The following is a 215433-nucleotide window of genomic DNA, read 5'->3' on the forward strand; positions in this document are numbered from 1 at the left end:
GCTCTCCACCAGATACTCAGACCATGGCTGCTCCAGTTTCAGCTTTAGTGTCATTTCCTCACTCTCCACAGACCACTTGCCCCTTGTCGTTCCTTAAATCTCTGTCACTTCTGCACTTTGACTCTGTCTCTACAATTCCATGCAGAAGAGAATTACAAAGGTTCACATTTCCCCCAAAGAAGAAATTCTGGCTTATACCCATATCACCCCCACTCAGAATGGGTGATTCCTTGCTCTAAAACTAAGGCCCCTAGCTCAATACCACTTCCCCTTGGGTAAGCACCTTCTCACCATGCTACCAGTTGATTATCTCAGAACTTGCTATTTCAATAAAATCAAGGCTTAATCTTCAATTAACATAAAGTCACACAGCATGGAAGTGAACCCTTTCATCGAATTGCCCATGCCAACCAAGATTCCCACCTAAGCCATTTTCTTGCATTTGGCCCATATTCCTCTAAATCATTCCTCTCCATGTACCCATCCAAGTAACTTCTGAAGGTCATTAATAAACCTGCCTCAACTACTCCTTCAATACACGGATCATCCTCTGGGTTAAAAGGTTGTCCCTTGGGTTCCTATTAAATATCTATCTTCTCACCTTAAATCTATGCCCTCTAGATCTTGATTCTCCAACCCTGGGGGAAAGAAAAAACTGCACATTCACCCTATCTATGCCTCATGATTCTGTACACCTCTATAATATCACCCCTCATTCTCTGACTCTTCAAGAAAAAAATTCCCAACCTGCCCAACCTCTGTCCATAACTCACCCCTCAAGTGCCAGCAATAATCTCATGAATCTTCTCTACACTCTTTCCAGCTTAATAACTTCTTTTCTACAGCAGGGTGATCAAAACTGAAGATAATAATTACTTGCTGCATTTGCCAATGCTTTCTCGGCACAGAATCACTGTACAGCATGGGAGCAGGCCCTTCGGCCCACTGTGTGTATGCTAACCATCATGCCTTTCCATTCTAATCCCACTTGCTTGCATTAATTCTATATCTTTTCATTTCCTACTCATTCAAGTACCTGTCCAGATGCCTCTTAAATGTTGTTACTCTTCCTGTTTCCACCACCTACTCATTCCAGACTCAAATAGTAGAGCTGTTTCCTCCAACACAAGGGATGTGAGCTTACACATTCTTCCCATGACGTGATTTCCTTTGGGTGCTCCTGTCTTCTCCAACATCCCAAAAGTGATCGGGTTGGTAGTTTAATCTGCTGCTGTAAATCACCCGCAGAATTAAGAATCTGCTGGGAGTTATTTGGGGACGAAGGGAATTGAGGGGTTGGTTTAATGGGTGGTTGTTGGTGCAGCGGACCCAATGGGCCAGAGCCCATTTACGTCTCTGACAGATGTGAAACAGATTGACATATCGTTTACTACAGGTAGCGGGCAATGAGGGAGCGGTCAGTGAAGGAGCTTCACCGCCAGTGCGGTGCCGGGACTAAGGTCCGTGGTATCTTCGCTATTCCTTAGACTTGGTGTGGGTTGGAGCGGCGTTTCGTCGTTGCCTCAGCTGAGAGAGGACTGACAGGAAACAGACTTCCTGTGGGCTTGGAAGAGAGAGCAGGAGGAGGGAGCGGTATACGGTCGCAGAGACACAGCACGGAGCGAGAGAGAGAGGAGTGTCCCATACGGGGAGAAGAGAAAGGGGGAAAATCAGCTCCGGGAGAGTGTTTCCCGCATCGGGGAAAAGAGAAGAGGAGAGTCCCGCGCCGGGAGAGGAGGGGGAGAGAGAGAGAGTACCGCCTCGGGAGAGGGGTAGGTGGGTAGGAGAGGGAGAGCACCGCACCAGGAGGGAGATGCAGGGGGTCCCAGCACTTTGAAGAACCGGAAGGGGTAGAGGGGCGATTGATGAAGACCGACTGGGCGGGAGGGAGTCCGAGGACCGGTTGGACACTTGGCACAGCCGCCCAAGCAACGTCCGGAGCCAAAGTATCGGACCCCTGAGGAGCAGCAGTCCGTGAGTTTGTGGATTAGGTGAGGTTGGGAACACGAAGTTTCTGGGGAGGTCTCCAATTATCGGAGGATGATAGTCGGTGTGAGCAGGATGGGTCTCCCAGATGGAGTGCTGCTGTCTCTGTTGCTGTTGTCGCCCCTGGTACTGCCCATGAAAGTGTGCCAGCATTTCCGAAGTGCTAGCCGAACCAACAACCTGGTGGTTTTGGAATCCCGGGTGTATTTGGGGGCAGTGAATGCCGTGTACCAGCTGGATCCAGGACTGCAGCTGGAGGCCCACCTGAGGACGGGACCCGAGCTGGACAGTGCCCTGTGCCATGCCCCGCAGCTCTTCAACGTCAGTTGTGTCCATCCGCGCAGCCTCACCGACTGCTACAACAAGTTGCTGCTGGCAGACCCCAGTCAAAGCCTGCTGGTGGTATGTGGCTCCTTGCACCAGGGGTTCTGCCAGCTACGGGACCTGGCCAACGTCAGCCAGCAGGCAGTGCTCTTCCCTCCCCACTCCAGCACCAACCTCATCTTCCCCAGTATGCTGTATGTGGCAGCCAACCACCCTCTGGCCTCCACCGTGGGCCTGGTGCTGCCGGGTTTGGACGAGAAATCAGGCAGCCGCCTCCTGGTGGCTGCCACCTACACAGGCCTGGGCACGCGTTACTTTCCCACTAACAGCAGCCGCGAAGACCTGCGCTTCGAGAACACGCCCGAGATTGCCATCCGCGCCCTGGACCGGCGACAACTCTCTCGCCTCTTCACCTACGACATCAGCGCGTCTGAGGACAACGTCTTCAAGATCAAAGCCGAGGCCAAGGCTAGGAACCGGCTGAACTTTGTCCACGCCTTCAATTACCGAAACTATACCTACCTGGCATTCAACAACGACGCTGACTCCAGTGCCAAGGGCGGCCGTGCCCGCAGCCTGCTGGCACGCATCTGCACCGGGACTCGGGGCTCAGGGCTCACCGAAAGCCGCAAACTGACTGGGACCCGGGGCTCGGGGCTCACTGAGAGCCGCAAGCTGACAGAGTCCTACATCCAAATTGGGCTACACTGCAGCTCGGGCCCCACCCTCTACGGACGTTTGCTATCAGTGTGGCCAGGCCCAGGGCCCGACCTCTACGGTCTGTTCGACAGACCCGAGGACGGCAGGCAGCTCTCTGCCCTCTGCATCTTCAATTTCGCCCACATCGAGCAGAGCATGAGGAACGCCCGCCGCAAGTGCTTCGAGGAGAAGAACAGCCAGGATGTGACCGTGCTGGACAGCGTGATCCAAGGAAGTGGACCGGCCTGCATCCAGCGTAATATCACAGTGAGTGCAGTTGGGGCTCCGGAGGTTGCATGTTAGTGGGAGACTGATGAGCAGCCCAGCATGTAGACCCTCAGGGCGTGAATGATACTGCGCACTTTCATGCAAATGGGGGCAAGGCCCTGGCCTGCTGAGGAATCAGTATTTTTTGTTTAGTCATGGATTTCTAGTTCTCACCCTGCTCTGATAACTCTAAATGTTTCTCATTGACCAAAATCTGTCACAGATTAATGTGTTAACAAATGACCGATAGAAGAGTGGAGATTCTGAAAGGTGTATCTGAGAAGCTATCCACAATGCAGTGTGGCCCCAGTATTGTGATAAAATGGAATGGAGTGGAAACAGGCCTGGCAACTGGAAGACCGTGCCCACACTCCACAATGGCAAGGCCCAGTATCTCAGTGCTAAACTTGTAGTTGTCTTTGGCCAGAGTGCCGGGTGGGTAATCCATCTCTGTGCCCTCTTGAAATTCTCACGCCATCCCAGGAACTAATCTCAAGCCAACTCCACATGATGTCATAGAATGGCTGAGAGCATTGGGTTCAGAAAAGGCTACAGGATTAGTGAGCTCTCAGCTGGAGACTTGCACTTCAGAACAAGCAGTGTCTCTCCAGCCAACCTGTTCCAATACAGTTAGAGCACCAGTAATGTGAAAGTAATCAGTAATCAGTGATGTGAAAAACCACTGAGGGCCTTTTTACAAAAGGAGGACAAATCAAATCCAGTTTACTACCACCCAATCTGCCTGCTGTCAGTCATCAGGAAAATGATGAGGGGTGTCATTTACTTCCCCTGTTAGTCCACAGAACTACAATATTGTAATCAGTACTGAAATTTAGTTCAGGTAAGGGCAGCATAAGCCTCTCAACATTCTAGGGTACTGATATTTCAAACAAGATGGAGAGGAATGTAGACAAGGTAGGGTAATTGCAATATTGATCAGGGAGAATTGCATTCAGAGAGGATACCTTGGAAGGCTCATCTACTGAGGCAATATGAGTGGCCAGGACTAACATAGAACATGGAATACGACAGCACAGTACAGGCCCATCAGCCCACAATGTTGTGTCGACCCTTAAACCCTGCCTCCTATATAAGCCCCCACCTTAAATTCCTCCATATACCTGTCCAGTAGTCTCTTAAATTTCACTAGCGTATCTGCCTCCACCACTGACTCAGGCAGTGCATTCCACGCACCAACTACTCTCTGAGTAAAAAAAAACCTTCCTCTAATATCCCCCTTGAACTTCCCACCCCTTATCTTAAAGCCATGTCCTCTTCTACTGAGCAGTGGTGCCCTGGGGAAGAGGTGCTGACTGTCCACTCCATCTATTCTTCTTAATACTTGTATACCTCTATCATGTCTCCTCTCATCCTCCTTCTCTCCAAAGAGTAAAGCCCTAGCTCTCTCAATCTCTGATCATAATGCATACTCTCTAAACCATAAATCTCCTCTGTACCCTTTCCAATGCTTCCACATCCTTCCTATAGTGAGGCGACAGAACTGGATACGTACTCCAAGTGTGGCCTAACCAGAGTTTTATACAGCTGCATCATTACCTCACGACTCTTAAACTCTATCCCTCGACTTATGAAAGCTAACACCCCGTAAGCTTTCTTAACTACCCTATCTATCTGTGAGGCAACTTTCAGGGATCTGTGGACATGTATATCTGCCACTTCTCAGCCCACTTCTGCATCCTATCAATATCTCTCTGCAATCTTTGAGAATCCTCTACACTATCTACAACACCACCAACCCCCACATCCAGGTCGTTAATAAAAATCACGAAAAGTAGAGGTCCCAGAACCGATCCTTGTGGGACACCACTAGTCACAACCCTCCAATCCAAATGTACTCCCTCCACCACCACCCTCTGCCTTCTGCAGGCAAGCCAATTCTGAATCCACCTGGCCAAACTTCCCTGGATCCTAAAGATCCTAGCCAGAGGCTCAGCAATCTCTTCCCTCGCCTCGTGGAGCAGCCTGGGGAATATTCCGTCAGGCCCCGGGGACTTATCCATCCTAATGTATTTTAACAACTCCAACACTTCCTCTCCCTTAATATCAACATGCTCCAGAACATCATCCTCACTCATATTGTCCTCACTGTCATCAGGTTCCCTCTCATTGGTAAATACCGAAGAGGACCTCACTCACTTCCACAGCCTTCAGGCACATCTTCCCACCTTTACTCTAATCGGTCCTACCTTCACTCCTATCATCCTTTTGTTCTTCACATAATTGAAGAATGTCTTGGGGTTTTCCTTTACCCTACTCGCCAAGGCCTTTTCATGCCCCCTTCTTGCTCTTCTCAGCCCCTTCTTAAGCTCCATTCTTGCTACCTTATATTCCTCAATAGACCCATCTGATCCTCGCTTCCTAAACCTTGTGTATGCTGCCTTCTTCCGCCTGACTAGATTTTCCACCTCACTTGTCACCCATGGTTCCTTCACCCTACCATTCTTTATCTTCCTCACTGGGACGAATTCATCCCTAACATCCTGCTAGAGATCCCCAAACATCGACCACATGTCCATAGTCCATAGTACATTTCCCTGCAAAAACATCATCCCAATTCACACCCGCAAGTTCTAGCCCTATAGCCTCATAATTTGCCCTTCCCCAATTAAAAATTTTCCTGTCCTCAGGACGATTCAGTCGTGTTAATTCAGTTGTGTTGACTAAGAAAGGTGCAATCTTTCTAATGGAGTTGTACCGTAGGTCTCCCTAAAGCTGGCTGGAGAAGAATACTACCCAGAGGGGAGGATTACCTAAAATTAAAGTAATATACATCTTCTTTGAAATTATCCCTCTCAGCTCAAATACATGCTCTCCAGTATTCGATATTTTGACCCTGGGGAAAAGATACTGTCTGTCTACTCTACCTATACCATCTCATGATTTTAAAAGTTTCCATCAGAACTGGGTTCAGGCACGTAAAGATCTGCAGCATCAAAGCAGGCCAGGCAGCATCTATGGAAGGAGGTAGATTGTCAGTGTTTTGGACTGAAAAATAGAAAGGGGAGATAGTCAGTGTAAAGAAGTAGAGGGATGAAGCGAAGCAAGAACTGACTGGAGCTGGAGCCCCTTCACAACACTACAGGAACTGCACAACTAATTTGTCATTGCATTCTCATTGGCCAAACCATTGTTCCACTTCAGTCTGATTGCCTTGAAGAGCCCTGCTCTTCACCTCACCCACCCTAGCTTTGTCTAATTCTCTTTCTGCCTACCTTCTCTCAACTTTGTAAATTTTTTTTTCAAAAATAGACTTTTTCATAATAAAAAAATATACAAACGAACAAATGGTACAAAACTTTTAGATTCATGGTCCTTAAATTCAGTGTTAACTTATTGTTATGTCAAAATTGTAGCACCATTTTCACTCATATGGCCGTCTGGGGTGATAGCATTTTAGAGTTTGAGGAGCTTCCTTACCAGACTCAGCCTCTCTGTGTTCAGTAGTGGAAGGAGCGTAAACTGTGGTACTTCCCCACAGAGACTTTGTGTTGGCTGCACCCTCAGTGCATCCCTCAACCAGCCTGGACTGTGCTGGTCTGCAGCATTACCTTACAGAGATATTGCAAGTTTTGGTAAATACCTCTATTGGCAAAGACAATGTGTTAGGACTGACTGGGTTAATGTGTATGTACGAGACAGGAGCATTCTGTTTTGTTCTGCTGGGTACTGTGGACATGATCTGTTGGTGCTGAAAGTGTGGTGACACTAGGTCAAGAGTGTTTTGGCTGTTAACACAAACGATACATTTCAGAATCAGAATCAGGTTTATTATTATCGTCATGTGACGTGAAATTTGTTAACTTGGCAGCAGCAGTTCAATGCAATACATAATATAGAAGAAAAAAAGTAAAAGTAAATAAATCAATTACAGTATATGTGTATTGACTAGATTAAAATTCGTGCAAAAACAGAAATAATATATATTTAAAAAGTGAGGTAGTGTTCACGGGTTCAATGTCCATTTAGGAATTGGATGGCAGAGGGGAAGAAGCTGTTCCTGAATCGTTGAGTGTGTGCCTTCAGATTTCTGTACTTCCTACCTGATGGTAACAATGAGAAAAGGGCATGCCCTGGGTGCTGGGGATCCTTTCTGAGACACCGCTCCTTGAAGGTGTCCTGGGTACTTTGTAGGCTAGTACCCAAGATGGAGCCGACTAAACTTACAACCCTCTGCAGCTTCTTTTGGTTCTGTGCAGTAGCCCCCCCACCCCCGTACCAGACAGTGATGCAGCCTGTCAGAATGCTCTCCATGGTCCATCTATAGAGGTTTTCGAGTGTTTTTGTTGACATAGCAAATCTCTTCAAACTCCTAATGAAGTATAGTTGCTGTCTTGCCCTCTTTATAGTTCCATCGATATGTTGGGGCCAGGTTAGGTCCTCAGAGATCTTGACACCCAGGACCTTGAAACTGCTCACTCTTTCCACTTCTGATCCCTCTGAGGAATGGTATGTGTTCCTTTGTCTTGCCCGTCCTGAAGTCCACAGTCAGCTCTTTCGTCTTACTGGCATTGAGTTCAAGGTTGTTGCTGTGACATCACTCCACTAGTCGGTACATCTCACTCCTGTACACCCTCTCGTCTCCATCTGAGATTCTACTAACAATGGTTGTATCATCAGCAAATTTATAGATGGTATTTGAGCTATGCCTAGCCACACAGTCATGGGTATAGAGATATTTACTGTATGTTTCAATGTACATGGGACAAATAAATCTGAAATGAGCGGTTTTTGTAAGTTATAGTGAAAACATTTATAGTGCTGTCACCACTTTTTTAAAGCCCTGGGCAAATTCCTTTTAGTCCTTATTGTTTTGGGATTTGTGAGATCATGTCTTTCATCAGCATTGGTTCTTAGCATGTCGGGACCATTGTCCTGTTCTTGCACGGTTAGCTTTGATGAACATAATTCAATGTGTCCAAGTGTCTCTTTACTTTCCTTTACAATATCAGCATCATCTATCTTTAAGGACCCAGAATGTTTCTGACCACCCACAGCTAATACAGTTGTAAAAACAGCTGGTGTTGGTTTTGATGTTCTTTGCGATTTTTTAATTAAATTCACTTTTTCTGCCCCTTTCTACTTGTTCTATCACCTCCAATTCTTTTTATCTTTTGCAGGATCTGCAAGTTGTTGCCTTCCTTTAGTTTCACTATTTTAATCAAAGACTGTTTTTATTTCATAAAGACCCTGTGGTTAGGGAGTATACACCTATTTAATTTTGTAGTAAATGATTGTTGTATTCATTCCATTGTTCTACTGTTATTTTAGACTGACAAGTTTTCCTAGTTTATTGTAGGTTGAATCAATACGAGGAAGTTAAGCTTGCTTAGCTCTGGAATTTTTAGAGGCTGTTTTGAATTTCTTGCTTTTAAGCACAACTCTAAAGTTAGTCATATTGTGATAAATATTTGCACGCTGTTAGTCTGTTGGCTAAATCTTGCTTATTGCTTCTGACAAAAATCTAATATAGCTTGACCCTTGCCTCTCCCAGGTCATTGTTAGAATTGCTTCCTCTCACTTTATATAAAGCAGCGGTCCCCAACCGCCTGGCCGCAAAGCATGTGCTACCGGGCCACGAGGAAATGATATGAGTCAGCTGCACCTTTCCTCATTCCCTGTCACGCACTGTTGAACTTGAACATAGGGTTGCCAACTGTCCTGTATTTGCCGGGACATCCGGTATATTGGGCTAAGTTGGTTTGTCCCATACGGGACTGCCCTTGTCCCATATTTCCCCCACTAAGGTAGAGTTCCTGTGAAACCTTTTGTGCTGAAATGGCGTGAAGCGAAGAAGCAATTACCATTAATTTATATGGGAAAAATTTTTGAGCATTCCCAGACCCAAAAAATAACTTACCAAATCATTCCAAATAATATATAAAACCTAAAATAACACTAACATATAGTAAAAGCAGGAATGATATGATAAATACACAGCCTATATAAAGTAGAAATAATGTATGTACAGTGTAGTCGGGAAGATTAAGACAAAACCGATTTGTGGAAAAAAAAATCAGCATGTACGCACATGCGCACGTCACATATGCGCACACAGGTGCCTGCGCAAGGCTTCATAGAAACCATAAAAACTACAGCACAGAAACAGGCGTTTTGGCCCTTCTTGGCTGTGCCGAACCATTTTCTGCCTAGTCCCACTGACCTGCATACCATATCAGTTGGACCATATCCCTCCATACACCTCTCATGGCCATGGTAGTCTTACTCGGGGTACACACTGTCCCGAATTCGACTGCTACTTTTGTCCCTTATTTGGGAGTGAGGAAGTTGGCAACCCTAACTGTAAAAGACATGTTGAGGTGAGTTTAAGCCTACTTGAACATCCCCCCCCCCCCGCCGCCGATCGGCCAGTCCGCAAGAATATTGTCAATATTAAACCGGTCTGTGGTGCAAAAAAGGTTGGGGACCCCTGATATAAAAGGACTACCAAGAAAGATAAACTGTGGAATGGGTTTCGGATTGATAAAGGGCCCACTTGGAATAGTTTGGGAATGAGAGTAGGCCAGCAGATTCAGATTCATACTATACAATGAGTGTTTGATCAGATTATGATTGGTATCCAGAGGGGATAGTTCTCAGATGGTATAGAGTAATACAGCATGGAAACAGGCCTTTTGGTTCAGCTGGCCCATGCTGACCACAGCATCTTTTCTGCTAGTTCAAGTTGCCCATGCTCAGCCCATAACCTTCCACACCCTTTTCCTCCATGTACTTATCCAAATGCTTCTTAAATGTTGCAATTGTACCCATTCCAACTATTTCCTTCTCTCTTATCTTGTGTAAGGGGTTTCTTCTTTTATGTTACTGCGTAGGCTAATCAAAGTGGCTTCTTTGATATGTTAACTGCCGAGAAAGTTCTCTCTCTAGCAGCTTGTTTGGGTTATAAAGAGAGTTGTATTCATTTGCTACCCAATTGGGATAGATGTTACTCTTTCTTGTGTGTCTGTAAGCTATTGTGATGCATGGGCTTTGGGGCAGAAGGCGCGATGGGGACAGAGAGAGTGGACGCGATGCTGTAAGCTGGCCGACGGGTCTGACCCCAAGCGGGAGTCAGAGGCCCAGGGTCTTCAGCGAGGAGAGGAGATGGAGACAGACTCGTGTGGAGCGTCTGGTTGACCACTGTGGTTGGTCCCAGGCGGCGGGTCGAGGGGGTCGGAGGGGATCGAATGGTGGAAAGAGGACTCCGTTACTTGAGCTCCAACGGTTGTCCACGAAGTGGTTGATAAGTTTGGCACCCTTTAATTTCCTTTTATATTTTATCTCTATTAATTACATAGTTCCAGTAATATCATTGTAATCACTTAATCGCATATGGTGTATTGTCTGTTATTTGGCGGGGTGGGGTACATCACACAGTATCCACACAAACTTGATTACCTAGTTTTGCGGGGCCGAAGGCTGCTTCCCCTAGATGAAAGTGAGTTGAGCGAGCCTGAGGCTTACCAGGGAGCTACACTTGTATCTGTACTCTCTAGTCTTGGACTTCCCAATCATGGAGAAAAGCCTATGGCTATGCATTTTTCAGCTCTCCTGTTTTTATAAACTTCTGTGAGGTTACCTCTCATTCTCCTGCACTCTAAAGCAATAAAGATCCAGTGTGGCCAACCTCTTCCTATAATCAGGCCCTCTAGTTCAGGCAGCATCCTCATAAATCTCTTCTGCACCCTCTCTGCTTGACAATGTCTTTCCTGTTACAGGGCTACTAAAACTGTGCATAGAATTCCATATGTGCCTCACTGATGTCTTATAATATTAATTTTGCAACATAATGTCTTTATTCCTAAATAGTGCCCTGACTGATGAAGGCTAGCATGCCAAATGCCTTCTTCACCTTCCTGTCTCCTTCTGTGACTATTTTCAGCAAACTGCGTATTCCCAGGTCCCTCTGTTCCTCAAAACTGGCCAGTGCCCTACCATCACTGTATAGGTCCTACCCTGATATTATTGTCCAAAATAAGTCACTTCACACACATAGAAACATAAAAAATCTACAGCACAATATAAGCCCTTCGGCCCTCATTGCTGTACCGAACATTTTTTACTTAGAAATTATCTAGGGTTATCCATAGCCCTCTATTTTCCTAAGCTCCACGAGTCCAGAAGTCTCTTAAAAGACCCTGTCGTATCTGCTACCACCATCGTCAGCAGCCCATTACATCTAAATTGAAATCTAATTGCCACTCCTCAGCCCATTCCCCCTAACTAATTAACTCCTTGTAATTCATTGTTTAACCCACTATCAACAAGTACCCTAATTTAATACCATAGGCAAACTTGTGAGGTGAGAGTGGGATAGATGATGGGAGATTGGAAAGGAAATGATGCAAAAGTAATGGGGAGAGATCTGAACAAATGGATTAGTTTGAAATAGTTGAACAGCAGGGTGAGTAGAAAATGGGATACATTTGGGACAATATTATGAGAGAGTATGAAAGTGAGATAGACTACTGGGGAAAGATTGGAATTATAGGTTGAAGTGAAATTGATGTAAAACTAGGAGAGATCGGGCATCAGAATTGGAGTTGGGTTGATACATGTCTACGGAAGGATGGTGGGGTTTATTTTTGTTTGCAATCAGCTATAGGTGACAGCAGGCTAGTGGGAATAGATTGGAACTGGTACATGGAACTGTGGAAAATAAAGTCAAATTAGATTTGGATAAATACAGAGCTATGGGAAGAAAACAGGATACATTAGGTTTTTTGTAAGGCAATGGGACAGAGTGAGACCAGTTATAAGCTGGAAGAAAGCAGAACGGTGGATAAGCAAAGGAGTTGAAGTTATTGGGGATTTTAACATTCCCAGTATTAACTGGGTTGCCTTAGTGCAAGAGGCTTAGTTGGGAGGGAATTTATAAAACGTGATAATGCTGAAAACCATAGTATCATGTCTGGACTTGCACATTCCCTGGGTCCTGGCAAGTTGTAGAACAGAGAGACGTAGACATACATTGCTGTGGCTGCAGGGCTTTGTGTTATCAGAATAGACTAGATATATTGAGCTTTTTACTTTGGAGAATGGGAGGGTAAAGAGTGACCAAATAATGGTATGGAAAAAAAACGTGAGAGGCGAGGGGTATAGATCAGGTGAATTGTCTCAATCATTTTTCCAGGGTAGGGAAGTCTAAAACGAGAGGATATGGGTTTAAGGGAAATGATTTAAAGGGGACATGAGGTGTAAATTGGTTTATTATTGTCCATGTACAATGGGGTACAGAGGAAAAACTTGTCTTGCATACTGTACATACAGATGAATTCACTACATTGCATTGTGAGGTACACTGTAAAACAGTAACAGTGCAGAAGAAAGTGCTGTTCAGGTAGACAATGAGGTGCAAGGTTGTAACAAGGTATGTGTTTTGTAAGGTCAAGGGGTGTTAAATTGCACTATGGAATTTAGTTGTAGATTTATAACAGTGGGTTGGAAACTGTCCTTGTGCCTGGTGGAGTAGCAGGTAGTGTTGAGGAAACAGGAAGTCTGCAGAAGGACCTGGACAAATTAGGAGGATGGGCAAAGAAGAAGCATATGGAATACAGTGAAGATAAGTGTATGGTCATGCACTTTGGTAGAGTACTAGAATATAAAAGTAAGGATGTAATGCTGAGGCATTGGTCAGACCACATTTGGAGTATTCTGAGCAGTTTTGGGCACCATGTCTAAGAAAAGGTGTGCTGACATTGGAGAAGGCCTAGAGGAAGTTCATAAGACAGTAAGTATAGGAGCAGAAGTAGGCTATTCAGCCCATCAAGTCTGCTCCGCCATTCAATCATGGGCTGATCCAATTCTTCCAGTCATCCCCACTCCCCTGCTTTCACCTCATATCCTTTGATGCCCTGGCTAATCAAGAACCTTTCTATCTCTGCCTTAAATACACCCAGTGACTTAGCCTCCACAGCCAGTCGTGGCAACAAATTCCACAGATTCACCACCCTCTGACTAAAGTAATTTTTCTGCATCTCAGTTCTAAATGGGCGTCCTTCAATTCTGAAGTCGTGCCCTCTTGTCCTAGAAACCCCTACCATGGGATATAACTTTGCTATATCTAACCTGTTCAGGCCTTTTAACATTCGGAATGTTTCTATGAGATCCCTCCCTCATTTTCCTGAACTCCAGGGAATACAGCCCAAGAGCTGCCAGACGTTTCTCATACGGTAACCCTTTCATTCCTGGAATCATCCTTGTGAATCTTCTCTGAATGTCAGTATATTCCTTCTAAAATAAGGAGCCCAAAACTACACACAATACTCCAGTTGTGGTCTCATAAGTGCTTTATAGAGCCTCAACATCACATCCCTCCTCTTATATTCTATACCTCTAGAAATGAATGCTAACATTGCGTTTGCCTTCTTCACAACTGACTCAACCTGGAGGTTAACCTTTAAGATATCTCCCAAGTCCCTTTGCATCTCTGCGTTTTGAATTCTCTCCCCGTCTAAATGATAGTCTGTCCGTTTATTTCTTCCACCAAAGTGCATGACCATACACTTTCCAACATTGTATTTCATTTGCCACTTCTTTGCCCATTCCCCTAAACTATCTAAGTCTCTCTGCAGGCTACACACATAAAAGTTGCTGGTGAACGCAGCAGGCCAGGCAGCATCTCTAGGAAGAGGTGCAGTCGACGTTTCAGGCTGAGACCCTTCGTCAGGACTAACTGAAGGAAGAACAGATGTACTGCTCTCACTCCATCCTCCCGCCACCCCACTAGGAATAGGGTTCCCCTGGTCCTCACCTACCACCCCACCAGCCTCCGGGTCCAACATATTATTCTCCGTAACTTCCGCCACCTCCCACGGGATCCCGCCACTAAGCACATCTTTCCCTCCCCCCTCTCTCTGCATTCCGCAGGGATCGCTCCCTACGCGACTCCCTTGTCCATTCGTTCCCCCTTCCCCATCCCTCCCCACTGATCTCCCTCCTGGCACTTATCCGTGTAAGCGGAACAAGTGCTACACATGCCCTTACACTTCCTCCCTTACCACCATTCAGGGCCCCAAACAGTCCTTCCAGGTGAGGCAACACTTCACCTGTGAGTTGGCTGGGGTGATATACTGCGTCCGGTGCTCCCGATGTGGCCTTCTATATATTGGCGAGACCTGACGCAGACTGGGAGATCGCTTTGCTGAACACCTATGCTCTGTCCGCCAGAGAAAGCAGGATCTCCCAGTGGCCACACATTTTAATTCCACATCCCATTCCCATTCTGACATGTCTATCCACGGCCTCCTCTACTGTAAAGATGAAGCCACACTCAGGTTGGAGGAACAATACCTTATATTCCGTCTGGGTAGCCTCCAACCTGATGGCATGAACATTGACTTCTCTAACTTCCGCTAATGCCCCACCTCCCCCTCGTACCCCACCTGTTACTTATTTTTATACACACATTCTTTCTCTCACTCTCCTTTTTCTCCCTCTGAATATACCCCTTGCCCATCCTCTGGGCTTCCCCCCCCCCACCCATCTTTCTTCCCGGACCTCCTGTCCCATGATCTTTTTGTATCCCTTTTGCCTATCACCTGTCCAGCTCTTGGCTCCATCCCTCCCCCTCCTCCTATCATTTTGGATCTCCCCCTCCCCCTCCAACTTTCAAATCCCTTACTCACTCTTCCTTCAGTTAGTCCTGACGAAGGGTCTTGGCCTGAAACGTCGACTGCACCTCTTCCTAGAGATGTTGCCTGGCCTGCTGCGTTCCCCAGCAACTTTTATGTGTGTTGCTTGAATTTCCAGCATCTGCAGAATTCCTGTTGTTTTCTCTCTGCAGGCTCTCTGTTTCCTCAACACTACCCGCTTCTCCAACTAACTTTGTATCATGGGCAAATCTAGCCACAAATCCATTAATACCATAGACCAAATCATTGACATATGTCATGAAAAGCAGTGGTCCCAACACCAACCCCTGTGGAATTCCACTGGTAACTGGCAGCCAGCCAGAATAGGATCCCTTTATTCCCACTCTCTGTTTTCTGCCGACCAGCCAATGCTCCACCCATTCTAGTAACTTCCCTGTAATTCCATGGGCTTTTATCTTGCTTAGCAGCCTCATGTGCAACACCTTGTCAAAGGTCTTCTGAAAATCCAAGTATACCACATCTACTACATCTCCTTTGTCTACCCTGCTTGTACGAATGTAATTTCCTCAAAGAATTGCAGTAGCTTTGTCAAGCAGGATTTTCTTTTCAGGAAACCAGGCTGCATTTGGCCTATCTTGTCATGTGCCTCCAGGTACTCTGTAACCTCATCCCTAAGAATCAATTCCAACAACTTCCCGTGAGAGTGATCCCAGGAATGAAATGGTTAATGTGTGAGGAGCATTTGATGGCTAGTGGCCTGTTCTTGCTGGAGTTTAGAAGAATACCTACTGAATATTGAAAGCCCTAGATGTGGATGCTTCCAATAGTGGGAGAGTCTAGGACCAGAGGGCGTAGCCTCAGAATACAAGGACATCCTCTTTGAACAGAGATGAGGAGGAATTTCTTTAGCCAGGGGTTGGTGAATCTATGTAATTAATTGCCACAGTTAACTGTGGAGGCCAAGTCAGTGGAGATTGATAGGTTCTTGATTACTAAGGGCATCAAAGGTTACAGGGAGGAGGCAGGAGAATGGGATTGTAAGGGATATTAAATCAGCCATGATCAAATGGTTGAGCATTCTTGATGGACTGAATGGCCTTATTCTGCTTCCATGTCTATTGGTCTGTGGTCTAACATAATGAGGAGAGAGTGATTTGATTGGGATTGATAGAGTTCTAGGGGTAGGGGATGGGGAGAAGAGGTTCAGAACAGAGCAACTAAAGCCATGGAAAGTGAAGTAAAATTAGGCTGGTATCGAAATGGGTTCTGGGTAGTGGAATAGGAGCAGTGACTATGACCTATCTAAATGCTATATCCCCCTCCCTCCCTTTATGCCTTTGTCCCCTTGATGCCTTTGTGAATAGAAATCTATTCATTTCTTAAATATATTCAGCAACAGGTCCTCTACAGCCTTCTGAGGAAGAGGTCACCACATCTGAGTGAAGACATTTCTCCTCATTTCAGTTCTATATGGATTCCTTTATCTTGAAACCATGACCCTTAACTCAGACCCCTTACCCTTTCCTGAACATCTTTGCTACAGTCAGCATATCTGGTCCTGTTAGAATTTAGTATGCTTTATTATTATTCACTGCTCATTCTTCCAACTCTAGTGAATACCAGACCAATGGACTTAATCTGTCCACATATGACACTACTGTCATCCCAGAAATGTGTCCAGTGAAACTTCAATGCACTAACTAACGCAAGTGGATTCTTTTCTTCATAAGGAGGCCAAACTGACAGTCTATCCTGTAAGCGTGGTTTTACCAGTGCCTTATATATTTGTGGCAAGATGTTGTGTACCTGAAGTCAAAACAACTTGCCATAATAGTCAGCATACTAATGCTTCTTAAATTCCTATTTGCACTTTTCTCCATCTATCACCATTCAAATAATGAGCAACAGATAAAATGTTGGAGAAACTCAGTGGGACAGTCAACATCTATGAAAAAAGGACTGGTGAAGACAAGTTGAGACACAAGGTGCTGGAACCTGGAGCAACACACGAAGGAACTGGGGAGCCCGAGACTTGTAGTCACAGCCATGTGCCCTTCACTACATATTGTGTTCTGTGAGTTCTTTTGGCTCTTTTGTGTGTTGCTCCAGATTCCAGTAATCTGTCTCTATTTTGCTGTTCCACTGCAAAGTCCCTTCGAGGAATGCCTATCTTGAAGAAGTTTTTCTCTTCTCTTCGACAGGAGTTCCATGAGATCCTCTCTCACTGCTCTCCCTTTGTGATCTTTGCTGCCCTCCATCTCCTCGATCATATACTCACCTAGACTCACTACCACAGTCATGGGTTTTCCCTGTGCACTTGTCTCCACCATAATCTTATGCTCCATCTCCAGTTGGATCCCAGTGCCATGAACATCTTCCCGTCCCCTCCTCTCCCTTTTTTGCAGAAATCACTCCCTTGTCCACTTGTTCCTCCCCACTGACACCCTCTAGGCATTTATCCCTGCAACCGTGGTAAGTGTTACACTTGCCCCTACATGTCCTCCCTCACCACCGTTCAGGGCCCTAAGTAGCCCTTCCATTTGCATGTGAATCCATTGGCATTTTTTATTCAAGCTGGTGCTCATTGGTGAGACCCGACACAGAATGGAGGATTGCTTTGTTGAAGACTTTTGCTCCATCCAGTATACTAGCAATGATCTCCCGGTGGCCAGCCCATTCCCACACCAACATATCTGTTCACTGCTGCCTTCACTACTGAGTCAAAGCTAGGTGCTGATTAAAGGACAACACCTTATGCTATGTCTTTGTAGTCTCCAACCTGATTGCACGAACATTGATCCCTCTAACTTGATAACCACCCCTCTCTATACTATTCCTTTCTTTTCATGACCCCATCACCCATCTCTTTCCTCTCCCCTCTATCTGTCTATCTCCCACTGGTTCCCCTTCCCACCCCTTTCCCTTTATTCCGTGCCCACTGTCATCTCCTATGAAATTCCATCTTGTTCAGCCCTTTGTTATTTCAAGCTATCTCCTCCCAGTTTCTGACATCATAGCCACTCTCGTTCCTTCCTCACCTGTCCATCTCCCTCCTCCCCTGGATTCACTTATCACCTGCCACCTGCTGCTCCACTTATTCTCCCCCCCCCCACCTTTCTCTACGAGCTTCTCTCTTTTTTCCAGTCCAGATGAAAGGTCTTGGCCTGAAACAGCAATTGTTCATTTCTCTCCACAAATGCTGCCATTGAGTTCCTCCAGTGCATTGGAGGTGAAGACAGATGTAGACTCCATACAGTCTAAAACTGATTAATTTATGATGGATTGTAAGAAAACACATTAGAACAAAAAACAAAGCAGAATAAGCCATTTTCCCTCAAGTCTGTCCCACCATTCAATATGATTATGGCTGCTCTGGCCCAGAACTCATCTCCTCTTCTGTGCCGTTTCCCTACAAGCCTCAATTCCTTGATCGTTCAAGCACTTATCTTCTCCCCAATGTGACTGTATCCTTATTAAATCAGAAAACCAGAACTGCATTACTCCATGTGCAGCCTCAATTGTACCTGTTGGAATTCTAACAATGTTTCCCAATTTCTAAACTTTAATCCTTTTGCATTAAAGGGCAATGTGTAATTTGTGTCCCTGATAGACTACCATTGTACCTGCCTGCTAACTTTTTCCTATTTATAACTAGGTTACATGGTTGACACAACATTCTGAGCTGAAGGGCCTGTAATGTGCTGTAGATTTCTATGTTCTATGCTTTTGCAACGTGTAAATTTTCCCCACTTAAGATAATGTGATAGCCCATATTCAGTCTATGCTAACACAGGTTCAATTGGCTGAAAAGATCAAATGTAATGTGGGGAAAACTGGGTTTAGGGTACTGAACTTGGATGAACGGTCATATAACATAGTGGAATTGGTTTGACATTGCTACCCCTGCTGACGTCTACAGTATATTACTTTATCTATTCTCAACCAGAACATCAAAAATTCTAGTAGTTTTATCCAACATGATTTCTCATTCATAGCTGCCTAATCCTGTTAGTTTCTCAGTCCTGCTATTTCCTTAAAGATGAATGCTTGCATTTTCAGTTACACTGCCGTCAAGTTAACTTGTCGATAGTTCCTACTTTTTCATCGAAACACTCAGTGCAGAAGCAGGCCTTTCGGCTCACCTTATCCAAGCTGTCTGTGATGCCTATCTACACTAATCCCATTTCCCTGCTCCAGGCTTTTATCCATCTGCCTTTAAAATTATAATCATGTCATTCCATATCATCACCATCCTCTGTATGAAGATCTTACCCCTCAGATCCCTTTAAGTTTCTTTCCTATTGTCTGTGCTCTCTTAGTTCTCGACCATCCCAAAATGGTTCTGACTATAGGTCAGCCCTCAGCCTTGTATATTCTAGTGGGACTAAATCCAGCCTATCCGATCTCTTACAACTATAGTTCTTAATTCTAATCAACATTCTGGAGAATCTCTTCTGCATTCCCTCTGTTGTTACCACATCCTTCCTGTAGTTTTGTGACCAGAATTGTGCACAATAATACTGCCTGATCAATGTTGAATGCAAGTGCAGCATGACTTCCCATTCTAATGGCCAGACTATGAGAGCAAGTTACCCTATCCACCTTTCTTGCCACTTTGAGGGAATACAGCAATTCCCTTTGGGTCCCGCTCACTGATTTTTCTTTCTCTTCTTGATTGCACTCAGTCATTTTCATAGTGTTGGAGAATCAAGAACAAAAGGGTTTAGGTTTAACTTAAGAGGGAAGAGGCTTAAAAGGAACAAGAGGAGCAACAGTTTTACGGAGTGTGGTATGTCTATGGAATGAGCTTCCAGAGGAAGTGGCTAAGCCTTTTAAAGTCAGTAAGACAGGTACATCAATAGGAAAGGTTGAGAGGGATTTGGACCAAATGCAGACAAATGAGACTAACATGGATAAGCATCTTGGTCATTGTGAAGCAGTTGGAACGAAAGGTCATTTTCTATGCTGTCTGATTCAATGACCAACTGAATTCCTCCCCCATCTGGTTGCATCTGCCTTTCATCTCCCCCGAGTAATTTCCATTATCACTTTCCTTACCTATCAGATTCCAGCACTTGAAGCCTTTGTGACCCTAGTTATCTCCCTCCAGCCTCTTGACTCCATCTTCCCACTCTCCTTCCCTCATGTTTCCATCTTCCCTCTCCCCTACCCATGTCTGCCTTTTCCCCTTCCCCCTGTCTCTACCTGCCGTCTCCCCTGCCCCCATGTCTCTACCTGCCCTCTCCCTGGCCCCCATGTCTCTACCTGCCCTCTCCCTTTCCCCCATGTCTCTACCTGCCCTCTCCACTTCCCCTGTCTCTACCTGCCCTCTCCCCTTCCCCCTGTCTCTACCTGCCCTCTCTCCTTCCCCCACCTCTACCTGCCCTCTCTCCTTCCCCTGTCTCTATCTGCCCTCTCTCCTTCCCGTCTCTACCTGCCCCCTCTCCTTCCCGTCTCTACCTGCCCCCTCTCCTTCCCGTCTCTACCTGCCCCCTCCCCTTCCCCCGTCTCTACCTGCCCTCTCCCTTCCCCCGTCTCTACCTGCCCTCTCCCCTTCCCCCATCTATACCTGCCCTCTCCCCTTCCCCCATCTATACCTGCCCTCTCCCCTTCCCCTGCCTCTACCTGCCCTCTCCCCTTCCCCGTCTCTACCAGCCCTCTCCCCTTCCCCCGTCTCCACCTGCCCTCTCCCCTTCCCTGTCTCTACCTGCCCTCTCCCCTTCCCCGTCTCTACCTGCCCTCTCCCCTTCCCCCGTCTCCACCTGCCCTCTCCCCTGCCCCCATGAATCTACCTGCCCTCTCCCCTGCCCCCATCTCTACCTGCTCTCTTCCCTCCCCCGTCTCTACTTGCCCTCTCTCCTGCCCCATAAATCTACCTGCCCTCTCCCCTTCCCCCGTCTCTACCTGCCCTCTCCCCTTCCCCCGTCTCTACCTGCCCTCTCCCCTGCCCCCATGAATCTACCTGCCCTCTCCCCTGCCCCCATCTCTACCTGCCCTCTTCCCTCCCCCGTCTCTACTTGCCCTCTCTCCTGCCCCATGAATCTACCTGCCCTCTCCCCTTCCCCCATGTCTCTACCTCCCCTCTCCCCTTCCCCCATGTTTTGTGCAGACAGCTTCCTCTCTCTTTCTAACAATGTTCAGTGCAGACGGCTTCTGCATTGTACAGTACAGGTTTCCCCCGCCATCCGAAGGTAGAGCGTTCCTATGAAACGGTTCGTAAGCCGAAATGTCATAAAGCGAAGAAGCAATTACCATTTATTTATATGGGAAAATTTTGTGAACGTTCGCAGACCAAAAAATAACCTGTCAAATCATGCCAAATAACACCTCACATAAAACCTAAAATAACAGTAACATATAGTAAAAGCAGGAATGATATGATAAATACACAACCTATATAAAGTAGAAATACTTTTCCACAATCATTGCTGCACTGTTCCCTGTACCGAAAATCTCACGCAAGCGCCGTCGGCAGAAAATCTCACACAAGCGCTGTTGGCAAAAACACGGCGCAAGCGCTCTCCAGTAACCTATAAAGCTGCCAAATCTACCAAATAACATGTAAAAGTACACAGCCGATATAAAGTAGAAATAATGTATGTACAGTGTAGTATCACTTACTGGAATTGGTTCAGCGCTGAGCACACTGATAATGGTGTGTTAGGCTGAGTCGTCGCAGGTTGGGTGGTGCAGTGGCCCCCACCCTCCAGGCCGCCGAGTGATACATTGCCGCGAGGCATGCAGGGGTACAGCGGTAGCCGGGAGGCACATAGCACATCTTTAAGAAAAAAGCCGAAACAAACATGCTAATTAATTAGGTGCCGCCCGGTACGTAATTGTCGTCCCAGATCAGTGCCGATTTCCGATTGTGTCGTCTCTGATCTGGGCGGACAATTACGTGTTGGCGGCACCTAATTAATTAGCATGTTTATTTCGGCTTTTTTCTTAAAGATGTGCTGTGTGCCTCCCGACTACCGTTGCATTCCCTGCGAATTGGTATCTGTCCGTTCCTTGGGGGTTGGGGTGGTGGGACACTGGGGTGTCATCTTGTCATCGTCTGTTTCCATTAGGGCAGGCAGGTCATCTTCTATCTCTCCCTGCCTCAATGTCGAAGGTCGAGGTTCGTCGTCTGCTGTGGCTGATGTGGAAGGCTTGCTTGACTGCTGAGCCTCGCCCATTTTTCTATCATACAGTTCTTTGTAAGGACTCAAACCATCCTGCAAATATCCCCTAAACCGACGTACCCTTTCAAAATTAAAGTCGTACTTTAACATTACTCATTCGGTTTCGATTGTTATCCTTTTTTCTTCCAATTGCATCAGCTCTTCATCTATCAGATCTTGGTCATGGGATGCCAAAACCTCTTCAACATCATGTTCGTCAGCTTCCACAAGCCAAACTCACTTTGTCCTTACTTCGTTCACCACGATCAAGACGCTTAATTATGTCTAGTTTTACACTAAGTGTAACACTCTTACGAGCTCTTTTAGGCTTTTCCGATACCATAGAACTCATCTTGCAAACGACTGCTCACAGGCATGTGTTTAAGCAATGCCGGCGAGAATGCCATTCTGAATCTGGGGGAGAGTGGCTGCCTTTTATCGCGCGCTTTTTTTTGTAACGGTGAAAACACCTTCTGAAAGCGAAAACAGGGTACTAATGTAGGTCTTTAGTAACAGTGAGGTTTCGTAAAGCGAACGTTCGAAAAGCGGGGACACCTGTATCACACAGAGAAGAAGCTGTCTGCACTGAACAGTGTTATACAGAGACAGCTTCCTATCACTGTGCAACACTGTTCAGTGCAGACAGCTGCTGTATTATACAGTATCACACAGAGAAGAAGCTGTCTGCACTGGGCTGTGTAAGGCGGTGAGAGGGTTTCTGCACAAAACAGCATTACAGAGAGACAGCAAGCTGTCAGCAAGCAGACAAGTGAATGCAGACAGCTTCCTCTCTCGGAGAAACGCTGTTCAATCGTGTGAGCATTTCCTCTGTGTGACACTGTTGAGCACAGACAGCTTCCTCTCTCTGTGTAACACAGTTCTGTGCAGACAGTTTCCTCTGTGTAACACTGTACAGTGCAGTTTCCTCTCTCTCTGTAACACTGTTCAGTGAAGACAGCTTCGTCTGTCCAAGATTCTCTGTTCAGTGCAGACAGATTCCCCTCTCTATGTAACACTGTTTAGTGCAGACAACTTCCTCTGTCTGTCTGTGACATCAGTGCAGACTGATTCCTCTCTGTATAATGCTCTTAAATGTGGACAGCTTGCAGAATGTTGGTCTGGCTATCCTTTCATAGGTGTTGATTCTTTCTTTAACCGTTGTCTACATTGCAAGCTTGCTTGAGAAGCCTTCAGCTTCTGAATAATGTTCCCAGTGCTCAGCATTCACTTTGTGCCTCTTCGCATACTAGCTAAGCACTTATGAGAGAATGGGTAGTTAGGCGTCTCATCATATAAGACTGCATCCAGGGTTGGAGATGTGTGGGTGTGTCTGTGTACATTAGAATGAATGTGCTGAGTCTAAGCACTGTGACCCATTGCTATGATGCATGTGGCTGCTCCATGCTTGGTGAGTTAGGAATGAGGGTGAGACACTACTTTCAGACGAGGTTCTAGTATTTACTAGAACCCTTGGATGTTATGGACACCTATTTTCACAGTAATAAACTTTAGAGAGTGGCCCAGATACCATCTTGAGTTCAGTTACCCAGGGCACACTCACATGAATTGGCAACTGTTTGAAAGTGGAAAGATCATGGTAACAAATAACGTCATCAGGTCATGCAGTTGTAAATGAAGGTGGCCACCTTAGATAAGTGTGGGCTCTGGGTCGGATGTGGGTCTTTGTTTCAACAGCCTGATGTGAGTGTGTGGCACCTAGGGGGTTGTGTGCACCTCATTCTAGTGGTGGGTGTGTCTAAGGATGTGGATGTGGAGATAGGGGTATGCCAGAAGGTGTGGGCGTGTCTAGGGATGTGTCTGTATCTTGGGAAATGGGTGTGGTGGTGTGTGTGGGCATATGGGTGGGAATATGATTGGATGTGTGTTTGGAGATGTGGGTGTGTGAGTGTGTCTGGGGATGTGTGTGGGTGGGTGAGGATGTGTGTGTCTGGAGATGTGGGTGTGTAAGTGTGTCTGGTGATGTGTGTGTGGGTGAGGATGCATGTGTGTAAGTGTCTGGGGATGTGTGTATGGGTGAGGATGTATATTTGTCTGGGGATGTGGGTGTGTAAGTGTGTCTGGGGATGTGTGTATGGGTGAGGATGTATGTTTGTCTGGGGATGTGTGTGTGTGAGTGTGTCTGGGGATGTGGGTGTGTACGGTGTGTCTGGGGATGTGGGGGTGGGTGAGGATGTGTGTTTGTCTGGGGATGTGTGTGTAGGTGAGGATGTATGTGTGTCAGTGTGTCTGGGGACGTCAGGTCGGTGAGGATGTAAGTGTGTCTGGGGATGTGGGTGTGTAAGTGTGTCTGGGGATGTGTGTGTGAGTGTGTCTGGGGATGTGTGTGGGTGGGTGAGGATGTGTGTGTCTGGAGATGTGGGTGTGTAAGTGTGTCTGGGGATGTGTGTGTGGGTGAGGATGCATGTGTGTAAGTGTGTCTGGGGATGTGTGTGTATGGGTGAGGATGTATATTTGTCTGGGGATGTGGGTGTGTAAGTGTGTCTGGGGATGTGTGTATGGGTGAGGATGTATGTTTGTCTGGGGATGTGTGTGTGGGTGAGGATGTATGTGTGTTATTGTGTCTAGGGATGTCGGGTCGGTGAGGATGTATATGTGTCTGGGGATGTGGGGGTGGGTGAGGATGTATGTGTCTGGGGATATGGGTGTGTAAGTGTGTCTGGGGATGTGTGTGTGAGTGTGTCTGGGGATGTGTGGGTGGGTGAAGATGTGTGTGTCTGGAGATGTGGGTGTAAGTGTGTCTGGGGATGTGTGTGTGGGTGAGGATGCATGTGTGTAAGTGTGTCTGGGGATGTGTGTGTGTGGGGGAGGATGCATGTGTGTAAGTGTGTCTGGGGTTGTGTGTGTGTGGGTGAGGATGTATGTTTGCCTGGGGATGTGGATGTGTAAGTGTGTCTGGGGATGTGTGTGTGGGTGAGGATGTATGTGTGTCTGGGGATGTGGGTGTGTCTGGGGATGTGGGTGTGTAAGTGTGTCTGGGGATGTGTGTGGGTATGTAGGTGTGTAAGTGTGTCTGGGGATGTGTGTGTGTGGGTGAGGATGTAAGTGTGTCTGGGGATGTGGGTGTGTAAGTGTGTCTGGGGATGTGTGTGTGTGGGTGAGTATGTATGTGTGTCTGGGGATGAGGGTGTGTACGTGTGTCTGGGGATGTGTGTGGGTGGGGTGAGGTATGTGTGTCTGGGGATGTGGCCCCTGGGGATGGGGTGTGTGGGTGTGCTGTGTATCTGGAGTGGGTGTGTGTGTGTGTGTGTGTGTGTGGTTGAGGTTGTATGTGTGTCTGGGGATATGGGTGTGTGTGTGGGTGAGGATGTGTGTGTGTGTAGGTGAGGATGTATGTGTGTCTGGAGATGTGTGTATGTGTGGGTGAGAATGTGTGTCTGGGGATGTGGGTGTGTACAGTGTGTGGGGATGTGTGTGGGTGAGGATGTATGTGTGGGGATGTGGGTGTGTATGGTGTGTCTGGGGATGTGGGGGTGGGTGAGGATGTATGTGTGTCTGGGGATGTGGGTGTGTAAGTGTGTCTGGGGATGTGTGTGTGTGGGTGAGTATGTATGTGTGTCTGGGGATGAGGGTGTGTACGTGTGTCTGGGGATGTTTGTGGGTGGGGTGAGGTTGTATGTGTGTCTGGGGATGTGGCCCCTGGGGATGGGGTGTGTGGGTGTGCTGTGTATCTGGAGTGTGTGTGTGTGTGTGGTTGAGGTTGTATGTGTGTCTGGGGATATGGGTGTGTGTGTGGGTGAGGATGTGTGTGTGTGTGTAGGTGAGGATGTATGTGTGTCTGGAGATGTGTGTATGTGTGGGTGAGGACATGTGTGTCTGGGGATGTGGGTGAGAATGTGTGTCTGGTGATGTGGGGGTGGGTGAGGATGTATGTGTGTCTGGGGATGTGGGTGTGTACAGTGTGTCTGGGGATGTGTGTGGGTGAGGATGTCTGTGTGGGGATGTGGGTGTGTATGGTGTGTCTGGGGATGTGGGGGTGGGTGAGGATGTATGTGTGTCTGGTGATGTGGGGGTGGGTGAGGATGTATGTGTGGGGATGTGGGTGTGTATGGTGTGTCTGGGGATGTGGGGGTGGGTGAGGATGTATGTGTCTCTGGGAATGTGTGGGTGAGGATGTATGTGTCTGGGGATGTGGGGGTGGGTGAGGATGTATGTGTGTCTGGGGATGTGTGTGTGTGGGTGAGGATGTATGTGTCTGGGGATGTGTGTGGGTGGGTGAGGATGTATGTGTGTTTGGGGATGGGGTGTGTGGGTGTGCTGTGTATCTGGGGTGGGTGTGTGTGTGGGGATGCTATGGCTGAGGGACAGAATTGGTGAACTAACTGTTTTCCTCTGTTTACAGCTTCACGCGAAACAGCTGGATTGTGGGGCTGCCCATCTACAGCACCCTCTGGCCATCAGGGACCCACTGAAAGCTGTCCCCAGACTGGAGAAGGAGGGTTTGACTGCAGTGGCTGTGTCAAATCTGAATAACTACACAGTGGTGTTCCTAGGCACAGCCAATGGCCGTCTACTGAAGGTTGGTCACTGTCACTTGTGCCCTGTCTTCTTGGCCTCTCTGCTGTCCTCAGTAGATAACACCGACTTCTGTCATTTACTGAGATTGCAACTATGCTGGTTGCCCTCTTTCCCACTTTTATGGTAGATAATCAGTGTGTCAGCAGCACTGACCACCCTCCCCCTCCCCCCCATACTTCCTCAATGCCCACAGATGCTGAGCATATGATTGAGGTTGCAGTGGTTGCTAAACCCAGAGACAGCCCTGGAGCCAGATTATTTGGCACTATGTGGATAGCTGTGTGTGTAATGGCAGGACTAGCCCTCCAGGTCCAGTGCTGGGTGTAGGTCCTGGTTTCAGTGTACTGATTGTAAGCGTTAAAGCTTATACCGCGGTGGGACAACTACAGTTGTCGGAAGGTCTGCCTGATGGTTCAGATGTGAAACTGAGGCTTGCCTACCCTCATTTGGGGCAGTTTATCCTCTCATTGTCTTATGAAGATAGGTTGAGTGAGCTAGGGCTTTTCTCTTTTGTGCAAAGAAGGGTGATAGCTGATTTGATAGATGACATACAAGATGATAAGAGGCATAGAAGGAGTGATTAGCCAGAGACTTTTTCCAGAGAAGAAATGGGGGAATATCAGACCAACACACACAAAATGCTGTTAGTCTCTTGTACTATCTCTTCTTTGAGTTATTCCTGACAAAGGGTCTCAGCCCGAAACATCGACTGTACCTCTTCCTATAGATGCTGCTTGGCCTGCTGAGTTCTACCAGCATTTTGTGTATGTTGTTTGAACTTCCAGCATCTGCAGATTTTTTCATGTTTGGGGAATATCAGAGGTAAGTTTTTTTTAATACAAGGTGTGATGGTAGAGACAGATACATTAGCGATATTTAAGAAACCCTTAAATATGCACAAGGATAAATGAAAAATGGAGCACAATAGGAGGGAAGAGATCTTAGAATAGGTTTAAAAAGTTGGTGCAACACACATCAAAGTTGCTGGTGAACGCAGCAGGCCAGGCAGCATCTCTAGGAAGAGGTACAGTCGACGTTTCGGGCTGAGACCCTTCGTCAGGACTAACTGAAAGAAGAGCTAGTAAGAGATTTGAGAGGGGGAGGGGGAGATCCAAAATGATAGGAGAAGACAGGAGGGGGAGGGATAGAGCCAAGAGCTGGACAGGTGATTGGCAAAAGGGATATGAGAGGATCATGGGACAGGAGGCCCAGAGAGAAAGACAAGGGGGAGGGGGGAAAAACCCAGAGGATGGGCAAGGGGTATAGTGAGAGAGATAGAGGGAGAAAAAGGAGAGAGAGAGCCTCAGATCCCACCATCAGCTCCTGGGCCCTCAGAGGCTCCATCTTCCTCTCACCCCAACCCTCCCCTTTGTACTGACACCCCCAGCCTCTCCCCTCCCCCATCTGATCCCAGCTCTCATCCATGCTGGGTCTTTACCATCCCCTCTGACCTTCAACTGTCTGAGGCAGAACGCTCTGTCCTCAGTAAGGGTCTCACCTTTGTCCCCCTTCGCCTACACCTCAGCGAGTTCTGCATTCACCATGACGCGGAACTCTTCTTCCGCCTTCTCTGTGCCTACTTCTTCGGCAAGGACCCTTTCACCCCCACCAATGACCCCTTCTCCCATCTTCAATCCTCGTTCTCTTCATGGACACCCCACTCTGGTCTTCTGCCTGCTTTTCTCGCTCTCTCCTTTTTCTCCCTCTGTCCCTCTCATTATACCCCTTGCTCATCCTCTGGGTTTTTCCCCCCTCCCCCTTTTCTTTCTCCCTGGGCCTCCTGTCCCATGATCTTCTCATATCCCTTTTGCCAACCACCTGTCCAGCTCTTGGCTCCATCCCTCCCTCTCCTGTCTTCTCCTATAATTTTGGATCTCCCCCTCCCCCTCCCACTTTCAAATCTCTTATTCTTTCAGTTCGTCCTGATGAAGGGTCTCGGCCCGAAACGTCGACTGTACCGCTTCCTAGAGATGCTGCCTGGCCTGCTGCGTTCACCAGCAACTTTGATATGTGTTGCTTGAATTTCCAGCATCTGCAGAATTCCTCGTGTTTACGTTTTTAAAAAGTTGGTACAGCATTGTAGGCTGAAGGGCCAGCTCCATGCTGTAGTGTTCTATTTCGCATGTTCTATGTAAAGTATCCTATGGACTTATTTGGAGAGGAATATGTGAGTTGAAAGCTGTGTCTTGGTCAATAGTCATCCTTTAATTAAGCTTTAAAAGCAGATTCTCTGATTATTATCCCATAACACTTTGGAGTACACACGTGTCTGCAGAGTTCCCCATAGCAGTAACAACACTTTAGGAATACCTCGGTCACAGTGATGCACCTGGGGACCTTCAACTAAACGCACGTTACTGAAGTTTTCATCATAACACTTGCACCATGAGGCATTGCCTGTCTCACCTTGGCACTACTGGACTCACACTGAAACTGGTGGGAACTCAGTAGCACAGTGAGACTTGGGCACATCCAGGAAGGATTAGCCTTGGTTTACACCAGTGCAAGTAGAGCCAGGGACACACCAGCATCGCTGGGAGATATGGCCAATATCCAGAGCTCAAAATGGCTATGAAAGCAGGCGAGTGCCCCAAAGCAACTTTTCAATCTGCATGGATATGGTAGACACCATGCTTTGTGTTTCCTGTTGCACTGGGATGGCAGGGGCTGGGCAGAAGCAGATAAGTGCTCGTGCCCACCTGATGTTTGGACTCCACTCTTCCAGATGAACCTGCAGAACTCGAAGATAGAGGTTCTTCCAGTGGCCCCAGGGGAAGCAGTCCATCACATCATGCACTTTGACCCTGAGGACGAGAACTATTTGTATGTGACGACTACTTACCAGGTGAGTGAATATTTAAAGTCTACCTCTACCTGTGTGGTAAAACCAACCAAAATGCTCTAATTATTGTAAGTTGTTGCTAAAAGAGGAAGGAGGGTTCACGTGCATTGCATTCATAACTGCAGGTGTTGTTTTCTGGCCATATCAGAATCACTGGCTGATACAAAGGTCAGTATTTGCTAGCTGGCAATAGCTGGCTGGGTTAGTGTCACTGATGTCAGTAACAATGCATTTGGAAACTAAGGTGATGAATAACCAACAGCCATTTACCAGCCTGGGAACAATCAATGAGTGGTTGGTCTTTCCCAGTTTCTGGTCCTGGGAACAAGTTGTTCTCACCTAACGGGCTTAATTTATCTGTGCACTTTAACTACTATGTAAATATTGAATGGCCAGTCACAAAAAAACTCAACAGTTAATAGTTTCAAAGTTAATTGAACCCACCAATCATACTGCAACCAGCAGCGGTGAGTAATTTGCATTGGTATTTACCAAGCAGAAGAAATTGGAAGATAGTGAAAACCGATTACGCGTTCCTAATATGCTGGGACATTTTGAGATTGAGGAGGAGGTAGTGCTAGGTCTTCTGAAAACATCCATGTAGGGAAGTCCCCAAGTCTTGATGATATATATTCCAGAATATTGAAAGGAGCAAGTGAGGAGGTTGCTGGGGCTTTGACAAAGATCTTTCATACATCAATGCATTGAATGCAGAAGTTGAGATGTTATGTCGAAGTTGTATAAGATGTTGGTGAGGCCTAATTTAGAGCATTGTGTGCAATTCTAGTCACCTACCTACAAGAAAGAAATCAGTAAGATTGAAAGAGTATGAGAAAATTTACAAAGATGTTGCCAGGACTTGAAAACTTCAGTTATAGGGAAAGGTTGAATAGGTTAGGACTTTATTTCTTGGAGCATAGAAGGATGAGGGGAGATTTGATAGAGGTGTACAAAAATGATGAGGGATATAGATAAGGTAAATGCAAGCAGGCATTTTTCTACTGAGAATGGGTGAGAACTAGAGGTTATAGGTTAAGGGTGAAAGGTAAAATATTTAAGAGGTACCTGAGGGGGAGCTTCCTCACTCAGAGGGTGATGAGAGTGTGGAACGAACTACCAGTGGAAGTAATGGATGTGGATTTGATTTCAACATATAAGAGAAATTTGGATATGTACGTGGATGGGAAAGATGTGGAGGGCTATAATCTAGGTGCTGGTTGATGGGACTAGGCAAAATAACAGTTCGGCATGATCTAAATGGGCTGAAGGACCTGTTTCTGAATTGCAGTGCTTGTAACTCTCTGACTCCTCACTGGCACCAGTCAAGGTCCCAGAGGACAGCAGAGTAGCAAATATTGTACCTTTGTTCAAGAAAGGATATAGGAATAATCCAAGTAATTATAGGTCAGTGAGCCTCGTGTAGGGAAGCTGTTGGTGATAATTCTGATGGATAGAATTTCAACTCATTTGGGGAGGCATGGCCTGCAAAGGGGTAGTCAGTATGGCTTTGTGTAGGATGTGTAATGCGTTACAATCACAATGGAGTTTTTTGAGGAGGTGACAAAGGAGCTTGATGAGGGCAAGGCAATGGACTTTAGTAAAGCAGCTGGTAAGGTCCCTTATGGTAGGTTGATTCAGAAGATAAAAATGTATGGGATCCAGGGTGAATTACAAATGTGAATTTGGAACTGACTTGCCTATAGAAGACAGAGAGTAGAGGTGGAAGGCTGTTACTCTGGCTGGAGTTTCATGACCAGTTGTGTTTCACAAGAATCATGCTGGAACATCTGCTGTTTCTGGTATATATCAATGATTTGGATGAAAATGGGTAGATTAGCAAGTTCATAGATGACATGAAGATTGGTGGGTTTGTGTACAGAGTAAAAAAAACTATCAAAGAATAAATTGGGATATAGATTAGTTACATATTTGTGCAGAGAGTGGCAGATGGAGTTTAATCCAGGCAAGTGAGGCATTACACTTTGGGAAGTCAAATTAAAGTAAGTATACATTTAATGGTAGACCCCTTAATAGCTCTGAGGTATAGAGTGATGTTGAGGTCCAGATCCACAGTTCACTGAAAATAGCTAAGCAAGTGAATAAGATGGTAAAGAAAATTTATGGCATATTTGCCTTCATTGGTCATTGATAGGAGTGTCAAGTATAAGATAAGAATGTCATTCTGCGGCCGTATAAAACTTTAGTCAGACCACATTTGGAGTATTGTGTGCACTTCTGGTCACCCCATTATTGGAAGTATTAGGATACCTTGGAGATGATACAGAAGAGATTTAGACCATTTAGACCATAATCGTAAGACATAGGAGCAGAATTAGACCATTTGGTCCATCAAGTCTGCTCTGCTCTGCGGACTTGGTTTACAAGATGCTGTCTGGATTATGAGATATGAACTGTAAGGAAACATTCATTGATTTTTTTCATTGAATTTGGTTTGTCTCTCCAGAGCATCAGAAGCTGAGGGGAGACTAGACAAAGATTTTTAAAATTATGAGAGGTAAAGATAGGGTAGAGAGTGAGAATCTTTTCCCCAGGGTAGAAATGTCAAACCCCAGAGGACATGCTTTTAAGGTTCTGGGGTGGGGGAGTTTAAAGGTGATGCAAGAGGCAAGATTTATTTTATGGAGAGACAGGTAGGTGCTGAAAATAAGTTACCAGGGACTGGTGGAGATTAAGAGGCTTTTAGGTAGACATGAGAACAGGAAGGGAATGGAGGGATATGGATGATACACAGAAAGAGGACATTTAGCATAAATTGTCCATGAGATTGCTGCAATGTTGTGGGTCAAATGGTCTGTCCAGTGTTGTACTGTTCTATGTTCTAAATGCTGCATAGATGGCTCTCTGCAATTCACTCTCATCTCTCTGCTGTTTTGTTTATGAAGCATCCAGACCCTTCGCTGAATCTGCAAAATCCTTTGTAGATACAGCAAAGGTCTGGATGATTTATACAAAAACTGCAAACAATGCTATTCATTGTTAGTATCTAACTGAAAGACATAGACTTTCATAACTCTTCATTCCCTCCCACTTGTATTGAGCATCATCCCCTCCCTGTCTATCTCCCAATGCCTCATCAATTTTCTCAATCACTTATGCTGGAAATTGTTCTTGCTCGGCATGGCTCATGTTGACACAGGAACACACTGTTCGGCACCAAGTGGACCTTCATAGACTCCAGCTATCACCTCGCGCTAGAACAATTGTTGAAGGCTTTACTTCTCTTGTGAGTTCTCCTGTTCAGTGAATCACTGGTAATCTGGTTCCCTGGGGAATATCCCATTAGTTATTGCCTTGTTCACTGGGTGATTGGTGATTACATTCCCTTGGGATATCCCTTATTTCCATTTATATCCATTATTTCCATTTATAACCACTGAATCCTCAGCTTTCCTTTCTTGCTTTTACCAGGTCAGTCGGGTGAAAGTAGCCTCTTGTGACCAGTTCCAGTCCTGCCAGGAGTGTTTGGGAGCACATGATGCCCATTGTGGATGGTGCACCTTGGAGAGCCGGTATAGTAAATTTAGGGAAATAGCCATTCTATCCTTTAAACATATTCTAAACCTCAATGGAAATGCAACTGGATCTATAAGAAATCAAATCTACAGAGACTGTATATCTGAAATAAAAAAGGGAAATACCAGAGGCATTCAGTAAATCAGTCAGTATCTGTGAGGAGACAGAAACAGAAACACCATTTAAAGGCAATGACCGTTGATCTGAACTAAGCAATCAATTGCAAGGAAAAGAGCAGAGATGGGGGGAGCAAAGAAATATCTGTGACAGGAAGATGTAGCAAAATGATGATAGTAAGAAGTGAAAGTTCGTTAATCACAGCTGATGTCTTGAAGTGTAAACAGAGAGATGAATGAAGACAGAAGAAGAAAAGTCTTTGCTGGAACAATGAGGTAAAGAACACTAAACTAACTGAGAATGCAGGAAATGCCCAGTTTGCAGTCTCACTGTCTGTTTACATACGAGGGTCTTAAAGGTTTTGCCACCCTCTTCTGCCCCAATACTCAGAGAAGCACTGACAGAAAATTTTAGATATTTCTGTACTGTTTATTAAGGATGTGAAGTCAGACAGAAACTGATTAAGGAAGAATGAGGAGGAAGGAAATATTGCTGTACGTATTTGTAAAAGTACCCGAAAGGAATTGTTGCAAATTATGTGATGCTGAGTATGTGTATCCATGGGGCACATGAATACAATCAAATGTGCTTCACATCATTATCTCCATTTATAGCCAGCTCCTTAGCTTAGCCTAGTGTTGTAGTTAAGCATCAGTCCTCATTAAAGGAATGTCAATCATCACTAAAGCATACAAGCCAAAATGTCACCAGAGAAGAGCAAGTTGTCAATTTCACGAAGTGCTATGAATATTGTGTGAATGCCTTATCAAAGAGTTATGTGCCTAGTTTATTAATGATCTGTGTGTGTTTGTTTAATGTGCTGTGGATAACGTAGGAGCTTGGGGGAAGTTCTGATCAGTGTAGAGTGTACGAATGTCCAGTCTACCTCCTGCAAACTGTGTTATGTACTGTGTGAAAGACCTGTTGATGTGTTGGTGCTAGAGAGATTGCAGAGGAGAATCACCAGGATGTTTCCTGGATTGGTTCAGTTCAGTTTTGGGGAGAGATTGAATAGGCTGTGCTTGTTTCTCCTGGAGTGGAGAAGACCAAGGAGTTACCTAATAGAAATAAAAGGCATAGATAGTTTGAATTCTTTTCCTATGGCAGAGAGGTAAAAAAAAACAAGAGCATAGGTTTAAGGTGAGAAAGAATTTTCAAAGTAATCTGAAAGGATAAATTTTTTCACAGAATTGCTGATATCTGGATGTGCTGCCAGAGGAAATGGTAGTGTGAATACTCTCCAAAACATCTTCACTTGTTTCCCTTATCTCTTGATCAATCAGGATTTTCTCCTCACAGAGGAGAAATATTCGTCAAATATCCCAGCCAAAATGTGTGGCTCGAGATAAGTAGACTTGCTGATCTCTAAGGGGATTTGCTCTCTCCCTAGCCACCCTTTTAATCTTAATATCGCCATCAAACCTCTTTGGATTTTCCTTAACTCACCTGCTAGATCCAACACATATCTCACTTTGTCCTCCTGATTTCTCTCTTGTATATTCTTAGGTATATCAAGGAATTCTGTCATCCCTGGCCTACTACACACTCTCATTTTCTCTACCAGAGCCTCAATATCTCTCATCAGCTACGGTTCCCTAAATTTGTCAGGTTTAACCTTCACCCTAATAGGAACATGCTTCCCTTGGACCCTCGATATCTCACTTTTGAAAGCCTCCCACTAGCCATTCATTCCTTTCTTTTTAAGTAGACTCACCCAATCAACCACTGCTAGATCCTGTCTTATTGCCACCAAAAATCAGCCCTGCCTTTGTTTGGGACCATAACCTGTGGACCAGGCACTTTCTCCATCACTATCTTGAAACTGATAGAGTTATGCTTATAGAGCATAGCCGTCAGGGCTGTGTCCTAAGCCCCCCCATCTTACTCTCTGTATACCCATGACTGTGTCGCCACCCACAACTCCAGTCTGCTAATTAAATTTGCTGATGGTACTACATTGATTGGCCTGATCTCAAATAATACTGAGGTAGCCTGCAGAGAAGAAGTCATCACCCTGACTCAGTGGTGTCAAGAAAACAACCTCTCTCTCAGTGTCGCAAAAACAAGGAGCTGGTTGTGGACTACAGGAGCAATTATATCAATGGATCCGGGGTTGAGAGGATGAACAGCTTTAAGTTCCTCAGCATGCACATCACCGAGGATCTCATGTGGTCTGTACATACTGGCTGTGTGGTGAAAGAGGCAACTGAGAACATCCTGACTGGCTACATCACTGCCTGATATGGGAACTGTACTTCCCTCAATTGCAGGACTCTGCAGAGTGATCTGTAGATGTGAACTTCCCACTATTCAGGACATTTACAAAGACCGGTGTGTAAAAAGGGCCTGAAGGATCATTGGGAACCTGAGTCACCCCAACCACAAACTGTTCCAGCTGCTACCATCTGGGAACTGGTACCGCATCATAAAACCCAGGACCAACAGGCCCTGGGACGGCTTCTTCCACCAGGCCATAAGACAGTTTCATTCATGTGATACAATTGTATTTCTATGTTATATTAACTGTCCTGTTGTATATACTATTTATTATAAATTACTATAAATTCCACATTTAGATGGAGACGTAACGTAAAGATTTCTACTCCTCATGTATATGAAGGCTGTAAGTAATAAAATCAATTCAGTCCCTGGCTGCCTTGCCTCATTCCGTAAGGGAAGGTCCAGTACTGTACCCTCCTGAGTACGGCCCTCTATATAGACTCGGGAATCTGTCCTGACACATTTCACAAGTTCCACCCTGTCAATGTCCTTAATACTTTGGGTGGTCCATTCAAAATCAGGGAAACTGAATTCTTCCACTATTGCAACCTTATTCTTACAGCTATGAGCTATTTCTCTGCACACCCACTCCTCAAGTTCCTGTCATCTGTTGGAAGATTTATAATGCAATGCCACAAGAACGATCCTCCCGTTCTTGTTTCTCAGTTCTACCCCTATGATCTCACTGAGCGATACCCCAAGAATTTCTTAAAATCACTGAGATTTGCCTCTTTTAAACTCTCCCTCTATTGCCACAAGTCCCAGAGCTGGCTTGATAAATGGGTTAAAGGATGAGCATTGCACCTCCTGTGCTTGCTCGGGGAAGTCGTGGCTGAAAGAAGGCCATAGGTGGGAGGTTAACATCAAAGGATATGTTTTGTATCGAGAAGACAGGCAGGAAGGCATAGACGATGTTGTAGCTCTGTTGGTAAGAGATGGAATTACATCTTTAGAAAGAGATGACATAGGGTCAGAGAATGTTGAAACTTTGTGGGTGGAGTTAAGAAACTGCAAAATGGAAAAGAACTGGAAAATGATGCTGGTGAGGTAGTAATTGGGGGACAAAGAAATAGCAGATGAACATAAGTGCTTTGCTTCAGTCTTTACTATGGAAGACACTAGCTCTGTGCCAGAGGTCCGTGAGTGTCAAGTAGAAGGAGTGAGTGCCATTGCTATTACAAAGGAAAAAGTGCTAGGCAAACTGAAAGGACTTTAGGTAGATAAGTCACCTGAACCAGATGGACCCAGAGTCTTGAGAGAGGCAGCTGAAGAGATGACTGATTCATTGGTCATGATTTTTCAAGAATCACTTGATTCTGGCATAGTGTCAGAAGACTGGGAAATTGCAAATGTCACTCCACTCTTTAAGAAGGGAGGAAAGCAAAAGAAAGGAAATTATAGTGCAGTTAGCCTGACCTCAGAGGTTGGGAATGTGTTGGAGTTTATTAATAAGGATGAGGTTTCAGTGTACTTGAAAACTAATGATAAAATAAGTCAAAGTCAGCATGGTTTCTGTGAAGGGAAATCTTGCCTGACAAATCTGTTAGAGGTCTTCGAGGAAGTAACCAGCAGGGTGGACAAAGGAGGCAACCATAGCAGTGGATATCATTTACTTGGATTTTCAGAAGGCTTTTGATAAGGTGCCACATATGAGCCTACTGAACAACAAAGTCCTATGGAAATATACTAGCATGGATAGAAGAATGGCTGACAGGCAGGAGGCAGTGAGTGGGAATAAAGGGGGCTGTTTCTAGTTGACTGCCAGTGACTAGTGGTATTCCTCAGGGGTCAGTATTAGGACTGTAACTTTTCACATTGTTTGTCAATGATTTAAGTAATGGAATTGATAGCTTCGTGGCAAAGCTTGCAGATGATACAAAGATAGGTGGAGGGGTAGGTAGTGCTGAGGAATCAATGTGATTGCAACAGGACTTAGACAAGTTGGAAGAATGAGCAAAAAAGTGGCAGATGGAATACAGTGTTGGGAAATGTATGATAATACATTTTGGTAAAAGGACCAATAGTGTGGACTATTACCTAAATGGGGAGAAAATTTGAACATCAGAGGTGCAAAAGGATTTGGGAGTCCCCGTGCAAGACTTCCAGAAAGTTAATTTACAGGTTGAGTCTGTGGTAAAGAAGGCAAATGCAAACGTTGGCATTTATTTCAAGGGGAATAGAATATAAAAGCAAGGAAATATAAAACCTCCACATTAAGACAACTGTCAAGCTGCACTCCAATGTGTTGTCAACCGTTTTGGGCCCCTTATTTCAGACAGGATGTGTTGTCACTGGAGAGAGTCCGGAGGAGGTTCACGAGTTTGATTCTGGGAATGAAGGGGTTAACAGATGAAGAGCATTTGGCAGCTTTGAGATTGTACTCACTGGAATTTAGAAGAATGCGGGAGAATTAGTGAATGTGGTCAGTGGTAAAGAGGTAATGCTGATCTGCAACACTGTGTTTGAAACCTACCAAACGTTGAAAGAACTAGACAAGGTGGATGTGGAGAGGATGTTTCCTTTGGTGGGGGTGTGCAAAACCAGAGGACACAGCCTCAAAATTGAGGGACGACCTTTTAGAACAGAGGTAAGGAGAAATTTTTTTAGCCAGACAGTAGTGAATCTGTGGAATGCTCTGCCACAGACTGCTGTGGAGGCAAAGTCTGTGGGTATATTTAAAGTGGAAATTGATAGTTTCCTGATTGGTCAGGGCCTTGAAGGATATGGCAAGAAGGCAGATGTATGAGGTTGAGTGGGATTTGAGATTAGCCATGATGAAATGACGGAGCAGACTCGGTGGGCTGACTGGCCTAATACTGCTGCTATGTCTTATGGTCTAAAGGGGGTGGTTGGTGGAGATGGAAAAGCAGACCAGGGAGTTAAAATGGCCATGATATGAAATGGAAGGGGTGGGTAAAATGTGATCTTTGCTAGAATCTTGTTGGAGCTGAAAGGAAATTTTGAAAGATGATCCACGGAATGTAGAGTCTGGAAGATAAGGAGCAGGGGCCCTCTGTTCTTGCTCTGTCCAGGGAGAAAAGGGATAGAAGAGGAAGTTCAGGAAACAGATGAACTATTTTCAAGAGCTTAGGTCACTCTGGTGGGGGAGTGGGGGAATTACGCAGTTCATAAAGAAGGAACACATTTCAAAAGTTGTGTATGTCTTAACCTGTGCTGTGTATAGTTTTTGAGTTGTTTGTGTTGTATATTGTATTTTAGTGGTTTGTGTTTGTCTCAATCTGGCATGTATATAGCATTTGAGCTGCCTGTTTATGTCTTAATCTCGCTGGTGTTTAGTTTTTGACCTGTGTATGCTTCAGTCTGCTGCATATAGTGTTTAAGTATCTTGTGTACAACTCAATGTGCTATGTATAGTCTTCAAGTAGTTTGCACATGTCTCAGTCTGTGCTGTGTCTAGTCTTCGAGCTGCCTGTGTATGATCCACATGATGACTTTTTCCTTCCCAGTTGCTCTCTACAACAGGGCTGTGCCAATTCCAATAAGCCTTCTTTCTGGGTTAGCCTCAACTCTGGAATATCTGAGTGCCCAAACATGACAATTACCCCATCGAAAATCGACGTCAGCAGTGTTCCCCAAAAGGTACTGTACCATCCACAGAGCTAGTTGTTCTGACTCCTAATGTCAGTGGCTGAATGTCCTCTCATTACATTTAAAGGATAGATTTATGTGAGACCTTGGTGGGCGCCAACAAATGTAAAGTAGTGAATGTGATTAGTGGTAAATAGGTAATGTTGATACTGCAATACTGCATTTGTAACTGAACCCGCACTATTGTGTTCGCCCTGCACCTCAAAGGAAGCACTCCTGCTCCAGCAACATTGTGTCTTCTAATCCAAGCATGGTGTTAGAGTACGTATAGCACTCCCCTTCCATTTTAGCCGATCATAACCATCTTAACTGCCTAGTCTGCTCTTCCATCTCCACCAACCACCCCCTGTCTAGTGCAGATTCCCAAACAAGTGCAGGGTACAAATTGATGGAACTAGGCAGAGTAATGGTTCAACATGGACTAACTGGGCCAAAGGGCCTGTTTCTGTGCTGTAGTATTCTATGTCTCTTTGACTCTCTGTCTCTGTATCCTTCTCAGGCAGAGCATCCTGCAAGAAATTTTTGATTTCTTTTGTTCCACAATTGATGAGTGTGTCTTCAACTTTTTGCCAAAGCTTTGAAATTTTCTTCTTTCCTTTTCCCTTTTGTGATATAGTCCATGAAATGTTCAGCTTTTATCCAAGTTCAAGTTTGAAGTACATATATGTCACCATGTACAACACTGAGATTCATTTACTTGTGGGCATACTCAATCAATCCATAATAACCATAAAAGAATTAATGAGAGTAATGAACCAAACCCTCATATCTCAGCCTCTGCTCCAAATGAAGTTTTGTGCGTTAAGTTCTCATTAGGTTCCTGATGTAAAAAATATGAAATCAATTCTAGTTGTTTCTGAGTGGTCCACTTTGTTGAAAGCTGTCTTTATTTTGTTACAGGACATTGAAATCACCATCAATGGACATGTGCCACAGCTGATGGGCAGGGACGTTTACTGTGTTTATATTAATGTGGAGAAGACCCCAGTCACCATAATTAAAAATGTGTCACACTCATCACAGATAGTGTACTGTCCTTTCCTGCAGAAGAACAAATACCCAGCATTCCTGTTGGACCAAGGTATGCAGAGAGACCAGCTGATTCTGTGGGAGCCTGCCCCTTCTTGTTGATGAATGGACAACACAGAGCTGATGTTGACCAACAGAAATGCAGGAGAGATATACTCTTTATTATTACACAGACACCAGTTTGAAGCTGAGTTGTATTTTTAAAATTTATTCTGCTGCTTTTTCAGTGTTTCTTGGCTTGCCAGCAGCCTTGTTCAGGCTCTCATTGCCATTTCATTCAGCACCACAGCCAGTTCAATCCAGCCCTTCAATCGCTCAGTTTATGCACTGTTCTTTTTCATTTTATATCTGCCCACCACCCTATCAGTGCCTGCCCCAGCAATCCTGAGCCCAGCCCAAAGGTCAGAGAGATGTTAGCCCCTTAATCAAAAACTTCTGCAGCCAAGTTTGTTCGAGAAGCTTTGCCTTTAATAAATCTATGTCTGATTTCTTAAATACATCCATGCTTGTCCAAGTGACTGCAAGTTCTATGCCTGATAATTGCCTGAGAACTTTCTCCACTGCCAATATTAAGCTGTCAACAGTCCTGTCGTTACTCCATATATAAATACATTTGTTTGCAATCAGTGGGCATCACTGCTGAAGTTACAGGTGTCTGGAGGATCACAATCAGGACCTACATAGTTTCTCAGCAACTGAAGGTAGAGCTTATCAGGGCCAGGTAATTAGTGCCCGGTTATTGACATTAACATTGTACATCAGCCTTGTTTACTTTGAATTCGGATAGAGGCCTTAATAACATAGCTATTAATACTGAGATCACACTGTGTCCAGGTTAAAACTGTCTTTTAAAGATTAATATGGAGCACTGCCCTATCTAAATCTACTTATTTAATACTTAGATCATGCCATTGTAACAGTTGCAGTCAAGGTGGGGAATCGATCAATTGTGGCTGGGAATTTGACCTTCTATGAATGTGACAGAACGGGAAAGGTTCATGCAAACACAGCGTAAGTAACCCATTGTTTTCATTCCTGCTTCTCCTCGTGTTCTGAATCTCAGGAAAAAGTAGAATCTTCCGATCATTGATCTGGGAAGGGTGACAGTCTCCATCATTTAGCCCAGGGAAAGGGGGAATTCCAAAACATTGACCCCACTGAAGCAGGCCCTTTGACCCACCATGTTTGCTCCAACCATGACACCAAATTAAACTCACTTCTATCTGCCAGCACAAGATCTATTTCCCTCCACTCCCTGCATGTTTATGTGCCTGTCTAGATGTCTTCCAAAGATTGTTATTGTAACTGCATCAGCCACTGCCCTTGGGAGCAAGTTCTGTTCTCTGCGTAAATAAAAGAAGAACACCTGCCTGGTAAATCTCCTTAAGCTTACCCTACTCACCTTAAACATCTGCCCTTTAGCATTTCACATTTCCACTTGGGGAAAAAGATTCTATCACCCAATCTTTGTCCCTCATAATTTTCTGTAATTCTCTCAGGTCTCCCTTCAGACTCTGGTGTCCAGAGAAAACAATCCAATTTTTTCCAATACATCGGATACTCTCCAGTTCCACCAACATCCCAGTGAACCTCTTGTGCACCCTCTCCAGAGCTTCCACATCCTTTCTATAATGTGGAGATCAGAGTTGCAAATAATACTCCAAATATGACCTTGCAAGTCTTACAGAGCTGCAATACTGTATCAAAGAAATCAAGCTGATCAAAAAAAGCAAGCTGAATCAGCATCAGTTTTACTATCACTGACATATGTCATTAAATTTGTTGCTTTGTTCAGCGATATAGTGCAAGACATTGTTACATACCCCGTAACTGGGTTGCCAAACCAGCAGAAATGGACCACTTAGTTGGAGTCTGGATTACTGGAACTAAGAAAGTTTTATTAAAGAAATAAGTAACACAGTACTCTAATCGTAAGAATATAAATGCAACAGGTTAGCAATGATAAAACACACATGTACACAGAACTAGGGTAATAAGAATCAAACAAGCTCTATCGCAGTCTAGGGGTAAGATGATCAGTCTCAAGTGATGCAGAGTTCAGTTCAGCTTAGTACAGTTCGCAGTAATCGCTGTTGTGCCGTTGGAGAGAGAGAGAGTGAATGCAAATTTCGATTCAAACAGACCTTTGATGTTCCTCGCAGTTAGCTTTCGGGCGAGCCCTTTTAATGTCTTCTGAGGTCACTGACTGTGACCCCTCCGTTCCAGATACGATCGTTCTTCTGCGGTGAACCCGGCACCCAGGCAAGGGCGGACACACACACCAGGTTCCTGCCGATCGTACCTTTTCACAGTGCGTCTATGGTCGGTCCCGCGACCAGACATCCAAACTCCCACTGACTTGTGGGGGCACACCGCTTTTCCAGGGTCTCGTTATCTCGTGATCTCGTGGTGTCTGTCGTGCCTTTGCGAACCTGTTCTTTTTATCCCCCTGCTGGGGTATCGCCTGTCCATCAGACTTCAAACAGTTCAGGTTCAAAGCAACCGGTCTGTCAATACTCTTAATTGTGTTTCTTTTCCGTTACCTCTCTCTCCTCTCTCATTAACATTTTGAGTGCTTCTCCATTGTCTCCCTTATCTCTCTCATCAGTATCAATCTTCTGATAACTTGGTTTTTTTCGTCACAACATAAAACATTACTATTATAACTTAAAAAATATGTCCCTGATAGCGAGGGTCCTTAATGATGGATGCCACCATCCTGAGGCACCATCTTTTGAAGATGTCCTCAATAGTGGAGAGGCTTGTGCCCATGATGGAGCTGGCAGAGTCTACAATCCTCTGCAGCCCTTTATGCATTGGATCCTCTCTATCAGGTGGTGATACAACCACTCAGAATGCTCTTCAGAGTACATCTGGAGAAATTTGCCAAATGTCCAAACTCATTTTTCCCACCCTTTTCATCACTTTTTGCACATATTGCCACTTTCAGGAAGCGATGAATTTGTACCTCAGATCCCTCTGTACATCAGTCCTTCTCAGTCCTCGTAAATCTCCACTGCTTAATGGCATCTTTCCTATTAGTGAATGGTCTTAGCCTGAAATGTTGACTCTATTCATACATGCTGCTTGACCTGCTGAGTTCCTCCAGCATTTTGTGTGTATTACTCTGGATTTCCGGCATCTGCTGGAGTGAGTGAGAATCCTCCAATCATTGATTCCCAAAAAGAGTGAAAATACCCCAATCACTGATTCCCAGAGAAAGTCAGTGATATAGATATAGATATAGAATAGTACAGCACATTACAGGCCCTTCAGCCCACAATGTTGTACCGACCCTCAAACCCTGCCTCCTAGATAACCCCCCACCTTAAATTCCACCATATACCTGTCTAGTAGTCTCTTAAATTTCACTAGTGTATCTGCCTCCACCACTGACTCAGGCAGTGCATTCCATGCACCAACCACTCTCTGAGTAAAAAAACCTTCCTCTAATATCCCCCTTGAACTTCCCATCCCTTACCTTAAAGCCATGTCCTCTTGTATTGAGCAGTGGTGCCCTGGGGAAGAGGCGCTGGCTATCTACTCTATCTATTCCTCTTATTATCTTGTACACCTCTATCATGTCTCCTGTCATCCTTCTTCTCTCCAAAGAGTAAAGCCCTAGCTCCCTTAATCTCTGATCATAATCCATACTCTTGAAACCAGGCAGCATCCTGGTAAATCTCCTCTGTACCCTTTCCAGTGCTTCCACATTCTTCCTATAGTGAGGTGAACAGAACTGGACACAGTACTCCAAGTGTGGCCTAACCAGAGTTTTATAGAGCTGCATCATTACATCGCGACTCTAAAACTCTATCCCTCGACTTATGAAAGCTAACACCTCATAAGCTTTCTTAACTACCCTATCTACCTGTGAGGCAACTTTCAGAGATCTGTGGACATGTACCCCCAGATCCCCCTGCTCCTCCGCACTACCAAGTATCCTGCCATTTACTTTGTACTTTGTCTTGGAGTTTGTCCTTCCAAAGTGTACCACCTCACACTTCTCCGGTTGAACTCCATCTGCCACTTCTCAGTCCACTTCTGCATCCTATCAATGTCTCTCTGCAATCTTTGACAATCCTGTACACTATCTACAACACCACCAACCTTTGTGTCGTATGCAAACTTGCCAACGCACCCTTCTACCCCCACAACCAGGTCGTTAATAAAAATCACGAAAATTAGAGGTCCCAGAACCGATCCTTGTGGGACACCACTAGTCAAACCCTCCAATCTGAGTGTACTCTCTCCACCCTGACCCTCTGCCTTCTGCAAACAAGCCAATTCTGAATCCACCTGGCCAAACTTCCCTGGATCCCATGCCTTCTGACTTTCTGAATAAGCATACCGTGTGGAACCTTGTCAAATGCCTTTCTAAAATCCATTTAGATCACATCCACTGCGCTACCCTCATCTATATGCCTGGTCACCTCCTCAAAGAACTCTATCAGGCTTGTTAGACATGATCTGCCCTTCACAAAGCCATGCTGACTGTCCCTGATCAGACCACGATTCTCTAAATGCCCATAGATCCTATCCCTAAGAATCTTTTCCAACAGCTTTCCCACCACAGACGTAAGACTCACTGGTCTATAATTACCCGGACTATCCCTACTACCTTTTTTGAACAAGGGGACAACATTCGCCTCCCTCCAATCCTCCGGTACCATTCCTGTGGACAATGAGGACATAAAGATCCTAGCCAGAGGCTCAGCAATCTCTTCCCTCGCCTCGTGGGGCAGCCTGGGGAATATTCTGTCAGGCCCCGGGGACTTATCCGTCCTAATGTATTTTAACAACTCCAACACCTCTTCTCCCTTAATATCAACATGCTCCAGAACATCAACCTCACTCATATGGTTCTCACTGTCATCAAGTTCCCTCTCATTGGTGAATACCGAAGAGAAATATTCATTGAGGACCTCGCTCACTTCCACAGCCTCCAGGCACATCTTCCCGCCTTTATCTCTAATCGGTCCTACCTTCACTCCTGTCATCCTTTTGTTCTTCACATAATTGAAGAATTCCTTGGGGTTTTCCTTTACCCTACTCACCAAAGCCTTCTCATGCCCCCTTCTTGCTTTTCTCAGCCCCTTCTTAAGCTCCTTTCTTGCTTCCCTATATTCCTCAATAAAGCCATCTGAACCTTGCTTCCTAAACCTCATGTATACTGCCTTCTTCCACCTGACTAGATTTTCCACCTCACTTGTCACCCATGGTTCGTTCAGCCTACCATTCTTTATCTTCCTCACCGGGACAAATTTATCCCTAACATCCTGCTAGAGATCTCTAAACATTGACCACATGTCCATAGTACATTTCCCTGCAAAAACATCATCCCAATTCACACCTGCAAGTTCTAGCCATGTAGCCTCATAATTTGCCCTTCCCCAATTAAAAATTTTCCTGTCCTCTCTGATCCTGTCCTTTTCCATGATAATGCTAAAGGCCAGGGAGCAGTGGTCACTGTCCCCCAGATGCTCACACACTGAGAGATCTGTGACCTGACCCGGTTCATTACCTAGTACTAGATCTAGTATGGCATTACCGCAGTCGGCCTGTCAACATACTGTGACAGGAACCCACCCTGGGTGCACTTAACAAACTCTGCCCCATCTAAACCCTTGGAACTAATCAGGTGCCAATCAATATTAGGGAAGTTAAAATCACCCATGATAACAACCCTGTTATTTTTGCACCTTTCCAAAATCTGCTTCCCAGTCTGCTCCTTGGTATCTCTGCTGCTACCAGGGGGCCTATAGAATACCCCCAGTAGAGTAACTGCTCCCTTCCTGTTCCTGACTTCCACCCATACTGACTCAAAAGAGGATCCTGCTACACTACCCACCTTTTCTGTAGCTGTAATAGTATCCCTGACCAGTAACGCCACCCCTCCTCCCCTTTGTCCCCCCTCTCTATCCCTTTTAAAGCACTGAAATCCAGGAATATTGAGAATCCATTCCTGCCCTGGTGCCAGCCAAGTCTCTGTAATGGCCACTACATCATAATTCCATGTATGTATCCAAGCTCTCAGTTCATCACCTTTGTTCCTGATGCTTCTTGCATTGAGGTACACACACTTTAGCCCTTCTACCTTACTGTCTTTACACCGTTTATTCTGCTTCTCTTTCCTCAAAGCCTCTCTATATGTTAGATCTGGCTTTACTCCATGCACTTCTTTCACTGCTCTATTGCTCTGGGTCCCATCCCCCTTGCAAATTAGCTTAAACCCTCCCAAACCATGCCAGCAAACCTACCTGCAAGGATATTGCTCCCCCTCTAGCTCAGGTGCAACCCATCCAATCTGTACAGGTCCCACCCTGCTCCCTGCACCAACTCCTCAGCCACACATTCAACTGTCATCTCCTCCAATTCTTACCATCACTGTCACGTAGCACTGGCAGCAATCCTGAGAACGCCACCCTTGAGGCCTGCTGCCTAGTTCCCGAAACTCACACTTCAGGACCTCATCCCTCTTCCTGATCCACAGAGAAAATGAGAATCCTTCAATCACTAAACCCAGGGAGAAATTGAATCATTTCCAATTGTTGAGCCAGGATTAAAGTTTCCTTCATTCACTGAACACGAGTCAAAGTTTGACGGGATGTGTAAACATTGTGTGTGTGTGTGTGTGTGTGTGTATATGTATGTGTGTCTGTGTGTGTGTGGTCAGCAGCGATGAGGTATGTGTCAGTATGGTGTGCTATGATGAAAACTTCTTTCTTTATCAATCTTTTTATTGATTTAAAAGGAACATAAATACAAACAAGAGGAGAATTAGCTCAAATACATATATCAATAACAATACAAACAGAGATTGAAATAGACATTATCAAAATCATACGTAGTGTTAAGCTAGTATATAATATATAATAAAAAAGAAAACACCAATTCTCCTCTTATCAGTCCATGAAGAGGAAAGAAAAAAGACTTTGAATTTTAAATGAAGAAATAAAAGAGCCCCACTACACTATACAAAAAAAAGGAAAAAAAGGACTGGGCAGTCCATTCTGAGGATACAACCAAAAAAATAGGGAAAAGCTTTCTGATCAAAGCTATGATGAAAATTGCAGTCAGATAGTGTAAGGGGCGAATTTGATGTGTTTTTTTTTACACAATCAATTCTCCTGGTTAATTCAATTTGAATATGTGACTGGGAATCTGTCTGCTATTCCCCGTGAGGATGTGACCTGTTATTTCTCTGCTTTATGAGTGTGTTCCTGGTTTTTCAGATGTGGAAGTTGCCTGCAGAGCAATTGGTCATGTCACTGGTGTGTCCCTGAGCACAGATGTGTCTCACCAACAGCCATGTGTAGCAACATCACAGGTGGAGTACCTAAGGTAAGGGAGCATTCCATGATACAATTCAGTGCAGGACAAATCTGCTCACCCAAACTTAGGTGGTTTCATTTCAGATGAAGAAATTATTTTCAGTGTGCCCGTCAGTCCAGCTGAGGTATGCTTCATAGTCTGTTCCTGTTAAACCAGCTGTGATTTCACCCTTTCAGTTCAGCTGTAATTTATTACCTATGTCTGTCAATCTGGCTGTAATTTACAGCCTGTGGCCGACAGCCTGTGCCTGTTGGACTAATTAAGGACCAGATGATTTGTGACCCCTTGACTAGTGAGATGGGAAAGCAAGGATAAAACAGTCCCAGTGAAAGAGTACTTGCTTGTACGGCAGTGTGGGAAAACGGTGGAATGGGAGATAGAAACCTGAATTGATTGAAGATGGATGAATGGATGAGAAGCAGAATTGGGGTGTATAACACATTGGTGGGGTTGCAAATATCAGTGGAGTAAATTCACTAGCAAATTCTGGGATGAACGAGCTGCTCTTTGAGTACACCAGGTCAATGCTCACATGAGATTAGAAGAATGAGAGTCAAACTCAAATGCATAAGTTCTTCGGTGGGACTCCGAGTATATTTGTTGGGGTACTGTCCCATTGGCTGCAGCATTGAGGTTTGGGAGGACAATCTCTGGCTAAGAGTCGGCCTGTGTTTGAGGAAAAAATCCAATTCCCTGTGTTGTTAAACTTGGGAATACTGTCTCCCAAGGAGTTTAACTGTTGAGTGTATTTAAGACCAAGACCAATGGACTTTTACACTCCAAAGAAATCGAATGATATGGCAAAATGATGAGACAATAAATAAATTAGATCAATGGTACTCTTTTTGAACGGGAAACAGATTTGGAGAGTGAGCAGACTTTCATGTTACAATGACTGGTTTCTTTCTAATTCCTGCCATTGGTTTGAATATCCCCAGTCAAGGGTGAGAACGTCTGCTGAATATAGGGATTACCAGCACAGCCTGGGACTGAGATGTGGAGGTGCTCAGTATGGATAGTTTACTGTGTGCTTGTTTTAATCCTCTGCCTCTTTCAGTTGCAGAATTTCACATGGTGCCCCCAGATATTGCCGGTTCAGGTCCAGCCAGTTCCCACTGGGAGTATCCAAAACTTCCCTGTCTCTATAAGTAACAGTGCATTGCTCCAGGTAAATAACTGCAAGATTTTCTTCTTTCACACAATCAGCATAAAATGTTCAGGATAAAGGCCAGGTTCTGGGCATTGAACCCGATGGGGCATCTGACGATGATCAGCTGAATACTGGGTAATTTGTCAGGTAATCCTGTAACAGATGTCACTGAATCCAAGCTGCTTGTTATAGCTTCACCTAGCTACTCCCCATCCCACCTAAACCTCTGTACCGCAACTTTCGTGCAACCCAGTGCAGCGGGGCCATCTGAGCAGACAGCAGCACAGACAGTACAGATCATGGAATTTAGTGTTCGAAGCTGACACACGTGCTGATGGTAACAGCCTGTTTGGCTTTCAATTAGCCTAGTTTTCTGCAAAATGGAAAGGTGCACGCAGGCTGCTCTCTGCAGTAATGTGCTGTGGGGGTGATAAAAGCTGGCCATGTGCTCCTTCAGTGACGCTTTCCAGATCAACTGGTGAAGCAGTGTATCATGCCCTGATCCAGTCTTCCTAGCCTTGCTCATTCTCTTCCTCTCCTTTAGTGCTGCTAACTTCAACATTACATCCCAACTTCTGTGCCCGATACTTCTATTTATTAAGGCCAATGTGCCAAAAGTTTTCTTTATGATCCTATCTACCTGTGACGTCACTTTCAAGGAATTATGAATCTGTATTCCCAGATCCCTCTGTCCTACAGTACTCCTCATTGCCCTACCACTCACTATGTCAGACCTACCCTGGTTTAACCACCCCCCCCCTCCAAAGTGCAGCACCTCACACCTGTCTACGTCACATTCCACCTGCCATTTTTTAGCCCACTTTTTCCAGCTGGTCCAAATCCCACTGCAAGCTTTGATAGTCTTCCTCGCTGTCCACTCTGCTCCAGTCTTGGTCTCATCTGCAAATTTGCTGATCAAATTTACCACATTATCCAGATCATTGATATAGATGACAAACAACAGCAAACCCAGTACTGATCTTTGCAGCACGCCACTAGTCACACGCTTCCAGTCAGAGAAGCAATCGTCTACTACCACTTCCCACAAAGCCAATGACTAATCCAATTTACTACCTCGTCCTGACTGTCAAAGACCCATCTAAATTCCATGTAGACAATATCCACTGCCATTCCTTCATCAAACTCATGTCAACCTCCTGTCATGCAGCCCTATGGTTGTTAGTCCAGAAACGTAACTAGTGTGCAATGTGTATTCCCTGCAAAATGCTCCCAGAGTTCATCACAGCAATGCCACCAAAACCTCCCAAATCTGCAGTTCTAGCACCATTTGGGGAAGAGTAGTAAGTGAAGGGTCACACCACTACCTGTAGACTCCCCTCCACATCACAAAGCCAGAGCACCAGGTAGTGGTGAGGACCCGCAAACAGGGAGGCTGGAGTTCAGGGTATAGAGGAGAGGATTGTGATTGAGCTAGGGCTCTAGTCAGTGATGGTGGGTTTGAGGATCTAGACCAAGGCTGGTGGATCAATGAGTCCAGGCCATGTTAGAACATAGAACTTTACAGCATAGCACAAGCCCTTCAGCCCACGATGTTGTGCCAACCTTAGGACCTACTCTGAGATCAATCCAACCTTTCCCTCCCACATAGCCCTCTATTTTTCTTTTAAGAGTTTCTTAAATGTCCTAATGTATCTGCCTCTACCATCATCCCTGGCATGGTGTTTCGTGGATCCGCCACTCTCTGTATTTTAAAAAAATACTTACCCCTGACATCCCTCACTATACATGAATCACATTAAAATTATACTCCCTCATATTGGCGATTTCTGCCCTGGGAAAAAGGTCTTTGGCTATCCACTCAAACGCTGCCTCTTATTATCTTGTACACCTCTATCAAGTCAACTCTTATCCTCTTTCGCTCCAGAGAAAAGTTCTAGCTCACTCAAAGTATCCTCATAAGATGTGACAGCACAGAAACATGGCCCATCTAGTCCATGCCAAGCTGTTAATCTGCCTAATTCCATTGACCTGCACCCAGACCATGCCCTTCCATCCATGTACCTAGCAAAATTCCTCTTAAATGTTGAAATTCAATGCACATCACCACTTGTGCTGGCAGTTCGTTCTACACTCACACCAGCATCTGAGTGAGGAAGATCCCCCTCATGTTCCCCTTAAACATTTCTCCTTCGCCCTTAACCTATGACTTCTCGTAGTCTCACCCAACCTCAGTGGAAAGACCCTGCTTGCATTTACCCTGTCTGTATTCCTCATAATTTTGTATACTTCTATCAAATCTCCCCTCAATCCTCTACGTTCTAGGATCAACTTTTCCCTCTAAACTCAGGTTGTCAAGTCCCAGCAACATCCTTGTAAATTTTCTCTGCACGCTTTCATTCTTATTTACATCTTTCCTGTACGTAGGTGACCAAAACTGCACACAACATTCCAATATTAAGCCTCACTGACGTCTTGTACAATTTCAACATAATGTCCCAACTCCTGTACTCAATACTTGGCTAAAAACTTTCTTTTTCACCCTATCTAAGTCTGAAGCCACTTTCAAGGAATTACAGATGTGTATTCCCAGAACCACCAGTCTACCACACTCCTCAGTGCCCTACCGCTCATCATGCAATTGATACCCTGGTTGGTCATCCCCAAGTGCAACACCTTAAACTTGTCTGCTGCATTAAATTCCATCTGCCATTGTCAGCCCATTTTTCCGGCTGCACCAGAACTCGCTGCAAGTTTTGATAGTCCACTACACCCCCAATCTTTGCTGATTCAGTTTACCACATTTTCATCCAGATTGTTGATATAGATGACAAACAACAACGGACCCGGCACCGAACCCTGCGGCACTCCACTAGTCACAGCTCTTTAGTCAGAGAGACAATCATCTATTACCACTCTCTGTGAAGCTAATATCTAATTCAATACACTACCTCATCTTGAATACCAAGTGACTGAAACTTCGTGACCAACCTCCCATGCAGAACCTTGTCAAAGGCATTGCTAATGTCCATGTAATCACCAAACACTGCTTTGCCTTCATTAACTTTCTCAGTAACTTCCTTGCAGAACTCTATAAGAATAGTTAGGCATGACCTACCACACACAAAGCCATATTGACTATCCCCAATCAGTCCCTGTTTATTCAAATACTCATATATCCAGTCCCTTAGAATACCTTTTAATACTTTCCCACTACTGCTGTCAGGCTCACCTGTCTATAATTTCCTGGCTTCTTCTTAGAGCCTTCCTTAAACAACAGAACAACATTAACTATCTTCCAATCCTCCGGCACCTCACCCCTGGCTAAGGATTTTTTTTTGTTTATCTCTGCTAGGGCCCTTGCAATTTCTACACTAGCCTCCCTCAGGATCTGAAGGAATGCTTTGTCAGGCCTTGGGGATTTATCCACCCTAATTTGCCTCAAGACAGCAAATACCTCCTCCTCTGTAATCTGTAGAAGGTTCATGATCTCGCTACTAATTTACTTAATTTCTATAGACCATGTGTAAATACAGATGCAAAAAATTAGTTTAAAATCTCACAGACTAACCACATTGATGAAGGTAGAGCAATAGATGTAGTGTATATAGATTTCAGCAAGGCATTTGATAAGGTACCCCATGCCAGGCTTATTGAGAAAGTAAGGAGGCATGGGATCCAAGGGGACATTGCTTTGTGGATCCAGAACTGGCTTGCCCACAGAAGGCAAAGAGTGGTTGTAGACGGGTCGTATTCTGCATGGAGGCCGGTGACCAGTGGTGTGCCTCAGGAATCTGTTCTGGGACCCCTACTCTTTGTGATTTTTATAAATGACCTGGATGAGGAAGTGGAGGGATGGGTTAGTAAATTTACTGATTACACAAGGGTTGGGGGTGTTGTGGATAGTGTGGAGGGCTGTCAGAGGTTACAACGGGACATTGATAGGATGCTAAACTGGGCTGAGAAGTAACAGATGGAGCTCAACCCAGATAAGTGTGAGGTGGTTCATTTGGTCGGTCAAATATGATGGCAGAATACAGTATTAATGGTAAGACTCTTGGCAGTGTGGAGGATCAGAGGGATCTTGGGGTCCGAGTCCATAGGACACTCAAAGCTGCTGCGCAGGTTGACTCTGTGGTTAAGAAGACATACGGTGCATTGGTCTTCATCAATTGTGGGATTGAGTTTAAGAGCTGAGAGGTAATGTTGCAGCTATATAGGGCCCTGGTCAGATCCCACTTGGAGTACTGTGCTCAGTTCTAGTCACCTCACTATAGGAAGGATGAGGAAACCATAGAAAGGGTGCAGGGGAGATTTACAAGGATGTTGCCTGGATTAGGGAGTATGCCTTATGAGAAATAAGTTGAGTGAACTCTGCCTTTTCTCCTTAGAGTGGCGGAGAATGAGAGGTGACCTGATAAAGGTGTATAAGATGATGAAAGTCATTGATTGTGTGGATAGTCAGAGGCTTTTCCCCCGGGTTGAAATGGCTAGCACGAGAGGGTGCTTGGAAGTAGGTACGGAGGAGATGTCAGGGGTAAGTTTTTTACGCAGAGAGTGGTGAGTGCGTGGAATGGGCTGCTGGCGGCAGTGGTGGAGGCGGATACGATAGGGTCTTTTAAGAGTCTCCTGGATGTCTACATGGAGCTTAGAAAAATACAGGGCTATGGGTTAAGCCTAGGTAGTTCTCAGGTAGGGACATGTTCGGCACAGTTTTGTGGGCCGAAGGTCCTGTATTGTGCTGTAGGTTTTCTATGTTTCCATGTTTACCTCTTTTGGCTTCCTGCATATATTTTTAGTCTGATCTTCCAGAGGACCAATATTGTTTCTTCCATTCCATTTGCTCTAACATTTCTGTAGAATCCCTTAGAATTCTCTTTCACCTTGTCTGCTAGGACATCCTCTTACCTTCTTATAGCCCTCCTGATTTCTTCCTTAAGTGTTCTCTTGCATTTCTCAACCACCTCATTTGTTCCTACCTGCATATAGCTGCTATGCACCACCTCCTTTTCCTTAACCAGGGCCTCATCATCTGTCAAAAACCAAGGCTCCCTAAACCTGTCATCCTTGCCTTTTATTCTGAAGGAATATATAAAGTCTGTACTCTCAAAATTCCACTTTAGAAGGCCCCCACTTTCTAAGTACACCACCTTTGCCAGAAAACAACTTGTCCCAATCCACCCTTGCCAGATCCTTTCTGATACCGTCAAATTTTTTTTTCTCCAATTTAGAATCTCAACCCATAGACCAGACCTATCCTTTTCCGTAATTACCTTGAAACTAATGGCATTAGGATCACCGGATGAAGTATTACCATACACAAACTTCTGTCACCTGCCCTGTCTCATTCCGTAATAGGAGATCCAGTATCACACTCTCTCTAGTTTAAACTGCTATGTACTGTACTGATTAAGGAAACTTTCCTGAACACATCTGACAGACACCTATCCAGCAACTTTGTGTTTCTTGCAACAGTCTGCAATCTCTCTACAAATTTGCTCCTCTAAATCCTGGGGACTGTTCGGTAGTCTATAACAAAGTCCTATTATCATGGCTATATCCTTTTAATTCCTTGGTTCTACCCATAAATCCTTACTAGATGAGTTCTCCAGTCAGTCCTGACTGAGCACTGCCATGACATTTTCCCTGACTAGTAATGCCACCCACTCCCCCTTTAATCCCTCCTACTCTGTTGTCCCTAAAACAATGTAACTCTGGAACATTGAGCTGCCAGTCCTGCCCCTCCTGCAACCAAGTCTCACTAATAGCTACAATGTCGTAATTCAGTGTGCTGATCCATGCCCTAAACTCATTTAACTTTCCAACAGGACTCTTTGCATTGAAATGTATGTAGTGCAGGACGTTATCCCCACCTTTACTTATACTTTATACTTTATTGTTGCCAAACAATTGATACCAGAACGTACAATCATCACAGCGATATTTGATTCTGCGCTTCCCGCTCCCTGGATTACAAATCGATAGTAAATATTAAAAATTTAAATTATAAATGATAAACAGAAAATAGAAAAATGGAAAGTAAGGTAGTGCAAAAAAACCGAGAGGCAGGTCCGGATATTTTGAGGGTACGGCCCAGATCTGGGTCAGGATCCGTTCAGCAGTCTTATCACAGTTGGAAAGAAGCTGTTCCCAAATCTGGCCATATGAGTCTTCAAGCTCCTGAACCTTCTCCTGGAAGGAAGAGGGATGAAAAGTGCTTGTCCATGCACCATTCATTGAATTCCTTTCAATTCCTGACTTTGTTTGTAGGCTTAACATCATCTTTGTGCACAACCACTCCACTATCTGTTCTGGCGCTCTGGTTCTTCATCCCTCGCATCTCTAGTTTAAACTTTCCTGTGCAGCACTAGTAAAACATTCCCACTAGATATTAATCGACCACCAATTCAGGTGTGAACTATCCCTTCTGTACAGGTCATCCTGGAAGAGAGCCGGATGAACCAAAAATCTGAAGCCCTCCCTCCTGCAGCATCACCTTAGCCACTTGTTAAACTGCATGAACCTCCTATTTCTGGCCTCACATCATGGCGTGGGTAGCAATCCTGAGATTACAACACACAAGGTCCTACTACCCTTTGACTTAGCACCTAACTCCTTGAACTCACTTTGCAAAGTGTTGTCATCCTTTCTACCTATGTCATTGGTACCAACGTGGACCACGACCTCTTACTGCTCACCTTCCCACTTAAGAATGCTGTGACCTCGATCTAAGGTGTCCATATCCTGGCAACCATGAGGCAACAGGTTATGTGGCAACACACATCAAAGTTGCTGGTGAACGCAGCAGGCCAGGCAGCATCTCTAGGAAGAGGTACAGTCAACGTTTCAGGCTGAGACCCTTCGTCAGGACTAACTGATTATGTGGGAATCTTGTTCTTGTCCACAGAACCTCCTTTCTGTTTCCTTAACCAGTGAATCCCCTATCAACACAGTTTGTCTCTTCTCCCTTTTACTTTCTTAGCCACAGAGCCAGAGATCACAACACTCAGAGCTCAGTGCTAGAGACCTGACTGCTGTGGGTTTCCTCTGCTAGGTCATCCCCAAACAGATGCAACTGGATGAGCTTTTAGGAGCTGCTGCTGCATGTACTTCTTGCAAGTACAGTCATCAGGGACACTGGCGGTCTCCCTCCCTACCTACACCCTGAAAGAGGAGCATTCCACTATCCTCCCTGGCATTCCCACTGCTCTAAATATGCAATAAGGAAGAAAGAATAAATAACGAAAATGACTCTACCTACAGCCTTATGCTTCTACTCGCTGAAGCATCTATGAGCCAAAGCTTCACTCTAACACTGGCTGCTCCCCGATGACCACTCCGCTTAAACCTAACTTCCTTTTATTGGACCTTGCAAAGTGCCTAATTATGTGCAATCCAATCTCTCTTCAGGAACTGTGGCCTGCAAAATGAGCCGACTGCTCCCGCTTGCTTCTTTTAACCTCTCTCTCCCTCTTTGCAATCCTATGTCCTCTCAGGAACTGTGGTGCACAAATTGGCAAATCTCTGCATACTTTAAAGCTTCCTGACCAGGTTGGGAGTCCAGACCAGAGCTGATAAGTCTAGGAGTCCAGACCAGGGGTGGTAGTATTAGGAGTTCAGAACATGGGTAATGGGAGTGCAGACAAGGGATGGTGGGGCTGGGTTAGGGATAGGGTTAGGATAAGATGGAAGTCCACATATTATGAGAGTGAATAGGGAAGTAGTGATCAGAACAGGAGGGTTGGATCTCGGGGCACCAGATGTGGGGAGGGGACATGCTGATGGTCAGGTCAAGAGACGAGGTGATGAGGGTTCAGACTGGGGCATTTGTAGGAGTGACCAAATGAGGGAGAGGCAGGGTGTGGGGGTTGACCCAGGTGGGAGTAGTTACCATTCTAACCATTTTTAATTCTGCTTCAGGGCAGTAAGCTGCAGTGTGACTTTGGACACCAGGTTTGTGAGGCACGGTGGTTCAACAGTTCCCACGTACTGTGTGAGGGCGTCAAGGTAAGTACAGCACTGAAAACCTTTGCAGTTTTTCCCCCTGACATTGACTGCAAACAGTTGGTATTAAATAGTCACAGAGTAAAGGAGGTCCAACAACCCTTACTCAACCTCCCATCTCTGAGCAGGAACTTGGTTGTGTATGAAAATCTGTATATGAGAGTCTGCGGTGGATGCATGTGTGATCTTGCTGTGCGCAGATTGCCTGTTCTGTTTCCAGTTGTTGTGATGATGATACTTCCAAGAAGGATGAGGTTGGCTGTGAGGCTCAATGGCATTCTGATGGGTATGAGAGTGGCACTATATAGTTGAAGGCTTTTTTTTCTATCTCAGGTCTCCAAATTGTCATTTGCCTGCCTCCTTCCTTCTGAACCTCTTTGTGGACCACCATTTCCTTTGTTCTTTCAGCTGTCAACGCACAATGCAAGCCAACGATTTCCCATCAGGCTGAGGCTGAAGGAAGATTCAGAGAAGCTGATTGACAATCCTAGCGCCACCTCAGGTTTGGTACACTGCAAGTTGTGACTGCAGCATGGATGTGTGGCAGGGTGCCACTCTTGTCCTGATGAACCAATGCTCACTCAGAAGTTCTATGGGATTATGTGCTGAGATGCAGGTCCTTACTTCCACTGTGCCAGGGGCTGCTTTTTCAACAGTTCACTGCATGTTAAATGGTTCAAGGCTCCAACTTAGAATCGACACCTGGCAGCACCCATCATACCCATAAAGGAGTTTGGCTGTAGGCAGCATTCAAATGTTAGACAAGCTGAATAGCCCAGGGTTTGGCATGGAACAGCAACCGTAAGGATATGTGAAGTTGTGCTTAGCTGGTAGAATATAGAACATTACAGTACAGTACAAACCCTTTGGCCTATGATGTTGTGCTAACTTTTTAACCTACTCTAAGATCAATCTAATCATTTCTTCCTACATAAACTTTCCTTTTCTATCATCCAAATTTCAAAAAGGTAAAAGTAAATTTATTATCAAAGTGCATATATGTCACCATATACAACCCTAAGATTCATTTTCTTGTGGGCATACTCAATAAATTTATAGAATACTCATAACAGAATCAATAAAAACCCATCCATCTTGGACGTTCAACTAGAGGGCAGAAGACAACAAATTGTGCAAAATGCAAAAAGAAATAAATAATTATAGATAAAGAAACAGAAATATCCAGTACATAAGATGAGTCCTTGAAAGTGAGTCCATAGTTTGTGAATACATTTCAATGATGGGGCAAGTGAAGTTGAGTGAAATTATCCCCTCTGGTTCAAGAGGGGTATTAACTGTTCCAGACCCTGGTGATGTGAGTCCTGATGTGCATGTCATGGGTAGTGGAGGTCCTTGATGATGGATGTTGCTTTTCTGTGACAGCGTTTGATGTTGATGTGCTCAGTAGCTGCGAGGGCTTTACCTGTGATGGACCAGGTCATATCTACTACTTTTGATAGGATTTTCCATTCAAGGGCATTGGTTTTTGCATACCAGGTTGTGATATAGCCTGTCAGTATACTCTCCACTATACACCTATAGACATTTGCCAAAATTTTAGATACCATGTCGAATCTTCACAGCTTCTAAGTAGAAGGGTTGCTGTGCTTTCTTCGTAATTGCACTTGTGTGCTGGGTGCAGACAGGTCTTCCGAAATAATAACACCAAGGAATTTAAAGTTGTTGACCCTCCCCACCTTTGATCATCCAATGAGCACTGACTCATGGACATCTGGTTTCCTCCTCCTGAAGTCAATAATCAGCTTCTTGGTCTTGCTGACATTGAGTGAGAGATTGTTGCTGAAGCATCGCTCAGCCAGATTTTCAATTTCCCTCCTGTATGCTGATTCATCACCACATTTGATTCGGCCTACAACAATGGTGTTGTCAGCAAACTTGAATATGGCATTGGAACTGTGCTCAGCCACACAGTCATAAGTATAAAGTGAGTAGAGCAAGGGGCTAAGCACAGCCTTGTGGTGCACCTATGTTGTTGGAGATCGTGGAGGAAATGGGGGCTAATAAGTTTCATCACCAACGTCTCAAAGCACTTCATCACTGTGGATGTAAGTGCTACTGGGTGATAGTCACTGAGGCAGGTCACCACGCTCTTCTCAGACATTGGTATAATTAAAGCTTGCTTGAAGCAGGTGTGTACCACACACTGCTGAAGCGAGAGGTTAAAGATCTCAGTGAACACTCCAGCTTGTTGATCAGCATAGATCTTTAGTAGTTGGCCAGGTACCCCGTCTTTGTCGAATGCTTTTTGCGGATTCACCCTCCTGTTTGCACGTCGGCCTCAGAGACTGAAATTATAGGATCATTGGGGGATGTTGGAGTTCGTGTTGGTTCCTCCATGTTTTGATAATGAAAACGAGCATTGGAGATATTGAGGTCATCTAGAAGTGAAGCCTTGCTGTCTCCCATGTCGCTTGATTTAACTTTAGAAGTGGTGAGAGTATTCAAGCCCTGACACAACTGTCTAGCATCCTTTGTTGATTCAAGTTTGGTCCAGAATTGCCACTTTGCCCATGTGATGGCTTTCCGAAGATCATACCTGGACCTCTTGTAACTTTCTTGGTCACCAGACTTGAATGCCTCTGATCTGATTCTCCTCAGATTGTGGATCTCATGGTTCATCCAGGGTTTCTGATTGAGGAAGACTCTGAATGATTTTGTGGATCTGTTACAACCATGGTGTATTCATTCAGATCCACAGATGAGTCCTTGAACACTGCACTGTCCACTGACCTGAATCATTCCTGTAGCCACTTCTCTGCCTCCCACAACTACCTCTTTGTTGTCCTTGTCTCTGAAGCTTTGTTTTTCGGCCTCTGCCTGTATGCAGGTAGGAGAAGGACAGCCAAGTGATCCAATTTACTGAAATGCAGTCTGGGCATTCCTTATCTTAGTATAACATCGTCCCAATACCCTAATGTAGATCATTAATGTGTTGGGACCTCTGGTGCGACAGATTATATGCTGATTGGGCAGGGTTTTCTTCAAACAAGACTGGTTGAAGCACCCAATCATGATTTGAAATGCATCAGGATGGACTGTTTCTTGTTTGGAGATGGCATCATGCAGTATCTTAAGCACTTGATTTTAGTCAGCAGCTGATAGTAGGTAAACTGCAGTCAGGATTATGGAGAGAACTACCTTGGTAAATAAAATGGACGGCATATGACCAAGGTCAGGGGAACACAAGTTCGACAAAACTGCCACATCAGAGCACCATCAAGAGTTTATCATGAAACACACACCTTCACATCTTTCCTTTGCCGATTGAGCAGTTTGATGCATTCGGTAAATTGAGAAACCTTCTGGTTTGACCGCTACATCCAAGTTTCACTGAGACTCCGCCTCTCATTTGCCCTGATACAGCAGTCTTGCCCTGAGGTCCTCACTTTTGTTCTCTAGCGATTACACATTTGCTAACAAGGTGCTGGTAGAGGTAGCCTCATCCCTCTACATTTCAGACTGGCTTGGAGTTCCCTCCCCTCCTGCCTTGCTTCCAGCTATGGCAATACATCTTCATCTGCTTATAGGTGCTGTACCTGCCTAGTCCACCGAGACCTTAAGACGGTCATGAAATCTGTCAATCGTTAAGCCGCCTTAAAAGTACGTTGCTCAAATGGACATTGCATGCTGTGGATTGCAGTGAGAGTAATTCAAAAGAGGTATATTTAAAAATATATTTTGAAGTATTATCTGCAGGCTCTATACAACCCTAGACAGACCACACTGGGAATACTGTATTCAGTTCTGGACATCTCATTATAGAAAGGATGTGGAAACGTTAGAGAGGGTGCAGAGGAGATTTACCAGGATGCTGCCTGGACGAGAGAATGGTGAATGTGGTTCACCATTGCTATCTTTAATGGATAAATACTGGTATAATTCATGTGCTTATGTAAGAGTTTCTTAAATGTTCATAATATATCTGACTCTATCACCACTCTCTGTGTAAAAGTAAATAAATAAATAAATTGTCTCTGTCTTCCCCCTTTTCTTTCCTTCAATCACCTTAAAATTATGCCCCCTGGTATTAGCCATTTCCACTCTGGAAAAAAGTCTCTGCCTATTTATCTTTGCCTCTTATCATCTTGTACATCTCTATCACTCCAGAGAGGAAAGTCCTAACTTAGCAAGCCTATCCTCATAACATGTGTTCTCTCGTCCAGGCAGCATCCTGGTAAATCTCCTCTGCACCCTCTCTAACGTTTCCACATCCTTTCTATAATGAGATGTCCAGAACTGAATACAGTATTCCCAGTGTGGTCTATCTTGGGTTGTATAGAGCTGCTTCATTGCCTCATGGCTCTTAGACCATAAGCCATCGCAACAGAAATAGGTCTATTAGGCCTCTTGAACTCAGCCCCCCCCAACTAATGAAGGCCAACACACCACACACCTTTTTAACCACCCTATTAACTTGTGTGGCAACTTTGAGGGAACTATGGGAAGACAGCTGGTGTTGGTTTCCACAAATAGGCAGTACACAGCTAATGAGTGGACTCTGATAGGTTTCAGGAGTGAAGTGGTTACTGCAGGAGATCCTCTGGAGGGAATTGATCTCTGCAGGAGTAGAGAGATGTTCCAGATGGAGGTGATATGTGAAGGAGTGGAGAGCTCCTATGGAGGGAGTTGATCTCTGCAGTAGTGGACTTTTAACACTAGTAAGGACTGGATGGAGACCTTTGTGAAGAGACATCCTACCCCACTTCTCAGAAAGACTTCCAGTGGTTACTATGAGAAGGGTTGCTTCAACAAGAACTGTGGTGAAAGTACTTAAGGTAAAGATTAAATATTAGATTTATTTGTATATCAAATTATTGAAACATATAGTGAAATGCCTTGTTTGTGTCAAATCAAATCAGTGAAGGTTGTGCTGGGTGCAGCCCAAAAGTGTTGCCACACTTCCTGTGCCAATGTTTCATGCCCACAGCTTACTAAACCTAAATGTCTTTGGAATGCGGGATGAAACCAGAGCATCTGGAGGAAGCCCATGAGGTCCTGGGGATAATGTACAAACTCCTGATGGGAATCTAACCCCAATTGGTGATCTCTGGAGGTGTAAAGCAATTGTGCTATCCCAGGGGTTCACAGACCCCTTGCTTAATGGTATTGGTCCATGGCGTAAAAAAGGTTGGGAACCCCTGCTCTAAACTCTACTCTACTGTATGGTTCTTCATTCATAATCCCATGTGTATGAAGCTGATAGGGAGGTGTTTATCAGACAATTTCCCTTGCTTGCATGAGAATTTAGCCATCAGAATTCTATGGAATTTTGTAGTCAGGATGTTTGCTGTATAACTGGAATTATCCACCATGCCCTTGCAAATTTGACCAGTAAAGATTTATGAAAGGGGTCGTGAACACCAATCCCACATTCAGAGCCTCAGTACTGTTAATTGGCTTCACATTGGTAAATTCATGTCCACGAGGAGACGGTTGGCAGTGTGGAGTTCACATTCAGTTCTGATCAGTGTGAAGGACTCTGTTCAACCTGTGGCCAAAGGAGCCTGAGAACTGGAGGTTTACCCTGTATCTGATGCTGCACTTATCCAGGGAAAGTTGAGGGCTACACTTAGAACTAAGCTCTGTACCCAGCCTATACTGTGACTGCCCTGAGAATGTTGGGGAGAGTGGAGAGGAAACTAAGCTCTGGAGCCAACCACACTGTAACTGTCCTGAGAACATTTGCTGCAGCAATGAGAGGGAGATGTTTTGGATACAGAATTAACTTGGCAATGGAAGCAGATGGTGGAGCATTTTTTACCTGCAGGTCAGTTGATCAGTGGTGAAGCCAGAGCATCTGGAGGAAGCCCATGAGGTCATGGGGAGAATGTACAAACTCCTTACCGACAGTGATGGGAATCTAACCCCAGTCGGTGATCTCTGGAGGTTTAAAGCAATTGTGCTATCCCAGAGGATAATGGTATTGCTTGCTTAATGGTATTGGTCCATGGCATAAAAAGGTTGGTGTTCTGCAGGGCTCTGTTTTACCCGTGATGGACCAGGTTTACTGAGTGTTCTTGAGGCAGAGATCAAATGGAAAGCCATGCATTTTTTTTCCCAGGGTGGAAATGGCTAATATGAAAGTGATTGGAGGAAAGTATAGGAGGGATGCCAGAGGCAAGCTTTTTTACATTAAGAGTGGTGGGTACATGGAATGCTCTGCCAGGAGTGGTGCTGGAGATAAATGCATTAGGGACATCTAAGAGACTCTTAGATAGACACATGGATGATAGAAAAATGCAGGGGCATATGAGAGGGGAGGGTTCAATTGATCTTAAGAAGTCAAGACGACATCATGGCTGAAGTGCCTGTACTGTCAGTAGTATTATATGTTCAATGTCATTTCTGCAGGGACTTGATATTCTTCACATCTATTCTAAAGGGACATCCACCTATTCTAAGGCTGTGCCTTCTTGTGCTAGACTCCCCTACTACAGGAAGCATTCCTTCCATGTGTACTCTGTTGAGGCCTTTCAATATTCCTGGTGAATCTTGATGAAGGGTTTTGGCCCAAAACATCGACTATTTACTTTTTTCCATGGATGCTGCCTGGCTTGCTGAGTTCCTCCAGCATTTCGTGTGTGTTCCTTTCAATATTTGACAGGTTCAATGAGATCCCCCTTCATTCTTCTAAACTCCCCTTTCATTCTTGGGATCATTCTCATGAACCTCGCCTGGACCCTCTCCAATGCCAGTATCTCCTTTCTTACATAAGGGGCCAAAAATTGCTCACAATACTCCAAGCATGGTCTGACCAATGCCTTATAAAAATTTAGCATTATGTCTTTGGTTTTATATTCCAGTCTTTTTCCAAGTCCCTTTGCATCCCTGTTTAAATTTTAATTTTTTTCCTGTTTAGTCTACATCTTTATTCCTTCCAATGAAGTGAATGACCATACACTTCCCTACACTATATTCGATTTGCCATTTCTTTGTCCATTTTCCTAATGTGCCTAAGTCCTTCTGCAGACTCCCTGCTTCCTCAACACAACCTGCCCCTCCACCTATCTCTGCAAAACTTGGCCAGAAAGCCATTAATTCTGTTGTCCAAATCACTGACATTTCGTGAAAAGAAGTGGTCCCAATACGAACCCCTGCAGAACACTGGTCACTGGCAGGCAACCAGAAAAGGCCCCCTTTATTCCTGTTCTTTGTCTCCTGTTAGTCAACCACTCTTCTATCCAGGTTAGTATTTTTCCTGTAATACCATGGGCTCAAATCTTATTAAGCAGCCTCATGTGCGGCACCTCGTCAAAGGCCTTCTGAAAATTCAAGTAAACAACATTCATGGACTCACTATCTATCTTGTCTGTTATTTCTTCAAAGAGTTCCAACAGATTTGCCAAGCAAGATTTTCCCTGAAGGAAACCATACTGATTTTGGCCTATTTTATCATGTGCCTTGAAGTACCCCATGGGCAATAGCTCCAGCTCTGTTACTGGGGGAAGGATCCTTCCCAAGATCAGCTGCAAACCCATAGCTTTTCCAGCATTCAGACTCTAATGAACACTGACTTGGGCCAAGCAATGAGAAAGGAGAAAGAATTCTAATGGTGACAAAGGCTGAATGTCGCTACCCCTGCAGTGTTACAGCCTCTTCTTCCTCTCCCAACAGTCTTCTGTGGCCTCTCCTTCACCTTTAAGAAAAAGTTCTCCTCCTTTTACCCGTCAGCAAGCTGGCTGAAACCAATCAGATCACCTTTTTGTAGCTCTCTCAGCTCTTAGGTCTCTCTGATTAGAGATCGGAATTAAGCACATCCCAACTCTAGTGAACCAACATATGATCTTTCCACTCTGCTGACATCTGGGCCAGTGCAGACAGATCTTTACTGTGACTAATGTGGGTCATCCCTAAGATGGGAGTGTGTTATACAGACGGTGAAGACATTTTACTCTGATTTGCGTTGTCCCTGTCCTAGCAATGGGAACATTTTGTGTAGTGAAAAAGTTTTACTCTGACTTTGATCCACACTCGGAATGTTTGGGATAGTGCAAAGGGAGCTACTTAACCTATGCTGTCCCATTTCTGGTAATGTTTGACAAAGCAGTGTAGAGGCAACATTTCTGTCATATCTAACTATACTTTGGGAATTGAAAGTCCTGACACAATGAGTAAAGTGAAATCTAGAAGAGGAGTAGGATTTTCTGAAATGACATTAAATGCTAAAACTGGGATGAATGTTGTCTTTCAATGACCGGCAGGAAATCTCCAAATATTGCTTTTTGATTCTGAGTGCTAGCGAAGCTCATTAAACCTGGAGATGAAGGTTGGGAAAGGGAGTCCTGATGCAAATATTATGTCTCTGCAGTGGAGGTGTACAACTGTGCAAGTGGAAGTTCAGACTGCTCAGAGTGCTGGGGACGAGAGGACCGGGGACATCAATGTGTCTGGTGTGAGACAACGCAGAGCTGCAAGCTGAAGAGTGAGTGCAGGCAGATTGTGGACAACTGTCCTGCCCCTGAGATCCACAGGGTGAGTAACGCCCTCAGTGTCATCATGCACCAAACCAGTTCTATACTGTAGGGCTGGAGTCCTCCAAATCTAGATTCTAGTCTCACCTAACCTCAGTGGAAAAAGCCTGCTTGCATTTACCTATCTTACTGGAGCTTTTAAGGAATATAAAAGTGGATAAGTCTCCAGGTCCTGACAGGATATTCCCTAGGACATTGAGGGAAGTTAGTGTGAAAATAGCAGGGGCTCTGACAGAAATATTTCAAATGTCATTAGAAACGGGGATGGTGCCGGAGGATTGGCGTATTGCTCATGTTGTTCCATTATTTAAAAAGGGTTCTAAGAGTAAACCTAGCAATTATCAGCCTGTGAGTTTGATGTCAGTGGTAGGTAAATTGATGGAAAGTATTCCTAGAGATGGTATATATAATTATCTGGATAGACAGGGTCTGATTAGGAACAGTCAACATGGATTTGTGCATGCAAGGTCATGTTTGACAAATCTTATTGAATTTTTTGAAGAGGTTACTAGGAATGTTGACGAGGGTAAAGCGGTGAATGTTGTCTGTATGGACTTCAGTAAGGCCTTTGACAAGGTCCCACACGGAAGGTTAGTTAGGAAGGTTCAATTGATGGGTATTAATATTGAAGTAGTAAAATGGATTCAGCAGTGGCTGGATGGGAGACACCAGAGAGTGGTGATGGAAAACTGTTTGTCAGATTGGAGGCCAGTGACTAGTGGTGTGCCTCAGGGATCTGTACTGGGTCCAATGTTGTTCGTCATATACATTAATGATCTGGATGATGGGGTGGTAAATTGGATGTATAAGTATGCAGATGATACTAAGATAGGTGGAGTTGTAGATAATGAAGTAGGTTTTCAAAGCTTGCAGAGAGATTTAGGCCAGTTAGAAGAGTGGGCTGAAAGATGGCAGATGGAGTTTAATGCTGATAAATGTGAGGTGCTACGCTTTGGTAGGACTAATCAAAATAGGACATACATGGTAAATGGTAGGGCATTGAAGAACGCAGTAGAACAGAGGGATCTAAGAATAATGGTGCATAGTTCCCTGAAGATGGACTCTCACGTGGATAGGGTGGTGAAGAAAGCTTTTGGTATGCTGGCCTTTATTAATCAGAGCATTGAGTATAGTAGTTGGGATGTAGTGTTGAATTGTACAAGGCATTGGTGAGGCCAAATTTGGAGTATTGTGTTCAGTTTTGGTACCAAATTATAGGAAAGATGTCAACAAAATAGAGTATAGAGAAGGTTTACTAGAATGTTACCTGGGTCTCATCACCTAAGTTACAGAGAAAAGTTGAACAAGTTGGGTCTTTATTCTTTGGAACATAGAAGGTTGAGGGGGGACTTGATAGAGGTATTTAAGATTATGAGAGGGATAGATAGAGTTGACGTGGATAGGCTTTTTCCATTGAGAGTGGGGGAGATTCAAACAAGAAGACATGAGTTGAGAGTTAAAGGGCAAAAGTTTAGGGGTAGCATGAGAGGGAACTTCTTTACTCAGAGAGTGGTGAATGAGCTTCCAGCAGAAGTGGTTGAGGCAGGTTCAATGTAGTCATTTAAAGTTAACTGGACAGCTATATGGACAGGAAAGGAATGGAGGGTTATGGGCTGAGTGCAGGTCGGTGGGACTAGGTGAGAGTAAGAGTTTGGCATGGACTAGAAGGGCCGAGATGGTCTGTTTCCGTGCTGTAATTGTTATATGGTTATATGGTTACTATACGCCTCATAATTTTCTATGCAGTATATCTATCAAATCTCTCCACATTCTGCTACATCCAGGGAATAAATTCTAACCTACTCGACCTTTCCCTATTATTCAGGTCATCAACCCTGGAAAACCCTCTTGTAATTATTCTCTATACTCTTTCAAACTTATATCTTTCCTGTAGGTAGATGACCAGAATTGTACACAATGCTCCAAATTAACAGAGATATAACAAAGATAGTCAACGTGACTTAGTTCAAGGGAACTCTTTCCAATTAATTTGAAGTTTTTGAAGAGGTAACAAAATGTATTGATGAGTGCATTTGGCTCTGTGGACCTACAAGAGGTTTTTGACAAGGTTTCACTTGAGAAATTGGTCCAAAAAGAAGACCCCATGTGATCTTAAATTGTTTCAGTAATAGGAAACAGGGTGATGGTGAACAATTGTGTTTGGGGTTGGAAACCTGTGAAGAGGTAAAAAGCTGAATAAGGAATCTGATAGGAGAAGATAGTTGACTACGGAAGAAATGGAAGGGGGAGGGACACCATGGGGAGGTGATGAGCAGGTGAGGAGAAGAGAAGGGGAATAAGGATAACCAGAATGAGGAATGTAAAAAAGAGAGAAAGGGGGAGAGATTACAAGAAGTTACAGAAATCGATGGTCAGGTTGCAGTTTCCCCAGACAGAATATGAGGTATTGCTCCTCTGGCCTGAGTTTGATCTCATCGTGACAGTAGAGGAGGCCGTTGACCAACATGTCGGAATGGGAAGTTCAATTGAAATGAGTAGCCACTGAGAGATCCTGCCTTTTATTGAGATAGAACAAAGGTGCTCGACGAAGCATTCCTTCAATCTACTTTGGGTCTTACTGATGTAGAGGAAACTGCACCTGGAGCACCAGATACAGTAGATGACTCAGAAAGACTCGCAGGTGAAGTGTCATCTCACCTGGAAGGACTATTTGGGGCTTTTGAATGAGGGAAGCGGTGTCGGGGCAGGTTTAGCTCTTGTCACACAGGGAAAAATGCTGAACTTATTATCACTATTTGATATGATGTCAAATTTGTTGCTTTCATCAGCAGTATAGTGCAAAGGCATGCCATTTACAAGAATAAAATACTATAAATTACAAAATAAATGAATAGTGCAAAAAAAAAGTAAGTCCATGGACTGTTCAGACATCTGACAGTGGAGGGAAAGAAACAGTTTCAGAATCTTTGAGATGTTGCCTGTGCTAGAGTATTTCAGTTCTGAGGAGAACCTGGACCGTTTGGATTGCTTGAATTGGAGCAGAGCCTGCAAAGGAAGGGGTTCTGAATGAAGGCAACAAAACTGTAGAGGCATAGAAAGGTTAGATAATGGGAAACTATTACCCATAACAGAGGGCATAGGTTTAAGAAATGTGGGAAGAAGTTCAGAGAGCATGTGAGGAAGAATATTTTCATGTAGTGATTGGGGGAATCTGGAACATTCTGCATGAGATGGTGGAGGAAGGTACTCTCTCAACTCTTTGGAGGTGGCATGGTAGCGTAGAGGTTAGTGTAACATAATTATAGTGCCAGCAACCCAGGTTTAATTCCCACCACTGTGTATGAAGAGTTTGTATGTTCTCCTTGTGACCCTGTGGGTTTCCTCCGGTTGCTCCAGTTCTCTCCCACATTCCAAAGATGGATGGGTTAGTAGTTTAATTGGCCATTTGGGTATAATTGGGCAGCACTAGCTCTTGGGCCAGAAGGGCCTGTTACTGTCCTGTATCTTTAAATAAAGATAAATAGACATTTAAGAAGTATCTGGGCAAGCATTTGAATTGCTAAGACATAGACAACATGATAAATGGGCATGAAGATGGGGGGCCGAAGGCTCTGCTGCTGTACACCCACTATGTAAGGGCACAAAGCAGACCTTGCAATGTGTCTCCTCATTTTCATTTTGAACTTTATCAGTTGAAACATTTGTAGATTCATACAGCATGGAGACTAGCCATTTGGCCTGTTGTGTCAATGCCAATCAGTAGGCACCCATCTATATTAATCACTGAGCCCAGAACACCCTGTATCACACTCACAAACTGCACAACACCCTGTACACCATATTAAGCCCATCTTCCAGCCTTCTATGCCTACACATTTCAAATGCTCATATTGACAGACATTAAATGCTGTCAGTGCACCAGCTACAACCACTCTCCCAGCCACTGTACTCAGATACTTGCCACGGATGACAAGATTCTCTGGATGAGATAGGCTTCCTCTGATTCAAGGTTGTTTAATGTCATTTCTTATACACAAGTGGAAATGAGAATTGTATCTAATGCAGCACATAAAGAACCCACAAAAGATGAAGAACAGAATAATAATTAAAAACACAATAAATATAAATACATAAGATAACTTGTATACATTGATTGTATGTCCATAAAGTGACGCCAGGCTGTACATAAGGTGACTGACAGGAAATAATAAAGTAGTGGTGGCTGGTGCTTGGAGGTGTTGGTTAGTGTGTGGAGGTGTTAATCAGCTTCACTGCTTTCGTACTTCCCTCTAATCTCTTATTTCTTACTCTAAATCTATGTTCTCTAGATTCACCAACCCCAATATAGGGAACATTTCCTGCATTTTATCCTACTCTTGCCCCTAATAATTTTATATACCTTTATCAGATCCTCTGCTACAGGGAAACAGACCCAGTGTCTCCAGTCTCTACTCATAACTAAGCTGCTCCATCCCAGGCAATATCCTGATGAAGCAACACACATCAAAGTTGCTGGTGAACGCAGCAGGCCAGGCAGCATCTATAGGAAGAGGCGCAGTCGACGTTTCAGGCCGAGACCCTTCGTCATATCCTGATGAAATTCCTTTCCACTCTGTCCAGCACAACCGCATCTTTAATATAGTGTGGTAACCAGAACTTCACACAGTATTCCAGATGAGGCAGACGAATGACTTATAAACTTGAACTATAACCTCCCTGCTCTTGGATTCCTTTTCTTCATTAAAGAAGACCAGTTCCCCATATGCGTTCTCAGCCATATTAACTACCTGTGCTATGACCTTCAAGTCCTTCTGGATGTTTCGATGAGGACGCAGAATGTCCTGCTCCCAGTTAATCATTGTTACCCCATCCTGTTTGAATTGGTTAAAGGGATAGCTGGGGAATCACTGGCATTTGAGCCTGGCTCTAAATTCTGTGGAGTTCAAACATCACTTCTCTACATGTTACCTCTTCCCAATGACCGTGTTGGTTTCCACCCATGTTTTAAAGATGTACAGGCTCAGGTTAGTAAGTTGTGGGTGCTGAAAATGTGTGGTCACTTGCAGGCTTCTCCGGTGTTGTTGTTTGTTGATGCAGATGAAAAATTCCACTATATGTTTTGATGTATAATTAAAACTAATCTTTAACCCCTTTGCATGGGGACTTTAGATTTAAGGTTTAAGGTCATCTAAGTGGGTGGTGAGGGGAGGAGCCATTCTGAGGACTGCACTCAGCTGTGTAGCACTGTAGTGGATTCAGTGAGAGTGGTACAGGGTGCTGAGAGGTCAGCGAGGGTAATATAGGGTATTGTGCGGTTTGTGAGGGTGATGCAGGGCATTGTGGATTCCCTGAGTTTAAAAGAGAGTATGCAGGGTCTCTGAGGGTGATCAAGGGTTCATGTAGGTGTGCTCAATGATGGGGAGTGCTTTACTTCTGATGGACTGGGCTGTATCCACTACTTTTTGTAGGATCCAAAAGTAAACCAAGTCTCATTAAACATACAACACAACAAACTCTCATTTTCTTCTGATACAGCAATCTTGCCCTCAGGACCTCAGTTTTGTTCTACAGCTACTGCACATTTGCTAACAAGATGCTGGGTAGAGTGGGCCACATCCCTCTGCCTTTCAGCCTGGCTTGGAGTCCTTCCCTCCCACCTCGCTTCCAGTCATACCAATGAACTTTCATCCACTTAAAGGTGCCAGACCTGCTTGCCTGAAAGTTAGGTCTGCCAAGTCCTTGATAAGGTTGTGAAATCATTAACTTGAATTAAAAGTACATTGCATTAAGGGAAATTACATGCTGCAGATTGCACTGAGTTCACTTCAAGAGAGCTATATATTTAGAAGCAATGTTTGAAGCCCAAAGAATGCCGCCGTAGTTCACGGGTGGCATCATTCTCTCTCAGGTTGTTGCGGAGTTTGCGAGGTTCTAATCGGGTTTTTAAGGGTTGGTAAAGGTGATACAGGGTGTTTGGGGCCAGTGGGTGTGATACTAGGTGTTACCAGGTCACTGTTCAACTACAGGGTATTGTAGATTCAGTGACGGTGATATAGGGTATTGCAGATTCAGTGAGAGTGATACAGGGTGTTGTAGATTCAGTGAGAGTGATACAGGGTGTTGTAGATTCAGTGAATGTGATACAGGGTGTTGTAGATTCAGTGAGGGTGATACAGGGTGTTGTAGATTCAGTGAATGTGATACAGGGTGTTGTAGATTCAGTGAGGGTGATACAGGGTATTGTAGATTCAGTGAGTGATACAGGGTGTTGTAGATTCAGTAAGGGTGATACAGGGTGTTGTAGATTCAGTGAGTGTGATACAGGGTGTTGTAGATACAGTGAGTGTGATACAGGTGTTATAGATTCAGTGAGTGTGATACAGGGTGTTGTAGATTCAGTGAATGTAATACAGGGTGTTGTAGATTCAGTGAGGGTGATACAGGGTGTTGTAGATTCAGTGAGAGTGATACAGGGTGTTGTAGATTCAGTGAGTGATACAGGGTGTTGTAGATTCAGTAAGGGTGATACAGGGTGTTGTAGATTCACTGAGGGTGATACAGGTGTTGTAGATTCAGTGAGGGTGATACAGGGTGTTGTAGATTCAGTGAGTGATACAGGGTATTGTAGATTCAGTGAATGTGATACAGGGTGTTGTAGATTCAGTGAGGGTGATACAGGGTATTGTAGATTCAGTGAGTGATACAGGGTGTTGTAGATTCAGTGAATGTAATACAGGGTGTTGTAGATTCAGTGAGGGTGATACAGGGTGTTGTAGATTCAGTGAGAGTGATACAGGGTGTTGTAGATTCAGTGAGTGATACAGGGTGTTGTAGATTCAGTAAGGGTGATACAGGGTGTTGTAGATTCACTGAGGGTGATACAGGTGTTGTAGATTCAGTGAGGGTGATACAGGGTGTTGTAGATTCAGTGAGGGTGATACAGGTGTTGTAGATTCAGTGAGTGTGATACAGGGTATTGTAGATTCAGTGAGGGTGATACAGGGTGTTGTAGATTCAGTGAGGGTGATACAGGTGTTATAGATTCAGTGAGTGATACAGGGTGTTGTAGATTCAGTAAGTGATACAGGGTGTTGTAGATACAGTGAGGGTGATACAGGTGTTGTAGATTCAGTGAGTGTGATACAGGGTGTTGTAGATTCAGTGAGGGTGATACAGGGTGTTGTAGATTCACTGAGGGTGATACAGGTGTTGTAGATTCAGTGAGGGTGATACAGGTGTTGTAGATTCAGTAAGGGTGATACAGGGTGTTGTAGATTCAGTGAGTGATACAGCGTGTTGTAGATTCAGTGAGTGATACAGGGTGTTGTAGATTTAGTAAGGGTGATACAGGGTGTTGTAGATATAGTGAGGGTGATACAGGTGTTATAGATTCAGTGAGTGTGATACAGGGTGTTGTAGATTAAGTGAATGTGATACAGGGTGTTGTAGATTCAGTGAGGGTGATACAGGTGTTTTAGATTCATGTGAGTGTGATACAGGGTGTTGTAGATTCAGTAAGGGTGATACAGGGTGTTGTAGATTCAGTAAGGGTGATACAGGGTGTTGTAGATTCAGTGAGTGACACAGGGTGTTGTAGATTCAGTGAGTGATACAGGGTGTTGTAGATTCAGTGAGTGATACAGAGTGTTGTAGATTTAGTAAGGGTGATACAGGGTGTTGTAGATACAGTGAGGGTGATACAGGTGTTATAGATTCAGTGAGTGTAATACAGGGTGTTGTAGATTCAGTGAATGTGATACAGGGTGTTGTAGATTCAGTGAGGGTGATACAGGTGTTATAGATTCAGTGAGTGTGATACGGTGTTGTAGATTCAGTGTGTGATACAGGGTGTTGTAGATTCAGTGAGTGATACAGGTGTTGTAGATTCAGTAAGTGATACAGGGTGTTGTAGATTCAGTAAGGGTGATACAGGGTGTTGTAGATTCAGTGAGAATGATACAGGGTGTTGTAGATGCAGTGAGTGATACAGGGTGTTGTAGATTCAGTGAGTGATACAGGGTGTTGTAGATTCAGTGAATGTGATACAGGGTGTTGTAGATTCAGTGAGGGTGATACAGGTGTTATAGATTCAGTGAGTGTGATACAGGGTGTTGTAGATTCAGTGAGAGTGATACAGGGTGTTGTAGATTCAGTGAGTGATACAGGGTGTTGTAGATTCAGTGAGTGTGATACAGGGTGTTGTAGATTCAGTGAGAGTGATACAGGGTGTTGTAGATTCAGTGAGTGATACAGGGTGTTGTAGATTCAGTGAATGTGATACAGGTGTTATAGATTCAGTGAGTGTGATACAGGGTGTTGTAGATTCAGTGAGAGTGGTACAGGGTGTTGTAGATTCAGTGAGGGTGATACAGGTGTTATAGATTCAGTGAGTGTGATACAGGGTGTTGTAGATACAGTGAGGGTGATACAGGGTGTTGTAGATTCAGTGAGGGTGATACAGGTGTTATAGATTCAGTGAGTGTGATACAGGGTGTTGTAGATTCAGTGAGAGTGATACAGGGTGTTGTAGATTCAGTGAGTGATACAGGGTGTTGTAGATTCAGTGAATGTGATACAGGGTGTTGTAGATTCAGTGAGGGTGATACAGGTGTTATAGATTCAGTGAGTGTGATACAGGGTGTTGTAGATTCAGTGAGAGTGATACAGGGTGTTGTAGATTCAGTGAGAGTGATACAGGGTGTTGTAGATTCAGTGAGTGATACAGGGTCTTGTAGATTCAGTGAGTGATACAGGTGTTGTAGATTCAGTGAGTGATACAGGGTGTTGTAGATTCAGTGAGAGTGATAAATGGTGTTGTAGATGCAGTGAGTGATACAGGGTGCTGTAGATGCAGTGAGTGATACAGGGTGTTGTAGATTCAGTGAGGGTGATACAGGGTGTTGTAGATACAGTGAGGGTGATACAGGTGTTATAGATTCAGTGAGTGTGATACAGGGTGTTGTAGATTCAGTGTGTGATACAGGGTGTTGTAGATTCAGTGAGGGTGATACAGGTGTTATAGATTCAGTGAGTGTGATACAGGGTGTTGTAGATTCAGTGAGAGTGATACAGGGTGTTGTAGATTCAGTGAGGGTGATACAGGTGTTATAGATTCAGTGAGTGTGATACAGGGTGTTGTAGATACAGTGAGGGTGATACAGGGTGTTGTAGATTCAGTGAGGGTGATACAGGTGTTATAGATTCAGTGAGTGTGATACAGGGTGTTGTAGATTCAGTGAGAGTGATACAGGGTGTTGTAGATTCAGTGAGTGATACAGGGTGTTGTAGATTCAGTGAATGTGATACAGGGTGTTGTAGATTCAGTGAGGGTGATACAGGTGTTATAGATTCAGTGAGTGTGATACAGGGTGTTGTAGATTCAGTGAGAGTGATACAGGGTGTTGTAGATTCAGTGAGAGTGATACAGGGTGTTGTAGATTCAGTGAGTGATACAGGGTGTTGTAGATTCAGTGAGTGATACAGGTGTTGTAGATTCAGTGAGTGATACAGGGTGTTGTAGATTCAGTGAGAGTGATAAATGGTGTTGTAGATGCAGTGAGTGATACAGGGTGTTGTAGATTCAGTGAGGGTGATACAGGGTGTTGTAGATAGAGTGAGGGTGATACAGGTGTTATAGATTCAGTGAGTGTGATACAGGGTGTTGTAGATTCAGTGAGTGATACAGGTGTTGTAGATGCAGTGAGTGATACAGGGTGTTGTAGATTCAGTGAGAGTGATAAAGGGTGTTGTAGATTCAGTACGTGATACAGGGTGTTGTAGATTCAGTAAGGGTGATACAGGGTGTTGTAGATTCAGTGAGAGTGATACAGGGTGTTGTAGATGCAGTGAGTGATACAGGGTGTTGTAGATTCAGTGAGGGTGATACAGGGTGTTGTAGATACAGTGAGGGTGATACAGGTGTTATAGATTCAGTGAGTGTGATACAGGGTGTTGTAGATACAGTGAGGGTGATACAGGGTGTTGTAGATTCAGTGAGAGTGATACAGGGTGTTGTAGGTTCAGTGAGTGATACAGGGTGTTGTAGATTCAGTGAATGTGATACAGGGTGTTGTAGATTCAGTGAGGGTGATACAGGTGTTATAGATTTAGTGAGTGTGATACAGGGTGTTGTAGATTCAGTGAGAGTGATACAGGGTGTTGTAGATTCAGTGAGTGATACAGGGTGTTGTAGATGCAGTGAGTGATACAGGGTGTTGTAGATTCAGTGAGTGATATAGCGTGTTGTAGATTCAGTGAGGGTAATACAGGCTGTTGTAGATTCAGTGAGTGATACAGGGTGTTGTAGATTCAGTAAGTGATACAGGGTGTTGTAGATTCAGTACGGGTGATACAGGGTGTTGTAGATTCAGTGAGGGTGATACAGGGTGTTGTAGATACAGTGAGTGATACAGGGTGTTGTAGATTCAGTGAGTGTGATACAGGGTGTTGTAGATGCAGTGAGGGTGATACAGGGTGTTGTAGATTCAGTGAGGGTGATACAGGGTGTTGTAGATTCGGTGAGTGATACAGGGTGTTGTAGATTCGGTGAGTGACACAGGGTGTTGTAGATTTAGTAAGGGTGATACAGGGTGTTGTACATTCAGTGAGTGATACAGGGTGTTGTAGATTCAGTGAGGGTGATACAGGGTGTTGTAGATTCAGTGAGTGATACAGGGTGTTGTAGATTTAGTAAGGGTGATACAGGGTGTTGTAGATACAGTGAGGGTGATACAGGTGTTATAGATTCAGTGAGTGATACAGGGTATTGTAGATTCAGTAAGTGATACAGGGTGTTGTAGATACAGTGAGGGTGATACAGGGTGTTGTAGATTCAGTGATGGTGATGCAGGGTGTTGTAGATTCAGTGAGTGATACAGGGTGTTGTAGATTCAGTAAGGGTGATACAGGGTGTTGTAGATTCAGTGATGGTGATGCAGGGTGTTGTAGATTCAGTGAGGGTGATGCAGGGTGTTGATTCAGTGAGTGTGATACAGGGTTTTGTAGATTCAGTGAGACTGATACAGGCTGTTGTAGATTCAGTGAGTGGTACAGGGTGTTGTAGATACAGTGAGGGTGATACAGGGTGTTGTAGATACAGTGAGGGTGATATAGGGTATTGTAGATTCAGTGAGGGTGAGACTGGGTGTTGTAGATTCATAGAAAACCATAGAAACTACAGCACAGAAGCAGGCCTTTTGGCCCTTCATAGCTGTGCCGAACCATTTTCTGCCTAGTCCCACTGACCTGCACACGAACCATATCCCTCCATACACCTCCCATCCATGTATCTGTCCAATTTATTCTTAAATGTTAAAAAAGAACCCACATTTACCACCTCGTCTGGCAGCTCATTCCATACTCCCACCACTCTCTGTGTGAAGAAGCCCCCACTAATGTTCCCTTTAAACCTTTCCCCCCTCACCCTTAACCCATGTCCTCTGGTTTTTTTCTCCCCTTGCCTCAGTGGAAAAAGCCTGCTTGCATTCACTCTATCTATACCCATCATAATTTTATATACCTCTATCAAATCTCCCCTCATTCTTCTACGCTCCAGGGAATAAAGTCCTAACCTATTCAACCTTTCTCTGTAACTGAGTTTCTCAAGTCCCGGCAACATCCTTGTAAACCTTCTCTGCACTCTTTCAACCTTATTTATATCCTTCCTGTAATTTGGTGACCAAAACTGAACACAATACTCCAGATTCGGCCTCACCAATACCTTATACAACCTCATCATAACAATCCAGCTCTTATACTCAATACTTTGATTAATAAAGGCCAATGTACCAAAAGCTCTCTTTACGATCCTATCTACCTGTGACGCCACTTTTAGGGAACTTTGTATCTGTATTTCCAGATCCCTCTGTTCTACCGCACTCCTCAGTGCCTTACCATTAACCCTGTATGTTCTACCTTGGTTTGTCCTTCCAGCGTGCAATACCACACATTTGTCTGTATTAAACTCCATCTGCCATTTTTCAGCCCATTTTTCCAGCTGGTCCAAGTCCCTCTGCAGGCTCTGAAAACCTTCCTCACTGTCTACTACACCTCCAATCTTTGTATCATCAGCAAATTTGCTGATCCAATTTACCACATTATCATCCAGATCATTGATATAGATGACAAATAACAATGGACCCAGCACTGATCCCTGTGGCACACCACTAGTCACAGGCCTCCACTTGGAGAAGCAATTCTCTACTACCACTCTTTGGCTTCTACCATTGAGCCAATGTCTAATCCAATTTACCACCTCTCCATGTATACCTAGCGACTGAATTTTCCTAACTAAGCTCCCATGCGGGACCTTGTCAAAGGCCTTACTGAAGTCCATGTAGACAATATCCACTGCCTTCCCTTCATCCACTTTCCTGGTAACCTCCTCGAAAAACTCCAATAGATTGGTCAAACATGACCTACCACGCACAAGGCCATGTTGACTCTCCCTAATAAGTCCCTGTCTATCCAAATGTTTGTAGATTCTGTCTCTTAGTACTCCCTCCAATAACTTATCTACTACCGACGTTAAACTTACCGGCCTATAATTTCCCGGGTTACTTTTCGATCCTTTTTTAAACAACGGAACAACATGAGCCACTCTCCAATCCTCCGACACCTCACCTGTAGACAGCGACATTTTAAATATTTCTGCCAGGGCCCCTGCAATTTCAACACTAGTCTCCTTCAAGGTCTGAGGGAACACCCTGTCAGGTCCTGGGGATTTATCCTCTTTAATTTTCCTCAAGACAGCAAGCACCTCCTCCTTTTCAATCTGTACAGTTTCCATGATCTCACTACTTGTTTCTCTTAACTCCATAGACTTCATGCCAGTTTCCTTAGTAAATACAGACACAAAAAACCTATTTAAGATCTCCCCCATTTCCTTTGGTTCCGCACATAGCCGACCACTCTGATCTTCAAGTGGACCAATTTTATCCCTTACAATCCTTTTGCTCTTAATATACCTGTAAAAGCTCTTTGGATTATCCTTCACTTTGACTGCCAAGGCAACCTCATGTCTTCTTTTAGCCCTCCTGATTTCTTTCTTAGGTATTTTCTTGCCTTTCTTATACTCCTCAAGCACCTTATTTACTCCCTGTTTCCTATACATGTCACACAACTCCCTCTTCTTCTTGATTAGAGTTGCAATATCTCTTGAGAACCAAGGTTCCTTATTCCTATTCACTTTGCCTTTAATCCTGACAGGAACATACAAACTCTGCACTCTCAAAATTTCTGCTTCGATGGCTTCCCCCCTACCGATCACACCTTTGCCAGAGAACAACCTGTCCCAATCCACGCTTTTTAGATCCTTTCTCATTTCTTCAAATTTGGCCTTCCTGCAGTTCAGAACCTCAACCCTAGGACCAGATCTATCCTTGTCCATGATCAAGTTGAAACTAATGGTGTTATGATCACTGGAACCAAAGTGCTCCCCTACACAGACTTCCGTCACTTGTCCTAACTCGTTTCCTAACAGGAGATCCAATATTGCATCCCCTCTAGTTGGTCCATCTATATATTGATTTAGAAAACTTTCCTGAACACATTTTACAAACTCTAAACCATCTAGACTCTTAACAGTATGGAAGTCCCAATCAATATATGGAAAATTAAAATCCCCTACCACCACAACTTTGTTTCCTGCAGTTGCCTGCTATCTCTCTGCAGATTTGCTCTTCCAATTCTCATTGACTATTGGATGGTCTGTAAAACAATCCCACTAATGTGGCCATACCTTTCCTGTTTCTCAGCTCCACCCATAAGGACTCAGTAGACAAGCCCTCTAATCTGTCCTGCTTGAGCATTGCTGTAATATTTTCCCTAACAAGCAATGCTACCTCCCCACCTTTCATTCCTCTGCCTCGATCACATCTGAAACATTGGAACCCTGGAATATTAAGCTGCCAGTCCTGCCCCTCCTGTAGCCAAGTTTCACGAATTGCAATAACGTCATAATTCCACGTGTCAATCCACACCCTCAACTCAGTGAGTGATACAGGTGTTGTAGATTCAGTGAGGGTCATACAGGGTGTTATAGATTCAGTGAGTGTGATACAGGGTGTTGTAGATTCAGTGAGTGTGATACAGGGTGTTGTAGATTCAGTGAGTGATACCGGGTGTTGTAGATTCAGTGAGGGTGATACAGGGTGTTGGAGATTCAGTGACGGTGAGACTGGGTGTTGTAGATTCAGTGAGGGTGATACAGCGTGTTGTAGATTCAGTGAGGGTCATACAAAGTGTTGTAGATTCAGTGAGTGATACAGGGTGTTGAAGATTCAGTGAGTGATACAGGGTGTTGTAGATTCAGTGAGTGATGCAGGGTGTTGTAGATTCAGTGGGTGATACAGGGTGTTGTAGATTCAGTGAGTGTGATACAGGGTGTTGTAGATACAGTGAGGGTGATACAGGGTGTTGTAGATTCAGTGAGGGTGGTACAAGGTGTTGTAGATTTTGTGAGGGTGACACGGTGTTGTATATTTGGGGAGGGTGGTACAGGGTGTTTCTGTTTGATACTGGGTGTTGCCAGGTCACTGAGAGTAATACAGGGTGTTGTAGAATCAGAGAGGTTGGTACAAGGTGTTGTAGAATCAAGTGGCCAGATTCTGCTCCTATATCTTATGGTCGTATGAATGTGTCGTGTGGTTTGTTGTGGGGCAAGCTTAACACATCATCTCAGTTGTCTGCAAGAAATGTGACCACTTGCACTGAATGATTCATGGGGTTTGGAGTCTGTCATGTTGAACCAAACTGACAGATGAATCTGTGTCTTTCAGATAGAGCCAGTCACTGGCCCTCTGCGCGGTGGGACACGCCTAACAATCAAAGGCAGAAACCTGGGCCGCAGGTTCAGTGACATCGCTGGTGGTGTTTGGATTGGTGCCACTGCATGTATCCCTCGTCAGGAGGGTTATGTGGTCTCAGCACAGTATGTAGTTTCATAATTTCCTTTTTCTGCATTCTGTGGAAGAAAATCTGTTGTAATAGTAATGTGTAGCTCCACTCTTGCTCCATTGCACGACACAGAATCCCTGCTCACTTGTCAATCTGTGCAGTCACTGTAAGCAGTAAGTGAATGTCGACTTTGTGTGTTACTGTATTTGTGCATGTGTCTTGGAATCAGAGTAATACAGAATGGAAAAATGCCCTTCAGCTAAACTCATCCGTGCCAACCAGCCCATCTGAGGTAGTCCTTTTTGTAGTTTACGTCAGTTTTTTCAGAGTAATGATTCAAGAGGATGGGTTGAGCTGAAGGTGGAGATGGAAAAAACTGAGTGAGGTGATGATCTTGCTTTGTTGAATCTTTTGTGTTTTTCAGGATTGTGTGCACAACTGACAGAGCCAACAAAGAGTTCACGGACGTGGTGAGCGTCAGGGTCCAGGAGGAAGCAAGGTCCAGCCAGAGATTCTCTTTCCTTGTAAGTCTCAATTTCATGTGCATTTCTGATCGCTGCTGGAAGAATGTGCACCATGTGGAAATGGAAGACATCAGTTTAATTAGGCATCATTGGCTTAATTAGTTTGACATAAGATTGTGGGCTCTTGGGATTGTTTCTATGCTGGACCATTTGCTGGATATTTGTTTAATGATGTGGCGGGTGAGGGAAACGTTTATAGGATGCTGCCTGGATTCATCACTAAAACATTCATCCACCAATACCCCCTGCTTCCTAACCCAAGCCAGGAAAAGCTTAAAGTGATAGTGTAAAGCAACTCAGAGATTGATGGTGTATGACCTGGCCGTATTGGTCCATCCAAAATGCATCACCTAACACTTGTCAGGGTTAAATTCTGTCTGCCGTTGTCCATTTTACAAACTGGGCAATGTCATCCTGTAATCTATGATTATCCTTCTCACAGCCAACAGCACCACAAATTTTTGTGTCACCTGCAAACTGACTAATCACCCGTTCCTCGTATATTCATATCCATGTTATTAATATTCCTGATGACCTTGGTGCTACTCGAAGAAGTCTGCTGTCCTTTTCCATTCTGCCTTTACCTGACTTCCAACCCAGCACTACAATGGAGACTCAAATGTCTTTTATGTCTTGTCACGGCATGTTTCTCAGTTCAGAGTCATTAGAGAAGTGTATTAAATGCTAGCTTAGTCAGTGTTGCCCCGAACGTGAATAAATAAGAAAAAAAGACACTTTCTGCTCAGTTTTGTGTTTGATATACTTCGATATACTTTGGCACATCATTTGGCAAGTTCATTAAGGATATATGAATCTGATATACAAAATGGGCAACACACACAAAAATGCTGAGGAAACTCAGCAGGTCAGGCAGTATCTATAAAGTGTGTGTTCACGTATTGTACATTGGCACACGAGTTGAGGGTCACACAGGCAGGCGTTACAAATGTGCATTCGTGTGTTGCATTAATGGATGTCAAGTGTGTGCATGTTATGTACATAAGCTTTTGCATGAATGTTGTGGACATACAACTTTTGGCCAAGACCAATGTCTGGTTACAATGGGATTTTACCTTGTGACCCTGATGATGCAGCACTTGGAAAAGCCTGTACAGTCATGGATTAACTTTTCCACACTGCTGGCCACTCTGTTGGATACTTGCAAGTTTGGTTTCCATCTATCCACTGCAGATTTTCATCTGATGAACTTGTGTTTTTCCTGACTAGATTCCTGAGGTCACCAAGATAGTTCCTGATCAGGGGCCCAAAGCTGGAGGAACCCAAGTCACCATCAGAGGCAAAAACCTGCACATTGGGTCTATGGTCAGGGTCATTGTCAATGGCTCCAAGGACTGTACCAATATAAAGTAAGTCTCATGGCAGCAGCTTCAGTGGATGGGTTTTGTCATTCATTTACTTGTCTGTAGCACAAACAATATTTGAAAGATGGCATTGTCATATGCAGCCAGGGAGCTGCATTTGGCTATACAATTTAGATGAACCTTCCTTGAGATCTAATGATATCACTCTTTCTCAGACAGACTCTGTTTTGAGTATTTTATCCTGGTTTAAACAATTTCAGATTGAGTCTTTCACCAAATATACTCAGCTGCCCAGAAGTAAACAAGCCCAAGTCTGTTCAGCTGCTGACCATATCCAACCTCTGGAAGTTTGCTCTCCAGCATCAGCTAACCAGGTCTCTGATCCCAGCTCTCATCCATGCCAGGTCTTTACCATCCCCTCCAACCTTCAACTGTAGGAGGCAGAACGCTCTGTCCTCAGTAAGGGCCTCACCTTTATCCCCCTTTGCCCACACCTCAGCGAGTTCCGTGTTTGCCATGATGCAGAACTCTTCTTCCGCCGTCTCCGTCTCCGAGCCTACTCCTTCGGCAAGGACTCTTCCACCCCCACGGATGACCCCTTCTCCCATCTTCAACCCTCCTGTTCTTCATGGACACCCCGCTCTGGTCTTCTGCCTGCTCTGGATCTCTTTATTGCTAACTGCCGACGGGACATCAACTGTCTCGACTTCACCGCATCTTGTTCCCATTCCAACCTCACTCCTTCCGAACGCTCTGCTCTCCACTCCCTCCGCACTAATCCTAACCTTACTATTAAACCCGCCGATAAGGGGGGTGCTGTTGTAGTCCGGCGTACCGACCTCTACCTTGCCGAGGCACAGCGACAACTCGTGGATACCTCCTCTTATCTACCCCTCGATCGTGACCCCACTAAGGAGCACCAGGCCATTGTCTCCCACACCATCACTGACTTTATCCGCTCAGGGGATCTCCCATCCACTGCTACCAACCTTATAGTTCCCACACCCCGCACTTCCCGTTTCTACCTCCTACCCAAGATCCACAAACCTGCCTGTCCTGGCAGACCTATTGTCTCAGCTTGCTCCTGCCCCACCAAACTCGTTTCTGCATACACAGTTTTATCCCCCCTTGTTCAATCCCTTCCTACCTATGTTCGTGACACTTCTCACGCTCTTAAACTTTTCGATGATTTTAAGTTCCCTGGCCCCCACTGCTTTATTTTCACCATGGATGTCCAGTCCCTATATACTTCCATCCCCCATCAGGAAGGTCTCAAAGCTGTCCGCTTCTTTTTTGGATTCCAGACCTATTCAGTTCCCCTCTACCACCACTCTGCTCCGTCTTGCGGAATTAGTCCTTACTCTTAATAATTTCTCCTTTGGCTCCTCCCACTTCCTCCAAATTAAAGGTGTAGCTATGGGCACCCGTATGGGTCCTAGCTATGCCTGCCTTTTTGTTGGCTTTGAGGAACAATCTATGTTCCGTACCTATTCCGGTATCTGTCTCCCACTTTTCCTTCGCTACATCAACGACTGCATTGGTGCTGCTTCCTGCACGCATGCTGAGCTCGTTGACTTTATTAACTTTGCCTCCAACATTCACCCTGCCCTCAAGTTTACCTGGCCCATTTCCGACACCTCCCTCCCCTTTCTAGATCTTTCTGTCTCTGTCTCTGGAGACAGCTTATCCACTGATGTCTACTATAAGCCTACTGACTCTCACAGCTATCTGGACTATTCCTCTTATCACCCTGTCTCTTGCAAAAACGCCATCCCCTTCTCGCAATTCCTCCGTCTCCGCCGCATCTGCTCTCAGGATGAGGCTTTTCATTCCAGGACAAGGGAGATGTCCTCCTTTTTTTAAAAAAAAAAGGGGCTTCCCTTCCTCCACCATCAACTCTGCTCTCAAATGCATCTCCCCCATTTCACGCACATCTGCTCTCACTCCATCCTCCTGCCACCCCACTAGGAATAGGGTTCCCCTGGTCCTCACCTACCACCCCACCAGCCTCCGGGTCCAACATATTATTCTCCGTAACTTCCGCCACCACCAATGGGATCACACCACTAAGCACATCTTTCCCTCCCCCACCTCTCTGCTTTCCGCAGGGATCGCTCCCTACGCGACTTCCTTGTCCATTCGTCTCCCCCATCCCTCTCCACTGATCTCCCTCCTGGCACTTATCCTTGTAAGCGGAATAAGTGCTACACGTGCCCTTACACTTCCTCCCTTACCACCATTCAGGGCCCCAGACAGTCCTTCCAGGTGAGGTGACACTTCACCTGTGAGTCGGCTGCGTCCGGTGCTCCCGATGTGGCCTTCTATATATTGGCGAGACCCGATGCAGACTGGGAGACCGCTTTGCTGAACACCTACGCTCTGTCCGCCAGAGAAAGCAGGATCTCACGGTGGCCACACATTTTAATTCCACATCCCATTCCCATTCAGACATGTCTATCCATGGCCTCCTCTACTGTAAAGATGAAGCCACACTCAGGTTGGAGGAACAACACCTTATATTCCGTCAGGGTAGCCTCCAACCTGATGGCATGAACATTGACTTCTCTAACTTCCGCTAATGCCCCACCTCCCCCTCGTACCCCACCTGTTACTTATTTTTATACATACATTCTTTCTCTCACTCTCCTTTTTCTCCCTCTGTCCCTCTGACTATACCCCTTGCCAATCCTCTGGGTTTCCCCCGCCCCCCCCCTGTATTTCTCCCTGGGCCTTCTGTCCCATGATCCTCTCATATCCCCTTTGCCAATCACCTGTCCAGCTCTTGGCTCCATCCCCCCCCCCCCTCCTATCTTCTCCTATCATTTTGGATCTCCCCAAATCTCTTACTAACTCCTCCTTCAGTTAGTCCTGACGAAGGGTCTCGGCCCAAAACGTCGACTGTACCTCTTCCTAGAGATGCTGCCTGGCCTGCTGCGTTTACCAGCAACTTTGATGTTTGTTGCTGTCTCTCAGCTGTGTTGGTTCTCTCATACCCAGCCTCATTTATCTGCTACCAGGACCTCCACTCCTCTGCCAGAAACTCCACTCCCTACTACCCATGTCCCCTTAGTTACATTAGTTTTCTGTAACTTGAGTCCTCCTACCTGCCACCAGGATATTCTCATTCCCCTTCTCTGGGCTTTGTCTCTCACCACTTCTAGTTGAAACCTTCCTCCCCCCCCCACCCCCCATGATCTTTCGCTCTTGTCAGGATCCTTTCCCCACCGGGACACTTGTTCCTTCAGGACATTCCTCCCCCCTCCCTCCTGCCAGCCAGGAGTCAATCTTCCTCACATGGATCATCTGTCCCTATTAGCCAGGATCTTTTATCTGCCCATCTTACCAAGACTTTTTCTCAGCTATCCTGTCTAATTCCTAGCCTTTGTCAGATTCAGCTTTTGCCAAGTGCCTCGAATCTTTCAACATTTTTCACCAAATAAATCCTCAGCGGATTTATCTTGGTGCCTGGAGGCGGAGGAGGTTGGGGAGGTCCTAAATGAATACTTTGCTTCAGTATTCACAAATGAAAAGGACCTTGATCAGGGTGAGTTCGAAATAGAACAGGCCTGTGTGCTGGACAATGTGGAGATTAAGGAAGAAGAAGTGTTGGATCTTCTTAAAAACATCAAGATTGATAAGTCCCCAGGGCCGGACGTGATATACCCCAGGTTGCTGTGGGAAGTGAGAGAAAAGATCGCTGGAGCAGTAGCTATGATCTTTCAATCCTCCTTGGCTGCAGGGGAGGTGCCATAGGATTGGAGATTGGCAAATGTAGTTCCCTTGTTTAAAAAAGATAATAGGGAGAATCCAGGGAACTATAGTTTTATGTCGGTGGTCTGCAAACTATTGGAAAGGATTCTTAAGGATAGGATCTACGAGCATTTGTCTACTCAAGGATAGTCAACGTGGCTTTGTGAAGGGAAGGTCGTGCCTCACGAGCCTAATTGAGTTTTTTGAAGAAGTAACAAATGAAATTGAGGAGGGTAGCGTGGTAGATGTGGGCTACATGGATTTTAGCAAGGCATTTGACAAGGTCCCCCGTGAGAGATTCATCCAGAAAGTCGTGAGGCATGGGATCAGTGGAACTTGGCTGTTTGGATAAAAAATTGGCTTACAGGAAGAAAGTAGTGGAAGGAAAGTATTCTGCCTGGAGGTGGGTGACTACTGGAGTGCCGCAAGGATCTGTCCTGGGACCCCTGCTCTTGTGAGTTTTATAAATGACCTGGATGAAGAGGCGGTAGGATGGGTGAGTAAGTTTGCAGACGACACGAAGATTGGAGGAGTTGTGGATGGAGCTGTAGGTTGTTGAAGGTTACAAGAGGATATAGACAGGATGCAGAGTTGGGCAGAAAAGTGGCAGATGGAGTTCAATCCGGATAAGTGTGGGGTGATGCATTTTGGAAGGACAAACCAGAAGGCTGAGTACAGGGTTAATAGTTGGTTACTTAAGGGTGTGGATGAACAGAGGGACCTTGGGGTTCAAATCCATACATCCCTCAAGGTCGCTGCACAGGTTGATAGGATAGTTAAGAAGGCCTGTGGGATGCCAGGCTTCATTAATAGGGGGATTGAGTTCAAGAGTAGAGAAGTCATGTTGCAACTCTACAAATCTCTGGTGAGACCACACTGATAGTATTTCTGGTCACCTCACTATAGGAAGGATGTGGAAGTTATGGAGAGGGTGCAGAGGAGATTTACCAGGATGTTGCCTGGATTGAAAAACAAGATTTATGAGGCAAGGTGAGCAGAACTGGGACTTTTCTCTTTGGAGCGTAGAAGGATGAGAGGGGACTTGATAGAGGTCTACAAGATTATGAGAGGCATAGACAGGGTGGACAGCTAGTACCTATTTCTCAGGGCACAAATAGTGAACACCAGGAGTCATATGTACAAAGTTAAGGGAGGGAAGTTTAGGGGAGACATCAGGGGTAAGTTTTTCACACAGAGGGTTGTGGGTGCCTGGAATGACTTGCCAGGGATGGTGGTGGAGGCTGAAACATTAGGGGTATTTAAGAGCCTCTTGGACAGGCACATGGATGAAAAAAAAATAGAGGGTTATGGGGTAGTGTGGGTTTATTACGTTTTTTAAAAGGAACGTTTGGGTCAGCACAACATCGAGGGCCGAATGGCCTGTACTGTGCTGTAGTATTCTAGTGTCTAGTGACCAGAAACCTCTGGTCAGAAGTTTCTTCTAGTCCTCTGCCAAGGAAGTCCATCTTGTCAGAGTGTGTCTGTCAAAGAAAATGAATGCAGAAAATCTGCTGGAAAAGGGAAGAGAACTGTCTGCTGATGTCCTGGCTGATGTTACAGGTGTGTTGGTGTAGCAGTGATGTTAATGCCTTAGTAATTCAGAAGCCTGAATAATACCTGAGAAAGGCCAGTTCAAATCCCATTGTAATTGCTGTGAAATGTGTATTCTGTTAAAACTTGCTTTAAATTATAATAGTGACCACAAAACTCCCAGATTATTTTAAAATTGCACTTTATTCATTAATGTCCATTAGTGAAGAACTCTACTGTCTATAATCAGTCTGGCGTGTACGTAACTCCATACCCAACAACATTATCTAGAATGATCACTCAGTTCACAGAATGGACAATATACACTCAGTGGCCATTTCATTAGGTACCCCCTGTACCTAATAAAGTGGCCACTGAGTGTATGTTCGTTATTTTCTGCTGCTGTAGATTATCCATTTCGAGGTTCGATGTGCAGTGCATTTAAGAGATGCTCTTCTGTGTACCATTGTGGTAATACGCAGTTATTCGAGTTACTGTCAACTGGAACCAGTCTGGTTATCTGATCTCTCTTATTAACAGGGTGTTTTTACCCACAGAACTGCTGCTCACTGGGTGTTCTTTTTGTTTATCACACCGTTCTCTGTAAACTCTGGGAGACTCTTAGACCATAAGACATAGGAGCAGAATTAGGCCATCTGGCTCATCAAGTCTGCTCCACCATTCAATCATGGCTGATCCTTTTTTCTGTCTCCTCCTCAACCCCAGTTCCTGGCCTTCTCCCTTGTCCAATCAAGAACCTATCAATCTCTGTCTTAATTACACCCAGTGACCTGGCCTCCACAGCTGCATGTGGCAACAAATTCCACAAATTCACCACCCTTTGGCTAAAGAAATTTCTACGCAATTAAACAATCTTGAATCTTGAAGTTAGCTCCCCTTCACTTTATGTTCCGCTTTAGACTTCTTACCTTTATCTTTTATCAAGCTAGATCTTATGGAGTCATAAGTTTGTCCAGTTGGTCAGAGACAGGTCTTACCAACTCTTTGCATTTGCTCGTAATAGGTCCTTATCATTCTTTGCCATGCTTATCCAAGTGTCTAATAAAGCCTCTACTCCCGGCAAAATTAATGCTAACGTTGCATTTGCCTTTCTCACCAGCAACTCAACCTGCAAGTTAACCTTTAGGAAATCCTGCATGAGGAATCCCAAGCCACTTTGCCTCTCAAATTTTTGTATTTTCTCTCCCTTTAGAAAATAGTCCATGCTCTTACTCTTTCTTCCAAAGTGCATGACCATACATTTCCCGACACTGTATTCTATGTGACACTTCTTTGACCATTCTAATACAAGTCCTTCTGCAGCCTCCCTGCTTCCTCAACATTACCTACCCCTCCACCTATGTTTGTATCATCTGCAAAGCCATCAATTCCGTCAACTAAATCAGTGACATACAAAACTTTAAAAAAAAGCAGTCCCAACACTGACCACTACAGAACACCACTAGTCACTGGCAGCCAATCAGAAAAGGCTCCCTTGATTCCCACTCTATGCCTCTTGCCAATCAGCCAATGCTCTATCTATGCTAGTATATTTCCTGTAATACCATGGCTTCTTATCTTGCTATGCAGCCTCATGTGCAGCACCTTGTTAAAGATCTTTTTAAAATCTAAGTATACAACATCCACCAATTCTCCTTTGTCTATCCTCCTTGTGATTTCTTTAAAGAATTGTGGAGGCATTAGTAATGATTTTTCAAGAATCACTAGGTTCTGGGATGGTTTCAGAAGACTGGGAAATTGCAAATGTCACTCCACTCTTCATGAAGGGAGGGAGGCAGAATAAAGGCCAGTTAGTCTGACCTTAGTGATCGGGAAGATGTTGGAGTCGATTGGAGGCCCATTTTATCATGTGCCTCCAATCGACTCCCAACATCTTCCCAACCACTAAGGTCAGACTAACTGGCCTATATTTCCTTTATTCTGCCTCCCTCCCTTCATGAAGAGTGGAGTGACATTTGCAATTTCCCAGTCTTCTGAAACCATCCCAGAACCTAGTGATTCTTGAAAAATCATTACTAATGCCTCCACAATATCTTCACATACTTCTTTCAGAATCTTGGCGTGTAGTCCGCCTGGTCCAGGTGACTTATCTATCTTCAGACCTTTCAGTTTCCCATTCACCTCGTCCCTAGCAATAGCAACTGCAATCACTTTGCCAGCTCTCTTCAACTTCCAGCATACTGCTAGTATCTTCCATAGTGAAGGCTGATGCAAAGTACTTACTCAGTTCATCGGCTATTTCTGTGTCCCCCATTACCGCCTCTCCAGCATCGTTTTCCTGTGGTCATATATCTACACTCACCTCCCTTTTACTGTTTTTATATATCTAAAAAGCTTTGGGTATCCTCTTTGATACTATTGGCTAGCTTACCTTCATACTTCATCTTTTCTCTCCTTATGGCTTTTTTAGTTGCCTTCTGTTAGTTTTTAAAAGCTTTTCAATCCTCTTAACTTTCCACTTAATTTTAGATTTTATGTTGGCTTTGACTTTCCTTGTCAGCCACGGTTGCAATATCCTACCTTTAGATTGCTACTTCTTTAGAATGTATAGATCCTGCACCTTCCGAATTGCACCTAGAAACTCCAGACATTTCTGCTCTGCTGTCATTCAGTCAGTGTGCCCTACCAATCAACTTTCACCAGCTCCTCTCTCAGGCTGTATAACTCCTTTATTCCACTGTAGTATTGATACATTTGACTTTAGCTCCTCCCTCTCAAATTGCAGGGCAAATTCAATTATATTATGATCACTGCACCCTAAGGATTCCTTTGCCTTAAACTTGGTTCAATTCTGATTAATTGCACAATCCTGAATAGCTGATCCCCACCCAGGTGAGCTCAACCACAAGCTGCTTTAAAATGCCATCTCATAGGCATTCTAAAAAATCTCTCTTAGGATCTAAAATCAGCAGCAACCTTATTTTCATGATCTGCTCACCTATTGAAATCCCCCATGACTTTCGCAGCTTTTTCCCTTTTTACATGCCATTTTTATCACCCATCGTAATTCGTAGCTCACATTCTGACTACTGTTCAGGAACATAAGCTTCCATCAGGGTATTTTTACCCTTGCAGTTTCTTAACTCCAACCGGAAGGATTCTACATCTTTCTATCCTACGTTATCTCTTTCTAAGGATTTTATTTCAATTTTTACCAACAGAGCCATGACGCTCCCTCTGCCTACCTGCCTGTCATTTCGATACAATGTGTATCCTTGGACGATGAGCTCCCAACTATAGTCTTTGTCACGGCTCAGTGATGCCCACAATGCCATAACCTGCTAATCCCTAACTCTGCTACAAGATCATCTACCTTATTCCGTATGTTGCATGCATTAAAATATAACACTTGCAGTGCTGTATTCATCATCCTTGTCAATTTTGTTCCCGTTGTACTGCAATTCATTCCACTGACTGCAGTTTTGCCCCATCATTTACCTGTTCTTCCTGACAGTCTCACTACACACTGCATCAACTGCCCATCCTCAGCCCTAGCACTTAGTTTCACAACCCCTGCCAAATTAGTTTCAATCCTCCCCAACAGCTCGAGCAAACCTGCACGTAAGGATATTGGTTCCCCTCAGGGTTCAGGCGTAACCCGTCCCTCCTGTACAGGTCATACCTCCCCCAGAAGAGATCCCAATGATCGAGAAATCTGATACTCTACCCCCTGCACCAGTTCCTCAGCCATGCATTGATCTGCCAAATCGTCATATCCTTACACTCACTGGCACATGGCACAGGAAGTAATCCAGAATTACTATCCTAGATTTCCTGCTTTTCAGCTTTCTACCTCGCTCTCTAAATTCTCTCTTCAGGACCTCTCCTCTTTTCCTACTCGTGTCATTGGTGCCAATATGTACCAAGACTTCTGGCTGCTCACCCTCCCCCTTTAGAATGCCGTGGACCTGATCCAATACATCCCTGACCCTGGAACATGGGAGGCAACGTACCATTTGGGTGGCTCTATCTTGTGTCTACTCCTCTAAGTATGGAACCCCAATCATTATTACAATCCTCTTCTTCCCCCCTTCGCTTCTGAGCCACAGTGCCAGAGACCTGATCAATGTGACTTTCCTCTAGTAGGGTCAATACCCCCCCAAACAGTATCCAAAATGGTATATTTATTATTAAGGGGATCAGCCGCAGGGGTATGCTGTACTGATTGCCCATTTCCTTTCCCTCTCCTGACAGACACCAAGGTTCCTGCCTCTTTCAACTGGGAGGCTGCAGGTCTCAAAGTATTCCCACATCTCACACAAAGAACACAACACAGCCCCGGGAGCCATTCTCACTGCTCTAACTATACACTAACAAACGAAGAATGAAAATCCCAGAATTAGCAGTTTCTGAGACACTCAAACAACCTTGTCTGACATCAACAATGTTTTCATGGTAAAAGTCATTTTGCTCACATTTCTTCATGTTTAGTCTGAACAACTGAACCTCTTAACCGTGCCTGCATTCTTTTATGCATTGAGTTGTTGCCACGTGATTGGCTGATAAGAAATTTGCATTAACAGGCAGGTGTCCCTAATAAAGTGGCTACTGGGTATATGTTGGTCTTGTTAGCAATGCCCAGAACCTGAAATCTGAATAAATTAAAACAAAAGTCCCCAGTGAACAGTTTGTGGGTTGTGGTTACATGTGGTTGTGGTTGCCATAGCTTCTGTATTTCATTTGGGACTACAGTTCAGAAGGATATCATTGCCATAAAGTGTTTTGGGATATAATGAGACCATTAAAGGCATTATATAAATGCAAACTTTTCCTTTCACAGACAGACTGAGTATGAGCTTGTATGTGTAATGCCAGCCATAAATATTGCTGAGACTGCCAGTTCCATCTGTGTCCAGTTTGAGAACAGAGGCTGCATCAGCAAGAACATGACCTTCAAGTATCGGGAGAATCCAATAATAGACAGCATTAGCCCGAACACCAGCTACGTCAGGTAAGTTAGAAATCTGAATGAAGACAGACATCTCCATATTTAACATAAAAGTTAAAAAAAAAGCTGCAGATACTGGAAATTTAAAATAATAACAAGTCTGGCAGTGTCTATGGAAATGGAAACAGAGAACTTTATAGGTTCAAGAGCCTTCTTCAGAACTGGTAAAAGAAGACAAGATGGTTTCAACTTGCAGTGAATGTGGGGGAGGACAGATATGACAAATGGTCATCTGTAATTGGGTAAGGCTCGGACTGGTGAGGATAAGATGTAGAGGTCATCCAGTCAGTGGGTTAATGGGTGCAGTTAAAGAGAGAAATTGGAAATGATAATAGCTATGAAATTAAACAGAACTAAAGAATGAGAATGCAAAGAACAAAACTCAAACTGCAAATCTCTACTGATAGAGACTGGTTTAATATATTAAAAAAACAAGAGTGCCAGACTGAGTAAAATATTCTATAATTTCAGACTTTTCCTGTTTGTACAGGAACTGACTAGATCTTCTGTCAGTCATCCATCTGAGATATTGGCTCAGTGCTTCTCTCTCCATTAGTACAGCCTGACCTGTTGGAGTATGTCTGGCGGCCCTACATTTTGTAACTTTATGTTCCTTTCTTTGCATTCCCATTGTTTAGCTGCACCGATTTCATAGCTTTTATCTTCCTTTATTTGGATGTTTACCCACAATTACTCCATTAACTTTCCGGCCAGATGACCTCATTTACAGTTTACTCCCAGCTTAACCTCTGTCTCACCCTATTACAGATATTCCGTTTGTCCTATGCATCCTTCTTCCACCTCTGAACAGCGTAAATCCAACGTTATTAGTTTTTCCCAGTTCAGATAGTCTTTGACCTCAAACTTTGCTCTTTCCCACATAATGCTGCTCCTCACCTTCTGTTTTTATTTAACTTATAAGGCACTCTTCATTCATCACCTCTGATTAAGTTGACTGTTCCTCTACTTGAGTGCTTGGGAGGAGAAATTATGCTATTTATCACTTCTCAGGTTCCAGAAAGACCTTCTCTGAATTCCATAGTTTATTTATCTATGGGCGGAGAACTTCCTCCTCAGACAAGAACGGAATATCGCATGGCTTTAGCCTGTTAAACTTGGTTCTGGACCTCCCCACCATTAGGAACATGACCTGCATTTAGCTAGTCTAGTCCTTTTACTCTGAGTACCCTTCTCATTCTTTCAAACTACACCAGGTACAAGCCCACTTGTCCAAGTTTCTTCATGCATTAATCCTGCTATCCCAATTAGAAGCTTGATAATAGGACAATGTGGGGAAGAGGATGGGGTTTTACTCTCTACCTATCCCATGGGCACCTGCTCCATTGGGGTGAAGAGTGGGGAATGCCGATGCCTATGCTCTCTAATTTCAGTGCAGTCCTGCCAAAGTGCTCCCATGATGACTGAAGAATGAATTCCAGGACTTAGACTCAGTAATGATGAAGAAGTGATGATATATTTCCAGATTAGAATGTTGCACAACATGGAGAGGAATAAAGAAAAATACTGGGAGCAGGAGTTGTATAGTCCTTGAAGGTGAGTCTGTAGGTTGTGGAGTCAGTTGAGTGTTGAGGTGAATGAAGTTATCCATGCCTGATGGTTGTAGGGTAATAACTATTTGTGAACCTGGTGGTTTGGGACCTAAGGCTTTTGTACTTCCTGCCCGATGGTGACAGCAAGAACAATGTGGCCCTGATGGTGGAGGTCCTTGATGACGGATGCTGCTTTCTTGTGGCAGTGCTCCTTGAAATGTGCTCAATAACGAGGAGGACCTTTTCTATGATGGACTATATCCACCATTTTTTTTGTGGGATTTTCCATTGAATGTCAAAGGTAGATGGTTAAGTTCTTCCTGTGGTAGCATGGATGAAATCACCAGAGTGACAGAGTCACTGGTAGATACAAAACAGTTTCTTTATTCGACACAACAAGGTATAGCAGACATCATACAGATGGAGATGCTTTCGGTAGAAAGGTCTGCTAGCCCAATGTGGGCTTGATATATATGCTAAATACAAATAGTTTATATGCTAAACACAAAAGGCAATCGCTACTTAAAAAGTTATAGACAATACATAGACAATGCTCCCTTTTGAAGCTACACACAAAACATCACAGCTTCTGACTTCATCCTTTCCTCCTGATGCCAACATGTCTGAGTTGGTACTCACAGCCTTTAGGACTGCAAGTCAAATCCACAATACATTTATTTGGTATTTTACGTGCTAACATAGAAGACAATTAATACTTATAAAGTATGAATAAGGCTGTCTTCAAAACTGTAGCATCTGGTCAAACTACGGTGTCAGCAGCATCTGGTATTCACAGCTTTTAGGAAATGCATTGTTGTGAATTCAATCCACAGTACTTTGTCAAACAGAAGACTGGTGGCCAGAGTCATTTAAGTGTAAATGAATCATCTACCCAAAAACTCACTCTAACACTCCCTTACAGGAGTTGGTTATTGCCTGCACTTCTGTGATGTGACTGCTACATGCCACTTAATAACCCAAGCATTACTGCTGTCTGGGGTTGCTTTATTTACTGAAGAGCTGTGCATGGGATTGAGCATTGCAGAATACTCGATGAACAGTCTTGGAACTGAATGGATGGTAATTAGCTAGGGTGAATTTGTCCTATAGAACATTCAGAGACAGTTGGGTTAGGTGCACAATTTGTTTTTGGTTTTGTATCTACACCTTAGACATAACCAGGTTCAGCAAAACTCTTATCTGTGATGCACTCAGCATCCCAGATGAATCTCAGCACAACCACATCATGCTCTAATTCCTTAATGTGGTCAGTCTGCGGCTGGGTGCTCTTCCTACAAAGAATTTCACAGGAGCACTCCCAAACCAGCGTCCAAGCTACTCCAATAGAAAGAATAACTCTAAAGAAAGCTGCTCTTATCTGTTTCTCTGCTCATCTTCCTCTCACCAAAACCTCAGCACTTATATTCAACTATGCCACTTAACAGCTTATACACAGCCACTGTCACTCCAAAGTTATCACTCGCTGATGGGGGCTGCTTCTATCTTTGAAGTCACTGAGCACATTGACCAACTTTAACTACCATTACTGAGGACGGGGATGTTCTTAGAGCTTTTTCTTCCTTTACTTGTTTAATTATCTACAGTCATTAGATTAGATCTGCCACTGAATGTAGCAGAAACAAAGCACTCTGATCTGATCCAGTCACTGAGAGATCACTGAGCGCACTGTTCCTACTGTTCAGCCGTCTGAATTCCCATTTTGTATTTTCACTGAGTGGGCACCTCATCATTCTCAGGCCCACTTAATGCTGCTCCCAGCATGCCCCTGGGAACATCTCACTGAACCAGGGCTGATAACAGTATAGGTAAAGTGAGGACATTTGGCAGGATATTTCTGTGCTGATGTAGCCAGATTACAAACCCAGCACCCGACTGCCCTCATTACCATCTCAGGTGACTTCAACCAGGTTACCATGGCTAGAACACTGCCCAACTTCACGCAGTTTGTGAGCTGTACAACCAGAGGGGAGAGGACTCTGGATTTGATGTACGCTAACGTTAAGGATGCATACAGCTCCTCTCCCCTCCCCCCACTGGGAAGGTCAGATCACAATCTGGTGCATCTAAAACCCTGCTATGTGCCTCTGGTGAAGAGTAAACCTGCACCCTCGAGGACAGTGAGGAAATGGTCGGAGGAGGCTTATGAGGCGCTCCAGGGTTGTTTTGAGGTGACAGACTGGCATGCACTCTGTGAGCCACATGGAGAGGATATTGATGGGCTCACAGAGTGCATCACTGATTACATCAACTTCTGTGTGGACTGCAATGTTCTGACAAGAACTGTCCTTTGTTATTCAAATAACAAGCCATGGGTGACAAAGGACATTAAGGACACCCTGAACGCTAAAAGGAGGGAGTTTAGAGATGGAAACAGGGAGGAGCTGAGGGCAATACAGAGTGACCTGAAAGCCAGGATCAGGGAGGCTAAAGACAGGTACCGGAGGAAGCCTGAGTGGAAACTCCAGCAGAACAACATGTGAGAGGTCTGGAGGGGGATGAGGACCATCACTGGTTTCCAGCAAACTAGCAACAGAGGAGCTGAAGGCAGTGTGGACAGGGCCAACAAACTTAACCTGTTCTTTAACAGATTTGACATTGTGACCCCTGCCCATCCTCCACATGAGCCATCTGTTGTCGGCCCCCAATCAACACATGTTCCACTCTCCCCTCCTACCCCTCCTCACAGTCCCCCACCCTGCTCTCATGTCTATACCCCTCCCCCACACAAAACCACCACGGTGGGCTTCACGGCTGAACAGGTGAGAAGACAGCTGAAACGTCTCAACCCAAGCAAGGCTGCAGGACCGGATGGTATCAGTACCAGGGTGCTCAAAGCCTGTGCCCCTCAGCTATGTGGAGTACTTCACCATGTATTCAACCTGAGCCTGAGGCTCTGGAGGGTTCCTGTACTGTGGAAAACGTCCTGCCTCATCCCTGTGCCGAAGACGCCGCACCCCAGTGGCCTCAATGACTACAGACCAGTGGCATTGACCTCCCACATCACGAAGACCCTGGAGAGACTTGTTCTGGAGCTGCTCCGGCCTATGGTCAGGCCACACTTAGATCCCCTCCAGTTTGCCTACCAGCCCCGACTAGGAGTTGAGGATGCCATCGTCTCCCTGCTGAACCGTGTCTACGCCCACCTGGACAAGCCAGCGAGCACTGTGAGGGTCATGTTTTTTTGACTTCTCCATTGCGTTCAACACCATCCACCCTGCTCTGCTGGAGGAGAAGCTGACAGCGATGCAGGTGGATGTTCCCCTGGTGTCATGGATTCTTGATTACCTGACTGGCAGACCACAGTACATGTGCTTGCAACACTGTGTGTCCGACAGAGTGATCAGCAGCACTGGGGCTCCACAGGGGACTGTCTTGTCTCCCTTTCTCTTCACCATTTACACCTCGGACTTCAACTACTGCACAGAGTCTTGTCATCTTCAGAAGTTTTCGGATGACTCTGCCATAGTTGGATGCATCAGCAAGGAAGATGAGGTTGGGTACAGGGCTACTGTAGGAAACTTTGTCACATGCTGTGAGCAGAATTATCTGCAGCTTAATGTGAAAAAAACTAAGGAGCTGGTGGTAGACCTGAGGAGAGCTAAGGTACCAGTGACCCCTGTTTCCATCCAGGGGGTCAGTGTGGACATGGTGGAGGATTACAAATACCTGGGGATACGAATTGACAATAAACTGGACTGGTCAAAGAACACTGAGGCTGTCTACAAGAAGAGTCAGAGCCGTCTCTACTTCCTGAGGAGAATGAGGTCCTTTAACATCTGCCGGACGATGCTGAGGATGTTCTATGAGTCTGTGGTGGCCAGTGCTATCATGTTTGCTGTTGTGTGCTGGGGCAGCAGGCTAAGGGTAGCAGACACTAACAGAATCAACAAACTTATTCGTAAGGCCAGTGATGTTGTGGGGATGGACCCGGACTCTCTCACGATGGTGTCTGAAAAGAGGATGCTGTCTAAGTTGCATGCCATCTTGGTCAATGTCTCCTATCCACTACATAATGTACTGGGTGGACACAGGAGTACATTCAGCCAGAGATTCATTCCTCCAAGATACAGCACAGAGCGTCATAGGAAGTCATTCCTGCCTGTGGCCATCAAACTTGACAACTCCTCCCTCGGAGGGTCAGACACCCTGAGCCAATAGGCTGGTCCTGGACTTATTTCATAATTTACATATTACTATTTAACTATTTATGGTTCTATTACTATTTATTATTTATGGTGCAACTGTAACGAAAACCAGTTTCCCTCTGGGATCAATAAAGTATGACTATGACTATGACTATGTCCACGTGGCTCCAGTTTGAGTTGTTGGATCTGTTGTGAGACTAATCCAATTAACATGATTGTAGTACCGCATAACTCAATCGAGAGTGTTGAGGATGGGACTATGCATTCACGAGGTCTGTAATAATCACTTTTACCAAAGTTGAAATGAACAGGGTAGACAGGCATCTCCCACAGAGAGATCAGTGAAGAGGGTTTATCAATCCTGTTGCTTCACTCACTACCTGCCACAGAGCTTCAGGATTTAAGTAATTCAGTCAGCAGTAGTGGTACCGGCTACTCTTAGTGATAGACATTGAGATCCCCACCCAGCGGTACACTCTAACCTTGTTACTTTAACTGCTTCTTCCAAGTGTTGGTCAACAGGGAGGAGCACTGGGTCACCAGCTAAGTGAGGATGAGAGGTGGATTCCTCACCTGTGTTTATAAAATCAGTCTGTCACTCAATGACAATCTGTAATACTATAAGCAGCTTTCAGAATCAGAATCTAGTTTATTATCACTGGCATATAGTACGTGGTGAAACATGTTGTTTTGCAGCAGTATATTATGTTAAAATTACTATTAATTACAATAAGAAATATAAACTAAGTGGAAGAAAAAAACAGCAGAAAGTGAGATAGAGTTCATAGGTTCATGGTCTGTTTAGAAATCTGATGGTGGTGGGAAGAAGCTGGTCCTAAAACATTGAGACTGTATCTTCAGGCTCCTGCACTTTCTCCCCAATGGCAGTATTGAGAAGAGGGTACGTCTTGGATGGTGAGTGTCCTTAATGATGGATGCTGCTTTCTTGAGGCATTGCCATTTGAAGATATCCTCCATGTTGGTTCGGGCAGTGCCATGATGAAGTTGTTATTGTTACTAGAGCACCGGGTATACCTCAGTATAGATCTGCGACGTGATTATAACTGTATAATGACCTCCTCCTTTCTCTGCAGTGGTGGACGGAACATCACAGTGAAAGGCCAGCGATTCAGTTTGATACAGATTGCCATCATGGTGGTCAAAAACACTGGAACTGCTGAATCGGTGAGCTTCTCATTCTGGTTGAAAATAAATTTCACACAAACTTGTCTTGCATGGATTTTTCACTTTACTGTGATAGTTACTGATATGTAAATGAAGCGTTTGCACAATCGAAACTCCGTGCTTTTAATAGTTCAGGCTATTAATGTGTTTGATTGAGTGGTTTTGTGTCCAAAGGAACTGTACAGATTTCAATATTTAAAAATGATTTTATGAGTTTAAACCTCAAAGGCTTTGCTTTGGAAGACAATTCATATAGAATCAGAGCACTACAGAACAGAAACAGGCCCTTCATCCCATTTAGTCCATGCCAGCCTGGTTTTCTGTCTAGTCCCATCTACCTGCATGTACTATAGTCATCCATAGCCCCCTGCTCATTCATGTACTTTTACTGGTGTCTGTATGTTTTTAATGGATGAGGTGGATGCATCCAAAGTCGTGGTAAAATGCTCCACCGATTGGTTAATGACCAATGTATCCCACATCCCAGCTTATTATCTTTATAGCTCTTCTCCTTCAACTGTTCAATTTCCCGTCCATGTTATAGTCATAGAGTCGTACAGCACAGAAACAACCCTTCAGCCCAACCGGACCATACCAACAGAGATGCCTTTCTATGTTGGTCTTACTTGCCCATGTTTGGCTATCCATGTTCCTGGCCAATTACTTTTTAAATGTTGTTAATGCACCTGCCTCAACCACTTCTTCTGGCTTCTCGTACCATATACTGACCACTCTCTGGGTGGTAAAGTCGTCCTCAGGTTCCCTAGAGCTGGGAAAAAAGAGTGTACCCATTGACCCTATGTTTACCCTTCATAATTTTATGCACCTCTACAAGAGCACCCCTCATTCTCCAGAGCTCTAATGAAAAAAATCCTAAACTGCTCAACCTCTCTCCATAATTCAATCCTGGAAGTATCCTTGTAAATCTGCTCTACATTCTTTGCAGTTTAATGCCATATTTCCTATAGCAGATCAACCAAAACTGAACACAATATTCTAAGTGCAACCGCACCAATATTTGTACAAGTGTACCTTGACCGCCCCCCCCCCCGCCCCCGAGCTTCTCCAGTGAATCCCCTCACTGATGAAATTCAGCATGCAACAGCCATCTTCACAACCCTATCTACCGGTACACGGTACCCTAAAGCTGTACAAGTACATGGTTTGCTTTCAGGGAACTACTAGCTCCCTCTGTTTTTTCTTACTGTTTATGTAAGTATAAAGACTGTTGATTTCCTTTTAACAAGACAGATTTTCTTTGTCTTTCAGAGATGTTTCATTATGAACGATACAGTTCTCATCTGCCCATCTCCCACCTATTCAGTTTCCACAGTGAATGTTTATTTCTGTATCAATGGGATACTTTATCGAGAACCTGGAACCTATTCACAGAGTGGTATAGGATTCTCGATGGAATATTTCAGTGACCCACAGTTCTCCCGCAAGGAAAAGTTTATTAAACACCACAAGGGAGAGCCCCTCACTCTAGTGATTGAGGTAAGTGATCAATGCAATCTGGACTTGACACATTCCAACTTCATTGAATACAAACTTTTTTGGCAATCTTCTGCATGTGAAGATTGACAATGTCATCCTTGTTCACCAGCTACATTGCTAGCCACATCTACCCCTCTGCATCATTTTCTCCTTTGCCCAGGGATCACTCCTGTTTGACCCATCCTCTTGCATCTTCCCATGTAACTGTAGGAGTTACAGAACCTGTCCATTCACCTCTTCCCTCACCACCATCCAGGGCCCTATATAGCTCTTTCAGGTGAGACAGAGACTCACATGTACCTCTTCCAATCTTGTCCGCTTGAGGACTTGAGGATGTCAATGTGTCCTCTTCTACATTGGTGAGACCAAGTGCAGACCACATGACCATTTTGCAGAGCACCTACCCTGACTGCATGGACCATCTTGAGCTTCTAGTTGCTTGCCATTTCAGCAGACCTCCTCATTTCCACACTGACCTATCAGTCCTCAGCCACATTCCCTGTCATTATGAAGCCAAGTGCATAGGACCTCAACACCTCATACAAGGGTCTGTCTACAACCCTATGATATGGACATTGAAACACCAGTAACCCACATCTCCTATGTTCTTTCTTCACTCCTACTGGTCCACCAAGGTTCTCTCTTTCTTTCTTTACCTCTTCTATCTCTCCCATCCTCTAGCCTCCAGTAACTCGTTTCAGTACACTTCTCCACCTGGTTCTGCCTCCTCATCACCCACATCTGTTAATTGGGGTTCTTCTCCCTTAGTCTGCTGATCATATTCTCTCCCTTTGCCTGTCTCCATCTGTCCATTATCTCTCTCATCTTGTTGCACATTACCTTCCATCCTTGCCTCTATGTCTGTCCTACCTCTACCACCTTCCCCAAATTAAAAATATAGTCTGGTGACAGTGTGGAGAGACAGCGGACAGCCAGGAAAAACTGGCACCGGGCGTGTCAGGATTGGCAGTCCGGGCACCAGCTCAGAAGAGCACCCACCTCTTGAAGCTTCAAGTTTATACGGAGAAACATACCCTCGGGGTCCTCCGAGAGGGAGGGAGAATGATGGACCCAATCGGACAGATAAAGTTAATTACAGGGAACGACTACAACCAAGAACTAGGATAAGAGGCTCTGAGTGTCCAGTGTGTTGGTGTGGGAGAGCGTTTTCCAGCATTAAAGGTGTACGAATCCACCAAGCAAAGTTGAGGTGCTATTCCATCCCGGTGGATGAAGATGAGATTACTTCACCAAGCACAGATGATGAATCACAAGCCACAGCGATTCGCTCTGGAGAGAGTCATCATACTCCAGGTCAGACGAGAGATAACCCATGTCAGATTTCAGACCACAGTACCCAGGTAGATCCTTCACATGATGGCGGTGGTAAGGAGATAGAGAAGAAGAGGAAGATCAAGTGGCCAGCAATGGCAGCTGAGAAGGCTTGGCGTGTATTTGATGAAGATATCAGTATGATGTTGGAGAACACTCTCAGGGGAACATCAAAGAGAAAGTTGGAAGTGATGGGTGATATGATTTACGATGTTGGAAAGTACAGGTTTGGTTTGGTTGAGTTGAAGAAAGCAAAGCCTACACAGCAACCAGGCAGGCGCCAGAAGGAGATTAGTAGGTTGAGGAGAGAGCTTAGATTGTTGAGACAGAGGTGGAAGGTAGCAAGTGAGGGTGACAAGCCGAGAGCATTTTCGAATAAAGTTAGCATCACTCCGTCGTGCAGAGTCACAACGTAAAAAGAGAAAGAAGAGAGAGAAGGCAAGAAAGTCGTTCTTTGAGAACCCTCACGAGTTCACAAAGAAACTGTTTGAACAAAGTAAGAGCGGGCAGCTTAACATCTCTCAACAAGAACTTGAGGATCACCTGGCAAGCACTTACTCTAATGAACAGTGGGAAGCTCCTTTGCTTGACATTTCAGGGCTTGTGAAGCCTACTAAGCCAGGAGTGAAGTTCGATCCATCAGAACCCAAATTGGCAGAAGTCGAACGGTTCATCAGAAAGGCAAGGTCAGGACCTAATGGAGTGCCGTATAAGGTGTTCAAGAAGTGTGAAGAGCTGAGGAAATACTTGTGTACTTGTGGAGATTGTTAAAGGTGGTGTGGAGACAAGGTGTTGTTCCTTTGTCATGGAGTGAGGCTGAAGGAGTATACATCCCGAAGGAAGAGAATTCTTCTACATTGAATCAGTTCCGACCAATTTCATTCCTGAATGTAGAGGGGAAGATTATGTTTGGCATTCTGGCAGAAAGAATATCTTCATTTGTGATAGAGAATGGATTAGTAAATACAACTGTGCAGGAGGCAGGAATACCAGGCTTCCCAGGCTGCCTTGAACATTCTAGCATACCATCCAGGAGTCAAAGAAGGTTGAGAAGAAATCTGGCTGTGGTTTGGCTTGATCTGGCAAATGCGTATGGTTCTGTTCCCCATGTCCTGATTGAGTTTGCGATGGAATCCCTATGGATTCCTGCTAAGGTGAGGAACTTTGTTATGTAGTCCTACAACGATTTCCGGATGAGGTTTTCCACTCAGCAGTTTACAACTAGGTGGCAGAGTTTGGATGTTGGAATCCCAATGGGATGTGCGATTTCACCCATCCTTTTTGTAGCCATGGAGGTCATTGTGAGGGCTGCAGAATCAGTGGGACCAGGTGTCGCACTTGATGGTGGAGGGGAGTTACCACCTGTACGAGCGTTCATGGACGATCTCACCCTTTTGGGTCCCAGCACGGAGGCAGTGGAAAATGTACTATCTAGACTTGAGGAGCTAATGGATTGGGGAAGAATGAAGTTCAAGACCAAGAAGTCAAGGAGCCTTGTTCTTAGGAGAGGAAAGCTGGTTGACTTTCATTTCACCCTTTGTGGAGAAGAGATTCCATCCATTCAGGACCAACCAGTTAAGAGCCTCAGGTGATGGTACATAGAGGAGCTGAGAGACACCAAGAGGGTTCAAGAGACAGGAGAACAGATTAGCAGAGGTCTGATGTCTGTTGACAAGTGTGGCTTGCCTGGGAAGTTGAAGTTGTGGTGCTTGCAGTACGGACTGATGCCATGGATAATGTGGCCACTAACTGTCTATGAAGTGGCAATGTCCCATGTTGAGGCAATGGAACGGAAAATCAACAAGTATGTGAAGAAGTGGCTTGGAGTACCGAGCAGCCTCACCAATGTTGCAATCCACAGTAGCCAGACAAAGCTTACCATCCCAGTGCAATCCCTTGTTGAGGAGGTCACGATTGCCAAGGGCAGATCATTCTTGATGCTTCAAGACTCAAAAGACCCTGTCATCAAGAACACCCAGCCGGATGTGAGATCAGGCAAGAAGTGGTCAGCCCGTGTAGCAGTTGATGAAGCAGAGTCTAGATTGAAGCACAAGGAGACGGTTGGGGCTATCCAGCTAGGCCGCCAGGGATTTGGGTGGACAACCCACAAGTGGTGGTCATCTTCTACAGGTAAGGAGCGCCGTGAGCTTGTAACACAAGAAGTACGAGAAGTAGAAGAGGAGAGGAGGTTAGTTAAAACAGCTGGCCTGGCCAAACAAGGGTCTTGGACCTGGTGGGAAAGTGTTGAACAACGACATCTATCTTGGAATGTTCTGTGGCAGATGGAACCGCTCCGCATTTCTTTTCTATGCAGAGCAGCGTACGATCTGCTCCCAACACCTGCCAACCTCAGCACCTGGTATGAAGATAAGGCAGACAGGTGTGCTGCTTGTGGCGAGAAGGGAACACTTCAACATATTTTGAGTGCATGCAGAGTCAATCTTTCCAGCGGCATGTACACTTGGAGACATAACAACGTTCTCAAAGTTGTAACAGAAGCGGTTGAGCAGAGAGTACTGCAGCACGACTTATCTCATGCCCCATGCTGCACAGAACATCGCATATCATTTGTGAAAGAAGGCTCCAAGTCAAGGGTGTACAGCGCAGGCTCACGATCAAGCATACTTTCTTTAGCCAATGATTGGTGTGTCAAGGCCGACCTGGACAGGAAAGGCAGTTTCTCGGAGCAAATAGCTTTCACCACATTGCGTCCAGATATAATCGTATGGTCTGACACCAGTAGAGAAGTGGTTATTGGTGAACTCACAGTCCCCTGGGAAGACAACATCGATGAAGCCCATGAGCGCAAGTTAACCAAGTATGCAGAATTAAGATCAGAGTGCACAGACAGAGGGTGGAAGGTCTCATGCTATCCATTTGAAGTAGGCTGCCATGGGTTTATTGTGTTCACTTTCCAGAAGTGGCTGCGTGACCTTGGCTTCACTATAAGAGAGATCAAGTCAACCAGCAGGGCTGTAGCTGAGGCAGCAGAGAAAGAATCAGCATGGGTGTGGACCAAGTATGTCCAGAGAGGCAGATAGTCAGACAGTGTATACATATCTTGCAAACCCTTCAGTAGTTGCACAGACACCTGAAGAGCAGACTATCTGTTTGATGGAAGTGACTGATAGAGGCAGATACCAAGTTTTTAGGCAGATGCCAAGTTTTCAAGCTCACCAGTGGGAGGTGGTGCTTTAGCACTGCTGGCCCACCACCTCGAGGGAGTCTTGATCATAAGCGGGCCGAAACTCCTGAAGACAGGTGGCAGATCAACTGATGATCCCACTGGTGATAGTACAGGAGAGTTAACATCTTAGTCCAAGTGTATTTTTAACTCTGGCCCCATCTGCCATTTTTTTCCTTTGCTGTTTCTACTGAAGAATATATATCTTTGAGAAATAAGAAGGGTATGATCACATTGTTGATATTGCACTATAAGCTCCCAAAGAGTCAGTAGGTATTAGAGGAACAAAAATGCAAGGAGATTATGGAGAGTTGCAAGAATAATAGGATTGTCATTGTAGAGAATTTTAACTTCACTAACATAGACTGGGGCTGCTGTAATGTTAAGGGTTTAGATGGGGTGGAGTTTGTTAATTGTGTTCAAGAATGTTTCCTCAGAAAATATATAGAGGGCCTTTCTAGGGCGGAAACAAAGCTCAAACTGCTCTTGGGTGATAGGGGCAGGCAAGCGACTAAGGTGACAGTGAGGAGCACTTTCAGACCAGTGACTATAATTCTATTATTTTTAAGCTATTTATGCAAAGGGACAGAACTAGTTAGACAGGTTCAAGTTCTGAATTGGGCCAAGGTAAATTTTGACAGGAGTTTACAAAGGTTGATTGATGTAGGTTGCTTCTGGGCAAAAGGATCTCTGGTATGTGGGAAGCTTTTAAAGGTGAGATAGTGAGAGATGAAGGTCTGCATATTCCTGTTAGAAGATTGGTAGGAGAGAGGAACCCTGAATGAATAGTGATAGTTTCTCCTTTCATTTAACTTCTCAAAGTGAGACACCTCATACTTGCCTTCATCTGCAACTGATCTATATCCTGCTACGTGTCCTTTGATAGTCCATCACATTGTCCACAAGTTCACTACTCTTTATGTCATCTACAAACTTGCCAATCCACCATCCACATTTTTAACCAAATCATTGATAATCAGCAGAGGTTCTGCCAGAATCTTTCATCCTTGCTCCCTGTCTTCTATGGGCAAGTCAGTTCTGATGTGCAATTAAGTCTGGAAATAATACATTTTTATCATAAGCATCAGCCTACCATGAGTGACCTTATCAGATGCCTTACTGAAGTCCATGTAGGTAACATCCTCTGCCTTGCCCTCATTTAGCACCTTTGTCACCTATTCAGAAAATAGTCAAGTTGCACAGTCATGGTGACTGTCCCTGATCACTGTCCTGGGAACCCCGGAGAGAATGGAAAAACCGTTGACTTCCTAACACTGATCACAATTCAGGAATCACAGAATTAGAGAACCATGAGATCTGTCCTTTCCTTGCTCTGTCTCTTCATTGAGAGAAGACAGAGAGAGGGAAGAATGAGAGGACATGCTCACATTATGAATCTCTTTCTCCCTTCACATACTCTCCTCCCTTGTTCAGAACTGTTGTAGCTATGATCACTCACTCAGGCCTCTCATTAGGAACTTTCTCCTTTCACAGAAGACACCAGACAACTTCAACTTGGCTCCTGAGGAATACAAAGTGATGATTGGCCCTTTTCCATGTGACATCTACATTGTTAAAGGAAAGATCCATTGTACCATGAACGTCTCAATCAACTCTGATGAACGTCAGTTGCCTGTCGTGGTAAATAACAGGAAGTTGGTTGATCAACTGTAAAGCCACAACTGGAGTCATGTGCAAACCTTAAACACAGGGGCAACTGCTCAGTTGGGAGGGGAGCTGATGGATGGGGGTGGGAGGAGGCTGAAGCTGCACACTGCACTGTGTGGGTTATTGGAGGTGAATACAGAGTTGCCCTCCCAGCAGAGACTTCGGGTTCATAGCAAAGAAAGGAGACTGAACAATTTTATAAACGTGAGAGATTCTGCTGATGCTGGAAATCCTGAGCAACACTCAAAACCTGAACCTGAGAGGGACCAATATTCTTGTAGACAGATTTGTTAGAGCTGTCGGGGAGGGTTTAAACTAATTTGGCAGGGCGGTAGGAACTGGAATGAAGGGACTCAGGGTAGGACGGATGATAAAAAAGCAAAGGTAGTGCGCAGTCAGACTGTCAGGAAGGGCAGGCAGATGATAGGGCAAAATTACAGTCAGGGGGGTGAGTATCAGTGCATTAGGGATAAAAAAAAATCAAAAAGGGTAGCAAATACAGTACTCAAAGTGTTATATCTCAATGCATTTCTTTAGCCAGAGGGTGGTGAATTTGTTAACACATGCAGCTGCGGAGGCCAGGTTGTTGGGTGTATTTAAGGCGGTGATTGATAGGTTCTTGATTGGACATGGCATCAAAGGTTACAGGGAGAAGGCCGTGAGATGGGGTTGCAGGAGGAGGGGGGAAGAATCAGCCATGATTGAATGCCAGAGCAGACTCGATGGGCCAAATGGCCTAATTCTGCTCCAATGTCTTATGAGTTTATGGTCTAAAATGGTGGAGGAACTCAGCAGGTCAGACAGCATCCATGGATCTTGGCCCAAATCAATGTTTTGGGCCAAGATCCTCCTCCGGGACTGGAAATGAAGGGGGAAGGAGTCAGGATAAGAAAGTGAGAGTGTGGGCAGAGGAAGGAAAACAAGCTGGAAGGTGCTAGGTGAAGCCAGATGACAGGGAAATCAGGTAGGTGGGGGAATGGATATGAACTGTGAAGCTGGGATGTGATGGGCTAAAAAGGTATGGGGTTGAAGAAGAAGGAATCTGTTAGGAGACCATCGCAGAAAGATAAGGAAGAGGGACACTGTGGGGGCGGTGATAAGCAGGTGAGGAGAAAAGCATGGGTGAGAGGGAGACAGGGTGGGGAATGGAAAAGGAGCAAAGGAATTGTGAGAAATTAGTGATTTGACAAACTGAGCAAGTTTCCCAGCATCATTGGCATGAATCATAGTTTACATAGAAGGCTTTCCATTCACTGGTCACTATGGACTCTTAAAAACAAATGTTTTATCAGCCCATGTTCTTTTCCACTCACATTCTGAATTTATCCTCAATTCCCTGGGTCTGCCTATATCCATTCTCTGTCTAGATGGTGACATCTCCAAATGAATACAACCAGAGTCTCACTGGTTGTGCGAGAGACCAATGAGATCACGGTGGAGCAACTGGATCCTGGCTTGCAGTCGTGGTTGTGGGATAGGAACAGTGTCCTGGGTTGCATTCGTGAGTGGTTGGGTAGGTGTGCAGGCTGGGGATTACATGCAAACTGGAGTGACGTGAATGCTCTAGATTCATAGTCATACAGCAAAGAAACAGGCCCTTTGACCCATGTCATGTCAATGCTGACCATGAGCTACCCGTTTATACCATTCCCACTCTCCAGCCGTTGTTCCATAGCTTCCTAGGTCTTTGTGATTCAATTTGTCATTTGGATACTTCTTTAATGCTGGGGGATTCTCTGGCTTCATGAACTCCTCAGGTCACGTTTTTACTGATTACAGCTATGCGCTGTGTGATAATGTTCTCCTCAGATCCCCCCTGAACTTGTTCCCCCATCCTCTAAACTTACACACCCTGGTTTTGGAGCCCCTCTGCCATGGAAAAGTGTTTTTTGCTGTCAACCTTATCCATCCCCATCATAATTTTGTACAATTCTATCATGTCCTGGCTTGGCCTTCTCTACTCCAAGGAAAACAATCTCAGCACATTCAGTCTCTCCTCATAACTGTAATGTTCCATCCTGGGGAGTGTCCTGCCTGAGTCCTTCCATTATTTTTGTTTTTGCTTCACTATCCTGATTAATCTTCTCTGAGCCCTCTCAGTGTATCGTTCCAATACTGTGGCGACTAGAACTGTACTCAGCAGTCCAGCTGTGGCCTAACCAAAATTTTATAACCGCTCTTATTCTGTGTTTAACTAATAAAAGCAAGTGTTTTTCAGCAAATCATCTGCTACCTTCATGGATCTTCAGAATTTGTCCACCAAGATCCCTCTTTTCTTCAATACTCCACGAGGTCCTACTATTCATGGTGTATATCTTGCGCTTTTAGACCTGCCAAAATGCATCACCTGCACATATCAGAATTAAACACTACCTGCAATGCTTCACCCAATTTACCAGCTGATCGACATCATGCTATAACCTAAGATTGCCCCACTATCAGCAGCTCCAAAATTTTCCTGTTGTCTGTTAATATTTAACGTTTTCAGAAAGCCAGATATAGTGGGCCTTCCTTTTGGAATTTTCTTTTCTCTTTGGAATTCCAGTCATAAACGCATGTGGTGCACACCTCATAACTTGAGAGGCTGGAGCAGCAAGCCCTGCACAATCAGTCACTTGTTGCTGTGGGCTGGGTGTCCCCCACGTTCCCATCTCAGTACATATTGGACTTGTGTGTGATTCCTTGGTGTTTTTATTCATATGCCTTGTGGCTGTTTCTCAAAGTGTTCTCCTTTATTGCTAGTTCCCAGTACCCTATTCTCTACTTGTCCTTTGTACGCTCTAATTTAGATGCAGGTGGGAAACTACAATGTGACAATTGCAATGGTGCAACTGGGAGAGAGTGAGACTTCAGTTGTGATATCGATCGTGGTCTGCCTGTTACTGCTGCTGGCTTGTGGCATCGGTAAGAAGTTCACTCACTCGTCTCGTTTGTTGACATGTCCTCAGTGAAAGTGCCTAGAGGGTGATAATTTCAGCTGGCCATGTTTTGTGCACATCGTAGAACTGATGCTTAGAGATCAATAGACAAGGCTGGAAGCACTCTGCAGGTCCAGATGGGTCTGCAAAGAGAATCTGACATTAAAACTTGGTTCAGCTCACTTACCTCCCACCCTTTCCTTACTTCCAACACTCACCTCCCCTCCCTTCCTCTCTCACTTCTACTTGCCCCTCCTCCATCACTGCCACCTCCTTTCTCACACTGATCTCCTTACTCCCACTCTGCTTTCTCCTTCACTTCCACTTCCCCTCCTCCCTCTATCCCTCCCAGCTTCCCCACTCATTCCCACCTCCCTCTCTGTCTTCACTCCTACCTCCATATTCCTCCTCACCCCTAGCTCCCCTCCTTCCTCATTGCCCCACCCCCCACGTTCATCCAACAACCCTTCCATCCTCACTCTCTTTCCAGAACTGGTTTATAAGCCTCCTCCCTCTCTTTTGTTTCTTCCTCCCTCCTGGAAATAATCCTGGGTTTTGGGTGAAGGCACCTGTCCGTGACTGGTAGAGAGCCCATGGGAATGGTCCTTCTGCAACTGTACAAGGCCCTGGTGAGACCACACCTGGAGTACTGTGTGCAGTTTTGGTCTCCAAATTTGAGGAAGGACATTCTTGCTATTGAGGGAGTGCAGCGTAGGTTCACAAGGTTAATTCCTGGGATGACGGGACTGTCATATGTCGAAAGATTGGAGCGACTGGGCTTGTATACTCTGGAATTTAGAAGGCTGAGAGGGGATCTTATTGAAACATATAAGATTATTAAGGGATTGGACACGCTGGAGGCAGGAAGCTTGTTCCCGCTGATGGGTGAATCCAGAACCAGAGGCCCCAGTTTAAGAATTAGGGGTAGGTCATTTAGAATGGAGTTGAGGAAAAACTTTTTCACCCAGAGAGTGGTGGATATATGGAATGCTCTGCCCCAGAAGGCTATGGAGGCCAAGTCTCTGGATGCTTTTAAGAAAGAGATGGATAGAGGTCTTAAAGATAGCGGAATCAAAGGTTATGGGGATAAGGCAGGAACTGGATACTGATTGTGGGTGATCAGCATGATCACAGTGAATGGCGGTGCTGGCTCGAAGGGCCGAATGGCCTACTCCTGCACCTATTGTCTATTGGTTCAGTCTACTCACCTCCACCTTAAACTGTCCCTGTTTGTGGAGAACTTTTAGGGCTGTGGGGAGGGGAGAGGGAGTGATCCCAGCCAGACTGCACAGGGCCTGTGGGCTGAATGGCTTCCTCTCTTCTGTAACCATTCTGTGTTTTCTAGCTTTGGTCGTTTTCTGCACAAAGAGTCGACGAGCAGAACGATATTGGCAGAAGACCCTGATTCAGATGGAGGAGATGGAGGCTCAGATCAGGGAGGAGATTCGGAAAGGTATGGGACTTAGCTGTGGCCACAGCATTTCCTGGGAACAGTAAACTGTGATGTGTACCCATTCTAGATGGCATGTTAGTTTGGCACAGCAAAAAAACAGCAATCTTCAACCAGAATGTTATACTCAGCAGGCATTTTATCACTTCAGATGTTCAACAGAACTCTGTAAGCTAAAACATAATTTCCAATTTCATTGTGTATGATAATAGGCAGAAGCAAAATAGGATACTGCCCGGTGTGGTAATCTGCCTTAAATATCTTTTTAATTCGACTGTTCAACTGAAGTTGTAGGTTTATTGGCTAGTGTAGATTACCCTTGGTATATGAGGATGCCTTTGGGTTCAGGGAAGGGTTTGTGGTCGTATGTGATGACAAATAAGTTACAGGGATATAAGTGGAGAAATAAGATTGAGGGGACTGCTTTGAGAGCCAGTTTGGACTTAGTGGGCCAAGTGGCCCCTTTCTATGCTATAAAAATAATTTAAGAACTATGAAAGTATCTCTAGATTCTTTTGGAAAGCAAGTCTCCGCCAGACTGCAGTGAAGATTGGACACCTGTTAGGGCTGAGGTGTGGCATTGCAGTGAAGAAAATTGAGAAGCAGTTAGGCTAATGGCACAGCCTTGCCTGGCTCCAGTCTCACATGGGAATGGTGTCTGTGGTGGACCCATTGGTTGGACTTATTAGATGGCATTTTTAGAATGGACACATTTCAGAGGATGTTCCATAATTTCTCTTAGTTGATGGATTCAGAAGTTCTTCTGACATTGAAAGAGGCAGTGTCCGGTGGCTGGTGTTGCTCCCTACATGTATCTCAGAGTAGATGCACAGCGAAGGCCACATCCATGAGGTGGACGAAATGCACAGCGCAGTTGGGGAAGTTGGTCTTTGGTCCCTTTTTGGAGGCTTATGAGAAGGGTCTTGCCAATAAGATGCAGTGTGACAGACTACAGGGAGGACCCCTTGCCTCCCTTTAGTTATCACCATTAGATGCCTCCTATCATGAATGCAGCCATCTTTAGGGCATCTTTGAGATGGTCCAGCGTGTTTCCTCCTTTCAAGGCATGGCAAACATGGTCATTCATTTGTGTCTGGCAGATATCTGTACTTCAGCCAGAACTTGGGTCTGCCCTGGAGCCCTGTGTGATCAGCTATGCATGGCTACTTCCTTTTAAAGGTTTGAAAGGTACATTTAATGTCAGAGAAATGCATACAATATGCATCCTGAAATTCTTCTTCTTCTCAACTATCCACAAAAACAGAGGAGTGCCCCAAAGAATGAATGACAGTTAAATGTTACAACCCCAAAGCTCCCCTACCCACGCATAAACAGCAGCAAAGCAACGATCCCCCTTCCCCACCAGCAAAAAAAGCATTGGCGCCCCCACCAAGCAGTCAAGTGTGCAGCAAAGCATCAATAAAGACACAGACTTGCAGTACCCCAAAGGCTATTCGTTCACCCAGTAATTCGACATACCACAGGCTCTCTCTCTCCCTAATAAGGGAAAAAGTAATGTCACTGTTTCACAGCGAGAAGGGAGACATAACAAACAACTCGCTGATTTACGATGTTAAAAGTCTGTTGAATCACTTATTCTGTGCCCAAAGATCTTGGGTCTCTGGGCACACAGCCAGCAGCCAACTCGCTGCTTATGATCTTCTGTCTCCCATGACACACCAGACGGCGGCACTGACCTCGATTCCACCCGCCTCCAGAGCCGCAAAATCCCAGAACCCTGAAGGCGCGCCAGTCTTGTAGGCCGCGTCCTTGGTAAGTCAAATAGCAGCCAGTCATGAGACCCTGAGAGTGAGTCCCATTCCTGCAAAGAACCGAAGTCAGCATGTAACTCCAGGTCAGGGTCTTCAAAAGAACCCCGAAAGGGAAAAATAGAGATATTAAAGATAGAAGTAGAACTGTTTCTGAAGATGCAAGCAAAGGAGTTGCCATTAGGTGCCATCGTCCTCCTAAGCTCCACCCTCACTTTAGTCAAAGACTGAGACTGCGTGTCTCATTTCAGAGTCACTGACTAGCTGTCTGCCCTTCTAAGTTTGTTTCTAATGTTTTTTTTAAAGGAGAACTGTTACGTTCTTCTTAGCAGGATGGGTGATTGGGTGAGGGAAAACAATAACAGTATGCAGAACAGTGTTGCATTAATGAGAAAGTGCAGTGCAGGCAGATGATAGGGTGTAAAGCCATAACAAGGTCAGGAGAAACACACACAAAGTGCTGGAGGAACTCAGCAAGCCAGGCAGCATCTATGGAAAAAAGTACAGTCGATGTTTCGGGCTGTACTTTTTTCCATAGATGCTGCCTGGCCTGCTGAGTTCTTCCAGCATTTTGTGTGTGTTGCTCAGATTTCCAGCATCTGCAGATTTTCTCTTGTTTGTGACAAGGTCAGGAGTCTACTGAGGGACCATTCAAGACTTTTATAACAGCAGGAAAGAAGCCATCCTTGAACCGGATGGTACAAACTTTCAGGCTTTTGTATCTTCTGCCTGATTGGAAAGGGAGAAGAGAGAATGTCTAAGAGTGTGTGGCGTCCTTGATTATGCTGGCTGCTTTACTTGAGGCATTGTGAGAAGTGTAGATAGAGTCCATGGAGGGGAGGTTGGTTTCTGTGATGTGCTGAGCTATGTCCACAACTCTTGGCAATTTCATGCAGTAGTGGGCAATGGGATTAACATTTCAAGCTGTGATGTATCTGGAGAGGATGCTTTCAGTGGTTCATATAATTAAAAGCTGATGTGGAGGAACAACGACATGCCAAATTTCTTTAGCCTTCTGAGGAAATAAAGGTGTTTGTGAGCTTTCTTGGCCATAGTGTCTACATGTTTTGACCGTAGAAGCTATGACGTAGAACCACATGACATAGTACAGGCCCTTTGTCCCATGATGTTTGCCGGCCTTTTAACTCTGAGATCAATCTAACCCTTCCTTCCCACATAGCCCTCCATTTTTCTATCATCCTATGAGTGCCTTTCTAAGAATATCTTGAATGTTCCTAATATATATGGCTCTACCACCACCCCTGGCAGTGCATTCTATACATCCACCACTCTGCATTTAAAAAAAATTCCCCTGTTCTCTCCTGCAATTACCTTAAAATAAATCCCTTTTGTATGAGCCACTGGCTGTTTACTATATCTATGCCTCTTATCTTGTGCACCTCTATCAAGTCACACCTTATTCCCCTTTTCTCCAAAGAGAAAAGCCCTAGCTCACTCAATCTAACCGCATTAGACGTGTTCTCTAATCCAGGCAGCATCCTGGTAAGTCTCCCTGCACCCCCTCTAGAGCTTCATTTAACTTCCTATACAGCGTGAGAAGGGTTGGGAATTTCTTCCTCAGTCAGTGGGGAGTTAACAAAAGGCAGCATATACCACGCCTCCATTTCCTCATCCTCTGATTCAGTATCCCATTCAGGGGTAGGGGTAGGTCTAATCTCTCCAGCTGCTGGTCCTTTAGTCACCCCACGTCGCCGCAGAGTCCACTTACTAGGTGTAGTCTCCAGGTCGGGCTCTGGGTCAACAGAGGCAGAAGGTGGTTCCAGTGGAGAATCTTGACAGGCCCATTCCCATCCTCTCGTTTCACCCAGAAAACTGGTACATTTGGCATCTGATTCTCCACTTGGCCAATCTGTACTTCCCAGGTAGCCTCAAATTCCTTATGAGGATTCTGTTTCCTGGCATGATTGGGAGAACCTAACCTTTTGATCATACCTCCTCTTATTTCCTTGATTCTGCTTGGCAGCCGCGACCTTGATTAATTCACAAGCCTTTTGCCGCTCCCTTCTCATGTCAGACACATACTTCAGATAAGTCTTCGGTGGTAGGTCTTCCTTGTCAGTCCCAAAACAAAGGTTGGTGGGCAACCTTGCCTCACGCCCAAACATCAGATAACATGGCGAGTACCTTGGTAGCTTCATTTCGTGTACAGTTGTAGCAGTGGACCAGATGTCCAGTATGTTGACTCCACTTGTTCTTCTTGCTGATTTCCAAGGTTCCCAGCATGTTTAGCAAGGTCCGATTAAACCTCTCGGGCTGGGGATCACCCTGTGGGTGATAAGGTGTGGTCCTTGCCTTCTCGACTCCAAGCATGCTCAGTTACTCATGTATGGGCCTACTCTCGAAATCCCGTCCCTGATCACTATGTATCTGTCTGGGAAGGCCATAATAAATGAAATACTTCTCCCATAACACTTTGGCCACCATGGACACCCTCTGATCCTTGGTAGGGAAAGCTTGTGCATATCAGTTATAGTGATCCATGATGAGTAAGACATTTGCCATGTTGCTGGCATCTGGCTCTATTAACAGGAAATCCATACACACCAGGTCAAGCGGCCCTGCACTCTGCAAGTGGGGCAATGGAGCACCCTCGTAGGCAGCGTCTTCTTTCGTATGCATCGAATGCATGACTGGGAGTATTCTTCAACCTTCAACTTCATTCGGGGCCAGTAAAACCGGTCTCTGAGCTAGGTCTTGTCAAACCCCAAATGGCTGGAATCATCATGAAGTGACTTCAACACAATCTTCCAATACTTCTGAGGCAGAACCAGCTGGGGATGCCGAGGCCGGTCTGGAGGCGATGTGACCTGGTTTAGGATCTGGTTCCTCAACTCCAATCTGGGCCATTCAGTAATGGAGGCACCGCAGCATGTTTCATCTTCTCCGCTTGGGCCGTGTCTCCCTTTTCGTCTGCTGACCAAATGGTACCGATGCCTGGGTCATTCCGCTGAGCAGCTGCCACTTCCCCAGAACTCAATTCCAGTTTGTCCTCCGAGCAGTCACGTTACAGTAAGCTTCTAGACTGGTGCCATCAGAAGCTCCCAATTGATCTACCACTCGATCCTGCCCTTGCCTTCTGTCTGTCCTCACCATGATGGAAGACTGGAACATGACTTTCCTTCCCGAGGCAGGAATGCTTTCCTACCGATTGCCTGTGGCATCCAATTTCGCTGAGGTCAGGATATAAGTTAGGGGTTTGTTGTCCATCCTCACCTCAAACTTGGCACCATAGAGGTAGTCACTCAACTTATCTACCATAGCCTATTTCAGTGCCAGAAAGTCCAACTTGTGCGTGGAACAGTTTTTCTCAGAGGGCAACGTACTCTGGCTGACAAACACAACAGGTCTGATACAGGACACCCCCTAAGCCCTCCCTGCTGGTATCTGTATGCAGTACATACAGCAATCAGAAGTCTGCAAAAGCCAGCACAGGTGCCTGTGTCAGCAGCTCCTTCAGCAGCTGAAAGGCCTCTTCAAATTTTGCATCCCACCTCACTCCAAAAGGCTCCGAAGGGCTAGGATACTCTTTACCCTCCTCTCCTTTTGTCCTCCCTCTCTTCCCCAGAGAAGGTATCCACACAGATGCTGATTTAAAGGGTGGCTCACTTTCACATACCCCTTCATGAACCTCCGATAGTATCTACAGAACCCAAGGAATGAGCGCAAAGTGCTTACAGTTAGGGACCTTGGCCATGTGGTAACCACCTCTATCTTAGACGGATCTGTAGCTACTCCAATTCGTGAGACAATGTGCCCAACATAGCTGACAGACATCTTGCAGAACTGGCACTTGTCCAGGAAGGTTTTAATCCTTTGGCTTTCAGGTGGCCCAGCACCTTCAGTAGTCTCGCTTCATGTTTTTCCAAGGTGGAACCAAACACCACTTGCCCTCAGGGATTCCAGGAAACTTTGGGTTTCCCATCAATCTCACTATTTCCCCAGGTTGTAACGCAATTGACTGACTGGGTGAACCACACAGTCCCTCGTCTGAACTCGTTATCCAGCCCAATGCAGCTATGCACTTCCTCAAAAGCAGCTCGAAACACCGGGTGAATGGATAATGTTCTCAGGAAGCTCTCTCCAGCTTTCTCCTTGCAGGCTCCATGAGCCTCCTCACAATAGGGGTGTTGGTCGCCACAAGAATTGAAAGCCCGTCCTTCTCAAAGGGGTCCAGACAAACCAGAGCTAATGTATCAAGGACATCAGCCACTCCCACATCAGCCTCCGAGAACTCCAGCTTCACTAACAAATAACCTTCATACAGATAATCACCTGCACTAAGACCCCAAATCTCTAGTGCACTGAGTGGTGTCAATGGTAAATGCATCAAATACCGGTTTAAAATGAACGGTACAGCAAAGTGACCTGCGACCCTGTGTCGAGTATGTCTCTAGCATAAATACCCTCTATCTGTAGCGATACACTGGAGCTTGGCCCTACTAAGTCTTCGGGAATAAGGTTTTTTGTTTTCGAGTGTTTCTTGATATGTTGTTGGGAACGTGTTCCTTCCGAGACACCAGGCCATTCCCTCACTGGGTCTCCTTTAAGTTTCCCGACATCTGTCTCTGTTTAGGTACCCAGAGGCTCACTCTCCGAGGGGTACTCCATTGTTCACACTCCCGCCTGAAGTGTCCCTCTTCACCACAGTTATCACAGACAATTCCGGCCGCTCCCCTTCTCGCGGGACCCCAGCCACTAGCAGCCCTCTGTGTAGACCGCCTCCCTATCAGTTCCATCATATGGGGGAGCCACGCCCATAGAAACCATAGAAAAACTACAGCTCAGAAACAGGCCTTTTGGCCCTTCTTGGCTGTGCCGAACCATTTTCTGCCTAGTCCCACTGACCTGCACATGGACCATATCCCTCTATACACCTCCCATCCAGGTATCTATCCAATTTATTCTTAAATGTTAAAAAAGAACCCGCATTTACCACCTCGTCTGGCAGCTCATTCCATACTCCCACCACTCTCTGTGTGAAGAGGCCCCCCCTAATGTTCCCTTTAAACTTTTCCCCCCTCACCCTTAACCCATGTCCTCTGGTTTTTTTCTCCCCTTGCCTCAGTGGAAAAAGCCTGCTTGCATTCACTCTATCTATACCCATCATAATTTTATATACCTCTATCAAATCTCCCCTCATTCTTCTACGCTCCAGGGAATAAAGTCCTAACCTATTCAACCTTTCTCTGTAACTGAGTTTCTCAAGTCCCGGCAACATCCTTGTAAACCTTCTCTGCACTCTTTCAACCTTATTTATATCCTTCCTGTAATTTGGTTGACCAAAACTGACACAATACTCCAGATTCGGCCTCACCAATACCTTATACAACCTCATCATAACATTCAAGCTCTTATACTCAGTACTTTGATTAATAAAGGCCAATGTACCAAAAGCTCTCTTTACGACCCTATCTACCTGTGATGCCACTTTTAGGGAATTTTGTATCTGTATTCCCAGATCCCTCTGTTCTACTGCACTCCTCAGTGCCTTACCATTAACCCTGTATGTTCTACCTTGGTTTGTCCTTCCAACGTGCAATACCACACACTTGTCTGTATTAAACTCCATCTGCCATTTTTCAGCCCATTTTTCCAGCTGGTCCAAGTCCCTCTGCAGGCTTTGAAAACCTTCCTCACTGTCTACTACACCTCCAATCTTTGTATCATCAGCAAATTTGCTGATCCAATTTACCACATTATCATCCAGATCATTGATATAGATGACAAATTACAATGGACCCAGCACGGATCCCTGTGGCACACCACTAGTCACAGGCCTCCACTCGGAGAAGCAATTCTCTACTACCACTCTTTGGCTTCATCCATTGAGCCAATGTCTAATCTAATTTACCACCTCTCCATGTATACCTAGCGACTGAATTTTCCTAACTAAGCTCCCATGTGGGACCTTGTCAAAGGCCTTACTGAAGTCCATGTAGACAATATCCACTGCCTTCCCTTCATCCACTTTCCTGGTAACCTCCTCGAAAAACTCCAATAGATTGGTCAAACATGACCTACCACGCACAAAGCCATGTTGACTCTCCCTAATAAGTCCCTGTCTATCCAAATGCTTGTAGATTCTGTCTCTTAGTACTCCCTCCAATAACTTACCTACTACTGACGTTAAACTCACCGGCCTATAATTTCCCGGATTACTTTTCGATCCTTTTTTAAACAATGGAACAACATGAGTCACTCTCCAATCCTCCGACACCTCACCTGTAGACAGTGACATTTTAAATATTTCTGCCAGGGCCCCTGCAATTTCAACACTAGTCTCCTTCAAGGTCTGAGGGAACACCCTGTCAGGTCCTGGGGATTTAACCACTTTAATTTTCCTCAAGACAGCAAGCACCTCCTCCTTTTCGATCTGTACAGTTTCCATGATCCCACTACTTGTTTCCCTTAATTCCATAGACTTCATGCCAATTCCCTTAGTAAATACAGACACAAAAAACCTATTTAAGATCTCCCCCATTTCCTTTGGTTCCGCACATAGCCGACCACTCTGATCTTCAAGAGGACCAATTTTATCCCTTACAATCCTTTTGCTCTTAATATACCTGTAAAAGCTCTTTGGATTATCCTTCACTTTGACTGCCAAGGCAACCTCATGTCTTCTTTTAGCCCTCCTGATTTCTTTCTTAAGTTTTTTTTTGCACTTCTTATACTCCTCAAGCACCTTATTTACTCCCTGTTTCACAAGCTGATAACAAGTGTACCATCCGGGTTCTAACCCGTCCACAAAATCTCATATCTATTCCTCTAATGTCTACTGCAGTCCTCTTCTTCCCCCTTCCCTTCTGAGCTCAGCGCCAGACTCACTGCCTGAGACTCAGTCACTGTGGCTCCGTCTGGTACGTCGTCCCTCTTAATAGTATCCAGTATACTGAAGCAAACTATTTATTAAGGACACCCCACCTTCTCTAAGTGTTTCCTCATTTATTCCCAATTGGTCCTACCCTCACTCTAGTCATCTTCCTGTTCTTCACATATGTGTCGAATGCCTTTGGATTTTTTCTTTATCCTACTCGCCGAGGTTTTTCTCATGCCCAGGACTCACCAGTAATGATGAACAGGGACTCTGGATGAGGACCCAAAGTCCAGTCCCTGAGCTCCAGATGGGTCTCATGATTTAGGTACCTAGGGGGTCACCAGCCCTTGTTCCTCCTCCCCACGTGGAACTCCGATCCCACAAAACACTGATGGCTCCTGCCCTCATCTTTCCTGGTCTCTGGGTCCAACTTCTGACCACATCCATATAACTAACCTTCAAAAGTGAAATGAAGGCTTAGGTTCTAATCTGCCCTGTAATTTCCCCACATCCCAGTCCCTAAACTCTAATCTGGCCCCTAACTCCTCTCTCTGCCCCAAAACAATCTCTATGAACCTGAAAAATAAAGCTGAAAAAACAACTAAGTCTGTGCCTCAACCTCAACGGAGACCGCAGTTCAGTGTTGTCTTGAAAAAGACAGATCGGTTGACCTTTCCAGAAAGAGGCTGAGGCTTCATGTGCTTCGTCCATCTAAATCTATTGATGTAATCCTCACAATTGCCTTCAGGAAAAGCATATTCGAAGATAAGCCTGGAGCTTGCTAGAAAGCTTCTGATGTATCAAGCTGAAGAATTCCCTGTCATCCCAGAATGGTCTCGAGACCTCAAATCTGTACAGCAAGCACTGGATGGATGTGACCGAGGGTGTTTCTGCAAAATCCCCAAATCCACTGTGGGTTAAGTAAACCAATGTCAGCACTCTCGTTTAGGCTGACATCCCTAGCACTGAGGTCCCAGTTATGCAGGCCATGTTGTTCACACGTCTAACACCAGATTCCAGAAACAAACATTCTGTTCCAAGCACTGTCACTGGAAGAGATGGCCGTTTAGAAAGAGGAAAAGATTAAAAAATGTGATCAAAGCCCTCTTTAGTAAAGAAGCAACATTGCCACTGATTCCTGGGACCTTGAAATGGAACATTTGGGAACTTGGATTTTTTCATCAGGGAGCTGATGAAGGTCATTTAAGTGGTGGTAGGAGTGCACAACCTGCCAAGCTACCCATGTGCATGTCCCATCTGGGCCTCCAGTCCCATCAGTGGTATAACCTGTGGGCTCTACATGGGCCTCAGTACAGAAGGACTAACAAAGAAAACAGGTAAAATACATGTGATGTCACTCAGTGGCTCTGGTCAGAAGCTTATGGGTTGATCCAGGCTTCACTCTAGTACAATACTGAGGAAATGTCACTTTGTCAGAACTGCAACCTTTTGAATGAAGTGTTAAACTAAGTCTCCTCCTAATATGTCATACGGGTAGACAATGATCATGTAGCTTTTTCAAAAAATTAATTATTTTGGGGATCTGGATATCACTTGCATCGCCAGCACTTATTGCCCATCCTGCCCATGCACTATTCTGGCATCAGTCCTAATTTATGCCGTGCAGGTGGTGGGAAGTACCACAGAACCCAGCCTCTGAAATAAAAAGAAGACGAAACGATAGAATACTCAGCTGGTCAAACAGCATTAATGGAAGGAGAAATTGAGTTAACATTTCAGGTTAAAGGCCCTCATCAGAACTGGGAAAAGACAGGATACATTAGTTTTAGGTTGCAGAGAAGATTGTGCAGGCATGTACAAACTGAGGTCATCTGGTTGATAGATGAAGGAGAGATGAGAGAGAGAAAACAAAGGCAAAGGGGCACATAAAAGTTGTGAAATGTACTGTAGAAAATGGTCAGCATGGCTTTCTGTGACACTTGAAGTGAACAACATTTAAATGGTACAATTTCACTTGTCCATGGGTGCATTCAATTATGGAATTAGCTGCTGCAGTTCTGAGACTGCAACAGGGAAACACTAACCTTTAGGTGTCCTGAAGCTGTCAAGAGCGCAACATAGATGCAAGTTCATCTGTTCATTGAAAGACAGGTACTGACCCTTTGCCTTCTCTTTTTGTGCAGGTTTTGCTGAGTTGCAGACTGATATGACTGATCTCACCAAAGAATTAAACCGCAGCCAGGGTATTCCCTTTCTTGAGTATAAGTACTTCGTCATTCGCACCTTCTTCCCAAAAGTGAGTCCATTTATTCATAGAAATGTAGAAAACCTACAGCACAATACAGGCCCTTCGGCCCACAATGCTGTGCCGAACATGTACTTACTTCAGAAATTACCTCGGGTTACCCATAGCCCTCTATTTTTCAAAGCTCTATGTACCTATCCAGGTGTCTCTTAAATGACCCTATTGTATCCGCCTCCACCACCGTTGCCGGCAGCCCATCCATGCACTCACCACTCTCGGCATAAAAAAAAACAACTTACCCCGACATCTCCTCTGTACCTACTTCCAAGCACCTTAAAACTGTGCCCTCTGATGTTAACCATTTCAGCCCTGGGAAAAAGCCTCTGACTATCCACATGATCAGTGCATCTCACCATCTTAAACACCTCTATCAGGTCACCTCCCGTCCTCCGCCACTCTAAGGAGAAAAGGCCGAGTTCACTCAACCTATTCTCTTAAGGCATGCTCCCCAATCCAGGCAACATCCTTGTAAATCTCTGCACCCTTTCTATAGTTTCCACATCCTTCTGGTAGAGAGGTGACCAGAATTGAGCACAGTACTCCAAGTGGGGTCTGACCAGCATCCTACATAGCTGCAATATTACCTGTCGACTGTGAAACTCAATCCCATGGTTGATGAAGGCCAATGCACCGTATGCCGCCTTAACCAGAGAGTCAACCTGTGCAGCAGCTTTGAGTGTCCTGTGGACTTGGACCCCAAGATCCCTCTGATCCTCCACACTGCTAAGAGTCTTACCATTAATACTATATTTTGCCATCATATTTGACCTACCAAAATGAACCACCTCACACTTATCGAGGTTAAACTCCATCTGCCACTTCTCAGCCCAGTTTTGCATCCTATCAATATCCTGCTGTAACCTCTGACAGCCCTCCACACTATCCACAGCACCCCAGCCTTTGTGTCATCAGCAGATTTACTAACCCATCCCTCCACTTTCTCATCCAGGTCATTTATAAAAATCACGAAGTGAAGGGGACCCAGAACAGATCCCTGAGGCACACCACTGGTCACCGACCTCCATGCAGAATATGACCCGTCTACAACCACTTTTGTGGGCAAGCCAATTCTGGATCCACAAAGCAAGATCCCTTTGGATCCCATGCTTCCTTACTTTCTCAATAAGCCTTGCATGGGGTACCTTATCAAATGCCTTGCTAAAATCCAAATACACTACATCTACTGCTCTACGTTCATCAATGTGTTTAGTCACATCCTTAAAAAATTCAATCAGGCTCATAAGGCACGACCTGCCTTTGACAAAGCCATGCTGCCTATTCCTAATCATATTATGCCTCTCCAAATATTCATAAATCCTGCCTCTCAGGATCTTTCCACCAAGTTACCAATCACTGAAGTAAGATTCACTGGCCTATAATTTCCTGGGCTATCTCTACTCCCTTTGTGTGGCACGTGGCCAAGTGGTTAAGGCATTGAACTAGCAACCTGAAGGTCGTGAGTTCGAGCCCCAGCCGAGGGAACGTGTTGTGTCCCTGAGCAAGGCACTTAATCACACGTTGCTCTGCGACGACATTGGTGACAAGCTGTATGGGTCCTAATGCCCTTCCCTTGGACAACATTGGTGTTGTGGAGAGGGAAGACCTGCAGCATGGGCAACTGCTGGTCTTCCATACAACCTTGCCCAGGCCTGCGTCCTGGAGAGTGAACTTTCCAGGTGCAGATCCATGGTCTCGCAAGACTTAACAGATGCTTTTATTTATTCTACTCCCTTTCTTGATTAAGGGAACAACCTCTCCCATCCTCACTGATGATGCAAAGATCTTTGCCAGAGGCTCAGCAATCTCCTTCCTCCTCTCCCACAGTATCCTGGAGACTTATCCAGCTTGATGCTTTCCAAAAGCTCCAGTACATCCTCTTTCTTAATATCTGTATGCTCAAGCTTTAAACTCCGCTGTAAGTCATCCCTACAATTGCCAAGATCCTTTTCAGTCTTGAATATTGAAGCAAAGTATTCATTAAGTACCTTTGCTATCTCCTCCGGTTCCATACACACTTTTCCACTGTCACACTTTGGTCCTATTCTTTCATGTCTTATCCTCTTGCTCTTCACATACTTATAGAATGCTTTGGGGTTTTCTTTAATTCTGCTTGCCAAGGCCTTCTCGTGACCCCTTCTGGCTCTCCCTAATTTCATTCTTAAACTCCTTCCTGCTCGCCTTATAATCTTCTAAATTTCTATCATTACCTCGTTTTTTGAACCTTTCGTAAGCTTTTCTTCTTGACTAGATTTTCAATAGCCTTTGTACACCACGGTTCCTGTACCCTACCATCCTTTCCCTGTCTCATTGGAACGTACCTGTGCAGAACGCCACACAAATATCCCCTGAACATTTGCCATATTTTTGCCGTACATTTCCCGAAGAACATCTGTTCCCAATGTATGCTTCCAAGTTCCTGCCTGATAGCTTCATATTTCCCCTTACTCCAGTTAAGCACTTCCCTAACTTGTCTGTTCCTATCCCTCTCCAATGCTATGGTAAAGGAGATAGAATTTTGATCACTATCTCCAAAATGCTCTCCCACTGAGAGACCTGATACCTGACCAGGTTCATTTCCCAATACCAGATCAAGTACAGCTTCTCCTCTTGTAGGCTTATCTACATATTGTATCAGGAAACCTTCCTGAACACACCTAACAAACTCCACCCCATCTAAACCCCTTGCTGTAGGGAGATGCCAGTCAATATTTGGGAAATTAAAATCTCCCACCACAACAACCCTGTTACTTTTGCACCTTTCCAGAATCTGTCTCCCTATCTGCTCCTTGATGTCCCCATTACTATTGGGTGGTCTACAAACGTTTGTACAAAAAACACCCAGTAGAGTTATTGACCCCTTCCTGTTTCTAACTTCCACCCACAGAGACTCCGTAGACAATCCCTCCGTGACTTCCTACTTTTCTGCAGCCGTGACACTATCTCTGATCAACAGTGCCACGCCCCCACCTCTTTTGCCTCCCTCCCTGTCCTTTCTGAAATATGTAAAGCCTGGCACTCTGAGTAACCATTCCAGCCCCTGAAACATCCAAGTCTCTGTAATGGCCACAACATCGTAGCTCTAAGTACTGATCCACACTCTAAGCTCATCTGCTTTGTTCATGATGCTTCTTGCATTAAAATAGAATCATCTCAAACCATCGGTCTAAGCGTATCCCTTCTCTATCACCTGCTTATCTTCCCTCTCGCACTGTATCTAAGCTTTCTCTATTTGTGAGCCAACCGCCACTTCCTCCGTCTCTTCAGTTCGCTTCCCACCCCCCCAGCGATTCTAGTTTAAACTCTCCCCAATAGCCTTAGCAAACCTCCCCACCTGGATATTGGTCCCCCTTGGATTCAAGTGCAACCTGTCCTTTTTGTAGAGGTTACGCCTGTCCCAGATGATGTCCCAATGATCTAGAAATCTGAATCCCTGCCCCCGCTGCAATCCCTCAGCCACATATTTATCCTCTACCTCACTCTTCCTATCCTCACTGTCGCGTGGCACAGGTAGTAATCACAAGATTACTACCTTTGAGGTCCTGCTTCTCAACTTCCTTTCTCACTTCCTGCAGTCTGTTTTCAGGACTTCCTCCCTTTTCCTACCTATGTTGTTAGTACCAATATGTACCACGACCTCTGGCTGTTCACCTTCCCACTTCAGGATATCGTGGACGCTATCAGAAACATCCCGGACCCTGGCACCTGGGAGGCAAACTACCATCTGTGCTTCTTTCCTGCATCCACAGAATCGCCTGTCTGACCCTGTAACTATAGAGTCCCCTATCACTGCTGCCATCCTCTTCCTTTCCCTACCCTTCTGAGCCACAGGGCCAGACTTGTGCTAGAGGCACGGCCACTGTTGCTTCCCCCAGGTAGGCCACCCCCCCCAACAGAACTCAAACAGGAGTACTTATTGTTTAGCGGGACAGCCACAGGGGTACTCTGTAGTATCAGACTCTTGCCCTTCCCTCTCCTGACTGTTACCCACTTATCTGTCCCCCAAGGCCCCGGTGTGACTACTTACCTATAGCCCTTCTCTGTCACCTTCTCACTTTCCCTGACTAGATGAAGGTCATTGAGCTGCATCTGTAGTTCCCTAACGAGGTCCCTAAGGAGCTGATGCTCGGAACACCTGGCACATATGTTGTCGTCCGGGAGGCTGGGAGTCTCCTGGACTTCCCACACCTGACACCCTGTACAGAACATCAGCCTCACAGACATACTTCCTGTTTCGTCCACTTTCTCCAGTTAGATTCATCTTGGGTCCTTCTGCACTCAGCTCCATACCCAACTTTTAACCCATGAACTTCTCCCCTTTGATTTTTCAAAGGTAAATTTCAACTGATGTGAAGGGCTGGAGTTTCAGATTTGGGTGTTCGTATTGTGCATGGCCCTATTCAGCTTGCCATTTACAGGTGAAATCCAATTTCTAGGACTTTCTCTCACTCTCTTCTCCTGCCCCTACCATCCAGTTTTAGGCTCTTTATTTAAGAAAGGATGTACTGACATTGCAGAGGGTTCAGAGGAGGTTAATGAAAATGATTCCGGGAATGAAAGGTCCTGTACTCATGGGAATTTAGAAGAATAAGGGGGGATGTCATTGAAATCTATCAAATGTTGAAAAGCCTATATAGAGTGGACGTGAAAAGAATGTTTCCTTTGGCGGGGAAGACCAAGACCAAAGAACGCAACCTCAATATAGAGGGATGCCCATTTAGAACAGAGATGATGAAGGATTTCTTTAGCCAGAGGGTGGATTTCACTGCCACAAGAGTCTATGGAGGCCAGGTCACTGGATGCATTTAAGGTTTGGTTTGATTATTTCTCGATTAGTCAGGGCCTGAAAAGCTATGGGGAGAAGGCAGGAGAATTCTGCTCCTATGTCTTGTGGTCTTATGGTTTTATTTCTCAAATCACCCTTGCTCTCCTCCTATCATTTCCCCTTTGTTTTATTATTCCTCTGAATTCCTTTATTCATCCCATATCCCTCCTTCCCATACTTCCTTCCTTCCTTCCTTACTTAATCTCCTTCTTCCTCTACTTTCCCTGGATTCAGAGGCTTTTGCCTCTATTCCCCATCTGTAGGCAAGTCCTCTCCTTCCTTCTGGCTTTCCTTTCCCCATTCTCTTTTCCCAAGATTTATTTCCACTGGGACATGTTGACTTTACATTTAGAATCATAGTCATAAAGTACAGAACCAGGCTTTTCAGCTCAATTGATCCACACCCATCCAAGCTAGTCCCATTTGCCAGTGTTTGACCATTATCTAAACATTTCCACTCACGTACTATCCACCTATGTTTTTTTTTAAGTTGTCGCTGCACCTGACTCAACCAAAGCTGCACCTGGTGACCAAAACTGAACAGAATGCTCCAAGTACAGTCTCACCAACATCCTGTAGAACCGGACCATGACCTCCCAAGATTTATACTCAGTGCCTGAGTTATGAAGGCTAGTGTGCCAAAAGCTTTCTTCGAACATCCTGTCTACCTGTGGTCCCATTTTCAGTGAACCATATAAATGTGCTCCAACTCTCACCAGGGACCTATCATTCACTGTGAAAAGTCCAACTTGGAGTTGATTTTCCAAAATGCACTGCTTTACACTTTATCCAAATTAAACTCCATTTATTGTTCCTTGGCCCACTTACTTAGCTGATCCCCCTGTAATGACCAGCCTACTGCCTATTTTAGTGTCATTTGCAAATTTACTAACCATATCTTGTAGGCTCTTACCTAATTCATTGACAAGTAATAATGGACTCTGCTTACTCCTGAGACACACGACTAATCATGGGCCTCCAGTCTGAAAAACAATCTTCCATCATCATCCTCTGCTTTCTACCATCAAGCTAATTGTGTGCCCAATTAGTCAGCTCTCCATGGAATCTAGCCTTTCAAAAGTGCCTAACATATGGAACCTTATCAAAGGCCTTACTGAAGTCAACATAAACTATCCATTGCCACATCTTGCTGCCCTGTCGTCATCAGCTTCCTTGGTCAACTTATCAAAAAACTCAATTAAGTTTGTAAGAACATAATCTCATGATCTTCCATGACTACACTTAATCAAAACATGTCTTTCCAGATGTACATACATCTTATCACTCAGAATACTCTCCAGTAACTTACACTGGCCTATAGCTCCCAGGATTTTCTTTGCCATTCTTCTTGAATAAAGGTGGGCTGCTGGCATCTTACTGCTAATGATGTTGCAAGTAACTCAGCCAGGGCTCCTGCAAATCTTTCTCTAGCCTCTGGCACCCCACAGTGTTCTTGGACAAATCTGGTCAGGCCCTGGAGATTTGTCCACTTGCATACGTTTTAAGCTATCCAGCATCTCCTCTACTCTAATATACCCTATCCCTGAGACCTTTCCATTAACTTCTAGTTCGAAAGTCTTTGTGTCATCATCTTTGGTAAATAACAGAGGAGAAATAATCATTAATGACCTTGCCCATCTCCTGCAGCTCCACACAAAGGCCTTTGAGGTGCTCTGTTCTCTCTCTAGTTACTCCTTTTCTCTAAATAAACTTATAAAATCCCTTTGGAGTTTCCTTAAACTTCCTTGCCTAAGCCATCTCATTCACTCACTTTGTCCTCCTGACTTCCTTCTTGAATATACTTCTGCATCCAGGAATTCACTTGCTCCCAGCTGCTTTTTTCCTCAATATCCCCATCATCCAGCCTTGCCTTTAACTCTACCAGGAAAATGCAGACCTTCAGCTCTCGCTTTCTCATCTATAAAAGCTTTGTCTTGCTTGTGATCACTTGCCCACAAGCAACCTACTCCAATCAACCTTTGCAAGCTCCTGTCTCATACCATTAAAGCTCACCTAACAGCTAGTTGTGGACCAGTTCTGTCCCTTTCCAAAACTAGTTTAAAGCTAATAGAACTATCGTCCCTGGCCTCAAAATGCTCCCCACTGTCACCTAGATTATTTGTCCTGCTGTGTTACTGAAGAGTAGATTGAGCTTTGCCCCCTTCCTAGTAGAGCCCTCTAAATATTGCCCAAGGGGACTTTCCTGAATGTGCTTAACAAATTCCACCTATCTAAACCGTAAGTGTGGAGTTCCAGTCTATGTTCAGGAGGTTAAAATCTTGAACTACAACAACCCTATTATTCAAAGTTCAAAGTAAATTTATGAAACTCCCCGGTTCTGTTGGCTGTATAAGTCTAGGGAAGACAATCTCCGGCCCCGCCAAAAGTGTGAGATTGTGGTACAAACCCCGAAACCCCCTGTTTGTGTGGATGCTGTGAGATTCGTTACCCTGTTACAAATAAGTACCACAAAATAACAGACAGTACACTGCATATAATTAGATGATTTAGTTTTATAATTCTTAATTTGACTAAAGGGTTAGTAAAGAAAAAGCAAAGAAAAAAGAAAAGGGCGCATGTCTAATGTGCACAAGTTGGAGCTCACAGTTTCCCCTTCGCCAATCCTCCAATGATTCCGGGAATGAGAGGGTTAACATATGAGGAACATTTGTCCAATGTAGGACTGTATTCCTTGGAGTTTAGAAGAATGAGGGGAGACCTCATAGAAACATTTCAAATGTTGAAAGGCATAGACAGAGTAGATGTGGCAAAGTTGTTTCCCCTGATGGGGGAGTCTAGTACGAGAGGGCATGACTTAAAGATTGAAGGGCGCCCATTCAGAACAGAAATGCGAAGAGACTTTTTTAGTCAGAGGGTGGTGAATCTATGGAATTTGTTGCCACGGGCAGCAGTGGATGCCAAGTCATTGGGTGTATTTAAGGCAGAGATTGATAGGTATCTGAGTAGCCAGGGCATCAAAGGTTATGGTGAGAAGGTGGGGGACTGGGACTAAATGGGAGAATGGATCAGCTCATGATAAAATGGTGGAGCAGACTCGATGGGCCGAATGGCCGACTTCTGCTCCTTTGTCTTATGGTCTTATGGTCTTCAATCACCCTGGGCTTCGTCAAATCATGGCCCCACTCTGGGTCGAGTCCGCGTCTTCTCCCTTCATCTCCCGCCGAACAAAAGACCCAGCTCACCCCAGTGTCAGGCATACAACACGGAAAACACGCTCCCTTCGTTGGAAGGCTCACATTCCAAAGCACCTGTTACTTCTAACCATAACCCAAACACTGCTTTTACAGAAACCGTGAAACCTTTCCCTGGGTGTTACATTTATGTTGTATGAATGTCAGCATAAACAATCCTGAGATTCATTTTCTTGTGAGTGTACTCAATAAATCAATAGAATAATTAACAGAATCGATGAAAGACCAGGGCGTTCGTCCAGAGTGCGGAAAACAACAAGACATAAACTGCAAATTCAAAAGCAATAGTAATAAATAAGCAATAAATATCAAGAACATGAGATGAAGGGTCCTTGAAAGTCAGTCCATTGCGGGAATATTTCAATGCTAGAGCAAGTGAAGTTGAGTGAAGTTATCCCCTTTGGTTCAAGAGCCTGATGGTTGAGGGGCAATAACTCTTCCTGGACCTGGTGGTGTGAGTCCTGAGGCTCCTGTACCACCTTCCTGATGGCAGCAGTGAGAAGAGAGCATGATCTAGATGGTGGGGGTCCCTGAAGATGGATGCTGCATTCCTGCGGCAGTGTTTCATGTAGATGTGTTCAATGGTTGGGAGGGCTTAACCCATGATGGTCTGGGCTGTATCCACCACTTTTTGTAGGATTTTCCATTCAAGGATATTGGTGTTTCCATACTAGTCTGTGATGTAGCCAGTCAGTATACTCTCCACTACACATCTATAGAAGTTTAGCAAAGTTTTAGATGTAAACTCCTAAGGGAGTAGAGGCGCTGCCGTGCTTTCTTCATAATTGCACTTGTGTGCTGGGTGCAGGACAGGTCCTCTGAAATAATAATGTAGGAATTTAAAGTTGCTAACCCTCTCCGCCTCTGGATCCTTCAGTGGTTGATTTAAATTCTGAGCTGGTTTTGGCTATTACATAACTAGTTGGTAAATGCCAAAGTGTACCTATGGAGAGCCAAAGTTATCGTAGGCTGGGAGTGTTCTCTGGAGTCAAGCCCAGCACTGCTGAGGAAGAAGAATATGAGGCTTGCGCTGAGCAAACATCTCGGTTACTGGATGAATGGCACAGCTCAGATAATATGAACAAAAAGAGACTATTTGAGAGTTTAAAGAGTCAATCGAATAAACTTGTAGATTTGAATCAGTCTGGTGGCTGATATAGTGAGGTTCCTAAAGGCAGAAAACCCATTAGCCATGTCAGCTAACTACTTGCAAGTACTGAAAGATGCTTTTGGTATTGCTGAAAGTACAACCAAACTTACGGTGAAGTTTAGGGACACATTTCATGAGAAAGGAGAGAAGTTGTCCCCTAACTTTTCAGGTTGGGGAAACTGCTGCATTGTTTGTGCCACAAAAGGGGAATTCAACTATCTGAGAGAAATTGCTTGAGGATGGAGCAAGTTGTGAAGGCACGTTGTCACATGACATGCTTCCTCTGCATATTCGAATGACCAGCAAGCTGTGTCCTCCTCAATCTTTTACCGAGTTAGTCAGAGAAGTTGATAGGAAGGAAACATAGTTGAGAAGCAGGACATTTCCAAAAGCTGAGTAGTGTCTTCAGTGGTAACCTTTGCTACTAAAGTGACCCCTGATGCCACAGAGACAGAGCTTTTGAGGAACGGGGTGAAAAATCTTTGAGCTGAGCTGACTCGATGGATGTTGGAAAATGTTTCAGCTAAACGTGACGCGTCTATTGGGAAACCCAACCTATCTGTAGGACTTACGATGCGGAGGAATGCTACTGAAAAGAGTCTCTCAACTAGAGAGGTGACCTATATTTTCTTTTACAACTGTGGAGAAGATGGACATTACAAGCAAGACTGTGAGAGCCAGGAAAACCTTCCAAAAGTAAATCAGCAGTTAATCAAAGAAGAAAAGAGGCAAAACTATAGAGGCACCCAGTATAGGAGAGGATATGTTCCAATCAGTATATCAAGAAAAATACTAAAGTACAAAACACTATTCCTGAAGGTTTAGTGGGACCAAGTTCTGATGTATCCATACAGATTAAAGGTATTTATGCTAGAGCCACACTTTACAAGGATCTCATTAGCTTTGATTTATAATTCCTTTTATAGTTGATATTTGATGCATTTACCATTGATGCCAGTCAGTGCTCTTGAGATTTGGGGGCTTAGTACTGATGGTTACTTGTCATTGAAACTGGAGTTTTCGGAGGCAGGTGTTGGAGTAACAGACTATTGACATCATGGTGTTGGTCTGCCTGGATCTGGTTGAAAAGGGTGAAGCTTCCACCCTTGTGAGAAGAAATACTTCCATTGTGAGAAAACCCTTGGGAGCATGCAAGGAGAGAAATGGAGAGAAATCTTTGAAAACATTTGTCCATTTACCTTTGTTCAGAGCTGTTTTTGAGAAGGTGCAAGTTCCTCCAAAGCAGGATGATGAGCAGGAAAGAGGAACTATGTAGTATACCCAGTCTAAACCTGTCATGTTACATCCAGAGGAGTAGCTAGAGTGAAGGGAACCCCCAAATTTACCAGAATGCCCAACACCTTGGCCATCCAGGTGAATGCTCCTGATGATCAGGAGGAAGAGTCACGCTTAACTGCAGGAGTGTTGGTGAGATCTAAAATGCGGAAATCTTCAGCTGTCTACGCAAACAGGATGACAGTGATTGTCAGGAACACCTCAGGAAGATATGTTGTCCTCAGATGTGGAATGCTAATTGCCCACCTTTTTCCTGTGATGGTAGTGTCTAGTTTTCCGGGGAACACTGAAGAGAAACAGTTTCCTGGATCAAAGAAGTTGAGGTCAAAGTCATTCAATTTTGGTGACTCATCAATGCCCAAGGATTGGAAAAGGATATTAAGAGAGAAGATGTTGAAACGCGAAGATGTCTTTTCTACTGACAAGTTTGATGTTGGTTGCTCCAAGAGTACTTGCCACACTATTAGAGTGACAGGGGACTCGCCTTTCTGAGTGAGGTCTCACCAGTTATAACAAACGGAGGTCGAAGATGGTCAGCAACACCTGCTTAAACTGAGGAAGATAAATTCAGTAATGGGCAGGGGGGACCTGAGCCGCTGGAAGGTTCGAGTGATAGATGGGGAGGTATTCTCTAGTCGACTGGAAAGATCAGCTGGAGAAACTGACGATGAGATAAGGAGGTCTCAGAGAGTAAGGAAACGGCGAGCTAGGCTGGCAGAGGATGCACCTGGGAAACAGAACCTTCTGTCCATTCCCATACTACGTCCATTTACAAATGGATTGGGAGTCCATTACTGTGTTAATACTGTGGGTTAATAAGTTCGAAAGTCAAGAGGACATGAATGTTTTTGGTGGGGGGGAAGAGTATAATTCCCTGGCTAAAATTTCTGCTGTTATGCTGTGAGGTAGTTTGTATTAGCAGTTTTCTGTAAAAGCAGTATATCCTACTGTTAGAATGTTTTGGTTTCGGCTAAAGATAAGCACTGTCGTTCAACTTAGGAATGCTGTGTCAATCAGGATGGTGGGATTGGGAGAAATTTCTAGATAGAGCTGGGCGGAGAAAGATTTGTGATGGACAGTAGTCTGGTTTGGGTTTTTTTTTTTGGCGTGAGTTGTGGAGTGGGACAAGGGAAGATGCGGTAGAATGCCATTGGAAGGAGAGTCCCAGTTGCCAGAAGTTCTTTGTGAAGATGTATGACTCCAAGGAGTTGGGCATATGGCTGAGAGTGAGAGAGAACCAATTTGTTTGAGATGGACTTTGAGGGAAGTTTGGCATGTGACAGGTGCTTTCGTGCAGTGCATGAGTAAGGGATACACCCTGAATACTTCAGTATGAGCTCCAATGGTCATGTGCACATTGCACATGTTTAACTGTAATGGGCCCTTTTCTTTTTTCCCCTATTAATTGTTTGATAAAGCTGAAATTGGTAAATATACTTTCTTTATAATTCTGTGAGGTGTATGATCTGTTATTTCTTGCTGACCGATAGTGCCCATACAGAATTATTTATACAGCATTTGCTCAGATTGAGGTTTCTTTAATCAGAACATCACAACGTTCCTGTTTGGTTGAACCGCAAATCATACCAACCTTAGACATATATGTTTATGGAAGGTGGCCTTCTCACCGTTGAGTCATATGGCTGTTAGCTAACAAGCTGAGTTTGTATGTGAGCCCGAGTGAGAGGGTTACAACAATAAATAAATATGTTGTGATTCTTTGACAAAATAACAGACAGGATAGATAATGGAGAGCCAGTGGGTGTTGTTTATTTGGATTTTCAGTATGCATTTGATAAGGTAATGCACACGAGGCTGCTTAACAAGATAAGAACATGGTATTACATGAAAGGTACTAGCATGGATAGAAGATTGTCTGACGAGCAGCAGGCAAAGGGTCGGAATAAAGGGCGTCTATTCTGGTTGCCTGCTGGTGAAAAGTGGTGTTGGGCTGCTTCTTTTCATGTTATTTGACAATGATGTGGATGATAGACACCCTTGCAGACAATACAAAGATAGGTTGGGGGGCAGGGAATCTGCAGAAGGTCTTAGACAGATTGGGAAAATGTGCAAAGAAGTGGCACTTGTAAATAGTGTAGGGAAGTGTATGATCATGTACTTCGGTAGAAGGAATAAAAGTATAGACTACTTTCTAAATGGGGAGAAAATTCAAAAATCCAAGGTGCAAAGGGACTTTGTGAGTCCTTGTGCAGGATTCCCTCAAGGTTAACTTGCAGGTTGAGTCGATGGTAAGGAAGGCAAATGCAATGTTAGCATTCATTTTGAGAGGACTGGAATATATGAGCAAGGATGCGATACTGAGTCTTTGTAAGTCATTGGTCAGGCTGTACTTGGAGTATTGTGAGCAATTTTGGGCCCTCCCCCCATCTTAGAAAAGATGTGTTGGCATTGCAGCTGTCCAGAGGAGGTTCACAAATATTATTCTGGAAATGAAAGGGTTAATGTATGAGGAGTGTTTGGGCCTGTACTCGCTGGAGTTTAAAAGTATGAGAGGGGATCTCATTGAAATCTGCTGAATATTGAAAGGCTTAGAATGAGTGGATGTGGAGATGTTGTTTCCTGTCATGGGTGAGTCCATGGCCAGAGGGCAGAACCTCAGAAGAGAGGGATGCCCATTTAGAATAGAAATGGGAACAAATTTCTTTAGCCAGATGGCATTGAATCCCTGGAATTCGTTGCCAAGTATTTGAGTATAGGTAAAACAAAGGTTGATAGTCAGGATGTCAAATGTTGCAGAGAGGAGTAAGCTGAATAGGGTGGAGAGATAATAAGCAGCCATGATGGAAAAGCAGAGCAGACTCAATGGGCCAATTGGCCTAATTCTGCTCCTAGCTCTTATGGTCTATGCAACTTCCAGCATTCTAGGTGATCCTGAGTGCATCCAATGGCAACTCCAGCTCCTTCACAAGAACACACTTTGCACAAGGTGCAAAGTCTCCCTCTGGAGAGTCTGCCTGATCTCCCACATCCTGCAGGAGGAATATGCCACTGGCTGAACTGCTCTAAGACTGTAAAGGAAATTCAAGGAATCCTTCCTTGTAGATTGTAATCATTGTGTGCTTTTCTGGGTAATGTGTGGTAATGCTCTGAAGTATAATATGATAAACAGAGAACATGACTGGATGGGTAACCTAAATTGGAAAGAACCAATTGAAAATAATGTAGAGGTGGAGGAGGATCCATTATAGTGATTCATCCTCTTCAGGTCTCAGGTTCAAGGACTCCACAACTTATGTCCTCAATATTATTCTGATTACTTATTTATTATTATTATTGTTAATTTGTACAGTTTGTCATCTCTTGCACATTGGTTTTCTGTTAGTCTTTGTTTATGTATAGTTTATCATAAATTACATTGTATTTCTTTATTTTCCTGTAAAAGCCTGCAAGAAAATGAATCTTAAGGTAGTATATAGTCACATGTGATTATGTACTTTGATAATAAATTTAGTTTGAGTTGGTGCCTATGATGGTCAATGTGCAGGAGATACTTAATGTAAAGACAGTCTGCGTCTGAGTGCTCATCAACCTCAACCCTTCACTCCAGTGCTCAATTGACTGTGAAAGCAGAAGCCCCGAGTGTTTCCATCAGCTGAATGCTCAGTCCAGAGAAGGCACCATCTCCAACAGCCGGCCCGAAACCCACCCCCTGCTGATGCCGGAATGGAAGGTGAGCTATGACTGTGGAATGGTCTAAGAGCTGGAATATGAGTGTGGCGTTTCTGGGAGCTGAAGCAGGTCCCAGTTTGGAACTGCATGCTGGGATTCAGAGCCATTTGGTGACAGATTCTGGAACAGGGTTTCAGAACATGCTGGGAGATGGTGAAAGATCAGGGAGCCCTTAGACTCACTCCCCGTGGAGGAATGTGGAGAGGGTGTGGTGTGGGAAGCACTTTGTGGGGTGAGGTATGAAGGATGGTGAGTTGTGGGACAGTGTGCTAGGGGACAATGTGTTGATTGTCAGTGCTGTGGGGGGATGGGGAGTTGAGGGATGGTGCATTGGGGGACAGTGTAGTGGGGGATAGCGCAGTGAGGGACAGCATGTTGGGGAGTGCCCCAGTGATGTGGAGGCAGCCCCACATTATGCAGTCATTGGGTTGATCCCCACACCCTTCTGTGTCTGTACCTGCGGCACTCCTCCACTATGGCACACCACCCTCTTCACACCCTTCCCCCTCCGGTGTGAGGAAGAGAGTGCACGAAGGGCTCGTGGACTGGAACTATGCCTGTTCAGTGGGTGGTTGGTCAATCTCAAGAGCCAGTCAAACATATGGGATGGAGCTCCACCTTTAGGTTATGCAGACTAGAATAGGAAGGAACAGGAATTCTGCAGATGCTGGAAATTCAAGCAACTTAGAATAGGAAGGAGTTCAGACTCTGGAACTGAAATCATCCTGGGTATGTGTGGAGGATGGTCACGATATGCATTGGCATTGGGCAACGGGGGATGGATTCCACATTCAGTCTCTCTTTCTCTTTACACCAGGTCCCTGAGAACTGTCGACAAAACATGGAGGAGGGCATTGCTTTATTCTCTATGCTGCTGAGCAACAAGCACTTCCTCATCACCTTTGTCCATGCTCTAGAGCAGCAGAAGGACTTTGCAGTGAGAGACAGGTGAGTGTAAAGGTGTTTGCTGGGGTACCAGACCCTAGATATGGACACGGGGATCAACCCCATGACTCCACAACATGGGACCCCAGATCCCAGCTCCCTCCACACTTCTCGGGCACTCCTTCAACACACCGTCCTCCCCGTGCACCATATGCTTCCATTACCACACCCTCATCAGCAGCACCCTTCCCCTATGGCACCCCATCCTCTCCACACTCTTCCCCCTCCTCACTACTTCTTCACTGACCCCCAATTTGCTTTCTCCCTCACTCCAAGTAGGATGCCCTGCAGAACTGGGTCTGAGCATGAAGCCTGGGTGCTCCCAACACTCTCCCAGCATATCCTGGTTTTTTCTACAGAAGGTTCCCCTTTTGCAGCCCTCCTAGTCTCCATGCTGCAGACTGTGCCCTGCTGCTCAGCAGGTGTGTGACCAGCCTCCACGCTGCCACCAACACCATCACAGAGCTTTTGTCTCTCTCATCTCATGTTTTCTGCTCCCCTACCCTAATTCTCATCTGAAATCTGTGTACAACCAGAGCTGCAGGAGCTGAGTTTGTATGATATTAATTCAGTTTGTGCTAGGTGTGGCAATCAAGGCAATACAGAAGTACAGGTTAACTTGTTCATAAGACCATATCCTTCCTAATCAAGAACCTATTAACCTCTGCTTTAACTATACCCAATGCCTTGGCCTCCACGGATTCACAGCCCTCTGGCTAAAGAAATTCCTCCTCATCACTGTTCTAAAGGGATATCCTTCTACTCTCTGTCTATGCCCTCTGGTCCTAGACTCCTCCACTGTAGGAGTCATCCTCTCCATGTGCACCATAACTATGTCTTTCAATAGTTAATAGTCTGGGCCAAGGGTGAAGGACCTGAGTGATGTGGAGAGGATGGGCTTGCTCTCCTTTCCACTGACATTCCTCACAGGTCACAGCTTCTCTGTTGTAATTAGCACAACCTATTTATACTAGTAACCATGGGTACAGAAGAGAACCAGAAATCCGATAAGGGGACATCATTTTAAGGTGATTGGAGGAAAGTATTGTGGGGATAGTACACGCTGCCAGATACATGGTACAGGCAGATATGAACATAGAACATAGAAATCTACAGCACATTACAGGCCCTTTGGCCCACAATGTTGTGCCAACCATGTAACCTACTCTGGGAACTGCCTACAATTACCTTACTGTATAGCCCTCTATTTTTCTAAGATCCATGTACTTGTGTTGGCAAGTGGCCAAGTGGTTAAGGCGTCGGTCTAGTGATCTGAAGGTTGCTAGTTCGAGCCTCAACTGAGGCAGCGTGTTGTGTCCTTGAGCAAGGCACTTAACCATGCGACGACACCGGTGCCAAGCTGTATCGACCCTAGTGCCTTCCCTTGGACAACATCAGTGGCATGGAGAGGGGGGACTTGCAGCATGGGCAACTGCCGGTCTTCCATACAACCTTGCCCTGGCCTGCGCCCTGGAAACCTTCCAAGGCGCAAATCCATGGTCTCACGAGACTAACGGATGTCTATTATTAATGTACTTATCTAAGAGTCACTTAAAAGACCCTATTGTATCCACCTCCACGCACCCACCATTCTCTGTGAAAAACTTACCCCTGACATCTCCTTGGTGCCTATTTCTAAGCACCTTAAAACTATGCCCTCTCGTGTTAGCCATTTCAGCCCTGGGAAAAAGCATCTGGCTATCCACACAATCAATGCCCCTCATCATCTTATACACCTCTATCAGATCACCTCTCATCCTCCGTTGCTCCAAGGAGAAAAGGCCAAGTTCACTCAATCTAACCTCATAAAACACGCTCTCCAATCTAGATTTGCCCTAATCTTACCTGAAGGCATTGTTTTTATTCCCACGTTCTCAACAATTCATTAGGAGTCCTGATGAAGGGTCTAGGCCTGAAGTATTGATTATTTATTCCTCTCCATAGATGCTGCCTGACCTAAGTTCCTCCACTATTTTGAATGTGTTTCAAAGCATTTTTAAAGTAGAGACTGATAAGAAACAGGAATTCACTGTTGGTAGGGGTGTGAAATGCAATCACTGCCTTCAAACTGAAATTAGATATCCATCCATGGGAAATTAATTTACAAGACTCCAGGGAAAGTGTGGGAAAGGGTGGAATGTAACTAACTAGATTACTTCAGCATGGAGCTGGCCTGAGCTTGAAAGGCTGATTAATCTCTTTGGTTACAAAAGTTCCATCTAAAGCAAGGATGTAATGCTGAGGTTTTTTAAAAGATATTGCTTAGACCACATATGGAGTATTGTGAGCAGTTTTGGACTCACTATCTAAGAAAGAATTGTGTTGGCATTAGAGAGAGTCCAGAAGATTTTCACAAGAATGATCTCAGAAATGAATGGGTTAATGTATGAAGAGAATTCGATGGCTTTAGGCCTGTACTCGCAGGAGTTTACAAGAATGAGGGGGGATTTCATTGAAACCTATTGAATATTGGAAGGCCTAGATAGAGTGGATGATATGTTAGGGACATTTAAGAAACTCTTAGATTGGCACATGGGTAATAGAAAAATGGAGGTTTATCTTGTAGGGATGGGTTATATTGATCTTAAACTGGTCTGTGCTGTGCTGTAATGATCTATGTTCAGACACAGTCTATAGATTGTCTCTGTTTGCTCTATTATCTTGATCAAGTTGCCATTTAGTAAAGTGGTGGAAGCAAACAGAAACTGTCCTGAGAGGAGGGCAGTGGAACTGGTAGGTAACTTGTCTGAGCAGCTGATACTAATGCAATGGGCTGAGTAGCTAACTGCTTTATGGCTGTCCAGCAAGGTCCAGAGCCGCAGATACACCCAACAACAGTGGAACAGACACAGGAGCCCACACAGATTACTCCCTCTCATTCAGGGTGCCAAAGCCAATTGTATTCTCAACTGACCCAGACACTGATAGGTAGCCCAAGAGATTGCTAAATCAACAGAGAGGGTGGGAGTGTAGAGTGTTAGAGTGTGTGCACTTCTAACCATCTATTCACAGAGCCAAACAGGAGGCAGTGCAAGCCCTAATGTAGCTGTTTCTCACAGGTGTAACCTTGCCTCCTTGCTGACCATTGCGCTGCACAGTAAGCTGGAGTACTTCACAGGGGTCATGAAGGATCTCCTGGTGGACCTCATCGATGCCTCTGCAACGAAGAACCCGAAGCTGATGCTGCGGCGAACTGAGTCAGTGGTGGAGAAGATGCTGACCAACTGGATGTCCATCTGCATGTACAGCTTCCTCAAGGTAGGGACTGCACCCTCTGGGCAGCTGTTTGGACATCTACCACCCCCATTCACCATGCTCACTTGGGCTGCCAGCAGCAGGTGCCCATGTCTGTCATCTAGGGGGAGTATTAGTGTGTGGATGACCAGTCTACAGTGTGACCTCCAATACTGCAGGTCAGTGCAAGGACAAAGTAAAGTGGATGGCCCTGGTCATGTTGATCTGTTCCTCTGCCCAAACTATGGCTATGTGCTCGAACCTCAACAGAAATGTCCACAGGCTGCAGGGAACCTAGGCCGGCAACAGAGGGACAGATTCGAGCTCAGTCTGCTCCTGCTCCCAGAGATGGACTCACTGACCTGACCTCAGACAGGCAGTATTCAGCAGTTGCTGCATGTCGGTGGCAGACACCTTCAAACCCCACCTTTACCACCAACTAGATCACCAAGGACAACATCAGCTAAACAACTGCATGCACAGCAAACCTAGACTCACACTTGTCATGTCACAGACTGTCACTCAGTGTGACACATAGTAAGAGTGTAGCCTGTGAGTTCCCCATGGTGGGAGTGTAACCTGTGACACACCCTGCGTATCCGTGACCATCACTTCTTGTTTGTCGTTTATCTAACCTTGCTCTGCTTTCCTCTTCCTGTGTATTTGTTGCCAAACAGGAAACAGTGGGGGAGCCTTTCTTCTTGTTGCTGTGTGCCATAAAACAGCAAATTAACAAAGGGTCAGTGGATGCCATCACTGGAAAGGCTCGATACACCCTCAATGAGGAGTGGCTGCTGAGGGAGAACATCGAGTCTAAAGCGATGGTAAGGAGTAGGCTTGGGAGGGCCATGGCTGTGAGTGTTCTAACCTCACCAGCTTTCTGAGGCAAGCATATTACTGGTGCTGGCTTTTTGAAGAGCAGGGGTTGTGTGTTCAGGGAAATCCTGTCTATACCCTCCACTCTCAATACTTCAGCTGGCTATTTTCTGTCATGGAGCTGCTGCAAAGCTTGGGCACCCATCCAGACATTCCAAACATCCCAATCCACACTCCTAGCGACCTAAATCCAGCTGGAAAGCTCCAGTTCATCCCTCGGCTTCCTCCTCCATCAGCACCTGCCCACCCACCTTACCTTTCATCCCCATGTTCTTCATCTCCCATCTCCACCCCACTTATATACCCAATCTTATTAACCCCCACCCTCACTCTATCACTTCTTCCAAAACTTGTCCCATCCTTATCTCCATTTCCATGCTTGCCCCCATTCCCACACCTTTCCTACCCTACTTGGCGCCATCCTCCACCTCACTCCCCTTCCCTTCACACCTTTTTCCCAACTCCCCATTTGCTCTCCCACTGAATCCACAATAGCTCTTTATAAGAACATTCAAGCCAGTCCCAATAAACTGTTCCTACTGTCTACAACTAATACTCTTCAAATGCTTCTGCAGCTTCCTGTTGAACACATATTTAAATCAAACTGAAACCCTGCCTCTGGCTGAGCATCCTGGATCCCTCTTGCATCACTTTGGTTTTCTTTTTGCCATTCACCTGCGTACTACATACTTGCTCTTACGTTAGAACATAGAACACTACAGCATGTTACAAATGCTTCCGCCTGCAATGTTGTGTTGATAAGATCAATTTAACTCTTCCCTCCTACATAAACCTCCATTTTTCTATCACACATGCGCCATTCTAAGAGTCTCCTAAATGTCTCTAATGTATCTACCTCTTCCACCACCCTGGCAGATTGCTCCACACATCTAACTTATCCCTGTATCCCCACCCATACTTTTCTCCAATCACCTTAAAATTATGCCCCTCGTATTAGGCATTTCTGCCCTGGGAAAAAGTCTCTGGCTATCCACTCATCTGTGCCTTTTATCTTGTACACCTCAATCAAGTCACCTCTCATCCTCCTTCATTTCAGAGAAACACCCTAATTTGCTCAACCTTTCCTCATTAGTTGAGAATGAGACCTTTCCCCCTCTATACTTGATGATTTCAAATGCATCAATCAGAACCTTATGTGGAAACTGCACAGACTTTATATATGATTCACCTGGATGTTTGACTTTAACGCTTGTGTTCATACCCACCCAGAAATCTGTACAAATCCTATAAAACACACCACATGCAAATTGAGGTGATGTGATGCTCTATTTGAAAAAGTTGTGGGAACTCATTCAATAGATCAGTATTTTTACTGGATATTAACATTTACTACACTGGCAGAGAGCAGGATATGTCTGAAGTGGGAGGGGTGAATGGCCTCCAATAGTTTCCCCTATCTGGGCTGAGCAGGAGATCCCAAACTCTCTTCTCCATTCATCAGGCAATTGGGATCATGGTACCATTCAGGCTTGAGGCCTGAATATCCCACTTGCCTCCTAAATGCAAAGCAGCCCTCCCCCCATTAATGATTATACTGTCCTCCTTCACAACAGAATCTCAACGTGTCATTCCAAGGTTGTGGTATGGACTCCATCATAGTCCGAGTGATGGACAGTGATTCCATCAGCCAAGTCAAAGAGAAGATTTTGGAAGGTTTCTACAAGAACATTCCCTTCTCTCAGTGGCCAAGAGTGGAAGATGTGGACCTGGGTATGTGCTTTATGTTAAAAGGTGGTGATATGTATACAAGGCTTGGTAGTCACCATGACAACACCAGCCATTGCTCTGGTTTGACATCAGAACCAGTCATGCACTGAGGGAATGAGACTTGGACTGGGAACAAGAGTCAAGGCTGGGCTTGAGCAAGTGCCGGTTACTAGGCTTATCCCGAGAAGGAAGATCAGGAACCAGATCCAGTAACAAGAGTTAAGGCTAGGAAGCAGACCCAGCTCAGTGAAGACACTGCAATAATGTTGTGGGGCGGTCCCCGGGTTTCTGTATAGACTTCAGTAACACCTTTGGTGTCCCACATGGGAGACTGGTCAAAAAGAGTTCAGACTTTTGGGATTCAGGAAGCCAAACCTGTGTAACAGGAGACAGAAGGTGATGGTAGAGGATTATTATTAGGACTTTACTCCTTGGAGCATAGAAGAATGAGGGGAGATTTGATAGAGGTTTACAAAATAATGAGGAGTATAGACAGAGTAAATGCGAGTAGGCTCTTTCCACTTAGATTAGGAGAGATAAACATGAGAGGACATGGCTTTAGGGTGTGTTACGTACCCCGTAACTGGGTTGCCAATCCAGCAGAAATGGACCACTTAGTTGGAGTCTGGATTACTGGAACTAAGAAAGTTTTATTAAAGAAATAAGTAACACAGTACTCTAAACGTAAGGATATAAATGCAACGGGTTAGCAATGATAAAACACACATGTACACAGAACTAGGATAATAAGAATCAATCAAGCTCTATCGCAGTCTAGGGGTAAAATGATCAGTCTCAAGTGACGCAGAGTTCAGTTCAGCTCAGTACAGTTCGCAGCAATCGCTGTTGTGCCGTTGGAAAGAGAGAGCGAATGATGATATGCAAATCGAATTCAGACAGACCTTGATGTTCCTCCGCAGTTAGCTTTCGGGTGAGCCCTTTTTTAATGTCTTCTGAGGTCACCGACTGTGACCCTTCCCTTCCGGATACGATCGTCCTTCCGCGGAGAACCCGGCACCCAGGCAAGGGCAGACACACACACCAGGTTCCCGCCGTTCGTACCTTTTCACCCTGTGCGTCTATGGTCGATCCCGCGACCGGACCTCAAAAACTTCCACCAACTTGTGGGGGCACACTGCACTTCCAGGATCTCGTTATCTCATGGTCTCGTGGTGTCTGTCTTGCCTTAGTGAACCTGTTCCTTTTATCCCCCTGCTGGGGTATCGCCTGTCCATCAAACTTCAAACAGTTCAGGTTCAAAGCAACCGGTCTGACAATACTCGGAACTGTGTCTCTTTTCGTTAATCTCTCTTGTCTCTCATTAACATTTCTGAATGCTGCTCCATTGTCTCACTTATCTCTCTCATTAGCATCAATCTTCTGATAACTTGGTCTTTTGTCACAGGTGAAAGGGGAAAGATTTAGGGGGAACATTAGGGGGAACTTCCTCACTCTCAGGCTACGTCCACACTACGCCGAATAATTTTGAAAACGCTGGTTTCGAGTGAAAACGACAGGTGTCTACACTAAGCGTTTTTCAAAATATCTCCGTCCACATTAGGCGGATATTTGGGCGAATCTCCTACTGGGCATGCGCAGGACACACAGAAAACAAGCGAAGAGGAAACGATATACTTAGTGCGCGTTTGTCCAGTTACAGACTAGAAAAACTTTAAAGGAATTGCTCTTGGTTCTCGCGCAGGAGGACTTAAAACTGGAAAAAAAAAATACTGGAGCATATGGAGGTAACCGACAGGGAGTTCACGGACAGTATAACCCAGCTGACGACGAACATTGCAAAACTGACTAACTCTGTTGCATTAATAAAGCACCTTGTTAAATGTATAAAATGTCTGCATCAGCGTTATCTTGTATTCCCATACAATGTTACATTAGGCTGTTACACATCTGTTGTCAGAGAAGTACTTGCATAAATAGGTAAACTATCTTCATACAAGCAAGGACGGAAAACAGGGTGAAGTGAGTATACTTATTCACTTCTTCATTAAAACAACGAACATCTGTTCCAGCACGTCATGACTGCGTTTTTAAATAGTCAAAAAAGCTCACTTTACAATTTAACTCTCACGCCGTTCACACCAGCTGCGCTTTATAACAACCATCAGGCAGTGCTTGCGCAGTAGCAAGCAGAAGCAGAAAAAAGTATTGTTGTTGTGGTGTTGTCATGACAACGTTTTAAAATCTCTCCGTTTACCCCGTACACACTACGCCGGATATTGAGCGTTTTCAGATTTATTCACTTTGGAGAGTGTTTTCGAAAATCTCCATTTTCAGGGGCTGAAAACGCTGGCTCAGTGTGGACGGGAGGGCAAAACGAAGAGAAAAAGCTTTGTTTTCAAAATTATCCGGCGTAGTGTGGACGCACCCTCAGAGAGTGGTGGGAGTGTGGAACGAGCTGCCATCTGACATGGTAAATGCAGGCTCACTCTTAAGTTTTAAGAATAAATTGGACAGATACATGAATGGAAGAGGTCTGGAGGGTTATGGACTGGGTCAATGAGACTAGTGGAATAAAATTTTGGCAGACTAGAAGGGCCGAATGGCCTGTTTTCTGTGCTGTAGTGTTCTATAGTTCTATGGATTATTCTTGTTGTTCGATTCCTGTGATTAGCAGTGTTCTATCCAGATGGTGCATTGACCTTTCCTGTATGTAATATATGTGAATGATTTGGATATAGATGCAGGAGGCATGATCGTTAGGTTCATACATGACATAGTGAGCAGGTGGAAGTCAGTCTCGGACTGCAGAGTGATATTAATATGTTGATGAAGTGGGCTGAAGTGAAATAACACTCAAAGGTACTAGAGGAACTCAGGACAGGATGCATCTATGGAGGAAAATAAACAGTTTCAGGTTGAAAACCTTCATCTGGACTAAAAGCAAGAGTGGAGATGGCCAGTGTAAAGAGGTGGAGCAAGAGCTGGCAGGTGACAGTTGGATCCAGGTAAGAAAGGGGAGGGATAGACAGATGAGGGAGGGAGGAGAGGTTGGAGTGATTAAAAAAAACTTGGAGGTGAAATTTGCTTCTTTCTCACTGAAGAAGACTGAATCTGTTAGGACAGTGGACTGTGGAATTAAGGAAAGGAGGTGAGGAGGGGAACCAGAAAGATAGCAACACCCACAACACGCTGGAGGAACTCAGCAGGTCGGGCAGCATCCGTGCAAACGATCGGTCAACGTTTCGGGCCGGAACCCTTCGTCAGGACTGAAGAGGGAAGGGGCAGAGGCCCTATAAAGAAGGTAGGGGGAGGGTGGGAAGGAGAAGGCTGGTAGGTGCCTGGTGAAAAACCAGTAAGGGGAAAGATAAAGACGTGGGGGAGGGGGGAGCAGGGAGGTGATAGGCAGGAAAGGTGAAGAAGGAATAGGGGAAAACACAATGGGTAGTAGAAGGAGGTGGAACCATGAGGGAGGTGATAGGCAGCTGGGGTAGGGGGCAGAGTGAAATAGGGGTATGGGGAAGGAGTTACTGGAAGTTGGAGAATTCTATGTTCATACCAAGGGGCTGGAGACTACCTAGACGGTATATGAGGTGTTGCTCCTCCAACCTGAGTTTAGCCTCATCATGGCAGTAGAGGAGGCCATGTATGGACATATCCAAATGGGAATGTGAAGCAGAGTTGAAGTGGGTGGCAACCGGGAGATCCTGTCTGTTGTGGCGGACGGGCAGATGTGCTCGACAAAGCGGTCCCCCAATCTGCGTCGGGTTTCACCGATGTAGAGGAGGCCACACTGGGAGAACCAGAAAGATGAATGTGTAGGTGATAGGCAGATGGAGAGGGAAATGGGAGGGATGACAGAGGCAAGTGGGATCATGGGCGTTAAAAAAGAAAAGGGATAATTGTTACCAGAGGTTTTCATACTGGTTATGAAATGAAATGGTTCTAAAATAAAATAGATAACTTGATTAAGAGGCATGTGGGATACTGCCCTTCATTAGTCAGGGCACTGAATGAATGCAAGGCCAGCGAGGTTATGCAACTGGATTACTGTGTGCAGTTCTGGTCGCATATGAGAAGAACATTATGGTAGTGTTGGGGAGGGTGCAGAGGAGATTCACTAGAACGTTGCCTGAGATGGAGTGTTTAGGTTATGAGGAGACACTAGATTTGTTCCTTCTGGAGTAGAGGAAGTTAATGGGGAGTGTGATTGAAGTGTATGAAATTATGAGGGAAACATTTCCCCTATATCAGAGGTAGAACTAGAATTCAATGAGACCAGCCACATCAATGCAATTATTCCAGGAACCAGGTGACATCTAGTGAGTGACAAACCTGACATCCCAAAGCCCTTCCACCATCAAAGGACACTTTGCAAACCTTTGAGCTCTACACCCAGAAGGGCAAGGGTAGTGGATCCTCGGGTTCACCTCCAAGGGGCACTCCATCCTGACTTGAAAGTACATTACCTCATCGCTGGGTCTCCCTGCCCCACAGCACTGAGTGTACTTTTCACCAGGACAGTAGTGGTTTGAGAGGCATTCCAATCTGACAGGCAGCTAGGGGTGGGTAATGGCACATTGTCAAGGATTGGAATCAACGGTGGCTAACATCCATTCTGACTGCGTCTGTCATTGACAGAGTGGTTTCCATCAAGCAGTGACAGCCTTATACTACGGAACTTGGACAACACTTCCATAGTTGAAGATGGCCGGAAGAAGCTCAACACCCTGACACATTACAAGGTAAGGAGTGTGCAGATTTCCCATAGCCCAGCACACCATACCAGGAGTATTAGCAGGGCACCACTGTGACCACAAACCACTGGTCATCATTCCCCTCACAGGTCCTTGTCCAACACCAAGACCCCCACCCATGGAGAGCAGAGTGACCTAGCATTGTTCCACTTACTCCTCCACTGACCACCCCCCCTTAACACATCCCCAACTCTTCCTTCTGACTCTCCCAGTAACACCCTCCTACTTAATCCACTCCCACAGACCCTTCCCTTCTGTCCCACAAACCACCCGGATCCCTCTCACCCATCCTCATTCTCACAGAATTCTACTCTGTTGCCCCTCCAATTCCAGATGTATCCATGCCTGGCTGTGCTTTCAGTTCCCTCCTGAGACCTCTTAGTCTCTCCATCTCTCCTTGCATAAAGTGTTTCTGTATTTTATTATGTTTCTATGGGTATCATTAAATGAAAATGAAGGTGCAGGACGTTCACACAAATTTGAAGTCAATTTCATGTCCTGTCAGAGGCTGATTGAACTCGACTACAATGGTTCACATAATGTTGACTTGTGATTGTACAACTGTGCAGGTCCCTGATGGAGCCTCATTGGCAATGAGCTTGAAGGATCAGCGGGACAGCACTCTGGGACGAGGTGGGTCTGATCAAACAGACAGGACTATATGAAATCACAAAACAATGTGAGATGGAGTTCCTGTTGTGAGCAACTTTCAGCTGCGAATGCTTGACTAAATAAGGGTCTTTGGATAACATTTAGATTTAAACGACAGTTGCAAATGAGTGTATGCAAGTTTGAAAATCCACATTGAGATATCCCGTAAACGTGTGACAGCTGATGTATCTCCTAGCCACGGTATGTGGCCATTGCACGATTGGGAGCTTTCTTCACTTCCTACACAGAAACTGCTCTCTTTACTGATCTGTGTTAATGAACTGATAGATGAGTGGGCCTTATTCAAAGTGTTCAATTGTTTTACAGTGAAAGACCTGGACACTGAAAAATACTTCCACTTGGTGAGTACCTCTTCCTCACCTCCCTGTACTGTAAATGTGTACTGTAAATGTTTGCAGTCCAATGCAGCACGATTTTTCTGTGGCAGAGCAAGACTGGGATTCAGTGCACTGTGACTTATTCTTGGATAAGACTAACAAAGCAGATGCCTCTGCCTGGGAATGTGGCCTTTCTCTGTGCTGCTGGTGGAGTCTGGGGTAACGGGAACTGTCACAGTACCTGGTCCATCCACTGTTGTCTGGTGCTGACAGAAGCTCAGGGCTGGAACTAGGCCTACATCACAGGTCCTTCAACCCAACCACTTATCTCAACAGAAGGCACCTACTAAGTTCCTTCATCCAAATTTTTCATAATCATCTTTTAATCCCTTCCATACTATTTATTACAAATTTCTATAATTTGCTCATTGCACATTCAGATAGAGATGTAACGTAAAGATTTTTACTCATGTATGTAAAGGATGTAAGAAATAAAGTCAATTAAGTTCAATTCCTTTGTGTGTTTATCCAGCTTTCTCTAAAAACTTTCTTGCTCTTGGTTTCAGATTCACCCTGTTGTTCTGAGTTCCATATTCTCTGCAGACTGCTGCAGGATTTTTCTGAATACCCCTTTAAATATAGTAAAGTTTGGCACGCGGCCAAGTGGTTAAGTCATTCGTCTAGTAATCTGAAGGTTGCTAGTTCGAGCCTCAGCTGTGGCAGTGTGTTTGTGTCCTTGAGCAAGGCACTTAATCACACATTGCTCTAGTCTGTGTGAGGAGTAGCGCCCTATATAGACTTCCAATCTGCACCTTGTAAGGCATGAAAATGCCCGACGCAGGCCTCTCATGGTCTAAGTCGACGTTCCCTCCTCCCCTTTGATAATCTGCTGTCCCATTGTTTGAGAGAGAGTTAAGAGAAACTAGAACTAGAGGTCATAGGTTTGGGGTGAAATAGTTCATAGCCAGTACATGCTTCATACCCCTGGAATTTCCTTTATTCAGAATCAGAACCCAAGACTGATTCCGCAACTTCCCTCTTCATCGTAGCAGTAGCTTTTCCCTGGTGGACAAGATGATTCATGGTTCCTATCACATTACAGTCATGAGTCAAGAATGATGTGTTCTGTGGTCAATTTCTCAATATATTGGTTTAAGAAATACCAACTCACATACACTTTAGGATTTCCCCTCCACCGTGTTGTTGCTAATTTAGTGTAAACAATATGCAGAATAAAATCATCTGTGACTCTCCTGTTTAATTCAATCTCCTACCTCACCACAGCTGTTTGGGGGCCTAAAGACAATTCCTGCCAGTGGTTTCTGCCTATTGCTATTTCTCAGTTACATTCCACACCACAATTTTCCAACCCATTCACCCACTCCCCCCCCGCCCTCTCGTGCTCTGTAACCCCACCCATCGTGGTCTGTGACCACCCCCATGCTACACTCCATGATCTCCTGATCTCTCCCTGTGTCCTCCAAGCCCCTCCCTCCATGTCTTCCCCATGTCTTCCCCATGTCTCACGCCATGTTGTCCCCTACTTCCCAAATCCCACTGTCTGTGTCAGAATTCTTCAGTACTTTTGTACACATACTTTTCCATGTTCCACTCCTGGGTGCCTAGAATTGAATTTTCTTCAATTATTATTGTGTTTACCTTGGAATATGTTATGTGAACTTTAATTTATTTCATTTTCTTTGTAGATGTAGATATCCAACATTAATGTGGATGTCCTTCAGGTTTGATGGGATATCTGCCTTGTTAATGAGAGAGGCGAGAGACGGGATTGCTTGGTCTTGACCAAGATCTTTATGTCCTTTGTAACAACAGGCAAAGTCCTAGAAGACTGGCGAGTGGTCAAGCATAGAACATAGAACACTACAGCAAAAACAGGCTCTTTGGCCCTCGTTGTTGTGCTGACCTTTTAACCTACTCAAAGATCAGCCTAACCTTTCCCTTGTACATAGCTCTTCATTTTTCTATCATCCATGTGCCTAAAAGATTTTTATATGTTCAGAAACATAGAAAACCTACAGCACAATAAAGACCCTTCAGCCCACAATGCTGTGCTGAACATGTACTTACTTTAGAAATTACCTAGGGTTACTCATGAGTCCTCTATTTTTATAAGCTCCATGTACCTATCCAGGAGTCTCTTGAAAGACCCTATCGTATCCGCCTCCACCAGCAGCCCATTCCAGGTTTCTTGTGTATCTGCCTCTACCACCTCCCCTGGCAGGGCATTCCACACACTCTTCACTCACTGTGTAAAAAAAAAATTATCTCTGGCATCCCCTCTACACTTTCCTCCAATCACCTCAAAATTATGCCCCCTTAACTAAGTGATTTCCACCCTGAGAATGTTGTTCCATTTTTCACGAAGGGAAGTAAGGATGGTCCTAGAAACTACAGAATAGTGAATCTCACCGGTGAGCTTGTTTTGTCAGAGGTAGGGAAGTTACTGGAGAAGATGCAGTACTAATGGATAGCATTTATGAGCACTTGGAAACCCATGGCATAATTAGGGGCAGTCAGCTTGGCTTTGTGCTACACAGATCATGTCTTACTAACTTGATTGAGTTTCTTGTTGAGGTGACGAAGGTGATTGATGAAGCTAGAACAGTGGAAGATGTCTAGTGCATTTTATTAAGGTGTTTGGCAAGGTCCCTCATGGGAGGTTCATCTAGGTGATTAAGATGCATTGAATCCATGGTTAATTGACTTGCCCATAGGTTAATGGTACCTATTCTGGCAGGAGTTCTGTGATTGGTGGTCTTAAGCAGGTACCTGATCAGATTCTGCTGAGACCTTTGCTGCATGTGATATATAGAAATCTGGATTGACAGATTAGTAAATCCACATATAATGTGGAACTTGGTGGTGGTGTGGATAGTGTAGAAGATTGCCAAAGGATACAGTGGAATAAAGATCAGTTGCATATATGGGCAGATAACTGGATGTGAGCTGTTGCACTTTGGAAGGTATAGATATAAATACCTATATAAACATTTCATAGGAAATGGTGGGGCAAATTTTTTTTAAGTAAGGAATGGTGGGTCCCTGGAATGCACTAACATGAATGGTAGTGGAGGGAAATAAGATGGAGGCATTCAGGAGGCTCTTAGACAAGCCCATAAATGTGCCAGAAATGGAGGAATATGGAGGAAAAGGGATTAATTTATTTAGGCATTTAGTTGTGGACAAAGGGCCTGTTCTAGTGCTTTTCTATGTTCTACTTAAATGGTTGGGTTCAGTTGTTCTCCGATCTTGGCAATCCATTTGCAAACATTTTATCACCAAATGAGGAGACATCATCAGTGCGCTGTTAACCTGTGGTGTGTGCTCCAAATGCTTGACCTTTATCTACTTATCAATCAATTGATTGGTCATCATTACGGAAACTCAGTTGTGATGTAGGGAGGGGGTCTCATCGCAGTTGGTGGTATGGTGAACTCTGTGCATGTCTAGGATTTTGCCTGCATTGGCTTATAGATGGGATCAAAGTCTGTATGTCTGTTTATAGAATTGTTTGCGGAAAACCACATTTCTAGGAACTCTTGCATGCTGCGTGTTCTATTTCGCTGATGCCCAGTCAAATTTTCTGCCCCTCTTGATCTTCACAGGTAGAGACTAGGGAGAGTGGATCATGCCTTTATATAGCCAGTTGATGTTCATGGATTCTTGTGGATAGTTTTCTCCCAGTCTGGCCAATGTAGTATATGCTGCAGTCTCCGCATTGGGTTTTGTAGATCACATTTATCTTGTTCTATGTAGATCCCACTCTAGGACTTGCTAGTTTAATGCCTTTCCCTCCCTGTTATCCATTCATTCCAATAAGTCCATGTCAGTTCTATGGAGTTCACTTTGTGAAGGAACAGGAAATAATCACATTGTTTTCTCCACACTAGGTGCTTCCAAATGATGAGCTGGTTGAACCCAGCCGCTCACACAAACATAAACAATGGAAGAAAGTTTTGCCGGAGATCTACTTGACTCGACTTCTCTCCACCAAGGTGAGGTATTTATGTGGTGGAATACCCCATGGATGATAGCTGCAGCGGACCCTAAGTTCCTCCTGGCACACCATGTGTGTGCCTTTGTTTGCACATGCTTGTTCAGGAACCTCCTACAAGACAGCTGTGATATGTCTCCTTGTACAATGTATACATTGTTGTGGCTCAAAGGGCGAGAGCCTGCAGCTAGCAATGCATCCCCACACTCTTGTCGCTATCTATGAATACCTTCTGACACCTCTACCTGTATCGAGAGTCAGTGGTGAGGCAGACAAAGTAAGTGCTCACAGTTCAGGACAACTCAATCTTTATTAATGCTCGGAAGCATACAGGCATTCAGTTGACCCATATAGCTCTCAATGATGTTGCATTTAACTCACTGCCCTAATTTGTTACTCAATTCATTAAAACATAAAATTCACAAGTTAGACTCATATACAACCTGTACAAGATGAACTGGCTAGACTCACTCCAAAGGGTCGAATTTTCCTCTGTGTTGTGAAATTAGGGTCCTTTATTTGACATGGTTGTTCCCAGATTGCTGCTGCCAAGATATTTGATATTATTCTTTGTATATTCTATTTGCACCAATTTTTTGGAATTTTACAGCTCCTTCCACCCCCAGCTGAGCCAATCAGACACAGAGGAGTTTGCTCTTGACACTTCTCCTGTGTTGGTCTAATGACCAAGATTCAAGATTCACAAACTTTATTATCATTCTAACCGTACATCAGCTCTGCAGGGCAGAATGAGACAGCGTTTCTTAGGGGCAGTGCAATCATAACATAACAAACGCAACACTAAATAATAAACGTAACAATAAATAGTAAAACACAACAGCCACATGAAAACACAATCTTCCCTGGTGGCTATTTCACTGTGTTATCCTAGGCCCCTATCTATCTCTTATTACTAGAATGACAACTGACTGTAGCCCACTGCTGAGTCCTTGGATGTCATGGAAAATATTTGAGTGCATTGCATTGCAGTACCACCAGGTGGCTGCTGTCGTCTTGTTTTCAATTTATTAGACTTCTAGAGCTTGAATACCACTAAAATCAAGAACAAGCAATTCCCTTGCAACCCCTACCCAACCCAACAATATCCTCAAGCAGTATTACCCTGGGTAGTTGCACTGTATGCTTTTCCCCAATAGCTCTTCGTTAACCTCGTTCTCCCCATTTCAGGGCACGCTGCAGAAGTTTCTGGATGATTTATTCTGTGCACTTCTTAGTATCCATACTGTGAAGCCCCCCTTTGCAGTGAAGTATTTCTTTGATTTCCTGGAGGAGCAAGCTGAGAAACGGGGAACTGCTGATCCAGACACTCTGCATATCTGGAAAACTAACAGGTAAGATCACAGCCCCAGACACGCTCCACTTCTGTAAACCATCTGGGAAACTGGTGAGACACTGACCTAGAAACTGATCCATCTGGAAAATATAAATCTGGAAAAGATACTGATGCAGACATCTGGAAAACAATCAGGTGTGACATTGACACATCTGGTAAATAGGTAAGACTGATGCATCTGGAAAACAGATAGATGAGCCTGAGCCAGGTGTTCTCCACATCTGGACACTGAGCTAGATGCCCACCACATCCGGAAATCAAGCAAATGAGTAAGCATCTTCTTACAGTGTCACTTGGAGAAGTAGCAATGGTTAAATGGTCCATGTCATATCAGGGAATGTATACAACTTGAAATTCTTGCTCTTTGCAGACATCCACGAAAATAGAAGAGAACCCCAGAGAATGAATGACAGAAAAACATCAGAATCCCAAAGCCCCCTTCCCCCCGCATGCACAAGCAGCAGCAAAGCACCAACCTGCCCCTTCCCCCACCATTCAGCTGAGAGCATCAGTGCCCATCACCCACCAAGCAAACAATAGAAAAGTCCCTAAAGAGAGACCATGATCTGCAGTCCAACAAAGACTATTGTTCACCCAACAATTCGACATGCCACAGGTTCGCTCTCATTAACAAGGAACAGAAAGGTGTCACCACAGCAAGGGGAAGGGACCAACAAAAACAGCAGCTGTTTCGATGTTACAGTTTTTATTCTGAGTTTTTCCAACTTGAGAAGAGGGAGAGAGAGACTGACACTCTGACAGCCAATCCATTGTTCGTGATCTTCCGTTTCTCCTATGACGTCTCAGTCGACGACATCTCATGGAATCCACCCGTTCACAGCGCCTCACCCTGAAGGCGGGCGTCTTCCAGGCTGCATTCTTGAGATATCAACAAACGGGTGGTGGGAACCACTGCTGTAAAGAACTGTAGTTTGAGTACAGCATGTATATGTAATTTCAGTCCCTGTATTCTATACCTTCATGAGGGATTCCTTGCTCTCCATGAGGCAGAAAAAAAGGAAAGTATTGACTAGGTTATCTGGCCTCAGTGGTTGAGAAGACGCTGAGTCGATTGTTGAGGAGGTGGTTTAAGGTTACTTCGAGGCACATGAAAAAGAGTCTGTAGTCAGCATAGTTTCTTTAAGGGAAAATCTTGCCTGACAAATCTGTTGGAATTCTTTGAAGATATAACAAGCAGGATAGACAAAGGAGAATCAGTTGATGTTGTGTACTTATTTTTCAGAAGGTCTTTAACAAGTTAAGAGCCCATGGTATTACAGAAAAGATGTATAGAGCATAGAGCATTGCCTGATTAGCAGGAGGCAAAGAGTGGGAATAAAAGGAGCCTTTTCTGGTTGGATGCTGGTGACTAGTGATGTTCAGTAGGGGTCTGTGTTGGGACCGCTTCTTTTTACATTATATGTCAGTGACTTGGATGGTAGAATTGATGGTTTTGTGTCCAGGTTTGCGGACGATATGAAGATAGGTGGAGGGGCAGGAAGTAGAGAGGCTGCAGAAGGACTTAGTTAAGGAGAATAGGCAAAGAAGTGGCAGATAGAATACAGTATTGAGAAGTGTATAGCCATGCACTTTAGTAGAAGAAATAAAAGCATTTTCTCTAAATGAAGAGAAAATTCAAAATCTGAGGTGCAAAGGGTCTTTAGAGTCCTCATGCAGGATTCCCTAAAGGTTAATGTACAGTTGAGTCTGTGGTGAGGAAGGCAAACGCAATGTTAGGACTAGAATATAAAAGCAAGGATGTAATGCTGAGGCTTTATAAGCCACTGGTGAAGCCTCACTTGGAGGATTGTGAGCAGTTTTCGGCTATCTAAGAAAAATGTGTTGACATTTGGAGAGGTTTCAAAGGAGATTCCGGGATTGAAATCCTTCTCATAAGAGAAGCATTTGATGGCTCTGGGCTTCCACTCATTGGAATTCAGAAGAATGAGGGGTGACCTCATCAAAACCTATCAAATGTTGAAAGGCCTTGCTAGAGTGAATGTGGGGAGGATGTTTCCAATGGTGGGGGATCTCAGTCCAAAATGAGACTGGGAAAGCTGGAGTTGTTATCCTTGAAACAGAGGGGGTTGTGAGAGGACCTGATAGAGGTGTCTGAAGTTGTAAAGTATTGACATAAGCGAAGAGAAACTGCTTCCTTGGGCAGAGAGGGTAAGGGCCAGAGGACACAACCTCAGAATAGAGGGGTGTCATTTTAGAATGGAGATGAGGAATTTCTTTAGCCAGAGAATGGAGAATCTGTGGAATTTGTTACCACAGGTAGTTGTGGAGGTGGTCAATGGGTACATTTAAGGCAGAGGTTGATACATTTTTGATTAGTCCCTGCATGAAGAGATATGGGAAGAAGGCAGGAGACTGGGGCTGAGAGGGAAATGAATCAGCCATGATGCAATGGAGAAGCAGATTTGATGAGCCTAATGGCCTGATTTTGCTCCTATATCTAATGGTCCTGTGCCCTCAGGTGAAATGCAGATTCCCTCTATCGAGGCCCGTGTTATTTCTTTTGGAAGCGTTGTTCCAACGGATTCCTTGAAAACACTGTGGCCATCTTGATATAAGCTGAGGCACAGGTTCCAGCGCTAGCCCTGAAAATTAGATCTTCTCCTGACACGGTAGCATAGGACAGCATGGTACTGTAGCAGGTAGTGTCATGCTATTACAGTGCCACTGACCCAGGTTAAATTCTGCTGCTCTCTGTAAGGAATTTTTATCTTCTCCCCATGATTACATCGGTTTCCTCCAGGTGCTCCAGTTTCCTCCCACATTCCAAACTCGTATGGGTTAGTAGGTTAATTGGTCACATGGGTGTAATTGGCAGCACAGACTGGAAAAGGCCCGTTACTGCGTTTTGTCTCTATATTATTAACAATATCCTGAAAGAAGTACTTCAACCTCACTCCATATTGCATTTTTCTGTTTCCAGCTTGCCGCTTCGCTTCTGGGTGAACATTCTGAAGAACCCTCAGTTTGTGTTTGACATAGAGAAGACTGACCACATGGACGCTTGTCTGTCAGTGATAGCTCAGGCCTTCATCGACGCTTGTTCCATCTCAGACCTGCAGCTCGGAAAGGTACATTGTCAGTTCGACAGAGGACGGCTGAAATCTACTTTCTGTTTAATTGGTTAGAAAACAGAATAACAGATGTCAGAAGTGAGTTACAGTATGGAAGGACTAGGTCTGCTTCAGCTGCTTATATAAAAAGAACTGGTCCCACTCCCTTATAGCCCTGCAAATCCTTCAATTTCAGTTGCTTTACCAACTTTTGTTGAATTTCCCTTCATTACTCACCCAGCAATGTATTCTAGCCTAGAACCACTCGCCATAAAAATGGGTTTTCCTGATCTCACTTTTAGCTTGTCGGTCGACTTTGTTCTGTGAATCCTGGCCATTACCTCCTCTGCCAATGGAAGTGGTTTCTCTCTGCTTATGTCAACACGTCTTCAGACACCTTTATCAAGTCCTGTCACCGCCTGCTGTGTTCTGAGGATATCAGCTCCAGCTTCCCCTGTCTCATTTTGGGCTTAGACTCTTCATCAGGATTGGAAAGGAAGCAGGGAGAAGCCAGAACAAAAAGATGAGGCAAGGGGAAAGAGTACAAACCGGCAGGTGATAGCTGAAACCAGGTGAGGGAGCGAAGTAGGTGAGTGGAGGGGGGGTGGGAATGAAGTGAGAAGCTGGGGCAGGGGGGGTAATAGGTGAAAAAAAGTAAAGGGCTGAAGAAGAAGGAAACTGATAGAGGACAGTGGACTATGAGAAAGAGAAGGAGGAGGGGCAACAGACGGAGATGAAGAGAAGACAAGGGGTAAGACGGAAGCCAGAATGGGGAATGGAAAAAGAGAGAAGGGGAGGGTAGAAATCACTGAAAGTTAGAGAAATCGATGTTCACACTGTCAAGTTTGAGGTTACCCAGTCAGAATATGAGCTGTTGCTCCTCCAGTCTGAGAGTGGCATCATCATAGCTGTTGAGGAAACCATGGACCAACATGTCAGAATGGGAAGTAGAATTAAAATGGGTGACCATCAGAAAGCTGCCTGGCCCCCCCCCCCCCCCACTTTTTGTGGTGGACAGAGCGAGTGTTCAGAATTACTGAGCCTCAGATGGAGTTTGTGCTGTTGTTTTCCGGCAGAGGGACCAACACACAAATAATTTGGAGCTCCTTGTGGCATTTCATGCATGCTAATGCTTAGGCACAGTGGGTGGGAAATGCACAGATGATTATTCCCCATAGCCACAGAAACCTCAAGCTAGTTAATCAACAAGATTGCATGGGCAATGAATGACCAGCAATAAATGCTGGCCTTGATAGCATTTCCCCATTCCCAAAAGCAGCTGTTGATAAACAACTACTTCATGGAGCATGTGGAATCCTTGTTATTTTTTTATTGCTTTCATTAGGATTCACCAACAAATAAACTCTTGTATGCCAAGGAAATCCCTGAATACAAGAAAGCGGTGCAGAGCTATTACAAAGAAATCCAGGAAATGATCACACTGAGTGAACAGGAAATGAATGCTCACCTGGCAGAGGAATCCCGGGTAAGTAACAAGGGCAAGGGAGCACAGCAGTAAGGATCATCTAGTGTGCAGGAATTATCAAACCTACTGCCCCTGCCCATGCATTGTGTAAAGCGGGATTTGCTTGAGTATTCTCCACGAACATGCAGAGAAAATTTTGAGGATGTTGCCAGGATTTGTGGACCAGAATTATAGGGAAAGTTTGAGTAGAGTTCGGACTTTATTCCCTGGAGCGTAAGAGAATGAGGGGAGATTTGATGTACACAATTATGAGAGTTTTTGACAGGGTTAATGCAAGCAGCTTTTTCCCCCACTGAGGCTGAGTGGCAGATGCAGGTTCGATTTCAACATTTAAGAGAAATTTGAATAGGTACATGGGTGGGAGGGGTATGGAGAGCTATGATCCAGGTGCAGGTTGATGGAACTAGGTAGAGTAATAATCTGGCACAGACTAGGTGGCTGAAGGGCCTGTTTCTATGCTGTAGTGATATATAACTTTAAGTCATGTTTAATAGATAGTGATCTATTCAATATCTATTGAATCTATCGAGGATAGGTTCTTTGCGTCTGAAAATGAGGAACTACAAACAAGCTCCGGCTACGGATTTCTAATCAATCTTTTGTTTATTTTCATTACAGAAATACCAAAATGAGTTTAACACAAACTTTGCCATGGCTGAGATCTATAAATATGCCAAACGATATCGCAGTCAGGTAAGAATGTTTCGGCTCTTCACACCAAATTACTGCAGCAAACCACCTTATTAAAAAGAGGCAGTCTTATTCCTTTTGAAGTCCACCTCCCCACCACACATGTACATGCGCTCAGACACACTCTAAGGCAAGCATTGAAAGTCACTCATCCTGGTACACACACACACACACTCCATCCTCCCACTAGGAATAGGGTTCCCCTTGTCCTCACCTACCATCCCACCAGCCTCCGGGTCCAACATATAATTCTCCGTAACTTCTGCCACCTCCAACGGGACCCCACCACTAAGCACATCTTTCTCTCACCCCCCACCCCCCCGCTTTCTGCAGGGATCGCTCCCTACGTGACTCCCTTGTCCATTCGTCCCCCCCATCCCTCCCCACCGATCTCCCTCCTGGCACTTATCCTTGTAAGCGGAACAAGTGCTACACATGCTGTTACACTTTCTCCCTCACTACCATTCAGGGCCCCAGACAATCCTTCCAGGTGAGGTGACACTTCACCTGTGAGTCGGCTGGGGTGATATACTGCGTCTGGTGCTCCCGATGTGGCCTTCTATATATTGGTGAGATCTGACGCAGACTGGGAGATCATTTCGCTGAACACCTGCGCTGTCCGCCAGAGAAAGCAGGATCTCCCAGTGGCCACACATTTTAATTCCACATCCCATTCCCATTCTGACATGTCTATCCACGGCCTCCTCTACTGTAAAAATGAAGCCACACTTAGTTTGGAGGAACAGCACCTTATATTCCGTCTGGGTAGCCTCCAACCTGATGGCATGAACATTGACTTCTCTAACTTCCGCTAATGCCCCACCTCCCCCTCGTACCCCATCCGTTATTTATTTATATACACACATTCTTTCTATCACTCTCCTTTTTCTCCCTCTGTCCCTCTGACTATACCCCTTGCCCATCCTCTGGGTTCCCCCTCCCCCTTTTCCTTCTCCCTAGGCCTCCTGTCCCATGATCCTCTCGTATCCCCTTTTGCCTATCACCTGTCCAGCTCTTGGCTCCATCCCTCCCCCTCCTGTCTTCTCCTATCATTTTGGATCTCCCCCTCCCCCTCCCACTTTCAAATCTCTTACTAACTCTTCCTTCAGTTAGTCCTGACGAAGGGTCTCGGCCTAGAGATGCTGCCTGGCCTGCTGCATTCACCAGCGACTTTTACGTGTTGCTTGAAATTCCAGCATCTGCAGATTTCCTCGTGTTTGCAGTTTTAAAATTATGCTTGCTTGTATTAGCCATTTCTGTCTGGGGTAAAGCAGCTTAATGGGTTGCAGAATGTGCCCATTGTTGATAATTACTACATTTGACAGGTCACAGAACAGTCTCCAGACTCATGATCTCTTCCTTCTCTTTCTTTCTCTAGGTAATGAATGCCTTGGAGTCTAACTCAATGACCAGGCGCATGCAAATGCAGCACAAATTCGAACAAGTCATTGCACTAATGGAGGACAACATCTACGAGTGTTGTAGTGAGGCGTAACTCCTGAAGCCTGCTGAATGTATGCACCAGAACCTATCCTTCCAACACAGAGCCTTCAATAGATAGTTCTCACCACAACATGTTGCCCTTTAACATTACCTGACAGCCTCTGTAGCTCTCAGTTGACTGGTGTGGTAGCACTGAGTCAATGTTGGCACATAGTTCCACGGGCTGTGGCAGCGTCTGGGGTGGGGGCTGATTATGAGCACTGGAAGTTCAGCATGAGGGTGGGGGGTGGAATATAGAGTGAGGACTGGTGGCCCTTCAAACAGGGAGAGACCATAGCTGTGTACTCAACGACAGGGAGGTCCACTAAGTGGTGAGAACTTGATTGGAGATCTGAGTTGGAGATGAGGAATTGCCCACAGGACTACTTCTGCAGTGAGGACTCTTGAGGAGGAGAGTTGTCATTCGGTGGAGGACTGCAGAGCACTGGTGCCAAGAACCTTTCTTCCAGCAATACAACTACTAAAGGAGGTTGGAGTGGAGGGTGTCTGGCACTCAACCAAATTCTCAGGGATTCATTTCTGAGCTTGGGCTGGAATCTGAAGCTGTCATTTATCAGTGAAGTGATTTTGAGGTTTTGATGTTGTGTAATGTGTTTCTGCTGCTGACATTGGAGCAGGAGCTCCCTTTATCAGCATATGCACAGAATGCCTTTCATTGCCACCTTTGAGCATCGTGGCTTCCACTGGACGTTGTTTTTTAGTTTTATACATAGATCTCTCCAACTATGCTACTAACCAACCTGGCCACAAATGTCACCTCTGATCCAGGCTTGTCCAACCTTGCTGCATTCCCATAGGGAGATGGAAAGGGGCAGACTGACTCACGTGGCCCCCAGGAAAAATGGGACACTTGAAGATCATCCTCCGTTTCTCCATAGCAGCCTGCCACAGTGGTCAGAGGAGACAGCAGAGAGCATGCCCCTGATCTCTAGGCCAGGTTCTAAGCTTACAAGATGACCATCCTTTTTGCCAATATAGATATTTATTTAAAAATGTTAATGAGATTTTAAATTTCTACTAACCTTTACTGATATTTTAGATGAACTGGTTGTGATGGTGGTGCTGAGGTGAGTTGCAGTGGAATTGCACTGACGGTTGCCAGTACTGACAGCACATGGTTGTGCTAACTCCCTGTTCTAGATCTGTTACAGTCTTCCTCTTCTTCAACCACTGACTTGTCTGATAGAACATCTTGTCCTTACTTTATGATCCAACTGTTTGTGATTATCACAAGCACAGATGGGCATCACCAGCAGTAGGACTTGCTCTAGTTAATGCTTCTTTAGTTTTCACTCTGTGTACAGTTGCCTCATTAAGGCCTTAAATGTGAATCACCAGTGGTGAACCTTATTATTAATCTTATTAAATAATCTATGTAACCAATCCCAGCAATACACTGCTGTCTGTAACATTCACCAGTCCCAGCAATGCACTGCTTTATAGAACCATAGAACATTACAGCACAGAAACAGGCCTTTTGGCCCTTCTTGGCTGTGCCGAACCATTTTCTGCCTAGTCCCACTGACCTGCACCCGGACCATATCCCTCCATACACCTCTCATCCATGTACCTGTCCAAGTTCTTCTTAAATGTTAAAAGTGAGCCTGCATTTACCATTTCATCTGGCAGCTCATTCCACACTCCCACCACTCTCTGTGTGAAGAAGCCCCCCCCCAAATGTTCCCTTTAAACTTTCCCCCCTTCATTCTTAACCCATGTCCTCTGTTTTTCTTCTCCCCTGGCCTCAGTGGAAAAAGCCTGCTTGCATTCACTCTATCTATACCCATCATAATTTTACATACCTCTATCAAATCTCCCCTCATTCTTCTTTGCTCCAGGGAATAAAGTCCTAACCTTTTCAACCTTTCTCTGTAACTCAATTTCTCAAGTCCCGGCAACATCCGTGTAAACCTTCTCTGCACTCTTTCAACCTTATTAATGTCCTTCCTGTAATTTGGTGACCAAAACTGCACACAGTACTCCAAATACGGCCTCACCAATGCCTTATACAACCTCATCATAACATTCCAGCTCTTATACTCAATACTTTGATTTATAAAGGCCAATGTACCAAAAGCTCTCTTTACGACCCTATCTACCTGTGACTCCACTTTTAGGGAATTTTGTATCAGTATTCCCAGATCCCTCTGTTCTACTGCACTTCTCAGTCCCCGACCGTTTACCTTGTATGTTCTACCTTGGTTTGTCCTTCCAAAGTGCAATACTTGTCTGTATTAAACTCCATCTGCCAATTTTCAGCCCATTTTTCCAGCTGATCCAAATCCCTCTGCAAGCTTTGAAAACCTTCCGCACTGTCACTACACCTCCAATCTTTTTATCATCAGTAAATTTGCTGATCCAATTTACCACATTATCATCCAGATCATTGATATAGATGACAAATAACAATGGACCCAGCACTGATCCCTGTGGCACACCACTAGTCACAGGCCTCCACTCAGAGAAGTAATCTTCCATTACCACTATCTGGTTTCTTCCATTGACCCAATGTCTAATCCAATTTACAACTTCTCCGTGTATATCAAGCGACTGAATCTTTCTAACTAACCTCCCATGCGGGACCTTGTCAAAGGACTTACTGAAGTCCATGTAGACAACATCTACTGCTTTCCCTTCATCCACCTTCCTGGTAACCTCTTCGAAAAACTAATAGATTGGTTAAACATGACCTACCATGCACAAAGCCATGTTGACTCTCCCTAATAAGTCCCTGTCTATCCAAATACTTGTAGATCCTATCTCTTAGTACTCCTTCCAATAATTTACCTACTACTGATGTCAAACTTACCGGCCTATAATTTCCCGGATTACTTTGCGATCCTTTTTTAAACAACGGAACAAGATGAGCTATCCTCCAATTCTCCGGCACCTCACCCATAGATACCGACATTTTAAATATATCTGCTAGGGCCCCTGCAATTTCAACACTGGTCTCCTTCAAGGTCCGAGGGAATACCCATCAGGTGCTGGGGATTTATCTACTCTGATTTGCCTCAAGATAGCAAGCACCTCCTCCTCTTCAATCTGTATAGGTTCCATGACCTCATTACTTGTTTGCCTTATTTCCATAGACTCCATGCCAGTTTCCTTAGTAAATGCAGACGCAAAAAAAACATTTAACCATCAATACACTGCTCCTCCCTGTAACGCAACGAGCAATCCCAGCTCTGACTATTGTTTGTAACCCATCCACTAATCCTGACATCACAGTGATCCCGAACCTATCTAACTATAATGGTCTCTGTAGCCCATCCATAAATCCACACTGCCCTCTGTAACCTGTACATCATAAGGCAAAGGAGCAGAATTAGGCTCTTTGTATCTGCCATTCCTGATGTTGCACTGCTCCCTGTAACCTGTCCATCAGTTCAGTATGGCACTGCTCTGTATAGCACTAAACTTGCACCATGCACAAAAAAGTAAGCAATCACAACTTATTTTCTGTGGAAAACTGAAATTGTGCAAGCTGTACCCAGTAAAACTGAGGCCTGAGTGTATGAGGAGGTACTTGTACTTGGGATGAGTTACCTGAGACATTCACTACTGAAGAGTGCTCCTGCCATGTTCTAAAGCTCCCTCCATTCTGCTCACCTACAAGAAGTGGCTGACCTTTGCCTGTTCAGGTTGTGGTGATCTGCTCAGGCCAGCAGAGGTTAGATGACCCTGGTGCTTAGTGCTCTGCCTAGGGCTCCTGCTCAGCATGACTGGAGCAGCACCTGCATCCTGAGAATAGAGACCTGATAGCAGTTAGATTTTACTAATGTAATCACAAGATCACAAGACAAAGGAGCAGAAGTAGACCATTCGGCCCATCGGGTCTGCTCCGCAGCTCCCCCATGAGCTAAACTATTCACCCATCTAGTTCCAATTTCCGGCTTTTTCCCCATATCCCTTGATACCCTGACTAATTAGATACCTGTCAATCTCCTCCTTAAACACCCTCAATGATCGGGCCTCCACAGCTGTATGTGGCAACGAATTCCACAAATCCACGACCCTCTGGCTAAAAAAATTTCTCCTCATCTCTGTTTTAACTGGGTACCCTCTAATTCTAAGACTATGGCCTCTTGTCCTGGACCACCCACCAAGGGAAACAACCTTTCCACATTTACTCTGTCCAACCCTTTCAACATTTGAAATGTTTCTATGAGATCCCCTCTCATTCTTCTATACTCTAGTGAATACAATCCAAGAGCCGACAAACGCTTCTCATATGTTAGCCCCTGCATTCCAGAAATCATGCTCGTAAATCTTCTCTGTACTCTCTCCAACATCAGTACATCCTTTCTAAGATAGGGGGCCCAAAACTGCACACAGTATTCCAAATGAGGTCTCACTAATGCCCCATAGAGCCTCATCAACACCTCCTTACTCTTATACACTATTCCTCTTGAAATGAATGCCAACATAGCATTCGCTTTCCTTACCGCCGATCCAACTTGGTGGTTAACCTTTAGGGTATCCTGCACGAGGACCCCCAAGTCCCTTTGCACTTCCAATTTTTGAATTTTCTCCCCATTCTAAATAATAATCTGCCCAATTATTTCTTCTTCCAAAATGTACAACCGTACATTTGTCAACGATGTCAAAGTAAATTTATTATCAAAGAATGTATACACCACCATGAGATTCATTTGCTTCAGGCACATGAGAAATTAAATACAATAGAATTTATGAAAAATATACATAAACAAAGACTGGCAAATGGGAGTTAGCATCTTTTCAGGCAGATCATTTGTAACTTGTCAATGTCAATTTCCTGGCCTCACCAACAAACCATGTACTTCATCTCATTGAATCTAATTTTAAGCTCTCACATCTTAAGTACATCAACTAGCAAAGGTGGCAAATCGAGTGTCTCATTACCACAAGGCAATCTGTGCGCATCCCATGATCTTTGTGGTGAGTTGAAGTGGTATGCAGGCTTGAATGTGACTGCAACAGCCACAGCACACCAAAGTGCATCACAACCAAATGTGAGGGATTGCACAGTCTTTAGTATGTTACATGCCTTTTGTTTTAATAAAATGTGTTTTTCTGAACACTGACTCTTTTTCTCTTCATGTTTGCATTTGTCGTGTTGTTAAAACCTACAGTGAACCTCATGCTGCACCTGTTCCAGAGAGAATGACAGGGGCCATGAGATGAATCTGACTTCTGACTTACTGAACAGGCAACATTCCACTGAGGCTGCTGTGAACAAGAGATTCTGCAGATGCTGGAAATCCAGAGCAACACACACAATGCTGGAGGACATCAGCAGTTCAGGCACCATCTATAGAGAGGAATAAACAGTCAAAGTTTTGAGCCATATTCACTATTTATTCCTCTCCATCGATGCTGCGTGACTTGCTGTGGTTATTGTCCTGAATTGAGGACAGAGGGCTTTGAGAATGCATAGCCCAACAGGCAGAGTTGACTTGTGATTGGTCTGACATAACCCCAAAAGCTGCCAGGTAATGGTGCACCAAGGGTCCAGTAATAGATAAGAGGATAGAAGACTCATTTGCTTCTAATGTATCTCCAATGGCTTCCAATAGTAAGTTAGAAACAGAAATGTAGACAGGTTGCCGTGAAGTGTGTGAATAATCGTGTTTTTGCAGCCAATTCCCCAATATTGACTACAGTTACACGCAAACACGAGGAAATCTGCAGATGCTGGAATTTCAAGCAACACACATAAAAGTTGCTGGTGAACGCAGCAGGCCAGGCAGCATCTCTAGGAAGAGGTACAGTTGACGTTTTGGGCCAAGACCCTTTGTCAGGACTAACTGAAGAAAGAGCTAGTAAAAGATTTGAAAGTGGGAGGGGGAGATCCAAAATGATAGGAGAAGACAGGAAGGGGAGGGATGAAGCAAGAGCTGGACAATTGATTGGCAAAAGGGATATGGGAGGCCTAGGGAGAAAGAAAAGGGGGAGGGGGGAAAGCCCAGAGGATAGGCAAGGGGTATAGTGAGGGGGACAGAGGAAGAAAAAGGAGAGGGAGAAAAAGAATGTGTGTATATAATAACAGATGGGGTGCGAGGGGAAGATGGGGCATTAGCGGAAGTTTGAGAAGTCAATGTTCATGCCATCAGGTTGGAGGCTACCCAGATGGAATATAAGGTGCTGTTCCTCCAACCTGAGTGTGGCTTCATTTTTACAGTAGAGGAGGCTGCGGATAGACATATCAGAATGGGAATGGGGTGTGGAATTAAAATGTGTGGCCGCTGGGAGATCACACATGTAAAAGTTGCTGGTGAACGCAGCAGGCCAGGCAGACACACATAAAAGTTGCTGGTCAACACAGCTCTTCTTTCAGTTAGTCCTGACGAAGGGTCTCGGCCCGAAACGTCGACTGTACCTCTTCCCAGAGATGCTGCCTGGCCTGCTGCGCTCACCAGCAACTTTTATGTGTGTTGCTTTAACTACAGTTATCTGGGTTTGAAACACCTAGAGTGGATGAAATTTTTAAAGTGCATCCAGGAGAGCTTTCTGAGTTAATTCAAGGGAAGGAATAGTACCTGTGGTTTATATTTATGTTACAAAAACAAGTATATGGCAAGTAATACAACACTATATCAAATTACTACAAACAACAACAATCACTAAACTGTAACACTACCATCTTGATCCATAAGACCATAATACATAGGAGTAGAATTAGGCCATTTGGATCATTGAATCTGCTCTGCTATTCCATCAAGGCTGATTTATTATCCCCCTTAGCCCTATTCTCCTGCATTGTCCCCTTAACCCTGATTAAGGTTTAATTAAAAACCTATCAGTCTCCGCTTTGAATATACCCAATGACTTGGCTTACACATCCATCTGTGGCAAGAATTCCACTGATTCAACACCCTCTGGCTAAAGAAATTCCTCCTCATCTTTGTTCTAAAGAAGGCCATACCCTCTGGTCCTAGACTTTCCTACTATAGGAAAGACTTCCTCATGTCCACTCTGTCTAAGCCTCTATAGATTTCAGTAAATTCCCTGTGCTGCTCATTTGGCCAGAATACCTCCAAAGTGCCAGAGGATGCAGAAGGTTCTTTCTCCATGGATACCAGGACATGAACATAACCATGGATGATGGCCAAGTAGTTGGGGCCTTGGCTGCCTACCTTAGTCACCCATGAGTGGGTAGTTTGGCCAGGACCAGGAGCAAAGCTATCTGGGTACTTCTCCTGACCCACCCCTTCACAATGGGTGAAGAGGGAGGGGTTAAAACACAAACAGAAGGCAAGCAGCAAGTCTGGTCTAAGGCAAATAGGGGAATGGAACCTCACACACTCCATAGATACATAGAAACATAGAAAACCTACAGCACTGTATTGTGGCCCACAATGCTGTGCTGAAAATGTACTTATTTTAGAAATTACCTAGGGTTACCCATTACCCTCTATTTTTCTAAACTCCATGTACCACGTGGCCTGTTTCAGCTCACAGAAATAACAAGTGGCTGGGTGATCCATTTAGCAACTTAAATGTTTGTTACAGGGCTCACTCTATGTAATACCATTCACCCTAGATCCCTAATGCACAAAGAAAGAACCCTCAATGCCTGAAGTAAAAACCAACTGCTGTGGAATGTCCAGAGAGTGAACAAGACCAAGGAAGTGTGGAATGTGGAGGACTAAACTATATAGGAATAGTACAGTGGGGAGTCAATGAGAGATGACTCTACTTGATCCTGGGTAAGACACGGGGGCCTGGGCATCTGACTGAGACGAGCCCATTAGGAACATCTACACATATCTGAGCCTCACCTGATCTTAGGGAATGAGCTGGTTAATTGTCTGAAGGATCAGAGGGGGATCATCTTGGAGATAGTGGTCATAACTTTAAGTTTTAATGTTATCATGGAGAAGGACAAGGGTTGATCGAACTGGGGGTAGGCTGATTCAGTATGATGAGATAGGATCCAGTTGGGTACTCTGGGAGTTCAGAGTGAATGTGTTGGTACAGATTGAAAGGTTACACCAACAAGTCCAAGGAACCTGGATGTCAAGGGATGGAGGAACAGATTAAAAAAGGGTAGTTGAAATGTTTAGAGAACTGAAAACAAGCAAGAGTATAGGAGTGCGTAACGTAAAGTAATCAGGAAGCAAAGAAGAGCCACAAAAGGCACTGACAGGAACGACCAAGGAAAATCCCAAACTATTTTATGAATATTTTGTAATTAAGTGTTGTTTATAATACACTCAATAGCCACGTTATTAATAAAGTGCCACATTATTGTGAACACCTGTACCTAATAATATGGCCACTGGTCTTCTGCTGCTGTATCCCATCCACTTCAAGGTTCAACATGTTGTTCATTTAGAAATGCTCTTCTTGCTCATCACCATTGTAATACGCGATTATCTGAGTTACTGTTGACTTCCTCCGACTTGAATCAGTCTGGCCATTCTCCTCTGATCTCTCTTGTTAACAAGGCATTTTCTCCAACATAACTGCCCCTGTTTTTTTTTGTTTTTCACACCATTCTCTTTAAAATCTAGAGACTGCTGTGCCTGAAAATCCCAGAAGATCAGCAGCTTCGAAGATACTCCAAACAACCCAGATGGCATCAGCAATCATAAACACTGTCAGAGTCACCTAAATCACATTTCTTCCCCAATCTAAAGTTTGGTCTGAACATGAACTGAACCACTTGATCATGTCTGAATGCTTTTATGTATTGACTTGCTGCCACATTGTTGGTTGATTAAATATTTGCATTAACAAGCAGGAGTACAGATGTACCTAATAAAGTGTCCACTGTGTATAGCTTTTAAAAAACTTTAGGATAGATAGGCCCTGGGGCTGGATGGGACATACCCAATGTTACTATGGGAAACATGGGAAAAGATTACTGGAGCTTTGGCAATGACCTTTGCATCCTCACTGGCCAAAGGAGTAGTACCAGAAGAGTGCAGGATGACATGTCCTTTGTTTAAGAAAAGTAATGGGATTAATAATGGAGAAGGTTCATAGGGACAGGATTTACAAACATTTGGAAAACCTGGAATGGAGGAGCAGAGCTGATGGGCAAATGACTTAATTCTGCTCCTATGCCTTATGCTTTTCATGGTCTCATAGTATGACTAGGGATAATCAGTGTGGTCTGCTAAGATGGCAGTGGACAGGTATGCAGAGGTGTTTCTGGCTCTCAATAATGGTACTTGTTTTAAATTCTTAGATAGTGCTTCAAAGTTTCTAGCCACAGATTTCAGTCAACCAAAGCTCTGTGTATTCAATGCCTCTGAAGTCTTAGACAAAATTACTTTTAAGTCACCAGAAGCAGAGCTAATAGCTGTGCTCAACAGACACCAGACCCAGTGACAGAGACCTTGTCTAGGCAGATCAGCCAAGGTAGCGGCAGACACAAGAGGTGTGAGAGGGAGCAGAAAAAAAGCAAGAGAGCTGAGAGCTAACCCAACCAGACCAGCAGTACCATCACTTCTCCTAGCCAAAGTACACTTGCTAGACAATATAAAGGACTCATTCAGACTGGAAACGAACACACAGGAAGAGATGAGAAACTGCTGCATTTTCGTTTTCATCAAAACATGGCTGAACAACATCATGCCTGACATGGTGTGTCAACTCAATGGAGTGACCCTGTTCCACGCAGACTGAAATCCCTGTTGGGGAAATCCAAAGGAGGTGGAATCTGAGCATAGAGTGGCATGCAAAAGTTTGGGCACCCCTGGTCAAAATTTCTATTACTGTGAATAGTTAAATGAGTAGAAGATGAACTGATCTCTAAAAGTCATAAAGTTAAGAGTTAAAGGGCAAAAGTTTAGGGGTAACATGAGGGGGAACTTCTTTACTCAGAGAGTGGTAGCTGTGTGGAACGAGCTTCCAGCAGAAGTGGTTGAGGCAGGTTCGATATTGTCATCTAAAGTTTAATTGGATAGCTATATGGACAGGAAGGGAATGGAGGGTTATGGACCGAGTGCAGGTTGGTGGAACTAGGTGAGAGTAAGAGTTTGCCACGGACTAGAAGGGCCGAGATGGCCTGTTTCCGTGCTGTAATTGTTATATGGTTATGTGGTTAAAGATGAAACATTCTTTTCAACTTTTTAAGCAAGGTTAGTGTATTATTTTTGTTTTGTACGATTTTAGAGTGAAAAAAGGGAAAGGAGCGCCATGCAAAAGTTTGGGCACCGCAAGAGATTGGAGCTCTTAGATAACTCTTACCAAGGTCTCAGATTTTAATTAGCTTGTTAAGGCTTGTTCACAGTGTGACGAGTATACACATAAATTAAGATGTTTGCTGGCCTGGGCTTGCACCAGTGGCATCAGCAGTGGTCTGCCACCTGTCCTCAGGGGAGGGAGAGATAAGACACACAATGAAGCAGCATTTGGAGGTGTTAATGAAGGAGCCATCAGTCTGGGTATTGTCAAGAGCGGCTCCCCCTTTGAACCCTGAACTGTTTGAAGTGATGGACAGGCGATACCCCAGCAGGGGGCTAAAAAGGGACAGGTTCTCTAAGGCAGGACACACACGACACCCGACGTAACGAGACCCTGGAAGCGGTGCGCCTCTCACAAGTCGGTGGGAAGTATCGGGCCATAAACGCACAGGGTGGAAAGGCACGATCAGCGGGAACCCGGTGTGTGTCCACCCTTGCCTGGGTGCCGGGTTCACTGCAGAGGATCGACCGCATCTGGAGGAGGGGTCACAGTTGGTGACCTCAGGTGACATCACAAAGGACCCGCCCGAAAGCTGCTTGTGAGCAATATCGCCGGTCTGTGAGTGGAAGCCGTTTTGAATGATCAGTCGTTCTTGTTCTCTCTCTCCCTCCCCCCACGTTGTCCATTGCCATGGCAACGATTACTGTGAACTGAACTAAATTGGACTGAACTTTGTGTCACTTTGAAATCGGTCATTTACCCCTAGACAACGATAAGAGCTTGATTGATGCTGTTATCTTAATTCTGTGTACATGTGTGTTTATCATTGCTGAACTGTTGCATTTATTATCCTTTCAATGACTGTGTTGCTTGTTTCTTTAATAAAACTTTCTTAGTTCTAGTAATCCAGACTCCAACTGAGTGATCCATTTCTGCTGGTTTGGGAACCCAGTTACAGGGTACGTAACAACAGTCATCATTAGGAAAGGCCAGGTGATGCAAATTTCAAAGCTTTATAAATACCCTGACTCCTCAAACCTTGTCCCAACAATCAGCAGCCATGGGCTCCTCTACGCAGCTGCCTAGCACTCTGAAAATTAAAATAAATGATGCAGGAGAAGGCTATAAGAAGATAGCAAAACATTTTCAGGTAGCTGTTTCCTCAGTTTGTAATGTAATTAAGAAATGGCAGTTAACAGGAACGGTGGAGGTCAAGTTGAGGTCTGGAAGGTCCAAGAAAACTTTGCGAGAGAACTGCTTGTAGGATTGCTAGAAAGGCAAATCAAAACCCCCGTTTGACTGCAAAAGACCTTCAGCAAGATTTAGCAGACTCTGGAGTGGTGGTGCACTGTTCTACTGTGCAGCAACACCTGCACAAATATGACCTTCATGGAAGAGTCATCAGAAGAAAACATTTCCTGCGTCCTCACCACAAAATTCAGTGTCAGAAGTTTGCAAAGGAAAATCTAAACAAGCCTGATGTATTTTGGAAATAAGTCTTGTGGACTAATTAAGTTAAAATAGAACTTTGTGGCTGCAATGAGCAAAGGTATATTTGGAGAAAAATAGGTGCAAGATTTCATGAAAAGAACACCTCTCCAACTGTTAAGCACGGGGGTGGATTGATCATGCTTTGGGCTTGTGTTGCAGCCAGTGGCTCAGAGAACATTTCACTGGTAGAGGGAAGAATGAATTCAATTAAATATCAGCAAATTCTGGAAGCAAACATCACACCTGAAGATGAACAGAGGATGGCTTCTACAACAGGATAATGATCCTAAACACACCTCAAAATCTACAATGGACTACCTCAAGAGGTGCAAGCTGAAGGTTTTGCAATGGCTCTCACAGTCCCCCGACCAAATCATCATCGAAAATCTGTGGTAGACCACTAAAGAACAGTGCATGCAAGATGGCCCAAGAATCTCACAGAACTAGAAGCCTTTTGCAAGGGAGAATGGGTGAAAATCCCCCAAACAAGAATTGAAAGACTCTTAGCTGGCTACAGAAAACGTATTCAAGCTGTGATACTTGCCAAAGGGGGTGTTTCTAAGTACTGAGCATGCAGGGTGCCCAAACTTTTGTTTCGGACCCTTGCCCTTTTTTGCTATTTTGAAACTGTAAAAGATGGAAATAAAAATGTAATCTTGCTTAAAATATTAAAGAAATGTTTCATCTTTAACTTTATGCCTTTTGGAAATCAGATCACCTTTTACTCACTTAGTTATTCACAGTAACAGAAATTTTGACTGGGGTGCCCAAATTTTTGCATGCCACTGTACATTAACAAAGATTGGTGCGCAAACTCATCTGTAGTTAGCAGTCACTGTTCTGGGGCAAATGAACATCTTATAGCTAGATACCGGCCACATTACCTCCTCAGGGAGTTTAGAGTGGTGTTTATCAACACTGTTTACATCCCCTCAAGGACACACTGGGAGAGTTTTACAGTACTGTCATCTCTATAAAACAAACATCCATTCAGACTCATCATACTTGCAGGAGACTTCAGTGGCCACATAAAACAGTCCACGTTCCAAGCCTTCCCCGGCAATGCTCACCAGCTCTTCCTCTGCTGCATCGGTGCCTTTTCAAGCATCCATGCCAAGCTCATCAATTTCATCAAATTTTCCTCCAATTTCCACCCTGCCCTTAAATTTACTTGGTCCTTTTCTGACACCTCTCTTTGTCTCCATCGTTGGAGACAAACTGTCGACTGAGATCTTTTATAAACTACCAATTCTCACGGTTATCTTGACCATATCTCTTCCCATTCTGTCTCCTGTAAAAATGCTTCCTTCGTCTCTGCCACATCTGTCTGCTTTCCTGGATATCAGAGGTATCCTCCTTCTTTAAAGATCAGAGTTTCCCTTCCTTCACCATTGATGCTGCCCCCACCCACATCTTCTCATTTCCCAGACATCCGCGCTCTCTCCATCTTCCTGCTGCCCTAACAGGGTTAGAGTTCCTCTTATGCTTACCTACCACCCCATGAGCCTCCGAATCCAACACATTATTCTCCACAAGTTCCACCATCTTCAAAGGGATCTTATGACCAGACACATCTTTACCTCCCTCCCCCCTTTGCTTTCTGCAGGGATCACTCCCTCCGTGTTTCCCTCATCCATTTGTCCCTCCCCACCAGTCTCACTCCTGACACTTACCTCTGCAAGCGGCCAAAGTGCTGCACCTGCCCATACACCTCCTCCTTCACTTCAGGGCCTCAAACAGTTCCTCATCCGCATATCTGCTGGGGTCGTCTATTGTGTTTGGTGCTCTTGATGCAGCCTCCCCTACATTAGTGAGACCTGTCATAAACTGGGGAATCACTTTGTCAAGCACCTCTGCTCCATCTATCAAAAGCAGAACCTCCCGGTGGCCAAACATTTTATTCTGATTTCCATTTCTGTTCCAACACGTCAGTCGTCTTGTGCCACGATGAGACCACCCTCAGGGTGGAGGAGTAACACCTTGTATTTCATCTGGGTCATCTCCAACCTGATGGTATGAATACTGATTTCTCCTTTTGGTAAAAAAAATCCCCTCTTCTATTTCCCACTCTGGCCCCTTACCTCTTCTCATTTGCCTATCACCACCCCCTGGTACCCCACTTCTTCCTTTTCTCCCATGGTCCACTCTTCTTTCCTATCAGATCCCTTCCTCTCCAGCCCTTTACCTTTCTTACACATCTGGTTTTACCTATAACGTCCTAGCTATCCTGCTTTCCCTCCCCCTACCTTTTATTCGAGCATCTTCCCACTTCCTTTTCAGTCCTGAAGAAGGATTTCAGCCTGAAATGTTGATTGTTTATTCATTTCCAGAGATGCTACCTGACCTGCTGAGTTCCTGCTGAATGTGTATTGCTTTGGATTTCTAGCATCTGCAGAAGTTCTCGTGTTTAAGACTTCAATCAGTTAACCTGTAGGACATGTTGCCCAAATTCCACCGACTTGTCATCATGTCCATTAAGGTAACAAACAGACTTGTCCATGTTCATACAAGCAGACGTGGTACTTACCATAGGACCATAAGACACAGGAGAAGAATTAGGTCATTTAGCCCATCAAATCTGCTCCACCTTTTAATCACAGTTGATCCTTTCTTTCCCTCCCCAGCCTCCTCCCTGTAACCTTTGATGCTGTGTTCAATGAAGAACCTATTAAGCTCTGCCTTAAATACACCTAACGACCTGGCCTCCACAGTTGCCTGTGGTAACTATTCCACAAATTCACCATTCTCTGGCTAAAGAAATTTCTCAGCACCTCTGTTTTAAATAGACGCCCCTCTATTCCGAGGCTGTACCCCCTTGTCCTAGGCTCCCCCATGCCCCCTTTTCCACATCTACTCTGTCTAGGCCTTTCAACAATTGAAAGGCTTCAATGAGATCCTCCCTCATCCTTCTAAATTCCAGCGAGTACAAGTCCAGAGCCATCAAACATTCCTCATGTGATAACCTTTTCAATTCCGGATTCAGTCTTGTGAACCTCCTCTGAACGCTCTCCAATGCCAGCAAATCTGTTCTTAGATGAGGAGCCCAAAATTGTTCACAATACTCAAGGTGAGGCCTCACCGGTGCCTTATAAAGCCTCAGCATCACATCCCTGCTCTCATATTTTAGACCTCTTGAAATGAATGCTAACATTGCATTTGCCTTCCTCAGCATTGACTCAACCTGCAAGTTAACCTTTAGAATGTATTGCACAAGGACTCCCAAGTCCGTCTGCATCTCAGATTTTTGGATTTTCTCCCTGTTTAGAAAATAGTCTGTTCATTTATTTCTACATTCATTCTTCATTATTTCTACATTTATTCATTCATTTATTTATTGGTCATGCATTTTCCAACATTGTATTCTATTTGCCACTTTCTTGCCCATTCTCCTAATCTGTCCTTCTGCAGCCTACCTGTTTCCTCAGCACTACCTGCCCCTCCACCAATCTTCGTATCATCTGCAAACTTGGCAACAAAGTCATCTATTCCATCATCTAAATTATTGATATGCAACATAAAAAGAAGCGGTCCTAACACCAACCCCTGTGGAACACCACTAGTCACTGGCAGCCAACCAGAAAAGGATGCTTTTATTCCCAATCGCTGCCTCCTACTCATCAGCCAAAGTTCTAACTATGTCAAAGGCCTTCTAAAAATCCAAATATACACCATCGGGTTCAGGTGCAACCCTTCTTTTTTGTACAGATCATACCTCCCTCAGAAGAGATCCCAATGATCCAAGAACCTGAAGCCCTGCCCCCTGCACCATCTTGTTAGCCACGCCAAATCTGCCATCTGCCAAATCATCCTGCTTCTACCTTCACTGACATGGTACCTACAAAGCAAACCTACACCCTCATCTGGCCTGTCTGACCACATCTCAATAATGTTAATTCCGGCATACTGACCACTGCTGAAAAAAGAGAAATCAGTCAAGAGAACCATCACTGGATGAGCTAATGAAGCAGTCCCAGGACTGTTTTGAACGGATTAACTGCCAGATGTCCAAGGAGTCTGCCACAAATAGAGAAGACACAGACCTTGAGGAATATGTAAACAATTTGGTACCTGAAGGGTGGTCATCTCATGGCCCAACCAGAGGCCCTGGCTAAACTCTGAGCTGCACTCCCTACTAAAAGCCTGGACACTGCCTTCAAGTCTGGTGACTGAACAGCTCTCAGAGCATGCTCAGAAACCTCATCTTAGGCTTCAAGAGGGTTAAGACTGCTGAGGTTCAAAAAATTCAGGAACACCCAGCATATGTGGCAGGGCATCAAGGGCACTATTGACTACATAAAGAAAAACAGTGTCAGCTGCATCAGTGACACCTCTTTCCCTGATGCCCTTAACAACTTTTATACGCATTTCAAGGCATAAAGTGCAATGCTGGCCATGAAAACAACCCCTCTCCCAGGTGAGCAGCCACTGTCTGTAACAGCAGCAAATGTGAGAAAGACTCTGCACCGTCAACCCCTGTAAAGTGGCCAAGCCAGACAACATCCGAGTACTCAGCGGGTATGCAGACCAGCTCAATGACATCTTCAACATCTCATGCATCCAGGCTGATGTCCCCACATCTTTCAAATCTGCTGCCGTCATCTTTGTATTAAAGAAATCTGTCTTCAAAACTAAATGACTATCGCCCTGTTGTACTGATACCAATCAACATGAAGTGCTTTGTTGGTAATGGCACTTATCAAAAACTCCATTCCTGCCACATTGGACTCTCACCAAAATGCTTACTGATAGAATTTTCCTTTGACAAATGCCATAACAGTTGTCATGCGCCTGGCCCTGACACGCCTAGAGAACAAAGACACTTATGTCAGAATTATGTTTCTGGATTTAGTTCGATATTCAACACTGTTGTCCCATAGATCTTAGTGAACAAACTCCTACTCCTCATTCTAAATACACCAGTGTGCAACTGGGTGTTGGGCTTTCCTAAGCAACAGACCTGAGATAGTCAGGATGTACAACTGCTCCATCATTCTTAATATGGGTGCCTCTAGGGCTGTGTACTGAGCCCATTGCTGTACACTCTGCTTACAGATGACTGCATGGCTAAACACCCAAGTAATCACATTGTCAAGTTTGCTCATGACACGACAGTGGTGGGGCTCATCACAACGGCCTACAAAGAGGAGGTGGAAGAGCTTGAGGTCTGGAGTCAGGCAGATAGCATATTCTTCAATGTCAACAAGACAAAGGAGATGGTTATAGTCATAGTCATAGTCATACTTTATTGATCCCGGGGGAAATTGGTTTTCGTTACAGTTGCACCATAAATAATTAAATAGTAATAAAACCATAAATAGTTAAATAGTAATATGTAAATTATGCCAGGAAATAAGTCCAGGACCAGCCTATTGGCTCAGGGTGTCTGACCCTCCAAGGGAGGAGTTGTAAAGTTTGATGGCCACAGGCGGGAATGACGCTCTGTGTTGCATCTCGGTGGAATGAGTCTCTGGCTGAATGTACTCCTGTGCTCAACTTCAGGAGAACTTTCACCACTCACACCCTCCTGTCCGTTGATGGCACAGCCATAGAAACTGTGAGCAGTTTCAAACTCTAGAGTGTGGACCTCTTGCACAAACCCTCATGGTGCCAGAAGACATTCTGCACAATCAGGAAAGCTCACCAATGCCTCTATATTCTGAGGATGCTGAGGAGAGATAGACTTTGCACGTTAATACTCAGACCTACAGAATCACAGTAGAGAGCACCACTATGTGGTAGAGAAACTACATTGCAGTGAACAGGAAGACTCTACCATGGGTAGTCAAAACTGCCCAGTCTTTCACCAGCACCAGCCTACCCTCCATCAAGACTTATACATACATACGTACATACATAGAAAGATGATGGAAAAAGGCCAAACATCATATAGGATCCCACCCACCCTGCTCATTCACTGTTTGTCCCACCCTCATCAGTGAGGTAGCTACGTAGCATCCACGCCAGGACCACCAGACTCAAGAGCGGTTACATTCCCCAAGCAGTACCCCATCCATCCACAGCCCCCTCCACCACTACTTTACCATTTTCTGCCTGAGTCCCCTTATGTGCAGACACTCCTGTGCCTTGTGTCACTTTATGGACATACAATTATATAAGCTATATTATGTATTTATATTTATTGTGTATTATCTTTTTTCAGCTCAAGCTGGTAAAATCTGAGGTATGGACACACTCATTTCTCAATGCTAGGAACTTTCGGACTATTCTAATAGTGTTTAGGATTCTGAAGATTTACGTACTGTAGATATTACTGTGCAGCCCTAATTGTTGAATGCTATTACAGTATGTAGTGACTTTGGAATGACACCAGTTGTAGATATCGCTACTATACTCTATTCATATTCCAAAGTCTTTTAATTTCCTCTTTTAATCCAGCATATTTCTGGTGTTTTTCACTTATTGTTTTCTATGAGTTATGTGTGTTTGGAATGGCTATATCTATTAAATAAGTTGTTCTTGCTTGTTCATCGTGTATTATTCTATCCAGACGGTTATTATGAATTGTCCTATCTGTAATAACTGATCAGACATAATATAATTTCTGTATTCTGACTCTAAAACTGTGTCAGGCTTCTATTTATAGTAAGGTGTGATTTCATTTATGAGTTTGTATCTTAAAGCAAGATTTTCATGAATGATGTTTGCCACTTGATTATGCCTATGTAAGTAATCAGATTGTGTTAAACTTCTACAGGATCCTGTAATGTGTTGGATTGTTTCTGGTTTTTCTTGGCATTTTCTATATCTATCATCTTGAACTCATTGATCTTTTATTATGTATTTTTGATCTTTGTTATTATTATTACTAATATGTTCTTTATCTTATTTTTTGTACTGCATCAGATCTGGAGTAATAATTATTTCATTCTCCTTTAAACCTGTACTGTGAATGGCATTATACAATTTTGAATCTTTGTAAGAGGCAGGTCATGCCTCATGAGCCTGATCGACTTTTTCGAGGAAGTGACAAAAACAAATTGATGAAGATAGAGCAGTGGATGTGGAGTATTTGGATTTTAGAAGGTGCAGTGGAGAGCAAGTTTCCCCATGCTAAGCTCATTCATAAATTCATGAGCCATGAGATCCAGGGAAACTTGGCTGTGTGGATACAGACTTGGCTTGCCCATAGAAGGTGGAACGTATTCTGTCTGTGGCCAGTGGAGTTCCACGAGGGTCTAATCTGAGACCCCTACTCTCTGTGATTTTTATAAATGCCTTGGAGAAGGAAGTGGAAGAGTGGGTTATTAAGATTGCAGATGACACAGAGATTGTTGGTGTTGTGGATCGTGTAGAAGGTTCTTATAGGTTACTGTGGGACACAGACACGTGCAGAGCTGGTTGTGGAAATGACAGATGGAGTTAAATCCAGAAAACTGAGAAATGATTCACTTTGGACGATTGAACTTGAGAGCAGAATATAGGTTTAATAGAAGGATTCTTTGAGTGGAGGAACAAAGGGATCTTGGGGTAAACCTCCATAGATCACTCAAAATGCAGCGCGTGTTGATAACTTATGGTACGTTGGCTTTCATTAATTGGGGATGAGTTTTAAAGACTGCATGGACCTCTATAAAACTCTGGTTAGACTACTCATGGAATATTATTTTCAATTCTGATCACCTTATTAAAGGAAGGATATGGAAGGCACATGGATGAGTGAAAAGGTGGGGTGGATAGTGGGCTATATCTGAGGGAAGGGTTAGATTGATCTTAGAGTTGGCTAAAAGGTTGGCACAACTTCTGGGCCAAAGGGTCTGTACTGGTCTATGATCTATCATACATGCGCAATCAAAGAAATGCATGGCCCAGATGAAGCAAGCCATTCAGCCCATCCAGCCTATTCCACCATTCTGTTTGATTGGGTAGATCTGATATTCCTCATCTACTTTCCCATGGCACATGATTTCCTTTCTGATTAGAGATCTGTCTCAACCTTGGATGTTTGCAAGAACTCTGTCCACACAACTCTATCTGGCAAGGAATTCAATAGACGTAGCTAACAAAATAAAGTTTTCCTCATCTCAATCCCTTTATCCTGAGACCATGTCTTCTACTGAGGAAACAACTTTGCAGCATTCACCCTTTTTCATGATAATATTGCCTCTCATTATTCCAAACTCCATTTGGTCAGACTCTAACCTGTTTACTTTGACCTCATAGGATAACCTCTCCATTTTGATCATCAGAGTGAATGCTTTCTGAACCACTTCCATTAAGAGGCAGATGATACAGATGAGTTCTTAGCTGAATATATCTCATCTGTCTCCAATAAGAAGGTCACTATAGTTGGAGAATTCAGGGAGTTTGATGGTAGAATTCTAGAATAAGTTACCATCTATAAGGAAATTGTATTAGATGCCTCAGTTCTGGTGAATTGTCCAACACAAATTCAGGCCTTTTGCATCCACAATGATCCCCTTTGTCTTCACTAACTGTATCCTTCTATGCCTTTCCTATTTCAATGTCTCTTAAACCTCACAGTTGGATCTGATTCCACTACTCTTTCTGGCAGCAGCTTCCAGACAGTCGACCTCCAATCCTCTTTAAAGTTCTTTTCCCTCACCTTAAACCTTTTTGATACCTTTACCATCTGACTATCTACCCTCTCTATGCCTCTTTTTCATTTTATACATTTATATCAGCATGCTGTTTGGTCTCCTTCGCTCCAGGGAGAAAAACAAGCCTAATGTGTTCAATCTCATCCCGATACTAAACTCACCCATTCCAGGTAGCATCCTGGAAAATCTAAATTTCTGCGAGAGGCAAAGGAAAATAATGCTTGATCCCTGATAAAGATAGTCGTACCTTTATTCAAGTAGATCTGTATGGATTACAGGCTGGTAAGTCAAACAGGTGGGGAAGTTACTAGATGAAATTGAGGGACAGGATTAACCTTAACGCAATGTCTGACAAAGAATAAGAACTTCCTTAAGCTGGGTGCGGAGCTGCAGTCTCCATTGATGTCGTGGCTTGGATTTAGTTTTTTTAGTTTTATTTTAGGTTTGTAGGGAAGTTTTGTGGGACAGAGAGGGGAGTTAGGGGCCGTGTTAGAGTTTATGGACAGGGATGTGATGGAATCAGAGATAGCGGGCATAGTTGGATGTTAGGCTGGCGAGGACATTGAGAATCCCATTATCAGTGAGACCAAAGTTCAAGCCAATTTTTCAGGGTCCTTCCATCAGCAAGTCCGGCTCTGGAGGCCTGGAATTCAGGGTCTCATCAAGGGTATTCATTCGTCATCATCTGCAAGTCCTGGATCAACATCCAGAGTCCGAAGGTAGATCGGAAGTCCAGAACTCTAGTCCCGACGGCCAGAGCCCCAAGCCTGCAAAGCACTGGGAAAATCAGTGTCTGCAAATCCGTGGCTTGCTGGAGGCCAAAGATGGCATGTCCTGTCTTTATGCACAGGCGGGTGGATGGGTGTGGGTGAGGTTGTTTTGTTGCTGTCCGTTTTTCACTTCTGCCAATCATTGTGACACTTGCAGGCCGTCCCCAACACATCCTCGAGTGTTTTGGTTGATTTTTTTTAAGTGTGTCGTACCAGACGTTTAGCCATTCTTGGCTGGCATGTGCTGTCAGGTCACATTATGAACGTTCCTGACTCGACCCTTATATTTTTTCATGAGGCTGAGTGGCTAGCTCGACACTCAACCTGGCATGAATGGAAAGTGTGCTTGGGAGTGGCCCGACCTGCATTCGAACTTGGGAACCTTCGCTCCAGCGTCCAGCGCTGATCTCACTGCGCCACCAGCTAGCTGTGTTGGTTATTAATGCAACTGCCACATTTCACTGTGCGTTTTAATGTACATGTGATAAATAAATCTGAATCTGAAATCTGACTAATACTTTACTTTATTGTCGCCAAACAATTGATACTAGAGTGTACAATCATCACAGCGATATTTGATTCTGCGCTTTGCACTCCCTGGACTACAAATCGATAGTAAGTAGTAAAAATTTAAATTATAAATCATAAATAGAAAATAGAAAAGGGGAAGTAAGGTAGTGCAAAAAAACTGAGAGGCAGGTCCGGATATTTGGAGTGTATGACCCAGATCTGGGTCAGGATGGATCTGGGTCATACACTCCAAATATCCAGACCTGCCTCTCAGTTTTTTTGCACTACCTTACTTATCACAGCAGTCTCATCACAGTTGGAAAGAAGCTGTTCCCAAATCTGACTGAACGAGTCTTCAAGCTCCTGAGCCCTCTCCTGGAGAGAAGAGAGACGAAAAGTGTGTTGGCTGTGTGGGTCGTGTCCTTGATTATCCTGGCACCACTGCTCTGACAGTGTGCGGTGTAAAGTGAGTCCAAGGACGGAAGATTGGTTTGAGTGATGTGCTGGGCTGTGTTCATGATCTTCTGCTGCTTCTTCTGGTCTTGGACAGGACAACTTCCATACCAGGTTGTAATGCACCCTAGAAAAAAGCTTTCTACAGTGCATCTATAAAAATTAGTGAGGGTTTTAGGGGACAGGCCAAATTTCTTTAGTTTTCTCAGGAAGTAAAGGTGCTGGTGGGCCTTCTTGGCAGTGGACTCTACTTGGTTGGAACAAGTCAGGTTATTTGTGATATTGACCCCAAGGAACTTAAAGCTTTTGACCTGTTTCACTTGCGCACCACTGATGTAAATGGGGTCATGAGGTCAATACCTTGAACAAATTGAGGAAGTGAGTTGATATTATATAGATGACCCTTTAGTAAAGCTTTTTACGAAGTCCCACATGGGAGGCTTGTCTGAAAGGTTGGATCCCATGACAATCAAGGACATGGGAAAAAGCTGGAACAAAAATAGCTTAATAGCAGGAGACAGAGGGTGATAGAGGGGGGTAGCTTTTTATGATTAAGCATCTGTAACCAGTGGTGGACTATAAGGATCTGTGCTGAGAGTATGATTGTTATAATTAATGATTCAGATGTGAATGTAGGAGATATATTCTGTAATTTCAAAAATTGGTAGCTTTGTTTCTAAATAGGACAATCTTCAACCACAGAAGAATATGGAACAATCAGCTAAGTGAGAGCAATGGCCAATGGAATTCAATCCTGATAAGTGTGAGGTGCAGCACTTTAATACTAATTAGGATAGGACACACACCATGAATTGAAGAGCCACAGGAAAAGGAGCAGTGGAACGATTGTATAAAAGCCGAAGAATATCTCAAGACAATAGAACCGGAAGATAAGGTGCTGAAGGGAATGTACTGGATAATTGCTGTCATTAATCTGCAGTTACTTTTTTTTGGAGAGTTACTGAGGCTCCACTTAAAAAGGAGTACAGTACAAGAAATATAAGAGAACCCCTGGAAGGGAAAACAGGGAGGGCTAAAAGGAGGCATGAGGTTACTCTGGCAGACTAGGTAAAGGAGAAATCCAAGAGCTTCTACAGATATATTAAAAGCAAAAGGATAGCAAGGGACAAAGTTGGTCCACTTGAAGATCGTGGAGCCAAAAGACATGGGGGCGATGGTAAATGGATTTTTTTTAAATCTTGGAGACAGTCTATAGAAGTGAGACAAAACCACAGTGAAGTCATGGACATGGAAGGTCCAACGGTCAAGAAGGCGGTCTCTGCAAGCGTCGTGGAACGTGTAGAGCAGGACAAGACACAGAAGATGTCCTGGTCATCCACTGCACCTAGTCCCATCTCCAGCCGTCTAGACTGTCTTGCCACTGGACCCAGATGGGAATTGGGAAGAGAGTGAGGCTGACGCTGCGCAACTCTCCCTCACTTAAATCCAAATCACATGCTAGTCATTATGGTGTCGAGGTCCTCATCGACGTCAACGATGGACGAACAACTGTAGCACCGACTCTGAAATAAAAAAAATGGAGTTGATAGCAATAGTGTAGAAGAGTGCTGCCTGGAATGGAAAGTTTAGTTACACTGAGGGATTGCTTAGGCAGAGTTTATTCTTACTGGAATATAGGAGCCAGAGAGATGACCTGAGACTTCGAGGTTTATAACATTTTGATTATAGGGTACTGGCATTGTTATTAGGAGAACCTGCCAATGTACAGAACATTTTCCAATGACCAGCATTCAGAATATGTCTTGTAAGAACTTTATTGATTAAATACAAATACATGCAATTTTAAATCTGCTATTCATATTCCCCAGAGAGCCCTCCTCAAGAGGTGCTCTTGCAGTCAAAATTTCTTGGACCTATCTGTTCACCTGGAGCTGGACTGAGATTTGCTTGGTTCTTCCCTTCCCATCTTGGCTCATCAAGCCTTCTTCACTACAGGGTTAGAAGACTACTTTTTTAAAGTTTTATTTGGCAAGGCTTCTGAAAGTCCACTTTTCTTTTTCACAGCCTTATCCGTTGTTCTAATTCCAGAAGGCTGACCAGGCTTTTTATTCACTTCATTCTTTCCTTCAGGTTTTGATGTTTTATCAACAGACTTCTTGGGTACTTTCTTTGCTTCTGTTGATTGGCTTTTCCCTGATGCCTTCAAATCAGGAGAACAATGTTTAATGAAACATTCTAATCAATAAGAATTGCACTTCAATAAATCACACACGTGCAACAAAGAGGAAAATAGGAGCAGGATTAGGCACTTTAGTTCTGCCCTGCCATTCAGTGTCATGGCTAAACTGCCCAGGTTTCTTCCATGGCACATTCCACTTGCCTTCAACTCCATGAAGTTGCAAAAAAATAATAGTAATAAAATAAAATGAAAATCTACTCGATACCTATGATCAGAATGAAGATGCCTTAGAAAATTATCCTCTAAAACACCTCTGGTAATCTAGCCTCCACAACATTCTAGAGATTTATTGTCCACCAGGTTGCTACATACTTTAGAATTAATTACCTCCTTAGCTTGTGACTATTGCTCTATTGGGAACTCCCACTCTATCAAGAGACACCTATTCCCCAACAGTAAATGGTTTTTGGGTTTGAAATGATGGGTTCTTGCTGGTAGGGGGCAGCAGTCTTTGCAGTGGTGCTATTTGCTTTCAAGCTGCAACAGTGCTTGGGGAAGATGGTATTAGGGGCATCAACTGAGATGTGTCCAGAGGATAGTGGCATCACTAATGAAGTTCAAGCACCCAATCTCATCTACAGCCCTGAAGCTGATGGACCAGAACTGGATGAGCAGAAGTTGGCAACAAGGCCAGATCTCCCTTTGGACAATATTTTAGTTTAGATACCAAGACAATTAAGCATCACCACTTACCTTTGCAGATCCTGCTCCTTTTCCTTTGGAAGATTCTGCAGACTTCTTTGGCTTCTTGCCCTCTGTAAAGAAAGATTGAAGCTGGTTAGGAGCTCTTCATGAAGTAACATTTGAAGCTGAAGTACAAGAGAGCTGAGTGTTGAAGTTTGAGTCTGTTAACATTTAGTGTGGATTGTGCAGTCACACAACCATCTGTGGTGATGGTAAGTAGCCTCAAAGACAGATTACCAGTGGAGTAGACCCAAATTTTGAAATTGGCCTTTCAATTTAAAGTACATTTTACTATCCAGAGAAATCTACACATCTCAGGGCAGAGTATGGCTCTCAGAACTCCATTATACAGTTGTGAGGGGATCCAGGAGTGCTCCTATTAACTGTTTGAAGAGACAGAGACATTCATCATGATGGTTTGTTTGGAAAAGAGAGAGAGATGAAGATTAACAGTTGGACTGTCACTTTAAGGCATTGGAAGTAACTTTGGACTTTTACTGAGTTTGGAGTTGGAGACAGCACCGAGCAGCTCATAAGTTGCTCTAGTGACCAAAAGCAGTGTTATTTAATGGAGAATCGATGTTATGGCTTTCAGCAAGTTGTTGATATTACTTCCAAGGGCAGGTTGCCTGCTTGTGCATTTCTTCACAGACAAAGGAGGGAGGGACTCTTTGAATGACAGGTGATGCTCAACACAGAGAAATAAATGGGAGGTCAGATGATACAGACCTCAGACACATGATCTGGACACTGAATGAGCATTGTTGTGCCCGCAGAGAAAGTCGGTTTTGGAGGATCAATCAGGCGGATCGATTCCAAATTGCTATTTCAACGGTAAAGAAGGGGTTGACTGTGGGGAGTTGTCTGTGTGTCCACCCTTGCCGGGGTGATAACTCCACCACAGGAAAACCGGTCCCCCTGGTTAAAGTCACAGTCGGTGACTTGTAAAGGATTTCAGAGGACGACAAGAAGATCAACGGCATCAGCTCACCTGAAGACTCAACTCTCTCTCCCCATCACTACTCAACTAAGTACCACGAAGTGAACTGGACTTTACTCAACATCTTAAGACTTTATCTTTTTACCCCTAGACTTAAAGCAGCTTGGTTTTCATACATATATATTCCACACTTACTTTTATATATAATCATTGCTAACCTGTGTGATTTATCTACATTTATATTACTGTATTGCATAGTTACTAATAAATATTAGTAGTTTATAGCAATACTGGACTCCAAAGTGTTTTCCATCTCTGCTGGTTTCTTTATCCCCATCACGGGGTACGTGACACAGTATACTGAATCAGCATTGTTCTAGGTGTCCACAAAAATGTTGTTGGCAACAACCCAGTAACCAAGACTACACTTGGCTGCTGGCTAATACAGGGAATTGTTAGGTTATCTGAAGGAAGCCATGGGAAAATTTAATCTCATAAATCCCCTTTAGGCCTCTTCCCTACACTTACACCCATGGCCTCTAACTTTAGAACCCCTAGCATGAGAAAACTCCAGGTATTCATGCCTCAGTTTTATATACCTGTATCATACTATACCTGAGCCATTTCATCTAGTGGAAACAGACCCAGCCTATCTACTCTCCCTACAATCCAAGACTTCCAATATAGATGGTATCCTCTGAATCTTTTCTTTAAACTTCAGCTTTATCATGCCCTTCCTATAACATACCAGCCAAAAAGGCACACAATCTAATCATGGAATATGGCATCCCAATTTTTATAATCAATGTCCTAGCCATATGGCAGGCCTGCCTTCACCACACCACCTACTCATGGCACTGTTTACAGGTACCTATAGCCTTGTACTTCATGTGCTTTGGACATGGTATCCTGGTATAGCTTTAAAATGAAAATAGGTTAAAATAATATTTTGAAGTTACCAGCCCATCCACTTCCAGGTGGAAAGAGGTTACATCCAGGCATGGGATCCCAGACAGACCCAGCAAACGTGGAAACTTGCTCAAATAGCATGAAGGAATAGGCCAAAAACAGACATGCCACCTCTCCCGGAAGTTCCAGGAGTCTCCTGCATATCGATAGTGGCTCCCTGACACCCGGAAATTATATACAACATCCCAGAAATTGATTTTTTTTGAGGGGAAGAGGGAAAGGGAGAGCGAGCATCCTGATTGGTCTCTCTTCGTGCTAACAGTGGTCCCCAACCACCGGGCCGCGAGGAAACAATATGATTTGGTGATATGAAACGGTATGAGTCAGCTGCACCGTTCCTCATTCCCTGTCACACATTGTTGAACTTTAACGCACACGAGGTCATCAGTGACCCAAGACGTGCAAAGGAATGGATCCGTGACCTATTTGTGAATGTTCCCAGTGAATCTTCCATGTCAGCATGGGAAAAAGATCAACTCCGAGCTTGCAAATGATGATGGGCTGAAAAGCATGTTTGACAAAACATCTTTGCTGGCATTCTGGATCAAAGTCAAGGCTGAATATCCTGAGATAGCCTGGTACTTAATCAATTAGCTTGTTTATTTTGGCTTTTTTCTTAAAGATGTGCAGGGTGCGTTCTGGCTACCGCTGTACCGCTGCATTCTTCGCAGCCTGGAGGTTTGGGACCACTGTTATAATTGACTTATCACTACATCCATGCAAGGAAAATATGCACTGTGTGTTTAATATTAAATTCATTAGATAAACCCCTTTAGAAATGAAATTGAGTGTATTAGTCACTTACAAGTGACTTATAGTTGACTTATCACCTATATTCCGGTTGCATTTAACATCCCCCCGGGGTCGGCCAGTCCGCAAGAATATTGTCAATACTAACATATTAAACCAGTCTGCGGTGCAAAAAAAAGGTTGGGGACCCCTGATTTAAACTAGCTGGCTAGTTGCCAAGGAGCTACGCTATTGATGTCCTACGTGATGAGGCTAAAAGTAGCAATAGAATAAACATGATAATATAGTACAATACAAGTACATATTTTAATGTCACATTTGCTGTATATATCCAACTTGGTTTACAGATTAGACAAAAAAAACACTAAACAAGGTATTACATACACCCTTGGAGGTCGATGGGGTGGAGGGGGAGGGGAGGGTACTACCTCCCTGAAATGAGTTTTTGCAGGGTGGGATGTCTGCAAAAACAGTGCAAATTTAGCTCATATTTGAACAAATTTAGTTGAGCAGTAGGAACGAAGTAGAAAATATCATTACCTGATTGTTTATCAGCTCCAGTTGCCTGAACTTTGGGCTTAACATCAGCTTTTGCAGAGCCTACGTTGGGGTTGCTGTTCTCACCAGCTTTCACAGTGTTTTTGGCTGCGAGCTGAGGAAGACAAGTCAGAGGCTTTCAGATAAACCCTGCAAAATTGTTTCAACTTCAAAATTATACAATTCACTTGGAGACTTCTGAAACCAAATGCATCAGAAAGCATTTATGATGAGGTAGAAGTTGGTGGGCAGTGCTAAACAAGGAAAAATAGCTGAATCATTGTCAGGGACAAATGGTTTTGTTGACAGCATTTACACTCTGTTGGGCATTTTAAAAAGACAACATGATGCAGAATCACTCAGCACACACCACATTATTCTCCAGTCTCCCATTCAATAAGTTGTTAATTTGCCCCAAATTCCCAAGCTCTCCATAGCCCTCAATGGGGCATTCTTTCAGAAAACCTACATCCTATTAAGTACCCCTAAACCACCCCCAGGGTATGAAATTCAGCCATTCACGACCCTCAGAATAAACTCCGGCACTCCAGCTTTAAATGGCAGCCCCCTTATCATGCAACTATTGCCTCTTGTTTGAATGGCGGGCAGGAAGGCGAGGAGACTCAATTCTTAAAGGGCTTAACAGCAAAGAACAGGGCAACAGTTCCCCACCAGGAAGTCGAGAATGAGGGTTCAGTCTCAAAATAGTCAGCCAGTCATTCAGAACTGAAATGGGGCAACACTTTTACCCACAGGCTGGTGAACCTTTGAAATTCTCAACTAAATCACTGGTGGCTCACTAAGATATTTAAAATACAACAATTGATGTTGGCTATCAAATGAATCCAGAAATATGGAATTAATACAGGAAAGCAATGCTGTAGTTAGATCAGCCATCATTGTACAGAATGGCAGAACATGAGGGGCCGAGTGGCCTTGCATCTTTTTCTTACTCAGCAAGAGACCAACTCAGAGCTGAAACAGTACAGAGACACATGGATGATAGAAATGTGGTGGACTATATAGCAGAAAGGGTTAGTTTGATCTAGAGTAGGTTGAACTGAAAGACCAGTACTTCATCCAAAGTGAAGTCAGTTGTAGACCAAAGTCTGGATACTCAATAGGGAAATAATTTCACCCCAAGCAGTATTTTGGATGGAAGGGCATCAAGCTTCTAGCACCAGAGTGCATATAACAGGCAGTAGGGTCAAAGACCCACATTCAGTGGATTACTGTGATAGTATCCACATCCCATCACAGCAGGGGTTCCCAGCCTGGGGTGCAATGGTACTGGTCCGTGGTACAAAGAGGTTGGGAACCCTTGCATCACAGGATAATGATGATCAGTGGGGCAGTGTTTCATTTTCTCATGGCTAGCCTCACCCGTAAGTCCGTGCAGTTGTGACTATAACAAGGACTAATTTGTGTTTGTTTCAACAACATTATATATGTAGTTAAATGAAAATAAACTTCACTTGACTTGAAACTGATCAAGTGTATAGACAAAGTAGGAAATCCACTGAATGATTGAATGTTGAAATAGTTAAGACAAGTTAGTTCCAGAGAAGCACAGATGCCATAAAGTTGGGTGGGAGGCCTGGTGTTGTTCAAGGCTAAATCTCACTACTATAACAATTGATTACCAAATCATCCATTATATTCAGCATACAAGCAGCTGAAAAATCAATAAAGTTTTGTCAGGACACAGCTCAGGTAAATGGCAAATTGCATTGGGCACAAGATTAGATTGAAGCAAATTGGCTGCTGATTGGATAACAAGGATCCAGGCTATTCATAGCCTCAGGCCAAGTTAAAGGGAATTCACCATTTAAGTGACTGAAATTTTCCTACAGTCATTTTGTGAAGTTTCCATTCACCCACCTGGGGAATGGGTGCAGCAATTTAAAGGTCTGTACTTACTTTGAATCGTCCTGTAGCACCAGTAGCTTTTGAATTTGCAGGCCTGATGAGAATGCCTTTTTCAAGGCCAACATTCAGAGCTTTCTTTAGACTGTACTTCAGGGTGATAGGATTCATTGTGGGGTAGGCTGAGAGAATGTAGCTCTTTATAGCAGGTACTGAAGTACCTCTGCGATCATTGCTTCTCTCCAGTGCTTTAACCACCATTTGTATCGTGGGAGGGCGTCTATGCTGTAAGTGGTACAACATACCACTGGTTCTCTTACTCATCCCTGGAACAGAAAACATTACAAGCACTGGGGCTTTGGCACAATGTTAAAGTTAATGTTGCCTGCCAATTTCATGAGTAACAAGAGTAAAATCCAGCAGCTATGTAATAGAAACATTATTTATTCAAAGATGAATAGTTGGGAAAGCTATTAGGAGTCTAGGAATTGGTAAGAAGCATGAACACTGAAAATCAGCCTTATGTCTAAGCTTAGATGAGAGAGATTCCAAGAAATCAATGCATTTCAAATACCAATACAGCTTAAGTGCAATGAGGTTTGGACAAAATATTCACTTAACTCCAACTAGGAAGAGCATACAGCATTTACTTTTTGCTCCTGAAAGGAAAATCAACTAGTGTGTTTTTTTTAAGTGGAGGCAAATGTATTTAAGCTCAACTGGTTTCAAAGAGTGAAAAGCTATCAACAAGAGCGCATTAAGGTAGAATACAATGAAGTTGGATGGGGTGAACTTATTTAGGATCTAATTAATAAATAGGGTTGCCAGTTTCTTGAGGCAGACAGAGTTGACATAGCTGTCCTTGATGCCGAGGAGCAACTTATAAGCATACATACAGACAACACCTACAAATACTTGCATCAAAACAGCAAATATAAAAGAGAGGCTCAGGATAAAATAATTCAAAAACAAAATTCATGGAGACAAAAACCCATGGGCAACCATACCAATGATGACATAAACCAGTGTCACTCTAGTTTATAAATGGGACCACCTACTGAAGAGATGCAGTTAAATGTAAATCTTTGGACTAAGTGAGTTTTCCAGTCCACCCAACTCTAAGCCATCAAAACCAGCTGCTGCTCAGGGAACCCACCCCACCATCCTGCTCCTACCTGAAAGGGACATCCTCTGTCTCCGTGAAGGGGCCACCCTGACCGCCACTGCTTGGGAGCCACTTTTCCCAGGGCCTGCAGATGCTTTCTTTGGTGACATAATAATTAATGTATTGCAAATGGTGATGGTGTTGAAGGCTGACTATATACTTAGAGAGTCAGTCAGACAGGCTTCTGATTGGCTGCATGTGAACACCATTGAGTCTGTCAATAAGACTGAGTGAATGGCTGTGTGTTGAGCTCCTCCCACATGAGAAAACTCTTAAAAATAAGCCATTAGGAGGGTGACTGGATTAACTTGATGGCAGCAGCAGAATCCAAATCAGTTTTCATTGGTTATTTAAAAAGATGGAGCACACTAAATGTGAGAAGGATAAAAAAGACCAACTCCTCAAATAAAGGAAGAATTTCTAAAACAGCCAAACATGCAACAGTGTTGAAATGTGCTCATTGAAGTGGAGTTCTCTTGGATTATGGATAGCCTGAAGCTTTCAGGGGTTCTGCATGTCAGACCCTTCATGACATAAGGAGTCAGATTCTGAGCTGCCTTAGATTTCTTGAATGAAGTCGAAAGGATGGAATGGCTGCAGTGTTAATGGATTGGAAGGAAATGATCTGGACAGAAGCTCATGAGAAGACAGGAATGTTAGATATAAGAACAGCAAAACTCTGGGCCAATTGAGAAATTAAATCCTGGTTTAAAACCTGATGTAAAATCTCAAACTGGATGTGTATATCAGGTTATTGGAATCAAAGGAAATTACTAGGTTTTGGACAAGTGGGGAGGAGTGTATGATTAGCAATTTTGTGGAGCATACACCCCTACCCCACTGTGGTGATGACGATCTCTTAGGCAATAGATGTTGCATGTGGTGGGAATAATATTCTGAATTATGTCTATTTCACTGTAAGTAGGAAAAGTGGATGAGCTTAGGACATAGATCAGCACATGGAATTATGACATTGTAGCTATTAAGTGACACACATAAAAGTTGCTGGTGAACGCAGCAGGTCAGGCAGCATCTGTAGGAAGAGGCGCAGTCGACATTTCAGGCCGAGACCCTTCGTCAGGACTAACTGCAGGAAGAGTGAGTAAGGGATATGAAAGTTGGAGGGGGAGGGGGAGATCCAAAATGATAGGAGAAGACAGGAGGGGGAGGGATGGAGCCAAGAGCTGGACAGGTGATAGGTAAAAGGGGATACGAGAGGATCATGGGACAGGAGGTCTGGGAAGAAAGACGAGGGGAGGGGGACCCAGAGGATGGGCAAGGGGTATATTCAGAGGGACAGAGGGAGAAAAAGGAAAGTGAGAGAAAGAATGTGTGTATAAAAATAAGTAACAGATGGGGTACGAGGGGGAGGTGGGGCATTAGCGGAAGTTAGAGAAGTCGATGTTCATGCCATCAGGTTGGAGGCTACCCAGACGGAATATAAGGTGTTGTTCCTCCAACCTGAGTGTGGCTTCATCTTTACAGTAGAGGAGGCCGTGGAAATACATGTCAGAATGGGAATGGGATGTGGAATTAAAATGTGTGGCCACTGGGAGATCCTGCTTTCTCTGGCGGACAGAGCGTAGATGTTCAGCAAAGCGGTCTCCCAGTCCTGCTTTCTCTGGCGGACAGAGCGTAGATGTTCAGCAAAGCGGTCTCCCAGACTTATTTTTATACACACATTCTTTCTCTCACTCTCCTTTTTCTCCCTCTGTCCCTCTGAATATACCTCTTGCCCATCTTCTGGGTCCCCCCCCTTGTCTTTCTTCCCGGACCTCCTGTCCCATGATCCTCTCATATCCCTTTTGCCAATCACCTGTCCAGCTCTTGGCTCCATCCCTCCCTCTCCTGTCTTCTCCTATCATTTTGGATCTCCCCCTCCCCCTGCAACTTTCAAATCCCTTACTCACTCTTCCCTCAGTTAGTCCTGACGAAGGGTCTCGGCCTGAAACGTCGACTGCACCTCTTCCTAGAGATGCTGTCTGGCCTGCTGCGTTCACCAGCAACTTTGATGTGTGTTGCTTGAATTTCCAGCATCTGCAGAATTCCAGTTGCAGCTATTAAGTGACTTGGTTGGTAGAGGGGCAGGTCTGGCAGCTCAATGTTGTGGGGTTCTGTTGTTTTAGACTTGATAGAGCAGGAGGGATTAAAGTGGCTTAATTAGTCACAGTAGTACTCGGAGGAGAGAGCTTATCTACTGAGGCAATATGGGGGGAACTGAGGAATAAATGGGATTCTATTATAGACCACCCAATAGTCAGCAGGATTTAAAGGAGCAAATTTAAAGAGAGATCACAGACATTTGCAAGAAATATAAATTTAAGGCTATGATAGAAAGTGATTTTAACTTTCCAAATACTGACTGGAACTCCCATATCGTATAAGTGCTGGATAGGATAGAGTTTTTCAAATCTTTTCAGGGAAATTTCCTTAAGCGATATATAGAGGTCCCAACTAGAGAGAGTGCAATACTGGATCTTCTGTTAGGGATTGAGAGAGGGCAGCTGGCAGGTGTAAGGGAACATTTTGGATCTACTGATCATAATTCCATTAGTTACAAGATAATTATGGAGAAAGATAGGTCTGGTCCTTGCTTTCATTCTAAATTGAAGAAAGACAAATTTTGATGGTATCAGAAAGGATCTGACAAGTGTGCATTGGGAAGGTTGTTTGGTAAATGGGAGGTGTTCAAAAGTGAAATTTTGAGAGTACAGAATTTGTATTTCCTGTCAGAATAAAAGGCAAGGTTAGACTCAGAATCAAAATCAGAATCGTGTTTAATATCACCAGCATATGTCGTGAAATTTGTTGTCTAAGTGACAGCAGTACAATGCAATATATAATAATAGAAATAAATACAGTGTGTATAGTTAAATTAAATAAGTTGTGCAAAAATAGAAATAAAAAATAATGTTCATGGGTTCAATGTCCATTCAGAAATCGGATAGCAGAGGGGAAGAAGCTGTTCCTGAGTTGTTGTGTATGTGCCTTCAGTCTTCTGTACCTCCTCCCTGATGGTAGCAGTGAGAACAAGGTATGATCTGAGTGACGGGGGTCAATGATGATGGATTCTGCCTTTTTGAGGCATCGCTCCTTGAAGATGTCCTGGATACTAAGGAGGCTAGTGCCCATGATGGAGCTGACTAAATTTACAGCTCTCTGCAGCTTATTTCGATCCTGTGAAGTAGCAACCCCCAACCCCCCATATCAGACAGTGATACCACCAGTTAGAAAGCTCTCCCTGGTACATTTGTAGAAACTTGCGAGTGTCTTTGGTGACATTCCAAATCTCCACAACCTTCTAATGAAATATAGCTGCTGTCACGTTTTCTTTGTAAATTTGGGTCCAGGTTAGATCCTCAGAGGTAGTAACAACCAGAAACTTGAAATTGCTTACTCTTTTCACTTCTGATCCCTCTCTGAGGAATAATGTGTGTTCCCTCGACTTACCCTTTCTGAAGTCCAGAATCAGTGATTTGGTCTTATTGACGTTGAGTGGAAGGTTGTTGCTCCGACACCACTCATCTAGCTGATATATCTTGCTCCTGTCTACCCTCTCGTCACCTTCTGAAATTCTGCCAACAACAGCTGTGTCATCAGAAAAATTATAGATGTCATTTGAGCTGTGCCTAGCCACACAGTCAATAGAGAGAGTAGAGCAGTGGAGTAAGCACATATCCCTCAGATGCACTAGTGTTGATCGTCAGTGAGGTGGAGATGATATTTCCAATCTCCACAGATTGTGGTCTTCTGGTTAGGAAGTCGAAGATCCAGTTGCAGAGGGAAATATAGAAGCCAGGGTTCTGAAACTTGTCAATCAAAACTGTAGGGATGATGCTTTTTAATGCTGAGCTCTCCATGATCCATTTGTGGAAATTTGTGAAAAACATACCAAATCTCCTCAACCTCCTATTGAAAAATAGCCACTATCATGCTTTCTTTGTAGTTGCATTGAAATGTTGGGTCCAGGTGGCTTCCGGCCAAGATGGCACCCACATACAATGTTCTTTCAGTTGTCATCTTCTGGATAGACCATGAAACCATATATTTCACTTTTTTTAATGTCTTTTACGTTTGTTTTACATCTTGAATGAGACTCTGAAACTGTTGGAGCCTGTAATTTGCCGTTTTGGAGATCATTTGTGTGTTTCAGTGCTCTACAGTCTCCAAGGAGATTCTGGGAAGCAGAGACAGCATACGGGAACCTCATGGTGAGAAGGCTGCGAGCCAATGTTCAATTCCATTTTGCCGATTGAAGCTCCTATTGCTTGCCAATTAAAATGAAGAGGGAGACTGAAATGCCTGCTGCCTGCCTTTTCATCGCTGGTGAGATTGATCTGCTACAGAGAGGGGAGACTGCCTTTTCATCGCTGGTGAGATTGATCTGCTACAGAGAGGGGAGACTGCCTTTTCATTGCTGGTGAGATCAATCTACTGTGGAGAGGGAGAGTGTTGCCCAGGTTTTCTGCATTTTGGATGTGGACCTTCTTTTTCAGTCATGGTTTTTTTTTCTATTCAGTATTTTTCACCCAATCTTTCTCATTTTTTTGTGTGCTGGGGAGGTGGATTTGGTGGTCAATGTGCCTGTTCCATTTTTGTTCATGGAGCAGGTATTTGTCATGGATCAGGTATTTGAGTTGATGTCATGCTGCCTTTCTTTTCCTTCTTGGTTTCATGGCTATCTGGGGAAAAAGAATTTCAGAGTTGTATACTTTGATATGTGACGCCAAACCAAGCTATCGGACGATTGATGCTAATTGGAGAGATAAGAGAGAAAATGGAGAAACATTCAAAATGCTAATAAGAGAGGAGAGAGGGATTAACGGAAAAGAAACACAATTCAGAATATTGACAGACCAGTTACTTTGAACCTGAACTGTTTGAAGTTTGATGGACAGGTGATACCCCAGCAGGGGGATAAAAAGAGCACGTTTGCTAAGGCACATGACACACCACGAGATCACGAGATAACGAGACCCTGGAAAGAGCGGTGTGCCCCCACAAGCTGGTGAGAGTTTGGAGGTCCGGTTCGCAGGAACCGACCATAGGGTCACAGGGTGTAAAGGTACGATCGGTGGGAACCTGGTGTGTGTGTTGGCCCTTGCCTGGGTGCCGGGTTCACCACGGAAGAACGATCGTATCCGGAACGGAGGGGTCTCAGTCGGTGACCACAGTGGGATAGAAGACATAAAAGGGTCCGCCCGAAACCAACTGCGAAGACATCAAAGGTCTGCCTGAATCAAATTGCATCCCCTCCCTCTCTCTCTCTCTCCAACGGCACAACAGCGATTACTGCGAACTGTACTAAGCTGAACTGAACTCTGCGTCACTTAAGATTGATCATTTTACCCCTAGACTGCGATAGAGCTTGGGGTTGATCCCTATTACCCTAGATCTGTGTACATGTGTGTATTATCATTGCTATCCTGTTGCATTTATATCCTTACGATTAGAGTACTGTGTTACTTATTTCTTTAATAAAACTTTATTAGTTCCTAGTAATCCAGACTCCAACCAGTGGTCCATTTCTGCTGGTTTGGTAACCCAGTTACGGGGTACGTAACAGATAATAAATGAAATGAGCTGTAGTCAATAAACAGCCGCTTGACATAAGTATTAGCATTGTCCAGGTGGTCCAAGGCCATGTGAAGAGGCAATGAGATTGCATTTGCCATAGACCTATTGTGCTGAGAGGCAAACTGCTGAGGATCCAGGTTTTTGCTGAGGCAGGAGTTCATTCTAGTCATAACTGACCTCTCAAAGCACTTCATCACCATAGATATGAATGCTACTGGACGATAGTGGTTAAGGCAGCTCACGCTGCTCTTCTTGGGCACTGGTATAATTGTTGCTCTTTTGAAGCAGGTGGGGACTTCCAACTGTAGCAGTGAGAGATTGGAAATGTCTTTGAACAGCCCCACTAGTTGGTTGGCACAGGTTTTCAGAGCCCTACCAGATACCCCATCGGGGCCTGTCGCTTTGTTCACCCTCTTGAAAGACAGCCCAATGTCAGCCTCCGAGACAGAGATTACAGGGTCACTGGGTACTGCTGGAATCCTCATAGCTGTAGTTTTACTCTCCCTTCCAAAAAGTGAGCATAGAAGACATTGAACTCGACTGCCATTCATGTTATTAGGTTTTTCCCTGTAGGAAGTAATGCCCTGAAAACCTTACCAGAGTTGATGTGCATCCGATTCCACCTCCAAATCCGTTCAGAGTTGTTCCTTTGGTTTTGAGATAGCTCTCCACCTGGTACCTGGTTTTTCTTGTACAGACCTGGGCCATCAGACTTGAATGCCACAGCTTTAGCCCTCAGCAGACGACGAACCTTCTGGGTTCATCCACAGCTTTTGATTTGGTACACGCAGGCACACACTCACCCACAGAGATTTTAATGAAGTCACTGACACCTGTGGCATACTCCCTGGATATGGACATCAAATCCATGAACACTAATTCTTTTTTTAAATATATATTATTTCTGTTTTTGCACTTTTTAAATGTATTCATTATACTATAATATTTACTCTAATTGATTTACATTTTAATTTATTGTAAGGGTTTTTTTCTTTTATGTTATTGCTAAGGCTAATAAAATGGCTTCTTTTTTATGTTAAAAATAAAATGTCTTCTCTGTGATGTCTTCATGGGCTTTGGGGCAGAAGGCGCAATGGGGACAGAGAGAGGAGACGCGGTGTTGTAAGCTGGGCGACGGAACGGACCCCGAGCAGGAGTCCGAGGCCTAGGGTCTTTGGCGAGGACAGACTCGAGTAGAGCCTTTGGTGGATCACCGAGAGTGGTCCCATTCAGAGTTCGGAGGACATTGACTGGAGGAAGAGGGACCCAGTTCTGTAAGAGCTCCAACGATGTGTGCACGAACTGGTTAATAATAATGGCACCTTTTTCTTTTTTTTAAAACAGTTCTTATTTTGTTCCTTTACTGTCAACATAGTCAAAGTAGGAATTATAAAGTGTAATCATTTATTCACATATGATGTACTGTCTGTTATTTAGCGTGGTGGGGTACATCACACAGCATCTACACAAACTTGATTACCCAGTTTGGCGGGGCTGAAGGCTGTTCCCCCTAGATGAAAGCGAGTTGAGCGAGCCTGGGTCTTACCTAGGGGCTACAACGTGGGGTTACTCGTCCAGAATATTGATTTTTGTAGGAAGCTGTGTGATCGCCCTCTTTAAGTTATGCATGTTGCGGGGACGGAAAGCTGGTGTGCCTCTGTGGGATTGCTGGTTGTTACTGCATGCATGTTGGGTGGGGTGGCTGTTGGCACCCTGGAGGTCTTTGTTCGAGTTTGGTCGAGAACTGACGAAATGGTGGTGGGACTGCCAGTACCTATTGGTGCCCCAGGTGAGACGGGACTTAGAACTAATACACTCCAATCCAGGCACCATCTTGTTAAACCTTTTCTGCACCCCCTCCAAAGCCTCCACCTTCTTCCTGTAATGCGGTACACACTATACTCCAATTGTGGCCAAACCAAAGTTTTCTACAGCTGCAATGTGACTTCCCAATATTTACATGTAATGTCCCAACCAATGAAGTATTTCTTTCTATATGGCTTCTTTACCACCTATTCACTCTTAGGGAGCTGTGGACTTGCATCACAAGACCTCTCTGTACATTAAAACTCCTACGAGTACTGTTATTTACTCTATACTGCTCTTACATTTGACCTTCCAAAATGCAACATGTCAAAGTTGTCCATATTAAGCTCCAGCTGCCATTTCTATTCCTACGTTTCAAACTGATCTATATCCTGCTAAATCCTTTGGCAACTTTCTTCACTGTCCATAGCTCCACTAATTTTCTGGGAGGAAAGGAAATATCAGGAATTCCTCTTTACACACTAATGCTGTTCAACCCATTGAGTTCCTCCAGCAGGTTGTTTATGCCACAGATCCCAGTATCTGCTGTCCCTTGCAGCTCGATCAATTTTTGTGTTGTCTGCAAACTTTATTTTAACCAACCCCACCTGCATTTAGGTCTGTTTCATTTATATATATGGAATTCAATACTAATAAATTAAAGGTGATGCATTTCTTTAAGAGTAGGACATACACAGTGAATGGTACAGACCCAGCAACCCTTGACAAACAGAAGGACAATCCAAGGATCACTGAATCTAGCAACACAGGTAGATATCATGATTAGAAAAAGAATATGAGATGCATAAACTCTTCTCAGGCTTCCAGCCAGGTCCAGTTGTCGATTTTAACTAATGTTTCAATGACAAACTCTACTATCTTCATCAGAGATAATGCTTAGGCATATTTAGTCCGGAAGTATATATATTCAGCTCCTGTCATCCATCCCTCCTGATTAGATAGTCCTCAACCAATGAGGCTTCCGCTATCCCATCTTGTTTAAAATCATATTCCAGTTCTTAGAGCGAGACCTTCATCTTTGTTGAAATGCTTAATCTCTAGTCTTAATTCAATGGCTTCCTTCACCAGGCAGTCCCATAAACTGTAGTTCTGTGCCATTGAAGTAAATGCTGTGGTCATTGCATATGCAATGTTCTGCTCCTGCTGATTTCTTCAGCTAACCCGAATGGAGACACCTCCTATGCTCCTTGATGCTAAGCACTTAATGACCATGCTGTCTCCCTACAATGTTTGCATTATTTCAAGAGGACTAGAACATAAAAGTAAGAATGTAATGCTGAGGTATTATAAGGCACTGGTCAGATCAAATTTGGAATATTCTAAGCAGTTTTGGGTCTCTTATCTAAGAAAAGATCATAAGACCATAAGATATAGGAGCAGAATTAGGCCATTTGGCCCATCAAGTCTGTTCCGCCATTTCATCATGGCTGATCCAATTTTCCTGTCAACCCCAATCTCCTGCCTTCTCTCTCTACCACTTCATGTCCTGACCAATCAAGAATCTATCAATGTCTGCCTTAAATATACATAAAGACTTGGCCTCCACAGCTACCTGTGGTGAAGAATTTCACATATTCATCACTCTCTGGCTGAAGAAGTTCTTCCTCATCTCTGTTCTAAGAGGACACCCCTCTATTCTGAGACTTTGTGTCCTCTGGTCTTAAACTCTCCCACCGTAGGAAACATCCTCTTCACATCCACTCTATCAAGGCCTTTCACCACTTGATAGGTTTCAATGAGGTCACCCCTCATTCTTCTGAATTCTAGTGAATACAAGCCCAGAGCCATCAAAAGCTTTTCATATGACAAGCCATTCAATCCTGGAATCATTTTCAAGGATGTGCTGGCATTGGAGAAGGTCTAGAGGAAGTTAATGAGAATGATCCCAAGAACGAAAGGGTTAAGGTATGAGGAGCATTTGATGACTCTGGGCCTATACTCATTGAAGTTTAGAAGAATGAGGAGGGGATTAGTTTCCTGATTGGTCAGGGCATCAAAAGATATGGTGAGAAGGCAGGTGTATGGGTTTGAGTAGGATCTGGGATCAGCCACGATGGAATGGCAGAGCAGACTCAATGGGCTGAATGGCCTAAGTCTGCTCCTATGTCTCATGGTTGTATGGTCTAACAATTTCAAAGGCACAAATTTCCTGGCTCATTCTCTGACAGGCACATTGTCTGAAACTTAAATGCTCTTTCCCTATAAAAGTCGAATCTTTGACCCCCTCCTTCAATAGAAACAGTTATCACTATCTCTTCCTCATGATGAGATGTGAGTGACTCAGTGATCAAAGCAGCCAGCATGATGGGATATGAAACTATGGGATTCACTCTGGGAGTGATAAGCATCGGGATGAGGTAGGCATCCATTGAGAGGGTTAAGGTCTCCCTTGATATCATCATAATGTAACTTCCTGCACAGGAGTGACAGACCAAGAGCAGCAGAGAGATGCAACAGGTAGTGCCACTTTGGACCCTGAAACCTGGTTTCAGTCCTCAGCTCTGGTTTCCTTCCTCATCCCAAAGACATGGGTCAATTGGTTGCTGTAATGTGTAGGTGAGTGGTGAGATAATCGCACAAGTCATGGCCATGTGAGGAAGAGTAAATAACAAAGAACTAAGTGGGGGAGTGAGACTGATGAGACTGCTCTGACAACCAGCATAGACTTGATGGGCTGAACAAACCACTTCTATGTCCTAAGGAAACATGCAAATATAAAATCTAAATGAGATTATAATTTCTTCTGAGCCTCTGCATTTGGTTAAAGCTCCCAGTTTCATCTGTCATATCTCAAAGGCTCACTGAGCTGCACTCAGTTAACACCATCTCTATCCCTGAGTGGACACTGTCCCACAAGTGGGACATAATTGTGTACAGGCAGGGGGCAAAAAGCTCTCAGAATTCTTGTATATCCAGCATATCAGTCTGTTTTTGCCTCAGTATTCATTAAGGACCACCTCTATCTCCTCCTACCCTCACCCTAGTCATCCTGCTGTTCTTCTTATGTGTATAGAACAGCTTGAGGATTCCCTTAATCCTACTTACCAAGATCTTCTCATGCCTCCTTCTTGCTCCTAAATCCATTCTTAAGCTCCTTCCTGGCTACCTTGTAACTCTCTAGAGCCCTGTCTGATCCTTGTTTCCTAAATGTTAAGTGAGCTTCTTTCTTCCTATTGACAAGATCTTCCACATCCCTTCTCAACCATGGTTCCTTCACCCTACCATTCTTCCCCTGCCTCAATGGGACAAACCCATTCATAAATACTCCCTCAACAATTTCCACAGTTCATTTGTGCATTTTCCTGAGTCCATCTGTTCCCAATTTATGCTTCTAAGTTCCTGCATCATAATTCCCCTTCCCCAAATTAAATACTTTCCTATACTCTCTGCTCCTACCTCTGTCCAAGGCTATGGTAAAAGTCAGGAAGTTGTGCTTATCCGCTTGAGCAGACCAGATACAGAATGGTCTCTCCTCTAGTCGGCCTGTCTACATATTGTGTCAGGAATCCTTCCTGAACACACCTAACAAATTCTGGTCCATCTAAACATTTTACACTAAGGAGATGCTCATCAATATTAGGGAAGTTACAGTTCCCCATGACAATGACCCTCTTGCTTTTGCACATTTCCAAAACCTGCCTCCCAATCTACTCCTCAGTGTCTCTATTGCTAGTGGTGGGGGAGGGTCCACAGAATAATCCCAGTAGAATCCCATAGGATGCTCCTGACCTGTTTCTGACATTCTAACCACAATGCTCTTGAATGGGAAACCCTACAAAAAGTCGAAGAACACACATCAAAGTTGCTGGTGAACGCAGCAGGCCAGGCAGCATCTCTAGGAAGAGGTACAGTCGACGTTTCGGGCTGAGACCCTTCGACAGGACTAACTGAAGGAAGAGCTAGTATTTCAAATCTCTTATTAGCTCTTCCTTCAGTTAGTTCTGACGAAGAGTCTTGGCCCAAAACGTCGACTGTACCTCTTCCTAGAGATGCTGCTTGGCCTGCTGCATTCACCAGCAACTTTGAACTGTGTTGCTTGAATTTCCAGCATCTGCAGAATTCCTCGTGTTTACATTTTTAAAAAGTCAAAGATATGGCCCAGTCCATCACTGGCAAAGCCCTCCTCACCACTGACCACACCTACATGTTGTGCTGTTACAGTAAAGCAGCATCCATCATCATGGGTCCTATCACGCAGGTCACACTTGCTACCAGAAGGAAGAAGGTACAGGAGCCTCAGGACTCACATCACCAGGTTCAGAAACAGGTACTACCCCTCTACCAACAGGCTCTTGAACCAAAGGGGGTAACTTCACTCGACTTCATTTGCCCCATCACTGAACTATTTCCACAACCATGCAATCACTTTCAAGGACTCTTCATCTCATATTTACTGCTTATTTATTTTTTATTTTTGTATTTGCATTGTTATCTTTTGCAAATTGATTGTTCGTCTATCCTATTGGGTGCGGTCATTCATTGATTCCATTAAGTTTCTTAGATTTACTGAGTATGCCCCCAAGAAAACGAATCTCAGGGTTGTATATGGTGATATATATGTACTTTGATAATAAATTTACAGTACTGTGCAAAAGTCTTAGGCATATATATATAAAACAAAATGTTTGCACAGCACCATATCTACTAAATATTCACCATTATCAAAAACTTAAGATTCACAGATATTGCTGACAAATAAAGGATGGAGATGGATGTCTATTAGACCATCAGACATAGAAGTAGAATTCGGCCATTCAGCTTATTGAGTCTGCTCTGCCATTCAATCATGGATGATCCCAGATCCCACTCAACCCTATACATCTGCCTTCTCGTCATATCCTTTGATGCCCTGACCGATCAGGAAACAATCAACTTCTGCTTTAAATATACCCACAGACCTGGTCTGCACAGACTTGGTCTATGGCAGAGCATTCCTCAGATTTACTATGCTCTAGCTAAAAAAAACCTCCTTACCTCAGTTCTAAAAGGTCGCCCCTCAATTTTGAGGCTGTGCGCTTTACTTCTGGATACCCCCACCATAGGAAACATCCTCTCCATATCCACTTTATCTAGTCCTTTCAACATTAGGTAGGCTTCAATAAGATCCTCCCATATTCTTCTAAATTCCGGCCTGCGCCCAGATACCCAGTCTTTTCACCCTGCTCCAACAACGCCGTCTCCGCTGGCTGGGCCACATATACCGCATGTCAGATGGGAGGATCCTGAAAGACCTGCTGTATGGGGAACTGGCCTCCGGAAAAAGAGCACAAGGGTGGCCCCATCTTTGTTTCAAAGACGTTTGCAAGAGAGACATGAAGTCATTGAAAATGAACATCGAGAGGTGGGAGGACATCGTAAGCGATTGCTCTCACTGGAGGCTGGAACTACGCAGAGGTCTAAAAAGAGGAGAAGAGAAGCTGAGGCTTGCTGCTGAAGGAAAGCGCACTCGTCGGAAAAACAGCACCAAGGTAACACTGGAGGACAGCTCCTTCAAGTGCAGTCACTGCAGCCGAGACTGTCACTCCCATGTGGGACTCTACAGCCACAACAGACGCTGCTCTAACACAGACTGAAGCAAGACCTTCCAGCTGCAGATCCATGGTCTCGCGAGACTAACAGATGCCACCATACCATACCATACTACAGTTCCAAAGCTGCCAAATGCTCCTCATATGTTAACCCCTTCATTCCCTGAATCATCCTTGCAAATCTTCTCTGGACTCTCTCCATTGACCACACATTCTCTCTGAGATATGGGGCTCAAAACTGTTGACAATAGAACATAGAACATAGAATAGCGCAGCACAGTACAGGCCCTTCGGCCCACATTATTGTACCGACCCTCAAACCCCACCTCCCATATAACCCCCACCTTAACTTCCTCCATATACCTGTCTAGTAGTCTCTTAAATTTCACTAGTGTGTCTGCCTCCACCACTGACTCAGGCAGTGCATTCCACGCACCAACCACTCTCTGAGTAAAAAACCTTCCTCTAATATCCCCCTTGAACTTCCCACCTCCCACCCCTTACCTTAAAGCCATGTCCTCTTGTATTGAGCAGTGGTGCCCTGGGGAAGAGGCGCTGGCTATCTACTCTATCTATTCCTCTTAATATCTTGTATACCTCTATGATGTCTCCTCTCATCCTCATTCTCTCCAAAGAGTAAAGCCCTAGCTCCCTTAATCTCTGATCATAATCCATACTCTCTAAACCAGGCAGCATCCTGGTAAATCTCCTTTGTACCCTTTCCAATGCTTCCACATCCTTCTTATAGTGAGGCGACCAGAAATGGACACAGTACTGCAAGTGTGGCCTAACCAGGGTTTTATAGAGCTGCATCATTACATCGCGACTCTTAAACTCTATCCCTCAACTCAGGTTGGAGGAACAACATCTTATATTCCGTCTGGGTAGCCTCCAACCTGATGGCATGAACATTGACTTCTCTAACTTCCGCTAATGCCCCATCTCCCCCTCATACCCCATCCGTTGTTTACTTATATACACACATTCTTTCTCTCTCTCTCTCCTTTTTCTCCCTCTTTCCCTCTGACTATATCCCTTTCCCATCCTCTGGGATTTTACCCCCACCTCCCCCTTTTCCTTCTCCCTAGGCCTCCTGTCCCATGATCCTCTCATATCCCTTTTGCCAATCACCTGTCCAGCTCTTGGCTCCATCCCTCCCCCTCCTGTCTTCTCCTATCAGTTTGGATCTCCCCCTCCCCCTCCCACTTTCAAATCTCTTACTACCTCTTTCTTCCTTCAGTTAGTCCTGGCAAAGGGTCATCCCGAAACGTCGACTGTACCTCTTCCTAGAGATGCTGCCTGGCCTGCTGCGTTCACCAGCAACTTTGATGTGTGTTCCCTCAACTTATGAAAGGTAACACCCCATAAGTTTTCTTAACTACCCTAAGTTGTGAGGCAACTTTCAGGGATCTGTAGACATGTACCCCCAGATCCCTCTGCTCCTCCACACTTCCAAGTATCCTGCCATTTACTTTGTACTCTGCCTTGGAGTTTGTCCTTCCAAATTGTACCACCTCACACTTCTCTGGGTTGAACTCCATCTGCCACTTCTCAGCCCACTTCTGCAACCTATCAATGAATCTCTGCAATCTACAGTATCTACAGCACCACCAGCCTCTGTGTCGTCGGCAAACTTGCCAACCCACCCTTCTACCCCCACATCCAGGTCATTAATAAAAATCACGAAAAGTAGAGGTCCCAGAACAGATCCTTGTGGGACACTACTAGTCACAACCCTCTAATCCGAATGTACTCTCTCCACCATAACCCACTGCCTTCTGCAGGCAAGCCAATTCTGAATCCACCTGGCCAAACATCCCTGGATCCCATGCCTTCTGACTTTCTGATTAAGCCTACCGTGTGGACCCTTGTCAAATGCCTTACTAAAATCCATATAGATCACATACACTGCACTACCCTCATCTATATGCCTGGTCACCTCCTCAAAGAACTCTATCAGGCTTATTAGACACGATCTGCTCTTCACAAAGCCATGCTGACTGTCCCTGATCAAACCATGATTCTCTAAATGCCCAGAGATCCTATCTCTAAGAATCTTTTCCAACAGCTTTCCCACCACCGACATAAGGCTCACTGGTATATAATTACCCAAACTATCCCTACTAACTTTTTTGAACAAGGAGACAACATTCGCCTCCCTCCAATCTTCCGATACCATTCCCGTGGACAACTAGGACATAAAGATCCTAGCCAGAGGCTCAGCAATCTCTTCCCTCGCCTTGTGGAGCAGCCTGGGGGATATTCCGTCAGGCCTCGGGGACTTATCCATCCTAATGTGTTTTAAAAAGTAGTCTAAAGGGAGGAGGGAAGAGAAGATGGTGAAACGACGCAGCTCGCAACGGCCACTCCGGTGAATGATATCTGTTATTTGTCAAGTAGGGTGCTGTACACAATCCTGATTTGATGGAGACGGACGTGAGAGCATGAAGGAACATCTAGTGAAACTTCTGAAATGCCTGCTTCGCTGCTGCTGCAACCGTGTGGTCCAGAATCTCCGGAGGGGAAGGCCCTGAGGCCTCGGCTTTGCTTGTTGCTTGACGGCCGGGGCAGGGTCAAAGCGCTTGGCAGAGGATGGTGTTTGGTGATGCTGTGTTGGAGGGGCTGGTCGGAGGCTCGAAGTTTTCGGACGGACTCAGAGTCCGCTGCAGTCGGGTGCTTCCAATGGTGCTGCATCGGCAAGTTTGCAGTGCTTGGAGGTTCATGGCAGGGAGAGTTCCTCCCTTCTACCGTCTGCATGAGATGATGAGGCTATCGGGACTTTGAGACTTTTTTTTACCATGCCCATGGACTGCTGTTTATCAAATTATGGTACAGGTTTCTCCCGCCATCCGAAGGTAGAGTGTTCCTATGAAACAGTTCGTAAGCCGAAATGTTGTAAAGCGAAGAAGCAATTACCATTTATTGATGTGGGAAAATTTTGTGAGCGTTCGCAGACTCAAAAATAACCTATCAAATCATGCCAAATAACACATAAAACTTAAAATAACAGTAACATATAGTAAAAGCAGGAATGATATGATAAATACAAGCCTATATAAAGTAGAAATACTTTTCCACAATCATTGCTGGCACTGTTCGCCGAAGCGAAAATCTCATGCAAGCGCTCTCGGCAGAAGAACTCATGTAAGCACTATTGGCAAAAACACGGCGCAAGCACTCTCCAGTAACCTTTAAGCTATGAAGCTGCCAAATCATACCAAATAACACGTAAAAATACACAGCCTATATAAAGTAGAAATAATGTATGTACAGTGTAGTATCACTTACTGGAATTGGGAAGACAGCGCCGAGCACACTGATGATGGTGTGTTAGACTGAGTCGTCGCAGGTTGGCTGGTGCAGTGGCCCCCACCCTCCAGGCCACTGACTGATACATTGCCGTGAAGCACGCAGGGGTCCAACGGTAGCCGGGAGGCACACAGCATATCTTTAAGAAAAAAGCCGAAATAAACATGCTAATTAATTACGTGCCGCCTGGCATGTAATTGTCAGCCTAGATCAGTGCCAATTGCCGATTGCATCGCCTCTGATCTAGGCCGACATTTACGTGTCTCCTATGACTGCCTGCCTCGAGGTCGAGGTTCGTCGTCTGCTGTGGCTGATGTGGAAGGCTTGCTTGACTGCTGAGCCTCACGCATTTTTCTATCATACAGTTCTTTGTATGCACTCAAACCATCCTGCAAATATGCCCTAAACCGACGTACCCTTTCAAAATTAAAGTCGTACTTTATCATTGCAGCAAAAATCTCACGCAATTGCTTCACGTTCATTTCACTACTGAATTAGGTTTCGATTGTTATCCTTTCCTCTTCCAATTGCATCAGCTCTTCATCTAACAGTTCTTGGTCATGGGATGTTAAAACCTCTTCAACATCATCTTTGTCAGCTTCCACAAGCCAAACCCACTTCGTCCTTTCTTCGTTCACCACGATCAAAACGCTTAATTATGTCTAGTTTTATGCTGAGTGTAACACCCTTACAAGCTCTTTCAGGCTTTTCCGATACCTCAGAACTCATCTTGCAAATGGCTGCTCATAGACACGTGTTTAAGCAATGCTTTAACCAGTTCTGAATCTGGGGAAGACCGGCTGCTCGGGGCATGCGCTGCCTTTTATCGCGCACTGATTTTTTCGCGTGCTGATTTGTTTATCGCACGCTGATTTTTTCGTAACCTTCTGTTAGTGAAAACAGGGTACTAATGTAGGTCTTTCGTAACAGTGTGGTTTCGTAAAGCGAACGTTCGAAAAGCGGGGGACACCTGTAATGCTTTGCACTGTTGTAACTATATGTTATAATTATGTGGTTTTGTAAGTTTTAGCAACATACATCAAAGTTGCTGGTGAACGCAGCAGGCCAGGCAGCATCTATAGGAAGAGGCGCAGTCGACGTTTCAGGCCGAGACCCTTCGTCAGGACTAACTGAAGGAAGAGTGAGTAAGGGATTTGAAAGCTGGAGGGGGAGGGGGAGATGCAAAATGATAGGAGAAGACAGGAGGGGGAGGGATGGAGCCGAGAGCTGGACAGGTGATAGGCAGAAGGGGATACGAGAGGATCATGGGACAGGAGGTCCGGGAAGAAAGACGGGGGGGGGTGACCCAGAGGATGGGCAGGAGGTATATTCAGAGGGACAGAGGGAGAAAAAGGAGAGTGAGAGAAAGAATGTGTGCATTAAAAAGAGTAACAGATGGGGTACGAGGGGGAGGTGGGGCCTAGCGGAAGTTAGAGAAGTCAATGTTCATGCCATCAGGTTGGAGGCTACCCAGACGGAATATAAGGTGTTGTTCCTCCAACCTGAGTGTGGCTTCATCTTTACAGTAGAGGAGGCCGTGGATAGACATGTCAGAATGGGAATGGGATGTGGAATTAAAATGTGTGGCCACTGGGAGATCCTGCTTTCTCTGGCGGACAGAGCGTAGATGTTCAGCAAAGCGGTCTCCCAGTCTGCGTCGGATCTCACCAATATATAAAAGGCCACATCGGGAGCACCGGACGCAGTATATCACCCCAGTCGACTCACAGGTGAAGTGATGCCTCACCTGGAAGGACTGTTTGGGGCCCTGAATGGTGGTAAGGGAGGAAGTGTAAGGGCATGTGTAGCACTTGTTCCGCTTACACGGATAAGTGCCAGGAGGGAGATCAGTGGGGAGGGATGGGGGGGACGAATGGACAAGGGAGTTGTGTAGGGAGCGATCCCTGCGGAATGCAGAGAGAGGCGGGGAGGGAAAGATATGCTTAGTGGTGGGATCCCGTTGGAGGTGGCGGAAGTTACGGAGAATAATATGTTGGACCCGGAGGCTGGTGGGGTGGTAGGTGAGGACCAGGGGAACCCTATTCCTAGTGGGTTGGTGGGAGGATGGAGTGAGAGCAGATGTACGTGAAATGGGGGAGATGCGTTTAAGAGCAGAGTTGATAGTGAAGGAAGAGAAGCCCCTTTCTTTAAAAAATGAAGACATCTCCCTCGTCCTAGAATGAAAAGCCTCATCCTGAGAGCAGATGCGGCGGAGACGGAGGAATTGCGAGAAGGGGTTGGCGTTTTTGCAAGAGACAGGGTGAGAAGAGGAATAGTCCAGATAGTTGTGAGAGTCAGTAGGCTTATAGTAGACATCAGTGGATAAGCTGTCTCCAGAGACAGAGACAGAAAGATCTAGAAAGGGGAGGGAGGTGTCAGAAATGGACCAGGTAAACTTGAGGGCAGGGTGAAAGTTGGAGGCAAAGTTAATAAAGTTAACGAGTTCTGCATGCGTGCAGGAAGCAGCGCCAATGCAGTCGTCGATGTAGCGAAGGAAAAGTGGGGGACAGATACCAGAATAGGCACGGAACATAGATTGTTCCAAAAACCCAACAAAAAGGCAGGCATAGCTAGGACCCATACGGGTGCACATTGACTTCTCTAACTTCCGCTAGGCCCCACCTCCCCCTCGTACCCCATCTGTTACTCTTTTTAATGCACACATTCTGTCTCTCACTCTCCTTTTTCTCCCTCTGTCCCTCTGAATATACCTCTTGCCCATCCTCTGGGTCACCCCCCCCCCCCGTCTTTCTTCCCGGACCTCCTGTCCCATGATCCTCTCGTATCCCCTTCTGCCTATCACCTGTCCAGCTCTCGGCTCCATCCCTCCCCCTCCTGTCTTCTCCTATCATTTTGCATCTCCCCCTCCCCCTCCAGCTTTCAAATCCCTTACTCACTCTTCCTTCAGTTAGTCCTGACGAAGGGTCTCGGCCTGAAACGTCGACTGCGCCTCTTCCTATAGATGCTGCCTGGCCTGCTGCGTTCACCAGCAACTTTGATGTATGTTGCTTGAATTTCCAGCATCTGCAGAATTCCTGTTGTAAGTTTTAGTCTTGGTTTGTCCTGTGTTTTTCTTGTGATATCATTCTGGAGGAATGTTGTATCATTTTTTAATGCATGCATTTCTAAATGACAATAAACGAGGACTGAGTGTCCTCATAATTTAATCTAATTTAATCTAATCAATTCCATTATTTAAATCGGGGTCGGCCGACTAGGCAACCTTTTTGCCTCTGTGGGCCGGATCACATATTAATGAGTGGACGGTGGGCCAGATAATTGTCATAAAAAACTTGAAATATGGGAATTATCTATTTAAACATAGTTATGTTTTGCCTCAAATTAATGAATAACACATGCTAGAAAATCATTTGTGCTTAACCAAGGATGCCAATTAGCAATCAAAGAACTCAGTTTAGTTTTTCTGTCCCACCATTTCTGGTGCCCCATCAGTTGTGATGCCAATTAGCTTTGACATATTAAGTTTCATTTCTGACATCATTTTCAACAAAGCTTCAAAAATGTCTGCTCCAGTAACCGTGTCCTTCATAGGAATTAATTGAATAAACTCTTCAAAAATTTGAAAAGTTGAGGTACCTCCTCACACAAACACTGCAAGTTGAGCAGTGTCTCTCAAGTCTGTACCCTCATCAAGCGCAATTGAAAATAAAAATGCAATTCGTTGCAGGCATCCCTTAAAAAACATTTAACATCTGCTGACATTTCTTCAACTCGCCATGTGATCGTTCTTGCTGACAGACTGATAGATGCAAATAAAGATTTCTTTTCAGGACAAATGATATCCACCACTGCAGTAAATTTTCTTTGACAAACTCTCCATTTGTAAAAGGCTTCATCTTTCCTGCAATACGTTTTGAGACTTCGTAGCTGGCACGGGTATTTCCTTCACTTTCACTGCTTTATTGGCACGTAGCGTCTACCTTCCTGCGTTTTGCATTCATTGCCATTGGAATTTTTTTCTTTGGTTTTATTTCGAAACACGAGTTATTCGACAAGTATTGTAGCACATGTAAATATCTCAATATTTGGTGTGGATTTCTTGTTAAAACACAGTGACGCTGTTTCTGTTGACAAATTTGAACGATCCCATCTGAAAACCTGTGCGTGTACGGAGAGTACCTAATACATACTAAAAAGGTAGTCTGCCTTCCCATCATTCGTATATACTAGTGTTTGGTTTGGAACATAACGGAACCTGGGGCCAATGTAACAAGACACCATGCATGTCCATCAGTGTGGTCATGTGAAACACTCAGAATAAGGAAAAATTGCTTGCAGGCCGGATAAGCATAGTATCCCAATATTTGCTCACAGGCCGGTCAAAATACCGGTCAAAATATCTGGCCCATGGGCAGTATGTTGCCTACCCCTGCTCTAAATCATTGACAAACAATGTGAAAAGTAGCAGTCCCAATACTGACCCCTGAGGAACACCACTAGTTACTATCAGCCAACTACAAAAGGCCCCTTTTATTCCTGCTCATTGCCTCCTGCCAGTATCTTTCCTGTAATGCCATGGGATTTTATCTTATTAAGCAGCCTCATGTGTGGCACCTTATCAAATGCCTTCTGAAAATCCAAGTAAATGACCATCCACTGCCTCTTCTTTGTCCATCCTGTTGGTTACTTCTTCGAAGAACTCTGACAGGTTTGTTAGGCAAGATTTCCCTTTACAGAAAGCATGCTGACTTTAACTTATTTTATTATTAGCCTCCAAGTACCCCAAAACTTCATCCTCAATACTGGACTCCAACACTTTCCACTGAGATTGGACTAACTGGCCTATAATTTCCTTTCTTTTGCCTTCCTCCCTTCTTAAAGAGTGGAGTGACATTTGCAATTTTTTAGTCTTCCAGGACCATGCCAGAATCAAGTGATTCTTGAAAGATCATGACCAATGAATCTGTTATCTTTTCAGCAACCTATCTCAGGACTCTGGGATGTCCATCTGGTCCAGGTGATTTATGCACCTTAAGACCTTTGAGTTTGCCTAACACTTTTTCCTTTGTAATAGCAATGGCACTCACTCCTACTACCTGATACTCACAGACCCCTGGCACGCTGCTAGTACCTTTCACAGTGAAGACAGACGCAAAGTACCCATTGAGTTCATCTGCCATTTGTTCCCCATTATGACCTCACCAGCGTCATTTTCCAGTGGTCCAATATCAACTCTCACCTCCCTTTTACTCTTTATATAACTGAAAAAACTTCCGGTATCCTGCTTTATATTATTGGGTAGTTTGCCCTCATATTTTATCTTTTCCCTTCTTATAGTTTTTTTAGTTGCCTTTTGTTGGATTTTAAAAGCTTCCCAATCATCCAACTTTTCACTTGCTTTTGCTACCTTATGTGCCCTTTCCTTGGCTTTTATGCAGTCCTTAACTTTCCTTGTCAGCCATGGTTGCCTACCCCTGCCATCTGAGAACATTAAATATACTGTATCGCCACTACACTCACCTTCGCCCAGCCCCTTTTCCCTTCTGAGCCACAGAGCCAGACTCAGCGCCAGAGAAATGATCACTGTAGCTTTCCCTGGTAGATCCCTGGTAGTACCCAAAGTTATTAAGGGGACTGACCACAGGAGTAGTCTATTTTCTTTTCCTCTCTTGACAGTTACCCAGCTGCCTAAAGTTCCCCTAGACTTCAGCTTCCTCCTATGAACCTCTGTATCCAGCAGCTCATCTATTAACATCTCCACCAACTGCAAAATTATTCCACCTCCAGCCACATTTTCTCCTTCCTCCCCACCCTTTCCCACTTTCCACAAGGACATCTCCCTCCATGATTCCCTGGTCCCCTCATCTCTCCACACCCTTGTTCCTAATACTTCTTGTATTAAAATAGACCCACTTGAACTATCCCACTGTGTGCAATTTTGTCCAATCAGCTGCCTATCTTTCCTCACAGACTCTTCACACACTGCAGCTATATACCAACTGTACCATCCTCTGACTTACTGCTCCGGTTCCCATCCATAAGCCAAGCTACTGTCGTTTAAACCCTCCCAAATAGCTCTAGCAAACTCGTCGGCAAGGATACTGACCCCCCCCCCCCCAAGTTCAAGTGTAACCCATCCCTTTGGTTCAGGTTATACCTTCCTCCAGAAGAGATCTACAAATCTGAAACCCTGCCCCATGTACCTATTCCTCAGCCACACATTCATCTGCCAAATCATCCTACTCTTATCCTCAGTGGTGCATGCCACAGGCGGTAATCCAGAGATGGCCACACTTGAGGTCCTGGTTTTCAACTTCTGACCTAGCTTTCTATATTCTCTCTTCAGGACTTCCTCCGCTTTTCTACCTGTATCGTCGGTACCAATTAACTACTCACCTCTTCTCTCTCCCTTGAGAAAGCTGTGGACTCGATCTAAAATGGCCCCAATCCCTAACCCTGACACCTGGAAGGAGACATACCATCTGAGAGTGTGTCTTTCACGTCCACAGAACCTCCAGCCTGCTCCCTAGTTATTGAATATACTGTATCGCCACTATACTCACCTTCACCCAGCCCCTTTCCCCTTCTGAGCCACAGAGCCAGACTCAGTGCCAGAGAAGTGATCACTGTAGCTTTCCCTGGTAGATCATCTCCCTCTCAACAGTACCCAAATTTATTAAGGGGACTGAGCACAGGAGTAGTCTATTTTCTTTTCCTCTCCTGACAGTTACCTAGCTACCTAGAGTTCCCCCAGACTTCAGCTTCCTCCTATGAACCTCTGTATCCAGCAGCTCATCTGTTAACATCTCCAACAACTGCAAAATTATTCCACCTCCAGCCACATCTTCTCCTTCCTCCCCACCCTTTCCACTTTCCACAAGGACATCTCCCTCCATGATTCCCCTGGTCCTCTCATCTCTCCACACCCATTCCTACCTGACCACTGGCACTTTCCTCTGCATATACATTGGTCTCTCCCTGTACCTCCTTGCTCGCCACCATCCCTGTACTTGAACAGCCCTCCAGGAGAAGCTGAACTACCTCTAGCCTTATTTCCTGCATTTGGTGTTCACAATATGGCCTCAATGACATTGGTGAGACCAAGTGCAGACTTGGGAACTGCTTCACAGAGTGCTTATGATAGGTCCACAGTGGCCATTCTGAACTCCCAGTTGCATGTCATTTCATTTTCTCCTTCCCATTCCCAGATGTACCCTCCCTTTTTATCCACTGGTATGAGCCATTTCTGGTAACACACCCCTCAAAGATTAGCTTCATTTGTCACATGTACATTAAAACAGGGAATTAGGAAAGCAAAGAGGGGCCACGAAAAGTCCTTGATAAGTAGGATTAAGGTGAGTCCCACAGCATCAGGAGCAAGAGGATAACTAGAGAGAGGACAGATCACTCAAGGATAAAGAGCGGAACATTTGTTTGGATGTGGAGAATGTGAGTGAGGTACTTACAAAGGATAAGGATATGGAGGACCAGGAGATCAGTGCTGAGTGCATTAATATGTCAGGGTGTTTAGAGGTCGAGGGAGAGGAAGTGTTGGGTCTTCTAGGGAGTATTAAGGTGGATAAGGCCCCAGGGGGGATTTAACCCAGGTTATTGAAGGAGGCAAGAGATGAAATTGCTGGGTCCTTGACCAGTATCTTACTGTTCTCTCTAGCCACAGGTGAGGGTCCAGAGAACTGGAGAGTGGTTA

At 44.6% G+C, this 215433-nt stretch overlaps 2 protein-coding genes across 2 annotated transcripts; one reads left to right on the top strand and one right to left on the bottom strand.

The window, feature by feature from the left end:
- Positions 1-1319: 1319 nt before the first annotated feature.
- Positions 1320-165533, top strand: plxnd1 (plexin D1). The gene is made up of 36 exons (XM_063067742.1): positions 1320-3276; positions 26412-26588; positions 29313-29432; positions 32859-32959; positions 38828-38960; positions 39870-40050; positions 40901-41009; positions 47234-47342; positions 48391-48501; positions 56362-56448; positions 56854-56947; positions 64775-64938; positions 79676-79827; positions 80218-80317; positions 81545-81684; positions 91721-91891; positions 98699-98789; positions 100059-100286; positions 106297-106443; positions 109260-109374; positions 110734-110841; positions 121590-121702; positions 135760-135882; positions 136699-136829; positions 139886-140084; positions 140738-140884; positions 142511-142667; positions 147264-147367; positions 147949-148012; positions 148358-148392; positions 152280-152384; positions 153572-153735; positions 156679-156826; positions 158154-158294; positions 158913-158987; positions 160363-165533. The coding sequence occupies exons 1-36, from the start codon at positions 2041-2043 to the stop codon at positions 160477-160479; spliced, it is 5697 nt and encodes a 1898-aa protein (XP_062923812.1). The 5' UTR covers positions 1320-2040; the 3' UTR covers positions 160480-165533.
- Positions 165534-183333: 17800 nt separating this feature from the next.
- On the bottom strand, positions 183334-191633 carry LOC134357163 (protein B4-like). The gene is made up of 5 exons (XM_063068461.1): positions 191534-191633; positions 190413-190684; positions 188496-188607; positions 185306-185367; positions 183334-183935 (listed from the first exon to the last, which is right to left on the bottom strand). The coding sequence occupies exons 1-5, from the start codon at positions 191631-191633 to the stop codon at positions 183864-183866; spliced, it is 618 nt and encodes a 205-aa protein (XP_062924531.1). The 3' UTR covers positions 183334-183863.
- Between the last annotated feature and the right edge of the window lie 23800 nt (positions 191634-215433).

Source organism: Mobula hypostoma, chromosome 15 (genome assembly GCF_963921235.1).
Source record: "Mobula hypostoma chromosome 15, sMobHyp1.1, whole genome shotgun sequence".
NCBI classification, from domain to species: Eukaryota; Metazoa; Chordata; class Chondrichthyes; order Myliobatiformes; family Myliobatidae; genus Mobula; species Mobula hypostoma.

Coding starts and splice junctions, on each gene's coding strand:
- plxnd1 (XM_063067742.1), top strand. CDS start 2,041: ATGATAGTCGGTGTGAGCAGGATGGGTCTCCCAGATGGAGTGCTGCTG. Junction 91,892..98,698: donor CCGAACACCAGCTACGTCAG/GTAAGTTAGAAA, acceptor CTTTCTCTGCAG/TGGTGGACGGAACATCACAG. Junction 109,375..110,733: donor GCTGCTGGCTTGTGGCATCG/GTAAGAAGTTCA, acceptor TGTGTTTTCTAG/CTTTGGTCGTTTTCTGCACA.
- LOC134357163 (XM_063068461.1), bottom strand. CDS start 191,633: ATGTCACCAAAGAAAGCATCTGCAGGCCCTGGGAAAAGTGGCTCCCAA. Junction 190,685..191,533: donor ACAGAGGATGTCCCTTTCAG/GTAGGAGCAGGA, acceptor TTTCTGTTCCAG/GGATGAGTAAGAGAACCAGT. Junction 183,936..185,305: donor AAGGAGCAGGATCTGCAAAG/GTAAGTGGTGAT, acceptor TTTTTATTTCAG/AGTCGGTGCTACAGTTGTTC.